General features: G+C 37.4%; 3 protein-coding genes and 5 long non-coding RNA genes across 15 annotated transcripts; 3 read left to right on the top strand and 5 right to left on the bottom strand.

The window, feature by feature from the left end:
* The first annotated feature begins 8,451 nt into the window (after window positions 1-8,451).
* On the top strand, window positions 8,452-10,149 carry LOC138311309 (uncharacterized). Its single transcript, XR_011206561.1, has 3 exons — window positions 8,452-8,665; window positions 9,003-9,068; window positions 10,117-10,149. It is a non-coding gene; the product is annotated as an uncharacterized lncRNA (long non-coding RNA).
* Window positions 10,150-15,202: 5,053 nt separating this feature from the next.
* LOC138311326 (uncharacterized) lies at window positions 15,203-17,227 on the top strand. Its single transcript, XR_011206585.1, has 3 exons — window positions 15,203-15,246; window positions 15,458-15,529; window positions 16,394-17,227. It is a non-coding gene; the product is annotated as an uncharacterized lncRNA (long non-coding RNA).
* Window positions 17,228-47,890: 30,663 nt separating this feature from the next.
* LOC138311313 (uncharacterized) lies at window positions 47,891-243,039 on the bottom strand. Its single transcript, XM_069252742.1, has 14 exons — window positions 242,942-243,039; window positions 231,260-231,412; window positions 226,903-227,593; window positions 226,379-226,488; window positions 219,427-220,205; window positions 218,489-218,518; window positions 61,680-61,739; window positions 61,143-61,208; window positions 60,543-60,587; window positions 59,652-59,882; window positions 58,575-58,652; window positions 49,714-49,962; window positions 48,850-49,034; window positions 47,891-48,133 (listed from the first exon to the last, which is right to left on the bottom strand). Exons 5-14 carry the CDS (start codon window positions 220,181-220,183, stop codon window positions 47,891-47,893), a joined length of 1,944 nt encoding a protein of 647 aa, XP_069108843.1. The 5' UTR covers window positions 220,184-220,205; window positions 226,379-226,488; window positions 226,903-227,593; window positions 231,260-231,412; window positions 242,942-243,039.
* LOC138311323 (uncharacterized) lies at window positions 53,362-56,424 on the bottom strand. Its single transcript, XR_011206582.1, has 4 exons — window positions 56,327-56,424; window positions 55,958-56,103; window positions 55,581-55,705; window positions 53,362-54,182 (listed from the first exon to the last, which is right to left on the bottom strand). It is a non-coding gene; the product is annotated as an uncharacterized lncRNA (long non-coding RNA).
* Window positions 149,440-168,695, top strand: LOC138311299 (uncharacterized). Of its 3 annotated transcripts, none has more exons than XM_069252730.1 (9): window positions 149,440-149,820; window positions 150,613-150,765; window positions 152,248-152,938; window positions 153,353-153,462; window positions 155,369-155,503; window positions 162,715-162,890; window positions 163,114-163,137; window positions 163,947-167,445; window positions 168,052-168,695. In XM_069252730.1, the coding sequence occupies exons 3-6, from the start codon at window positions 152,617-152,619 to the stop codon at window positions 162,784-162,786; spliced, it is 639 nt and encodes a 212-aa protein (XP_069108831.1). In that variant the 5' UTR covers window positions 149,440-149,820; window positions 150,613-150,765; window positions 152,248-152,616; the 3' UTR covers window positions 162,787-162,890; window positions 163,114-163,137; window positions 163,947-167,445; window positions 168,052-168,695. The 3 variants fall into 3 exon arrangements, with proteins under 3 accessions (XP_069108831.1, XP_069108832.1, XP_069108833.1); XM_069252731.1 differs by having other exon boundaries at window positions 163,114-163,141; XM_069252732.1 differs by lacking the exon at window positions 163,114-163,137.
* On the bottom strand, window positions 202,235-215,825 carry LOC138311324 (uncharacterized). The gene is made up of 3 exons (XR_011206583.1): window positions 214,827-215,825; window positions 203,508-203,738; window positions 202,235-202,508 (listed from the first exon to the last, which is right to left on the bottom strand). It is a non-coding gene; the product is annotated as an uncharacterized lncRNA (long non-coding RNA).
* Window positions 243,040-254,060: 11,021 nt separating the features above from the next.
* Window positions 254,061-261,353, bottom strand: LOC138311319 (uncharacterized). Of its 5 annotated transcripts, XR_011206573.1 has the most exons (8): window positions 260,862-261,353; window positions 260,461-260,547; window positions 259,559-260,062; window positions 259,039-259,116; window positions 258,605-258,676; window positions 258,132-258,172; window positions 257,511-257,636; window positions 254,061-254,479 (listed from the first exon to the last, which is right to left on the bottom strand). It is a non-coding gene; the product is annotated as an uncharacterized lncRNA (long non-coding RNA). The 5 variants fall into 5 exon arrangements; XR_011206571.1 differs by lacking the exon at window positions 259,039-259,116 and having other exon boundaries at window positions 254,061-254,532; XR_011206570.1 differs by lacking the exon at window positions 259,039-259,116.
* Window positions 261,354-261,771: 418 nt separating this feature from the next.
* LOC138311318 (uncharacterized) lies at window positions 261,772-274,546 on the bottom strand. 2 transcript variants are annotated; one of them, XR_011206569.1, is made up of 3 exons: window positions 274,388-274,546; window positions 264,760-264,852; window positions 261,772-263,897 (listed from the first exon to the last, which is right to left on the bottom strand). XR_011206569.1 is itself a non-coding variant. In XM_069252748.1 (3 exons), exons 1-3 carry the CDS (start codon window positions 271,535-271,537, stop codon window positions 263,739-263,741), a joined length of 330 nt encoding a protein of 109 aa, XP_069108849.1. In that variant the 5' UTR covers window positions 271,538-271,600; the 3' UTR covers window positions 261,772-263,738. The 2 variants fall into 2 exon arrangements, 1 of the variants encoding a protein (XP_069108849.1); XM_069252748.1 differs by lacking the exon at window positions 274,388-274,546 and adding an exon at window positions 271,460-271,600.
* Between the last annotated feature and the right edge of the window lie 7,910 nt (window positions 274,547-282,456).

Genomic DNA, 282,456 nt, shown 5'->3' with positions numbered 1-282,456 from the left:
CAATAAATGAGATAAGGAAAATTCAAATGAAAAAAGTAAAAATACATATTGCGAAAAAACAAAACTGACGAATACTTACGTCCCACGATTGAAGGTTTATTGTTTTTATTTTTTTTTGGTACTATTTTTCTATTTTTTTTTATGTCATCTGCCATTAAGAGTGGATATAATATATATTATAAAGCAAATATTCAGGTAGCTCAAGGAAGAGCATGTTTTTGAAACAAGATCTAGGTTCAAGTCCTAGCCTGAATATCTTAACCAATATCACAAAGTTTTTTATATGTACCACAGGTTCTTGTGGACATGAATATGTTTATAATATTATTTTTAAAGAAAATGCTAACAAAGATAATTACAACATATGCTTCATATATAAAGACACATGTATCTCGGCCTTATAAATACTAATTCCAACACATGTAAATTACATAACAAATTTTCTTTAAAAATAATAATATAGACATATTCATGTCCACAAGTACCTGTGGTGATGACCTGCAGTTATCTCAATTTGACATATTGTATCGAGATTTACATGTTAGCTCGAGATACTCTTGCCCTGATGACTGACACCAGACTAAGACATTATGACAGATGATGACCTGCAGCTGGCCCGATACCAAACGATGTTGGCCATGGCTTATTCCACGTTTTGATATAGCAGTGCACTCTGGCCCTAAACCAGACATCTACATGTATCTGTCATAATGTCTATAAGTCTGGTGTCAGGGCCAGAGTATATCGGGCTAGATTTATATATACGTATGTGTAAATATTGTGAACAACGTGTGTAGGATAGTAAAAACTAGCTAATTCTTTACTTGAATTGTGTTAAACAAAAGTTTCATGACACAAATCAGAAGACTTAAATGCTTCTTCAAAATTTGAATTGATACAGGTGTACCAGGTAATTGGTGGTTGGTTTTTTTTGTGTTACTATTTTTCAAAAAAAAAATTCATGTCATCTGCGATTAAGCGTGGATATAACAGATATTGTATGTTGGACCTTTTTATCTTGGCAAGCCAACTGTAGATATGAAGCAAAAATTCAGGTAGCTCAAAGAAGAGCATGTTTTTGAAACAAGATCTAGGTTCAAGTCCTAGCCTGAATGTCTTAACCAATATCACAAAGTTCCAACATGTGTTAAAAAAATTACTACAATATCTTGCAAGATCTAAGGTGCAGTATACAAAAAGAATGTTTATACATACATGTAAGTTAAGTACATAAATTAAAAAAGTCATCTTCTGTTGCATGCATTCATGCATAAATAATATCCCAAAGTATTTTTTTTATATAAACTCATTTATGACAATGTCTCTTAATACTTTGGACCATATCGTGTTACCACGTGCACACTGTGTTGTTTATAGCGGTTTTTGATTGTTTTGAGAAACATAGAAAAGATTATTTCAACTTTTAATAAATAAACTGTTTTATAATCAGCACATTTGGTCATTTTTAGCTCACCTGGCCCGAAGGGCCGGTGAGCTTATGTCATGGCGCGGCATCCGTCGTCTGCTCTAGATCTGGCCCCTCGGGGGCTGGAGTGGTGGGGCCCAATAGGAGAAATAGAGGTAAATCCTTTAAATCGCTACTAGTCATAGAGTTCTGCATGGAATGTAACCAAATTTGGCCAGAAATATCCTTGGGAGAATAAGAACTAAGTTTGTATAAATTTTGGCTCTGGTCCCGGGGGGCAGGAGGGGCAGGGCCCAATAGGGGAATTATAGGTAAATCCTATAAATCGGTACTTGTCCTAGAGTTCTGCATGGATTGTAACCAAATTTGGCCATAAACATTCTTGGGGATAGGAGAACAGAACTTGTATAAATTTTGGCTCTGACCCTCTGAGGGCAGGACGGGGGGGGGGGGGGGGGGGGGAATAGAGGTAAATTCTATAAATCACTTCTTGTCCTAGAATTCTGCATGGATTGTAACCAAATTTGGCCACAAACATCCTTGGGGGAAGGGGAACAGAACTTGTAGAAATTTTGGCTCTGGCCCCCCGGGGGCAGGACGGGTCGGGCCCAATAGGGGAAATAGAGGTAAATCCTATAAATCGCTACTTGTCCTAGAGTTTTGCTTGGGTTGTGACCAAATTTGGCCATAGACATCCTTGGGGGAAGGGGAACAGAACTGACCCCCTGGGGGCAGGAGGGATGGGGCCCAATAAGGGATTTAGAGGTTAATATTAAAATTCCTTCAGAAAAGAAACAATGAATCTGTATTCAGAACATTACTTGGCATTACAAACCAGGTGAGCGATACAGGCCCTCTGGGCCTCTTGTTATTTTATGCAGAGAAAATATTAACAGCGGTATGCTTTTACTGTATTTTATGCACTATATAGACAGTTAATTTCATTGTTCCCAATATTGTAACCAAATGCACTCAACTTCTATAACACAGAACGTGTGCAGCATTTTTAATGCAAAATAGCCTTTGTGTTTATACTGCCAGGCCTGACCATACTAATTTAAATCAGATCTAAAAGAAGTACATGTATACAATTGCATTCAACAAAATAATTGATTATGCCAGGTTTGCCTTTGGAAAACGGTTTGTAATTATCTAGTTGAGCTCTTTATAGGGCTCAGTTGTATAAATTGCTGGCTGGTAACAGTTAATGGGTGAATTACCAATGGAAAGAAAAGTATATGACTTTTGTAAGTTTTCTTCTCAAACTATATAAGGACCTATCGGATTGTAAATATAGTATCTGTTGTGATGATATTTATGGAGTATTTTCAACAGGATTGTCCCTGGATGGAAAGAGGGTGCGATTTGAAGATGAAGGTCATCCATCTCCTGTAATAAATATTCCGTATGAGGGCACACCATTCATCATTCTGAACAATGAGGTGTATGAGTGTCAACACGGCCCCCAACGTATTAAAGGAGTAAGAAGCTAATAAATCTATATAGTAATATATAATATATATATGTTGATGGAACTGTAGTCAAGCAGATGATACCATTGCAGTATATTTTAAAGTTGATGAAGTTTATGGTATCATCATGATCATATGGTAGGCTATTCAAATTGCCTTTCGTCCATGGTCCGTGGGTGTTTGTCCATCGTCCATTGTCCAACCGTACACAATGCTTGTTACTGCTTTTTCTTAGAAAGTACTGAAGGGATCTGTCTAAAAAATTCATATGTAGCTTCCCCTAGGGCACACATAGTGTCATGCAGATTTTCAGACTGATCAGAAAAACAATATGGCTGCCAGGCACCCATCATGGATTTTGGAAGTTGATATTTGTTCCGCTATTACTCAGAAAGTAGTAAATGGATCTGTCTCAAATTTGATATGTAGGTTCCACTAGGGCCCTAGTAGTGTCATGCTGATTTTCACACTGATCAGAAAACCAATATGGCCGTCAGGCAGCCATCTTGGTTTTTGGAAGTTGATGTTTGTTACCACTATTTCTCAGAAAGTGCTGAATGGATCTGTCTCAAATTTCATATGTAGGTTTCCCTAGGGCCAAAGGAATGTCTTGCTGGTTTTCAGACAGATTGGTAAACAATATGGCCGCCAGACAGCCATCTTTGATTTTGAAAGTTGAGGTATGTCACTGCTATTTCTCAGAAAGTACTGAAGAGATCATTGCAAATTTCCCATGTATGTTCCCTTAAGGCCCTAGTTGCACATATTGCATTTTGGGACCAATCAGGTAACAAGATATAGCCACCAGGCAACCATTTTGATTTTGAAATTTGAAGTTTGTTACCGCTTTTTCTCAGAAAGTACTGAATGGATCGTTCTCAAATTTTCATTTAGGCTCATCTAGGGCCCTAGTTCTGCCTATTGCATTTTGGAACCGATCGGTAAACAAGATGGCTGCCAGGCAACCATCTTGGATTTTGTTAGTTAAAGTTTGTGACCGCTATTTCTCTGAAAGTACTGAAGGGATTGTTCTGAAATTTTCATATAGGTTGTTATAGGGCCCTAGTTCCGCCTATTGCATTTTGGGACCGATCAGTCAACAAGATGGCCGACCACCATCTTGAATTTTCAGAGTTTAAAGTTTGAAAAGCAGAGAAAATAAGTTTTAAGTTTGAAAAGGTGAAAAAAGAAGTTTAAGTTTGAAAAGCAGAAAAAAGAAAAGTTTGTAAAGCAGTGAAAAGATCCCTCTTTCATTTGTCAGACATAGATCAATCTTTGGTGGGCGCCAAGATCTCTCTGGGATCTCTTGTTAGTCTTGATTTTAAAATGTAGATTTGAAATTGTCTTTTATATGTTTAGTTGCAAATATTACGGAACTGTGTTCTATTAGAGGAAGAGTTACATAAGAGCTGTGAGATGTTGATGAAAGGCTATCATGATGTATTTTGTTTTAATAGCAAAAGAAGGATGTACTGACCAGCAAGACAACCAAAAATTGTAGTGTCCTGCAATGATCAGGATAAGGAGAATCATGAGATTCCCGGAATACAAGGTATTATGATAATGAATGTTCATAAAGGCCTATGAACGATTAGCAACATGTTAGGGTAATTGAAAATTTAATGAGTGTAGGGGATATTATAAATCACTGACAAAATATTCTATAACAATTAAATGATACATACATCAATATATATTTTACACAAAATGGATTGTTTGTTTTTTCATCTTTGATACCTATCACTGTCGTTTTATCCACCTCCGGACTACTTGTATGTCGCAGTGAATCAGAAGACATTTCAGGAGGAAAAACTGACCAATCACAACCTTACAAAGACTTTATGTGAGGATTGTAAAGAGAATAACGCTCAACTTTAAAGTCATACACTGCACCATTATTTGATTCTGTGGATGGACATCAAGGATCAAATATACCTGCACATATGCTGTCACACACAGAACCTCCAATTTAGCTATGATTTTCCAGGAGATCATATTACGACAGTGATAGTAACACCTTGTAACATGTAGAATTAGTTATTTGTTACTCTGTCGATTGTCAAATTTTTGTGTGATATTAAAAGAAATCAGTAGATGCAAACAATCTATGCATATATCATTATAACACGCCTACAGGGTTAGGTACACAGTACTGTCAACAAATAACTACGCTGTTATGTTTACTAGTGTATGTAGCAGGTACAAATAGCATTTGTATAACTGGATTCAAGTTTAGAAAAGCATAAACCTCAAGTCCTTTTTTTAACTCACCTGGCCCGAAGGGGCCGATGAGCTATTGCCATGACGCGGCGACCGTCGTCCGTCCGTCCGTCCGTCAACATTTCCTTTAAATCGCTACTTGTCATAAAGTACTGCATGGATTTTAACAAAATTTGGTCAGAAACTTCCTTAGGGGAAGGGGATCAGATTTTGCATAAATGGTGATCCTGACCCCCCTGGGGCAGGAGGAGCGGGGCCCAATAGGGGTAATAGAGGTAAATCCTATAAATCGCTACTTGTCCTAGAGTTCTGCATGGATTGCAACCAAATTTGGCCAGAAACTTCCTTAGGGGAAGGGGATCAGATTTTGCATAAATGGTGACCCTGACCCCCCTGGGGCAGGAGGGGCGGGGCGTAATAGGGGAAATAAAGGTAAATCCTATAAATCGCTACTTGTCCTAGAGTTCTGGATGGATTGTAACCAAATTTGGCCAGAAACATCCTTGGGGGAAGGGGAACAGAACTTGTATAAATTTTGGCTCTGACCCCCCGGGGGCAGGAGGGGCGAGGCCCAATAGGGGAAATAGAAGTAAATCCTATAAATCGCTACTTGTCCTAGAGTTCTGGATGGATTGTAACCAAATTTGGCCAGAAACATCCTTGGGGATAAACACCGGCATGCCAGACCCAAATATTCTTTTGACATGTCTTTCTCTGCACAAGCTATGATAAGTTTAAGATTGCGTTATAGGTAACAACATAGTTGTTAATAATGCGATATCATTCAACAGTCAAAACTCTTTCCCAGAGATGTTGGGACCATTTTACCTATAAAGTGTTTCCCTCGGTCTCTGGCCTCGGGAAACAGTTTATGAGGTTGATCCCAACACCTCTGAGAAAGAGTTTTGACTGTTGACTGATAAGGCTTGAACCAACTGTATAATGTTTAATTGACCTATTGTCTATAACTAAGAGCACTATAGATCTGATATTGGGCATGTAACATGCTGGGATGAATCGCTACCAAGTATATGACCGTTAAGGCCCAATGGGCCTTTTGTGAAGAGTTATGCCCCGTTGTTACAAAATAATAAAAGTGCTATTCCACCTACGGTAAATTAATGAAGAGCTATCAATAGTACTTTGTCTCAATGATACTTATACAGTATAGATGTGCCTACTCTACATCTGAACAAGATACCTGCACCTGCTTTAAAGGGATGTCCCATTATTACAATATTGGTTATGGACCATAAAGTTGCATTGGATGCCATAAAATTTTTCATAGAAATTTTAACATGATAAGATATTATGCATTATTAATATTTTTGTTGAAATAAATTAATGGCATCTTTGACCGTGTATACTGAAGGCTCTTTTTATATACCAAGTGGTATATTTAGGAAAAGTATGAAGTTGTTTTCACTAAAAAAATAACATGGAAAGTTAAAACTGGTAGTTGATTGATACTTTGTAATTAATGATTACCATAATAATCACATGAAATGCTGTCCATGACATCAACAAATTATGATAGATTCACAATGAGATTTAATGAATTTGATGATAATTAAGACTGCTTTGCCTCTTCAGCAACTTCATAGACGATATTCATCCATTATATATATTTAAGGATTAACCTCTTACTTTGTTTAGTTTATGAGATGATAAACCCAATGGAGCACGAGGTAAATTGCGTAAACTAAACAAAATAAGAGGTTAATATTTATATTTACAATATTTTCATTTAACCATTGAGAACACCAGATTGGAGAACACCAGATTCCATTATTTACCGTGTGCTATTCGCCGTCAAAATCATACTGCCGTCATGTTTCACATTGCACAACGGCCATTCAAAAAAGCATGCCGTTGACTGACAGCTTCATCCGCCCTTTCCAATGCAAATTACCCTACCTTCATTTAAGGTCTTACAGATAAAATTGGATATAAGTCTTTGAAGACTAATGCATACTTCATTGCTACTATTTGTTGTATATATATAATAGTTCTTATATTTCAGTTATTTTATTCATGTCAAATAGCAATAACAGATTGAAAAAATTGTTGAATTGTATGCCTCCGTTTGCCTAGTGCATGTGTTATTTGTTAACATTGACACGTGATTTTGTGGAATGTCAAAGAAAGTCCGCCAAATGTTTCAGGTATTCATTCGCACCGAATTGGGTGCACTCAAGTTATTGGGAAATAAACATATTTGCTCCAACTTAGTTTATCAATACAGAAACAATGGCAATTGTAAATATAAAAGAATATTCATAATTATTATTTCATTTCATCTTTTTCAAAAGTAATCAACTAATAAGATCGAGAAAACATGTTATCAATAGATATGTATCATTCATATTGTCAACAGTTTAGACTCTATTTCCTCTCATATACCCCTATATTTTCAAACTGGGAAATTATATCTCCGTAACTGCGCACAGGCGATGAGCCAAAATTTTGCTCCATAACAACGACATCGATGCTATCAAAAATCACATGTACATTAATTATTTGCAAGAAAATTAAAGCATGTAACAACAAGGAAATTAACATTATTTATTTGGGAATGAAACAATGTTGTAAATATTGTTAACAAATATGCAGTTGCATATATTTCATATCCCTAATGTTTCAGTGGTTTCATAGCCGGACAAGGTGTTGGCAGGTCAGATGTTTGGGATGTTCAAATTGTACCCCATTCAAAACAGTTTGACAGTGTATCCTGTGGCGTTTACGTTTTGAAGGTAAAGTTAAATATTATCAAAACTTTTCCTACATGCATAGAAATAACAACGAGCAAACACTGATACTGAAAATAACATTTAATTTATTCGTGTACTTATTTCGGGGGTTTCTGCATAATCCTTTTTTAAGTTATAAAAGGAAACCCGTTTATCGTTGACAGTATATTTTTAACAGTCATATTGATGGCAATATTATTTGACGTTACCATGTCAACATCAGTAACATCATAATTTTTATGTTTTTATGGCAAGGTGTTTGTATTTTATACCTTTTGAAATATAGATATCTGTATTTAATTAAAGATATCTCTATTTAGGTTTCATTTCCGTGTTAAAAATAATATCTTTATTTTGAAAAAAGATGTCTGTATATAATAGGTAGAAACCAAAACGGCTTGCCATATGTTTTAGGTGTCTTCCATATGATTTGGTTTGTTAACATAATAAAAGTGACAAGGGAATGTAGTTATGTGATTATGTTGCTTTCATTTAATTTCGGCAAATTCATCCACTTGCGAACAATTTGTCATCGAAAGCCAATGGTCATTAATGTCTTAATACATTATTTATATGGTTATATCACATTATCTATTTAAAACATGCACTCTACCAAGCAGCATGGAGTTTGACATCAGACTTATATCATATCTTGACAGTAAACCATAAATTATGCATATACATTCAGTTTGCTGAAAACTTCCTTAAAAAGGAGAGTTTGGAACTATCATGGACCAAAAATGACATCCAGCAAGAAAGGAAAAGGATAGCCATGCGAATCATGACATGTGGTTATGGTGAGTAATGCGGTCACACACGGACACATTCCTGTCAAGATTTGTGTGTTAGAAATTGATGTTGTCATGTAGATTTATTAATCTTCGTTTATCATCGATAACCAGATAGCTTAAACAATATAGCTTACAGATCATGGACTCACGGCCACGCAATCGCAATGGGTATGAAACCTAATATTTAGTGTATTGTTCATTTCCATGCGATTTAAAAAAAATTGGGAAAGCGTCAACAATAATGCGATTTGTGTAGTTATTGGGAACAGCATGTCAGAATATATTGCTTGCAAATTTAATGACTTAATCGTGGTGCAATTCAATGATGTTGACTTTTTTTCAGAGAAACAGCAGGAAACTCCATACAATGCAACGGTCAATGACAAATCGCCAGCCGTTAAAGAAACAGGTGCGTAGGATGAAAGTATTTCTAATCGATGAAGAATGTTTTGAAATATATATTGAAACATCGAATTTAAACCAGTGCGTAGGAAGAATGTTTGCCTGACTGACAAAGCTTTTCTGTGCTTAATTTATCTCCTTTACTGAAATCTAAAGAAGTTCATATATAATGATGCTATTATACAAATATTTCATGGCCTACTGTGCTCTAGTTCATAATATTTAACCCGAGGTGGTGGTAATCAACAAATGTTATATTGCACGAGGCCGAAGGCCGAGTGCAATATAATATTTGTTGATTACCATTACCGAGGGGTAAATATTATGAACTAGAGCACAGTAACCCATGAAATATTTGTTTTATTACATAATCACCAGTTTTTCAGTTGAATATTATTATAAAATGAATACGACAATCACTTAACAAAATCATCAGCACCGTACCGTACGGAAAAGCTTCAAATCCTATTGAAGATTGACGTATAAAGCACGTACGTCACGTTGTAACTCCGGTTTGGATGTCTTATTGTCTTCTTTAACGATATTAGACCTGGATGCAGCGTTTTGATCTAATACATCCGCCGTGTCCGTCCTCTATTCGATAAACGTCTACATGACGTGCTTGTTTCGAGATCTATAAAGCTAGCGCGAAATTGAACGTGAACCTTTGTGACGTCATAATAACGTAACTCACTGTTACGCGCGATTCCTCGGAGGTTTTCTACAAAACTAGACAACAACAGCGAGGTGTTCCTAAAGCCGTGCAATATAACATCTCGAACCGTGCAATATAACGTTTCCATTGGAGTGTGCAATATAACTTCGAACCGTGCAATATAACAAGGTTTTATTGAACGGTCGGTGTAATAGTTGAAAATATCATATTACGTCATATATAGATTGGTGTAAACAAAGTATGTAATAAAAACTTATATTCATTTCATGGAAACAAGAAATAAGACGTATTATTTAACACCTACAATTTAAAACAAATAAAGTTTTGATTTACACCACTGTAACACTATAATTCCATATGAAAGTTTCTTTTGTTACAGTGTCGCATGAGACCAGGAAAAACCAAGACAGAGGTATGTGTCTTCACATGCGTGTTGTACTTACAGTTAGGATTTACCTGGCCTTAATGTTATTTACTTACCTTTCCTTTCATTGATACTTTAATTTCGTTTACAATTCTTAACATAAATATCTCTATAGTAAACTGGATATTTAACTCACCAAATGTTCAAATACTTACGTAACAGCATTATGAAAAAATTCAAAATTGTAGTGTTAAAATTCTTTCCATGTTCAAATGACCAATGTACATATGATATTACAATAGTTCTCTAGAAATATTGCTTCACCACATTATTTATATATGTTCATGTCAATTACTTCTATCATTACGAAAGACAATATGTCTTATATTTGACAGAGGAAACGTATCTCATATGTTTACCCAAAGGTAAAGAAGAATGCTTACACATTTTGTGTCTGCAAAAGAAAAAATGATGGCAGGTAAATATACCACAAGTAACAAAGTGTGGGATGGGGAAAGATTTTCCTCCCGTTATCCTGGTGACGATATGAACATGCATGAGGCAGTATATAATGGCACCTATACGACTTTCTAATTCAGCAATTAATGTAATAGTGAAGTATATAGATGTCTCAATTTCATCACGTCACGTGATGAAATATCAATTACAATAAATAAACCGGAAATATGTTTTGGATTTCCAATCATATACAATTTCCATGCAATTAATGATATATATATTTTATCCAATAACGGTATCATTATTATGTGGATTGAATACCATGATACCGGGTAGTCGAATAAGTCAAACATATTATGTTAGAAACTGTTTGCTGACAATATTTCTCAAAATATCTAAATTTAACTTTCAGAACATACTGGCAGTGTGAATGCTGCGAAGACTGGTATCATCCATGTTGTCTTGGTTTTGATGAAAAGCAGGAACCGCCACATTTCATTTGTAGAGAGTGTCAGGTACTACATTTTACTACTTATCTCAAATATAAGCTATTTATTTCAACCTGAAACTTCGCAATTTGAAGGCTTTTCATTAAGAATGTGTTTAAAAGTATTTTCCAATTTTGAATTAGGGGCTTTTCATAAAAGCATCAACAATCATTTAATCTGTAACTATTGTGATGCTGTTTACTGAGTGTGATAATGCATATGGTAATCAAATATAATTTGCTACTTTGGGATATGGTGATTAATGAATGATGTTGTATATTGAGTGAATATATGTACTATGATGATGATGATGATGATGAATGAGTGTGAATGAAGACTATGAATAATTTATGTGCTGATATCTAATGTAACTTTTACATTTTGAAAACTTATGAAAAATAAAAAAAATAAATCATTTAATCATACGTGATTTGGCTCAAACTTTTAAATGTGAACACAGCCTGGCAACATAACTTCATCTTTGATGTTTTTTGGCTTCGTTGCCTGTCATTGAGATATCATTGTAGACTAAAATCAATACGTTTCCGTTAATACTTCAATGATTTCTCTCTAGGTTGGAACAAAGAAAAGGAAACAATTTCAAGGTAAAAAGACACTGTCACACCAAAAATCATATTTTCATATATCCTTTGACTACTTATATTATAAAAAGATAGTGATAATAATTCAAATAAAGTATTAATATTCCTGTGTCACAATGCTCAAAATAATGCTTAGTTGACAAAAGTATTTTTTACATATCATAATATTCCTTCATATATGATATAATACCGTTTCCCCTTACAATAATCATTATAAACATTTTACATCTTTTACAACAGGCAATGATGCTTTCAAAGACAGACAGTCATGTCAGGTAAAAACAGCTGCATTAACATTTATAATCTTTACATGTGTTGCATGTGTGCAATACAAATAATATAGCTTGTCAGTAGCTATTAATTGCAAAGTGATGGTACATTTTGTAGGCAAAATCTCAAACCAACACCAGTGGAGTAAAGCGTATCATGTATTTGAGGACCATGTGGTAGATAGGCCTTTGGCTTAACATGTAAATCCATCCTGAGGACCTCAATAAATAAAGTTTATTATTATTTCAATTATTACAGTAATCACTGTCTGTCTGTAAGCTTAATTCCTTAATGGTGATTATTTCTAACCACAGCATCATAGCAGAGAATATGAAGGGAAACATTGTTTTTTAATTTGCTTTTTAAGAAATGTATATCAGGTAATTCTATAAATAAAAAGTCAATACTCATTAACTGTTGCAAAGGTTACAACTATGAATTATGCCAGATTTATTATAACATTGCATAATATATATCTAAAATGCATTTCATTGATCTTCAAAGACTGATACAGATGAATGGCACATGAAGATGGCAGTCCCTGTTCTACCATTGGAATCAACTCCTCCATTTACATTACTCGAGGTAAAAATAATCTTTTTATTCATTTTCTTAAGTTTAACATACATATTTCCATATATGTAGTTTGAATATTATCATTTATTGAAATATTTGTAAGACAGAAATAGAGAAACATAACAAAACATCTTTCCATATGAAGATAATAACACTCTTTCATATGATGATTTCAATGAAAGGGATACTCTAACAACGGTAACAAAATAATTTACAACCCAGGGCTTACTGAAATTACGAGTAAAACAACTTCTCTATTAACAGGATGATGATGATAACGAAGATCTAGAGCTGCGCATGTCTGGCACTTTCTCGAATGAAGAGGTTGAAAACGGTGTAAGTAACAATTACACTTTTGTATGATTTCATCAAAACTGTAAAAAGTAAGCATGTCACTATCCTTTATTAAATCGTTTACTACAGTCATGTTTTTCCCTGAATCAAGCCTTATAAAAACAGTATTGTCACCAATATTCAAAGTAAATTGACATGTCAAATGGAAATTGCTGTGTGAATTAGACCGGAATTGCGGTCAGATTCTTGCTGCAAATTTAATTCATCAGATTAATACAGATTTTTTAGAGTATCATGGTTTAATACCTGCTATCAGAAAATACTTGAATGAAAAATGTATGAATATGTCAAATTGAATATCCTTCTACTCCTACTAACATTAAATAATTCATATAAATTGTACAATATAATGGGATAACAAATTAACATTACTCTTACCGGTCGAAAGAGATGGGAAGACTTTGTTCAGCTGAATTATTTGAAATGGGTTGATATTTAAAAAATACACCTATACAGTAACAAAAAAATCTATCTTATCAAAAGCTATCTAAATTATATCTTGACCACAAATTGATATACATGGATGCATAATATTTTGGAAAAGACTTAGTTAGGTTATCAACTTTGTGCATGCTACATATACGATAAAATGTCTTTTTGTTCTCTTTTGCAAAATGTCATTTCAATTACTTAATTTGTATGGCAGCCAATCATGAAGTTATACTTGAATACTTATATATTTGAAAGTTTGGACTTCAAGGAGTAAACAAAGCCAATTTGTCGCCAATGTAAACTATTGAATTTACATTCATGCAATTTTAATCATGGCAATTATCTGTATGCTATCAACTTTATTACAGATTCTTTCTATATACAACTCATTATCTGGCATACCGTCAGGATCGGAGGAGAGGTAATTATTACTATTTCATGGCACACTTTTACCATTGCAACGCCAAAATTAAATGTTTTTCATTATAGTTACTTCTGGTGGTGAATTGATAGTATAACTCCCGTTTATTTCAAGCAAAGGCTACTCAACTCCATTTTTCAATATATTTAGTATGTCATATGCAATTTGGAATCGCACAAATGAATACATGATTGTTCGCATCTGACACTTTAATTGTTTTAGTACAGATCGAGGAACATGTAATAAAAGTGTTTGAACACTTATGCATGCACATGTGATAACCGTTACATCTCTTTGGGCAATGCTCCATGCGTATGATGAATATACAATGTTCTACAATGCCATGTTTACAGTACAGTAGGTCTACCTGTGTTTGTACAAGCATATTTCTTGACCGACGTCAGACTTGTTTGAAAACTTCAGGACATATAACATTCGTGTTTTGAAGTGATTTCAAACGTAAACTTATCAAAATAGTATTCAGGTTATCGCAAAGTTTAAGACACTCTCACCTATCTTACTTAACTTTATCCTTCTGTACAATATACTTTAATCCTTAAATGTATATGTGTATCTTTCCTTCACGACCTTCATACCTGATGTTTATTATCCCCTGCCCAACAAAGTTGGCGGGGGATATACAAATGTGTTCCGTCCGTCCGTCCGTCCATCTGTCCGTCCGTACGAATGGTTTCCGGAGCATAACTCTAAAACCAGTAGAGATATTTCTACGAAACTTCATACACACATTGGTCTTATGGTCTAGTAGTGTCTTTTGCTATTTTAAGGTTTTCATTTTTTGTATTTTTTCCGTAACCATGGAAACATTGCTGAAAATATCATGGTAAATGGTAAATGTTACTTTGCAAAACTCCACCCATCTTTGTGTATATAGTCTAATATAAATGTCAAGGCTGTATACCTGATTCAACAATTGCAGCCCCGCTCTACTTGAATTATGCTCCATCTTTCTTTAGTTCAACTTCCTTTTTCCTGTTTTTTTTTCATACACATAAGTCTCCACAATCACACTTACTTCAGCTTTGATATCTCCATTGGCGGGGGATCTGAATGACTATGTCCTTGTATTAACAATTTTGTTTCATGTCAATTATATTATTTCACAGTGTTTTTCACGATAAGTTTATGAGAGGACCATGTAGACAGGCAAGAGGATATAGCATCCAGAAATTTAAACCTGAGGTATAAGCATTCATTCATTTGCCTAATACAATCACAGTACTTATTTCATATCATTTATAATATATGACTTAACACTTTTTCCAGCCACTTTTAAATATATTTAGCATTTGGTACAGTTGTATTATCTAACATTGTAACCATTTCATAATCAATGATCATATTGTTATCACATGTAATATTTATAATATGCATCTGGATATTTTTCCGACTTCCATATAGAAATTAAAATAGCTTATAGTTTGGATAATTATTTACAAATATTATATATATGATGTTACAGTTGTACCTGGCTCTGTGAGATGTGGTTGAGGAACACATTTTTAAAACAAATAGAGAAGGAGTAAGTATTCTTTAAGTATAATTATATAGCCACAATAACTTAAAGTTTTGTTATGTTTGTTCAAGTTTATCATGTCATAATTCTACACTCTCTAGTACATTTAGACATTTTACATCATTCCAAAGCATCTTAATCAATCTGGTGAAATAATTCATTAAATTCATAATGAGTAGAAATATAAAACAGTTCTCTAACCTTTTCCACATTGCAGCTACTTCACAATGTGGGGAACTATACGCGGCGCAGGAGACAGTCTGCTACATCTTTTAAAGGATTCACCAGGGTTTGTGTTTATACTTACACTTATTCCAATATGTGTTTGTGTACATTGTGTATGTCTTATTCCATGTACATTTGCATTACAAACCTCTTGCTGTGGTTAAATCTTACACATAAAACTATGGAATACCTACAATGTATATCAGTAGATTTTATCACTTTCATTTACAAAATATTTATTTTGACATAATTAAAAACAAATACTGGTGGTATTGCTATTCAGTTCTCTATTAGCAATGAACATGTGTATCACAAGTACTGATATGTATAATAATTTGATATGAATTTTCTAAAAAATTTCATCAATTTGACAACAAATTGTAATAACTGTGTTATGATAATTAATGTGAAAACTGTACATTGGACGTTTGTTGTGTTAATAATTTAACAAAAATAACATACAAACAACTGTAAACCGATGTTAGTTAATTGACATGGTTACAATAAAATTCAGTGACATAGCCCCACAATGTTTCTACAAAATTCAATTGAAATTATTACCATAGCAACCCAACTCAACAAAGAAAACAAACCTAATAACCAAAAGTGCACAAACATTACTAGATAATTTCATTGAAATTTATTCAGTAGTTTAGGCAAATTTATCTGGACCAACTATTTCCATGGACACACGGACAGACATACAGACAAGCTGATTCCATTTTTGAATACCCTATCTCTAATCGGTCCTGGTTGGTGGGATAAATATTTTAATCGACAAGGTTTCATAGCTGATATTCCAAATTCCCAAGTTGTGAATTGTATAGCTACTAAAACTTATATCATAGGAGCTCATAATCAATTAATTTGACGACTTATTCAATCGGTGTCTCTATGCAAGCTACAGGCTTACTTTCGTTTCTTACAGAAATGCTGACTTATACACATATACATATCACAAGTAATGTTCAGAGACGCCATTTCAAGGATCGTCATGGAAATTTCTTCAATCTTGTGGAAGACGGCGCATTCCATCTGCAAAGCGACTGAATCAGAGTCTTGGCGAAAATCTTTGAAGTTGTGTAACAAAAACCTTAAATCGTAATCTTCAAGTATATATATATCTATTCGTTGTATTAAACATTAGATAATGAGCCATAACGGGCCATAAATTTGGACATGCAATTTCATCCTAAGTAATCTATTCTAAAGCATAAGCTGTGAAACTCTTTCAAATGGACAGACAGTTGAATTACATCTTATCAAATCAACCTTAATTGCAATACAGATTTGATGTTCTGTAAAATTCTGGGTTTTTTTAATACTTTTTCCATATTTACATGGATAGTTGAAATTACTAACAACACTGTAAAATTGTGATACAAAATTGTAGAGATGACTTGGCTACACAGTCTGCAATATGTACTCCTTTCAATGTTCCAACCTTTGGTGATGAATAACATGTTAAAAGATCGGTGTTATTGATTTCTATATTTGCAAATAACTTAATAAATTACATTCAACTTAAAATGTCTGTGCATGACATTTTCAGATATATCAAGTTCATTTCTGCTGTAAGTCTTAAAGATTACATTTTATGAAATTATAGTGTATTACAGTGTGTCACTAACACCGGTTGGCTATTTCATTCCTGTATTAATTTTATTGCTGTTACACTAGTTATATTTTAAAGCAACAAATGATGACCAATAACTAATTCTGTAATAGCTGGGCCAAAAAATCAAGCATGCTGAACCCCATTTTGTCAACAGTTTTTAAAATATTTTAACGCTTTCTTTTCAAAAGCAACAACTTACAGAAATTTACTCATGTCAACTGTCTTTATGAAGTAATGAAACTTACAAAAAATGTACATTGTATAGTCATCTTCTAAGATTTATAAGTATAGTAACTATCATATAATGCTATTATGAGCAACAATAATGGGTTGCCTTTGTGATGTCACAATTTTCTTAATTGTGTATTTTTTAGACATTTTTTTTGTCTATCATGCAACTATGCACTGTAAAATATTGCTATTCATTTTGTGATATGTATATGGTCACAACAATTACATTATGGTTAAATACCAAACTTTTTTTTATGAACAGCTATTTCAAGCAATATTGAAGAAGGAATTACTATAATTTTTAATTTTCAACAGAGAGGATATTTAAAAAGATTTAATCACAAAACACTTACAATGTAGAACAATTATTGCTTTAGGACCATATACATTGTACATTTTGTAAGGAATAATTCCTTTCAGAGACAACTCATTGAGGCTAATTCTGTTACAAAGCCACAAAGCAAAATATGACATAAATGTATTGTTCTATATTTCTTATGAAACTTGTAACAAGAAATATTGACAAATTCCACGACATTGTTAAGTATTTTTGATTGATTACTGTTATAATTCCACGACATTGTTAAGTATTTTGATTGATACTGTTATAATTCCACGACATTGTTAAGTATGGATTGATACTGTTATAATTCCACGACATTGTTAAGTATTTTGATTGATTACTGTTATAATTCCACGACATTGTTAAGTATTTTGATTGATACTGTTATAATTCCACGACATTGTTAAGTATTGTGATTGATACTGTTATAATTCCACGACATTGTTAAGTATTGTGATTGATACTGTTATAATTCCACGACATTGTTAAGTATTTGATTGATACTGTTATAATTCCACGACATTGTTAAGTATTGTGATTGATACTGTTATAATTCCACGACATTGTTAAGTATTGTGATTGATACTGTTATAATTCCACGACATTGTTAAGTATTTTGATTGATACTGTTATAATTCCACGACATTGTTAAGTATTGTGATTGATACTGTTATAATTCCACGACATTGTTAAGTATTGTGATTGATACTGTTATAATTCCACGACATTGTTAAGTATTTTGATTGATACTGTTATAATTCCACGACATTGTTAAGTATTGTGATTGATACTGTTATAATTCCACGACATTGTTAAGTATTGTGATTGATACTGTTATAATTCCACGACATTGTTAAGTATTGTGATTGATACTGTTATAATTCCACGACACATTGTTAAGTATTGTGATTGATACTGTTATAATTCCACGACATTGTTAAGTATTGTGATTGATACTGTTATAATTCCACGACATTGTTAAGTATTGTGATTGATACTGTTATAATTCCACGACATTGTTAAGTATTGTGATTGATACTGTTATAATTCCACGACATTGTTAAGTATTGTGATTGATACTGTTATAATTCCACGACATTGTTAAGTATTGTGATTGATACTGTTATAATTCCACGACATTGTTAAGTATTTGTGATTGATACTGTTATAATTCCACGACATTGTTAAGTATTGTGATTGATACTGTTATAATTCCACGACATTGTTAAGTATTGTGATTGATACTGTTATAATTCCACGTGTTAAGTATGTGATACTGTTATAATTCCACGACATTGTTAAGTATTGTGATTGATACTGTTATAATTCCACGACATTGTTAAGTTATTGTGATTGATACTGTTATAATTCCACGACATTGTTAAGTATTGTTGATTGATACTGTTATAATTCCACGACATTGTTAAGTATTGTGATTGATACTGTTATAATTCCACGACATTGTTAAGTATTGTGATTGATACTGTTATAATTCCACGACATTGTTAAGTATTGTGATTGATACTGTTATAATTCCACGACATTGTTAAGTATTGTGATTGATACTGTTATAATTCCACGACATTGTTAAGTATTGTGATTGATACTGTTATAATTCCACGACATTGTTAAGTATTGTGATTGATACTGTTATAATTCCACGACATTGTTAAGTATTGTGATTGATACTGTTATAATTCCACGACATTGTTAAGTATTGTGATTGATACTGTTATAATTCCACGACATTGTTAAGTATTGTCTGATTGATACTGTTATAATTCCACGACATTGTTAAGTATTGTGATTGATACTGTTATAATTCCACGACATTGTTAAGTATTGTGATTGATACTGTTATAATTCCACGACATTGTTAAGTATTTTGATTGATACTGTTATAATTCCACGACATTGTTAAGTATTGTGATTGATACTGTTATAATTCCACGACATTGTTAAGTATTTTGATTGATACTGTTATAATTCCACGACATTGTTAAGTATTGTGATTGATACTGTTATAATTCACGACATTGTTAAGTATTGTGATTGATACTGTTATAATTCCACGACATTGTTAAGTATTGTGATGATACGATTGATACTGTTATAATTCCACGACATTGTTAAGTATTGTGATTGATACTGTTATAATTCCACGACATTGTTAAGTATTGTGATTGATACTGTTATAATTCCACGACATTGTTAAGTATTGTGATTGATACTGTTATAATTCCACGACACATTGTTAAGTATTGTGATTGATACTGTTATAATTCCACGACATTGTTAAGTATTTTGATTGATACTGTTATAATTCCACGACTTTGTTAAGTATTGTGATTGATACTGTTATAATTCCACGACATTGTTAAGTATTGTGATTGATACTGTTAATAATTCCACGACATTGTTAAGTATTGTGATTGATACTGTTATAATTCCACGACATTGTTAAGTATTTGATTGATACTGTTATAATTCCACGACATTGTTAAGTATTGTGATTGATACTGTTATAATTCCACGACATTGTTAAGTATTGTGATTGATACTGTTATAATTCCACGACATTGTTATAGTATTGTGATTGTTAAGATACTGTTATAATTCCACGACATTGTTAAGTATTGTGATTGATACTGTTATAATTCCACGACATTGTTAAGTATTGTGATTGATACTGTTATAATTCCACGGACATTGTTAAGTATTGTGATGATACTGTTATAATTCCACGACATTGTTAAGTATTGTGATTGATACTGTTATAATTCCACGACATTGTTAAGTATTGTGGATTGATACTGTTATAATTCCACGACATTGTTAAGTATTGTGATTGATACTGTTATAATTCCACGACATTGTTAAGTATTTGTGATTGATACTGTTATAATTCCACGACATTGTTAAGTATTGTGATTGATTACTGTTATAATTCCACGACATTTGTTAAGTATTGTGATTGATACAGTGTTATAATTCCACACAATTGTTAAGTTTGTGATTGATACTGTTATATTTCCAATCGTTGACCCCCGCATGAGGTGAACTGTGCCTCAGTGCTTGGGATTTGAAAAACATAAGTTTTTCTTGCAAAATTCAGACTTTTCTTGGTTAAATTGAAAACTGATTTACTCTGCCGGATATCTCTGACAATAACAACGTGATATGTGGTGCCTGTGGTGCCCCATCATTGGTATATAAGACGTCATTAAGGGTAACCCCCGCCTGAGGTGAACTTAGTGCCTCAGTGCTTGGGATTTGAAAAACATAAGTTTTTCTTGCAAAATTCAGACTTTTCTTGGTTAAATTGAAGACTGATTTACTCTGCCGGATATCTCTGACAAGAACAACGTAATATGTGGTGCCTGTGGTGCCCCATCATTGTCATATGTGACGTAATTAGGGGTACCCCCCGCATGAGGTGAACTGTGCCTCAGTGCTTGGGATTTGAAAAACATAAGTTTTTCTTGCAAAATTTAGACTTTTCTTGGTTAAATTGAAGACTGATTTACTCTGCCGGATATCTCTGACAATAACAACGTGATATGTGGTGCCTGTGGTGCCCCATCATTGTCATATGTGACGTAATTAGGGGTACCCCCTCCGCATGAGGTGAACTGTGCCTCAGTGCTTGGGATATGAAAAACATAAGTTTTCTTGCAAAATTCAGACTTTTCTTGGTTAAATTGAAAACTGATTTACTCTGCCGGATATCTCTGACAATAACAACGTGATATGTGGTGCCTGTGGTGCCCCATCATTGGTACATAAGACGTCATTTAGGGTACCCCCCGCCTGTGGTGAACTGTGCCTCAGTGCTTGGGATTTGAAAAACATAAGTTTTTTCTTGCAAAATTCAGACTTTTCTTGGTTAAATTGAAGACTGATTTACTCTGCCGGATATCTCTGACAATAACAACGTGATATGTGGTGCCTGTGGTGCCCCATCATTGGTCATATGTGACGTCATTAGGGTACCCCCCGCATGAGGTGAACTGTGCCTCAGTGCTTGGGATTTGAAAAACATAAGTTTTTCTTGCAAAATTCAGACTTTTCTTGGTTAAATTGAAGACTGATTTACTCTGCCGGATATCTCTGACAATAACAACGTGATATGTGGTGCCTGTGGTGCCCCATCATTGGTCATATATGACGTCATTAAGGGTACCCCCCGCATGAGGTGAACTGTGCCTCAGTGCTTGGGATTTGAAAAACAATAAGTTTTTCTTGCAAAATTCAGACTTTTCTTGGTTAAATTGAAGACTGATTTACTCTGCCGGATATCTCTGACAATAACAACGTGATATGTGGTGCCTGTGGTGCCCCCATCATTGTCATATGTGACGTCATTAAGGGTACCCCCCCGCATGAGGTGAACTGTGCCTCAGTGCTTGGGATTTGAAAAACATAAGTTTTTCTTGCAAAATTCAGACTTTTCTTGGTTAAATTGAAGACTGATTTACTCTGCTGCCGGATATCTCTGACAATAACAACGTGATATGTGGTGCCTGTGGTGCCCCATCATTGGTCATATGTGACGTCATCATTAAGGGTACCCCCCGCATGAGGTGAACTGTGCCTCAGTGCTTGGGATTTGAAAAACATAAGTTTTTCTTGCAAAATTCAGACTTTTCTTGGTTAAATTGAAAACTGATTTACTCTGCCGGATATCTCTGACAATAACAACGTGATATGTGGTGCCTGTGGTGCCCCATCATTGTCATATGTGACGTAATTAAGGGTACCCCCCGCATGAGGTGAACTGTGCCTCAGTGCTTGGGATTTGAAAAACATAAGTTTTTCTTGCAAAATTCAGACTTTTCTTGGTTAAATTGAAGACTGATTTACTCTGCCGGATATCTCTGACAATAACAACGGGATATGTGGTGCCTGTGGTGCCCCATCATTGGCATATATGACTTCATTAAGGGTAACCCCCGCATGAGGTGAACTGTGCCTCAGTGCTTGGGATTTGAAAAACATAAGTTTTTCTTGCAAAATTCAGACTTTTCTTGGTTAAATTGAAAACTGATTTACTCTGCCGGATATCTCTGACAATAACAACGTGATATGTGGTGCCTGTGGTGCCCCATCATTGGCATATATGACGTCATTAAGGGTACCCCCCCGCATGAGGTGAACTGTGCCTCAGTGCTTGGGATTTGAAAAACATAAGTTTTTCTTGCAAAATTCAGACTTTTCTTGGTTAAATTGAAGACTGATTTACTCTGCCGGATATCTCTGACAATAACAACGTGATATGTGGTGCCTGTGGTGCCCCATCATTGGCATATGTGACGTCATTAAGGGTACCCCCCGCATGAGGTGAACTGTGCCTCAGTGCTTGGGATTTGAAAAACATAAGTTTTTCTTGCAAAATTCAGACTTTTCTTGGTTAAATTGAAAACTGATTTACTCTGCCGGATATCTCTGACAATAACAACGTGATATGTGGTGCCTGTGGTGCCCCATCATTGGTCATATATGACTTCATTAAGGGTACCCCCCGCCTGAGGTGAACTGTGTCTCAGTGCTTGTGATTTGAAAAACATAAGTTTTCTTGCAAACTTCAGACTTTTCTTGGTTTAATTGAAGACTGATTTACTCTGCCGGATATCTCTGACAATAACAACGTGATATTTGGTGCCTGTGGTGCCCCATCATTGGTATATATGACGTCATTAAGGGTACCCCCCCCGCATGAGGTGAACTGTGCCTCAGTGCTTGGGATTTGAAAAACATAAGTTTTTTTGGCAAAATTCAGACTTTTCTTGGTTAAATTGAAAACTGATTTACTCTGCCGGATATCTCTGACAATAACAACGTGATATGTGGTGCCTGTGGTGCCCCATCATTGTCATATGTGACGTCATTAAGGGTACCCCCCCGCATGAGGTGAACTGTGCCTCAGTGCTTGGGATTTGAAAAACATAAGTTTTTCTTGCAAAATTCAGACTTTTCTTGGTTAAATTGAAGACTGATTTACTCTGCCGGATATCTCTGACAATAACAACGTAATATGTGGTGCCTGTGGTGCCCCATCATTGTCATATGTGACGTCATTAGGGGTACCCCCCCGCATGAGGTGAACTGTGCCTCAGTGCTTGGGATTTGAAAAACATAAGTTTTTCTTGCAAAATTCAGACTTTTCTTGGTTAAATTGAAGACTGATTTACTCTGCCGGATATCTCTGACAATAACAACGTGATATGTGGTGCCTGTGGTGCCCCATCATTGGTATATAAGACGTCATTAAGGGTACCCCCCGCCTGAGGTGAACTGTGCCTCAGTGCTTGGGATTTGAAAAACATAAGTTTTCTTGCAAAATTCAGACTTTTCTTGGTTAAATTGAAGACTGATTTACTCTGCCGGATATCTCTGACAATAACAACGTGATATGTGGTGCCTGTGGTGCCCCATCATTGGCATATATGACTTCATTAAGGGTACCCCCCGCATGAGGTGAACTGTGCCTCAGTGCTTGGGATTTGAAAAACATAAGTTTTTCTTGCAAAATTCAGACTTTTCTTGGTTAAATTGAAGACTGATTTACTCTGCCGGATATCTCTGACAATAACAACGTGATATGTGGTGCCTGTGGTGCCCCATCATTGTCATATATGACGTCATTAAGGGTACCCCCCCGCATGAGGTGAACTGTGCCTCAGTGCTTGGGATTTGAAAAACATAAGTTTTTCTTGCAAAATTCAGACTTTTCTTGGTTAAATTGAAAACTGATTTACTCTGCCGGATATCTCTGACAATAACAACGTAATATGTGGTGCCTGTGGTGCCCCATCATTGGTATATGTGACGTCATTAAGGGTACCCCCCTGCATGAGGTGAACTGTGCCTCAGTGCTTGGGATTTGAAAAAACATAAGTTTTCTTGCAAAATTCAGACTTTTCTTGGTTAAATTGAAGACTGATTTACTCTGCCGGATATCTCTGACAATAACAACGTGATATATGTGGTGCCTGTGGTGCCCCATCATTGGCATATGTGACGTCATTAAGGGTACCCCCCCGCATGAGGTGAACTGTGCCTCAGTGCTTGGGATTTGAAAAACATAAGTTTTCTTGCAAAATTCAGACTTTTCTTGGTTAAATTGAAGACTGATTTACTCTGCCGGATATCTCTGACAATAACAACGTGATATGTGGTGCCTGTGGTGCCCCATCATTGTCATATGTGACGTCATTAAGGGTACCCCCCGCATGAGGTGAACTGTGCCTCAGTGCTTGGGATTTGAAAAACATAAGTTTTTCTTGCAAAATTCAGACTTTTCTTGGTTAAATTGAAAACTGATTTACTCTGCCGGATATCTCTGACAATAACAACGTGATATGTGGTGCCTGTGGTGCCCCATCATTGGTATATAAGACGTCATTAAGGGTACCCCCCGCATGAGGTGAACTGTGCCTCAGTGCTTGGGATTTGAAAAACATAAGTTTTTCTTGCAAAATTCAGACTTTTCTTGGTTAAATTGAAAACTGATTTACTCTGCCGGATATCTCTGACAATAACAACGTGATATGTGGTGCCTGTGGTGCCCCATCATTGGTATATATGACGTCATTAAGGGTACCCCCCGCATGAGGTGAACTGTGCCTCAGTGCTTGGGATTTGAAAAACATAAGTTTTTCTTGCAAAATTCAGACTTTTCTTGGTTAAATTGAAAACTGATTTACTCTGCCGGATATCTCTGACAATAACAACGTGATATGTGGTGCCTGTGGTGCCCCATCATTGGTATATAAGACGTCATTAAGGGTACCCCCCGCCTGAGGTGAACTGTGCCTCAGTGCTTGGGATTTGAAAAACATAAGTTTTTCTTGCAAAATTCAGACTTTTCTTGGTTAAATTGAAGACTGATTTACTCTGCCGGATATCTCTGACAATAACAACGTGATATGTGGTGCCTGTGGTGCCCCATCATTGGCATATGTGACGTCATTAAGGGTACCCCCCGCCATGAGGTGAACTGTGCCTCAGTGCTTGGGATTTGAAAAAACATAAGTTTTTTCTTGCAAAATTCAGACTTTTCTTGGTTAAATTGAAGACTGATTTACTCTGCCGGATATCTCTGACAATAACAACGTGATATGTGGTGCCTGTGGTGCCCCATCATTGTCATATGTGACGTAATTAGGGGTACCCCCCGCATGAGGTGAACTGTGCCTCAGTGCTTGGGATATGAAAAACATAAGTTTTCTTGCAAAATTCAGACTTTTCTTGGTTAAATTGAAAACTGATTTACTCTGCCGGATATCTCTGACAATAACAACGTGATATGTGGTGCCTGTGGTGCCCCATCATTGGTATATAAGACGTCATTAAGGGTACCCCCCGCATGAGGTGAACTGTGCCTCAGTGCTTGGGATTTGAAAAACATAAGTTTTTCTTGCAAAATTCAGACTTTTCTTGGTTAAATTGAAGACTGATTTACTCTGCCGGATATCTCTGACAATAACAACGTGATATGTGGTGCCTGTGGTGCCCCATCATTGGTATATGACGTCATTAAGGGTACCCCCCGCCTGAGGTGAACTGTGCCTCAGTGCTTGGGATTTGAAAAACATAAGTTTTTCTTGCAAAATTCAGACTTTTCTTGGTTAAATTGAAGACTGATTTACTCTGCCGGATATCTCTGACAATAACAACGTGATATGTGGTGCCTGTGGTGCCCCATCATTGGCATATGTGACGTAATTAAGGGTACCCCCCCCATGAGGTGAACTGTGCCTCAGTGCTTGGGATTTGAAAAACATAAGTTTTTCTTGCAAAATTCAGACTTTTCTTGGTTAAATTGAAGACTGATTTACTCTGCCGGATATCTCTGACAATAACAACGTAATATGTGGTGCCTGTGGTGCCCCATCATTGTCATATGTGACGTAACTAGGGGTACCCCCCCCCCGCATGAGGTGAACTGTGCCTCAGTGCTTGGGATTTGAAAAACATAAGTTTTTCTTGCAAAATTCAGACTTTTCTTGGTTAAATTGAAGACTGATTTACTCTGCCGGATATCTCTGACAATAACAACGTAATATGTGGTGCCTGTGGTGCCCCATCATTGGTATATGTGACGTCATTAAGGGTACCCCCCTGCATGAGGTGAACTGTGCCTCAGTGCTTGGGATTTGAAAAACATAAGTTTTTCTTGCAAAATTCAGACTTTTCTTGGTTAAATTGAAAACTGATTTACTCTGCCGGATATCTCTGACAATAACAACGTGATATGTGGTGCCTGTGGTGCCCCCATCATTGGTATATAAACGACGTCATTAAGGGTACCCCCCGCCTGAGGTGAACTGTGCCTCAGTGCTTGGGATTTGAAAAACATAAGTTTTTCTTGCAAAATTCAGACTTTTCTTGGTTAAATTGAAGACTGATTTACTCTGCCGGATATCTCTGACAATAACAACGTGATATGTGGTGCCTGTGGTGCCCCATCATTGGTATATGTGACGTCATTAAGGGTACCCCCGCATGAGGTGAACTGTGCCTCAGTGCTTGGGATTTGAAAAACATAAGTTTTTCTTGCAAAATTCAGACTTTTCTTGTTTAAATTGAAGACTGATTTACTCTGCCGGATATCTCTGACAATAACAACGTGATATGTGGTGCCTGTGGTGCCCCATCATTGGTATATAAGACGTCATTAAGGGTACCCCCCGCCTGAGGTGAACTGTGCCTCAGTGCTTGGATTTGAAAAACATAAGTTTTTCTTGCAAAATTCAGACTTTTCTTGGTTAAATTGAAGACTGATTTACTCTGCCGGATATCTCTGACAATAACAACGTGATATGTGGTGCCTGTGGTGCCCCATCATTGGCATATGTGACGTCATTAAGGGTACCCCCCGCATGAGTGAACTGTGCCTCAGTGCTTGGGATTTGAAAAAAACATAAGTTTTTCTTGCAAAATTCAGACTTTTCTTGGTTAAATTGAAGACTGATTTACTCTGCCGGATATCTCTGACAATAACAACGTGATATGTGGTGCCTGTGGTGCCCCATCATTGGCATATATGTGACGTCATCGAGGGTACCCCCCCCCCCGCATGAGGTGAACTGTGCCTCAGTGCTTGGGATTTGAAAAACATAAGTTTTTCTTGCAAAATTCAGACTTTTCTTGGTTAAATTGAAAACTGATTTACTCTGCCGGATATCTCTGACAAGAACAACGTAATATGTGGTGCCTGTGGTGCCCCATCATTGGTATATGTGACGTCATTAAGGGTACCCCCCTGCATGAGGTGAACTGTGCCTCAGTGCTTGGGATTTGAAAAACATAAGTTTTCTTGCAAAATTCAGACTTTTCTTGGTTAAATTGAAGACTGATTTACTCTGCCGGATATCTCTGACAATAACAACGTGATATGTGGTGCCTGTGGTGCCCCATCATTGTCATATGTGACGTAACTAGGGGTACCCCCCCCCCCCCCCCCCCCCCCCCCCCCCCCCCCCCCGCATGAGGTGAACTGTGCCTCAGTGCTTGGGATTTGAAAAACATAAGTTTTCTTGCAAAATTCAGACTTTTCTTGGTTAAATTGAAGACTGATTTACTCTGCCGGATATCTCTGACAATAACAACGTGATATGTGGTGCCTGTGGTGCCCCATCATTGGTATATAAGACGTCATTAAGGGTACCCCCCGCCTGAGGTGAACTGTGCCTCAGTGCTTGGGATTTGAAAAACATAAGTTTTTCTTGCAAAATTCAGACTTTTCTTGGTTAATTTGAAAAACTGATTTTACTCCTGCCCGGATATCATGCTGGACAATACAAACGTATGTGGGTGCCTGTGGTGCCCCATCATTGGGTTTTTAAGAAGTCATTAAGGAGACCCCCCGCATGAGGTGAACTGTGCCTCAGTGCTTGGATTTGAAAAGCATAAGTTTTTCTTGCTCAAATATTCAGACTTTTCTTGGTTTTGACTGATTTACTCTGCCGGATATCTCTGACAATAACAACGTGATATGTGGTGCCTGTGGTGCCCCATCATTGTCATATGTGACGTCATTAAGGGTACCCCCCGCATGAGGTGAACTGTGCCTCAGTGCTTGGGATTTGAAAAACATAAGTTTTTCTTGCAAAATTCAGACTTTTCTTGGTTAAATTGAAGACTGATTTACTCTGCCGGATATCTCTGACAATAACAACGTGATATGTGGTGCCTGTGGTGCCCCATCATTGTCATATGTGACGTCATTAAGGGTACCCCCCGCCTGAGGTGAACTGTGCCTCAGTGCTTGGGATTTGAAAAAACATAAGTTTTTTCTTGCAAAATTCAGACTTTTCTTGGTTAAATTGAAGACTGATTTACTCTGCCGGATATCTCTGACAATAACAACGTGATATGTGGTGCCTGTGGTGCCCCATCATTGTCATATGTGACGTAACTAGGGGTACCCCCCCCGCATGAGGTGAACTGTGCCTCAGTGCTTGGGATATGAAAAACATAAGTTTTCTTGCAAAATTCAGACTTTTCTTGTTAAATTGAAAACTGATTTACTCTGCCGGATATCTCTGACAATAACAACGTAATATGTGGTGCCTGTGGTGCCCCATCATTGTCATATGTGACGTAACTAGGGGTACCCCCCCCCCTCGCATGAGGTGAACTGTGCCTCAGTGCTTGGGATTTGAAAAAACATAAGTTTTCTTGCAAAATTCAGACTTTTCTTGGTTAAATTGAAGACTGATTTACTCTGCCGGATATCTCTGACAATAACAACGTGATATGTGGTGCCTGTGGTGCCCCATCATTGTCATATGTGACGTCATTAGGGGTACCCCCCGCATGAGGTGAACTGTGCCTCAGTGCTTGGGATATGGAAAAACATAAGTTTTTCTTGCAAAATTCAGACTTTTCTTGGTTAAATTGAAAACTGATTTACTCTGCCGGATATCTCTGACAATAACAACGTGATATGTGGTGCCTGTGGTGCCCCATCATTGGTATATAAGACGTCATTAAGGGTACCCCCCGCATGAGGTGAACTGTGCCTCAGTGCTTGGGATTTGAAAAACATAAGTTTTTCTTGCAAAATTCAGACTTTTCTTGGTTAAATTGAAGACTGATTTACTCTGCCGGATATCTCTGACAATAACAACGTGATATGTGGTGCCTGTGGTGCCCCATCATTGTCATATATGTGACGTCATTAAGGGTACCCCCCGCCTGAGGTGAACTGTGCCTCAGTGCTTGGGATTTGAAAAACATAAGTTTTTCTTGCAAAATTCAGACTTTTCTTGGTTAAATTGAAGACTGATTTACTCTGCCGGATATCTCTGACAATAACAACGTGATATGTGGTGCCTGTGGTGCCCCATCATTGGCATATGTGACGTCATTAAGGGTACCCCCCTGCATGAGGTGAACTGTGCCTCAGTGCTTGGGATTTGAAAAACATAAGTTTTCTTGCAAAATTCAGACTTTTCTTGGTTTAATTGAAGACTGATTTACTCTGCCGGATATCTCTGACAATAACAACGTGATATGTGGTGCCTGTGGTGCCCCATCATTGACATATGTGACGTAACAAGGGGTACCCCCCCCCCCCCCCCCCGCATGAGGTGAACTGTGCCTCAGTGCTTGGGATATGAAAAACATAAGTTTTCTTGCAAAATTCAGACTTTTCTTGGTTAAATTGAAAACTGATTTACTCTGCCGGATATCTCTGACAATAACAACGTGATATGTGGTGCCTGTGGTGCCCCATCATTGGTATATAAGACGTCATTAAGGGTACCCCCCGCCTGAGGTGAACTGTGCCTCAGTGCTTGGGATTTGAAAAACATAAGTTTTTCTTGCAAAATTCAGACTTTTCTTGGTTAAATTGAAGACTGATTTACTCTGCCGGATATCTCTGACAATAACAACGTGATATGTGGTGCCTGTGGTGCCCCATCATTGGCATATATGACGTCATTAAGGGTACCCCCCGCATGAGGTGAACTGTGCCTCAGTGCTTGGGATTTGAAAAACATAAGTTTTTCTTGCAAAATTCAGACTTTTCTTGGTTAAATTGAAGACTGATTTACTCTGCCGGATATCTCTGACAAGAACAACGTGATATGTGGTGCCTGTGGTGCCCCATCATTGGTATATAAGACGTCATTAAGGGTACCCCCCGCCTGAGGTGAACTGTGCCTCAGTGCTTGGGATTTGAAAAACATAAGTTTTTCTTGCAAAATTCAGACTTTTCTTGGTTAAATTGAAGACTGATTTACTCTGCCGGATATCTCTGACAATAACAACGTGATATGTGGTGCCTGTGGTGCCCCATCATTGGTATATATGACGTCATTAAGGGTACCCCCCCCCCCCCCCCCGCATGAGGTGAACTGTGCCTCAGTGCTTGGGATTTGAAAAACATAAGTTTTTCTTGCAAAATTCAGACTTTTCTTGGTTAAATTGAAGACTGATTTACTCTGCCGGATATCTCTGACAATAACAACGTGATATGTGGTGCCTGTGGTGCCACATCATTGGCATATGTGACGTCATCGAGGGTACCCCCCGCATGAGGTGAACTGTGCCTCAGTGCTTGGGATTTGAAAAACATAAGTTTTTCTTGCAAAATTCAGACTTTTCTTGGTTAAATTGAAAACTGATTTACTCTGCCGGATATCTCTGACAAGAACAACGTGATATGTGGTGCCTGTGGTGCCCCATCATTGGTATATAAGACGTCATTAAGGGTACCCCCCCGCCTGAGGTGAACTGTGCCTCAGTGCTTGGGATTTGAAAAACATAAGTTTTTCTTGCAAAATTCAGACTTTTCTTGGTTAAATTGAAGACTGATTTACTCTGCCGGATATCTCTGACAATAACAACGTGATATGTGGTGCCTGTGGTGCCCCATCATTGTCATATGTGACGTCATTAGGGGTACCCCCCCCGCATGAGGTGAACTGTGCCTCAGTGCTTGGGATTTGAAAAACATAAGTTTTTCTTGCAAAATTCAGACTTTTCTTGGTTAAATTGAAGACTGATTTACTCTGCCGGATATCTCTGACAATAACAACGTGATATGTGGTGCCTGTGGTGCCCCATCATTGTATATATGACGTCATTAAGGGTACCCCCCCCGCATGAGGTGAACTGTGCCTCAGTGCTTGGGATTTGAAAAACATAAGTTTTTCTTGCAAAATTCAGACTTTTCTTGGTTAAATTGAAGACTGATTTACTCTGCCGGATATCTCTGACAATAACAACGTGATATGTGGTGCCTGTGGTGCCCCATCATTGGCATATATGACTTCATTAAGGGTACCCCCCCGCATGAGGTGAACTGTGCCTCAGTGCTTGGGATTTGGAAAACATAAGTTTTTCTTGCAAAATTCAGACTTTTCTTGGTTAAATTGAAGACTGATTTACTCTGCCGGATATCTCTGACAATAACAACGTGATATGTGGTGCCTGTGGTGCCCCATCATTGGCATATATGACTTCATTAAGGGTACCCCCCCCATGAGGTGAACTGTGCCTCAGTGCTTGGGATTTGAAAAACATAAGTTTTTCTTGCAAAATTCAGACTTTTCTTGGTTAAATTGAAGACTGATTTACTCTGCCGGATATCTCTGACAATAACAACGTGATATGTGGTGCCTGTGGTGCCCCATCATTGTCATATGTGACGTCATTAAGGGTACCCCCCGCATGAGGTGAACTGTGCCTCAGTGCTTGGGATTTGAAAAACATAAGTTTTTCTTGCAAAATTCAGACTTTTCTTGGTTAAATTGAAGACTGATTTACTCTGCCGGATATCTCTGACAATAACAACGTGATATGTGGTGCCTGTGGTGCCCCATCATTGGTCATATAGTGACGTCATTAAGGGTACCCCCCCGCATGAGGTGAACTGTGCCTCAGTGCTTGGGATTTGAAAAACATAAGTTTTTCTTGCAAAATTCAGACTTTTCTTGGTTAAATTGAAGACTGATTTACTCTGCCGGATATCTCTGACAATAACAACGTGATATGTGGTGCCTGTGGTGCCCCATCATTGGTATATGTGACGTCATTAAGGGTACCCCCCGCATGAGGTGAACTGTGCCTCAGTGCTTGGGATTTGAAAAACATAAGTTTTTTCTTGCAAAATTCAGACTTTTCTTGGTTAAAATTGAAGACTGATTTACTCTGCCGGATATCTCTGACAATAACAACGTGATATGTGGTGCCTGTGGTGCCCCATCATTGTATATAAGTGACGTCATTAAGGGTACCCCCCCCCGAGGTGAACTGTGCCTCAGTGCTTGGGATTTGAAAAACATAAGTTTTTCTTGCAAAATTCAGACTTTTCTTGGTTAAATTGAAGACTGATTTACTCTGCCGGATATCTCTGACAATAACAACGTGATATATGGTGCCTGTGGTGCCCCATAATTGTCATATATGTGACGTCATTAAGGGTACCCCCCTGCATGAGGTGAACTGTGCCTCAGTGCTTGGGATTTGAAAAAACATAAGTTTTCTTGCAAAATTCAGACTTTTCTTGGTTAAATTGAAGACTGATTTACTCTGCCGGATATCTCTGACAATAACAACGTAATATGTGGTGCCTGTGGTGCCCCATCATTGGTATATGTGACGTCATTAAGGGTACCCCCCTGTATGAGGTGAACTGTGCCTCAGTGCTTGTGATTTGAAAAACATAAGTTTTTCTTGCAAAATTCAGACTTTTCTTGGTTAAATTGAAAACTGATTTACTCTGCCGGATATCTCTGACAATAACAACGTGATATGTGGTGCCTGTGGTGCCCCATCATTGTCATATGTGACGTCATTAAGGGTAACCCCCGCATGAGGTGAACTGTGCCTCAGTGCTTGGGATTTGAAAAACATAAGTTTTTTCTTGCAAAATTCAGACTTTTCTTGGTTAAATTGAAGACTGATTTACTCTGCCGGATATCTCTGACAATAACAACGTGATATGTGGTGCCTGTGGTGCCCCATCATTGGTATATAAGACGTCATTAAGGGTACCCCCCGCCTGAGGTGAACTGTGCCTCAGTGCTTGGGATTTGAAAAACATAAGTTTTTCTTGCAAAATTCAGACTTTTCTTGGTTAAATTGAAAACTGATTTACTCTGCCGGATATCTCTGACAATAACAACGTGATATGTGGTGCCTGTGGTGCCCCATCATTGGTATATAAGACGTCATTAAGGGTACCCCCCGCATGAGGTGAACTGTGCCTCAGTGCTTGGGATTTGAAAAAACATAAGTTTTCTTGCAAAATTCAGACTTTTCTTGGTTTAATTGAAAACTGATTTACTCTGCCGGATATCTCTGACAATAACAACGTGATATGTGGTGCCTGTGGTGCCCCATCATTGGTATAGTGACGTCATTAAGGGTACCCCCCGCATGAGGTGAACTGTGCCTCAGTGCTTGGGATTTGAAAAACATAAGTTTTTCTTGCAAAATTCAGACTTTTCTTGGTTAAATTGAAGACTGATTTACTCTGCCGGATATCTCTGACAATAACAACGTGATATGTGGTGCCTGTGGTGCCCCCATCATTGTCATATATGACGTCATTAAGGGTACCCCCCGCATGAGAGTGAACTGTGCCTCAGTGCTTGGGATTTGAAAAACATAAGTTTTTTCTTGCAAAATTCAGACTTTTCTTGGTTAAATTGAAGACTGATTTACTCTGCCGGATATCTCTGACAATAACAACGTGATATGTGGTGCCTGTGGTGCCCCATCATTGGTATATATGACGTCATTAAGGGTACCCCCCGCCTGAGGTGAACTGTGCCTCAGTGCTTGGGATTTGAAAAACATAAGTTTTTCTTGCAAAATTCAGACTTTTCTTGGTTAAATTGAAGACTGATTTACTCTGCCGGATATCTCTGACAATAACAACGTGATATGTGGTGCCTGTGGTGCCCCATCATTGTCATATGTGACGTCATTAAGGGTACCCCCGCATGAGGTGAACTGTGCCTCAGTGCTTGGGATTTGAAAAACATAAGTTTTTCTTGCAAAATTCAGACTTTTCTTGGTTAAATTGAAAACTGATTTACTCTGCCGGATATCTCTGACAATAACAACGTGATATGTGGTGCCTGTGGTGCCCCATCATTGGTATATAAGACGTCATTAAGGGTACCCCCCGCATGAGGTGAACTGTGCCTCAGTGCTTGGGATTTGAAAAACATAAGTTTTTCTTGCAAAATTCAGACTTTTCTTGGTTAAATTGAAGACTGATTTACTCTGCCGGATATCTCTGACAATAACAACGTGATATGTGGTGCCTGTGGTGCCCCATCATTGGTATATAAGACGTCATTAAGGGTACCCCCCGCCTGAGGTGAACTGTGCCTCAGTGCTTGGGATTTGAAAAACATAAGTTTTTCTTGCAAAATTCAGACTTTTCTTGGTTAAATTGAAGACTGATTTACTCTGCCGGATATCTCTGACAATAACAACGTGATATGTGGTGCCTGTGGTGCCCCATCATTGGCATATATGACGTCATTAAGGGTACCCCCCGCATGAGGTGAACTGTGCCTCAGTGCTTGGGATTTGAAAAACATAAGTTTTTCTTGCAAAATTCAGACTTTTCTTGGTTAAATTGAAGACTGATTTACTCTGCCGGATATCTCTGACAATAACAACGTGATATGTGGTGCCTGTGGTGCCCCATCATTGGTATATATGACGTCATTAAGGGTACCCCCCCCGGCATGAGGTGAACTGTGCCTCAGTGCTTGGGATTTGAAAAACATAAGTTTTTCTTGCAAAATTCAGACTTTTCTTGGTTAAATTGAAGACTGATTTACTCTGCCGGATATCTCTGACAATAACAACGTGATATGTGGTGCCTGTGGTGCCCCATCATTGGTCATATATGACGTCATTAAGGGGTAACCCCCCGCATGAGGTGAACTGTGCCTCAGTGCTTGGGATTTGAAAAACATAAGTTTTTTCTTGCAAAATTCAGACTTTTCTTGGTTAAATTGAAAACTGATTTACTCTGCCGGATATCTCTGACAATAACAACGTGATATGTGGTGCCTGTGGTGCCCCATCATTGGCATATATATGACGTCATTTAGGGTACCCCCCGCATGAGGTGAACTGTGCCTCAGTGCTTGGATTTGAAAAACATAAATTTTTCTTGCAAAATTCAGACTTTTCTTGGTTAAATTGAAAACTGATTTACTCTGCCGGATATCTCTGACAATAACAACGTGATATGTGGTGCCTGTGGTGCCCCATCATTGGTATATAATGAGACGTCATTAAGGGTAACCCCCCCCCGCATGAGGTGAACTGTGCCTCAGTGCTTGGGATTTGAAAAACATAAGTTTTTCTTGCAAAATTCAGACTTTTCTTGGTTTAATTGAAGACTGATTTACTCTGCCGGATATCTCTGACAATAACAAAGTGATATGTGGTGCCTGTGGTGCCCCATCATTGGCATATATGACGTCATTAAGGGTAACCCCCGCATGAGGTGAAACTGTGCCTCAGTGCTTGGGATTTGAAAAACATAAGTTTTCTTGCAAAATTCAGACTTTTCTTGGTTTAATTGAAGACTGATTTACTCTGCCGGATATCTCTGACAATAACAACGTGATATGTGGTGCCTGTGGTGCCCCATCATTGGTATATAAGACGTCATTAAGGGTACCCCCCTGCATGAGGTGAACTGTGCCTCAGTGCTTGGGATTTGAAAAAACACATAAGTTTTCTTGCAAAATTCAGACTTTTCTTGGTTAAATTGAAGACTGATTTACTCTGCCGGATATCTCTGACAATAACAACGTGATATGTGGTGCCTGTGGTGCCCCATCATTGTCATATGTGACGTCATTAAGGGTACCCCCCCCTGCATGAGGTGAACTGTGCCTCAGTGCTTGGGATTTGAAAAAAACATAAGTTTTTTCTTGCAAAATTCAGACTTTTCTTGGTTAAATTGAAGACTGATTTACTCTGCCGGATATCTCTGACAATAACAACGTGATATGTGGTGCCTGTGGTGCCCCATCATTGTCATATGTGACGGTAATTAGGGGTACCCCGCAAGAGGTGAACTGTGCCTCAGTGCTTGGGATTTGAAAAACATAAGTTTTTCTTGCAAAATTCAGACTTTTCTTGGTTAAATTGAAGACTGATTTTACTCTGCCGGATATCTCTGACAATAACAACGTGATATGTGGTGCCTGTGGTGCCCCATCATTGTGTATATATGACGTCAATTAAGGGTACCCCCCCAGCCTGAGGTGAAAGCTGTGCCTCAGTGCTTGGGATATTGAAAAACATAAGTTTTTCTTGCAAAATTCAGACTTTTCTTGGTTAAATTGAAGACTGAATTTACTCTGCCGGATATCTCTGACAATAACATACGTGATATGTGGTGCCTGAGGTGCCCCATCATTGGTATATGTGACGTCATTACCCCACCAGGGTACCCCCCTGCATAGAGGTGAACTGTGCCTCAGTGCTTGGAATTTGAAAAACATAAGTTTTTCCTTGTGCAAAATTCAGACTTTTCTTGTTAAATTGAAGACTGATTTACTCTGCCGAGGATATCTCTGACAATAATCAACGTGATAATTGGTGGTGCCTGTGGTGCCCGCAATCATTGTCATATGTGACGTCGATTAAGGGTACCCCCCGCCCCGCATGTGAGGTGAACTGTGCCTCAGTGCTTGGGATTATGAAAACATAAGTTTTTCTTGCAAAATTCAGACTTTTCTTGGTTAAATTGAAGACTGATTTACTCTGCCCTGGATATCTCTGACAATAACAACGTGATATGTGGTGCCTGTGGTGCCCCATCATTGACATATGTGACGTTAAACAAGGGTCATCCCCGCCAGCAGGTACTCCCCCGCATGAGGTGAACTGTGCCTCAGTGCTTTGGATTTAGAAAAACATAAGTTTTTCTTGCAAAATTCAGACTTTTCTTGGTTAAATTGAAACTGATTTACTCTGTCCGCGGATATCTCTGACAATAACAACGTGAATATGTGGTGTGCCTGTGGTGCCCCATCATTGTAATATTAAGACGTTCATTAAGGGTACCCCCCCCGCTCATGAGGTGAACTGTGCCTCAGTGCTTGGATTTGAAAAAACATAAGTTTTTTCTTGCAAAATTCAGACTTTTTCTTGGTTAAAATTGAGACTGATTTACTCTGCCGATATCTCTGACCATAACAACGTGTTATGTGGTATGCCCTGGGTGGTGCCCCATCATGTAGTCATATGTGGACGTAATATAGGGGTACCCCTCTAATCCCCCCACGCATGAGGTTAACTGTGTCCTCAGTGCTTGCGGAAATGAAAAAACATAAGTTTTTCTTGCATAAAATTCAGACTTTTCTTGGTGTTATGATTGAAGACTGATTTACTCTGCCGGGATATCTCTGACCAATAACAAACGGGATTTTGGTGACCATTGGTGGCCCTAATCGATTGACATATATAACTTCATTTAAGGGTAAACCCCCGCATGGAGGTGAAACAGTGCCTCAGTTGCTGCGGGATTTGAAAAAAAACATAAGTTTTTCTTAGCAAATATCAGACTTTTTCTTGGTTTAAATTGAAGACTGAGTTACTCTGCCCATGCCGGATATCTCTGACAATAACAACGTGATATGTGGTTGCCTGTTGGAGTGCCCCAGTCATTGGTCATATGTTGACGTCATTAAGGGTACCCCCCGGTCTGAGGAGAACTGATTCCTACCAGTGCTTGAGATTTGAAAAACATTAAGTTATACCTTGGCAAAATTCAGTGACGTTTTCATTGGTTTAAAAAATTGGAATACGGCTTGACTCTGACCGTGATATCCTCTGAAAATAAACATCTTGAGTATCTTGGGTGCCTGTGGTGGCCCCATCATAGTCATATATATGACTTCATCAGAGAGGTACCCCCCGCAAGAGTGTGAACTTTGCCTCAGTGCTCGGGATTTGAAAAACTTAAGTTTTTCATTGCCAAATTCAGAACATTTCCTGTGGTTTAAATTGGATACTTGATTTTACTCTGCCGGATATTTCATCTACAAAAACCAACGTGATTTAATGTATGGTGCCTGTGGTGCCTCAAACAATGTCATAAATGAACTTCCATATTAGAGGTATCCCCCCCCCCCCCCCCCCGCATGACGTGAGACTTGAGTTCCTCAGTGCTTGGGATATGAAAAGACATAAGTTATTGCTTGCTAAAATTCAGACTATTTTCATGATTAAGATTTGGAAAACAGATTTTACTCTGTCCGATATCACAGACAAGAAACAACGTAAATATGGTCGTGCCTGGTGTTGCCCCCCTCATTGGCATATATGGACTTCATTTAAGGGTACCCCCCCCTGCATGAGGTTAACTTGTAAACTCAGTGATGCGATGTGAGTTGAAAAACAAAAGTTTTTTCTTGCATAAATTCAAGTCTTTTCTTCAGTTAATATTGAAGACCTGATTTACTCAGTCCTGATATTCTATGACAAGAACAAACGTAATATCTGGTGCCTGTGTTGCCTCCACGCATTATCCATAAGTGACGTCCATTAGGGGTAACCAGCGCCGCCCCTTGATGTGTGTAACTGTGCCACGAGTGCTTGGGATTTAGAAAGAACATAAAGTTTTATCTTGGCAAAATTCAGACTTTTCTTGGATTAATTGAAGACTGATTTACACTGCCAGATCTCTCTGACCAAATTCACAAGTGAATAAGTGTGCGCTTCTGGTGCCCCATCATTGTCATATCTATTGACTTCATTTAGGGTACCCCCAGGCATGAGGTGAACTGTGCCTGCAGTGCTGTGTATTTGAAAAACATAAGTTTCTTAGCAAAATTTCAGACTTTTCTTGTGTTAAATTGAAGACAGATTTACTCTGCCGGATAACTCTGACAATAACAACGTGATATGTGGTGCCGTGTGGTAGCCCCATCAATGTCATATGTGACGTCATTATAGGTACCCCCCTGCTATGAGGTGTGTAACTGTGCCACAGTGCTTGGGATTTCGAAAAACGATAAGTTTTTCTTGCAAAATTCAGACCTTTTCTTGATTTAAATTGAATACAGATTTACTCTGCCAGGACATCTCTGACATTAACAACGTGACTATGTGGTTCTGTGTGGTGCCCTCACCAATGTCATATGTGACGTCCATCGGACTGGTACCCAACGTTCAATCGATGAGGGTTTAACTGTGGCCGTCAGTTGCTTGGGATTTGAAAAACAATAGTTTTTTCTTGCAAATATTCAGACTTTGGTCTTGGTTAAATTTGAGACTGATTTAACTCTGCCGTATATCTCTGACAATAGCGCAACCGTGAATATGTGGTGCCTTGGGTTGCCCGCATCATTGTCATTATGATGACGTCATGCGAGGGTAGCCCCCCGCATGAAGGTAAACAGTGCCTCAGTGCTTTGAAATGAAAAAAACATAAGTTTTCTTTGCAAAATTCAGACTTTCCTTGGTTACAATTGGAGACTGATTTACTCATGCCCGGAATATCTCTGACAATAATACAACGTGATAAGTGGTGCCATGTTGTGCCCCATCATTGACATATATGACGTTAACAAGGGTACCCCCCCCCCCCACCCCCACCCCCAGCAAAAGGTGAATCTGTTGTCCTCAGTGCTTGGAATATGGAAAACAATAAGTTTTTCTTGCAAAATTTCAGACTTTTCTTGTTATAAATTGAAAACTGAATTACTCCTGCCGGATGATCTCTGACAATTAACAACGTGATAAGAGTGTGACCTGTGGATGCCCCATCATTGTCAATATAAAGACGTCCAGTTAAGGTAAACCACCCCTTCTGCGTAGCACCTGATGCCACAGTTGCATGGTATAAGATAACACCAACGTTATTTCTATCAAAATATCCGACTTATATCCTTGTGTTAAAATTGGAGACTGAATTTACTACATGCCGGATCACTCTGACTAATGAACCACGTTGAAATGAGGTGCCGGTTGAGTGCCCAAGTCCTTGTCATAAGATGCCGTCACTAGTGGTACGCCCCCCGCATACGGTAGAACATATGGCCACAGTGCTTGTGTTTAAAGAAAAAGACATAAGTTTATTCTTTGCACAAAACAAACTTTTCTTTGTTAAATTGCAAACAGAATTACATCTGGCAGGATATCTACGGACAATACCAACGGGATAATTGGTGCACTGTGGTTGCCAATCGATTGACATATATCACTTCATTAATGGTACCTCCCCGCATGAGTGTGAACTGTGGCTCTCAGTGCTGTGGGATTTTGAAAAACATTAAGTTTTTCCAATTGCAAAATTCAGACTATACTATGGTTGAATATAAGACTGATATACTCTTGCCTGGATATCACTGACAATAACAACGAGGATATGTGGTTCCTGAGGTGCCCCATCAATGGTCATAAATAAGACGTTCATTAAGGGTAACCCCCCCCCGACAGAGTATAACAGTTCCTCAGTGCTTGGTATTTGAACAACATAAAGTATTTTTCTTGCAAAATTTCATCTTTTCTTGGTTAAATAGAAAAGCAGAATACTCTGCCGGAAATCTCTGACCATGTGACCTACCTGTCCTAGGGTACGCCCCAGACCCCATAGAGAAGGGGTCACTGGTCCACTGGGATCTCACCATTACCTCCCGTGACCTACCTGTCCTAGGGTACGCCCCAGACCCCATAGAGAAGGGGTCACTGGTCCACTGGGATCTCACCATGTGACCTGTCCTAGGGTACGCCCCAGACATGTGACCTACCTGTCCTAGGGTACGCCCCAGACCCCATAGAGAAGGGGTCACTGGTCCACTGGGATCTCACCATGTGACCTGTCCTAGGGTACGCCCCAGACCCCATAGAGAAGGGGTCACTGGTCCACTGGGATCTCACCATGTGACCTACCTGTCCTAGGGTACGCCCCAGACCCCATAGAGAAGGGGTCACTGGTCACTGGGATCTCACCATGTGACCTACCTGTCCTAGGGTACGCCCCAGACCCCATAGAGAAGGGGTCACTGGTCCACTGGGATCTCACCATGTGACCTACCTGTCCTAGGGTACGCCCCAGACCCCATAGAGAAGGGGTCACTGGTCCACTGGGATCTCACCATGTGACCTACCTGTCCTAGGGTACGCCCCAGACCCCATAGAGAAGGGGTCACTGGTCCACTGGGATCTCACCATGTGACCTACCTGTCCTAGGGTACGCCCCAGACCCCATAGAGAAGGGGTCACTGGTCCACTGGGATCTCACCATGTGACCTACCTGTCCTAGGGTACGCCCCAGACCCCATAGAGAAGGGGTCACTGGTCCACTGGGATCTCACCATGTGACCTACCTGTCCTAGGGTACGCCCCAGACCCCATAGAGAAGGGGTCACTGGTCCACTGGGATCTCACCATGTGACCTACCTGTCCTAGGGTACGCCCCAGACCACATAGAGAAGGGTCACTGGTCCACTGGGATCTCACCATGTGACCTACCTGTCCTAGGGTACGCCCCAGACCCCATAGAGAAGGGGTCACCGGTCCACTGGGATCTCACCATGTGACTTACCTGACCTAGGTTACGCCCCAGACCCCATAGAGAAGGGGTCACTGGTCCACTGGGATCTCACCATGTGACCTACCTGTCCTAGGGTACGCCCCAGACCCCATAGAGAAGGGGTCACTGGTCCACTGGGATCTCACCATGTGACCTACCTGTCCTAGGGTACGCCCCAGACCCCATAGAGAAGGGGTCACTGGTCCACTGGGATCTCACCATGTGACCTACCTGTCCTAGGGTACGCCCCAGACCCCATAGAGAAGGGGTCACTGGTCCACTGGGATCTCACCATGTGACCTACCTGTCCTAGGGTACGCCCCAGACCCCATAGAGAAGGGGTCACTGGTCCACTGGGATCTCACCATGTGACCTACCTGACCTAGGGTATGCCCCAGACCCCATAGAGAAGGGGTCACTGGTCCACTGGGATCTCACCATGTGACCTACCTGTCCTAGGGTACGCCCCAGACCCCATAGAGAAGGGGTCACTGGTCCACTGGGATCTCACCATGTGACCTACCTGTCCTAGGGTACGCCCCAGACCCCATAGAGAAGGGGTCACTGGTCCACTGGGATCTCACCATGTGACCTACCTGTCCTAGGGTACGCCCCAGACCCCATAGAGAAGGGGTCACTGGTCCACTGGGATCTCACCATGTGACCTACCTGTCCTAGGGTACGCCCCAGACCCCATAGAGAAGGGGTCACTGGTCCACTGGGATCTCACCATGTGACCTACCTGTCCTAGGGTACGCCCCAGACCCCATAGAGAAGGGGTCACTGGTCCACTGGGATCTCACCATGTGACCTACCTGTCCTAGGGTACGCCCCAGACCCCATAGAGAAGGGGTCACTGGTCCACTGGGATCTCACCATGTGACCTACCTGTCCTAGGGTACGCCCCAGACCCCATAGAGAAGGGGTCACTGGTCCACTGGGATCTCACCATGTGACCTACCTGTCCTAGGGTACGCCCCAGACCCCCATAGAGAAGGGGTCACTGGTCCACTGGGATCTCACCATGTGACCTACCTGTCCTAGGGTACGCCCAGACCCCATAGAGAAGGGGTCACTGGTCCACTGGGATCTCACCATGTGACCTACCTGTCCTAGGGTACGCCCCAGACCCCATAGAGAAGGGGTCACTGGTCCACTGGGATCTCACCATGTGACCTACCTGTCCTAGGGTACGCCCCAGACCCCATAGAGAAGGGGTCACTGGTCCACTGGGATCTCACCATGTGACCTACCTGTCCTAGGGTACGCCCCAGACCCCATAGAGAAGGGGTCACTGGTCCACTGGGATCTCACCATGTGACCTACCTGTCCTAGGGTACGCCCCAGACCCCATAGAGAAGGGGTCACTGGTCCACTGGGATCTCACCATGTGACCTACCTGTCCTAGGGTACGCCCCAGACCCCATAGAGAAGGGGTCACTGGTCCACTGGGATCTCACCATGTGACCTACCTGTCCTAGGGTACGCCCCAGACCCCATAGAGAAGGGGTCACTGGTCCACTGGGATCTCACCATGTGACCTACCTGTCCTAGGGTACGCCCCAGACCCCATAGAGAAGGGGTCACTGGTCCACTGGGATCTCACCATGTGACCTATCCTATACTGGGATCACACCATGCCCCAGACCCCATAGAGAAGGGGTCACTGGTCCACTGGGATCTCACCATGTGACCTACCTGTCCTAGGGTACGCCCCAGACCCCATAGAGAAGGGGTCACTGGTCCACTGGGATCTCACCATGTGACCTACCTGTCCTAGGGTACGCCCCAGACCCCATAGAGAAGGGGTCACTGGTCCACTGGGATCTCACCATGTGACCTACCTGTCCTAGGGTACGCCCCAGACCCCATAGAGAAGGGGTCACTGGTCCACTGGGATCTCTCACATGTGACCTGTCCTAGGGTACGCCCCAGACCCCATAGAGAAGGGGTCACTGGTCCACTGGGATCTCACCATGTGACCTACCTGTCCTAGGGTACGCCCCAGACCCCATAGAGAAGGGGTCACTGGTCCACTGGGATCTCACCATGTGACCTACCTGTCCTAGGGTACGCCCCAGACCCCATAGAGAAGGGGTCACTGGTCCACTGGGATCTCACCATGTGACCTACCTGTCCTAGGGTACGCCCCAGACCCCATAGAGAAGGGGTCACTGGTCCACTGGGATCTCACCATGTGACCTACCTGTCCTAGGGTACGCCCCAGACCCCATAGAGAAGGGGTCACTGGTCCACTGGGATCTCACCATGTGACCTACCTGTCCTAGGGTACGCCCCAGACCCCATAGAGAAGGGGTCACTGGTCCACTGGGATCTCACCATGTGACCTACCTGTCCTAGGGTACGCCCCAGACCCCATAGAGAAGGGGTCACCAGTCCACTGGGATCTCACCATGTGACCTACCTGTCCTAGGGTACGCCCCAGACCCCATAGAGAAGGGGTCACTGGTCCACTGGGATCTCACCATGTGACCTACCTGTCCTAGGGTGCGTCCCAGACCCCATAGAGAAGGGGTCACCAGTCCACTGGGATCTCACCATGTGACCTACCTGTCCTAGGGTACGCCCCAGACCCCATAGAGAAGGGGTCACTGGTCCACTGGGATCTCACCATGTGACCTACCTGTCCTAGGGTACGCCCCAGACCCCATAGAGAAGGGGTCACTGATCCACTGGGATCTCACCATGTGACCTGTCCTAGGGTACGCCCCAGACCCCATAGAGAAGGGGTCACTGGTCCACTGGGATCTCACCATGTGACCTACCTGTCCTAGGGTACGCCCCAGACCCCATAGAGAAGGGGTCACTGGTCCACTGGGATCTCACCATGTGACCTACCTGTCCTAGGGTACGCCCCCAGACCCCATAGAGAAGGGGTCACTGGTCCACTGGGATCTCACCATGTGACCTACCTGTCCTAGGGTACGACCCCAGACCCCATAGAGAAGGGGTCACTGGTCCACTGGGATCTCACCATGTGACCTACCTGCCCTAGGGTACGCCCCAGACCCCATAGAGAAGGGGTCACTGGTCCACTGGGATCTCACCATGTGACCTACCTGTCCTAGGGTACGCCCCAGACCCCATAGAGAAGGGGTCACTGGTCCACTGGGATCTCACCATGTGACCTACCTGTCCTAGGGTACACCCCAGACCCCACAGAGAAGGGGTCACTGGTCCACTGGGATCTCACCATGTGACCTACCTGTCCTAGGGTACGCCCCAGACCCCATAGAGAAGGGGTCACTGGTCCACTGGGATCTCACCATGTGACTTACCTGTCCTAGGGTACGCCCCAGACCCCATAGAGAAGGGGTCACTGGTCCACTGGGATCTCACCATGTGACCTACCTGTCCTAGGGTACGCCCCAGACCCCATAGAGAAGGGGTCACTGGTCCACTGGGATCTCACCATGTGACCTACCTGTCCTAGGGTACGCCCCAGACCCCATAGAGAAGGGGTCACTGGTCCACTGGGATCTCACCATGTGACCTACCTGCCCTAGGGTACGCCCCAGACCCCATAGAGAAGGGGTCACTGGTCCACTGGGATCTCACCATGTGACCTACCTGTCCTAGGGTACGCCCCAGACCCCATAGAGAAGGGGTCACCGGTCCACTGGGATCTCACCATGTGACCTACCTGCCCTAGGGTACGCCCCAGATCCCATAGAGAAGGGGTCACCAGTCCATTGCGATCTGACTATAGTTGTCAGATTATACTGTCTCACCAAATCTTCTCCACCAAACAACTTCCCCAAAGTTTTTATCACTGAAAATAATAGTAAGTAGAGTTTAAAAATGTAAGAAAGAAGACAATAACTAATTATGTCCCATGGACATAAAATTATAAAGGGCAACAACTCTGTCAACAACATTTTTAAATTTAATTGTTTAAAGACTTAATTTTAAATGTCCTGTATGTCTGATACAAAATATCAAACCATTTGAGTTTCTTTCTCTACTGTCCTCGTCATGTTCACAATATTCAAATCAATCTCAATTTAGAACTGATCTCATGAGCATTTTTATACATATATATGTTTTGTTAAGTTATGAATCATGTTAGTACTAGAAGAATACCGTTGAATCATTAGATCTGAATTTGAAGGGTTTTTTTGGTCCCAATAAAACCTCTTTGCATATTACAGATTTATCTACCCTTGCTGTTAGGTATATTGATTGCGAATTCATTATTTCATAAGGAAAACTTGTGCCATTTGCTCTGAAAGTGAAATATGACATGTTCATAAACACATTGTATCACAATCAAAAATTACTTGCAAGGGAAGATAACTCGGTAATATGCAAATACCGAATACAGTAATCTTTACGGCCTACCTAGTTATTTGAGTTCCTCTATCGGAGTCTGTTCCAGATTGATAGCTGCTCCATCGTATAACGAACCAACCAGAAATGGCCGATCAACCAGATTCTGCATATTGAACCACGTCTGGATGAATGGCTCCTCCCCCTCTGGTGTTGTCATGGTAAACACGCCAACGTCACTAGGCCAGAACGCCTCAGAAAACCCGACGATTACTTTCTGTGAATCGTAGACACCTGTGTTGTACGATACATTTGATCACATTATTGGTCAGTTAAGTAATGTCATAAATATTATTTTAAAAGACACTTTTATTTTGAGTCATAATATTCAGAAAAGTTAAATACTATGTAACCCAATTGTCTTCATAATGATGAAAACGCAATTAAGAAACCACATTTTGCCTGCCTCATAATGAAACAAATTCGACAGTATTTGTTTGTCAACAATCTCATGAATACTTCAGCACACAGAAATGTTTGATAAACTAAGTAGATGTATGCCATTTGTTGTTTAGATCCGCCCAGAAAATCCAGCAGAGGCAGCCATTTTGTTTCAAATCCTGACAACACGTCATAGTGACATCATGGTTTATATAATGCTGTAAAAATTTATTTGTTGTTTAGATCCGCCCATAAAAATCGCTTACATACAATGAATGCAGTCACTAGATATCAGAAGAATTACGTGATAAAATCTATATAGTAGATGGTTACCTAGCTCCTTCACGGCCTTGTACCACTCCTTAGGAAGTACAGGTTCAAACAGTACAGCCTCACTCCTCAGTACTCCTACGGGGACGGCCACGATAACTAGGTCAGCACTGACCTGATTTAGGTCCTTCGTACGTACAATCACTTTCTTCTTTTTCGAGTCGATTTTGATCTGTCTGACAATTTGATTCAGACTGATAGACAGAGGTCGCTCACTCCCTAGTCCAGATACAATACTGGAAATAAAACAATCAACAATTTCAGGAATTTGAGTTAACTGAATAGTTTTCTGAAGTCTTCTGAATAATGTGATGCATAGTACTAGTATTAGTTTACATACCTAATTCCAGCTGACTCTGTCTCCCCCCCCCCCCCCTCTCTTCCTCCCTAGTACATGTATCTAATAGAACATGATATTGTAATACGTGTTATTGTTAGCAAATAACTGAAAATTGATACTGCAAATTAACACAAATGCATGTTTGCACACAATAATTTATGTCTTACAACAAAGTATGTGGTTGTATGAAACAAAGACTCCACAAACATAAGAAAGAAAATCTCCTTTAACGAGTGAAAATCATCAAGATAGAAAGTATTAGAGGAGAAGATCTTAATGAAGATCTTACGCGTCTAGAACTTGGTCATATCCATCCACCACGATTGTATTCCAGCCGAACTGTTTTACTGGATCAAAGTGCACAGTGGAGTAGTCCGGCTTGGAGACAGCGTTATGGTTACGTAGAATACTGGTAATGATGGCGCGGTCACCCTGGAATGTGTGACCTGAGATCTCGTCCTCGACGGCTTTCTGTAGTGGAATGTCGACACCAGTGGCCTTTACCTTGTCTACTGCTGACTGCATTATCTGGGCAATAAAGAAAAGAAAGTAAGTCAGACATATCAAAACTCTAAGGTCATTGTAATATACAACAGAGTAAATGTTACATCACCATAGAAACAGGGGTTAAATGTGAGAAATGTTCATATTGCAACTCGTGCTGGGATCAAACCCCGGCCGCAGGTGAAAGGCGAGCGGCTTAACACTACACCACCCGATCATTGTAATAAAAGGGAGAGTAAAAGTCATCACCATAGAAACAGGGGTTAAAATGTGAGAAATGTTCATATTGCAACTCGATCGTTAACAATTAATTTTGGTAATCTCTATTGAAACAGAGAGGTGTTAGATGATATGCTTTTCAGACCAAAACTCTGGGGGTCCGGTCATCACTATAGAAAACGGATTATAAGCAAAGACAATTCTGATCAAATACTCTGTGGTCGATCAATCTATGTCATCACTATGGAAACACATGGGCTATAGGTGAGAACACCTGATCAGGTCACTTTTCCTAATCTCCATAGAAACAGAGGTGTTAGATGATGCTTTCCAGATCAAAACTCTGAAGGTCATGACGCTTTCCAGATCAAACTCTGGGGGTCATTCTAGGTCACCATGGAAACAGAGGATGCAGACAAGACATTCCAGACTTTCCCCGAAGGAAACTGTGGTGAAATGTCCATCAACAGTATATGAATGACTTTAGTTGGTTGAAATCAATCATAAAAACCAAATCTTACCGAGAAAACTTCAGTGAATATTTTGTTAGCCTCATCTCCCTTGAAGATCTTGTCAGCCTCAGGAACATGGAGGTGTATAGGTCCGGACACTTTGGTTTCTAACTCGCCTTTCCTGGTAATGGCCAGGACCGGATTGTCCTTCACCTTGGAGTTAATCCAGACAGCCCCCAGATCTGTCTCTGCACCTGGAATAAAAGCAACACTGAACAACTTTACAATACCTTACCAGTATTTCTGTACATGACCATGTGTGTGTGTGTGTGGTCTCTAAGGCAACCTTTTTTCCTTTTCATTTTTGAGGCCCCCATTCATGTTAAATCAAGTAAAATTTCATTTCCTAATATCACATCAGCATTTCTTGCTTGAGTGTCTACACTTTACCTGGTAATAATATGTGATCTATTTCCTTCAATGTTTTATTAATTAATAATATGGGACAAAGAAGTAATTCCAACCGTGTGGACAAAAAAAATGTCAAATTTTCGAGGCGATCTGCCCCTTTATCAAGACACACAAAACGAACACGATTACACAATATTACATTAGATAATATATATATATATAATATTTTCATTCTTGTTATATAGCCTAAATCTCTGAATGCTGCGTACATATTCTGGATCATGAGATAAGAAGTTCCTGTGTTAATCAAACAATGTGATAATTTTCATTTGAGTTGAAACAAAAGTAACAAATACGTTTTGCCCTTAAAATTTTTTGCTTTCAAGCTAAAAACGATTAGCGATATACCAATTTCTTCAAAGTTAAATCTCCAAATTGTTCTTGACCCCATGGTAATTAATGAGTCCTCCACAAATGCTTGAAAATATCATCCCCACAAAAAAATGATCTGCCAATATTTACCGAGAGGTTTCTTGAAAAGTTTCCTGTTTGTCCAGACGCGTCCCCCATATCTTTCTTTTCTAGCCTCCAGCACGGTAACATCAAACATCTGTGAGGGATGGTTGACCAGTTTCCTGGCAGCAGCTAAACCAGAGATCCCTCCACCTATCACAAGTACTTCCTTTGGTTTGTGTGCTGTGTCTGCTTTACACACATCAGTTCTATACACAAGTAGCAGCAGGCACGTCCAAAACAGTATGTTCTCCATTTCTGAAAGTTAAAAAATATATATAATGATTAAAATGGTTCATAAATCTACATGAAGAACTTTGTATGCACTGAATGTGTGTGAGAAATCCATCCTTGATATTCCAGAGGTTACTTTAATCACTGTCGTCATTGCACTCAGTTTGACTATGTTACATTGTACAGGGGTGGATAATATGACAGTGATAGTAACCCCTGGAATACAAACAAGAGGCCCAGAGGGCCTGTATCGCTCACCTGGTTTGTAATGCCAAGTTATGTTTTGAATACAGGTTCATTGTTTCTTTTCTAAAGGAATTTAAATATTTACCTCTATTTCCGCTATCAGTCCCCCGCCCCTCCTGCCCTCGGGAGATCAGAGTCAAAACCACAACAGATACAACCAGATATACACTCTACACCTTGTATTCTGGTCCTATCTGTTGTCATTTACTAAACCACAACAGATACAACCAGATATACACTCTACACCTTGTATTCTGGTCTTATCTGTTGTCATTTACTAAACCACAACAGATACAACCAGATATACTCTCTACACCTTGTATTCTGGTCTTATCTGTTGTCATTTACTAAACCACAACAGATACAACCAGATATACACCCAACACCTTGTATTCTGGTCCTATCTGTTGTCATTTACTAAACCACAACAGATAAAACCAGATATACACTCTACACCTTGTATTCTGGTCCTATCTGTTGTCATTTACTAAACTACAACAGATACAACCAGATATACACTCAACACCTTGTATTCTGGTCCTATCTGTTGTCATTTACTAAACCACAACAGATACAACCAGATATACACCCAACACCTTGTATTCTGGTCCTATCTGTTGTCATTTACTAAACCACAACAGATACAACCAGATATACACTCTACACCTTGTATTCTGGTCCTATCTGTTGTCATTTACTAAACCAAAACAGATACAACCAGATATACACTCTACACCTTGTATTCTGGTCCTATCTGTTGTCATTTACTAAACCACAACAGATACAACCAGATATACACCCAACACCTTGTATTCTGGTCCTATCTGTTGTCATTTACTAAACCACAACAGATACAACCAGATATACACTCTACACCTTGTATTCTGGTCCTATCTGTTGTCATTTACTAAACCACAACAGATACAACCAGATATACACCCAACACCTTGTATTCTGGTCCTATCTGTTGTCATTTACTAAACCACAACAGATACAACCAGATATACACTCTACACCTTGTATTCTGGTCCTATCTGTTGTCATTTACTAAACCACAACAGATACAACCAGATATACACTCTACACCTTGTATTCTGGTCCTATCTGTTGTCATTTACTAAACCACAACAGATACAACCAGATATACACCCAACACCTTGTTATTCTGGTCCTATCTGTTGTCATTTACTAAACCACAACAGATACAATCGGATATACACTCTACACCTTGTATTCTGGTCCTATCTGTTGTCATTTACTAAACCACAACAGATACAACCAGATATACACTCTACACCTTGTATTCTGGTCCTATCGTTGTCATTTACTAAACCACAAACAATACAACCAGATATACACTCTACACCTTGTATTCTGGTCCTATCTGTTGTCATTTACTAAACCACAACAGATACAACCAGATATACACTCTACACCTTGTATTCTGGTCCTCTCTGTTGTCAATCACTAAACCACTCTAGCTTTTTGGACATTGATAATTTTAGTTTCTTTGATTCCCTATCTGTATTTCAGCTGTCAGAACTAAAGCTTGTTATTGAAGGATATAAAAATAAAACAAAACATTTTTTTTTTCATTCTTGAAAGTTTATAAATATCAATCAAAGTCATTAAAACACTGAAACAGCATCGGGATCTTTTAAACATTTAGAAACGATGAAATACAATGATATATACATGATGAGACTACTTTATATTTACAAAAAGCATTATACACTCATAATTTACAAAAAAGATGCCAGTACTTTTAATTGATCAAAATTCCTAAATACAATAATGAACGATGACAGAGTCTGATGTACAACAGGCCAAGTTTACGAACATTTTCAGCCGCGCCAGTGACTTACAAACTTACAACTTTTCACGGTGTGCCAGAGGTTCGCATCCTGTTCTGTAAATCACGTTATGTCATCTACCCCTACCCCTCTTTCTCTTTATAATCCCGTCCCTGGTGTCATTCTGTACAAAATCAAAATACACATATGTACAATCAACACTAATTTAAAAGTAATTTTCATTTTTATGGAAATATCATTACTATTGATAAACAACTGATCTAACAATTATATTTAAATATGAATTTATTGGACTTAAAAAAAAAACCCTTTCAGATAGTATGGCTGCATTTGCATCATTTCAGTATTTACACCAGGCAATTTGCTAATCTTATGACATTCAATTACTCACACGAAATATGAAATTCATAGTGATACAACGTGGTGGCCAATACGAAATAGACCATTTTGTGTGTCCACATAGTGGAATTTTGCGAGTTTCTGAAAAATGTCTTGCATTTCTGGGCCAATGAAACACTTGACTATTTTTGGTTGTAAATTAATATTTTGTAATCCAGTTACAAAATGATAAAAAAAAAAATAATTCAGTTTTATTTTCACATGCTTTGGATGCCATATACCCCACTTACTGTACCTATAGTAAAGATACCTTCGGTAGGTATATATTTGCTTAAAGATGCTCCACCGCCGACAGAGCATAAATGATATTCACCATTCGTACAATAATTGGTGTTTAATCGTGTATATATATGTCTAATTAACACAAACAATAATATAGAATAATTTATTTCGCCTTTGGTGCATGCGCAATCAGTACTTCATTCCATAGAGGATATAGTAACACAGATTTTTTTCGGGATGCAATTAATTATATTTCATGTTTTTAACTTGAAATAAAATTAGAAGCTCACAAACTGTTCAATGGTGGTAATGGTGTAAAGTAAGTAACTTTTGTAACTGAAGAAAAATACTAAATCGTCTGCTCCTGTTTTTGATAGTTAAAATTTACCATTTGTCAGCGGTGGAGCATCTTTAAATGATATTGTACTCCAAAATCACCGACAAAATATCTATAAAGATCACATATAGATGAGTTTGAAAGGCTTTGCCTTGCATGGTCAAAAATTTGTGCCTTTATCATACATTTGTATACTGTTTTTCATCAGGTTTATCCAGAGAAAACCTATACCAAGACTAAAAGGTTTCTATTTCAGAAAGGCATCCCAATTAGATGGGCTAGTTGCCTTCCTCAATCATTTGGCACAACATTTCATAAGCAGTTTGTATAATACAATTATTAGATTTTTATATTGTGAACCAATATAATATTGAATTAAAAGAAAAAATCTTAATAATAGGACTACCAAGTTCATTATAGTAAATACGCATTGCAAGTTGAGCCTTTTACTTCATCAATATCCTACAAAAGTCGAGAAGGGGTTTTCCTATATTGTTACAGTTCTTTATAACCTATATTTTTCTGAGGCATATCAAAGGATTACTACTGATACTCATATAAGTATTAAAATACATTTTGAATTTAAAGGAAATAAGGCTTTTCTATCTTGATGACATAAATGCTTTAGAGCAAAGGTCAAATTAACATTTCTAGAATAGAGTTCATCTACTACTTCACTTGGGACGAGGTCGATGATTCAATGCATAAATTTATTTCTACCATCTTCTTTCCACTTGTGATGATTTATTGGAGTCATAAGTGTCAAAGAGCTGTTTCCTCATTCCACAATTTGTCACTGATCATTTAGATAATATGCCTGGGTTTACAATCTTTTTATTGTGACAATCTATTGAAGTATGTCATCACGTGAGAGGACCGTGTATTTAAGGTTGTTTATGCCACTTGACGAACAGGTGTTGTGTAACCTCTATATCTGCAGTTAGTATTCATTGGTACTGAGCAACACAGATTGTGCATATGTAATCATTCTTTGGCGCCTTAACTAGTCCAACACATTGCAAATGTGACCATCTACCACAAACATTGCACATGACCCAGGTTGCCCGTTTTGGTGATGTGCACCCAACCATGTCATATCTTGTCCGTTGAGAAGGCGGTTCCATTGATGATGCTAACAGCTTGAATCGGACAAATTCTCTCATTTCCAGGGCGTGAGCATGATTGACCTCTTCAAGCTGCAAGTTCTTAGTCAGAACAAAAGCATTCTGTTAAATAAAGAGAATGTTACATGAATTTCAGATATTACATTAGTGAAAAAGGCTCATGTAAAAAAACAACTACAGTAAAACCCCTATTACTCGAGCAGGTGGGACCAGGTCAATAGTTCGAGGAATACGGGGTATTCGACTCATCCGAGGTTGGTCATGATCAACAGTCAAAATGTCCGGTCTCAAACTATGACAAACAATGCACGGCAATGACATTTTGATTACCCTATCTTTCAACATTCTTTGCATATATCGTTTGATATCGTTTACATCTTTCGATAAATAACATTGTGTTAGCCTGTCGAATGAAACCAACAAAGAAATTAAAAAAAAAAAAAATTATAATTAGGCGGACGTCAGCAATATCTTCCGCCTCTTTTGTCATTTCACAATGCATACTTTCTATTAACACGGATCAACAACTTCCGTATTTTCGTATTTACAGCGAAGATTATTACGAGAGAAACATCAATAACTTAATGCCTTTTCTGAAATATTCAAATAAAGTTAACATCAAACAACTACTTGCAATCGTGTAGGTAGGTACTAATGACACCGTTAATCCCTTAATTACCTAAAGGCTCGACACGCAAACTTTATAAACACAAGATCGTGAGCAATTATCCATGTCGGTCGGTGCAGTCAGGTGTGACACAGGTAAAAAAAAATCTCAAGGGCTGAACACCTGTTCGACGAATACATGGGTAAATACTATGTATTTGATGAAACAGGGACATAATTCTGTTCGGGGAATAAGGGGTATTTGACGAATAGCTGTTCGAGCTATACAGGGTTTTGTTACATAGATTATATAGGGAGACGGTCGGGACCATACAACCAGTTTGACGAATAGGGGTATTCGAGGAATCCGGGTTCGAGTTAGAGGGGTTTTACTGTAATTTATTGTAATATATACGCAAGTCATGTTTGACTTTCTCCATGTGTGTAATATACCAAGTAATATTGAAGAATTACAGAAAACTTGTATTAAAAGTACTAGCTGACAGCTTAAAATTACATTAATTTGTCACAGTCCAGGGGTTCTGATCACTTATGATCTCTACACCCCTGAACTATCTCATAGTAAAATTTCAGCTCTCATCAGAAAACATCTCCACCAATCACAGGCCTGAAATGTTTTCCTTTGAAGACTACAGAGAGAGCACGCCCAACATCAAAGCCACACAGTCAACCACAGAGTACTGTTTATATGGCTCTTTTGATGTACATCAAACAACTAAATTACCTGTTCTGTTGCCTCCAATTTTACTACGAGATAGTCCAGGAGTGTAGAGATCGTAAGTGCATTCTAGACATGGAGTAACAGGACTATATTCCTTTTTTAAATCTTGCATTGATGTAAAATATAACAATTTCTTTAATATTTATTCTTACCAACAACACAAATGCACCACAAGCATTTCCATCTCTCTAGATAGATGAAACCAATTGGCCTGAAATCCATATTGCATTTGCCAACTCGTCTGTTTTCTGTGACCTGATGGCCATAATATTATTTCCTGTGTTAATTTAAAAACGAGAAACTGTACCCCTAAAAGATATCAAATGTCTGCGAAATAACTGTAAAATTGTTTTTTTATTCTTTTACCTTTCTGTAACATTGCTAATTACTTTCTAGAGAAAAAGAGTACAGTCATACATGTTGTTGATGGTAAATATAAAATGATGTTATTTTCTATTTTCTTGATAGATGTACAATGACGTTTTTTTTTCAATCATTAAAAGCTAGTGGTATTACATATGACACTTACTTCCAGTTGTTTATAAGTGTCTGATTAGTTCCACCCATGGAGTCAAGGACAGATACAGTTTTGGTGGTCATATTGGCTGCAAGGAGTACCCAATGATTTCCAACATTTGCAGGCAAAAACACCCATTTGTACATTGCAAATTTAACCTGAAAAAAAACCCTCATTCATCAGTAGTTTTTCATGCCTCTTGGTTTTGGATTTTATTATAATGATCATCTCATTATTATTTTGTATAGAGTATGTTATTGAAATACTTTTTAAGATTTTAATTTCATGTTTAAAACACTTCAAAAGTTAAAGACATATAAATATTCTTAAAATTCATCTCATATTTGCTTTCCTAATTGTCCACATATTGATTTATCTTACATCTGAATAAAGCCAGTGGTCAAATTTGCCTTTACTCCATAGCACTGCTGTATAGGATGGCATCACAAAGATATGGTCAGTGTCCCCCACATTTTGTTTCCCTCTGGAGCAAGGAGAGAATATGCATTGATGACCTGAAAACACGTCTATTACTTTGATTAAATGTTGTTTGGGACAAGTGTAGTTGAATTGACTTTCCATATATGGCAATGACCACAAAATGAATTTTATCTTGCAACTGCCGCACATACTGACGGATAACAACTGCTGGATAAATTTGTGCTTTATCCGTCAATACAAAATGCTTTATCCGTCAATACAATCACACGACGTTGCTCCATATCTGACGGAACTTTTTCTAACTTGACACAGAACTTGAAACTTCCTGTGAATGAAACGTCATTCAGTCCTGTTAAACAGTGACGTCACATTCAACGGAATGACATCATTTTTACGATATAGAAAATTTTGTATGGCAGTGTCATTTTTTTTGACTCATGGAAAAGGTATGCATTGTCAAGTAATTCTTTAATGGGTATTTATTGGATTTTGAGTATTTTCATTTTGTTTCAGTGATATATCACACCGAATAGAATTACAGATACTGTTTGTGAATGCTCTTATTTATTTCCAACGACAGTAAAAGTAGTACACTCTCGTTCGGTTTAGTGAATTAATCTATACCTCCGCATCAAAGAATGGTTGCAGGATAAACAGAATACACGATTAGTATCTTGCAATACAAGTTTTATTTTGGTGCTCGATATAGAAAGCCAAGATGACTTAGCAAAGCCTGGTCATCTCAGCTTTCCTACTTAAGTCTTGCACCAAAATAAACCTTGTATTGTAAGATACTAATCGTGTATTCTCTATATCAATAAAGTCAGGATAATGAAAGACTTGAAAGTTTATTCATTTGCATTTGATTATTAATATTTCTTTCAATATGAAAAAAGAGATGAAATTGAAAGTCATTCTGAAATCAAGTAGGCAATAGCTTTATTAGCTGTGTATCATCATTACCTTATCATTTAACCACTTTGGATTTTTCAGCGTACTAAAGTCTTTTGTGTCCAGTACCTCGCCACATACATAGTAACGACAGTTTTTCTTGAGGGTCACAGATGGTGTCTGGGAGTGTCTCACACTAATCAGGTTCTTCAAATGGTCATGTTGGTGATCTTGATCTAAATTCAAAACGCTTTTATTCATCTTCAATATATCTTTTGGAATTTATATGTAACTACAATGTAGCTATTGTAAATAAATGAGAGATTGAACAGTGCTGTAAAGGTATGAACGCAATAGGATACAGATATTTTCAATAGAGCACTGTTGAATCTATATGTATAATGGTCTACTTTTGCATGTTTGACGTCAAATTAAAAACGGTGTTGGTTGCTAAGTTGGGTAACTACAATAGTTAGAAGATATGGCTCTGGTTATTGAATGTTTGATTAAAAATATAACTATGTCAAGGTACTCTATAACCATGGGAGTTTTTCTTCAAGTTTTCCAACTTTTTTGCCAACTTCAAACCTGGCATGACCTTTCATGACCATGGTTGTTAATAGGATGCAATCAAAATCAAATAAACATCTTCACTGTCAATAATCAATGTTATTAACCTGGTGGCATTAAAACTTTCATACAAAAGTATCTCACCTTTCTTATCCCCATCACTTGGTAGATTGAACCTGATCCTTTTTTCCTTCTTCAATTTCAGTTCTTCATGACATGACATGTAAAAGAGAAATTGTCATGCTAAACTCCCAGATATGAGAAAAACACATTCTAATCGTTCAAACAAATACACATAAATTTTAACCTTTAATTTGTAATATAGCAGTAATTAGAGAATTCTCTCTATCTTCTAAAAATATCATTATGATTACCTCAGCAATAATTACTATATTCACCATAACATCATACCGCTTCTTGTAATCCTATATAAGTATATAAGTATATCTCAAGTCCTCCACCTGTGGGTCATGTTTTCAACACCCATGTGGGGCAGTTGCCAGGAGGTTGGAGGATTTTCTTTGAGACTTAGGCTTCCCTCCATAGCAACCTTCCAAAATCTTAAATGACTGTGAAATGGATGCTCAAAAAACCAAACTTAATCATAACATTCTGATCTATTTTACATCATTTTTTTCACAGACAAATAGAATTTTAATATTTGAGCTCTCCTACCAGCCAAATACTATCTTACAATGAATTCTTCCAATAATTTATAGATACCCACTTGATGTACTCTTAAGGCTTGGAGAAACTGACAGCAATGGCTCTGGTAATGTGACATCTGATGGACTTTGCTCAGGGTCTGGAAAACGTAAATTGATTAATGATTAATTGACTAATTAATTATAATGTGCTAAGGCATGTTATTCAATTTGTCTGCAATCCAGGGAGAATTATAGGACCATAAATCCTCCAAGAAGGTAATTTAATGCTTAAATAAATCATGTGAAGGATTTAGTTTTATCAAAACAAACAAGGTATTCATAGAATCAGACTTTAAAGGGACAATTCAATCTAAGAGAACATTAAAATTTGTACATATATTGGGAAAAACCAGTTCTAATTGAAATTAGATCAGTCGGTTTTACTGTGATATGCTAGAAAAGTCCATGGTGGTGAAATGCGTGTGAAACTTTCAAACTCGCTTGCTGTCCTCCATTATACATTGTGGTCGAACATCTTGTATGCCGAACCCTGTCCCTTGCTCGTAGAGTAATGCAACTTTTGTCTAGAACTGCTCAAATCGCTCTGACAGTAGTGGTTTACCTTATTAGGTGAATTGTCTTGCCTAAAAAATCATTTTATTACCTCCTCAGTGGTTATGTAGTTCATTTGTTTAACGTGCGTGACTTTGGCTCGGGTATGGGTACAGAGTACATACTGTACCTGCTTAATCGTATTGATCAACGATTTGTAATTACAACGGTATCAATTAAAATACTTAACAATGACGTGGAATTTGTCAATATATTGTGTTAAATGTTTCATAAGAAATGTAGCACAATACATTTATGCCATATTTTGCTTCTTGGTTATGTAAAAGAATTAGCCTGAGTGAATTGTCCCTTTAAGAGAATTAGATTTTTGTGGAATATTAATTAAAAAAGAATTTGAAATACCAGAGTGTAATCTCCTCATATCTCTCAAAGACTACATGTTAGATCATTAATTGCTAAATTTGTGAAATGATGGTCAAGACTATTGGGCCACTTGTCTTAAATTTCCAAATTTTATATCAGATCTTAACTGAATAACTGTTTAGTTGAATGATGCTAAGATATTGATTATTGATAACACTTACCAAGTAGACAGAGGAGTAGAAAGGAGAGTCTCAACCTTTCATGAATGTTGAAGGTTTCTGGAGCCAGCTCCGAAATTTCCTTGATGAAGTCATGGTGATCATCTTCATCACAACACTCATCCAAGACAGCTTGAGCTTTTCTAGTTTCAATATCGTAAGAATAACTGGCAGTCCTTCTGGCTGTCTGGAGCAATGCCATCCAGGTTTCCTCCAACATTTCCCTGATCATGTCTGTTGACAGTCAAATAAGATTTTCCATATCCATGATACCAATAAATATGTGCTTGGGTTGGGGTGATAGATTGTGAAAAAACAGGAGTGCCCGGAAAAAAACCGCATAATCGGGCAAATAAACGCCTGTCTGTCTGCCCATGACCGGCAACTTTACAGTAGGGTAGACATTTTTTGCCATGCAACTGGTCCTTTTAACGGTAACGTTTTTGGTCCAGTTCTGATAGACTACTAAAGATATACAAAACAAAAATAGCAGTAGCATTGTAGAAAGGTTATTGAGCAAAACAGATTTTCGTAATATTCTGGTTTTCAGTCAACTTTGTTGAGAGCGAATGAATTCTAAAACGGATATGTGAATATTTTTTGTAAGTACAACTATGACTTTGCTAGTAAATAAACTACAAGGATGAATTGTAACTTTGTTAAAGGACCAGTAACTTTTAGGGTCAGTCGGTCCTTAGGACTAGCCGGAAAATATCCTGAAAGGAGAACACTGGTGCCAGGGATTGAATCCTGGCCGTCTAGGTTAAGGCAAGTAGCATAATCACTAAACCACATTAGCTATAATAAAATGGAAGCTATAAATGCATAGTATTACAGTAAGATAAAAACACAACCAAAGGAAATATTAGAAATAAAACATTCATTTCTCTTTACCTTTTATTCTTTTCAGAACTTCACTCCTGGAGGATTTAGGCGATTCTATAAAAGATAAGAGTAACTTTATCATAAATACATTCATATTAAAATGATAGATAATGTCAGTTTCTGAGTGTGTATGGATTCAGTTCATATACTGTATTAAAGAAAAACATAGAAGTGTCCTTACTTCTAAGTATAACTGAAACAAGCTTATTCGACAAATTAAATCACCCACCAGTGTCTCATAAAGCTTCTTTAATAAGAGGCCTGGTCTTGGACTTTAACAGTCACCTCAGATCAGGGCATATTATACATTTTGTACTGTTTCATTAACTTTTCATAATTTACCAAGAAACAGTTTCCATTTCCAAAATATTCTAAGATCTTTAAGATTTTAAGGAAGCATTCAAATTATGATAAGTACACATTTATCTGGGTACTCAGTTCAATTATCATTATAAAGGGTATTAACTTTGTATGTTACACTGTCAGGAAATTTCCATGTTGAAAATTTTTCAAGATGTAACAGCTTATTAACTTTCTTTAAGATCACTGAATAAGTATCATGGGAACTATATAATAATTGATGTGATAACAATTCATGTATATACATACCAGAATTATTACTCTTGTCATTGTTCTTTTCCATCTCCTGTCTGACTTCTATGACAGTCATCTTTTCTAAAAATTGAAAAAAAAAGAATCTGAATGACCATTAATGAACTTTTTGCTGCATTTTTAAATGTTAACTGTTTTTCCTGAAATTGAAGGTTTTTTTCCTCTCAACATCATATGGAATAAAAAGTTATTAAATATATTTTGAGAATTCTTGCTGGTTAGATACTATCATACAGTATATAGATAATTGATGTGATAACAATTCATGTATACATACCAGAATTATTACTCTTGTCCTTCTTCTTTTCCAACTCCTGTCTGACTTCTATGACAGTCATCTTTATCTAAAAGTTGAAAAAAAAAGAATCTGAATGACCATTAATGAACTTTTTGCTGCATTTTTAAATGTTAATTGTTTTTCCTGAAATTAAAAGTTTTTTTCTCTCAACATTATATGGAGTAAAAAGTTATTAAATATTTTGAGAATTCTTGCTGGTTAGATAATATCATACAGTGTATAGATAATATGTGTACCTGACAGTATATTGGTCCTTTTCCTCTTGTTGCTTTTCTTACACGATGGCCTAGTTGCTTCTGTAATACAACAAGAGATCCCAGAGGGATCTTGGCGCCCACCTAAGAACGATCTTTGTCTGACAAAGGAAAGAGGGATCTGTAACGACTTGTTTCGCTACGACCGTAGTCATTAGCGTAGAGTAAGAATGATACAATTAATTTGTTTTGCCCTGGGTTCGACTGCCGCGTTAGCTTTGCAGATTCCTATGTCTCGCTACAATATTCAATGGTACCAGTGAGTATGGACAATGGACGACATCAAATTCATTTAACAGTTTATTAATATTTAACATGTGTAAAGGCGACAACAAGAAAATACCCGCGTGGCTCAGTGGTAAGTAGTGTGTAATGGACAGTTTTTGTTGCTAATATTTTCACGTTTTCGCTATCAGAATTAACTCCTACCCATCAATGAAAGACCGAGCACGTGGCGCTACACACCGGGCCGATTATCGATAGTTTAACCTCCAATTTCACAAACACCGTTCTCCAGCGAAGATTCTCAAAATATCTCCTTAACGGTTAACCCCGAAACTCGACACAGGAGGCTCCCACTCTTTTCCAGCCTACCAACGGCTCTCAACTCAAGAGTGAAGACTTTTAAATACTATCGAAACCCTTCTAAAAGCGAGACATACCAAGTCCAACATTGCACAATTTCACAAGTATTTCAAACTCAAAAATATAGCAAAAATATCAACTGACAGCGAAAAATACACACACAGTAATGTTAATGCATTTCCATACTATACGATAACAGCAAATTAGGGAAAGGATGGGCGACAAATATATAAAAATTACATGGGATTCAAAAACACAACCCTCACCTCTCAAGGCCCGGTAGAAAAAACTGAAAGTCTCGGCGCAGTCCCGAGATCTCGAACACAGCAAAATCCCGTCAAAGTCTCGGTTAATATAATTTCCGGAAAATATAGCAACGAAGCGCACCGCAGCTTCGTTACATACCCCCCAACCACCTAGACAGGCTGCGACCCGTAGCCGTAAAACTGATCCAAGGGAGATAATTTGGAGAGAAAAAAAAAGAAAGAAATAAACCAAAAACATCCTAACAAAAGTTGAAACATTTAAAACCAAAAGTAAGATGCACAAATTTCGAATTTGGAAGTATCCAGTTCACGAACTCGAACTAGAATAAAAACAGAATGAGAAAACCAAACTAAATTTTAAACAACCAATCAAGGGGAGGTAATTTAGGGAAAGAAAAACCTTAAGTTCACAAAGTCGAACATCTCTTAATAAAGGGAGGTAATCCGAGGAAAAAAAAAACCCAAAATTTTGCACAAAGACAAACATGCCTTAATAAGGAAAGGGTCAGCTAAGGAAAAAAAAAGTACAAAAAATCAACACCCTGAGAGGAAATCAGCCGAACAAAGTTAACCTAATGGTTGACGCGACTTACAACAACCCATTATATTCAGGTGGAGGAAAGACACCATTTCAGCCAGCAACTCAAGTAATGTTCAGCAGCATAGAACACAATAACCAAGGGAACAGTATGTGTTAGACATTGTCACCAAAAACAAACTGTGCAATAAGTGGCCACCCTGTAGTAGTGAACATACCACAGACTGTAAAGGAAACTTACCTGTAGCCTCATCGATTGGTAATGAGCAAGCATACTGTTTTGAAAGTCTGCAGAAGCTCAGAGAAGATGGTCTGGAGGTAGACAAGCTTGTCACGGACTCGGACACTGGTGCATTCAAGGCAGCTGAAAAGATTTATAAACTCGGTGAATCAAGTACAAAGCCAACACACAATCTGGACCCTATTCATATAACAAGAAATCTTAGAAAAAAAAACATCTCTAAGTGTGTTAAACTTGAAGAAATAATGCCAGGATCAACAAGGAAAGAGAGACAAACCATCAAGAGAAAATTCAGCTGTGATCTAGCTGCTCGATGCCAGGCAGAGTTATCTCACCTTTACGACAGACACTGTGGTAGTCTAGTTCCATTACAACGTGCGGCTCGCGGTGTAAGGGAGGCAATTGTGAAGTGCTATCAAGGTAAACATTCTGTGTGTAAAACCAAATCTCTAGTGTGTATTGGGACTAAAAACAAAGAACTGGCTTACAAACAGCACATACTTACCAAGTGATTTTAAGATCTGTGGCGGAGAAGATTTACTTATGGAAAAGGTGAACAGTCGTCTTGGCGATTCTGTGTTGGAAATGACTCTTTGGAATCTGTCGACCCAAAAGGTGGAATCTGTGAACAGGCGGCTGAAGAGGTCACTCCCCCCTAGTGTGAACTTTTCTCGAAACTTTTCTGGGAGAGCTCATAGGGCTGTGTATACCGTGAACCATGGACCCGGCAAAGCTGTTAGAGAACTGTGTAGTGCTATTGGATCACCTATTGCTGCGGGGAGCTCTGTGACGAAACATCTGGAAAAAGAACAAAATAGACATTTATTTGAGAAATCGCGAAGTAATTCAATACAACGTAAAGTTCAGAAGAGAACTAAAAGAGACAAAATGTTCAAATTACATGAATGTAAAATTGATGAAGAAATTTATGTGAAAGACAGAGTTATGATTGAAAAAAAGAAAATGAAATATTAAACTATTGAAACTTAAACATAATCTTAGTTGTTTTTTTTTCATGTAAATATTAGAAGAAAAAAGAGAAAATGTATATAACAGAAAGAAAAAAAACCCATTTAAGATGGTTTAAATAGATGACAGATATTATACAGAAATATAGAGAGAAAGACATACAGACAGCTAGACAGATTTGATTGATGAGGCTATAGAGGCCGTGGTCATTTAATCAGTAATTTTCAGTTTTTGTGTAAAGCCTGAGGCTCCGGAGGAAAACCACCAACCTACGTTAAAGTGCCTAACAGAGCCCAGAGTAAACGTTTGAACTCAAAAATGGCAATTGGTATAATTTCGGGTCGCCTTAATACTCGCGGTCAATATGAATACCTATATAAATTGTATGTAAGTGTCACTTGACCTTGATATTAGGCGACCTTGACATCAAAATACAATATTTGTCACACTTACCTGCTGATCACAGTAGACATGAGGGACGATGACCACCCGAACACTGGCTCTGAAGCTTACAATGATTCCTGGACTGGTTTGCCTCGTGCGTCTCAATAACTAAATGTTCAGTATTAAAACATTAGCTTGTTTTGACAGAGGTGACTGACCTCTAGAGTCTTGCCGTCAATGTCCTTTCGTGGGAAATCAGTCTTTAACCACCCTGTACTTACCATCAGAGCCACCCGATGTACTCGCTCGGTCGTTACTATGTCCATTTGGCCATTTGACCACTATGCGCCCATAACCACGTTGGTCTACAGCCCCTCTCCACACCATACACGGGCTTCTGTTTCCGTTTTAAACTGGCCTCTTGAATACTAGTTTCTGCTGTAAATTCTGCCAAAACACCTCCATGATAATTTCTCTTGTAGTTAAGTTATATACGGGTCCAATGTATTGGTGTCTAGGGACGCTGACTGATGAAAACGTCATATCCGGTTGTCATCCTATAGCATTTTACATAATTTTCATATTTACCATTTTTGGAAAGCTACATGCCCATAAGGTCTGATTCCAAAGTGGGAGTTGGCTCGCTGCATGCGTTGGTCTGCTACTGCAAGTTATCTACCCGTGTCGGAGATGGAGATTCCTGCAAGAAAATTTATGAGAATTGAATGTATTTTGAAATGTAAAATTTAATATCTCAATAAATTCTTAACCTAGACTTTTGGGTGTTAGTTATATCTATAGTAGTGTTAGTTTACTACAGAAAAATATGAACAACTGAAATAAAGTTGAAGATCAGGGGGAGATAACTCACCCATAACTCCTATACCCCCTATTTTTTGGACTTTGTGCAAAAAAAAAAATCAGAATAAAGTGTAAAAATTGAGAGAGAAAAAGTCAAGAAAAAAAACAGACAGTACAATAAAGAATCACCTCTTTCCAAACAGTATGACACCAAATGATAGGATTACAGAATGTTTACATTAGAGCAGCAGAGAGATGAAAGACAGATAGTTGAGATTGTAGCTGATTGGGTGCTTAAACCATAGGGGGTAGGTGTCTGCCTGTCAAGTGTCCAGCCCGACTCTAATGAATAGGATTACTGATACAAGCCTCCTGATTGGATATTGCTGTGTATATAAAGAGCAAAGATCAGCCTCTGAAACATTCAACAGACCCATACACTCAAAGGAAAAGATTATTTTTGGAACCAAGATAATGGTAAATTCGAAGGAAAAACGCTGGCTGGACGGTTTAACAAGAAAGGAAGACAACCATACATCAAAAAAGGGGGAGACAACTGAGCGTTGGACTAATTCTGACTCTAACCAAGTCCCAACAGTGCGCGATTACCAAAGGATTTACACGACCAGGTTATGGATGCCCCAATTTCCTCACCTGTTAATCTCACCGATTCTCACAGAATGCTTCGTCCTTTACCGGTCGCCAAACATGCATCCTCGAGGTAAGTCATAAGCTACATGAAACATAAGAAAAACATAAGATTTACATAAAATTGAGACTTATTAGACATTCATGTAATATTATGTTCAATGTTTACTATTCTATTAATTGCCTCTCTATTTCTCTTTTACAGTGAGAGTGAGGAACTGGAGACCAATAGAATTGTAAAACATTGGGAAAATGAGAGATATGTGGAATGATGCCGTACACCAACATTACAGTCACAAGCCTTCATGCAAGGGAAATTTAGATTTTAACTTTACAACAGAGGAGTGTCGGGGCTTGGGATGGAGAATAGGACTAAGATGTACTAAGTGCACCTATGTGTCAGGTGTGTATTCTCTATATGAAGGCATGAAGGAACCAGGGAAGAAAGGGCGAGACACCGTGAAAATGAACTCTGCAGTACAAGTCGGACTTACACAGAGTAGAATTGGTAACGCTGCAATGAGACTTACCCTGATGAGTGCCAATATCCCTCCCCCCTCAGAGAGAGGAATGCAGAAAAGTGCTAACAAAGTGTGTGACAAAATTGAGGAAATTAACAAGACTGACATGAGTGAACTACGGAAGCGTGTACAAAAAATCAACACCCTGAGAGGAAATCAGCCGAACAAAGTTAACCTAATGGTTGACGCGACTTACAACAACCCATTATATTCAGGTGGAGGAAAGACTCCATTTCAGCCAGCAACTCAAGTAATGTTCAGCAGCATAGAACACAATACCAAGGAACAGTATGTGTTAGACATTGTCACCAAAAACAAACTGTGCAATAAGTGGCCACCCTGTAGTAGTGAACATACCAGAGACTGTAAAGGAAACTTACCTGTAGCCTCATCGATTGGTAATGAGCAAGCATACTGTTTTGAAAGTCTGCAGAAGCTCAGAGAAGATGGTCTGGAGGTAGACAAGCTTGTCACGGACTCGGACACTGGTGCATTCAAGGCAGCTGAAAAGATTTATAAACTCGGTGAATCAAGTACAAAGCCAACACACAATCTGGACCCTATTCATATAACAAGAAATCTTAGAAAAAAACATCTCTAAGTGTGTTAAACTTGAAGAAATAATGCCAGGATCAACAAGGAAAGAGAGACAAACCATCAAGAGAAAATTCAGCTGTGATCTAGCTGCTCGATGCCAGGCAGAGTTATCTCACCTTTACGACAGACACTGTGGTAGTCTAGTTCCATTACAACGTGCGGCTCGCGGTGTAAGGGAGGCAATCGTGAAGTGCTATCAAGGTAAACATTCTGTGTGTAAAACCAAATCTCTAGTGTGTATTGGGACTAAAACAAAGAACTGGCTTACAAACAGCACATACTTACCAAGTGATTTTAAGATCTGTGGCGGAGAAGATTTACTTATGGAAAAGGTGAACAGTCGTCTTGGCGATTCTGTGTTGGAAATGACTCTTTGGAATCTGTCGACCCAAAAGGTGGAATCTGTGAACAGGCGGCTGAAGAGGTCACTCCCCCCTAGTGTGAACTTTACTCGAAACTTTTCTGGGAGAGCTCATAGGGCTGTGTATACCGTGAACCATGGACCCGGCAAAGCTGTTAGAGAACTGTGTGTAGTGCTATTGGATCACCTATTGCTGCGGGGAGCTCTGTGACGAAACATCTGGAAAAAGAACAAAATAGACATTTATTTGAGAAATCGCGAAGTAATTCAATACAACGTAAAGTTCAGAAAAGAACTAAAAGAGACAAAATGTTCAAATTACATGAATGTAAAATTGATGAAGAAATTTATGTGAAAGACAGAGTTATGATTGAAAAAAAGAAAATGAAATATTAAAGTATTGAAACTTAAACATAATCTTAGTTGTTTTTTCATGTAAATATTAGAAGAAAAAAGAGAAAATGTATATAACAGAAGAAAAAAAAACCATTAAGATGGTTTAAATAGATGACAGAATTATACAGAAATATAGAGAGAAAGACATACAGACAGCTAGACAGATTGATTGATGAGGCTATAGAGGCCGTGGTCATTTAAGAAATTTCAGTTTTTGTGTAAAGCCTGAGGCTCCGGAGGAAAACCACCAACCTACGTAAAGTGCCTAACAGAGCCCCAGAGTAAGTTTGAACTCAAAATGGCAATTGGTATAATTTCGGGTCGCCTTAATACTCGGTCAATATGAATACCTATATAAATGTATGTAAGTGTCACTTGACCTTGATATTAGGCGACCTTGACATCAAAATACAATATTTGTCACACTTACCTGCTGATCACAGTAGACATGAGGGACGATGACCACCCGAACACTGGCTCTGAAGCTTACAATGATTCCTGGACTGGTTTGCCTCGTGCGTCTCAATAACTAAATGTTCAGTATTAAAACATAGCTTGTTATGACAGAGGTGACTGACCTCTAGAGTCTTGCCGTCAATGTCCTTTCGTGGGAAATCAGTCTTTAACCACCTGTACTTTACCATCAGAGCCACCCGATGTACTCGCTCGGTCGTACTATGTCCATTTGGCCATTTGACCACTATGCGCCCATAACCACGTTTGGTCTACAGCCCCTCTCCACACCCTACACGGGCTTCTGTTTCCGTTAAACTGGCCTCTTGAATCTAGTTTCTGCTGTAAATTCTGCCAAAACACCTCCATGATAATTTCTCTTGTAGTTAAGTTATATAACGGGTCCAATGTATTGGTGTCTAGGGACGCTGACTGATGAAAACGTCATATCCGGTTGTCATCCTATAGCATTTTACATAATTTTCATATTTACCATTTTTGGAAAGCTACATGCCCATAAGGTCTGATTCCAAAGTGGGAGTTGGCTCGCTGCATGCGTTGGTCTGCTACTGCAAGTTATCTACCCGTGTCGGAGATGGAGATTCCTGCAAGAAAATTTATGAGAATTGAATGTATTTTGAAATGTAAAATTTAATATCTCAATAAATTCTTAACCTAGACTTTTGGGTGTTAGTTATATCTATAGTAGTGTTAGTTTACTACAGAAAAATATGAACAACTGAAATAAAGTTGAAGATCAGGGGGAGATAACTCACCCATAACTCCTATACCCCCTATTTTTTGGACTTTGTGCAAAAAAATCAGAATAAAGTGTAAAAATTGAGAGAGAAAAGTCAAGAAACAGACAGTACAATAAAGAATCACCTCTTTCCAAACAGTATGACACCAAATGATAGGATTACAGAATGTTTACATTAGAGCAGCAGAGATGAAAGACAGATAGTTGAGATTGTAGCTGATTGGGTGCTTAAACCATAGGGGGTAGGTGTCTGCCTGTCAAGTGTCCAGCCCGACTCTAATGAATAGGATTACTGATACAAGCCTCCTGATTGGATATTGCTGTGTATATAAAGAGCAAAGATCAGCCTCTGAAACATTCAACAGACCCATACACTCAAAGGAAAAGATTATTTTGGAACCAAGATAATGGTAAATTCGAAGAAAAAACGCTGGACGGTTTAAGAAAGGAAGACAACCATACATCAAAAAGGGGGAGACAACTGAGCGTTGGACTAATTCTGACTCTAACCAAGTCCCAACAGTGCGATTACCAAAGGATTTACACGACCAGGTTATGGATGCCCCAATTTCCTCACCTGTTAATCTCACCGATTCTCACAGAATGCTTCGTCCTTTACCGGTCGCCAAACATGCATCCTCGAAATAAGTCATAAGCTACATGAAACATAAGAAAAACATAAGATTTACATAAAATTGAGACTTATTAGACATTCATGTAATATTATGTTCAATGTTTACTATTCTATTAATTGCCTCTCTATTTCTCTTTTACAGTGAGAGTGAGGAACTGGAGACCAATAGAATTGTAAACATTGGGAAAATGAGAGATATGTGGAATGATGCCGTACACCAACATTACAGTCACAAGCCTTCATGCAAGGGAAATTTAGATTTTAACTTTACAACAGAGGAGTGTCGGGGCTTGGGATGGAGAATAGGACTAAGATGTACTAAGTGCACCTATGTGTCAGGTGTGTATTCTCTATATGAAGGCATGAAGGAACCAGGGAAGAAAGGGCGAGACACCGTGAAAATGAACTCTGCAGTACAAGTCGGACTTACACAGAGTAGAATTGGTAACGCTGCAATGAGACTTACCCTGATGAGTGCCAATATCCCTCCCCCCTCAGAGAGAGGAATGCAGAAAAGTGCTAACAAAAGTGTGTGACAAAATTGAGGAAATTAACAAGACTGACATGAGTGAACTACGGAAGCGTGTACAAAAAATCAACACCCTGAGAGGAAATCAGCCGAACAAAGTTAACCTAATGGTTGACGCGACTTACAACAACCCATTATATTCAGGTGGAGGAAAGACTCCATTTCAGCCAGCAACTCAAGTAATGTTCAGCAGCATAGAACACAATACCAAGGAACAGTATGTGTTAGACATTGTCACCAAAAACAAACTGTGCAATAAGTGGCCACCCTGTAGTAGTGAACATACCAGAGACTGTAAAGGAAACTTACCTGTAGCCTCATCGATTGGTAATGAGCAAGCATACTGTTTTGAAAGTCTGCAGAAGCTCAGAGAAGATGGTCTGGAGGTAGACAAGCTTGTCACGGACTCGGACACTGGTGCATTCAAGGCAGCTGAAAAGATTTATAAACTCGGTGAATCAAGTACAAAGCCAACACACAATCTGGACCCTATTCATATAACAAGAAATCTTAGAAAAAAACATCTCTAAGTGTGTTAAACTTGAAGAAATAATGCCAGGATCAACAAGGAAAGAGAGACAAACCATCAAGAGAAAATTCAGCTGTGATCTAGCTGCTCGATGCCAGGCAGAGTTATCTCACCTTTACGACAGACACTGTGGTAGTCTAGTTCCATTACAACGTGCGGCTCGCGGTGTAAGGGAGGCAATCGTGAAGTGCTATCAAGGTAAACATTCTGTGTGTAAAACCAAATCTCTAGTGTGTATTGGGACTAAAACAAAGAACTGGCTTACAAACAGCACATACTTACCAAGTGATTTTAAGATCTGTGGCGGAGAAGATTTACTTATGGAAAAGGTGAACAGTCGTCTTGGCGATTCTGTGTTGGAAATGACTCTTTGGAATCTGTCGACCCAAAAGGTGGAATCTGTGAACAGGCGGCTGAAGAGGTCACTCCCCCCTAGTGTGAACTTTACTCGAAACTTTTCTGGGAGAGCTCATAGGGCTGTGTATACCGTGAACCATGGACCCGGCAAAGCTGTTAGAGAACTGTGTAGTGCTATTGGATCACCTATTGCTGCGGGGAGCTCTGTGACGAAACATCTGGAAAAAGAACAAAATAGACATTTATTTGAGAAATCGCGAAGTAATTCAATACAACGTAAAGTTCAGAAAAGAACTAAAAGAGACAAAATGTTCAAATTACATGAATGTAAAATTGATGAAGAAATTTATGTGAAAGACAGAGTTATGATTGAAAAAAAGAAAATGAAATATTAAAGTATTGAAACTTAAACATAATCTTAGTTGTTTTTTCATGTAAATATTAGAAGAAAAAAGAGAAAATGTATATAACAGAAGAAAAAAAACCATTAAGATGGTTTAAATAGATGACAGAATTATACAGAAATATAGAGAGAAAGACATACAGACAGCTAGACAGATTGATTGATGAGGCTATAGAGGCCGTGGTCATTTAAGGAATTTCAGTTTTTGTGTAAAGCCTGAGGCTCCGGAGGAAAACCACCAACCTACGTAAAGTGCCTAACAGAGCCCCAGAGTAAGTTTGAACTCAAAATGGCAATTGGTATAATTTCGGGTCGCCTTAATACTCGGTCAATATGAATACCTATATAAATGTATGTAAGTGTCACTTGACCTTGATATTAGGCGACCTTGACATCAAAATACAATATTTGTCACACTTACCTGCTGATCACAGTAGACATGAGGGACGATGACCACCCGAACACTGGCTCTGAAGCTTACAATGATTCCTGGACTGGTTTGCCTCGTGCGTCTCAATAACTAAATGTTCAGTATTAAAACATAGCTTGTTATGACAGAGGTGACTGACCTCTAGAGTCTTGCCGTGAATGTCCTTTCGTGGGAAATCAGTCTTAAACCACCTGTACTTTACCATCAGAGCCACCCGATGTACTCGCTCGGTCGTACTATGTCCATTTGGCCATTTGACCACTATGCGCCCATAACCACGTTGGTCTACAGCCCCTATCCACACTCTACACGGGCTTCTGTTTCCGTTAAACTGGCCTCTTGAATCTAGTTTCTGCTGTAAATTCTGCCAAAACACCTCCATGATAATTTCTCTTGTAGTTAAGTTATATAAGGGTCCAATGTATTGGTGTCTAGGGACGCTGACTGATGAAAACGTCATATCCGGTTGTCATCCTATAGCATTTTACATAATTTTCATATTTACCATTTTTGGAAAGCTACATGCCCATAAGGTCTGATTCCAAAGTGGGAGTTGGCTCGCTGCATGCGTTGGTCTGCTACTGCAAGTTATCTACCCGTGTCGGAGATGGAGATTCCTGCAAGAAAATTTATGAGAATTGAATGTATTTTGAAATGTAAAATTTAATATCTCAATAAATTCTTAACCTAGACTTTTGGGTGTTAGTTATATCTATAGTAGTGTTAGTTTACTACAGAAAAATATGAACAACTGAAATAAAGTTGAAGATCAGGGGGAGATAACTCACCCATAACTCCTATACCCCCTATTTTTTGGACTTTGTGCAAAAAAATCAGAATAAAGTGTAAAAATTGAGAGAAAAAGTCAAGAAACAGACAGTACAATAAAGAATCATCTCTTTCCAAACAGTAAAACACCAAATGATAGGATTACAGAATGTTTACATTAGAGCAGCAGAGATGAAAGACAGATAGTTGAGATTGTAGCTGATTGGGTGCTTAAACCATAGGGGGTAGGTGTCTGCCTGTCAAGTGTCCAGCCCGACTCTAATGAATAGGATTACTGATACAAGCCTCCTGATTGGATATTGCTGTGTATATAAAGAGCAAAGATCAGCCTCTGAAACATTCAACAGACCCATACACTCAAAGGAAAAGATTATTTTGGAACCAAGATAATGGTAAATTCGAAGAAAAACGCTGGACGGTTTAAGAAAGGAAGACAACCATACATCAAAAAGGGGGAGACAACTGAGCGTTGGACTAATTCTGACTCTAACCAAGTCCCAACAGTGCGATTACCAAAGGATTTACACGACCAGGTTATGGATGCCCCAATTTCCTCACCTGTTAATCTCACCGATTCTCACAGAATGCTTCGTCCTTTACCGGTCGCCAAACATGCATCCTCGAGGTAAGTCATAAGTTACATGAAACATAAGAAAAACATAAGATTTACATAAAATTGAGACTTATTAGACATTCATGTAATATTATGTTCAATGTTTACTATTCTATTAATTGCCTCTCTATTTCTCTTTTACAGTGAGAGTGAGGAACTGGAGACCAATAGAATTGTAAACATTGGGAAAATGAGAGATATGTGGAATGATGCCGTACACCAACATTACAGTCACAAGCCTTCATGCAAGGGAAATTTAGATTTTAACTTTACAACAGAGGAGTGTCGGGGCTTGGGATGGAGAATAGGACTAAGATGTACTAAGTGCACCTATGTGTCAGGTGTGTATTCTCTATATGAAGGCATGAAGGAACCAGGGAAGAAAGGGCGAGACACCGTGAAAATGAACTCTGCAGTACAAGTCGGACTTACACAGAGTAGAATTGGTAACGCTGCAATGAGACTTACCCTGATGAGTGCCAATATCCCTCCCCCCTCAGAGAGAGGAATGCAGAAAAGTGCTAACAAAGTGTGTGACAAAATTGAGGAAATTAACAAGACTGACATGAGTGAACTACGGAAGCGTGTACAAAAAATCAACACCCTGAGAGGAAATCAGCCGAACAAAGTTAACCTAATGGTTGACGCGACTTACAACAACCCATTATATTCAGGTGGAGGAAAGACTCCATTTCAGCCAGCAACTCAAGTAATGTTCAGCAGCATAGAACACAATACCAAGGAACAGTATGTGTTAGACATTGTCACCAAAAACAAAACTGTGCAATAAGTGGCCACCCTGTAGTAGTGAACATACCAGAGACTGTAAAGGAAACTTACCTGTAGCCTCATCGATTGGTAATGAGCAAGCATACTGTTTTGAAAGTCTGCAGAAGCTCAGAGAAGATGGTCTGGAGGTAGACAAGCTTGTCACGGACTTGGACACTGGTGCATTCAAGGCAGCTGAAAAGATTTATAAACTCGGTGAATCAAGTACAAAGCCAACACACAATCTGGACCCTATTCATATAACAAGAAATCTTAGAAAAAAACATCTCTAAGTGTGTTAAACTTGAAGAAATAATGCCAGGATCAACAAGGAAAGAGAGACAAACCATCAAGAGAAAATTCAGCTGTGATCTAGCTGCTCGATGCCAGGCAGAGTTATCTCACCTTTACGACAGACACTGTGGTAGTCTAGTTCCATTACAACGTGCGGCTCGCGGTGTAAGGGAGGCAATCGTGAAGTGCTATCAAGGTAAACATTCTGTGTGTAAAACCAGAAATCTCTAGTGTGTATTGGGACTAAAACAAAGAACTGGCTTACAAACAGCACATACTTACCAAGTGATTTTAAGATCTGTGGCGGAGAAGATTTACTTATGGAAAAGGTGAACAGTCGTCTTGGCGATTCTGTGTTGGAAATGACTCTTTGGAATCTGTCGACCCAAAAGGTGGAATCTGTGAACAGGCGGCTGAAGAGGTCACTCCCCCCTAGTGTGAACTTTACTCGAAACTTTTCTGGGAGAGCTCATAGGGCTGTGTATACCGTGAACCATGGACCCGGCAAAGCTGTTAGAGAACTGTGTAGTGCTATTGGATCACCTATTGCTGCGGGGAGCTCTGTGACGAAACATCTGGAAAAAGAACAAAATAGACATTTATTTGAGAAATCGCGAAGTAATTCAATACAACGTAAAGTTCAGAAGAGAACTAAAAGAGACAAAATGTTCAAATTACATGAATGTAAAATTGATGAAGAAATTTATGTGAAAGACAGAGTTATGATTGAAAAAAAGAAAATGAAATATTAAAGTATTGAAACTTAAACATAATCTTAGTTGTTTTTTCATGTAAATATTAGAAGAAAAAAAGAGAAAATGTATATAACAGAAGAAAAAAAACCCATTAAGATGGTTTAAATAGATGACAGAATTATACAGAAATATAGAGAGAAAGACATACAGACAGCTAGACAGATTGATTGATGAGGCTATAGAGGCCGTGGTCATTTAAGAAATTTCAGTTTTTGTGTAAAGCCTGAGGCTCCGGAGGAAAACTACCAACCTACGTAAAGTGCCTAACAGAGCCCCAGAGTAAGTTTGAACTCAAAATGGCAATTGGTATAATTTCGGGTCGCCTTAATACTCGGTCAATATGAATACCTATATAAATGTATGTAAGTGTCACTTGACCTTGATATTAGGCGACCTTGACATCAAAAATACAATATTTGTCACACTTACCTGCTGATCACAGTAGACATGAGGGACGATGACCACCCGAACACTGGCTCTGAAGCTTACAATGATTCCTGGACTGGTTTGCCTCGTGCGTCTCAATAACTAAATGTTCAGTATTAAAACATAGCTTGTTATGACAGAGGTGACTGACCTCTAGAGTCTTGCCGTCAATGTCCTTTCGTGGGAAATCAGTCTTTAACCACCTGTACTTTACCATCAGAGCCACCCGATGTACTCGCTCGGTCGTACTATGTCCATTTGGCCATTTGACCACTATGCGCCCATAACCACGTTGGTCTACAGCCCCTATCCACACTCTACACGGGCTTCTGTTTCCGTTAAACTGGCCTCTTGAATCTAGTTTCTGCTGTAAATTCTGCCAAAACACCTCCATGATAATTTCTCTTGTAGTTAAGTTATATAAGGGTCCAATGTATTGGTGTCTAGGGACGCTGACTGATGAAAACGTCATATCCGGTTGTCATCCTATAGCATTTTACATAATTTTCATATTTACCATTTTTGGAAAGCTACATGCCCATAAGGTCTGATTCCAAAGTGGGAGTTGGCTCGCTGCATGCGTTGGTCTGCTACTGCAAGTTATCTACCCGTGTCGGAGATGGAGATTCCTGCAAGAAAATTTATGAGAATTGAATGTATTTTGAAATGTAAAATTTAATATCTCAATAAATTCTTAACCTAGACTTTTGGGTGTTAGTTATATCTATAGTAGTGTTAGTTTACTACAGAAAAATATGAACAACTGAAATAAAGTTGAAGATCAGGGGGAGATAACTCACCCATAACTCCTATACCCCCTATTTTTTGGACTTTGTGCAAAAAAATCAGAATAAAGTGTAAAAATTGAGAGAGAAAAGTCAAGAAACAGACAGTACAATAAAGAATCACCTCTTTCCAAACAGTATGACACCAAATGATAGGATTACAGAATGTTTACATTAGAGCAGCAGAGATGAAAGACAGATAGTTGAGATTGTAGCTGATTGGGTGCTTAAACCATAGGGGGTAGGTGTCTGCCTGTCAAGTGTCCAGCCCGACTCTAATGAATAGGATTACTGATACAAGCCTCCTGATTGGATATTGCTGTGTATATAAAGAGCAAAGATCAGCCTCTGAAACATTCAACAGACCCATACACTCAAAGGAAAAGATTATTTTGGAACCCAAGATAATGGTAAAATTCGAAGAAAAACGCTGGACGGTTTAAGAAAGGAAGACAACCATACATCAAAAAGGGGGAGACAACTGAGCGTTGGACTAATTCTGACTCTAACCAAGTCCCAACAGTGCGATTACCAAAGGATTTACACGACCAGGTTATGGATGCCCCAATTTCCTCACCTGTTAATCTCACCGATTCTCACAGAATGCTTCGTCCTTTACCGGTCGCCAAACATGCATCCTCGAAATAAGTCATAAGCTACATGAAACATAAGAAAAACATAAGATTTACATAAAATTGAGACTTATTAGACATTCATGTAATATTATGTTCAATGTTTACTATTCTATTAATTGCCTCTCTATTTCTCTTTTACAGTGAGAGTGAGGAACTGGAGACCAATAGAATTGTAAACATTGGGAAAATGAGAGATATGTGGAATGATGCCGTACACCAACATTACAGTCACAAGCCTTCATGCAAGGGAAATTTAGATTTTAACTTTACAACAGAGGAGTGTCGGGGCTTGGGATGGAGAATAGGACTAAGATGTACTAAGTGCACCTATGTGTCAGGTGTGTATTCTCTATATGAAGGCATGAAGGAACCAGGGAAGAAAGGGCGAGACACCGTGAAAATGAACTCTGCAGTACAAGTCGGACTTACACAGAGTAGAATTGGTAACGCTGCAATGAGACTTACCCTGATGAGTGCCAATATCCCTCCCCCCTCAGAGAGAGGAATGCAGAAAAGTGCTAACAAAGTGTGTGACAAAATTGAGGAAATTAACAAGACTGACATGAGTGAACTACGGAAGCGTGTACAAAAAATCAACACCCTGAGAGGAAATCAGCCGAACAAAGTTAACCTAATGGTTGACGCGACTTACAACAACCCATTATATTCAGGTGGAGGAAAGACTCCATTTCAGCCAGCAACTCAAGTAATGTTCAGCAGCATAGAACACAATACCAAGGAACAGTATGTGTTAGACATTGTCACCAAAAACAAACTGTGCAATAAGTGGCCACCCTGTAGTAGTGAACATACCAGAGACTGTAAAGGAAACTTACCTGTAGCCTCATCGATTGGTAATGAGCAAGCATACTGTTTTGAAAGTCTGCAGAAGCTCAGAGAAGATGGTCTGGAGGTAGACAAGCTTGTCACGGACTCGGACACTGGTGCATTCAAGGCAGCTGAAAAGATTTATAAACTCGGTGAATCAAGTACAAAGCCAACACACAATCTGGACCCTATTCATATAACAAGAAATCTTAGAAAAAAACATCTCTAAGTGTGTTAAAACTTGAAGAAATAATGCCAGGATCAACAAGGAAAGAGAGACAAACCATCAAGAGAAAATTCAGCTGTGATCTAGCTGCTCGATGCCAGGCAGAGTTATCTCACCTTTACGACAGACACTGTGGTAGTCTAGTTCCATTACAACGTGCGGCTCGCGGTGTAAGGGAGGCAATCGTGAAGTGCTATCAAGGTAAACATTCTGTGTGTAAAACCAAATCTCTAGTGTGTATTGGGACTAAAACAAAGAACTGGCTTACAAACAGCACATACTTACCAAGTGATTTTAAGATCTGTGGCGGAGAAAAGATTTACTTATGGAAAAGGTGAACAGTCGTCTTGGCGATTCTGTGTTGGAAATGACTCTTTGGAATCTGTCGACCCAAAAGGTGGAATCTGTGAACAGGCGGGCTGAAGAGGTCACTCCCCCCTAGTGTGAACTTTACTCGAAACTTTTCTGGGAGAGCTCATAGGGCTGTGTACTACCGTTGAACCATGGACCCGGCAAAGCTGTTAGAGAACTGTGTAGTGCTATTGGTCATCACCTTTTGCTGCTGGTGGGCGGGGAGCTCTGTGACGAAACATCTGGAAAAAGAACAAAAATTTTATTTGAGAAATCGCGAAGTAATTCAATACAACGTAAAAGTTCAGAAAAGAACTAAAAGAGACAAAATGTTCAAATTACATGAAATGTAAAATTGATGAAGAAATTTATGTGAAAGACAGAGTTATGATTGAAAAAAAAGAAAATGAAATATTAAAGTATGAAACTTAAACATAATCTTAGTTGTTTTTTCATGTAAATATTAGAAGAAAAAAAAGAGAAAATGTATATAACAGAAGAAAAAAAAACCATTAAGATGGTTTAAATAGATGACAGAATTATACAGAAATATAGAGAGAAAGACATACAGACAGCTAGACAGATTTGATTGATGAGGCCATAGAGGCCCGTTGGTCATTTAAGGAAATTTCAGTTTTTGTGTAAAAGCCTGAGGCTCCGGAGGAAAACCACCAAACCTACTAAAGTGCCTAACAGGAGCCCCAGAGTAAGTTTGAACTCAAAATGGCAAATGGGGTAGTAATTTTGGTATAATTTCGGGTCGCCTTAATACTCGGCTCAATATGAATACCTATAGAAATGTATGTAAGTGTCACTTGACCTTGATATTAGGCGACCTTGACATCAAAACACAATATTTGTCAAACTTACCTGCTGATCACAAGTAGACATGAGGGACGATGACCACCCGTCCGAACACTGGTTCTGAAGCTTACAATGATTCCTGGACTGGTTTGCCTCGTGCGTCTCAATAACTATCATGTTCAGTATTAAAACATAGCTTGTTATGACAGAGGTGACTGACCTTCTAGAGTCTTGCCAGTGAATGTCCTTCGTGGGAAATCAGTCTTTAAACCACCTTGTACTTTACTATCAGAGCCACCCGATGTACTCGCTCGGTCGTACTATGTCCATTTATGGCCATTTGACCACTATGCGCCCCATAACCACGTTGGTCTACAAGCCCATCTACACACCTACACGGGCTTCTGTTTCCGTTTTTAACTGGCCTCTTGAATCTAGTTTCTGCTGTAAATTCTGCCAAAACACCTCCATGATAATTTCTCTTGTAGTAGTTACTCAGTTATATACTACGGGTCCAATGTATTCGTAGGTATCCGTCTAGGGACGCTGACTGATTTTGTCAGCATAATAGACGAGATATGTTAACGTTTGCCAATGTCCTTAGGTTCAATGAAGTTTTCGCTGGTCTATCTCACTCTAATTTCTGAAGAAGATCATGCATACACCTGTGATTATATTTTTTTTCAATTCTTACCATCTTGCCGTAGAAACTTTTAAGTGGGGGGGGGAAGGATGCCGATACTTATGTTGAATTCCGCACCAAAAAAGTGACCAATATTTTTCATAAGATCTCGCAATTCTTATTAACTCCACAGAATCGAGACTTATGAGAATTTTAAAATTATCTTCGTACCATATTTAACAATCTATGCATTGTATGTGCCCAAACAACAATGTTAATACATATTGATGTAACTTATGTCCCAAAACTGTGTAAACCCTAATTCAGAGTCACTGCGCGAAAACGATTCACAACCCTACTATGAAAATACTTTCGGGCCCAAATGGTGGGATTGCCCAGAGATTCTATTTTTGGTGTTTGATTCTGCTGGTCCCTGTACGAGGCGTCATTTCAATCATTAATTGTTTCACAAATTTACCATTTTTGGAAAGCTACATGCCCATAAGGTCTGATTGAATCAAAGTGGGAGTGCTGGCCTCTGGCTGCATGCGTTGGCGTCTGCTACTGCAAGTTATATACCCGTGTGGAGATGGAGATTCCTGCAAGAAAATTTATGATAGATTGAATGTATTTTGAAATGTAAAATTAAAATATCTCAATAAATTCTTAACCTAGACTTTTGAGGCTGTTAGTTATATCTATAGTAGTGTTAGTTTACTCTACAGAAAAATATGAACAACTGAAATAAATGTTGAAGATCAGGGGGGAGATAAACTCACCCATTAACTCCTATACCCCTGTATTTTTTGGACTTTGTGCCAAAAAAATCAGAATAAAAGTGTTTAAAAATTGAGAGAGAAAAGTCAAGAAACAGAACAGTACAGTAAAGAATCACACTCTTTCCAAAACTCAGGTATGACACCAAAATGATAGGATTACAGAATGTTTACATTAGAGCAGACCTAGAGATGAAAGACAGATAGTTTAGATTGTAGCTGATTGGGTGCTTTAAACCATAGGGGGTAGGTGTCTGCCTGTCAAGTGTCCAGCCCGACTCTAATGAATTGGGATTACTGATACAAGCCTCCTGATGGGATATTGCTGTGTATATAAAGGGAGCATTGATCTGCCTCTGAAACACATTCAACAGACCATACACTCAAAGGAAAAGATTATTTTGGAACCAAGATAATGTTTCGGAGTTCGAAGTGAATAAAAACGCTGGACGTTTTAAGAAAGGAAGACAACCATACATCAAAAAGGGGGAGGAAGACAACTGACCGTTGGCGCGCACTAATTACATGACTCTAACCAAGTCCCAACAGTGCGGATTATACCAAAGGATTTACACGGGACCAGGTTATGGATGCCCCCAATTTTCCTCACCATGTTAAATCTCACGGATTCTCACAGAATGCTTCGTCCTTTACCGGTCGCGGAAACATGCATCCTCGAGGTAAGTCATAAGCTACATGAAACATAAGAAAAAACATAAGATTTACATAAAATTGACTTTGACTTATTAGACATTTGCATAGTAATATTATGTTCATGTTTACTATTCTATATTAATTGCCTCTCTTTTTCTCTTTTTACAGTGAGTAGGCTCCGAGGAATACTGGAGACCATGATGAGGCTCTAGAAGTGGCTGTGTAAACATTTTGGGAGAAATGAGAGATATGTGAATTGATGCCGTACACCAACATTACAGTCACAAAGCCTTCATGCGAAGGAATATTAGATTTTAACTTTACAACAGAGGGAGTGTCGGGGCTTGGGATGGTAGAATTAGAACTAAAGATGTACTATGTGTGCCCCCCAATGCACCTTAGAGTGTCTTGGTTATGGTGTGTGTTTTGAGTTCTCTATGTATAGAAGACTATGAAGGAACACAGGAGCAATAGGAAAGGAGCTGACCGCAAGCATCCGTGTGAAATTGAACTCTGACCATTACAAGTCGGACTTACACATGAGTAGAATTGGTAACGCTGCAATGAGGACTTAGACCCTTGATGAGTGCCAAAGATCCCTCCCCCGCCTCAGAGAGAGGGAATGCAGAAATGTGCTAACAAAGTGTGTGACAAAATTGAGGAAATTAACAAAGACTGACTATGAGTGAACTACGGAAGGATGCGTGTACACAAAAGTCAACACAACCTGAGACGAATCAGCACGTACAAAGTATAAACCTAATGGTTGATGCGACTTACAACAACCCATTAATATTCAGGTGAGGTAAAAGACACCATTTCAGCCAGCAACGCAAGTAATGGTTACAGCAGCCATAGAAAAGACACAATACCAAGGAGAGACAGTATGTGTTAGACCTTGTCACCAAAAACAAACTGTGCAATAAGTGGCCACCCGTGTAGTAGTGAACATACCTCAGGACTGTTAAAGGAAAAACTTACCTGTAGCCCTCATCGATTAGTATTGAGCAAGCATAATGGTTTTGAAAATCTGCAGAAGCTCAGAGAAAGAATGGCTCTTGGAGGTAGACAAGGCCTGTCACGGGACTCGCCAGACACTGGTGCATTCATGGCAGATGAAAATGATTTATAAACTCGGTGCATCAAGTACATAAAAGCCAACGACACAATATTGGGACCCTATTCATATAACAAGAAATCTTGAGAGAAAATAACATGCTCTATGATGTGTTAAAATTGAAATAAGATTAATGGATCAGGAGCAACTAGGATAGCAGGCAGGAAAAACCATCTAGGAATAAATGCTGCGCTGTGATCTAGTCGTGCTTGGATGCCATAGCAGTGTTATCTGCGGCCTTATATTACAGTGACGACTGTGGTAGTATCTGGAGGTCCTCCTTACAAAGTGACGGCTCTGCGTTGTAGAGGGACGACGCGCAATCGGTTAGAAAAGTGCAGTATGACACTGTAATGACGTTTCTGTGCGGTAAGAATCCACGAATGATATATATGTAGGTAGTCGTATTGTGATCAGTCTGAAAGACTGAAAAGAAGCTGGTCCTGTACAAAAACAGACAGACTAGTTACCAAAGTGATGATGTGTATATGATCATCTAGAATGTGGCGGAGAAGATTCGTACTGTTATGGAAAAAGATGTGAAACAGTGCGATCTTGGCCGATTCACTTGTGTTGGAAAATGACTCATTCTGGAATCTGTCGACCCAAAAGGTGGAATCTGTGAACAGGCGGCTGAAGAGGTCACTCCCCCCTAGTGTGAAACTTTACTCGAAACTTTTCTGGGAGAGCTCATAGGGCTGTGTATACCGTGAACCATGGACCCGGCAAAGCTGTTAGAGAACGGTGTAGTGCTATTGGATCACCTATTGCTGCAGGGAGCTCTGTGACGAAACATCTGGAAAAAGAACAAAATAGACATTTATTGAGAAATCGCGAAGTAATTCAATACAACGTAAAGTTCAGAAAAGAACTAATAGAGACAAAATGTTCAAATTAACATAGAATGTAAAATTGATGAAGAAATTTATGTGAAAGACAGAGTTATGATTGAAAAAAAATAAAATGAAACATTAAAGTATTGAAACTTAAACATAATCTTAGTTGTTTTTTCATGTAAAATATTAGAATAAAAAAAAGAGAAAATGTATTTAACAGAAGAAAAAAAAACCATCAAGATGGTTTAAATAGATATGACAGAATTATACAGAGAAATATAGAGAGAAAGACAGAAATATAGAAAGAAAGAACATACAGACGGCTAGACAGATTGATTGATGAGGCCATAGAGGCCGTGGTCATTTAAGGAATTTCAGTTTTTGTGTAAAGCCTGAGGCTCCGGAGGAAAACCACAACCTACGTAAAGTGCCTAACAGAGCCCAGAGTAAGTTTGAACTCAAAATGGCAATGGGTATTTTTGAAATTTTGGTATATAATTTCAGGTCGCCTTAATACTCGTGTCAATGTGAATACCTATAGAAAAGCTAATAAAATGTATGTAAGTGTCACTTGACCTTGATATTAGGCGACCTTGACATCAAAAACACAATATTTGTCACACTTACCTGCTGATCACAGTAGACAATGAGGGACGATGACCACCCGAACACTGGTTCTGAAGCTTACAATGATTCCTGGACTGGTTTGCCTCGTGCGTCTCAATAACTACATGTTCAGTATTAAAACATAGCTTGTTATGGACAGAGGTTGTTATGACAGAGGTGGACTGACCTCTTAGTCTTTGCAGTCTTGCCGTGACCTTAAAAACTAACTGTCCTTTTACGATGGCACACGAAATCAGCTCTAACGGTCCGTAACCTCATGGGACTGTTGGCCATTTACCATCTGCGCCATACCCGATTGGTTACATGCCCCTCCACACTCTCGTTTCGTTAATATATACTGAGCCTCGTACTAGTTTCTGCTGTATATTCTGCCATCCTCCATTGTTACTCTTGTAGATAAGTTATTATACGGGTCCAATGTTTCGGTGTCTGATGGACGCTGACTGACTGTCAAAACGTCATATCGGTTGTCATCTATAGAGACCGCCAAATGATTTGCCATAGACGATAATTGTGAACGTCTTGACCAATTGTCCAGGTTTAATGAATGTTTTGGTCAACCATCACTAATTTTGAAGTAGATCTGGCACATTACTGTGAAATTTTTTTTCTAGTTTCTGCTAAACTTTTAAGAGGGGCAGGGGTGGCCATTCTTATGTTGAATTCACGCACCAAAGAAAATGACCTAAATTTTCATCTGAAATTTCCAATCATTTATTAAACTCACCCTGTCAGAAGAACAGGACTTGTTAGAATTTTAAACATTTCTTTACTCTATATTTTTCATCTTCACATGTTTTGGCCCAAACAACAAATTAAAAAAAACATTGAAACTTATCCCACCATGATTACCAAATCATGCAGCCTCCGAAATCAATGTCAACCCCTATATGAAATCTTGTGACCAAAAGGGGATTTCCAGGATTATATTTTGGGTTCTGATTATGCACGGTCCCTATAGCATTTCACATAATTTTCCCATCAATTTACCATTTTTGGAAAGTACAATGCCCATAAGGTTCCCTGGATTCCAAAGTGGGAGTTGGCTCTCTGCTGCGTTGGTCTGCTACTGCAAGTTATCTACCCGTGTCGGAGATGGAGATTCCTGCAAGAAAATTTATGAAGAAATTTGAATCTATTTTGAAATGTATAATTAAATATCTCAAAATAAATTAATTAACCTAGACTCTTTGGGTGTTAGTTTATTTCTACTAGTAATTTGTTAGTTTACTACAGATAAATTATACGATCAACTGATAATAAAGTTGATGATCAGGGGGAGAGATAATCCTCCAACCATAACTACTTTATACACCTTAATTTAATTTTTTTGGATCTTTGTGCAAAAAAAAATCTAGAATTAAAGGTGTAAAAATAGAGAGAGAAAAAGTCAAGAAAACAGACAGTAACAATAAAGCTTCACTAAAATTATGACATTGTGAGCAGCGATAATATTATCAATAAAGTGTTGTTGTAACAATTTTTGTTTGTTATTTCTTAAAAATATCGGATAAATATTACCCTTGCAATAATGCAATTCTCTCTAAATACATACGGTTGTACACGTAATTTGTAAACGTACACATGTACGTGTAAAGTGGTAACTTCATATCGAGTTCAGTCGTTTTTTACTTCATTGTGTTATTATCAGTAAAGAGATGTTGTAATAATTTGTTATTCTTAAAATATCGGGTGAATGAGACACTTTAGAATAATACCATTCTTTCTTAATACATACAGTTGCACATGTAATTCATTTTGTAAACGTACATTTTGTACCTGTAAAGTGGAAACTTCGTATTGAGTGCTGTCGTCTTTGACCTCATCGTGTCCATATAGTTTTCATAGGCAAATGTTTATATGGTATATACAGAAAATTTCTAATCCTAAACATACTCCAGTTTTTTTATACTTTCGTTTGTATTTCAGAAACGTCAAGATCCGTAATTTATTTACCGTCAAGCCATTTCCCGTGATTATAACAATGGTATTTCCGGTCTATGCTTGCCGATCGTTTAGCGTTTTGCGTAAATCGTTATTGGGTTAATCATTGATCGTTAATCGTTAGCAATCGTTAGCGTTAGCTAACGGACGGATTTTTTGAGTTACGTTTGCGTTAGGCTGGGAACGTTAAACGGTTCAGGTACTGTAACTATCTATGCAGAAATGTCAGCAAAACTTGGAAGACAGCATTGGAAAGGGAATAATCCAATCTCCATTTTGGTGTATGACATTTAGTATCGGTCAGTAAATAAAGAAGAAATCGTGAATTAAAAACTTTTTACTTTACGATTGCGCTTCTCAATTTTATAAGTTATTATTTTAAAATGAATCTTTCCGTCCTTTTGTATGGGTGCTGCTTAAGCATTCTCGTGTAAAATGGAATATTTCATACTATTGATTTTGATTGATTACATAACTCTATTTACCATATACGTATCCAAGGACGTATATGAGAAGGATAAGTCACACTGAGTTTTGGGCAAGACAGCTCGCAGGCGCTTTTGTGTTTGTGCTGCACTGACCGTGACGTTGAGCGACGACTGATTTCCTTTGATATCCGCCGCCGCAGCCTTTGATGTAGCATGGGGGTGCGAGGTTTACCGTCTTACTTTCTGAAGCGTGCTGCCATTTCATGAGCGGTCGTATTTTTTTAACGATAGTTTAAGACATTTTCTTCTAATAACTTCCGTCTTTAATAAGTTAGTTATAAACGTTGTGAAATTTTAATTTACTTTACATTGGTGTTTCGTTTGACTCGATAAGACAAGTATTTGTTGAGAACAAACGGTTTTTATTCCCGGTTCATAAGCGTCCCGCGTGGTGTTTAGTTAGTGTAAAGAGACAGACACGAATCCTTTCTCACTTATAAATCCCTTGACGTATCGTATAGATTATAGATACCATATATCACACATGGGTTGTGATTAATTACACGTGTGTCCTAAACACCCCTTCCTCCTTCCGCGGTGAGTTTTGTACCTGTATACTTCACAGCTGGTTGCATGTGTGGGAGAGTAGAGCCATATAGTGAGTAAAAATACAGGTAAGTTGATAACTTTCGATACAGAAATGTCAGCAAAAAATGGAAGACAGCATTGGAAGGGAATAATCCAATCTCAATTTTGGTGTAATGATATTTAGGAAAGATCGGGAAATAAAGATAAGAAATCGTGAATTAAAAACTTTTTACTTTTTCGAATGCGCTTCTCAATTTTATAAGTTATTATTTTAGATGATGAATCTTTCCGTCCTTTTGTATGGGTGCTGCTTAAGCATTCCGTATAAAATGGAATATTTTCATAGTATTGATTTTGATTGATACATAACGATATTTACCATATACGTATCGTATAGATACCATATATGTCCCTCTTCAAATTACGCAGTGTTTGTGTGAGCATATACACTTAAAACAACAATACAAAGTACTATTTTTTTTTCTTCGATTTGGTCTTATATTTATGGAAAATTGATCTAATAATTTCTGAACAAAATTGTCTAGAAATACTTGCCATAGTTCGTGTACTAATTCCCAAACCCCCTATTTTTTGATGACATCAGTCTATATAGAGACCGTCTTATTTAAGACTTCGTGTCTAATTTGGTGACCGAGTCGAATATTGCAGCGGTGATTTAATTTTCAAACGTGTCTAATTTGGTGACACGAGTCGAATATTGCAGCGGTGATCTAATTTTCAGTGGCGGGTCTAATTTTGATGACCCAAGCCTAATTTTATAGTGGTGGTCTAAGTTTCAGTGACGAGTCTAATTTTTAGCGACTGGGTCAAATTGTGATGGCTCAGTCTAATATTACAGCAATTATCTAATTTTAACGTCCGGGTCGAATTTTGATGACCTCAGTCTAATTTTATAGTGGTTGCCAAATTTTCAGCGACCGGGTACTAATGTTGGTGACATCAGTCAAATATCATAGAGACGGCCTTGGGTCAAATATTGAAGGTTCAAAGGAGTTCACTGACATGTCTTTATTTTGTGTTTTTAAAGTTTCTCTACTAGTTTGAATTTTGACACCATTTTCTAAAAAAAATATCACTTATTATCTATGTCTTAAATTTATTCGACGGCCGAATTACGACGACCTTATCTAAACTTGCCATCACTAGCTAGTATAGTCTATTTCATCGTGCACCTCTCTTAAAATTATAGCCAGGTCTAAAGAAAATAGTTTGAGGTCGATAACTAATAGAACGGTTTCTTGTGTATGTATAGTGTATCGTCTCTTAATGTAGCTTACGACCGCTTTATAGCTATACCAATATACTTCCAAGAATTCATGTTTACAAGGATTGATGTTTACAATAAGAACTTAAAATAAAATCGGTTTCTAAATATAAGTTTCATACATAAGTTTTCATGACTTTTATTTTAAGATAAATGTGTGCAACCCTCATCCGCAGACTACACTCTTCAGCCTCCCGCTGTGATAGACAGATTTACCTGTGTCCGACCTGTGTGAACTGGTCATCGGAAGCAAGGACGAATAAATCCATGTCGGAAGATTATCCAGAAGCCGTCAGTATCATCTGTCTCTGGCGTTAAGTTATACGTAATGTTGTTCATTAATAAAATTCTTGCAATATTCCGGACGAATTTTACGTAGGTATGTCGTCACGTACCGAAAAATGTCCAAATATATACCCACTTCAGATTGACACGTGTGTGTTGTCATAGCGACGGCTGCCCCAGATCATAGCCACGGGCGTTTACCTGTAGACTTTTTTTCAAAATGTAGGGTGTGCAGTCAGTTATGGTTTTTGATTATCGATAGACATCATGTCTGTGAACATTTAGCAGCACCATTGAAATTTCGATGATGAGTTTTATTTATATATTCGTCCTTGATATATTATTATATATCGTGAAGTATTATTTCGTATTATTTACAATAATAAAATTAACCAACCTTGTATACAGGAGGAGGAAACTTTCAAGCTGTGACAATGATTTTATTTTCATACATGTAAACATACCGTTGTGTAAATATTACGAACTAATAATTTTCTGCTACCGATCTTGGTAATTAAGGGAAAAGTCAATTGTTTTCTGTAATCAAAAGTGATTATTATTTCTTTGGTAAAATTCCAATATTCCCAGTGACTACACATACACGTGAATACATGTATCATATCAAGGACTGATACGTCCTTCATTATGTTATCCAAGACCCGACCCGGGTAAGCTGATGTCTCCTAGTTCTTTCATGATATATGGCATGATTCTAAACCGAACGTTTTGTATATAAGTAATTATGTCTAACAATATATCTTGAGAGCAGATTTATTTCATTTTCGTGAATTGACGGCTTTAATTATACATATAAAGTTTTGAGAACCGCCATAACACAAATACATATATGTATCATTTAGTGGAGTGATATATATCGATCCATTTTTTCTGACAACAAAAAAACCATTCAGCTTTCATACTGTACATGACTTGTTCATATTCTACTGAAATTCATTCATTAATTAGTGTCTTTATTTGTAAAACAGATCATGCACGGACGTGAAGAAAAAAACTGAGACTAGAGACTTCTTAGCTGATGTCACGCTGTGTTGTAATCTCTAACTGTATACTTCGATGGTCAACATCGTCTCAATACGGTCGCATGAGGGGGGCCAGATTACGTAAGAAAGTGAAACTATCCACGGGAGTGAGCAAATTGACCATCATGTAATTTCAATTCACACTGTACACAGGTCTTGGCCCAATTTGTACATTACATATAGCAAGTGTATCATGTGTATGTATTTTTCAATCAGATTGATGTATTTATACTAGGAACAGTAATATTATTTACAATGGCATATCGAAAAAAGAACTATTCAAAAGCAAGGATTTATAAGTGAAAACTAATAATTCCTTATCAAAAGTAATGCATAATGTCAGAAATGATATTTCTGATAATTGCTAGATTTCGGATATTCAATTCTTTGGTCAATATCGATCATTATTTGATATACATATGATAATAATGATAATTCATATGACCAATAAACGTACTGCATCACTCTGTAGGTGATTGCTTAAAACAGATATTTAGAATATTTTGATATACTATCCAAATCTTTGCTTTAAAGAAAGAAAAATCACGTATATTGAACAGAACATATTCAAATGAATATCAGGATTACGAGCCGCACACATCTAATACGTATACAAGGTGATCCCTTTAGACTATTATTTTAGCATTAGTTCAAATGCAATACTTCGTAATATATTTCATATAATCATATCATCATCCTAATTGGTCAAGAAGCTTATAGCTTAGTCATACCGAGGATCAGGTATAATTGTGTGTGTGTATATATATAGTTGTAAATTATCATAGCCCCATATCAGACATACATTATTTGTACTTTACACTACAAAACAGCCCACTGCCGGTAATGACGTCACAAGTTCGGTTATTCCCCCAAATCAGCAGTCGCATGAGTCGTTATACAGGTACAAAATGAGCAATTTTGAGGGAGGTATCTCGGTATAGCGGCCGATTTTTATGCGGTTTTGATATCATTGTCAGGAAATTTAACAGAATAAAATATCAAAATATAATTTTCCTTTCCGTGTACAACATAAGCGAGTCAACATGAGCCATATGAGCGAGGTACTTCGACAGCGGTATCGTTGCCAAGACCAAGGACGTATATGAGACTTATAAATCCTTGCCCAGACGACTTTTCCTGAGATGTGCATAAGGCCATGCGATTTTTATGGGTTTTTTCTTAATTAATTTAAACGGCGCTTTAATTTCAGCTAAATTTAAGTGTCCGAATGAGAACCAGAGAGACAGCGATTGGCGATATATGACTGTTAATTAACTAAATCTGCCGATATATTTGAAATCTTCTGATCCATAGTACGTGTTTAGTGAATAAAAGGATAACATTAATTTATTAATTTTTTAATTCATATATATCTAGAGATTCTGCACTATATGTGCACTACCTGTGATGTCAAATACCAGTACATGGTTTCGCTGGTAGATCGTCGTGTGACCAAGACAAGGGTCATACCTCTTAGCACAGGGAAATACCTACACCGTGATCCAAGATGTCAAGAGTTTTTACACTTGGATACAATTGTAAGTGTAACAAGAAGTGAAATTATTGAACCTGGAATATTAAGCATGACATGATGGATGATTAAAAATACCTTTACCATACATATTGTTGTTGAACACCAAAATGTGCTATTCTAACAATTTAAACTAGATCATTTAAATAAGTAGAGATAATCACTCACCGTAGTCCACACCAGAATTACAAATCGAAACAAAATTTTTACAAAATTGCATCAGCAAATCAAAGTGTGAATTTTTTTTCTATACAGAGACATCATCTTGTAAATCCTTGAGACATAAATAATTTAATTACTATTTAATGTATATTTTTTATAATATGATCATGTCCTAGCTATTATGTACGGTGTATTACTACTTACCAGAATACATCGTCTAACCGATATAAAATTATTTCAAGGATGTATATACATAGAACTCATCATCACAATCTTTAATTGTGAACGAAAAGTTGTATCTAAATTGAAATCATAAATGTTTATCTGTACATTCGTACATCTGAGTTTAATGTAGCAGTGGAGCTCCGATAATCTGGATAATACCACATGTACAATAACCGTACTAAAGTTTGATCTTCTATCGAAAACCAATGTACCATAACTGACTGCACACGCTACATTTTGAAAAAAAGTCTACAGGTAAACGCCTGTGGCTATGATCTGGGGCAGCCGTCGCTATGACAACACATACGTGTCAAGCTGCAGTGGTTATATTTGGACATTTTTCGGCACGTGGCGACATACGTCCTTGCTTCCGATGACCAGTTAGCCGGCCGGACACAGGTAAATCTGTCTATCACAGCGGGAGGCTGAAGAGTGCAGTCTGCGGATGAGGGTTGCACACATTTATCTTAAAATAAAGGTCATCTTCATTACACAATGAGTATTGAGAAACCGATTAAGTTCTTGTTGTTCACATATAGCACCATAATTAGAGTATTCAGCGAAAGGAGTTACCTAAATTACTAAAACAACATGTCCCAACCTCTGACACTGGCACGTCATTAACGCACCGATTACATAAAAGGAATTTGTGGTAATTGAAACTTATTAATGGCCAGTGTCAAGCTATCTTTTTTATCGCTATTATGAATAAACACTTAGATGTCAATTGATTTCGTGAGAATTTAGGAGGGTAATTATTGGTCACAAATCTAAATGATAATTTATTTTATTTCGTAATTTACAAAATTAATCTAAAAGGTTTTCAATAGTTACATAGAATTGTAAAGCATTCTACCCTTAGATTATGTACACTAGTACAAATACATGTACTTTTAACTTAGTAGATACTGTGTTTCAATCGAGTTTGTAATAGCCAAAGAATATCTTCTCACTGGCGAATGTGGGTGTGAAATCATCTCTTTTGTAATATAAAGTATATTTGAAATGTTGTAATTTGCACTTATGGACCGTAAGGTCCACGGAATAAATTGAATTAAATAGGAGAATTGAAAAGGGTGAATTTAGTGCTTATTAGTGGTCGTTGGGACGATGTTCGATATTTTCGGTAACATTACGCCAATATAAAATAAGATACAATGCAAAATATTTTCAGATTTTCTTTTACTCCGAGACATTACGATAGCAATATTTAGTGCACTCAATCCAGTGACAAAGCGGGGAAACCCATATCGATCGTAAACAATCGTTAAGCAAGATGAATAACTTATAATCTTTTGAAATTCTCTGTAATGTGCACAACTTTTATGACATACATGTTAATACAGAAACAAGACCCGAGTGTGCTTGTATTACAATGGAACACATTTTGTCAACATCGCTTATAAATGTACAGTTAATATTTGAAATTAAGAAATACAATTCACTTATAGTTATAATAATATGCATATTCAGTACATGTATTTAGAACCATGCATACCGGTAAATATTTTGTTCAATCTACTATACATTTTGTGGATTTAACTCGGTATATTCATTTGTTCACAGCACGTTTCTATGTCATCATCTGTAAATATTTTACGATGATTGGATAAGACGTCATAAGTTGTAATATCTTGTGCCTAATCCCTTTGTATTTATCAAGGTAATACAAAATATGTAATTCCTCTGTACACCAGAGCGAAATTCACAAATAATTACAAATGTATTCATCTTTCAGTTTCTTATAATTAAAGTATCATTTTGTTGGCTGCTACTGTATAGGATGCCGAATTTACGGCAGTGTCTAACTGAAAATCGAAAATCAAATAATAGATTTAAAAACAATATACCGTATTTCTGTATTATCTGTTACCTAGTAAATGGACAAAAACGAACGATCAGTAAGAAAATGTCAGTACAGATTCAGCTCAGGGAGGTTGACACGTGCAGTAAAAACTTATTTCTGCCATTATAACACACATACACACACACACATATATATATACATTAATAATTTATTTAGGTCAGTCAACAAACATTTTTGACAGAAATTATAACAAACAGTATCTCAAATGAATCAATACCTTGCCAAAACAAAAACAAAAAACAGTTACAAATCAGCGAACATACGACCGCTGCCGACAACCAACTTTACAGGTAAATTTTAGCCATTCGCCATGATCCCTGCTGACACTCGGTGACCGATCGTGCTACGATCGCGGGGGATCGCGGAGGTCATCGCAACACGCGATGGTCACGAGGATACTCGGTGACGGAACCTCGGTGATACATCGGCCCATCGCGGGGGATCATCGCAACCCTTTGATGGTGACGACGCGTCGCGCCAGATCACCGTGATGGGAGGATAATCAATGATTTTAATGGACCGATCTGTATTTCATTCAATACTAGGCAACCATGAAGATTGTCTCAAAGCTCTGGCTCTATATAGACCCAGAGTCGTCATCCAGGGAACACATTGAATAGCAGGGCGCTTTGAGGAGTCATCATATGGAAGATTTACGAAAAGTCCTCCTCTCGAGTCATGGTCAGGAAAAAACAATGGCAAAGCATGGTTCTTCTTGCCAGACATGTATTCTTCTCTGCCATTTAGGCCCAGGAGTCCCTCCTGGTCTATCAGGGCGCTGTGTAGTGTTTTACGAAAAGTCTACGAGTCATCAGGGTGGTCCTTGCTGTATTTTCTCGGTAGTCATGTATCTTCCTCACGGTATCCTCCCCTGCTTGGATAAAACCTTCGGTTGATGGCTCTGGGCATCTCCCGCTCCCTGAACAGATCTTTGATGAATATCTTCAGGTGTCGGTGCATTTCTTTTGGGCTATAAACACCATCATTGACAAGCGTCCAGATTTTCCTGAGAACTTGTTCATCAATAGGAGACTTCAGATCAGCGGCCTGCAATACAGTGTATATCAGAGATAAAAGAAGCAATATGATGGGACAGATAAATATATTTGGTGATTTTACATTTACTGTACTATAGCATTTAGAGTAGTTTTTTAAATGACAGAACCAGAATACATGTACATAAGACATAGAGTGTATATCTGGTTGTATCTGTTGTGGTTTAGTAAATGACAACAGATAGGACCAGAATACAAGGTGTAGAGTGTATATCTGGTTGTATCTGTTGTGGTTTAGTAAAGGACAACAGATAGGACCAGAATACAAGGTGTAGAGTGTATATCTGGTTGTATCTGTTGTGGTTTAGTAAATGACAACAGATAGGACCAGAATACAAGGTGTAGAGTGTATATCTGGTTGTATCTGTTGTGGTTTAGTAAATGACAACAGATAGGACCAGAATACAAGGTGTAGAGTGTATATCTGGTTGTATCTGTTGTGGTTTAGTAAATGACAACAGATAGGACCAGAAAACAAGGTGTTGGGTGTATATCTGGTTGTATCTGTTGTGGTTTAGTAAATGACAACAGATAGGACGACCAGAATACAAGGTGTAGAGAGTATATCTGGTTGTATCTGTTGTGGTAGTAAATGACAACAGATAGGACCAGAATACAAGGTGTTGGGTGTATATCTGGTTGTATCTGTTGTGGTAGTAAATGACAACAGATAGGACCAGAATACAAGGTGTAGAGAGTATATCTGGTTGTATCTGTTGTGGTTTAGTAAATGACAACAGATAGGACCAGAATACAAGGTGTAGAGAGTATATCTGGTTGTATCTGTTGTGGTTTAGTAAATGACAACAGATAGGACCAGAATACAAGGTGTAGAGTGTATATCTGGTTGTATCTGTTGTGGTTAAGTAAACGACAACAGATAGGACCAGAATACAAGGTGTTGGGTGTATATCTGGTTGTATCTGTTGTGGTTTAGTAAATGACAACAGATAGGACCAGAATACAAGGTGTAGAGTGTATATCTGGTTGTATCTGTTGTGGTTAAGTAAATGACAACAGATAGGACCAGAATACAAGGTGTTGGGTGTATATCTGGTTGTATCTGTTGTGGTTTAGTAAACGACAACAGATAGGACCAGAATACAAGGTGTAGAGTGTATATCTGGTTGTATCTGTTGTGGTTTAGTAAACGACAACAGATAGGACCAGAATACAAGGTGTTGGGTGTATATCTGGTTGTATCTGTTGTGGTTTAGTAAATGACAACAGATAAGACCAGAATACAAGGTGTAGAGTGTATATCTGGTTGTATCTGTTGTGGTTTAGTAAATGACAACAGATAGGACCAGAATACAAGGTGTAGAGTGTATATCTGGTTGTATCTGTTGTGGTTTAGTAAATGACAACAGATAAGACCAAAATACAAGGTGTAGAGTGTATATCTGGTTGTATCTGTTGTTGTTTAGTAAATGACAACAGATAGGACCAGAATACAAGGTGTAGAGAGTATATCTGGTTGTATCTGTTGTGGTTTAGTAAATGACAACAGATAGGACCAGAATACAAGGTGCAGAGTGTATATCTGGTTGTATCTGTTGTGGTTTAGTAAATGACAACAGATAAGACCAGAATACAAGGTGTAGAGTGTATATCTGGTTGTATCTGTTGTGGTTTAGTAAATGACAACAGATAGGACCAGAATACAAGGTGTAGAGTGTATATCTGGTTGTATCTGTTGTGGTTTAGTAAATGAAAACTGATAAGACCAGAATACAAGGTGTTGGGTGTATATCTGGTTGTATCTGTTGTGGTTTAGTAAATGACAACAGATAGGACCAGAATACAAGGTGTAGAGTGTATATCTGGTTGTATCTGTTGTGGTTTAGTAAATGACAACAGATAGGACCAGAATACAAGGTGTTGGGTGTATATCTGGTTGTATCTGTTGTGGTTTAGTAAATGACAACAGATAAGACCAGAATACAAGGTGTAGAGTGTATATCTGGTTGTATCTGTTGTGGTTTAGTAAATGACAACAGATAGGACCAGAATACAAGGTATTGGGTGTATATCTGGTTGTATCTGTTGTGGTTTAGTAAATGACAACAGATAGGACCAGAATACAAGGTGTTGGGTGTATATCTGGTTGTATCTGTTGTGGTTTAGTAAATGACAACAAATAGGACCAGAATACAAGGTGTTGGGTGTATATCTGGTTGTATCTGTTGTGGTTTAGTAAACGACAACATGCAGATAGGACCAGAATACAAGGTGTAGAGTGTATATCTGGTTGTATCTGCTGTGGTTTAGTAAACGACAACAGATAGGACCAGAATACAAGGTGTAGAGAGTATATCTGGTTGTATCTGTTGTGGTTTAGTAAATGACAACAGATAGGACCAGAATACAAGGTGTTGGGTGTATATCTGGTTGTATCTGTTGTGGTTTAGTAAATGACAACAGATAGGACCTGAATACAAGGTGTAGAGTGTATATCTGGTTGTATTTATTGTGGTTTAGTATACGACAACATGCCGATAGGACCAGAATACAAGACATAGATCAGTGTATATCTGGTTGTATCTGTTGTGGTTTAGTAAATGACAACAGATAGGACCAGAATACAAGGTGTTGGGTGTATATCTGGTTGTATCTGTTGTGGTTTAGTAAATGACAACAGATAGGACCAGAATACAAGGTGTAGAGAGTATATCTGGTTGTATCTGTTGTGGTTTAGTAAACGACAACAGATAGGACCAGAATACAAGGTGTAGAGTGTATATCTGGTTGTATCTGTTGTGGTTTAGTAAATGACAACAGATAGGACCAGAATACAAGGTGTGTAGAGTGTATATCTGGTTGTATCTGTTGTGGTTTAGTAAACGACAACAGATAGGACCAGAATACAAGGTGTAGAGTGTATATCTGGTTGTATCTGTTGTGGTTTAGTAAATGACAACAGATAGGACCAGAATACAAGGTGTAGAGTGTATATCTGGTTGTATTTGTTGTGGTTTAGTAAATGACAACAGATAGGACCAGAATACAAGGTGTAGAGTGTATATCTGGTTGTATCTGTTGTGGTTTAGTATACGACAACATGCAGATAGGACCAGAATACAAGACATAGATCAGTGTATATCTGGTTGTATCTGTTGTGGTTTAGTAAATGACAACAGATAGGACCAGAATACAAGGTGTTGGGTGTATATCTGGTTGTATCTATTGTGGTTTAGTAAATGACAACAGATAGGACCAGAATACAAGGTGTAGAGAGTATATCTGGTTGTATCTGTTGTGGTTTAGTAAATGACAACAGATAGGACCAGAATACAAGGTGTTGGGTGTATATCTGGTTGTATCTGTTGTGGTTTAGTAAACGACAACAGATAGGACCAGAATACAAGGTGTTGGGTGTATAGTGTATATCTGGTTGTACAATGTATCTGTTGTGGTTTAGTATGTGATACTTACTATTCCCAATATATGGTTCTGGTGATCCGTTTCTTGAAGCAGATCAATGTAAATGATCTTTCTCTTCTGAATTTCCTCATAGCAGGGAGAAAAAAAGTCGTTCCTCAGCTCTGCCGATTTCACTTCCCTCCAGTATTGTGTGTCACAAGGAATCTACCAATAGAAATACCAAATACTAAACTCATGAAACTACATGAAAAATCTGCAGAGATTGAAATGCAAATATAAATGAGTTTTGAATTACCTGTTGCAATAATAGGGATAGGTATTCTTTCAAGATATTTACACAAAATAAAATGTGTTTCAGGGATCAATCTAGCTCTGATTTATTACCGTTTATTGGTAAATTTCCCCTCAATGAATGAATTCCCCTCTGGTCTAAAATTCCCCTGAAGATTTCAAAATTTCCCATTTAAAGCAAAAAAATGACCGTTTCTGTAACACAATTTCCCCTGTGACTTATTTTTCATTAATTTTTTAAGACTTTTGTTTGCAAATTTTCTTCATATTTATCATACAGCTACTGCATATTTAATGATAAGCTCAAATTTTACATTATTGAGCTTAAAATCTTGCTTTACTAAATCTAAAAATAAAATCAGTTGTTTTACAATTCTTTTTTACGTCAAAATGAATATAATTTTGAACCAAACTAAGAAGATTGACAAATTCCCCTATATTTCGCCAAACTTTTCCCCTATTTTGAACAAATAAACAAGAGGCCCAGAGGGCCTGTATCGCTCACCTGGGTTTTTTTTTAGTAATTATCACAAGACTCTGACAATTAGAAAAATAAGCAAAATTGACTCCCAAAGTTTAATTTTGAATCACAACCATACAATGATGCTATTGATACCATACAAATATGCTATCCAATACATTGGTTCAGAGACAAAGTAATTTATATGAAAATATTAGCCTAATTGACCTTTTTGACCCCGCATCTATTGCCGTCTAAGGCCCGGGGGGGTCAGCCCTATCATTTGTACAATTTCAAATCCCAAACCTATAAGGATGCTACCATTGCATTATGAGTGCTCTTCCATGCTTAGTTGCAGAGAAGAAGTCGTTTATATAGAAATAGCTAAATTGACCCCTTTTGACCCCACCCTTCAGGCCCCCGGGGAGGTCAGCCTCATCATTTGCAAACTTTTGAATCCAAACCCTATAAGGATGTAACCATTGCATTATGAGTAATCCCATGTTAAGTTGCAGAGAAAAAGTCATTTATATGGAAATTGACCATTTTTGACCCCGCCCCTCAGGCCCCAGGGGGTCAGCCCTATCATTAGCACAATTTGGAATCCCCACCATATAAGGATGCTACCATTGCATTATGGGTGCTATACCATGCTTAGTTGCAGAGAGTGTCATTTATATGGAAATAGCCAAATTGACCCCTTTTGACCCCTCCCCTCAGGCCCCCGGGGGGTCAGCCCTATCATTTGCACAATTTTGAATCCCCACCCTATAAGGATGCTACCATTGCATTATGGGTGCTATCCCATGCTTGGTTTCAGAGAAAAAGTCGTTTATATGGAAATAGCCAAATTATCCCGTTTTCACCCCGCCCCTCAGGCCCCCGGGGGATCAGCCCCATCATTTGTACAATTTTGAATCCCCACTCTATAAGGATGCTACCATTGCATTATGGGTGCTATCCCATGCTTGGTTTCAGAGAAGAAGTCGTTTATATGGAAATAGCCAAATTGACCCCTTTTGACCCCGCCCCTCAGGCCCCCCGGGGGTCAGCCCCATCATTTGTACAATTTTGAATCCCCACCCTATAATGATACTACCATTGCATTCTGAGTGCTATCTCATGCATAGTTTCAGAGAAGAAGTCGTTTATATGGAAATAGCCAAATTGACCCCTTTTGACCCCGCCCCTCAGGCCCCCGGGGGGTCAGCCCCATCATTTGTACAATTTTGAATCCCCACCCTATAAGGATGCTACCATAGCATTATGGGTGCTATCCCATGCTTGGTTTCAGAGAAGAAGTCGTTTATATGGAAATAGCCAAATTGACCCCTTTTGGCCCCGCCCCTCAGGCCCCTGGGGGGGTCAGCCCCATCATTTGTACAATTTTCAGTTAGTAGCCCATAAGGATGCTACCAGTCAAATTTTGTTGAAATCCGACCAGCGGTTATGGAGAAGAAGTCGATTGTTGACGGACGGACGGGACGGACGACGGACGGACGGACGGACGGACGAGAACGGACGAAGGACGACAGACGACGGACGCCACGGTATGGCATAAGCTCACCTTGGTCCTTCGGACCAGGTGAGCTAAAAAGGGTAGTTTCCCCAAAAACCTAGATTGATCCCTGTGTTTATTAGATATGTACCATGAACCAACAATTAGAAAATTGGGAATGGTTGCTTATATGGTAACAAGTATCTCCTAGGTTCTAGATATCTTGTATTTTATGCATCAATGGTAAACCACTATTAAATTGGAAGCTTATCAATAATTACCAATATCATTTTTGATATCTACAATACAATTATTCTCTAAGTTTCTGAATTAAAGTTATTCAATAATCTGCATTTAAGTGTGAGATATAAGGATATAAGATCCCACACATCACGCCACCCTTATTTCTTACTACAGGACCATATCTCTTCACAGATTAATCAATCATTCATTCATCATTGGTATTCTTGTAAACATGTTGGAATGAGCACAATATTATTTCAGCAAAGATGACTGATAAGTGTTAAAATTAAAAGGTAAAAAAATAACATAATTTATCACACTTTTGTCTTTGATAATGAACGTTTTGCCCATGCGATACTAGTGCTGTCCGTGCCGTCATATCAGCGCCCGGGCTGATATCACATTATGACGTCATAATTTGATATCAGCCTGGGCTGATATCAGTTATCAGCCAGGGCTGATATCAGTTATCGGCCCGGGCTGATATCACGTCATCCGGGGTTTTCACTCCGGATTTTAGAGTTGCCGCCTCCTCGATTCAGTTTCCTACAGGCGATAAGTTGAATAACGGATACAATTTTCAATTTCAAAATAGTTCTCGGATAAACGTATTGAGAAAGATATCAGAAATCAGAATAGTCTGTTTCATGATGATTTTACTGGAGATAAAGGTCTTAACTTAGATCAGGTTGAAATGAGTTTTGTCCACAGTGCCGAAAACAAAGCATCGCAATTCACATAATTATAACACAAAAAGAATGTATTCGGTATAAATAAAATCAACGACATAAATCAACGACATGCGTTTGTCAACAAGAAGAGACACAGGAATAAATTAGACAGTTTAATACGAGTAGTTTAATTTTCCCGTCGAATTCATAATTCCTGTCCGTTGTAAAACTGATCATTCTGAAATGAACCCGCTTTGCCGGAATTTGTTGAAAACATTATCATTTTTAAGTGATAGTTAACATTCACTAGGATCTTGTTAATTGTGCTTAAAAATTTATGTTTCAACTCGTTCATTGAACCGGGGACTATGTATTTGTAAAAAAACCTATACATGTACAGTGTACATGTAATGAAGTTTTTCCACTGTTTCAACATTAAATTGGCCTACAATATGACCAGTGGAATATCGGTCATTGATCAATACCTTTTAATACATGTTTTTAAATTGTTCAAATTTCTTTCTCCTTTTTTTCAAAATGTGTGATAAAAAGGTTATGATATGTCAATTTTGATATCGCAGAGAGCGATTTCACTAGCTCAGGAAATAATATCCCACATTTTAAAGCCATTTTACGATTTAAGTCTATTTGACCCTTGTGACTGTGACCTTGAATGGAAGTCAAGGTCATTCATTTGATCAAACTTGGTAGTCGTCATCTCGAACTACAAACGTAATACCATGCCTACAGATCTAGACCTGTCAGATATTGATAGAGGTGTCATTTAAAGATTTTAGCCCATTTGACACTGACCTTAAATGAAGGTAATTAGGGCATTTATTTAAACAAATTTGGTAGCCTTCCATTTCAGCATGTTGCACGCCCAACATCAGTTCTGTTGACAATAACTCATTGCAGTTAGAATAAAACTTCAAAACTAGTAGTAATTCTTTTACGACTTAGCCTAATCTTCGGAATTAGTCCGTTTCTTTTACGACTGTCACCTGATCATGATATTTCATAAAAATTAGTCATTTAATAGCCAACTGATGTCTAGATGAAATAGGAAAATAGATCCAATAGGTCTACATACAAAGTTTCATTAAGATTGGTGCATATTAACTCACGTTATTGTGTTCACAAAGTTCAATAATTATTATCGCAAAGGGCAATAACTCCGTAATTAAGTTAGAGTCGAATCAAGCGGATTTTCAAACTCGTCCGAGATCATTCCAATGTTAGTCTACATACAAAGTTTCATAAAGCTCGGTTTATATTTACTCATGTTATCGCGTTCACAAGGTCCAATTACAATTATTAGTGCAAAGGGCAATAACTCCGTAAATAACAAGTGAATCACGCTGACTTTCGAAATCGTTCGAGATCTTTCCAATGCTAGTCTACATACAAAGTTTCATTAAGATCGGTTAATATTTACTTAAGTTATCGCGTTCACAAGGTCCAATAATAATTACTAGTGTAAAGGGCGATAACTCCGTAAATTACAGTCAAATCGCGCTGATTTTCGAACTCGTCTGAGATCTTTCCAATGTTAGTCTACATACAAAGTTTCATTAAGCTCCATTCATATTTACTCAAGTTACCGCGTTCACAATGTCCAATAATAATTATTATAGAACAAAGGGTAATAACTCCGTAAATTACAATCGAATCACGCTGCTGTTGAACTTGTCCGAGATCTTTCCAATGTTAGACTACATACAATGTTTCATTAAGATCAGTTTATATTTACTCAAGTTATCGCGTTCACAAGGTCCAATAATAATTATTAGTGCAAAGGGCAATTACTCCGTAAATTACAGTCGCACGACGGACGACGCACGACGACAGACAAAAGACTATCACAATAGGTCACCATAACCTACAGGTGACCTAATAAAAATGTATAGTAATTAAGCTTCTCCATTGAAATAAAGCAAAAAAACAATGATTACATAGTATTTAACCATGACATATGACTTTATTTCATAATCACTTAAAAGTGACCATTCTGAATATGCATTAAATGTTAATTTATTTTGGAATAAACCAGTTCTTCTGAAAGGTGAAGTTGTAATTGGTATCACTGTGATCTGCCTACAGGCATATAGGATGCTTTATTTCCCTCGAGGGAAACACAATGTCTTATTTCTCAGCCATGTGATATATTTCAACTAATCACACACTGTTATATATTTAGCATTATACTTGGAGACACTCTATAGCTCAAAAATGACTAAAATAGAAAATTACCTCCCTTTATTCAGTCCCGCTGTGGTTTCTGTAATAATAAATATGGAAGTCAGCTTACCAGGTAATACTTCAATTATAAATAATAATTAAAGGTACAATTCAGCCTAAGAGTACATTAAAATTTGCACATATACCAGAAACAAACCAGTTCTAATATAAAGATATTACCTGGGTAGATTAGTTGGTTTTACTGTGATATGCCAGAAAAGCCCACTGTAGTGAAATGTATGTGAAATGTTCAAACTCGCTTACTGTCCGCCATTACACATATAGTGGTCGGATGTCTTGTATGCAGAACACTGGCCCTTGCCAGTGCAGTAAAGAATTTTTTGTCCAGAACTACCCAAATTGCTTGATTTTCAGTAGTGTATTTACTTTATTAGATGCATGTTCTTGTCTAAAAATAATTTCATCAACTACACGGTGGTTATGTATTGCATTTGTTTAACGTGCGTGACTTTGGCTCGGGTATGGGTACAGTGTACATGTTGTACCTGCATGCTTAACAATGTCGTGGAATTTGTCGATATTTCTTGTTATATGTTTAATAAGGAATGTAGAACAACACATTTATGTCATAGTGGTTATGTAGTAGAATTAGCCTCACTGAATTGTCCATTTCAGAATTTGGTAATTGAAAGCACACCCTTTCAGTTTTCAGTAGTAATGTAGAAATTCATTGTTTTTAATTTCATAATTGAATCAATCTACTTATACCATCTTTTCCTATTACGGCCAACTTTAGATTGCTTTTACAGTACTGATCCATGAAGAATGTTTGTTTTCGCAGTGTTACAGCACTGTAAGTATAGGGCCAAAGTGGCCGACATATTACCACAAGCCCTCCACCTCTGGGATGCGAGTTCAAATCCCATGTGGGGCAGTTGCAAGGTACTGACCACTGGTTGGTGGCTTTTCTCAGAGTACTCCGGCTTTCCTCCACCAACAAACCTGGCATGTCCTTACATGACCCTGGCTGTTAATATGACGTTAAACTAATAAAACCAAAACCATAAATACATGTACTCAATGACATCACCAATATCAGCACAAATCCTACTGACACTGTTGTTCTGCAGTAGATAAAATGATTCTCAATCTAATAATAATCACATGATATGAAAAATTTGGAAATGTCATGTATATAACATCACAAATTTTAGAATTAATGGAATTAAACAAATTACTGGAAACATGTATTTTTATGAATAATCATGTAAAAGTTTCCGCTAACCCCATTTTATCAAATTGAGACTGTTTTTCCTCAAAAAAAAATAAAAAATAAATTGGTTACAGTCGACAATATCATCCTGGCCGAACACTCGATCTCTTACAAATACATACATTTTAGGAAACAAGAAAATTTAAATAGTGTTTTTACAAGAATATCAAAATAACTCTATAGTTTCCATGGATATGAACTGTATGACACTCAATAAGTTATTATATATTGAGTTAGTTTTTCAAACAAAAACAATAATTTTAGCTGAATCATTTAACATTAACCTTGATTAAATACCATGAAAATGTGAAAATAAGCCAATTACCTCCCCATACCCATCCCTGGTTAAAATCTTGGTTTGGACCAACCTGAACAACATCGGGCATTACACATACAACCTGAACGACATCGGGCATTACACATAATACATGTGATTTATCTCCCATCAGTTGCTCCGGTTGGGTTCGGACAAGATTTGGTCAATTTATAGAATATCAAAGCACATGTCAGACTTAAAAATCTAAATATATTCATTCAACTGTTAAACATACCTGTACAAAAGTATATATAATTTATCTGCACAACATATGCAATTGCATTATGATATTCAGATAGTATTTCTCTCCATTTCCTGTGCTAATTCATGCAAATTAATACATGTATCATTAAAATCTGCCAAAATTATCATGACTTTTGACCTAAAATTGCAGAAAATTGTACACAATACATTTCAAAGAATCCTTCAAAAATATTCAGTCTGTGAAGGAATATGTATCTGTTTGTATTTTCTATGGATTTAATCAGCATGGGGAGATAACTCCATATTGCAGGAAATTTTGAGCAACAGCCATCCCATAAACTTACAAACCTGGTACGTGTTATGTGTTTTGTTATATATAAGTAAAGTTGTTATGCATTAAATACATACTGTTTCCTTAAATTAGATCAAAAAACACAATGAACAGAAAAAGATGGATGTAGTGAGCATCGGGTAATGGGTATGTCCAGACTATTGGTCTTTAATGAAGCAACCCGGCCCCCCTCCACCACCACCACCCTCGGATAAAAAATATGAATGCGGTTTTATTATAATTTAAAAGTCATACATCTAAGATTAGTATTACATGAATATTATCATACCATTTAGTGAGGCGCTATAAACATGGTATAACAAAATGCAAGAGAAGAGACATGTTGATTTCAATTCTGAAAAATACAGCCCCCCCCCCCCCACCTAACACACACTATACACATGATAGGGTGAACATTTATGTATATTGTATGTACATATACATGTGTGCCATTATACATATGTACATGATGCATGTGTACACATGGACTTGCTCATTCCCTAATCCCATTTTATAAACAAGAGGCCCATGGGCCTTAACGGTCATCTGACTCATGGTACAAAACAACAAAGTCACAGTATAAAGTATTGGTTAACGATTAATATAAACAATACAAGGAACTCCCTAGTTGAATATGTAAGTTTCTGAAATAGGTAAATGTCATTTGTTGAACAAACTTGGTAGCCCTTCATCCATTTATAGTTGTAACCCATTCAAGGATTAATATAAGGAGGAGTCAGATTTTAAAGCCAAATTTCAGCAAAGCTCCCATTTTGAACCTCCGCCGTACTATCCCAATGGGTCTTAGCTCGGTTCTTTATAAAATATGATTGTCCTCACCTAAAGTTCCCCCTTCTGAATCAATTAGAACCCCTATAGATCAATTTTCATTGAGATCGGAGACTGAAACCTGAAAACAGGAAGTGGGCCAGCAGCCATTTTGGAATACCAAAATCTTTACGAAAATGTCTGCATGTTGTTCAGCATCAATTAAAACCCCTATATACCAATTTTCATTGAGATCGGAGACTGAAACCTAAAAACAGGAAGTGGGTCAGCAACCATCTTGGAATACCAAAATCTTTACGAAAATGTTTGCATGTTGTTCGGCATCAATTAAAACCCCTATAGACCAATTTTGATTGAGATCGGAGACCAAAACCTGAAAACAGGAAGTGGGCCAGCTAAAATTAAGAAAATTTGCCCTTTTGGGACCCCACCCCTCAGCCCCTAGGGGTCGGACAAGACTCATTTATATAAAATATTATTGTCCTTCCCCAATGATGTTTTACACCAAATATAGATGAAATCCATCCAAGGATGAAGGAGGAGTAGGATTTTAAAGCTAATATTAAGAAAATTTGTCCTTTTGGGACCCCATCCCTCAACCCCAAGAGGTCAGACCAGGCTCATTTATATAAATTATGATTGTCCGTCCCCAATGATGTTTCACACCAAATATGCAAAGGATGAAGGAGGAGTATGTTTTTAAAATGACTAAAAATAAAATAAATTGGATATTTGGGGAATCCCTGCACCTAGGGTCGGAAACCAACCATTTATATAAACAAATTTTTTCCCCCACCCCATTTAATGAATGAACACCAAATAAAAATTATCTGGGAATGAATTTTTGAGATGAAGGAGGAGTAAATTTTAAATGAAAAAATTCCAAATTAATTTGCCCTTTGTTGGGGCCCACCCCTCATATTAGGGGTCGGACCATCATTTATATGATGAAATGTCCGTCCCCAATGATTTCATACCAAATATGGAAGAAATACATCTAAGGATGAATCAAATAATTAGGGAAAATTTTAAATTTCATAATTTGAATGAATTGAAAATTTTACCTTACAAGTTGCCCCCTTTTGGGGCTCAAATGTAATAACCCCTAAAAAATTTACCAGATCATTATTATATGACAAAATAAAAAATTTTAAAAAAATATGATTCATAAAATTATTTAGGAAGAAACCAAAACTAATTTTGGAATAGATGAGTATTTAGTAATAATGACAGTAATTAATAATGGTATTAAAATTTTGACCCATTTCAAAATCCATCCCTCTGTTGGGTTTAGTTTCACGGACAGGCCTCGGACCATAAAAATTGATGTTATCGGTTTCCCAAATGTTGTAATGCACAACCAATGATTCATTAGATAGAAGATTATTCAAAATTATTGAAATGGTAGTTTATTTATTATGAAAATTAAAAACCAGTTACCCTTTTTGAATTAAATTCTTTTATTGTACAGTTTTGTTTAAAAACATTTAAAATTGGACCAAATAACCAAGTGTTTTGATTTCATGATTGTTTACATGTTCATTTATGGATGTAATTCACTCAAGGGTTTAGGAGGAGTAGGCTTTTGTATAAATAGTTTTACGCACGACGCACGGCGGACAGTGGACGGCGGCGGACGGCGGACGGCGGACGGCGCACGACGACGGACAAAACACGATGACAAAGGTCATCCTGACCTTCGGTCAGATGACCTAAAAATAAACTGTTTCCTTAGATAATATCTCTTAATTATTTAGCATTATGCTGCTAAGTAATTTTGAAAATTTACAAAACAGCAAATTACCTCCCTTTACCAAATCCTGCAAGTGAAAACTTTTCAATGACATGTAGTTCAATAATTAATAATATGAAGCTATAGTACAGCTAAATGAAGAATAACTAAGCAGTGAATTTGTGCATGCCCTTTCAAAGCCAGTTTTCAACATTTTAAATGGCAAATCATGATCAATTTTTGAAAATAAGGTTTTGACTTATATTTGAACAATGCAGTGTCATTTAGGGATGTGTCAGACATAATAATGGAGAAAGCCTAAATGAAAAAGGTGTAAAAAAACATATCTATGTAATAAACACTCTCAAAGAAAACAAAATTTCCTTTGGTAGATAATTGTGTTTATTGATCATAAATAAATTAACTGTGTTTAGTGTTGGTTTTTTTTCATGTGTTTGAGGGGGGAGGGGGGGGGTCTTTGTCTGTATACATCACTTTTAGCTCGAAAACTTAGTAACTGTTTGCCATGTATTAAAAATTCAAACATATAATATAGATATCGTTTCCAGTTATTAATTAGGTACAGTTTGAAGTTTGTATCCCACATTTCTTCAGCTTTTTTGTAAAGGCCTTTTTACAATGCTCCTCAGTCCAAACGCCAACCCAAAAATCTGAAGAAAGTACTATGTAAATCTAACTTCCAAACTGAAGAAAATGTCACCGTAAGAAAATGTAAGGGACCCACGATGTGGAACCCCGCGACTACATTACAGAAGGTCAATCTTTCAAATTCCACTCCAGAACATTCGTAGTGAATGCAAATATGTGTTGTGATTCGAAAGACCTTATTTATGTAATAACATGCCCCGGATGTAAGGAATTTTACATTGGAGAGACCAGTAATACACTGAGGGCCCGTGTCCGTGTACACAAACAACATATTAATTAATGTACCGGAGTACAGGAAAATAAATTTAAGTGAACATTTGGACATTTGCGGAAAGAAAAGGTTTACTATATTTCCGTTCTATAAAATGTTAAATAATAATGCCATCCAAAGAAAAGAACAAGAAAAGCAATTTATTAGAACTCTGAAACCGAAACTGAATCGTTTGTTGTAATTGTATAAATCAATTGTTATATGTATAATTACCTCCCTTAATATGACGTCACAATACACAATGACTATACTGTCATGACGTCATCTTATGTTGTTAAGCATCTGAAGAACATGATGAAAGCGCTAATGCTAAACTAACAACGTGTTTCTTTCTTTTTATTTCTATATATATATATATATGTAGATGTAAATGTAGATCTACAATAATATCTTAATCTTTGTTGAGGTTTTATTCAAAGTTTACAAAATGTCATTATTTATTGTACTCCCCAGTACTGTACATGTATGTTTTCCATTTTAAAAATTACGATGCATACCGGTACATTTTGTATGTGCCAGGTTTAGATTGCGGAGAAAAGCAGGAGTACCAGGGGAAAAACCACCAAAAAAAAGTTAGTACACACTTATAGACAGTAAATTATTAATACTTTAGATTAATGAGTAAAATGTAAGTATCTCACTCAGAATATTTTGTAAGGTTAACATGGGGTTCAATGTTGGAACCTGAAAAATAAACAAAGAAAACATGTATACAAGATGTTTTTATGTTTTTCAATCTTTTGTCAAATTCCACTCAGATGGCAAATAGTGAATTTTATTAAGGGGTTCACAAATATTTTAGGTTGACAAAAATTTTTTAAAAAATTTGCAAATGAATGGCTGTAAAGTGTATTTATTGTAAATTTTGGATGATTTATATATTTAAAATAAACAAATTCTCCTGAATGTATGGAATATCTTTTTCTTTTGGAAAAAACCAATTTATGAATGTTTAACAAATTAGTTCGATTTAAGGTTTTCAAAAGTTAAATACTTAATACAAGAATGTTTTTCTGGTAATACAAATGATGTTTTAATTTAAAAATGGAAATTTGTAATTTAAAAAAATAAATTTTTATATGAATATAAATTTAATGGGTATAAAAAATAATACCGGGCAAAAGATTAAAACAAGAAAAAAGCAATGATAAAAACTACTCAACTCCGAAAAAATTTTTCGTTGATTATTAGTATCATTGCAATTATTGGAAAAATAGTACTTCCCTTAATATGAAGTTTCATATAAAAAACAATTACGAACTGGGAGCATGTCATGATAGGACTTTTTCATGTTGTTTTAAGCATCTGTGAAGAAATTGATGAAAGCGCTAATGTTTGCCAACTAAAACGTGTTTTTAATTTTTTTTTTATTATCTATAAAATATATATATATATAGTGTTTTAAATTCATGTAAATGTAGATCTACAATAATAGAGAAAACAACAGTAGTTAAGAACGTTACAGTACCTAGTAACTGCCCCCACATGGGATTCAAACTCACTATCCGACCCAGAGATATATACTTTTTTCACACATTTACTTTTTTTAATACATCATTACATATAATCCTTGTACACATCTGTATAGACAGTGGCGTCGCAAACAGGAAATTAATGAGTATGCGCCGAAGGCGAGTATTTCTGAATATTTTGAAGGTTCGGGGGTTCCCCCCGGGAAAAATATATATATAGAATGGCCGAGATGAGTTTTACAATGTATTTTAATGATTTTGTGAGCGCTGATGGCACAATATTTTGGTGTTTGGGGGTCTCCCTGGAAAAAAATATTACGATTTAGAATGGCTGAGATGAGTTTTATGATATATTTTGATGATTTTAAAGCGTTCTAACATGGAAATTTTTCTATTTAAAGTTACCTGCATCTAGAAATGATAATTGTGAATGTCGTCATATCATTATGCAACCCTGCTCGATCTGAACATACTGGCTTCACACCATCGGTTCATTGTTGTGTAACTCAAAATAATAATGAATTAATTGTCTTGTCTTACATAGATAATTTATCTCTGCTAAGACGTATAAACAAATTAATCTTTTAAAAGACATTTTTTTTAAATAGTAGAATTTCTTGATGGACATTTTGAGTTTAGTTCATGTGTATTGAATTTTTATCATTAAAGGTTTGAAGATTACATGCTTGAACATTTTAGGCCTAAGCCCTGGGTAAAAATTTGGATTACTCTCAATTTTGTTTATATGTAAGAATGGCGAAATCAGGCATGGATTCAACGTGTCAATCGAGATAATCATAAAACCTCACACAGACGTCATTAATATCTGCGACTTACAAAACATATAACATGGCTGAACAGGTCGACGATCAGTGTGATATTTACATGAATGCAAATTTACATAACGCTGGTCAAGCTGATCATGATGATTCCTGCCGGCATCCTAATTACTGCGCAGTAGTTGACTATACACAACACAGCAAAATTGTGAAATTAATCTTCATTATTCACATTATTGACCCCCCTCCCCCCACCAGTCTGTACAATAACTTTAGCAATTATTATGTGTCATGTAAAACTGCAGTGCATACAAATGCTTCTGATAATGTTGATCATATCCATTGTCAAACTAACTGATACATTTTTTCCAGATTTGTTTGGCTTGTTTTCTTTAGTTGTAAAATATTCAGTTTACTGTTTAGTGCTATCCCTTGCCACTGTCACATTTTGTCACTTTTCCTTCTGATCTAATCATGGTTTTAGGCCTAAACACCAATTATTAACCTCATGCTTGGTGCTATTTTCAGACAGCAGATCAGACGTAAATTGCTAAAGACCAAACAGGTGTCATCGTATCATGATAGCATCCATGTGCACAGGTTTCGGCACGAAGTAGTTTTGGTACTTCAAAAATAAAGTCGGTACCTTTCTGAAAGTCGTTTCGGCATTTGCACTTTAGGTACCGAAACAACTTCAGCAAGTACCGAAACGACATGTAAGGTTACATTGTACACAGTGCTGCAACGACCTGCATTAAGGTTCATGTAATGGCTTTAACCAGTGATATTTTGCAAGCCTAAAACGCATTAACTGTGCTGCAATTGAACAGAACTAATTTCATTAATTGTTGGTATATACCCTGGCTAACTGTCAGTCTTACTGTTGATAAGTAATTTGTGAAACTGCTTGTAAATTTCAGTAAAATAAGAGAAAAAATGTATATTTCTGGAGAAGACATAGAACTCGTGTGAATTGCATGGATGGCACCAAAATAAACATGCTATCGTGTTCAGTAGTGACTATGCCAGGTACTCCAACAGTTTGTTTGGCAAAATCGGACCAGCGAATAGCGCAGGAGCCTATTGTTGTAAATGCAAATGGCTGCTTTAAATGGCGGATCACAAATATAGCATATAAAAAGACATTTTAATTGATACAAGTGCTCTTATATACACTATAAGGTACTCTGAACATGACAAGAAGAATATTTACGAAAAAAATAGTTAAAATGTGGACTTTGAGGCTCTTTCCGGAAATTTGCATTTTTCGCCCCAAACAGATTGTTTGAACTATTTTTTTCGTGAAGAGTCTTCTTGTTATGTTCAGAGTACCTTTTGGTTGTCTATAAAAACATTTGTATCAATTGAGATGGCTTCTTATATGCGATATTTTCGATCCGCCATTTATAGCAGCCATTTGCATTTACTACACTAGGCTCCTGCGCTATTGCTGGTCCGATTTTGCCAAACAAACTGTTGGAGTACCTGGCATATTCACAACTGAACACGATGGCATGATTATTTGGTTCCATCAATGCAATTCACACGAGTTCTATGTCTTCTCCAGAACTATACATTTTTCTCATATTTTTACTGTATTTTACACGCAGCTCCACAAATTACATATCAAACAGTAAGACTGACAGTTAGCCAGGGTATATACCAACAATTAATGAAATTAGTTCTGTTCAATTGCAGCACAGTAATGCGTTTTAGGCTTGCAAAATATCACTGTTTAAAGCCATTACATGAACCACTAGCAATTTAATCATAATTATCAAACAATACAGATATATTACGAGATACATATATTCAAACGGCATCTGACTCAAAGGCAGCATAATTGTCAGTTTATGTGCTGTTAAGTCATGATTTAGAACGGCATGCATGGTTCTGTTGTGCAAGGCAACTCGCGATGATGATAAATGAAAAAGCCAGACTAGATTTTAAGTATGTTTTTTTAGGCCTACACTTACACAAACACAATAAAAACAAATAACGGATTAATGATGGAATATCCATCGATAATGATATTTGGTGTCTATAACAACGTAATACGCATCTACTTACATCCTGATAATGCGGTTATAACTTGAACACCAAGGGCGGGCTTCAACGTTTTTTACAACTCAATACACATATTACCTCATATATAGAGGGCGCACTAGCTAGTAGCGGTATGATTTTGTGTGATCGAGGACACTGCAACCGGTCAATTTTCACTGTTTGCACATTTTTTACAGCATTTTGTAACAAAAAATTGAGTAACCATAGCATAATTAATTTACTGTAATTTAGATTATTTTAGATAAAAGTTCTACTGAAAAATCCTTAAAGATCACTCCATTTGTTAAATGGTACATGTTGCCGGTCCAATCGTTCAGAATAGCTCCTGAAGGAAGGCTCCTTGGGATCTCCTGCAATCTCACGATCTGTTGTGGACATTTACCTAGAACCGTGCGAAACTACCAACCATTATTTCAAGGAAACTGTATTGTGGCAGTTGTATGAAAGCATATCCAAAAATCAGAAAATAAACTCGTTTTTGATTCAATAATTACAAGCACTGTTTATATGTAAGAGTCTCAGATATGTTAAGTTATCAAATAATTTCACTATGACGAAGTTAAACAGAAACCAGTGGTCAAAAATGGCCGAATTTTGCCAGTTTTACATAAAAAAATAGTCACCTTTAATGAATTTTCGTAGAGAAAAAATACAGTTTGTCAGCGGTGGAGCATCTTTAAATATTCATGAAAAATTAATGCAAAGGCTAATTTATTGACATCTATTATATATTATATAACTCTCAGAGGAAGATAACAAATTAATGAAAACAAAATGAAAAATATAATGCTATTTTAATTTTGGCTAAACTCTCACTTTTTATTGACGAGAGAAACTGAAAAGAGACTGAATCACCAACAAGAGCTATGTACTGTTCAAATAATCATCTTTTTGACAACCTAGATTTTTGACAAAAAGAAAAAGAAAAGAAAAAGCCTCAAATGCATTTTTATTGCAGCAATAGCTCTGAAGTCTATTGCCAAATTTAACTGACATCTAAAATTTGAGCCTTATTGGAATCCTTACAGGGGCGTAGCTAGAGTCTTTTACATGTGCAAGCCCAGGCGAGGGGTCTGGGGGCCTAGGCGTCCAGGGCAGCGCCCTGGTTAGGGGGTTCAGGGGGGCGAAGCCCCCCGACGGAAAATGGTTTTAAGGAATTGTTTATAGCTCCGAAAATGATATTTGATAATGCTTGGTATTGCTAAACTATATTTATTAAAATCAAATGTATAGGACTGTTTTCTACTACCTGTACCTGATAATTATGCGTTAATGTTTAGTATTTAAAAAGTGTATGAAAATCTCATGATAAGTCCTGCATGTATCTTGAGTGACTCTAATGGGATTTGAGGATAGATTGACGAAACTTTCTTACGTTATCGATTTTTTTTATATGTGTAAAAATCGAATTATACCGTGATATATGTGAAAAAATGAATGAATATAAAAACAGCGCCTCATATTGTAAGGCATAAAAGCCGCACTGATAGAAAAAAAATAGTATTTTGTCTTTTTAAAGTCTATCTTGACGGGAAGTTTTATTTCTCTATATCGCTCCAACAAGAGTATGTGTCAGTAGATTGTGCATTTACTCTGGGTTGGAATTTTGGAACAATAATCCCATAATATCTAGATAAGGTGGCCTTGACAAAATAGAATCTAGTCCGCTAAGCCTGCCTATATTATAAGTTGTTGTTGTTTTTTGCCTAATATATAGACTTTATATTTGGCAAAAAATAAATAAAAAGCCTAATAATATTAGCAGGTTTTAGCGGAGTATCTAAGTAGAATCTACTCTGTGTCACTATAATTTGCGAGGTGTCACTTTCGATATTTCATCTGTCGTCCTTTGACTTTGCGTGTCTTTCCGTTTTAAAGCTTGAGAAAGCCACCGTTAGTGTCTTAGAAGTTCATATTAGAACGCATCAACGAATAATTTCAGTATTATCAATATTAGATAAACTCAACTACGTTTTAGGTTATTTGAACATTGATTTTAATTTACATTCAATACTTTTGACGGGATAGACATATATGTTTTTAAACTTTACAAGAACAAAATGAATAACTGTATACTAGGATTTTTTAGTGTGCACAGCCCGGGCTATTTTTTTTTATAGAAGCAAGCTACGGGCCCACTGCCCTTAGATTAATTGATACGGATAAAGGCATAAATAAACAATGAAGACACAAAAAATTGTCCCTATATGTCCAATAATGTATCAAATAACCCATTTTTTTAAGAAAACTATTGCTAATCAGCAGGTTACCACTTCTCCTACCTTGCAAAATTACCAATATCCTTTCAAAATGCCTGACATTAATTTGGAGATTAAAATACCCCTACATTAAATTGTTATGAAAAAATAGGATAATATAAGAATTCCAACAATCAAAAGCAACTATTACAACCAAAAATTTTAAAACACATGCATAGCTTGGAGAAATAAAATGACGCACATACAAATATTCGGCAAAACTGGACACTATCTGAACTTCTAGCAATCACAGATAGCAACATGTGTAGACAAAAGCTGACCCCATAATTATTTAATAGGGGCAATTAAATTATTTAAGAATGAGTATGCAGTATTATTTACTTGATATAGTTGTCTGCCTTAAATCAAATCAGTAGAACTAATTTCATGTGTATGACTGAAAGGGAATATTAGCAGGCTCTCCTACTTCAAATTAGAATCAACTAGGAACCCCTTCATTCTCAAAATATTTTTAAAAAGAGGCCCAGGGGCCTTAACGGTCACCTGTGTTCGGTTACAGAATATAAGAAATGTAACACTATATTGGCCCCTTGCATCCACCCGGCTCTTGAAGTTGTTTAGGACTTTTGTGAGCATTTTTTTTCACATCTATGAAATAATGCAAAAGAAGATTTTCAAAATTTCAGTCATTTTAACCCCGTCTGGCCCCATGGGCTCAGCCAGGACCAATTCGGGCATTACCGTTATAATAAAAAAAATCTCAGTATATAGTTTCCAAACAAGTTTGAATCATTTTCTATGGAAATTGAGCAAGTTATGCTAAAAAAAATATGACCTACTCCCCAGAGGAAAATCTGAGACTGCAGAGCTAAGAAATTCACAATTTGTTAAAGGGCCTAATGACCCTCTATCTATAAAGCGTATTTGACTCACAGGAGCCCGGGGAAAATTGTACGATTTAGAATGCCAGAGATGAGTTTTACGATGAATTTTGATGATGTTGAGAGCGCCCAAGGCGCGAGATTTTGGTGTTTGGTGGGTTCTGGGTTCTCCATCGGGAAAAAATCTACAATTTAGAATGGCTGAGATGAGTTTTACGATGTATTTTGCTGAATTTGCGAGCGCCGAAGGTTGCGAGATTTTTGTTGTTTGGGGGGTCCGGGGGTCTCCCCCCCCCCCCCCCCGAGAAAAAATATTAACGTTTTGGAATGACTGAGATGAGTTTTACAGTGTATTTTGTTCATTTTAAAGGCGTTCTTAACACGGTAATTTTTTTTTCGATTTAAAGTTATCTGCATTTAGAAATGATAATTGTGAGTGTCGTCATACCATTATGCAACCCAGCTCGAATCTGAACATACCGGATTCCCACCATCGGCACATTGTTGTGTAACTCAAAATAATATAAATATTGACTTTTCATTAATAAAGGTTTGAACATTACGTGCTTGAACGTTTTAGGAAACCCGCCGCGCAGTGGAAAATTTTCTAAAATGAAGAGTACAAAAATGGCAGGAGGAACCTTTTTTCTCTCTCAAATGTGCATTTTTAGAAACATTTCACTCGGCGAAAAGGTGTGTGTGTGTGTGTGTGTGTGGTGTGTGTGTGTGTGTGTGTGTGTGGCTTAATGTTCTAAGCCTAGTGGTACAGCTGCTGTAGATTCAAAGATTTGTTTTAATATGTATGAAAACGAAAATAAAATGAATCGCTTCTAGTTTTTGCCTTTTCATAGATGCATTATAATGTTAGACAGAAACTTTTAAAACCATTGTTTTTCCCCTTTTTACCATTAATATCACGGGCATATAACATATATGTTGAGAATATTATGGTATCGTGTCCATACTATTGCATTAAAGGCGTTCAACCTTCTTGAAACATTTAAATATTCATGAGATTTTTTAAATAGTCTTCAATACATTAACTCCCGCTTCTACTTTCGATGTAACAAGCCCCTGTGGTCTCGGTCATGTACTATATAGCTATGCACAGACTCGCGCACGCGCTCCAAACAGGTTAGTAACGCGTGCTCGTCGTGCGTTGTAATGTGTAATTTCTTCAGTAAAAATTCCAATCAAACAAAAGGAGCTACGCTGTATACATACGATAATAGATTGTTACATGTAGCTTCATTTGGTAAAAAAAGTGGTGACTGGGATCAGATGTTCATGCACACAGGTATGTGGTTTTGGAGATATTATTCTTTACATATTTATGTACATTTAATTTGTTGGTAGAGTCAAACCGTTAGGCATATTGGTCACTGGTTCGATATCCATAAATGGTACAATGTTACACATACTTCATTCTGGTTTATATGGATATATATACAAATATGCTGTATGACTAGGAGTTACGATAATGGTGGCTACATAATCAGTATTAATTCTCAAATGAGCATGAAAATGATGTGGATACACGGGAGTACCAGAGTCTATGGTGGCTACATATATGGATGGACGGGAGTACCAGAGTCTTTGGTGGCTACATATGTGGATGGACGGGAGTACCAGAGTCTATGGTGGCTACAAATGTGGATGGACGGGAGTAACCAGAGTCTATGGTGGCTACATATGTGGATGGACGGGAGTACCAGAGTCTATGGTGGCTACATATGTGGATACAACGGGAGTACCAGAGTCTATGGTGGCTTCATATGTGGATGGACGGGAGTACCAGAGTCTATGGTGGCTACATATGTGGATGGACGGGAGTACCAGAAGTCTATGGTGGCTACAGATGTGGATGGACGGGTAGTACCAGAGTCTATGGTGGCTACATATGTAGATGGACGGGAGTACCAGAGTCTATGGTGTGCTACATATGTGGATGGACGGGGAGTACCAGAGTCGTCTATGGTGGCTACATATGTAGATGGACGGGACTTCCCAGAGTCTATGGTGGCTACATATGTAGATGGACGGGAGGACCAGAGAGTCTTTGGTGGCTACATATGTGGATGGACGGGAGTACCAGAGAGTCTATGTGGCTACATATGGGGATGGACGGGAGTACCAGAGAGTCTTTGGTGGCTACATATGTGGATGGACGGGAGTACCAGAGAGTCTTTGGTGACTACATATGTGGATACACGGGAGTACCAGAGTCTATCGTGTCTACATATGTGGGATACACGGGAGGACCAGAGAGACTATAACTGGTGGCTACATATGTAGATGGACGGGAGGAACCAGAGAGTCTTTGGTGGCTACATATGTGGATGGACGGGAGTACCAGAGAGTCTTTGGTGGCTACATATGTGGATGGACGGGAGGAACCAGAGAGTCTTTGGTGGCTACATTTGTGGATGGACGGGGTAGTACCAGAGTCTATGGTGGCTACATATGTGGATGGACGGGAGTACCAGAGTCTATGGTGGCTACATATGTGGATGGACGGGAGTACCAGAGTCTAGTGGTGGCTACATATGTGGATGGACGGGAGTACCAGAGTCTTTGGTGGCTACATATGTGGATGGACGGGAGTACCAGAGTCTATGGTGGCTACATATGTGGATGGACGGGAGTACCAGAGTCCTATGGTGGCTACATTATGTGGATGGACGGGAGTACCAGAGGTCTTTGGTGGCTACATTTTGTGGATGGACGGGAGTACCAGAGTCTTTGGTGGCTACATATGTGGATGGACGGGAGTACCAGAGTCTTTGGTGGCTACATATGTGGATGGACGTGAGTTACTAGGGGTGGTAATATGTGGTGCAGAGTCCTTTGGTGGCTACATTTGTGGATAGACGGGAGTACCAGAGTCTTTGGTGGCTACATATGTGGATGGACGGGAGTACTAGAGTCTTTGGTGGCTACATATGTGGATGGACGGGAGTACCAGAGTCTATGGTGGCTACATATTTGGATGGACGGGAGTACCAGAGTCTTTGGTGGCTACATTTGTGGATGGACGGGAGTACCAGAGTCCTATGGTGGCTACATATGTGGATGGACGGGAGTACCAGAGTCTTTGGTGGCTACATTTGTGGATGGACGGGAGTACTAGAGTCTTTGGTGGCTACATATGGTGGGATGGACGGGAGTACCAGAGTCTTTGGTGGCTACATATGTGGATGGACGGGAGTACCAGAGTCTATGGTGGCTACATAATGTTGTATGGATTAAATTGCTCCTTACACATTAAACCTTAACTAGACCACCAACGACGTATCTCACTTATAAATCCTTGGTAGACACAAATGTTTATTTTAGTTTTTTTTTTTTTTTTTGTGTTGCTGAATTTTTTAACTTAAAATATTTAACTAAAGCCGTCCTCGGTGTTTATATCTTGAAAAATGTTGACCAACCGTTTGCTGTCAGTTAGCGGCATGGTAAACTTCATTATCTATTATGGCCTGGTTGAGATGGGCACTATTGCCTCATAGTATTGTTGAGGGAGTGGAAATAGTGCCCGAGCCGAAGGCGAGGGGGGGCACTATCCCCCATCACGAGACAATACTATGAGGCAATAGTGCCCCTCTCAAACAGGTCATAATGGGTTTAGTACATCACCCTCCAACATGCGACCCGTTTTCATGTCATCGCAACAGAATCACGTCAAGCCAGTCATGAAGCGACGCCTTGCAACGCTATCTTCATTTCCACACCACGTTGTTACATTAAAAGTGCAAGATATGAATTGTCGTAGAAATCTGTATTTCTTTAAAACGGGATTAAGCTTCATGAAGATTAAAAGTAAATCAGTAAAACATGAGTGCTCTGTAGAAATTAAAGCAACATTTGCTTCCATCCTCGCACACAACAGCCCTGTCCGCCATCTTGACGTCTTGGTCGAAGCGCAACGTTTATAATGACGTCACAATACATTCACGTTCAATATCGCGCCACTTCAATAGTGCCCGCCTGCCCGGGCACTATTGCAAATAGTACCCATGTGTGTAACCAATCAGAATCCTGTATTCTGTCACGTGATGTACTAATATTGCAAGATCGATCAGAATTATATAAATCTTCCTATTGGATCAAGTGGAACTTTTCGTTGCAATCAAGTAATCGATCATTTCTTTCAAAGAATTCCTCAAAGATGATTTTTACTCAACAAAATTGATCGAAGTTCTGTTTAAAAGGTTGTACAATTCGTCTTCCTTAGATATATGTCTATATACAAATACAATTATTTAAAACGACTTTATCCATTTTCATTTCACAAGAATCATGCATTTTTGTAACAAAGTTATCCTCAAATACAGGACTATCCCGCATATACGGGAGTGTCCCCAACCCTGTCTAATACTCTGTGTTTCTCTATACCATGTACATTATAAAGAGATAGAATTAACTTTAATGTTTGGAGGCACGCGTACATTATAAAGAGGTAGAATTAACTTTGATGTTTGGAGGCACGCGTACATTATAAAGAGATAGAATTAACTTTGATGTTTGAAGGCGCGCGTAAGAGAAAAATAAATTGAATTGAATCAAATCACTATAAATTACAAGATTCATGAAACTTTATTTAGTGTCGCATACACATGTACAGGGGCGTAGGAAGCGGGGGGGCAGGGGGGGCAACTGCCCGCCCCCCCGTTTCCCCAGGACGGGGGGGCAAAACATGTCTTTTTGCCCCCCCCCCCCCCCCCCCATTTTCGCCGACTGAAATGTTCTAAAAAATGCATATTTGAAAGAAAAAAGAGTCCTCCTGCACAATTTTCGTACTTCATTCTAAAAAAATTTCCGCTGCGCGGCGCATTTCCTAAAACGTTCAAGCACATAATGTTTACAACAGCACCTTAATAGTAGTAATTCAATACACATGAACTACACTAAAAAATGTCCATTAAGGGATTCTACGTACTGCATTTGTATTTCAAAAATGTCTCTTAAAAGATTACTTTGTTTATATGTCTTTAGCAAGACAATTAATTCAGTATTATTTTGAGTTACAAAACAATGTTGCCGATGGTGTGACGCGGTATGTTCAGATCGAGCAGGGCTGCACAATGATATGACGACACAATTATCACAATTATCATTTTTAAATGCAGGTTACTTTAAATCGAAAAAACACCATGGTAAGAACGCTTTTAATATCATTAAAATACATCGTTAAAACATTCTAAAATCGTAATTTTTTTCCCGGGGGAGACCCCCGGACCCCCCAAACTCCAAAATCTCGCGCCTTCGGACGCTCGCAAATTCATCAAAATGCATTGTAAAACTCTTCTTAGCCATTCTAAATCGTAATATTTTTTTTCCCGGGAAAGACCCCCCCGAACCCCCATAACACCAAAATCTCGCGCTTTCGGGCGCTCGCAAAATCATCAAAATACACTGTAAAATTCATCTCACCATTCTAAATCGTAATATTTTTCCCGGGTCGACCCCCAGACCCCAAAATCTCGCGCCTTCGGCGCTCACACGCTAATTTGGGCCAGTTTTTCGTTAATTTCCCTTTAGCGACCCCACTGTCTATAATAAATATGTACAAGGATTATATTTAATGAATATATGAAAAAAGTATATAAAGTATATATATGGTTGTGTTGTTGAATTAATCTCCTCCTGTTGGTGCGGAGGGGGGGGGGGGGGGGCGGGGGTTTACAAAATATTGAGGACCTTTGCCCCCCCCATTACGTTTCATCTTCCTACCCGCCACTGATGTATGTACAATCACAGGAGTTTGGCTCTATAGACATTTAACACCTGTGGTTACAATTGTACAATGCTAACTTTACCGCTGTATAGCACTATTTCTTGAATTCTGAATTACTTGTACATTTTTATTTTATCAATGGCCTGTATTTTTTTACGTATGCGTGACACTAAAATAAAATATTGATTGATTTGACTATTTCCATGGCATACAGTTGTATGCATAATTTATTGAGTAAACCTAGCCCAAGTCAATATTAATTAAAACACAAGCAAAAGCATAATAAAATCAGAAAGTAAACTTATGTGGACTCCACGAGCCCCATGTTTAATGATAATCTAAATAATCGTTTGTTTGAGTGATCGTTATCGACCGTTTTAAATATATTTAGATATAGCCTAGTGCCCTCCATCCTCGATACTTCAGAGGTTACTAGCTTTTATTTTCGCGAATACATATTAAAATGACTGTGATTGTAACCCATGGAATACCGAGGATGTGTGTCCTTAAACAATTTAATTAGTTAGATTTGGATGCGTCCTACACGTAATATAAATCACAGGAATCTGAGAATTAGTTACAGATTATATAATCATGGACCCACCAGAGTGCCCTAAGACCATTTTTAGACGTTTTAGAGGTCTAGATCAAAAAACGATGAAAATTATACTCTACATGGTACTACCTCTAAAACGTCTAAAATGGTCTTAGGGCACTCTGGTGGGTCCATGATTATAAGATCTGTAACTAATTCTCAGATCCCTGTGATATAAATGTAAGTAGACTCATACGAGCGTAAAGTGGTGGGGTGATCACTGTTCAGTAGCCGATATGTGCCCCTTACACTATTATGCTGGTCACGTGACAGAAAGGAATATCATTGATTTCAATTCAAATCTCTGCCCATTTCTCAGAGATACTCTTGACCATACGCAACGCATTTTTGCATCGATCCGAGATATGGAGTCTTTCACCGCCCTTTTTCATCGCCATGGAATTGATTTTCCAGTGCCATAAGCAAGGCTTTTGTTCGCGGAAAGGTATGTAGCCTAAGTTTTTATTGTCTGAACAAGAAAATCATGGGATTAGCCACAAGTTCTTACAACTGATAAAGTTTCCTCCAATAAACATGACAAAGTTATATTTTATTAGTAAAGACGAGAGTCCTGAAACTATATTAAGACGTTCATTAGGGATACGGGGGCTATTGTAGGGGTCTAAATCTAGATCCATTCTAAGTTCAAAGTTGTCTTGTTGCTCTCTGATATTTAGTTTGCACTGACATGGACTCGATAACCATGCTTACTAGTATTATCATTATCAGCGCATTAATGATAGAACAACACGTGCGGCGATTCTATCGTTACGGGAATAGTCGCTGGCGTAGCAACGGGTCATTGATCATGACCCCACTTTTGGCGGGAAGATATGAATGACTCGATTCCAATCATTTGTTCAATCGAATTCGTTTACGATGACGAGTAGAGATTTAGATACATATGGGTATTTTTTTTAAGTTAGATGGCAACCCCGGCGAAGCCGGGTTACGCAAAATTTACACGGGTTCCATTATCATTATACCCTCATAATTACAGTTTTTCACGCAAATAAATATTATTTATTCTCGCGACAGTTGCATATATCTTAATAAAATACCCATATTTCTTCTCTCTCGTCATCGTAAACGAATTCGATTGAACAAATGATTGGAATCGAGTCATTCATATCTTCCCGCCAAAAGTGGGGTCATGATCATGACCCGTTGCTACGCCAGCGACTATTCCCGTAACGATAGAATCGCCGCACGTGTTGTTCTATCATTATGCGCTGATAATGATAATACTAGTAAGCATGGTTATCGAGTCCATGTCAGTGCAAACTAAATATCAGAGAGCAACAAGACAACTTTGAACTTAGAATGGATCTAGATTTAGACCCCTACAATAGCCCCGTATCCCTAATGAACGTCTTAATATAGTTTCAGGACTCTCGTCTTTACTATAAAATATAACTTTGTCATGTTTATTGGAGGAAACTTTATCAGTTGTAAGAACTTGTGGCTAATCCCATGATTTTCTTGTTCAGACAATAAAAACTTAGGCTACATACCTTTCCGCGAACAAAAGCCTTGCTTATGCACTGGAAAAATCAATTCCATGGCGATGAAAAGGGCGGTGAAAGACTCCATATCTCGGATCGATGCAAAATGCGTGCGTATGGTCAAGAGTATCTCTGAGAAATGGGCAGAGATTTGAATTGAAATCAATGATATTCCTTTCTGTCACGTGACCAGCATAATAGTGTAAGGGCACATATCGGCTACTGAACAGTGATCACCCCACCACTTTACGCTCGTATGAGTCTACTTACATTTATATCACAGGAATCTGATAATTAGTTACAGATCTTATAATCATGGACCCACCAGAATGCCCTAAGACCATTTTAGACGTTTTAGAGGTAGTACCATGTAGAGTATAATTTTCATCGTTTTTTTATCTAGACCTCTAAAACGTCTAAAAATGGTCTTAGGGCACTCTGGTGGGTCCATGATTATATAATCTGTAACTAATTCTCAGATTCCTGTGATTTATATTACGTGTAGGACGCATCCAAATCTAACTAATTAAATTGTTTAAGGACACACATCCTCGATATTCCATGGGTTACAATCACAGTCATTTTAATATGTATTCGCGAAAATAAAAGCTAGTAACCTCTGAAGTATCGAGGATGGAGGGCACTAGGCTATATCTAAATATATTTAAACGGTCGATAACGATCACTCAAACAAACGATTATTTAGATTATCATTAAACATGGGGCTCGTGGAGTCCACATAAGTTACTTTCTGATTTATATGCTTTTGCTTGTGTTTTAATTAATATGACTTGGGCTAGGTTTACTCAATAAATTATGCATACAACTGTATGCCATGGAAATAGTCAAATCAATCAATATTTTATTTTAGTGTCACGCATCGTAAAAAATATACAGCCATTGATAAAATAAATGTACAAGTAATTCAGAATTCAAGAAATAGTGCTATACAGCGGTAAAGTTAGCATTGTACAATTGTACCACAGGCGTTAAATGTCTATAGAGCCAAACGCCTGTGATTGTACATACATCAGTGGCGTAGGAAGATGAAACGTAATGGGGGGGCAAAGGGCAAAGGTCCTCAATATTTTGTAACCCCCGCCCCCCCCCCTCCGCACCAACAGGAGGAGATTAATTCAACACACAACCATATATACTTTATATACTTTTTCATATATCATTAAATATAATCCTTGTACATATATTTATAGACAGTGGGGTCGCTAAAAGGAAATTAACGAAAACTGGCCAAATTAGCGTGTGAGCGCCGAAGGCGCGAGATTTTGGGGTCTGGGGGTCGACCCCGGGAAAAATATTACGATTTAGAATGGCTGAGATGAATTTTACAGTGTATTTTGATGATTTTGCGAGCGCCCGAAAGCGCGAGATTTTGGTGTTATGGGGGTTCGGGGGTCTTTCCCGGGAAAAAAAATATTACGATTTAGAATGGCTAAGATGAGTTTTACAATGCATTTTGATGAATTTGCGAGCGTCCGAAGGCGCGAGATTTTGGAGTTTGGGGGGTCCGGGGGTCTCCCCCGGGAAAAAAATTACGATTTTAGAATGTTTAACGATGTATTTTAATGATATTAAAGCGTTCTTACCATGGTGTTTTTTTCGATTTAAAGTAACCTGCATTAAAAATGATAATTGTGATAATTGTGTCGTCATATCATTGTGCAGCCCTGCTCGATCTGAACATACCGGCGTCACACCATCGGCACATTGTTTTGTAACTCAAAATAATACTGAATTAATTGTCTTGCTAAGACATATAAACAAAGTAATCTTTTAAGAGACATTTTTGAAATACAAATGCAGTACGTAGAATCCCTTAATGGACATTTTTAGTGTAGTTTCATGTGTATTGAATTACTACTATTAAAGGTTTGAACATTATGTTGCTTGAACGTTTTAGGAAATGCGCCACGCAGCGGAAATTTTTTTAGAATGAAGTACGAAAATTGTGCAGGAGGACTCTTTTTTCTTTCAAATATGCATTTTTAGAACATTTCAGTCGGCGAAAATGGGGGGGGGGGGGGCAAAAAGACATGTTTGCCCCCCCGTCCTGGGGAACGGGGGGCAGTTGCCCCCCTGCCCCCCGCTTCCTACGCCCCTGTACATGTGTATGCGACACTAAATAAAGTTTCATGAATCTTGTAATTTATAGTGATTTGATTCAATTCAATTTATTTTTCTCTTACGCGTGCCTTCAAACATCAAAGTTAATTCTATCTCTTTATAATGTACGCGTGCCTCCAAACATCAAAGTTAATTCTACCTCTTTATAATGTACGCGTGCCTCCAAACATTAAAGTTAATTCTAATCTCTTTATAATGTACATGGTATAGAGAAACACAGAGTATTAGACAGGTTGGGGACACTCCCGTATATGCGCGGGATAGTCCTGTATTTGAGGGATAACTTTGTTACAAAAATGCATGATTCTGTGAAATGAAAATGGATTAAGTCGTTTAAATAATTGTATTTGTATATAGACATATACGTATCTAAGGAAGACGAATTGTACAACCTTTTAAATAGAACTTCGATCAATTTTGTTGTGTAAATATCATCTTTCAGGAATTCTTTGAAAGAAATGATCGGTTACTGGATTGCAACGGAAAGTTCCACTTGATCCAATAGGAAGATTTATATAATTTCTGATCGAATCTTGCAATATTAGTACATCACGTGACAGAATACAGGTAACTCCCGTCCATCCACATATGTAGCCACCATTCAACTCTGTACTTGACATATCCACATGTGTAGCCACCATTATAGACTCTGTACTCCCGTCCATCCACATATGTAGCCACCATAGACTCTGGTACTCCCGTCCTTCCATCCACATATGTAGCCACCATAGACTCTGGTACTCCCTGTCCATCCACATATGTAGCCACCATAGACTCTGGTACTCCGGTCCATCCACATATGTAGCCACCATAGACTCTGGTACTCCCGTCCATCCATCATTGTAGCCACCATATAGACTCTGGTTACTAAATATTTTAAGTTAACAAATGTATTCACCATAGACTCTGGTAAAAATCCACATATGTAGCCACCAAGACTCTTTTATCCTATGAGATCACGTCGTCCATGTACAGTAGCCACCATAGACTTAATGGTACTCTTACGCAGCCGTAATCCATCCACATATGTAGCCACCATAGACTCTGGTACTCCCGTCCATCCACATATGTAGCCACCAAAGACTCTGGTACTCCCGTCCATCCACATATGTAGCCACCATAGACTCTGGTACTCCCGTCCATCCACATATGTAGCCACCATAGACTCTGGTACTCCCGTCCATCCACATATGTAGCCACCATAGACTCTGGTACTCCCGTCCATCCACATATGTAGCCACCATAGACTCTGGTACTCCCGTCCATCCACATATGTAGCCACCATAGACTCTGGTACTCCCGTCCATCCACATATGTAGCCACCATAGACTCTAGTACTCTGGTACTCCCGTCCATCCACATATGTAGCCACCACCAAAGACTCTGGTACTCCCGTCCATCCACATATGTAGCCACCATAGACTCTGGTACTCCCGTCCATCCACATATGTAGCCACCATAGACTCTGGTACTCCCGTCCATCCACATATGTAGCCACCATAGACTCTTGGGTACTTCCCACCACAATTACTCCTCTGGTACATCCATCCATCCACATATGTAGCCACCATAGACTCTGGTACTCCCGTCCATCCACAAATGTAGCCACCATAGACTCTGGGTACTCCCGTCCATCCACATATGTAGCCACCATAGACTCTGGTACTCCCGTCCATCCACATATGTAGCCACCATAGACTCTGGTACTCCCGTCCATCCACATATGTATAATGCCAGCCACCATAGACTCTGGTACTCCCGTCCATCCACATATGTAGCCACCATAGACTCTGGTACTACCCGTCCATCCACATATGTAGCCACCATAGACTCTGGTACTCCCGTCCATCCACATATGTAGCCACCATAGACTCTGGTACTCCAACGTCCATCCATCCACATATGTAGCCACCATAGACTCTGGTACTCCCGTCCAGTATACCACATTATGTAGCCACCATAGACTCTGGTACTCCCGTCCATCCACATATGTAGCCACCATAAGACTCTCTGGTCCTCCCGTCCATCCACATATGTACCACCATAGACTCTGGTACTCCCGTATCCATCCACATATGTATCCACCATAGACTCTGGTACTATGTGTCCATCCACATATGTAGCCACGTCCACCATATTTCTCTGGTACTCCCCGTCCACAACATATGTAGCCACCATAGACTCTGGTACTCCCGTCCATGCACACATTAGCCACCATGACCACACTCTGGTACTCCCGTCATTTACAAAAATCTGGTTTAATGATCCCACCATTTGTTGTAATCTCATGGGTATAGCCACATTAAAGTCCAATCACATATGTAGCCACCATATACTCTGGTACTCCCGTCCAATCCACATATGTAGCCACCATAGACTCTGGTACTTGATAACCATCCACATATGTAGCCACCATAGAGAACTGTCTATGTACTCCCTCCAATCCACATATGTAGCCAATAGGTACTCCCGTGTTAGACTCTTGACACCATGTTTTACCCCGTCCATCCACATATGTAGCCACCATAAACTCTGGTACTCCCGTCCATTACACATATGTAGCCACCATAGACTCTGGTACTCCCGTCCATCCACATATGTAGCCACATATGGTACACCATATAGGCAGGGGTGGTACTCCCGTCCATCCACATATGTAGCCACCATAGACTCTGGTATACTCCCGTCCATCCATACATTGTAGAATGTAACCATAGACTTATGGTAAACTCCCGTCATCCACATATGTAGCCACAAAGACTCTGGTAAAAATATACTCCCCCGTCCATTTTATATGTTAGCCACCATATGACTCTGGTATTAATCCCGTGTATCCACATCATTTTTTCATGCTCATTTGAGAATTAATACTGATTATGATAGCTGTTATTATCGTAACTATATACAGCGTAGCTCCCTCAGAATTTTGTTTGATTTATGATTTTTTTACTGAAGAAATTACACATTACAACGCACGACAAGCACGAAGTTACGTTACAAATTACTGTTTGGAGCGCGTGCGCGACGAGTCCGTGCGTAGTATATCTATATAGATATAGTACATGACCGAGTGACCACAGGGGCTTGTTACATCGAAAGTAGAAGCGGGAGTTAATGTATTGAAGACTATTTAAAAATCTCATGAATATTTAAATGTTTCAAGAAGGTTGACGCCTTAATGCAATAGTATGGACACGATACCATAATATTCTCAACATATATGTTATATGCCCGTGATATTAATGGTAAAAAGGGGAGGAAGGAAACAACCAAATGTTTTAAAAAAGTTTCTCGTCTAACATTATATGGATGCATCTATATGAAAAGGCAAAAACTAGAAGCGATTCATTATTTTCGTTTTCATCTATATTAAAACAAATCTTTGAATCTACAGCAGCTTACCACTAACCATTAGAACATTAAGACTATACTACACATACAGGCCAACATCGTTTTTGAACAACACATCACAACACACAACACAGCAAAATACACAACATTAAACAAACACACACCGTATTATAAATTCATGAAAAATTTACATTTGCAATTTTCACTAAAACACAGGGTACCTTTTGTAAAACCATTTTGTTTACTCTTCATGCTTTAGGAGTCCCACATGTTATCCACTTAACACGGACACATTTATTTTTTAACACGTATATCACAAATCAAACGAAATGTTGTATTGATGAAACCTTGAATTCCGGTAATGAAAACTGTAATATAATTAAATGTCATTTCGAATTTTCTGAAAGGTAAAAATTACTTTGATTGAACCAACACATTTTGGAATCCGGTTTTCAATCGACCGATGGGTTGCAAAATGATCCTGTAACATAACAATTGACAACCCAATATATAGATATTAATCCAATGTATGTAAAAACATTCTAAATTGAAATAAAACAATCGAAAAAATTTACAAATTATAATTTTATTTAGATAACAAAATTTAAATTTCTGAACATTGAAATCAGGAAAAAAACAATTTAAAACAGAAACTATCATATTATATCACAAAACGTTATAAATTTGAAATAATAATACAGTAAAAAAATACCATACCGAACACCAATAATGGCCATTGCCCCCCCAAACCAATAAAAAATCTTCGCAAAAGTTTCCAATTAGTCCGAATTTCATGATACCGTTGTCAAAAAAAATTTAATCACACGGTTATTCTAATGTTTTTAAAATTTGCAAGTGTTCCCGATATAGTTTGTTATAATTAACGTATTTTATGAAACAGAAAACAAATATTTCGCACTGCTGATCTGACAATTCTATGTAGAATCATATCTAATGGCATTCCCATAAGTTGTCATTTCAAAGATTCATGGAGCAAAATTGCAAGGTCAAAATTACATCAAAATTTAAATTGAAAAAATTAAAATCTCAAAAAAAAAAATGATAGCTGTGGGGAGATGTTCCACCGCTACAAAACTTGTCACAATTTACTATCAAACAAAGGAAAAGACGATTTTTTATATTATATCATTTTTTTCAGTTACAGTAACAAAAGGTACTTGACTTTTTACACTTTACCACTGAATCACATTAAAGCTTCTAATTTTTACGTCAAGATTAAAAATATGAAAAAAAATTTAATTATTTAAGATGTCCCGACTTTAAACAACTTCAAAATTCCCAATGGCACTATATCCTATATGGAAAATTCAAGTAAAGACTGATGACTGCGCATGCACCAAAGGCAATTTTTTTTTAAATATTTTTTTTTGTGTTATTTAGAAATATAATATTATATACTACACGACTAGCATAACACCCAAATATTGTTACAAAAATGATGAATATCATTTATGCTCTGTCGGCGGTGGAGCATCTTTATTTATATTAATATGTTACATTTAGATATCTCACGAGTATATCATTATTACATGAATTATCTTACAAACATACAAACTTTAAGATGTCCGATTGTATCCTTATGTACAAATGTATTGCATTAGGATTAAACATTGCTCCATGAACAAATGATGTATATATAATCGAATCTTTCAGAAAAAATTACCTTTCTACTAATCCCCCATTGAATATCGCGTTTGTAGGGGTTATTGTTTTTTGGGCTTTCCGTCCGTCCGTCCCGTCCGAGCTAATAACTCAAAAAAGCCGCTAATTACAATCGCAGCAGCTCCTTGAGACTCTCTGGTTTACATCAGACAAGTGCCGTAGATGTGCCTTTTAGCCTAATACGGACTTTCCATTTTGGTCATTTTTTTCGTTACACCATGGAAACTTAGTCAAAAATACCATACCCACATATAACTGTTTCCTTTTGTTTCCGGACTATTAAACTCCAAAAAAACCGGTTAACACAACCTCCATGACACTTTCTGAATATAACATGTATCAAGACAAATGTTCCTACTTTAGTCATTTCGGACCTTCCGTTTTGAGGATTTTTTCCGTTATTACCATTGGAACATCTTTGTCAAATCAAATAGAAAAAAAAAACTGTTTTCCTTTTGTTTCCGGACTATAATTCCAAAACCATGCATAGCAGCTCCGATGAAACTTTTGAATATATCAGAAAACCCATGCCCTTGTTATGCCTTTTGCTATTCCATGTTACGATTTTTTTTACTTACCATACTGGTAAATTAGTCAAAATATCAAAGTAATGTTTCTTTTTTTTATTTTTCCGTTTTGAGCATTACTAAATTACACAACATTACAAAAAGTCCTAAAATTGGTGAACTAAACAACTTTATGGTGGATGCAAGGGATTTCATTTAAATATAGTGTTACAACTTTCTTATATTCTGTAACCGAAACACAGGTTTTACCGTAAAGTCCCATGGGACCTCTTTTAAAAAATATTTTGAGAATGACAATTTTGATTTATTGCAACAACTATATCAAAAATCATACTCCAAAACTCATTTTGAATTGATTTCAATTGCCCCAATTCACAACGTCCATCTTTTTTTATATTATTTTTTATACTAATTATGGGTGTCACTTTTTTCTACACATGTTGCTTATACAATGAAAATGCTAGAAGTTCATTCGTCAAGTATCATAGTGTCCAGTTTTGCCGAATATTTGTATGTGCGTCGTTTTTTTTCTACAAGTTATGCATGTGTTTTAAAAACATTTTTTGGTTATAATAGTTGCTTTTGATTGTTGGAAATTCTTTGATATTATCCTATTTTTCAAAACCAATTAAATTAAGGGGTATTTGAATTTCAGGCATTTTGAAAGGTATATTGGTACCCCCCCCTTATTGGCAAGGTAGGAGCGAGTGGTAACCTCTGATTAGCAAAGTCTTAAAAAATGGTGTGTGATACATATTGACATATAGGACATTTTTGGGTCTTATTGTTATTATGCCTTTATCTGTATCAATTAATCTAAGGATTCCAATAAGGTTCAAATTTAAAATTTATCTCAGTTAAATTTGGCAATAGACTTCAGAGCTATTGCTGCAATAATAAAAAATGCATTCGAGGTTTTTATTTTCTTTTTCTTTTTGTCAAAATCTAGGTTGTCAAAGTCCAAATAAGATCGATTGTTCATTGAACACAGTAAATAGCTCTTGTTGGTGATTCAGTCTCTTTTCAGTTTCTCTCGTCAATAAAAAAGTGAGAGTTTAGCACAAAATAAAATAGCATTATATTTTTCATTTTTTTTTGTTATCTTCCTCTGAGAGTTATATAATAGATGTCAATAAGTTAGCCTTTTAATTGCATTACTAATTTTTCATGAATATTTAAGAGTATTTTTCTCAGAATTTGACAGAATCATGAAAATATATCACCAGGTACATATATTGAAATTTCATAATGGACTTGTGAACATGCACAAAAAATATTTTTTTTTTTGCAGCTGCATTCTGTAACATGTTTATTTTTAACATCAAAATGTCGAGTTTGTAAATTTTTAATGGTAAACGGCCTGAACTGCTTTACAACAACTCACCTTTATCAGGCATTATTTTGTACAGGCAATAGTGCTAATTGCTTCAAAAGATCCTGACATGGGCGCATATATTGTATAATTGATCACGATACATTTGGATGATTTTTTTTTTGATTGTTTCAAGTTGACTCTACAGTTCAGTAACAATTACACAATATGTAGGGCAGTTTTTCACATGTTTTTGAACAAGCTAGTTTTTCATGCCAATATTAAATCCACTCTGTAAAATGCTACCCCAGCTGAGTTGACTAATCACATTGTTGGTTGTTGTTTGTTAAAATTGTCGAACCCCAAAAAAATTCATACATTAACACAAATGTAAATGATTATTTATTCATCATTGATTTCAATTTTTTATACAAAACCTCATAAAAAGCGTTTTCAACGCTTTGGACAAAAAGAATTGTTTTTGATGCGATTGGCTTTTTATTGCGGAGTCAAGAATAGATAATAGTATCCGTTATTATGGGTAAACCAATTCTATATTTTGTATTTTAGTGTTTTACGAGATTAACCTATTATGTACATTTCACCAGGTAAAGGGCAAAAGATTTGACCTTAACATTTCACCTAAAGGTCCTTAAAAAAAACTTTTTTGCCCTCTAAGGTCAACTGCTTTTTGCCTCTTTAAGGTTAAATGTAAACATAATGGCATATAATTAATTTTTCTGTAGAAGTCACTATGCTATTCATACCCTAATCCACATATAATAGGACTTGTCCACCATACTGAACAACATGAAACACATAGGGAAATGAAATTTTAAGTCCTTTAAAAGTTGAAGAGAAAATACAATGAAAACACCAAAACAACTGATTGAAAATTTAAAAATCCCATAAAATAATATTTAACACAATTTGTTTTCATAATTGTTCATTTATTGACACTAGAAGTCTATCTACTTATAATTCATTTGATATTGCTACAATTATAATAAACAAGTTGTAACTTTACATGTAGTATTTAAGAAATCTTTAGCCCTTGCTTAAGGTCAAATAACCTTAAGTTAATAGATCCTTTGCCTCTTAAGGTAAATAAATCATTTTGCCCTTAAGGTAAATAAATCATTTGCCCTTAAGGTAAATAAATCATTTGCCCTTAAGGTCAATGAATCTTTTGCCCCTAAGGTAAATAAATCATTTGCCCTTAAGGTAAATAAATCATTTGCCCTTAAGGTAAATAAATCATTTGCCCTTAAGGTAAATAAATCATTTGCCCTTAAGGTCAATGAATCTTTTGCCCCTAAGGTAAATAAATCATTTGCCCTTAAGGTAAATAAATCATTTGCCCTTAAGGTAAATAAATCATTTGCCCTTAAGGTAAATAAATCATTTGCCCTTAAGGTAAATAAATCATTTGCCCTTAAGGTAAATAAATCATTTGCCCTTAAGGTCAATGAATCTTTTGCCCTTAAGGTCAAAAACGTTTTTAACCTTAAGGTAAATAAATCTTTTGCCCTTAAGGTCAAAAAACTTTTTTAACCTTAAGGTAAATAAATCTTTTGCCCTTAAGGTAAATAAATCTTTTGCTCTTAAGGTAAATAAATCTTTTGCCCTTAAGGTCAAAAACCTTTTTTGCCCTTAAGGTAAATAAATCTTTTGCCCTTAAGGTAAATAAATCTTTTGCCTGCCCTTAAGGTAAATAAATCTTTTGCCCTTAAGGTCAAAAAACCTTTTTTGCCCTTAAGGTAAATAAATCTTTTGCCCTTAAGGTCAAAAAACTTTTTTAACCTTAAGGTAAATAAATCTTTTGCCCTTAAGGTCAATAAATCTTTTGCCCTTAAGGTCAAAAACATTTTTTGCCCTTAAGGTAAATAAATCTTTTGCCCTTAAGGTAAATAAATCTTTTGCCCTTAAGGTCAATAAATCTTTTGCCCTTAAGGTCAAAAACATTTTTTTGCCCTTAAGGTAAATAAATCTTTTGCCCTTAAGGTCAAAAAACTGTTTGGACTATTTTATACTTAGACGATAATAAAAAATTTTACCATTCCCCTTCAAAAAATGAAAAATACTACAAGATTCTTGAATTATTGAAACATTGAAACCTCATTGTCCATCGCTGATACTGTTTATTGAAGAAACACCTGATCTCAAAATGACTCCCTTGCCCTTAATGACATGAATACTAATTCTGAACAACAAACAATTGGATGATTTCCATTCCTAGTAAGTGGTATATCAACATTAAGGACATCACACATAATGACAAAAAATATTTTTGCCCTTAAGGTCAAAAGATTTGCCATTATGTAAAGATTTGTTTACAACAACTTAAGGTTAAAAAATATGGACATAATGTCAAATAAACGCTTTTGCCATTATGTTACCTATCCGATTTTTTAACCTTAAGGGCAAAAGTTTTGACCTTAAGGGCAAAAGTTTTTGCCATTATGTACAGTTTCAACGTTTTAGCCCTTAAGGTCAAAAGATTTAACCTTAAGGTAAAAAGATTTGACCTTAACGGCAAATCTTTTTACCTTAAGGGCAAAAGATTTGACCTTAAGTATTATATGTATTTTATGACAAAACGGCGTGCCATATTCTTGTGCAATTTCTCAGTTAAAATCTAGGTGCAAGTTTCTTCAGTTGTGTACTGTTCAGATCATGTTATCATCCTTATAAGACACTTTAAATACCAAACAAACAAAGAATCATTGGATATGGTCAGAGAGGCGTATTATGCGTCTGTTTACAGTGCTCTTGTTTACTTTTGCTGTCCCAACTCCAAAATATTGTCTTTCAGGTAGTTCTACCCAATGAAGACAATGGAGGCAAATAATACTGTTTCTTGTAGTGTTTTATCCAAAGAAGTGATTGTATTTTAAGAAACTCAAGTCAGTTAAATCAAGAGTTATTCACATGTTTTAAAACAGTGCCTGATCGTTGAAACCTTCAATAAAAAATAAGTAAAAATCCAGTGTGTTTATGTTTGTATTATTTTCTCTAACTGTCCTGATGAAAGGAAATATTTTTGGTGTCCCTTGGTATTTCTTTCTCTCTGTCCTTACCCTCAGCACTAAAACATGTGTGCAATAAAATCTGTATAAAGATTCTTGTGAGGATAACGCACAAGGTTTTCAGAATGTGAATTTGTATGGACACAGTTGGTAACTTGTAGAGCAAAACCAGGTGTTCCAGAAGAGTAAGTGTCTTCTGTTTTGTTGGTGACACCTGCCATGTAAATCTAGGTCAAATCCGGAAAATGCCAAAATATTTCAACAGAACATAAGCTGACTGCATATTAACGAGCATAAAAACAGACATAATAATACCTCGTGGGAATGCGGACATACACGATAGTCTCTCTAAAATAAAACAATTTTGTGGGGACATAGAAAATCTCATGTTAGTGGGGACATACAAAATATCAAATACACTACAATTCTGTGGGTATGAAATGAAGAGATAGACAGACAACTCTGTTATAACACAGAGTTTTTGTTCTAGAACGAAATGTTAACACGGCTAAATAAACCTATCAACCCGCTTATTTTCGCGATTTGGGTAATAAGGAAACTAACCGATATATTTTGCTGAAATTATGAACGTAAGTTAATCTCAGCGTGATCTATCGACTGAATTAATCGTGTCAGCTACGAAAATTCATTAAAGGTGATATTTTTTAGGTCAAACAGGCAAATATCGGCATTTTGACCACTGGTTTCTGTTTAATTCGTCCTAGTGAATTGATAAACTTAACAATCTAAGACTCTACATATAAACAGTACTTGTAATTATGAACAAAACGGTATTTCTGATTTTTGGAAATGTTACATACAACGACCACAATACAGCCTTGAATAATGGTGGTGTTTCGCAGGTTCTCGTTAAATTTCCACAACAGACGAGATATTTCGGGGTCCCAGACGCCTTCCTTCGGAGCTAACGTTACATGTATTCTGAACGATTGGACCGGCAAATGTACCATTTAAAAATGAGTGATATTTATGAAATTTTCTGTAGAACTTACTAAAAATCATAAAATGCGTAAATAATTTATGCACTGATCATCACATATTTGTTACAAAATGCGTCCAAAATGTGCAACAGTGAAATTGATCTGTCTGCAGTGTCTCGATCACACAAAATCATACCGCTCACTAGTGCGCCCCCTATGAGGAATGTGTATTGTTTGTATCCGGTTGAGTAAAAACGTTGAAGCCGCCTTGGTGTTCAAGTTAAAACCGGCATTATCAGGTAAGTAGATGCGTATTACTTGTTATAGACACCAATATCGATCATTATCGATGGATATTCATATTATCCGTTATTTGTTTTATTGTTTGTGTAGGCCTAAAAAACATACTTAAAATCTAGTCTGGCTTTTCATTATCATCATCGCGAGTGCCTGCACATCAGAACCATGCATGCGTTCTAAATCATGGCTTAACAGCACATAAACTGACAATTATGCTGCCTTTGAGTCAGATGCCGTTTGAATATATGTATCTCGTAATATATCTGTATTGTTTGATAATTATGATTAAATTGCTAGTAGTTAAACCATAAATTAATGCAGGTCGTTGCAGCACTGTGTACAATGTAACCTTACATGTCGTTTCGGTACTTGCTGAAGTCGTTTCGGTACCCTAAAGTGCAAATGCCGAAACGACTTTCAGAAGGTACCGACTTTATTTTGAAGTACCGAAACTACTTGGTGCCGAAACCTGTGCACATGGATGCTATCATGATACGATGACACCTGTTTGGTCTTTAGCAGTTTACGTCTGATCTGCTGTCTGAAAATAGCACCAAGCATGAGGTTAATAATTGGTGTTTAGGCCTAAACCATGATTAGATCAGAAGGAAAGTGACAAAATGTGACAGTGGCAAGGGATAGCACTAAACAGTAAACTGAATATTTTACAACTAAAGAAAACAAGCCAGACAAATCTGGAAAAAATGTACCAGTTAGTTTGACAATGGATATGATCAACATTATCAGAAGCATTTGTATGCACTGCAGTTTTACATGACACATAATAATTGCTAAAGTTATTGTACAGACTGGTGGGGGGAGGGGGGTCAATAATGTGAATAATGAAGATTAATTTCACAATTTTGCTGTGTTGTGTATAGTCAACTACTGCGCAGTAATTAGGATGCCGGCAGGAATCATCATGATCAGCTTGACCAGCGTTATGTAAATTTGCATTCATGTAAATATCACACTGATCGTCGACCTGTTCAGCCATGTTATATGTTTTGTAAGTCGCAGATATTAATGACGGCAGGAATCATCAGCTTGACCAGCGATGTGTGAGGTTTTATGATTATCTCGATTGACACGTTGAATCCATGCCTGATTTCGCCATTCTTACATATAAACAAAATTGAGAGTAATCCAAATTTTTACCCAGGGCTTAGGCCTAAAATGTTCAAGCATGTAATCTTCAAACCTTTAATGATAAAAATTCAATACACATGAACTAAACTCAAAATGTCCATCAAGAAATTCTACTATTTAAAAAAAATGTCTTTTAAAAGATTAATTTGTTTATACATCTTAGCAGAGATAAATTATCTATGTAAGACAAGACAATTAATTCATTATTATTTTGAGTTACACAACAATGAACCGATGGTGTGAAGCCAGTATGTTCAGATCGAGCAGGGTTGCATAATGATATGACGACATTCACAATTATCATTTCTAGATGCAGGTAACTTTAAATAGAAAAATTTCCATGTTAGAACGCTTTAAAATCATCAAAATATATCATAAAACTCATCTCAGCCATTCTAAATCGTAATATTTTTTTCCAGGGAGACCCCCAAACACCAAAATATTGTGCCATCAGCGCTCACAAAATCATTAAAATACATTGTAAAACTCATCTCGGCCATTCTATATATATTTTTCCTGGGGGGAACCCCCGAACCTTCAAAATATTCAGAAATACTCGCCTTCGGCGCATACTCATTAATTTCCTGTTTGCGACGCCACTGTCTATACAGATGTGTACAAGGATTATATGTAATGATGTATTAAAAAAAGTAAATGTGAAAAAAGTATATATCTCTGAGTCGGATAGTGAGTTTGAATCCCATGTGGGGGCAGTTACTAGGTACTAACTTTTTTTTGGTGGTTTTTCTCCTGGTACTCCTGCTTTTCTCCGCAATCTAAACCTGGCACATACAAAATGTACCGGTATGCATCGTAATTTTTAAAATGGAAAACATACATGTACAGTACTGGGGAGTACAATAAATAATGACATTTTGTAAACTTTGAATAAAACCTCAACAAAGATTAAGATATTATTGTAGATCTACATTTACATCTACATATATATATATATATAGAAATAAAAAAAAAAGAAACACGTTGTTAGTTTAGCATTAGCGCTTTCATCATGTTCTTCAGATGCTTAACAACATAAGATGACGTCATGACAGTATAGTCATTGTGTATTGTGACGTCATATTAAGGGAGGTAATTATACATATAACAATTGATTTATACAATTACAACAAACGATTCAGTTTCGGTTTCAGAGTTTTAATAAATTGCTTTTCTTGTTCTTTTCTTTGGATGGTATTATTATTTAACATTTTATAGAATGGAAATATAGTAAACCTTTTCTTTCCGCAAATGTCCAAATGTTCACTTAAATTTATTTTCCTGTACTCCGACACGGGCCCTCAGTGTATTACTGGTCTCTCCAATGTAAAATTCCTTACATCCGGGGCATGTTATTACATAAATAAGGTCTTTCGAATCACAACACATATATTTGCATTCACTACGAATGTTCTGGAGTGGAATTTGAAAGATTGACCTTCTGTAATGTAGTCGCAGGTTCCACATCGTGGGTCCATACATTTTCTTACGGTGAAATTTTCTTCAGTTTGGAAGTTAGATTTACATAGTACTCTCTTCAGATTTTTGGGTTGGCGTTTACTATTGATGAAGGTTGTGTTTTTCAGCACTCTCTGCATATGTACATCTGCTTGGAGTACATTGTTTAGTTGGCGTACTGTTCCGGTTATGTTTTTATTCCGTGGATTATGTGTGGTTACTAATGGTAATATTAAAGATTCTGTTCCTTGATTCTCTTTTGGACTGAGGAGCATTGTAAAAGGCCTTTACAAAAAAGCTGAAGAAATGTGGGATACAAACTTCAAACTGTACCTAATTAATAACTGGAAACGATATCTATATTATATGTTTGAATTTTAATACATGGCAAACAGTTACTAAGTTTTCGAGCTAAAAGTGATGTATACAGACACAGACCCCCCCCCTCCCCCCTCAAACACATGAAAAAAAACCAACACTAAACACAGTCAATTTATTTATGATCAATAAACACAATTATCTACCGAAGGAAATTTTATTTTCTTTGAGAGTGTTTATTACATAGATATGTTTTTTTACACCTTTTTCATTTAGGCTTTCTCCATTATTATGTCTGACACATCCCTAAATGACACTGCATTGTTCAAATATAAGTCAAAACCTTATTTTCAAAAATTGATCATGATTTGCCATTTAAAATGTTGAAAACTGGCTTTGAAAGGGCATGCACAAATTCACTGCTTAGTTATTCTTTATTTAGCTGTACTATAGCTTCATACCATTAATTATTGAACTACATGTCATTGAAAAGTTTTCACTTGCAGGATTTGGTAAAGGGAGGTAATTTGCTGTTTTGTAAATTTTCAAAATTACTTAGCAGCATAATGCTAAATAATTAAGAGATATTATCTAAGGAAACAGTTTTATTTTTTATAAAATGGGATTAGGGAATGAGCAAGTCCATGTGTACACATGCATCATGTACATATGTATACTGGCACACATGTATATGTACATACAATATACATAAATGTTTACCCTATCATGAATAGTGTGTGTTAGGTGGGGGGGGGGGGGCTGTATTTTTCAGAATTGAAATCAACATGTCTCTTCTCTTGCATTTTGTTATACCATGTTTATAGCACCTCACTAAATGGTATGATAACATAATAATATTCATGTAATACTAATCTTAGATGTATGACTTTTAAATTATAATAAAACCGCATTCATATTTTTTATCGGAGGGTGGTGGTGGTGGAGGGGGGCCGGGTTGCTTCATTAAAAGACCAATGGTCTGGACATACCCATTACCCGATGCTCACTACATCCATCTTTTTCTGTTCATTGTGTTTTTTGATCTAATTTAAGGAAACAGTATGTATGTAATGCATAACAACTTTACTTATATAACAAAACACATAACACCAGGTTTGTAAGTTTATGGGATGGCTGGTGCTCAAAATTTCCTGCAATATGGAGTTATCTCCCCATGCTGACAAAATCCATAGAAAATACAAACAGATACATATTCCTTCACAGACTGAATATTTTTGAAGGATTCTTTGAAATGTATTGTGTACAATTTTCTGCAATTTTAGGTCAAAAGTCATGATAATTTTGGCAGATTTTAATGATACATGTATTAATTTGCATGAATAAGCACAGGAAATGGAGAAATACTATCTGAATATCATAATGCAATTGCATATGTTGTGCAGATAAATTATATATACTTTTGTACAGGTATGTTTAACAGTTGAATGAATATATTTAGATTTCTAAGTCTGACATGTGCCTTTGATATTCTATAAATTAACCAAATCTTGTCCGAACCCAACCGGAGCAACCGATGGGAGATAAATCACATGTATTATGTGTAATGCCCGATGTCGTTCAGGTTGTATGTGTAATGCCCGATGTTGTTCAGGTTGGTCCAAACCAAGATTTTAACCAGGGATGGGTATGGGGAGGTAATTGGCTTATTTTCACATTTTCATGGTATTTAATCAAGGTTAATGTTAAATGATTCAGCTAAAATTATTGTTTTTGTTTGAAAAACTAACTCAATATATAATAACTTATTGAGTGTCATACAGTTCATATCCATGGAAACTATAGAGTTATTTTGATATTCTTGTAAAAACACTACCGGTATTTAAATTTTCTTGTTTCCTAAAATGTATGTATTTGTAAGAGATCGAGTGTTCGGCCAGGATGATATTGTCGACTGAAACCAATTTATTTTTTTTTTTTTTTTTGGAAAAAACAGTCTCGATTTGATAAAATGGGGTTAGCGGAAACTTTTACATAATTATTCATAAAAATACATGTTTCCAGTAATTTGTTTAATTCCATTAATTCCAAAATTTGTGATGTTATATACATGACATTTCCAAATTTTTCATATCATGTGATTATTATTAGATTGAGAATCATTTTATCTACTGCAGAACAACAGTGTCAGTAGGATTTGTGCTGATATTGGTGATGTCATTGAGTACATGTATTTATGGTTTTGGTTTTATTAGTTCAACGTCATATTAACAGCCAGGGTCATGTAAGGACATGCCAGGTTTGTTGGTGGAGGAAAGCTGGAGTACTCTGAGGAAAGCCACCAACCAGTGGTCAGTACCTTGCAACTGCCCCACATGGGATTTGAACTCGCATCCCAGAGGTGGAGGGCTTGTGGTAATATGTCGGCCACTTTGGCCCTATACTTACAGTGCTGTAACACTGCGAAAATAAACATTCTTCATGGATCAGTACTGTAAAAGCAATCTAAAGTTGGCCGTAATAGGAAAAGATGGTATAAGTAGATTGATTCAATTATGAAATTAAAAACAATGAATTTCTCCATTACTACTGAAAACTGAAAGGGTGTGCTTTCAATTACCAAATTCTGAAATGGACAATTCAGTGAGGCTAATTCTGTTACATAACCACTATGACATAAATGTGTTGTTCTACATTCCTTATTAAACATATAACAAGAAATATCGACAAATTCCACGACATTGTTAAGCATGCAGGTACAACATGTACACTGTACCCATACCCGAGCCAAAGTCACGCACTTTAAACAAATGCAATACATAACCACCGTGTAGTTGATGAAATTATTTTTAGACAAGAACATGCATCTAATAAAGTAAATACACTACTGAAAATCGAGCAATTTGGGTAGTTCTGGACAAAAAATTCTTTACTGCACTGGCAAGGGCCAGTGTTCGGCATACAAGACATCCGACCACTATATGTGTAATGGCGGACAGTAAGCGAGTTTGAACATTTCACATACATTTCACTACAGTGGGCTTTTCTGGCATATCACAGTAAAACCAACTAATCTACCCAGGTAATATCTTTATATTAGAACTGGTTTGTTTCTGGTATATGTGCAAATTTTAATGTACTCTTAGGCTGAATTGTACCTTTAATTATTATTTATAATTGAAGTATTACCTGGTAAGCTGACTTCCATATTTATTATTACAGAAACCACAGCGGGACTGAATAAAGGGAGGTAATTTTCTATTTTAGTCATTTTTGAGCTATAGAGTGTCTCCAAGTATAATGCTAAATATATAACAGTGTGTGATTAGTTGAAATATATCACATGGCTGAGAAATAAGACATTGTGTTTCCCTCGAGGGAAATAAAGCATCATACATGCCTGTAGGCAGATCACAGTGATACCAATTACAACTTCACCTTTCAGAAGAACTGGTTTATTCCAATATAAATTAACATTTAATGCATATTCAGAATTGTCACTTTTAAGTGATTATGAATTAAAGTCATATGTCATGGTTAAATACTATGTAATCATTGTTTTTAGCTCACCTGGTCCGAAGGACCAAGGTGAGCTTAAGCCATACCGTAGCGTCCGTCGTCCGTCGTCTGTCGTCCGTCGTCCGTCGTCCGTCCGTCCGTCAACAATCGACTTCTTCTCCATAACCGCTGGTCGGATTTCAACAAAATTTAACTGGGAGCATCCTTATGGGCTACTAACTGAAAATTGTACAAATGATAGGGCTGACCCCCCAGGGGCCTAAGGGGCGGGGCCAAAAGGGGTCAATTTGGCTATTTCCATTTAAACGACTTCTTCTCTGAAACGAAGCATGGGATAGCACCCAAAATGCAATGGTAGCATCCTTATAGGGTGGGGATTCAAAATTGTACAGATGATGGGGCTGACCCCCTGGGGGCCTGAGTGGCGGGGTCAAAAGGGGTCAATTTGGCTATTTCCATATAAACGACTTCTTCTCTGAAACTAAGCATGGAATAGCATCCATAATGCAATGGTAGCATCTTTATAGGGTGGGGATTCAAAATTGTACAGATGATGGGGCTGACCCCCTGGGGGCCTGAGGGGCGAGTCAAAAGGGGTCAATTTGGCTATTTCCATATAAACGACTTCTTCTCTGAAACTAAGCATGGAATAGCATCCATAATGCAATGGTAGCATCTTTATAGGGTGGGGATTCAAAATTGTACAGATGATGGGGCTGACCCCCTGGGGGCCTGAGGGGCGAGTCAAAAGGGGTCAATTTGGCTATTTCCATATAAACGACTTCTTCTCTGAAACTAAGCATGGAATAGCATCCATAATGCAATGGTAGCATCTTTATAGGGTGGGGATTCAAAATTGTACAAATGATGGGGCTGACCCCCCGGGGGCCTGAGGGGCGGGGTCAAAAGGGGTCCATTTGGCTATTTCCATATAAACGACTTCTTCTCTGAAACTAAGCATGGAATAGCATCCATAATGCAATGGTAGCATCTTTATAGGGTGGGGATTCAAAATTGTACAAATGATGGGGCTGACCCCCTAGGGGCCTGAGGGGCGAGGTCAAAAGGGGTCAATTTGGCTATTTCCATATAAATGACTTCTTCTTTGCAACTAAGCATGGGATATATAAATATAGCACCCATAATGCAATAGTAGCATCCTTATAGGGTGAGGATTCAAAATTGTGCAAATGATAGGGCTGACCCCCCGGGGGCCTGAGGGGTGGGGTCAAAAGTGGTCAATATGACTATTTCCGTATGAACGACTTCTTCTCTGCAACTAAACATGGGATTACGCTCATAATGTAATGGTAGCATCCTTATAAGGTGGGGATTCAAAATTGTGCAAATGATGGGGCTGATCCCCCGGGGGCCTGAGGGGTGGGGTCAAAAGGGGTCAATTTGGCTATTTCCATATAAACAACTTTTTCTCTGCAACTAAACATGGCATTACGCTCATAATGCAATGGTAACATCCTTATAGGGTGAGGATTCAAAATTGTGCAAATGATAGGACTTACCCCCCTCGGGGGCTGAGGGGCAGGGTCGAAAGGGAGCAATTTTTGCTGTTATCATATAAACGACTTCTTCTCTGCAACTCAGCATGGAAGAGCACTCATAATGCAATAGTAGCATCCTTATAGGATGGGGATTTAAAATTGTACAAAGTATAGGGCTGACTCCCTAGGGCCAAAAAGGTCAATTAGGCTACTATTTTCATATAAATTACTTCCTCTCTGAACCTTTGTATTGGATAGCATATTTGTATGGAATCTATAGCATCATTATTTGGTTGTGTTTCAAAATTAAACAAATTTTGGAGTCAATTTTACTAATTTTTCTAATTGTAAGAGTCTTTGTGATAATTACAAAAAACAAAAACAAAACCAGGTGAGCGATACAGGCCCTCTGGGCCTCTTGTTTTGCTTTATTTCAATGGAGAAGCTTAATTACTATACATTTTTATTAGGTCACCTGTAGGTTATGGTGACCTATTGTGATAGTCTTTTGTCTGTCGTCGTGCGTCGTCCGTCGTGCGACTGTAATTTACGGAGTAATTGCCCTTTGCACTAATAATTATTATTGGACCTTGTGAACGCGATAACTTGAGTAAATATAAACTGATCTTAATGAAACATTGTATGTAGTCTAACATTGGAAAGATCTCGAACGAGTTCGAAAGTCAGCGTGATTCACTTGTTATTTACGGAGTTATTGCCCTTTGCACTAATAATAGTCTAACATTGGAAAGATCTCGGACAAGTTCAACAGCAGCGTGATTCGATTGTAATTTACGGAGTTATTACCCTTTGTTCTAATAATTATTATTGGACATTGTTAACGCGGTAACTTGAGTAAATATGAATGGAGCTTAATGAAACTTTGTATGTAGACTAACATTGGAAAGATCTGAGAAGAGTTCGAAAATCAGCGTGATTTGACTGTAATTTACGGAGTTATCGCCCTTTACACTAGTAATTATTATTGGACCTTGTGAACGCGATAACTTGAGTAAATATTAACCGATCTTAATGAAACTTTGTATGTAGACTAGCATTGGAAAGATCTCGAACGAGTTTGAAAGTCAGCGTGATTCACTTGTTATTTACGGAGTTATTGCCCTTTGCACTAATAATTGTAATTGGACCTTGTGAACGCGATAACATGAGTAAATATAAACCGAGCTTAATGAAACTTTGTATGTAGACTAACATTGGAATGATCTCGGACGAGTTTGAAAATCCGCTTGATTCGACTCTAACTTAATTACGGAGTTATTGCCCTTTGCGATAATAATTATTGAACTTTGTGAACACGATAACGTGAGTTAATATGCACCAATCTTAATGAAACTTTGTATGTAGACCTATTGGATCTATTTTCCTATTTCATCTAGACATCAGTTGGCTATTAAATGACTAATTTTTATGAAATATCATGATCAGATGACTAATTTTTATGAAATATCATGATCAGGTGACAGTCGTAAAAGAAACGGACTAATTCCGAAGATTAGGCTAAGTCGTAAAAGAATTACTACTAGTTTTGAAGTTTTATTCTAACTGCAATGAGTTATTGTCAACAGAACTGATGTTGGGCGTGCAACATGCTGAAATGGAAGGCTACCAAATTTGTTTAAATAAATGCCCTAATTACCTTCATTAAAGGTCAGTGTCAAATGGGCTAAAATCTTTAAATGACACCTCTATCAATATCTGACAGGTCTAGATCTGTAGGCATGGTATTACGCTTGTAGTTTGAGATGACGAATACCAAGTTTGATCAAATGAATGACCTTGACTTCCATTCAAGGTCACAGTCACAAGGGTCAAATAGACTTAAATCGTAAAATGGCTTTAAAATGTGGGATATTATTTTCTGAGCTAGTGAAATCGCTCTCTAAGCTAGAGTTAAATCCCGTTCGCAATTCTCTTCATTTCATCTGCGACATTCCTTCAGGTGTCGCCCACTAGTACTTTAAATATCTCATCTTTGGGGGCATATATTATTTCTCATGCATCATAATTTTGTGGGGACATTGAATATCTCCTGTTAGTGGGGACATACATTATATCATGCATCATAATTTTGTGGGGACATTGCATATCTCCTGTTAGTGGGGACATACATTATATCATGCACCATAATTTTGTGGGGACATTGCATATCTCCTGTTAGTGGGGACATACATTATATCATGCACCATAATTTTGTGGGGACATTGCATATCTCCTGTTAGTGGGGACATACATTATATCATGCATCATAATTTTGTGGGGACATTGCATATCTCCTGTTAGTGGGGACATACATTATATCATGCATCATAATTTTGTGGGGACATTGCATATCTCCTGTTAGTGGGGACATACATTATATCATGCATCATAATTTTGTGGGGACATTGCATATCTCCTGTTAGTGGGGACATACATTATATCATGCACCATAATTTTGTGGGGACATTGCATATCTCCTGTTAGTGGGGACATACATTATATCATGCATCATAATTTTGTGGGGATATTGCATTTCTCCCATACTTCACAGGGATATCCCGTGGTTGCTAGGGAAAAGATATCTCTATCTTACACAGGGGGGTGTACAGAGGGACGATGGTCCCAAACCACGGATGACCATATTTGTAAAAGTATTTAAATGAGTATTTGAGAGACTGTATATCATTGGTGGGCCAATCAAAAAACTACAGTACCCGCTTCCGGTTGTGAATAACATCGATCACCGCCATGGAGAAAATGACAACAGATAGCACCAGAAACCGGAAGCCGAGATAATAAGCATGCGCAATGTGAATCCGAGTTCCCGCTATTTTTTTAACTTTCACTTTCGGCTACGGAGATGTCGTAATGGCTGACGACCATCCTTGGTTGTCATATTTTGACGATGTTGACGAGACCAACCCCTACAGAGGCTTCGTTTCCGACATTGAGGATATTAATGATGTTGTGAGGGAATTCTCTTATCATACCTCAACAACGTACACCGTTACAAGGTGTACCAAGAATTTTGGACACTTTAGTCTTGGTGAGTAAAGAGTAATGCGATAAATATCAACAATTATGTTTGGAATACATGTGATATATACTATAGTTTTACTATTAATCGATATATATTCGGTACAATTTGAGAGCTTATTGGTCAAACTCCATTCTTACACATATTCCTTATCTTTGTGATATAGGACCTTATATAGGACTAGTGTTGTTTTGTTTATGTCACATGTGGAAAAGCTGTGCTTCATGAGATGTTAACATTTTTTTCCAAAATTACGAATAGCTGTTCCTTCACGACAAAAGGTCAGCATCTCTACTAGTACTACAAACCAGAATGCAGATGCCTGAAGTTAGGTGTGTTAATGCTAGCCTATTTACCATTTCTACGTTTCACGGATCATATATATTCTTCAGAATCAGACAAACAATAAATACTAGATATACTTCCCACTTAGTATCCACGATTGCAGAAAATTATGATCATCGGTACATAACTATCAACAAAATTACTTAAAAGTTTTATCAATTGTTGAAATGATGCGCCATAGGCCTATACACAAATTCATGTACCTGTCGTGCAGTACACATAGTAAAGTAGTTGTAATTTGCGAGTGCTCATGATCATGATCACTGTGGCCTATAAGTTCTTATTAAGAATTATTTAAATTTAAAGGGACTAACCACGAAAGTAGAATGTGCCATAAATGTGTTGTTCTACATTCCTTATGTAGCACATAACAAATTATTTTGAAAAATTCAATGACAAATTGAAACTGGAAATCCATATCAATACAATTTAAAGCAGGTACATTATCAATGTATGTACTTAAGCATTGAAAGTATTCAGTTGACATTCATAGCCAATATGAATGCAAACTGGACAGAAGCAAATTCCATGAAATGATTTTATGAATTGTCCTTTTAAGAAAAAAATATTGAAAGGATTTTTTAACTTACAGAACAAAGTTCTGCTGGAGAACACTCTGTCCGCTTTAAGGATGAAGGGAAGGTTGGGCATAGGTGCACCATTCCCTCAAATGGTGCACCGTTCATGATTGTTGGGCTGAAGCTCATGGAGTGTCACCAAGGACCCCAGCATAGGACCAAAGTATTAAGCCCGCTCCAAGACACTATTTATTCTGCAACTGCCATAAATTGCCTCACCATCTTGACTTTTTTTGTCTTGCACCAAAATAATCTTGTATTGTAAGATACTAACCATGTATTTTCTATATATCATAATCAACTATAAAATGTATTATCTATATAATATTTAATTTTAATATAATTTACAAGTCAGTTCATAACTTAATATATTGCGTGAATACATATATTGCAAAAAAATTCACACACAAAAAAAAAAATTGTAAAATGAATAATGTGAGTAGATTAATTTTAGTTATTTTGGATGTACATTTATTTGAAATTAAATTTTTGATAATTTATTATTGAAATACACATATATGCATTGTGTTATGTATATATATAGGATACCAGTCAATCTACAGAACACGGATATAGTCTGATGTCCAGTAGAAAGAGACTGACTGGTACGAAGAAAAAAGGTTGTCCCGCCGCAATTGTAATGAGGGAAGTCATACACTTTGATGAATACATGGTAAGGAAAAGGACATTTATGGAAATACTGTCACAATCAATTACAAGCAATTATTCTATCTCTTTAAAATTAATACCTATGAATTTTAAATATTGTAACACTCATAAAAGTAAACACTATAAAAATGCAACTATTTACCTTGTGAGTTCCACATGGATGAAGAGCACTGTGCAGGGACTTAATAATTATAGCAATACATTATTTATGTACAATTGTATATATATTATGTTATTTTTTTACCTTTTAATTTTAACACTTATCAGTCATCTTTGCTGAAATAATATTGTGCTCATTCCAACATGTTTACAAGAATACCAATGATGAATGAATGATTGATTAATCTGTGAAGAGATATGGTCCTGTAGTAAGAAATAAGGGTGGCGTGATGTGTGGGATCTTATATCCTTATATCTCACACTTAAATGCAGATTATTGAATAACTTTAATTCAGAAACTTAGAGAATAATTGTATTGTAGATATCAAAAATGATATTGGTAATTATTGATAAGCTTCCAATTTAATAGTGGTGGACCATTGATGCATAAAATACAAGATATCTAGAACCTAGGAGATACTTGTTACCATATAAGCAACCATTCCCAATTTTCAAATTGTTGGTTCATGGTACATATCTAATAAACTACACATTTTATTTTGTGTAAATATCTTGAAAGAATACCTATCCCTATTATTTCAACAGGTGATTCAAAACTCATTTATATTTGCATTTCAATCTCTGCAGATTTTTCATGTAGTTTCATGAGTTTAGTATTTGGTATTTCTATTGGTAGATTCCTTGTGACACACAATACTGGAGGGAAGTGAAATCGGCAGAGCTGAGGAACGACTTTTTTTCTCCCTGCTATGAGGAAATTCAGAAGAGAAAGATCATTTACATTGATCTGCCTCAAGAAACGGATCACCAGAACCATATATTGGGAATAGTAAGTATCACATACTAAACCACAACAGATACATTGTACAACCAGATATACACTCTACACCTCGTATTCTGGTCCTATCTGTTGTCATTTACTAAACCACAACAGATACAACCAGATATACACTCTACACCTTGTATTCTGGTCCTATCTGTTGTCATTTACTAAACCACAACAGATACAACCAGATATACACTCTACACCTTGTATTCTGGTCCTATCTGTTGTCATTTACTAAACCACAACAGATACAACCAGATATACACCCAACACCTTGTATTCTGGTCCTATCTGTTGTCATTTACTAAACCACAACAGATACAACCAGATATACACTCTACACCTTGTATTCTGGTCTTATCTGTTGTCATTTACTAAACCACAACAGATACAACTAGATATACACCCAACACCTTGTATTCTGGTCCTATCTGTTGTCATTTACTAAACCACAACAGATACAACCAGATATACACCCAACACCTTGTATTCTGGTCCTATCTGTTGTCATTTACTAAACCACAACAGATACAACCAGATATACACTCTACACCTTGTATTCTGGTCCTATCTAGATCTGTTGTCATTTACTAAACCACAACAGATACAACCAGATATACACTCTACACCTTGTATTCTGGTCCTATCTGTTGTCATTTACTAAACCACAACAGATACAACCAGATATACACTCTACACCTTGTATTCTGGTCCTATCTGTTGTCATTTACTAAACCACAACAGATACAACCAGATATACACTCTACACCTTGTATTCTGGTCCTATCTCCAGATATACACTCTACACCTGTTGTCATTTACTAAACCACAACAGATACAACCAGATATACACCCAACACCTTGTATTCTGGTCCTATCTGTTGTCATTTACTAAACCACAACAGATACAACCAGATATACACTCTACACCTTGTATTCTGGTCCTATCTGTTGTCATTTACTAAACCACAACAGATACAACCAGATATACACCCAACACCTTGTATTCTGGTCCTATCTGTTGTCATTTACTTAACCACAACAGATACAACCAGATATACACTCTACACCTTGTATTCTGGTCTTATCTGTTGTCATTTACTTAACCACAACAGATACAACCAGATATACTCTCCACACCTTGTATTCTGGTCTTATCTGTTGTCATTTACTAAACCACAACAGATACAACCAGATATACTCTCTACACCTTGTATTCTGGTCTTATCTGTTGTCATTTACTTAACCACAACAGATACAACCAGATATACTCTCTACACCTTGTATTCTGGTCTTATCTGTTGTCAATCACTAAACCACAACATATAAAACCAGATAGACACTCTACATTATGTACATGTATTCTGGTTCTGTCATTTAAAAAACTACTCTAAATGCTATAGTACAGTAAATGTAAAATCACCAAATATATTTATCTGTCCCATCATATTGCTTTTTTTATCTCTGATATACACTGTATTGCAGGCTGCCGATCTGAAGTCTCCTATTGATGAACGAGTTCTCAGGAAAATCCGGACGCTTGTCAATGAGGGTGTTTATAGCCCAAAAGAAATGCACCGACACCTGAAGATATTCGTCAAAGATCTGTTCAGGGAGCGGGAGATGCCCAGAGCCATCAACCGAAGGTTTTATCCAAGCAGGGAGGATCTGAGGAAGATAATGTACCGTCAGAGGCGTAAAACACTACACAGTCTGATAGACCAGGAGGACTTGGCCGAGAAAATACATGTCTGGCAAGAAGACCACCCTGATGACTCGTAGACTTTTCGTAAATCCTCCATTGTAAAGCGCCCTGTCATAGATGACGACTCTGAAGACGATGATGGTTGCCTTATGGTCAATGAGGAAGAGTCTCTCCTGGTTATTTACCAGTCTAAATGGCAGAGAAATTTACTTGCTAGATATGGAAATGAGCTGGTGTATCTGGATGCCACATACAGAACAACTAAGTATGCTTTGCCATTGTTTTTCCTTTGTGTGCAGACCAATGGTGGGTTTTGTGTTGTGGGAGCTTTTATCACCGAGAGGGAGGACTCCAGCTCTGTTGCTGAAGCTTTGCAAGTCATCAAAGATAACAACTCAGCATGGACCTGTAAAGGATTTATGATAGACTCCTCAGAGGTAGAAGCCAATGCTATTCACAGTGTGTTCCCTGGTAAGTGATATCTTATTTAAGCATTAAACTATCTTCCTATGGCATCTAGGGTCTATAGAGATGCCAGAGCTTTGCAGACAATCTTCATAATGCGCTAGTATTGAATTGAAATATAGGAATTGAATCTTGCTTTGGTCCATTTCATGGGGTGATGAATTGAGTTGCTCTTGAAACAAATTGAATTATCTGCAAAGCAGTTGATGTTGAATTTGTTTTTATTCCAAATGTGTGTTTTAATAAAGGCTATGTACATTGACCATACAAATATATATATACTTGCTATATCCCTCACACCCATTCTTTAACTGTACAATATAGCTGAATTAGTGAATTGCTGAAATCATACATGTACCTGATACGTGTACACCTGAAATGTATCTGATATTTCCCATTCATTGTACTATAAATTTGCAGAGTCAAAAATCTACATATGTGACTTCCATCGGAAACAAGCTTGGCACAGGTGGTTGATTGCATCAAAGCATGGTGTTACTAGCCAGGAGCAGACATCCAATCTTCTAAACGTAAGTTTTTAGGTCATCAGGCTCCAAGATCATGAAACAATCTTAAGCACAGGGACCTGGCACGAAAATTTTTAACCAAGAGTATACATATATATATTATAGTATCAAGGGTATGAACTCGGCGGTCGAGAAAAACAGACCTATTTTTTTAAAACCGTGATTATTTTAATAAATGGGTTCTATACAACATTGACGGATATCTTACCTTAAAGGGAAATAATTTATCTTTCCATTGAGTGCTTGATGAACAAAATTGGCCAAGTATTGACGAAGTTATGGCTTGATGAATTGGGAAATTTACGAAAAATATGCTAGGTAGACAATTCCCTGTCCGGTCGAAATGTCGTCTCGGCTCTAATGGATATACCTCAAAAACCAAGCCAAAATCACAAAATCTACGCCTGTGGTGGTAAACAGTACCCATAACTGTGTTCATCCACAATCTCCTTTGGAGGTGGCATGACCCGTACTTTGTAGAAACTGCATTTAAACATCGTGTAGCTCACTTACTTTAACCGTCACCGCCATGTTCATTTTTCTCTCGGAACGTTTCTCGACTTTACATATCGTGACTACATTATGCAAATTATGTAATGTTGTGCTTGTGGGTAAACTCGAGAAGTGTTCCGAAGAACAGTTACCAAATGGTAGTATATAGTCAATATGAATACAATTTGGGTGACAGATAAATTGAATGTCGCCCGTTAGCAACTGTTTATTGCTTATATTTACATTCAACTATTTTTTGAAGAAACGTCGCTAATAATGCGTTTAAATTTGCCACTAGTCACATCGCTGACGTCAGCAGGTACAATTACCGGAACAGCAGATATTTTCCAAATGTAATATAGTTCCTCATGTTATCATAAATAAAATAATCAAAAGTACATTTTATACCACATCAAACTTTATTTTAGCAATGATACGTAAAAATATATGAAAGGTTACATCATTCTTGATTGGCTAAGCAAAATCTTAAGTCTAAGACTGTTTCATGATCCTGGGGCCTGGTCATGATGATATTTCCCCCTCATTGTACTCATACTATAATTTTGCAGAGACAAAAATCTACATATGTGACTTCAGAATGACCTATCTTCATCATACATCGTCAGTCGTCATGCACCGTACACCTTGCATAAGAGACTTCTTCAACAGAAAGGTCTAGGGTACTGATATTTGACCTGTAGCATGCTGGGATGAAGGGCTACCAAAATTGTTGAACGGAATGACCTTGACCCCCATTCAAGTTCACATGGTTTAATATAGAACGAATATACGTACCCGGCCTACTATACCTTTCGGCCGGGTACGAATTGGTCCCTATGTGTCGTAGTGGAGCACTGCCTTCGAAAATCACTCAGGCACAATTTTCTATACTTTTTTGTAGGTTTCCAATTATTTTAAGCGTATACATGCATTTACATATTATTTTTGTCTAAAACAAACATAACTACCATTCTTAATATATACAGTACCGCTCGCAAGACATAAAATTGACAGCTTGTGGACTTGCCGTATAAATTCCCTTCAGAAAGACCTTCACATGTATTATATAAAAAAAAATAATGATCGATGAGAATTTGATATTTATATAGTTCAGTTTTATTCCCTAGTAGGTAAGCGATATCCAAAAAAGTATGATAAAATGAAAGTTTTATAATGGTTTGTATAATCATTACTTTGCTCCATTAGCAGTAATAGGCACCAATTGTAGCTCTAAAGACGACACCATTTTCTGTCTAAAAGTCTTTTGAGCTACAATATTGCAGCTATGTTTAATATGGCTAAAATCTTTTGAGCTTGTGAATAACTACGAGGTTCAGAGTCCTGATATTGGGCCAGTCATGTGTCGGCATGAAGGACTACAAAGTTTGTTTAAACGAATGACCTTGCTATTTTGCAGGCTGTTGCAGAGTCTTTCACTGAAGATGAATTTCAACAAAATTTGACACGTCTTCATGAAAGCCAGGTTTGGAAAACCCAACCAAAGCTACAAAATTACATCAATGGACAGTGGCTTGCAAATGACAAACACAAGGTAAAGTAAAAATCTACAAATCATATTACATTTAATTTGCTATTTATCGTATAACTGGCCCTTCTATAGCCATGTTATACGACCATGTCATAAGTATCGAGGTAGGTGATGTCACTGCGTGCATGAACACGCGCTCATTAGCGGTCATGTAAAGTAGTGATTTGTGACAGTCATACGGATCATGTGACCACAAAATTTGCATCTGTAACTGATAACATCCCAGTCATCGTCTACACGAAGCAGTAAGTGCCAACTTCAGATGAAATTGATGTATATTCGAAAATATTTATAATCAATGTACTGTTCACTCGTGTGTCTATAAATAGAATCTCCATTGACAAGCTCGGCTACCTGTCCTTTGTCCACATACACTGCGCGTGTGTAACACCTGTATTCGCGTGCCTAGTCGCGCGATCGGTAACTGTGTTTACGTGTCACACTGCTCGACTTTGTTTACCCTCGTACCTCTTACCGGTGTGCACATCTTTTTAAACAGCTTATATACCTTGCTGTCTAAGATGATGGATGAGTCGAATGTAACATCTCCAAGTAAAGAACAATTTACATCCACCCCGTTAGGTACAGGTGGTATAAAACCAGCCATTTGTGATCTTAGTGGATCGTTTACATTGGAAGGCCCTGAAGGTAAAAAATCAAAGATATTGTCTACGGATCTCAAAGTCATCATTGAGAAAGCTGTATCTGTGGCAGTAGAGACTGCAATGGATGGTATTAAGACAGCATTACTTGAATCTTTTCATTCAAAGTTTGACAATCTTGAGGCCCGGATGGTTATCCTTGAAAATGAAAACAGAGATAAAACGAAACGGTTGAGCAGTTTGGAACTTGAAAACAAAGAAAAAGAAACCCTGATCGCCGAGCTGCAAAATCATATTCATTCCTCCAGCAATGTCAACTCTAACTTTATACACGAGGAATTTGAAAACATTTACCATTACGCACATCTTTTGGAGTCTGAAATAAACGACGTCGCGCAATACACCAGGAAAAACAATGTTAAAATTTTTGGCATTCCTGAAAAGGAAGGTGAAAACTGTGTATCCGAAGTATCCAAAATCCTCGAAACCTCTCTGGATCTACGCGGTATCGATATCGAGGTTGCTCACAGACTTGGAAAGAAGCGTACTATGGCACAGGCTGTAAAATCCCCTAATCCACGACCAATGATAGTGAGACTCTTGAAAAGAAATGACAAAATGGCTATTATGAAAGCCAGGTCAAAACTAAAGTCGACCCGAATCTCGATTCAAGAAGACCTCACCATCAGGAATCAAGATCTCTTGCGCTAAGCCCAATCTCATGAGGACTTATCTGACGCCTGGGCATGGAACGCTAAAGTTTTCGCGCGCGATATTCGTGGCAACATTCATGTCATTCGCCTTGATACCGACATTGATACCCTCCTATAGGGTAGATAATCATCACGATGACTTTATTTATAATGGTTTACTGACATCAAATTAAAAACTGTAGTTCATCTTATTTTTAGACTATCAACAACATGTTTATACTTATATGGCAATCTGATTGGTAATTAAACTCACACAATGAGCACCCCAGCTATGAATCACTCAAGATTTTATCCCTTTATTCATAAGTTTACAAGCTCTTGAAAAAAGGCATTATTATTAGTTGTCAAATGATTATATAAGCTATTAATACCTTTGTTCCTGGATTAGTGTATAAAAGTAATTATCGAAACTTAGTTTTATGTATTCTTGAATTATGTATGAGATGTACAGTGCACATGCACATTCAAACCTATGGTACAGATCCTAGTCATTATTGTTATCTTATTCTCACTATACCACGGTATCTACTATTATGAAATGGTAATGTTCACAGAAAAGTATGGCACATTACCTATTGTTTCATATGCCGCATATAACTTATGGAGAAAAAATATAAATATACATTCGAAGGAAACTTATTATACTTGTTTGTAAATACTGTTATTTGTATCATAAATAGTTAACTACTATCAATGTACTACATATGTTTGCCAACATTTATACTAATGCTTGTTTGAAATTATAAACAACAATGTAAATATATTAATGCACTATTGTTCATGTGCCGTGTATGGATACAAGTGTTTTTATCGTCAGTGGCAAAGCTAAATGTCAATTTTAAAGTAATTCATTTTGGGGATTTAAACAATTCCCAATCTCTGTATCGCCTAAATCTATATTTTAGATTTATTGTGGTATCAAATTGTATCTCATGCTGCTTTGTTATTGGTAAGCATGTAAGCATGAATTATGTATGAAGGCGTAACTTCGCTGCCTCATTATTTTTATATTTCACAAAATAATAGAATATTTTTGACATTTTAATCGTCAATACACCACGGTGTCTACTATCTTAAACGCGTAGTGGTAAATTCAGTTTTGTATGATACCTTACATTTTTGCTTCATATCGTGCATGTATTCAAAATATCTGACCCAATATCATGTCGGATAATCTAAATCCCATCGCGCTAGCATCTTTTTGATAAATGTGAAGGTTCACTGTCTGTTAGTCTGATTTGCAAAGGTACAAGTACTAAGCAGTAACGGTAAGGTCCAGTAATGTATATTCGAAGGAAACTTAATATGCCTGTTTGTATATACTGTTATTTGTATCATAAATAGCTTACTACTATCAATGTACTGCAAATGTTTGGCAACACTTATACTAAGTCCTGTTGAAATTATTAATAGCCATGTAAATATATTGATGCACTAGTGTCCATGTACTGTACATATGGATACAAGTGTCTTATTTTGTCGTCAGTGTCATAGCTAAATGTTAATTGTAAAGTAATTTTGGGGATGTAAACAATTCCCAATCTCTGTATCTAAATCTACATTTTCCACTGTTTATTGCGGTATCAAATTATATTTCAAACTGCATTGTTAGTGGTAAGCATGTTCCTTATGTACTGTCCTACTTCATATACGCCTCCTTATCTTTTCCCTATTTCTTCCGATCTATCACTCGATCTCGAACTTTTCCCCTACTTCCTTTTTGTCCTTACTCTTTTACTCTCCTCTTTGTAATGATCTGTCTCGAGCAATACAGGTACACGATTGGCATTTGGAGCTGTTATTCTTTTATAACAAGCGCTAATGTACGGTGCAAACCATTTTTTAAATCCTCACATAGCTGTATTCACCCTGCTTCTGTTAGTGTTTTACTCTGCATATGCTACCTATTGTTTCTTCTTCTCCTCACTTGTGGGGACGTCCAGCCTAACCCCGGTCCTAATAAACTTGACTATCTATCTATCTGTCACATAAATGCACGGAGTATTTTGGCCACCACAGATGAAAGTAAGAGTCGCTTTTATAAGTTAGATGAAATTGAGAGCGTATTCTGCAATCACTTTATTTATGACATTATAGCTATATCTGAGACATGGTTATGTCCAGAAATTGAAGATTCTATTCTTCAATTAGAAAATTTTAACCTTTACAGAAACGACAGAAATAGACATGGTGGAGGTGTAGCTATATATACCCGTAATACTATTAAATGCAAACGTCGGCTAGACTTAGAATCCCCAAATATTGAAAGTCTTGTACTAGAAATAACTCATCAGGCAGGAAATATCTTATTTAGTACAATCTATCGTCCTCCTAACCAGGATGCCCGCACTAAAACCGACTTCTTATCTTATTTCTCAGACACTGTCCAAATCATGCAGTCCGAAAACCCGTTAAATATCATAGTTACTGGTGATTTTAATGATAGATGTATTTCCTGGGATGACCAGCACGTGACTAGTGAACTAGGACGTTGTCTTTTTGATATTGCGATCCAAAATAACTTGTCACAATTAATTGATAAAGCTACCCATTTTACCGCAAATTCATCACATATACTTGACCTCATTTTTGTTGATAAAGTCCACATGGTGGCAAACGTTGATATAAAATCACCACTTTGTAATCTTGATCATAGTTCTATTTCCTGTAAACTGAAATATTATGTTCCAAAGCCTCAGTCATATCAGAGAACCATATGGGACTACAAAACTGCTGATATCGATGGTTTGAACAATGCATTTAACACCGCTCATGTCGATATATTCTTTGGTGTTTTTGATCTTTTAGATGATATAATTGAAAATGTAAACAAGTTTATCTTAGATACGTGCAAAACATTTATAATAAATAAAGTAGTCAATATTCGTCCTCGCGACAAACCGTGGTTAACAAACGAAGTACGTCGAGCCTTTAGGAATAGAGATAGATTTTTCAAATTATTTCAAAAAACAAGTAAAGACTTCGACAAGTTCAGGTTCCAGGTAGCACGTAGGGAAGCAAATCGGGTAAAACGCGATGCACTTAAACGTTGGCAAGAAACCACCATTACTAAACTATCTAACAGAAATACCAATCCTAAACTTTTCTGGTCAATTACTAAATCTCTTCTAGGCAAAAATGGAGACCATACTATTCCTCCTTTAATGGAAAACAATCATTATATACACGATGATACTGAAAAGGCAGATCTTTTTAACACATACTTCTCTGATCAATGTACTATCCCGGATAATATTGAGAAACCAGTACTACCCCAAACTAATGTAAATAATAACTTACCTGTAAATTAGTACCGTACAAACCACTCCAGAAGAGGTATAATATACTTAAGTCGCTTAACCCCAAAAAGGCAACAGGGCCAGATGGCATAGGAAATTTCATTCTTAAAAATTGCTGTCAATCTTTAAGTCATATTTGGGCACATATCTTTAATATTTCTCTCAGATCAGGCATTTTTCCCACTTTGTGGAAAACAGCTCAAGTTTGTCCTATTCATAAAAAAGATAGCAAAAATAATGTTATAATGTAAATATATCTAAATGTCTTGAAAAAATAGTCTACAAACGTATTTATGAATTCTTTGTGGCAAACAACATTCTTATCAAAGAAAATTCTGGATTTAAAAGAAATGCATGATTCCACCATTAATCAATTGTTAAAAATAATCCACAACATTTACAAAAGTATTGATAATGGCGATGATGTTTGCACAGTATTTTTAGATGTCTCAAAAGCTTTTGATAAAGTTTGGCACGTTTTACAATTAACTTAGGTTTAATTCACAAATTAGAAAACATAGGTATTAGAGGAAGTTTGCTTTATTGGCTTAAAAGTTATCTTTGTAATAGAAAACAGTATGTAGTTTTAAATGGTCAATCTTCTGGTCATAAATATATTAACTCTGGTGTCCCCCAGGGCTCGATCCTTGGACCGCTTTTATTCTTAGTTTATGTAAATGATATCAATGTAGACATTTCATCTGACATTAACTTATTCGCTGACGACACATCTCTCTCATAAATAGGAACGATTCAGTAGATACACTTAACGACGATTTAACTTCTCTGTCCCAGTGGGCAAAACGATGGCTTGTCACATTCAACGCACAAAAAACTGAATTTGTTATTTTCTCTAAAAAAAGATTTGTTAATAAACCGAACCTTCTACTTAATAACATTCCGATTAAACATGTTATTAACCATAAACATCTGGGCATATTTCTTTCTGGTAATCTTAGCTGGCATTCTCACATCTCAGAAATTGTAGCCAAAGCCAACAGAATATTAAACATCTTACAAGCATTAGCTTATATTATCCCGCGTTCATGCCTAGAAACACTATATAAAACTATGGTAAGATCGGTTATGGAATATGGCAATATTTTATTTGATAATTGTAGTCAGCAAGAGTCTGACCTTATTGAAAGTGTTCAGCGTAGGGCGGCATTAATATGCACAGGTGGTTATAAGGTAACCAAATATACTAAACTGTTGGTTGAATTGGGATGGGAAAAACTAAGTGATAGACGAAAAAATTGCAGACTAAAAATGTTATTTAAAATTAAGCATGATCTGTGTCCACCATATTTGAAAACTATCTGTCCAATTCAGACTCATAGAACACAAAACTACAACTTTAGAAATTCAAATACTATTCTCCCTATCCTGTCAAGAAAATCTTTCTATCATCAATCCTTCTTTCCAAAATCAATACGTGACTGGAACAATCTACCTGACACATTAAGAAATAGCTCTTCACTAAAGTCCTTCTCTCTTGCACTGTCAAATCTATCCACTCCACAAAAAATCTATTTATATACATATGGACACGGGAAAGGCAAAATCAATCACACTAGAATAAGAATGGGTTTAAGTGCTTTAAACAAACATAGACATTCTTACAACTTAACCAATAACAAATTTTGTGACCTTTGCGTGAACTCCCCCGAAGATGAAATTCATTTCTTTTTACATTGTCCAAAATATAACAGAATCCGTTCCAATATGCTCCGCACTGTTTGTCATATATTCGCTCCAAATGTCAATTCCAACCTCATTGTAGAGCTCATGCCAAATGTTCTTGTCAAAATAATTTTATGTGGCTTAGAAACTCTAAACGAAATTGAGAACAAAGCATTATTTGACCATGTATTTGAATATATAGTAAATTCAAACAGATTTTGAACCCCCCCCCCCCCACCTTCCTCTCTCTCTCTGTCTCAGTCCCCCCCCCCCTCTCTATCTCTCTCTCTTTCTCTATCTTTCTCTCTCTCTCTCTCTCTCTAAAGTATGTATGTGTGAGTGTTAGCGTGTGCGACATTTGTATGTCTTTTGTGTAATTGTACATATTGTTTGTTTGATATATGTTGAGGAGAGCATCTAGTAGCCTTCGGGCTGTTTGTAATCCTCGTAAAATAAATAAAGAATTAAATTAAATAAGTATCGTAAGACACATCTGTAATGACACTATTATGACATCATAGGAAGTTTTAACCTTCATAATCTTTATATGACTTTGCATGATTGTCTGACAGCAAATGGAAAAGTCACATCAGATTTCTACTGTCTTTTTTAAATATAGACAAAATTTAGAAAATTCAGTTATCATTTCTATTAATAACCACTCATGTAATATCCTCTATTTGTAACACTAGACAATGACATGCAATGCCATTCCATTCTGCAAGACATTACATTAAGGAATGCAGTTGTTTGATCTATGACCAGGTTATATAAAGGCAATAGTATTCAATATAAATGAAATGAAACATATGAAATGATGTCCTGTTGCGTCTTGTAGAATTCTACTTGCATTTCATATGATGGTTTTACAAACATTTCTTGTTTAACAATTTATTCCGGTTGATATCAATTTGAAGATGTGGGTCTGGGCCTACCGAGGGGATGAACTTACTCTGGTTGTCAATAGCAACAATGGTGTGGAGGCATAGAACAAGGTTTTTAAATATGAATACCTGTCATCTCTCCCTATGAAGACTGTATCAAGCCTCATGACTCTGCTCGTGGAGGACTTCTTTGTGGATTCCTATCGCAAGTATGTTATGATATGAGTATAAAATTTCACACATTTGATTCATTAAGTAAACATAACTGAAATATGGTTTAATATTTTCCAAGATGACATGTGTAAATCAACTTTAAAACATTGCATATATTTCTAAAAAAAAATTTAATTATTTTGTTATTGATTGGTAAAATGATTTTCATCATTTTATAAGAATATGAAATAATTTCAAAACTGCTTTCTTCACATTCAGGCTCAAAAATTATTGATTTTATTGGTATGTAAGTATAAGTATTTTGTGTGGCTTGGTGTTGGTGTCAGCTTTGCTTTGATGTCTGGTACAATATTACACTAATATCCATTGCATGATTGTAAATATCATTTCTCCTCTGCATATCCCAATTCCATTATGTCAGCATAATGCATGGTAATTGACATATTGTGTATGACCTATAAAATCCAACTAATGATTTCTAATATGTTCTTCTCCAACTTGCAGCACTCTAGATCTATCCTCTGCACTGTCATAGAAACTCACTAACTATTTAGATTAGATCTATGTATTTTTCTCTAACAGGGCTGGGTTGATTTTTAGCAATTTCGTATCCTGTGTACGTAGGCATGATTGTGACAATGTCATTCGACAAGAATTGGTTAAATTTACCATAATTTTGGTAATATTTTCAGTACATTTTTCTATCATACATATAGATAAATACATACAATAATTGGCTGTTTCATCAAATTATATTTTTCACTAAACAAACGTATAACTTTTATTTTCACAATTTATTTTTCACCCTTTTTTATAGTGGGAATGAGTATTTAAATGTAAATATAAGCATTGGTTGTCATACTTTTGACATGCATTGGTGTGTAACATACCAATGTTACTAGCATTGGCTATGCTAGAACACCCAATGCATGTCGAAATATGACAACCAATACTTAAATGATTTATATATCATACTTGATGTTTACATTCTATTGTATATAAGGGAGATATTTTGATTCAATCAGTGATGCAATCCACTTTATTTTCAAATTTAACAAATTTTTACTGGTAAATAATTACATTTTCCCCAGGTACCTGGAGAGCAATGTCACAATGTCAGCTGGTTGGAGGGAACCATCGGGCTCTGTTCCAAAAGAGCTTCATAACCGGCCCAAATACCTTGTATCAACTTTTTAGAACTTAGCAATCTTATCAATAACCCTAGGGAGGGGAGGTTTACTCGGGATCTGGGATTGACGGGGGTGGGTGTTCGTCTGTATGGTAAGTCTGGGGGGAAAATTTGGGATATTGTGGACTTGGTGGATCGGATGAAGAGGGAGGGGTTTAGTCCGGGGTTAGTAATCTTGCAGGTGGGGGGGAACGACTTAGATAGCAGGGGGGATAGGTTGCAACATTTTATGGGGGTCTTGCGTATGATACTAGATACATTAGATAGCTGGGGGGTAGAGCGGGTGGCCCTCATGGCGGTGTTTCCGCGGACCCGGCATCGTGCGGTGACCGGGGCGGAGTATCCGGCTCGTCGGGCACACATGTCTCTGGCCCTCTCCCTCGAGATGAGGGACCGGGGTCAGAGCTATGTGGCTCGGCGACGCCTCATGTCCCCCCGGCTGCTGAACGATGGGGTTCATTTGAACCCCACGGGAATGCGGCAATATTTTCATGAGTTGCGCCACCTCTCTATCCGGGAATTAAAGAAAATTTAAGGGGAGGGGGAAGTTGATTCATGGTAGGTATATAGCAGGGGTTGGGGGGGGACACATATGTACAATAGGGGAGGGGAGGGGGAGGTTGTTATGTAGGTGAACTGGTGGTATGTAATGTTAAGTGTAATTGGTGGGGGCGACCAGGGGCATGTAGATAGGACTGTAGGTATAATTGTAGTTAGTTAGGGAGAGGATCCAGGTGGTTGGGGGTGTCTCTGGTGGTAAGAGTTGATATGACCAACACCTCGAGATAACCCTAACAAGGACTTCTCCTATTCAAAATTGTTGGGGTGGGTATTTTTGGCTGTTAGGTATTCTGGCCACTGTGGGGACTATGGTTCTGGTGGTTAGAGTTGATACGACCAACACTGGGGTTTTGTACTCACGTGGTCAGACTTAATTAGTTTGGGGGGTATATAAGTAACGGGGAAAGTCTCTGGTCAACCCCAAATTTTCATTCGAGCTGGGTTAAGTAAAATCATAAGAGTGGCTTCCCCAGTCTTGTAGGATCGTTTAGGGCCCGGTGGAAAACTTTGTTTTGTTAATTGTATGTTTTTGTATTTGTGAACTTTTTTTTTCCCCATAATGTCATATTTTTTCCTTTAGTTCTAAAGTCGTGTAAAAAGGAGGTGGTGTCCAAGGCAGAAAGAAAAATTATCTATGAGTACTCTTCTGATTTTGGAATTGTCTAAAAGTATAAAGGAAATTTAACTTGGTTAAAAGACTCTTGGGACATTGTTCTGGTTTTTTTCTTTATAAATGCTGGAATCTTGGGATTATTACGTTTATCTATAATCTTAAAGTTTTCGTGTACGGAGTTCCGAGACATGGAGCTTAAACTTTTTCTGCCTTGGAAAATTATTCAACTCTCTAAGTTATGTTTGGTGGTGTCTAACTTTGCACAGTGGAAAGTGTAACACGTGCAAATATATATGTTAGGGGTAAAATAAATTGCTGATTGATGTCCATTTCATAATAACAATTATTATGGTCTCACCATTGTAATACTCGACAACATCTTCTAATATACATTTATTGCAAAAGTAAGCAAGGGGGCCTGTTACAATTCTTTTAGCACCCATTTCTGCGCTGAAATTCTCCAGTCTGCTCCGAGGTCACTTGGCATTGTACATACGTCAGGTGGTAGTACAATATATATATATACGAGGCATCTGCAGTTGATTGCTAGGGCTGTAAAACAATTATACAAAGAGAAAGAGATACAAAAGAAAAGGAATGAAAAACAACCATGCCCTAAGTTATATATATATAATCACTACTAAACAGATGTGATTGATGTACTCGTAGAGAAAATAAGTGATATTACAGGTGAGCTGAGTATTGAATTTTGCTAGCCACCAGCTACTACCTATACCAAGGGCACGTAACTCATGTGACTCTCTGAGCTGTCTGGGGGTTTCATAGCTTGTCTCTGACAAAACTACATTTAATACAACCGGTTTGCTTATAGTGGATGTTTTCGGGTACATACCAGTGGTGTTACAGAATAAAGATGTTGTAATAATTAAATAAACAAAAGATCAGGAAATATTACTTGTGTAATTGGTTGCAAATGGAAATTTGTAGATTTGCACAGGATTCCTTGATGAAATATAATGCTTTCGTTGTTTTAACCTTTGATGCACTAGCATTGTGGTTATTTAGCAAGAATATTAATATTGAACGTCGTAGGGATAATTAATCGGTGATACTTGTACATGTTCTATACTTGTGATGTGATATAATTGTGTACTGGCATTGGGATGATTGTTATTTTTTTAATCCCAATTCCACTTCAGGATAATTGTTATATATATAGAGAGTCCACCTCCTTTGTTTTTGGTACCTTGTTGTACAATTGTTTTTTGTATGTTTTTTTGTTGTTATGATTGTGATTTTGGCCAGTGAGGGATTATTTAAAGGGACCGCAGAATCAAACCAGAAATAGAATCCTGGAAATCCCCTTTTGGGCACAAGATTTCATAGAGGGGTGAATGTTTCGGAGGCTGCTGATTGGGTATTCAGGGTGGATCAGTTTCAAATGTTTAATTTGTTGTTTGGGCAATACATGTAGATGTAAAATATGTAAAGAAATTTTAAAATTCTATCAAGTCTGTTTCTGACAGGGTGAGTTAATAAAGATTGGAATTTTATGAAAATTTTGGTCATTTTTTGGTGCGGAATTCAACATAAGATGGCACCCCCCACTTAAAAGTTTAGCAAGATGGTAGATTTGAAAAAAATTTTATTCACAGGTATGTGAGATGATCTTCTTCAAAATTAGTGATGGTTGACCAGACTTGAAAACTTCATTTAACCTGGACATTGGCAAACGTTAACATTATCGTCTATGGGAAATCATTTGGTTCTGCGGTCTCTATAGGATGACAACCGGATATGACGTTTTCATCAGTCAGCGTCCCTAGACACCAATACATTGGACCCTTATATAACTTAACTACAAGAGAAATTATCATGGAGGTGTTTTGGCAGAATTTACAGCAGAAACTAGATTCAAGAGGCCAGTTTAACGGAAACAGAAGCCCGTGTAGGGTGTGGAGAGGGGCTGTAGACCAACGTGGTTATGGGCGCATAGTGGTCAAATGGCCAAATGGACATAGTACGACCGAGCGAGTACATCGGGTGGCTCTGATGGTAAAGTACAGGTGGTTAAAGACTGATTTCCCACGAAAGGACATTGACGGCAAGACTCTAGAGGTCAGTCACCTCTGTCATAACAAGCTATGTTTTAATACTGAACATTTAGTTATTGAGACGCACGAGGCAAACCAGTCCAGGAATCATTGTAAGCTTCAGAGCCAGTGTTCGGGTGGTCATCGTCCCTCATGTCTACTGTGATCAGCAGGTAAGTGTGACAAATATTGTATTTTGATGTCAAGGTCGCCTAATATCAAGGTCAAGTGACACTTACATACATTTATATAGGTATTCATATTGACCGAGTATTAAGGCGACCCGAAATTATACCAATTGCCATTTTGAGTTCAAACTTACTCTGGGGCTCTGTTAGGCACTTTACGTAGGTTGGTAGTTTTCCTCCGGAGCCTCAGGCTTTACACAAAAACTGAAATTTCTTAAATGACCACGGCCTCTATAGCCTCATCAATCAATCTGTCTAGCTGTCTGTATGTCTTTCTCTCTATATTTCTGTATAATTCTGTCATCTATTTAAACCATCTTAATGGGTTTTTTTCTTCTGTTATATACATTTTCTCTTTTTTCTTCTAATATTTACATGAAAAAACAACTAAGATTATGTTTAAGTTTCAATACTTTAATATTTCATTTTCTTTTTTTCAATCATAACTCTGTCTTTCACATAAATTTCTTCATCAATTTTACATTCATGTAATTTGAACATTTTGTCTCTTTTAGTTCTCTTCTGAACTTTACGTTGTATTGAATTACTTCGCGATTTCTCAAATAAATGTCTATTTTGTTCTTTTTCCAGATGTTTCGTCACAGAGCTCCCCGCAGCAATAGGTGATCCAATAGCACTACACAGTTCTCTAACAGCTTTGCCGGGTCCATGGTTCACGGTATACACAGCCCTATGAGCTCTCCCAGAAAAGTTTCGAGTAAAGTTCACACTAGGGGGGAGTGACCTCTTCAGCCGCCTGTTCACAGATTCCACCTTTTGGGTCGACAGATTCCAAAGAGTCATTTCCAACACAGAATCGCCAAGACGACTGTTCACCTTTTCCATAAGTAAATCTTCTCCGCCACAGATCTTAAAATCACTTGGTAAGTATGTGCTGTTTGTAAGCCAGTTCTTTGTTTTAGTCCCAATACACACTAGAGATTTGGTTTTACACACAGAATGTTTACCTTGATAGCACTTCACGATTGCCTCCCTTACACCGCGAGCCGCACGTTGTAATGGAACTAGACTACCACAGTGTCTGTCGTAAAGGTGAGATAACTCTGCCTGGCATCGAGCAGCTAGATCACAGCTGAATTTTCTCTTGATGGTTTGTCTCTCTTTCCTTGTTGATCCTGGCATTATTTCTTCAAGTTTAACACACTTAGAGATGTTTTTTTCTAAGATTTCTTGTTATATGAATAGGGTCCAGATTGTGTGTTGGCTTTGTACTTGATTCACCGAGTTTATAAATCTTTTCAGCTGCCTTGAATGCACCAGTGTCCAAGTCCGTGACAAGCTTGTCTACCTCCAGACCATCTTCTCTGAGCTTCTGCAGACTTTCAAAACAGTATGCTTGCTCATTACCAATCGATGAGGCTACAGGTAAGTTTCCTTTACAGTCTCTGGTATGTTCACTACTACAGGGTGGCCACTTATTGCACAGTTTGTTTTTGGTGACAATGTCTAACACATACTGTTCCTTGGTATTGTGTTCTATGCTGCTGAACATTACTTGAGTTGCTGGCTGAAATGGAGTCTTTCCTCCACCTGAATATAATGGGTTGTTGTAAGTCGCGTCAACCATTAGGTTAACTTTGTTCGGCTGATTTCCTCTCAGGGTGTTGATTTTTTGTACACGCTTCCGTAGTTCACTCATGTCAGTCTTGTTAATTTCCTCAATTTTGTCACACACTTTGTTAGCACTTTTCTGCATTCCTCTCTCTGAGGGGGGAGGGATATTGGCACTCATCAGGGTAAGTCTCATTGCAGCGTTACCAATTCTACTCTGTGTAAGTCCGACTTGTACTGCAGAGTTCATTTTCACGGTGTCTCGCCCTTTCTTCCCTGGTTCCTTCATGCCTTCATATAGAGAATACACACCTGACACATATGTACACTTAGTACATCTTAGTCCTATTCTCCATCCCAAGCCCCGACACTCCTCTGTTGTATAGTTAAAATCTAAATTTCCCTTGGAAGGCTTGTGACTGTAATGTTGGTGTACGGCATCATTCCACATATCTCTCATTTTCCCAATGTTTACAATTCTATTGGTCTCCAGTTCCTCACTCTCACTGTAAAAGAGAAATAGAGAGGCAATTAATAGAATAGTAAACATTGAACATAATATTACATGAATGTCTAATAAGTCTCAATTTTATGTAAATCTTATGTTTTTCTTATGTTTCATGTAACTTATGACTTACCTCGAGGATGCATGTTTGGCGACCGGTAAAGGACGAAGCATTCTGTGAGAATCGGTGAGATTAACAGGTGAGGAAATTGGGGCATCCATAACCTGGTCGTGTAAATCCTTTGGTAATCGCACTGTTGGGACTTGGTTAGAGTCAGAATTAGTCCAACGCTCAGTTGTCTCCCCCTTTTTGATGTATGGTTGTCTTCCTTTCTTAAACCGTCCAGCGTTTTTCTTCGAATTTACCATTATCTTGGTTCCAAAATAATCTTTTCCTTTGAGTGTATGGGTCTGTTGAATGTTTCAGAGGCTGATCTTTGCTCTTTATATACACAGCAATATCCAATCAGGAGGCTTGTATCAGTAATCCTATTCATTAGAGTCGGGCTGGACACTTGACAGGCAGACACCTACCCCCTATGGTTTAAGCACCCAATCAGCTACAATCTCAACTATCTGTCTTTCATCTCTGCTGCTCTAATGTAAACATTCTGTAATCCTATCATTTGGTGTCATACTGTTTGGAAAGAGGTGATTCTTTATTGTACTGTCTGTTTCTTGACTTTTCTCTCTCAATTTTTACACTTTATTCTGATTTTTTTGCACAAAGTCCAAAAAATAGGGGGTATAGGAGTTATGGGTGAGTTATCTCCCCCTGATCTTCAACTTTATTTCAGTTGTTCATATTTTTCTGTAGTAAACTAACACTACTATAGATATAACTAACACCCAAAAGTCTAGGTTAAGAATTTATTGAGATATTAAATTTTACATTTCAAAATACATTCAATTCTCATAAATTTTCTTGCAGGAATCTCCATCTCCGACACGGGTAGATAACTTGCAGTAGCAGACCAACGCATGCAGCGAGCCAACTCCCACTTTGGAATCAGACCTTATGGGCATGTAGCTTTCCAAAAATGGTAAATTTGAAAATTATGTGAAATGCTATAGGATGACAACCGGATATGACGTTTTCATCAGTCAGCGTCCCTAGACACCAATACATTGGACCCTTATATAACTTAACTACAAGAGAAATTATCATGGAGGTGTTTTGGCAGAATTTACAGCAGAAACTAGATTCAAGAGGCCAGTTTAACGGAAACAGAAGCCCGTGTAGGGTGTGGAGAGGGGCTGTAGACCAACGTGGTTATGGGCGCATAGTGGTCAAATGGCCAAATGGACATAGTACGACCGAGCGAGTACATCGGGTGGCTCTGATGGTAAAGTACAGGTGGTTAAAGACTGATTTCCCACGAAAGGACATTGACGGCAAGACTCTAGAGGTCAGTCACCTCTGTCATAACAAGCTATGTTTTAATACTGAACATTTAGTTATTGAGACGCACGAGGCAAACCAGTCCAGGAATCATTGTAAGCTTCAGAGCCAGTGTTCGGGTGGTCATCGTCCCTCATGTCTACTGTGATCAGCAGGTAAGTGTGACAAATATTGTATTTTGATGTCAAGGTCGCCTAATATCAAGGTCAAGTGACACTTACATACATTTATATAGGTATTCATATTGACCGAGTATTAAGGCGACCCGAAATTATACCAATTGCCATTTTGAGTTCAAACTTACTCTGGGGCTCTGTTAGGCACTTTACGTAGGTTGGTGGTTTTCCTCCGGAGCCTCAGGCTTTACACAAAAACTGAAATTTCTTAAATGACCACGGCCTCTATAGCCTCATCAATCAATCTGTCTAGCTGTCTGTATGTCTTTCTCTCTATATTTCTGTATAATTCTGTCATCTATTTAAACCATCTTAATGGGTTTTTTTTTCTTCTGTTATATACATTTTCTCTTTTTTCTTCTAATATTTACATGAAAAAACAACTAAGATTATGTTTAAGTTTCAATACTTTAATATTTCATTTTCTTTTTTTCAATCATAACTCTGTCTTTCACATAAATTTCTTCATCAATTTTACATTCATGTAATTTGAACATTTTGTCTCTTTTAGTTCTCTTCTGAACTTTACGTTGTATTGAATTACTTCGCGATTTCTCAAATAAATGTCTATTTTGTTCTTTTTCCAGATGTTTCGTCACAGAGCTCCCCGCAGCAATAGGTGATCCAATAGCACTACACAGTTCTCTAACAGCTTTGCCGGGTCCATGGTTCACGGTATACACAGCCCTATGAGCTCTCCCAGAAAAGTTTCGAGTAAAGTTCACACTAGGGGGGAGTGACCTCTTCAGCCGCCTGTTCACAGATTCCACCTTTTGGGTCGACAGATTCCAAAGAGTCATTTCCAACACAGAATCGCCAAGACGACTGTTCACCTTTTCCATAAGTAAATCTTCTCCGCCACAGATCTTAAAATCACTTGGTAAGTATGTGCTGTTTGTAAGCCAGTTCTTTGTTTTAGTCCCAATACACACTAGAGATTTCTGGTTTTACACACAGAATGTTTACCTTGATAGCACTTCACGATTGCCTCCCTTACACCGCGAGCCGCACGTTGTAATGGAACTAGACTACCACAGTGTCTGTCGTAAAGGTGAGATAACTCTGCCTGGCATCGAGCAGCTAGATCACAGCTGAATTTTCTCTTGATGGTTTGTCTCTCTTTCCTTGTTGATCCTGGCATTATTTCTTCAAGTTTAACACACTTAGAGATGTTTTTTTCTAAGATTTCTTGTTATATGAATAGGGTCCAGATTGTGTGTTGGCTTTGTACTTGATTCACCGAGTTTATAAATCTTTTCAGCTGCCTTGAATGCACCAGTGTCCAAGTCCGTGACAAGCTTGTCTACCTCCAGACCATCTTCTCTGAGCTTCTGCAGACTTTCAAAACAGTATGCTTGCTCATTACCAATCGATGAGGCTACAGGTAAGTTTCCTTTACAGTCTCTGGTATGTTCACTACTACAGGGTGGCCACTTATTGCACAGTTTGTTTTTGGTGACAATGTCTAACACATACTGTTCCTTGGTATTGTGTTCTATGCTGCTGAACATTACTTGAGTTGCTGGCTGAAATGGAGTCTTTCCTCCACCTGAATATAATGGGTTGTTGTAAGTCGCGTCAACCATTAGGTTAACTTTGTTCGGCTGATTTCCTCTCAGGGTGTTGATTTTTTGTACACGCTTCCGTAGTTCACTCATGTCAGTCTTGTTAATTTCCTCAATTTTGTCACACACTTTGTTAGCACTTTTCTGCATTCCTCTCTCTGAGGGGGGAGGGATATTGGCACTCATCAGGGTAAGTCTCATTGCAGCGTTACCAATTCTACTCTGTGTAAGTCCGACTTGTACTGCAGAGTTCATTTTCACGGTGTCTCGCCCTTTCTTCCCTGGTTCCTTCATGCCTTCATATAGAGAATACACACCTGACACATAGGTGCACTTAGTACATCTTAGTCCTATTCTCCATCCCAAGCCCCGACACTCCTCTGTTGTAAAGTTAAAATCTAAATTTCCCTTGCATGAAGGCTTGTGACTGTAATGTTGGTGTACGGCATCATTCCACATATCTCTCATTTTCCCAATGTTTACAATTCTATTGGTCTCCAGTTCCTCACTCTCACTGTAAAAGAGAAATAGAGAGGCAATTAATAGAATAGTAAACATTGAACATAATATTACATGAATGTCTAATAAGTCTCAATTTTATGTAAATCTTATGTTTTTCTTATGTTTCATGTAACTTATGACTTACCTCGAGGATGCATGTTTGGCGACCGGTAAAGGACGAAGCATTCTGTGAGAATCGGTGAGATTAACAGGTGAGGAAATTGGGGCATCCATAACCTGGTCCTTTGGTAATCGCACTGTTGGGACTTGGTTAGAGTCAGAATTAGTCCAACGCTCAGTTGTCTCCCCCTTTTTGATGTATGGTTGTCTTCCTTTCTTAAACCGTCCAGCGTTTTTCTTCGAATTTACCATTATCTTGGTTCCAAAATAATCTTTTCCTTTGAGTGTATGGGTCTGTTGAATGTTTCAGAGGCTGATCATTACTCTTTAGATACACAGCAATATCCAATCAGGAGGCTTGTATCAGTAATCCTATTCATTAGAGTCGGGCTGGACACTTGACAGGCAGACACCTACCCCCTATGGTTTAAGCACCCAATCAGCTACAATCTCAACTATCTGTCTTTCATCTCTGCTGCTCTAATGTAAACATTCTGTAATCCTATCATTTGGTGTCATACTGTTTGGAAAGAGGTGATTCTTTATTGTACTGTCTGTTTCTTGACTTTTCTCTCTCTATTTTTACACTTTATTCTGATTTTTTTTGCACAAAGTCCAAAAAATAGGGGGTATAGGAGTTATGGGTGAGTTATCTCCCCCTGATCTTCAACTTTATTTCAGTTGTTCATATTTTTCTGTAGTAAACTAACACTACTATAGATATAACTAACACCCAAAAGTCTAGGTTAAGAATTTATTGAGATATTAAATTTTACATTTCAAAATACATTCAATTCTCATAAATTTTCTTGCAGGAATCTCCATCTCCGACACGGGTAGATAACTTGCAGTAGCAGACCAACGCATGCAGCGAGCCAACTCCCACTTTGGAATCAGACCTTATGGGCATGTAGCTTTCCAAAAATGGTAAATATGAAAATTATGAAAATGCTATAGGATGACAACCGGATATGACGTTTTCATCAGTCAGCGTCCCTAGACACCAATACATTGGACCCGTATATAACTTAACTACAAGAGAAATTATCATGGAGGTGTTTTGGCAGAATTTACAGCAGAAACTAGATTCAAGAGGCCAGTTTAACGGAAACAGAAGCCCGTGTAGGGTGTGGAGAGGGGCTGTAGACCAACGTGGTTATGGGCGCATAGTGGTCAAATGGCCAAATGGACATAGTACGACCGAGCGAGTACATCGGGTGGCTCTGATGGTAAAGTACAGGTGGTTAAAGACTGATTTCCCACGAAAGGACATTGACGGCAAGACTCTAGAGGTCAGTCACCTCTGTCATAACAAGCTATGTTTTAATACTGAACATTTAGTTATTGAGACGCACGAGGCAAACCAGTCCAGGAATCATTGTAAGCTTCAGAACCAGTGTTCGGGTGGTCATCGTCCCTCATGTCTACTGTGATCAGCAGGTAAGTGTGACAAATATTGTATTTTGATGTCAAGGTCGCCTAATATCAAGGTCAAGTGACACTTACATACATTTATATAGGTATTCATATTGACCGAGTATTAAGGCGACCCGAAATTATACCAATTGCCATTTTGAGTTCAAACTTACTCTGGGGCTCTGTTAGGCACTTTACGTAGGTTGGTGGTTTTCCTCCGGAGCCTCAGGCTTTACACAAAAACTGAAATTTCTTAAATGACCACGGCCTCTATAGCCTCATCAATCAATCTGTCTAGCTGTCTGTATGTCTTTCTCTCTATATTTCTGTATAATTCTGTCATCTATTTAAACCATCTTAATGGGTTTTTTTCTTCTGTTATATACATTTTCTCTTTTTTCTTCTAATATTTACATGAAAAAACAACTAAGATTATGTTTAAGTTTCAATACTTTAATATTTCATTTTCTTTTTTTCAATCATAACTCTGTCTTTCACATAAATTTCTTCATCAATTTTACATTCATGTAATTTGAACATTTTGTCTCTTTTAGTTCTCTTCTGAACTTTACGTTGTATTGAATTACTTCGCGATTTCTCAAATAAATGTCTATTTTGTTCTTTTTCCAGATGTTTCGTCACAGAGCTCCCTGCAGCAATAGGTGATCCAATAGCACTACACAGTTCTCTAACAGCTTTGCCGGGTCCATGGTTCACGGTATACACAGCCCTATGAGCTCTCCCAGAAAAGTTTCGAGTAAAGTTCACACTAGGGGGGAGTGACCTCTTCAGCCGCCTGTTCACAGATTCCACCTTTTGGGTCGACAGATTCCAAAGAGTCATTTCCAACACAGAATCGCCAAGACGACTGTTCACCTTTTCCATAAGTAAATCTTCTCCGCCACAGATCTTAAAATCATTGGTAAGTATGTGCTGTTTGTAAGCCAGTTCTTTGTTTTAGTCCCAATACACACTAGAGATTTGGTTTTACACACAGAATGTTTACCTTGATAGCACTTCACGATTGCCTCCCTTACACCGCGAGCCGCACGTTGTAATGGAACTAGACTACCACAGTGTCTGTCGTAAAGGTGAGATAACTCTGCCTGGCATCGAGCAGCTAGATCACAGCTGAATTTTCTCTTGATGGTTTGTCTCTCTTTCCTTGTTGATCCTGGCATTATTTCTTCAAGTTTAACACACTTAGAGATGTTTTTTTCTAAGATTTCTTGTTATATGAATAGGGTCCAGATTGTGTGTTGGCTTTGTACTTGATTCACCGAGTTTATAAATCTTTTCAGCTGCCTTGAATGCACCAGTGTCCGAGTCCGTGACAAGCTTGTCTACCTCCAGACCATCTTCTCTGAGCTTCTGCAGACTTTCAAAACAGTATGCTTGCTCATTACCAATCGATGAGGCTACAGGTAAGTTTCCTTTACAGTCTCTGGTATGTTCACTACTACAGGGTGGCCACTTATTGCACAGTTTGTTTTTGGTGACAATGTCTAACACATACTGTTCCTTGGTATTGTGTTCTATGCTGCTGAACATTACTTGAGTTGCTGGCTGAAATGGAGTCTTTCCTCCACCTGAATATAATGGGTTGTTGTAAGTCGCGTCAACCATTAGGTTAACTTTGTTCGGCTGATTTCCTCTCAGGGTGTGTTGATTTTTTGTACACGCTTCCGTAGTTCACTCATGTCAGTCTTGTTAATTTCCTCAATTTTGTCACACACTTTGTTAGCACTTTTCTGCATTCCTCTCTCTGACGGGGGAGGGATATTGGCACTCATCAGGGTAAGTCTCATTGCAGCGTTACCAATTCTACTCTGTGTAAGTCCGACTTGTACTGCAGAGTTCATTTTCACGGTGTCTCGCCCTTTCTTCCCTGGTTCCTTCATGCCTTCATATAGAGAATACACACCTGACACATATGTACACTTAGTACATCTTAGTCCTATTCTCCATCCCAAGCCCCGACACTCCTCTGTTGTATAGTTAAAATCTAAATTTCCCTTGCATGAAGGCTTGTGACTGTAATGTTGGTGTACGGCATCATTCCACATATCTCTCATTTTCCCAATGTTTCCAATTATATTGGTCTCCAGTTCCTCACTCTCACTGTAAAAGAGAAACAGAGAGGCAGTTAATAGAATAGTAAACATTAAACATAATATTACATGAATGTCTAATAAGTCTCAATTTTATGTAAATCTTATGTTTTTCTTATGTTTCATGTAACTTATGACTTACCTCGAGGATGCATGTTTGGCGACCGGTAAAGGACGAAGCATTCTGTGAGAATCGGTGAGATTAACAGGTGAGGAAATTGGGGCATCCATAACCTGGTCTAAATCTTTGGTAATCGCACTGTTGGGACTTGGTTAGAGTCAGAATTAGTCCAACACTCCGTTGTTTCCCCCTTTTTGATGTGTGGTTGTCTTCCTTTCTTAAACCGTCCAGCGTTTTTCTTCAAATTTACCATTATCTTTGTTCTAAAATAATCTTTTCCTAGAGTGTATGGGTCTGTTGAATGTTTCAGAGGCTGATCTTTGCTCTTTATATACACAGCAATATCCAATCAGGAGGCTTGTATCAGTAATCCTATTCATTAGAGTCGGGCTGGACACTTGACAGGCAGACACCTACCCCCTATGGTTTAAGCACCCAATCAGCTACAATCTCAACTATCTGTCTTTCATCTCTGCTGCTCTAATGTAAACATTCTGTAATCCTATCATTTGGTGTCATACTGTTTGGAAAGAGGTGATTCTTTATTGTACTGTCTGTTTCTTGACTTTTCTCTCTCAATTTTTACACTTTATTCTGATTTTTTTGCACAAAGTCCAAAAAATAGGGGGTATAGGAGTTATGGGTGAGTTATCTCCCCCTGATCTTCAACTTTATTTCAGTTGTTCATATTTTTCTGTAGTAAACTAACACTACTATAGATATAACTAACACCCAAAAGTCTAGGTTAAGAATTTATTGAGATATTAAATTTTACATTTCAAAATACATTCAATTCTCATAAATTTTCTTGCAGGAATCTCCATCTCCGACACGGGTAGATAACTTGCAGTAGCAGACCAACGCATGCAGCGAGCCAACTCCCACTTTGGAATCAGACCTTATGGGCATGTAGCTTTCCAAAAATGGTAAATATGAAAATTATGTAAAATGCTATAGGATGACAACCGGATATGACGTTTTCATCAGTCAGCGTCCCTAGACACCAATACATTGGACCCGTATATAACTTAACTACAAGAGAAATTATCATGGAGGTGTTTTGGCAGAATTTACAGCAGAAACTAGATTCAAGAGGCCAGTTTAACGGAAACAGAAGCCCGTGTAGGTGTGGAGAGGGGCTGTAGACCAACGTGGTTATGGGCGCATAGTGGTCAAATGGCCAAATGGACATAGTACGACCGAGCGAGTACATCGGGTGGCTCTGATGGTAAAGTACAGGTGGTTAAAGACTGATTTCCCACGAAAGGACATTGACGGCAAGACTCTAGAGGTCAGTCACCTCTGTCATAACAAGCTATGTTTTAATACTGAACATTTAGTTATTGAGACGCACGAGGCAAACCAGTCCAGGAATCATTGTAAGCTTCAGAGCCAGTGTTCGGGTGGTCATCGTCCCTCATGTCTACTGTGATCAGCAGGTAAGTGTGACAAATATTGTATTTTGATGTCAAGGTCGCCTAATATCAAGGTCAAGTGACACTTACATACATTTATATAGGTATTCATATTGACCGAGTATTAAGGCGACCCGAAATTATATACAATTGCCATTTTGAGTTCAAACTTACTCTGGGGCTCTGTTAGGCACTTTACGTAGGTTGGTGGTTTTCCTCCGGAGCCTCAGGCTTTACACAAAAACTGAAATTTCTTAAATGACCACGGCCTCTATAGCCTCATCAATCAATCTGTCTAGCTGTCTGTATGTCTTTCTCTCTATATTTCTGTATAATTCTGTCATCTATTTAAACCATCTTGATGGGTTTTTTTTTCTTCTGTTAAATACATTTTCTCTTTTTTTATTCTAATATTTACATGAAAAAACAACTAAGATTATGTTTAAGTTTCAATACTTTAATGTTTCATTTTCTTTTTTTTCAATCATAACTCTGTCTTTCACATAAATTTCTTCATCAATTTTACATTCATGTAATTTGAACATTTTGTCTCTTTTAGTTCTCTTCTGAACTTTACGTTGTATTGAATTACTTCGCGATTTCTCAAATAAATGTCTATTTTGTTCTTTTTCCAGATGTTTCGTCACAGAGCTCCCTGCAGCAATAGGTGATCCAATAGCACTACACAGTTCTCTAACAGCTTTGCCGGGTCCATGGTTCACGGTATACACAGCCCTATGAGCTCTCCCAGAAAAGTTTCGAGTAAAGTTCACACTAGGGGGGAGTGACCTCTTCAGCCGCCTGTTCACAGATTCCACCTTTTGGGTCGACAGATTCCAAAGAGTCATTTCCAACACAGAATCGCCAAGACGACTGTTCACCTTTTCCATAAGTAAATCTTCTCCGCCACAGATCTTAAAATCACTTGGTAAGTATGTGCTGTTTGTAAGCCAGTTCTTTGTTTTTGTCCCAATACACACTAGAGATTTGGTTTTACACACAGAATGTTTACCTTGATAGCACTTCACGATTGCCTCCCTTACACCGCGAGCCGCACGTTGTAAGGGAACTAGACTACCACAGTGTCTGTCATAAAGGTGAGATAACTCTGCCTGGCATCGAGCAGCTAGATCACAGCTGAATTTTCTCTTGATGGTTTGTCTCTCTTTCCTTGTTGATCCTGGCATTATTTCTTCAAGTTTAACACACTTAGAGATGTTTTTTTCTAAGATTTCTTGTTATATGAATAGGGTCCAGATTGTGTGTTGGCTTTGTACTTGAATCACCGAGTTTATAAATCTTTTCAGCTGCCTTGAATGCACCAGTGTCCGAGTCCGTGACAAGCTTGTCTACCTCCAGACCATCTTCTCTGAGCTTCTGCAGACTTTCAAAACAGTATGCTTGCTCATTACCAATCGATGAGGCTACAGGTAAGTTTCCTTTACAGTCTGTGGTATGTTCACTACTACAGGGTGGCCACTTATTGCACAGTTTGTTTTTGGTGACAATGTCTAACACATACTGTTCCTTGGTATTGTGTTCTATGCTGCTGAACATTACTTGAGTTGCTGGCTGAAATGGTGTCTTTCCTCCACCTGAATATAATGGGTTGTTGTAAGTCGCGTCAACCATTAGGTTAACTTTGTTCGGCTGATTTCCTCTCAGGGTGTTGATTTTTTGTACACGCTTCCGTAGTTCACTCATGTCAGTCTTGTTAATTTCCTCAATTTTGTCACACACTTTGTTAGCACTTTTCTGCATTCCTCTCTCTGAGGGGGGGAGGGATATTGGCACTCATCAGGGTAAGTCTCATTGCAGCGTTACCAATTCTACTCTGTGTAAGTCCGACTTGTACTGCAGAGTTCATTTTCACGGTGTCTCGCCCTTTCTTCCCTGGTTCCTTCATGCCTTCATATAGAGAATACACACCTGACACATAGGTGCACTTAGTACATCTTAGTCCTATTCTCCATCCCAAGCCCCGACACTCCTCTGTTGTAAAGTTAAAATCTAAATTTCCCTTGCATGAAGGCTTGTGACTGTAATGTTGGTGTACGGCATCATTCCACATATCTCTCATTTTCCCAATGTTTACAATTCTATTGGTCTCCAGTTCCTCACTCTCACTGTAAAGAGAAAATAGAGAGGCAATTAATAGAATAGTAAACATTGAACATAATATTATATGAATGTCTAATAAGTCTCAATTTTATGTAAATCTTATGTTTTTCTTATGTTTCATGTCGCTTATGACTTACCTCGAGGATGCATGTTTGGCGACCGGTAAAGGACGAAGCATTCTGTGAGAATCGGTGAGATTAACAGGTGAGGAAATTGGGGCATCCATAACCTGGTCATGTAAATCCTTTGGTAATCGCACTGTTGGGACTTGGTTAGAGTCAGAATTAGTCCAACGCTCAGTTGTCTCCCCCTTTTTGATGTATGGTTGTCTTCCTTTCTTAAACCGTCCAGCGTTTTTCTTTGAATTTACCATTATCTTGGTTCCAAAATAATCTTTTCCTTTGAGTGTATGGGTCTGTTGAATGTTTCAGGGGCTGATCATTGCTCTTTATATACACAGCAATATCCAATCAGGAGGCTTGTATCAGTAATCCTATTCATTAGAGTCGGGCTGGACACTTGACAGGCAGACACCTACCCCCTATGGTTTAAGCACCCAATCAGTTACAATCTCAAACTATCTGTCTTTCATCTCTGCTGCTCTAATGTAAACATTCTGTAATCCTATCATTTGGTGTCATACTGTTTGGAAAGAGGTGATTCTTTATTGTACTGTCTGTTTCTTGACTTTTCTCTCTCTATTTTTACACTTTATTCTGATTTTTTTGCACAAAGTCCAAAAAATAGGGGGTATAGGAGTTATGGGTGAGTTATCTCCCCCTGATCTTCAACTTTATTTCAGTTGTTCATATTTTTCTGTAGTAAACTAACACTACTATAGATATAACAACACCCCAAAGTCTAGGTTAAGAATTTATTGAGATATTTAAATTTTACATTTCAAAATACATTCAATTCTCATAAATTTTCTTGCAGGAATCTCCATCTCCGACACGGGTAGATAACTTGCAGTAGCAGACCAACGCATGCAGTGAGCCAACTCCCACTTTGGAATCAGACCTTATGGGCATGTAGCTTTCCAAAAATGGTAAATTTGAAAATTATGTGAAATGCTATAGGGACCGCAGAATCAAACCAAAAATAGAATCCTGGAAATCCCCTTTTGGGCACAAGATTTCATAGAGGGGTGAATGTTTCGGAGGCTGCTGATTGGGTATTCAGGGTGGATAAGTTTCAAATGTTTAATTTGTTGTTTGGGCAATACATGTAGATGTAAAATATGTAAAGAAATTTTAAAATTCTATCAAGTCTGTTTCTGACAGGGTGAGTTAATAAAGATTGGTCTCTATAGGATGACAACCGGATATGACGTTTTCATCAGTCAGCGTCCCTAGACACCGATACATTGGACCCGTATATAACTTAACTACAAGAGAAATTATCATGGAGGTGTTTTGGCAGAATTTACAGCAGAAACTAGATTCAAGAGGCCAGTTTAACGGAAACAGAAGCCCGTGTAGAGTGTGGATAGGGGCTGTAGACCAACGTGGTTATGGGCGCATAGTGGTCAAATGGCCAAATGGACATAGTACGACCGAGCGAGTACATCGGGTGGCTCTGATGGTAAAGTACAGGTGGTTTAGACTGATTTCCCACGAAAGGACATTCACGGCAAGACTCTAGAGGTCAGTCACCTCTGTCATAACAAGCTATGTTTTAATACTGAACATTTAGTTATTGAGACGCACGAGGCAAACCAGTCCAGGAATCATTGTAAGCTTCAGAACCAGTGTTCGGGTGGTCATCGTCCCTCATGTCTACTGTGATCAGCAGGTAAGTGTGACAAATATTGTGTTTTGATGTCAAGGTCGCCTAATATCAAGGTCAAGTGACACTTACATACATTTCTATAGGTATTCACATTGACCGAGTATTAAGGCGACCCGAAATTATACCAAAATTATACCCATTGCCATTTTGAGTTCAAACTTACTCTGGGGCTCTGTTAGGCACTTTACGTAGGTTGGTGGTTTTCCTCCGGAGCCTCAGGCTTTACACAAAAACTGAAATTCCTTAAATGACCACGGCCTCTATGCCTCATCAATCAATCTGTCTAGCCGTCTGTATGTCTTTCTTTCTATATTTCTGTATAATTCTGTCATCTATTTAAACCATCTTGATGGGTTTTTTTTCTTCTGTTAAATACATTTTCTCTTTTTTTATTCTAATATTTACATGAAAAAACAACTAAGATTATGTTTAAGTTTCAATACTTTAATGTTTCATTTTATTTTTTTCAATCATAACTCTGTCTTTCACATAAATTTCTTCATCAATTTTACATTCATGTAATTTGAACATTTTGTCTCTTTTAGTTCTCTTCTGAACTTTACGTTGTATTGAATTACTTCGCGATTTCTCAAATAAATGTCTATTTTGTTCTTTTTCCAGATGTTTCGTCACAGAGCTCCCTGCAGCAATAGGTGATCCAATAGCACTACACAGTTCTCTAACAGCTTTGCCGGGTCCATGGTTCACGGTATACACAGCCCTATGAGCTCTCCCAGAAAAGTTTCGAGTAAAGTTCACACTAGGGGGGAGTGACCTCTTCAGCCGCCTGTTCACAGATTCCACCTTTTGGGTCGACAGATTCCAAAGAGTCATTTCCAACACAGAATCGCCAAGACGACTGTTCACCTTTTCCATAAGTAAATTTTCTCCGCCACAGATCTTAAAATCACTTGGTAAGTATGTGCTGTTTGTAAGCCAGTTCTTTGTTTTAGTCCCAATCACTACTTTAGATTTGGTTTTACACACAGAATGTTTACCTTGATAGCACTTCACGATTGCCTCCCTTACACCACGAGCCGCACGTTGTAAGGGAACTAGACTACCACAGTGTCTGTCATAAAGGTGAGATAACTCTGCCTGGCATCGAGCAGCTAGATCACAGCTGAATTTTCTCTTGATGGTTTGTCTCTCTTTCCTTGTTGATCCTGGCATTATTTCTTCAAGTTTAACACACTTAGAGATGTTTTTTCTAAGATTTCTTGTTATATGAATAGGGTCCAGATTGTGTGTTGGCTTTGTACTTGAATCACCGAGTTTATAAATCTTTTCAGCTGCCTTGAATGCACCAGTGTCCGAGTCCGTGACAAGCTTGTCTACCTCCAGACCATCTTCTCTGAGCTTCTGCAGACTTTCAAAACAGTATGCTTGCTCATTACCAATCGATGAGGCTACAGGTAAGTTTCCTTTACAGTCTGTGGTATGTTCACTACTACAGGGTGGCCACTTATTGCACAGTTTGTTTTTGGTGACAAGGTCTAACACATACTGTTCCTTGGTATTGAGTTCTATGCTGCTGAACATTACTTGAGTTGCTGGCTGAAATGGTGTCTTTCCTCCACCTGAATATAATGGGTTGTTGTAAGTCGCATCAACCATTAGGTTAACTTTGTTCGGCTGATTTCGTCTCAGGGTGTTGATTTTTTGTACACGCTTCCGTAGTTCACTCATGTCAGTCTTGTTAATTTCCTCAATTTTGTCACACACTTTGTTAGCACTTTTCTGCATTCCTCTCTCTGAGGGGGGAGGGATATTGGCACTCATCAGGGTAAGTCTCATTGCAGCGTTACCAATTCTACTCTGTGTAAGTCCGACTTGTACTGCAGAGTTCATTTTCACGGTGTCTCGCCCTTTCTTCCCTGGTTCCTTCATGCCTTCATATAGAGAATACACACCTGACACATAGGTGCACTTAGTACATCTTAGTCCTATTCTCCATCCCAAGCCCCGACACTCCTCTGTTGTAAAGTTAAAATCTAAATTTCCCTTGCATGAAGGCTTGTGACTGTAATGTTGGTGTACGGCATCATTCCACATATCTCTCATTTTCCCAATGTTTACAATTCTATTGGTCTCCAGTTCCTCACTCTCACTGTCAAAGAGAAATAGAGAGGCAATTAATAGAATAGTAAACATTGAACATGATATTATATGAATGTCTAATAAGTCTCAATTTTATGTAAATCTTATGTTTTTCTTATGTTTCATGTAGCTTATGACTTACCTCGAGGATGCATGTTTGGCGACCGGTAAAGGACGAAGCATTCTGTGAGAATCGGTGAGATTAACAGGTGAGGAAATTGGGGCATCCATAACCTGGTCATGTAAATCCTTTGGTAATCGCACTGTTGGGACTTGGTTAGAGTCAGAATTAGTCCAACGGTCAGTTGTCTCCCCCTTTTTGATGTATGGTTGTCTTCCTTTCTTAAACCGTCCAGCGTTTTTCTTTGAATTTACCATTATCTTGGTTCCAAAATAATCTTTTCCTTTGAGTGTATGGGTCTGTTGAATGTTTCAGAGGCTGATCATTGCTCTTTATATACACAGCAATATCCAATCAGGAGGCTTGTATCAGTAATCCTATTCATTAGAGTCGGGCTGGACACTTGACAGGCAGACACCTACCCCCTATGGTTTAAGCACCCAATCAGTTACAATCTAAACTATCTGTCTTTCATCTCTGCTGCTCTAATGTAAACATTCTGTAATCCTATCATTTGGTGTCATACTGTTTGGAAAGAGGTGATTCTTTATTGTACTGTCTGTTTCTTGACTTTTCTCTCTCTATTTTTACACTTTATTCTGATTTTTTTGCACAAAGTCCAAAAAATAGGGGGTATAGGAGTTATGGGTGAGTTATCTCCCCCTGATCTTCAACTTTATTTCAGTTGTTCATATTTTTCTGTAGTAAACTAACACTACTATAGATATAACCAACACCCAAAAGTCTAGGTTAAGAATTTATTGAGATATTTAATTTTACATTTCAAAATAGATTCAATTCTCATAAATTTTCTTGCAGGAATCTCCATCTCCGACACGGGTAGATAACTTGCAGTAGCAGACCAACGCATGCAGTGAGCCAACTCCCACTTTGGAATCAGACCTTATGGGCATGTAGCTTTCCAAAAATGGTAAATTTGAAAATTATGTGAAATGCTATAGGGACCGCAGAATCAAACCAAAAATAGAATCGAAATCCCTTTGGCAATCAAGAGGGGAATCGAGCGGATGTAGGGTATCAGTATTTGTTTGGCCAGTATTAAAAAAAATTTAATCATCAGTCGTTTAGGGTATATGTTGTTTGTCTTTGGCGATATAAGATGCACCCTAAGTCTATTAAAAAATTTCAGTTGGATACATCAACTACTCATGCAAACATTGGTCGTCTAGAGAAATTTCGTCCCCTAGACACCGATACATTGGACCCGTATATAACTTAACTACAAGAGAAATTATCATGGAGGTGTTTTGGCAGAATTTACAGCAGAAACTAGATTCAAGAGGCCAGTTTAACGGAAACAGAAGCCCGTGTAGAGTGTGGATAGGGGCTGTAGACCAACGTGGTTATGGGCGCATAGTGGTCAAATGGCCAAATGGACATAGTACAACCGAGCGAGTACATCGGGTGGCTCTGATGGTAAAGTACAGGTGGTTTAAGACTGATTTCCCACGAAAGGACATTCACGGCAAGACTCTAGAGGTCAGTCACCTCTGTCATAACAAGCTATGTTTTAATACTGAATATTGTAGTTATTGAGACGCACGAGGCAAACCAGTCCAGGAATCATTGTAAGCTTCAGAACCAGTGTTCGGGTGGTCATCGTCCCTCATGTCTACTGTGATCAGCAGGTAAGTGTGACAAATATTGTGTTTTGATGTCAAGGTCGCCTAATATCAAGGTCAAGTGACACTTACATACATTTCTATAGGTATTCACATTGACCGAGTATTAAGGCGACCTGAAATTATACCAAAATTATACCCATTGCCATTTTGAGTTCAAACTTACTCTGGGGCTCTGTTAGGCACTTTACGTAGGTTGGTGGTTTTCCTCCGGAGCCTCAGGCTTTACACAAAAACTGAAATTCCTTAAATGACCACGGCCTCTATGGCCTCACCAATCAATCTGTCTAGCTGTCTGTATGTCTTTCTTTCTATATTTCTGTATAATTCTGTCATCTATTTAAACCATCTTGATGGGTTTTTTTTTCTTCTGTTAAATACATTTTCTCTTTTTTTATTCTAATATTTACATGAAAAAACAACTAAGATTATGTTTAAGTTTCAATACTTTAATGTTTCATTTTATTTTTTTCAATCATAACTCTGTCTTTCACATAAATTTCTTCATCAATTTTACATTCATGTAATTTGAACATTTTGTCTCTTTTAGTTCTCTTCTGAACTTTACGTTGTATTGAATTACTTCGCGATTTCTCAAATAAATGTCTATTTTGTTCTTTTTCCAGATGTTTCGTCACAGAGCTCCCTGCAGCAATAGGTGATCCAATAGCACTACACAGTTCTCTAACAGCTTTGCCGGGTCCATGGTTCACGGTATACACAGCCCTATGAGCTCTCCCAGAAAAGTTTCGAGTAAAGTTCACACTAGGGGGGAGTGACCTCTTCAGCCGCCCGTTCACAGATTCCACCTTTTGGGTCGACAGATTCCAAAGAGTCATTTCCAACACAGAATCGCCAAGACGACTGTTCACCTTTTCCATAAGTAAATTTTCTCCGCCACAGATCTTAAAATCACTTGGTAAGTATGTGCTGTTTGTAAGCCAGTTCTTTGGTTTTTGTCCCAATACACACTAGAGATTTGGTTTTACACACAGAATGTTTACCTTGATAGCACTTCACGATTGCCTCCCTTACACCGCGAGCCGCACGTTGTAAGGGAACTAGACTACCACAGTGTCTGTCATAAAGGTGAGATAACTCTGCCTGGCATCGAGCAGCTAGATCACAGCTGAATTTTCTCTTGATGGTTTGTCTCTCTTTCCTTGTTGATCCTGGCATTATTTCTTCAAGTTTAACACACTTAGAGATGTTTTTTTCTAAGATTTCTTGTTATATGAATAGGGTCCAGATTGTGTGTTGGCTTTGTACTTGAATCACCGAGTTTATAAATCTTTTCAGCTGCCTTGAATGCACCAGTGTCCGAGTCCGTGACAAGCTTGTCTACCTCCAGACCATCTTCTCTGAGCTTCTGCAGACTTTCAAAACAGTATGCTTGCTCATTACCAATCGATGAGGCTACAGGTAAGTTTCCTTTACAGTCTGTGGTATGTTCACTACTACAGGGTGGCCACTTATTGCACAGTTTGTTTTTGGTGACAAGGTCTAACACATACTGTTCCTTGGTATTGTGTTCTATGCTGCTGAACATTACTTGAGTTGCTGGCTGAAATGGTGTCTTTCCTCCACCTGAATATAATGGGTTGTTGTAAGTCGCATCAACCATTAGGTTAACTTTGTTCGGCTGATTTCGTCTCAGGGTGTTGATTTTTTGTACACGCTTCCGTAGTTCACTCATGTCAGTCTTGTTAATTTCCTCAATTTTGTCACACACTTTGTTAGCACTTTTCTGCATTCCTCTCTCTGAGGGGGGAGGGATATTGGCACTCATCAGGGTAAGTCTCATTGCAGCGTTACCAATTCTACTCTGTGTAAGTCCGACTTGTACTGCAGAGTTCATTTTCACGGTGTCTCGCCCTTTCTTCCCTGGTTCCTTCATGCCTTCATATAGAGAATACACACCTGACACATAGGTGCACTTAGTACATCTTAGTCCTATTCTCCATCCCAAGCCCCGACACTCCTCTGTTGTAAAGTTAAAATCTAAATTTCCCTTGCATGAAGGCTTGTGACTGTAATGTTGGTGTACGGCATCATTCCACATATCTCTCATTTTCCCAATGTTTACAATTCTATTGGTCTCCAGTTCCTCACTCTCACTGTCAAAGAGAAATAGAGAGGCAATTAATAGAATAGTAAACATTGAACATGATATTATATGAATGTCTAATAAGTCTCAATTTTATGTAAATCTTATGTTTTTCTTATGTTTCATGTAGCTTATGACTTACCTCGAGGATGCATGTTTGGCGACCGGTAAAGGACGAAGCATTCTGTGAGAATCGGTGAGATTAACAGGTGAGGAAATTGGGGCATCCATAACCTGGTCATGTAAATCCTTTGGTAATCGCACTGTTGGGACTTGGTTAGAGTCAGAATTAGTCCAACGGTCAGTTGTCTCCCCCTTTTTGATGTATGGTTGTCTTCCTTTCTTAAACCGTCCAGCGTTTTTTCTTTGAATTTACCATTATCTTGGTTCCAAAATAATCTTTTCCTTTGAGTGTATGGGTCTGTTGAATGTTTCAGAGGCTGATCATTGCTCTTTATATACACAGCAATATCCAATCAGGAGGCTTGTATCAGTAATCCTATTCATTAGAGTCGGGCTGGACACTTGACAGGCAGACACCTACCCCCTATGGTTTAAGCACCCAATCAGTTACAATCTAAACTATCTGTCTTTCATCTCTGCTGCTGTAATGTAAACATTCTGTAATCCTATCATTTGGTGTCATACTGTTTGGAAAGAGGTGATTCTTTATTGTACTGTCTGTTTCTTGACTTTTCTCTCTCTATTTTTACACTTTATTCTGATTTTTTTGCACAAAGTCCAAAAAATAGGGGGTATAGGAGTTATGGGTGAGTTATCTCCCCCTGATCTTCAACTTTATTTCAGTTGTTCATATTTTTCTGTAGTAAACTAACACTACTATAGATATAACCAACACCCAAAAGTCTAGGTTAAGAATTTATTGAGATATTTAATTTTACATTTCAAAATAGATTCAATTCTCATAAATTTTCTTGCAGGAATCTCCATCTCCGACACGGGTAGATAACTTGCAGTAGCAGACCAACGCATGCAGTGAGCCAACTCCCACTTTGGAATCAGACCTTATGGGCATGTAGCTTTCCAAAAATGGTAAATTTGAAAATTTTCAATGTAAAACCAATTTTCATGCTATAGGGACCGCAGAATCAAACCAAAAATAGAATCCTGGAAATCCCCTTTTGGGCACAAGATTTCATAGAGGGGTGAATGTTTCGGAGGCTGCTGATTGGGTATTCAGGGTGGATAAGTTTCAAATGTTTAATTTGTTGTTTGGGCAATACATGTAGATGTAAAATATGTAAAGAAATTTTAAAATTCTATCAAGTCTGTTTCTGACAGGGTGAGTTAATAAAGATTGGAATTTTATGAAAATTTTGGTCATTTTTTGGTGCGGAATTCAACATAAGATGGCACCCCCCACTTAAAAGTTTAGCAAGATGGTAGATTTGAAAAAAAATTTATTCACAGGTATGTGAGATGATCTTCTTCAAAATTAGTGATGGTTGACCAGACTTGAAAACTTCATTTAACCTGGACATTGGCAAACGTTAACATTATCGTCTATGGCAAATCATTTGGTTCTGCGGTCTCTATAGGATGACAACCGGATATGACGTTTTCATCAGTCAGCGTCCCTAGACACCGATACATTGGACCCGTATATAACTTAACTACAAGAGAAATTATCATGGAGGTGTTTTGGCAGAATTTACAGCAGAAACTAGATTCAAGAGGCCAGTTTAACGGAAACAGAAGCCCGTGTAGAGTGTGGATAGGGGCTGTAGACCAACGTGGTTATGGGCGCATAGTGGTCAAATGGCCAAATGGACATAGTACGACCGAGAGCGAGTACATCGGGTGGCTCTGATGGTAAAGTACAGGTGGTTTAAGACTGATTTCCCACGAAAGGACATTCACGGCAAGACTCTAGAGGTCAGTCACCTCTGTCATAACAAGCTATGTTTTAATACTGAACATTGTAGTTATTGAGACGCACGAGGCAAACCAGTCCAGGAATCATTGTAAGCTTCAGAACCAGTGTTCGGGTGGTCATCGTCCCTCATGTCTACTGTGATCAGCAGGTAAGTGTGACAAATATTGTGTTTTGATGTCAAGGTCGCCTAATATCAAGGTCAAGTGACACTTACATACATTTCTATAGGTATTCACATTGACCGAGTATTAAGGCGACCTGAAATTATACCAAAATTATCCCATTGCCATTTTGAGTTCAAACTTACTCTGGGGCTCTGTTAGGCACTTTACGTAGGTTGGTGGTTTTCCTCCGGAGCCTCAGGCTTTACACAAAAACTGAAATTCCTTAAATGACCACGGCCTCTATGGCCTCATCAATCAATCTGTCTAGCCGTCTGTATGTCTTTCTTTCTATATTTCTGTATAATTCTGTCATCTATTTAAACCATCTTGATGGGTTTTTTTTTCTTCTGTTAAATACATTTTCTCTTTTTTTATTCTAATATTTACATGAAAAAACAACTAAGATTATGTTTAAGTTTCAATACTTTAATGTTTCATTTTATTTTTTTCAATCATAACTCTGTCTTTCACATAAATTTCTTCATCAATTTTACATTCATGTAATTTGAACATTTTGTCTCTTTTAGTTCTCTCTCTGAACTTTACGTTGCATTGAATTACATCGCGATTTCTCAAATAAATGTCTATTTTGTTCTTTTTCCAGATGTTTCGTCACAGAGCTCCCCGCAGCGATAGGTGATCCAATAGCACTGCAATCCAATAGCACTGCACAGTTCTCTAACAGCTTTGCCGGGTCCATGGTTCACGGTATACACAGCCCTATGAGCTCTCCCAGAAAAGTTTCGAGTAAAGTTCACACTAGGGGGGAGTGACCTCTTCAGCCGCCTGTTCACAGATTCCACCTTTTGGGTCGACAGATTCCAAAGAGTCATTTCCAACACAGAATCGCCAAGACGACTGTTCACCTTTTCCATAAGTAAATTTTCTCCGCCACAGATCTTAAAATCACTTGGTAAGTATGTGCTGTTTGTAAGCCAGTTCTTTGTTTTTGTCCCAATACACACTAGAGATTTGGTTTTACACACAGAATGTTTACCTTGATAGCACTTCACGATTGCCTCCCTTACACCGCGAGCCGCACGTTGTAAGGGAACTAGACTACCACAGTGTCTGTCATAAAGGTGAGATAACTCTGCCTGGCATCGAGCAGCTAGATCACAGCTGAATTTTCTCTTGATGGTTTGTCTCTCTTTCCTTGTTGATCCTGGCATTATTTCTTCAAGTTTAACACACTTAGAGATGTTTTTTTTCTAAGATTTCTTGTTATATGAATAGGGTCCAGATTGTGTGTTGGCTTTGTACTTGAATCACCGAGTTTATAAATCTTTTCAGCTGCCTTGAATGCACCAGTGTCCGAGTCCGTGACAAGCTTGTCTACCTCCAGACCATCTTCTCTGAGCTTCTGCAGACTTTCAAAACAGTATGCTTGCTCATTACCAATCGATGAGGCTACAGGTAAGTTTCCTTTACAGTCTGTGGTATGTTCACTACTACAGGGTGGCCACTTATTGCACAGTTTGTTTTTGGTGACAAGGTCTAACACATACTGTTCCTTGGTATTGTGTTCTATGCTGCTGAACATTACTTGAGTTGCTGGCTGAAATGGTGTCTTTCCTCCACCTGAATATAATGGGTTGTTGTAAGTCGCATAACCATTAGGTTAACTTTGTTCGGCTGATTTCGTCTCAGGGTGTTGATTTTTTGTACACGCTTCCGTAGTTCACTCATGTCAGTCTTGTTAATTTCCTCAATTTTGTCACACACTTTGTTAGCACTTTTCTGCATTCCTCTCTCTGAGGGGGGAGGGATATTGGCACTCATCAGGGTAAGTCTCATTGCAGCGTTACCAATTCTACTCTGTGTAAGTCCGACTTGTACTGCAGAGTTCATTTTCACGGTGTCTCGCCCTTTCTTCCCTGGTTCCTTCATGCCTTCATATAGAGAATACACACCTGACACATAGGTGCACTTAGTACATCTTAGTCCTATTCTCCATCCCAAGCCCCGACACTCCTCTGTTGTAAAGTTAAAATCTAAATTTCCCTTGCATGAAGGCTTGTGACTGTAATGTTGGTGTACGGCATATTCCACATATCTCTCATTTTCCCAATGTTTACAATTCTATTGGTCTCCAGTTCCTCACTCTCACTGTCAAAGAGAAATAGAGAGGGCAATTAATAGAATAGTAAACATTGAACATGATATTATATGAATGTCTAATAAGTCTCAATTTTATGTAAATCTTATGTTTTTCTTATGTTTCATGTAGCTTATGACTTACCTCGAGGATGCATGTTTGGCGACCGGTAAAGGACGAAGCATTCTGTGAGAATCGGTGAGATTAACAGGTGAGGAAATTGGGGCATCCATAACCTGGTCATGTAAATCCTTTGGTAATCGCACTGTTGGGGACTTGGTTAGAGTCAGAATTAGTCCAACGGTCAGTTGTCTCCCCCTTTTTGATGTATGGTTGTCTTCCTTTCTTAAACCGTCCAGCGTTTTTCTTTGAATTTACCATTATCTTGGTTCCAAAATAATCTTTTCCTTTGAGTGTATGGGTCTGTTGAATGTTTCAGAGGCTGATCATTGCTCTTTATATACACAGCAATATCCAATCAGGAGGCTTGTATCAGTAATCCTATTCATTAGAGTCGGGCTGGACACTTGACAGGCAGACACCTACCCCCTATGGTTTAAGCACCCAATCAGTTACAATCTAAACTATCTGTCTTTCATCTCTGCTGCTCTAATGTAAACATTCTGTAATCCTATCATTTGGTGTCATACTGTTTGGAAAGAGGTGATTCTTTATTGTACTGTCTGTTTCTTGACTTTTCTCTCTCTATTTTTACACTTTATTCTGATTTTTTTTGCACAAAGTCCAAAAAATAGGGGGTATAGGAGTTATGGGTGAGTTATCTCCCCCTGATCTTCAACTTTATTTCAGTTGTTCATATTTTTTTCTGTAGTAAACTAACACTACTATAGATATAACCAACACCCAAAAGTCTAGGTTAAGAATTTATTGAGATATTTAATTTTACATTTCAAAATAGATTCAATTCTCATAAATTTTCTTGCAGGAATCTCCATCTCCGACACGGGTAGATAACTTGCAGTAGCAGACCAACGCATGCAGTGAGCCAACTCCCACTTTGGAATCAGACCTTATGGGCATGTAGCTTTCCAAAAATGGTAAATTTGAAAATTATGTGAAATGCTATAGGGACCGCAGAATCAAACCAAAAATAGAATCCTGGAAATCCCCTTTTGGGCACAAGATTTCATAGAGGGGTGAATGTTTCGGAGGCTGCTGATTGGGTATTCAGGGTGGATAAGTTTCAAATGTTTAATTTGTTGTTTGGGCAATACATGTAGATGTAAAATATGTAAAGAAATTTTAAAATTCTATCAAGTCTGTTTCTGACAGGGTGAGTTAATAAAGATTGGAATTTTATGAAAATTTTGGTCATTTTTTGGTGCGGAATTCAACATAAGATGGCACCCCCCACTTAAAAGTTTAGCAAGATGGTAGATTTGAAAAAAAATTTATTCACAGGTATGTGAGATGATCTTCTTCAAAATTAGTGATGGTTGACCAGACTTGAAAACTTCATTTAACCTGGACATTGGCAAACGTTAACATTATCGTCTATGGCAAATCATTTGGTTCTGCGGTCTCTATAGGATGACAACCGGATATGACGTTTTCATCAGTCAGCGTCCCTAGACACCGATACATTGGACCCGTATATAACTTAACTACAAGAGAAATTATCATGGAGGTGTTTTGGCAGAATTTACAGCAGAAACTAGATTCAAGAGGCCAGTTTAACGGAAACAGAAGCCCGTGTGTGTGTGGATAGGGGCTGTAGACCAACGTGGTTATGGGCGCATAGTGGTCAAATGGCCAAATGGACATAGTACGACCGAGCGAGTACATCGGGTGGCTCTGATGGTAAAGTACAGGTGGTTTAAGACTGATTTCCCACGAAAGGACATTCACGGCAAGACTCTAGAGGTCAGTCACCTCTGTCATAACAAGCTATGTTTTAATACTGAATATTGTAGTTATTGAGACGCACGAGGCAAACCAGTCCAGGAATCATTGTAAGCTTCAGAACCAGTGTTCGGGTGGTCATCGTCCCTCATGTCTACTGTGATCAGCAGGTAAGTGTGACAAATATTGTGTTTTGATGTCAAGGTCGCCTAATATCAAGGTCAAGTGACACTTACATACATTTCTATAGGTATTCACATTGACCGAGTATTAAGGCGACCTGAAATTATACCAAAATTATACCCATTGCCATTTTGAGTTCAAACTTACTCTGGGGCTCTGTTAGGCACTTTACGTAGGTTGGTGGTTTTCCTCCGGAGCCTCAGGCTTTACACAAAAAACTGAAATTCCTTAAATGACCACGGCCTCTATGGCCTCATCAATCAATCTGTCTAGCCGTCTGTATGTCTTTCTTTCTATATTTCTGTATAATTCTGTCATCTATTTAAACCATCTTGATGGGTTTTTTTTCTTCTGTTTAATACATTTTCTCTTTTTTTATTCTAATATTTACATGAAAAAACAACTAAGATTATGTTTAAGTTTCAATACTTTAATGTTTCATTTTATTTTTTTCAATCATAACTCTGTCTTTCACATAAATTTCTTCATCAATTTTACATTCATGTAATTTGAACATTTTGTCTCTTTTAGTTCTCTTCTGAACTTTACGTTGTATTGAATTACTTCGCGATTTCTCAAATAAATGTCTATTTTGTTCTTTTTCCAGATGTTTCGTCACAGAGCTCCCTGCAGCAATAGGTGATCCAATAGCACTACACAGTTCTCTAACAGCTTTGCCGGGTCCATGGTTCACGGTATACACAGCCCTATGAGCTCTCCCAGAAAAGTTTCGAGTAAAGTTCACACTAGGGGGGAGTGCATGACCTCTTCAGCCGCCTGTTCACAGATTCCACCTTTTGGGTCGACAGATTCCAAAGAGTCATTTCCAACACAGAATCGCCAAGACGACTGTTCACCTTTTCCATAAGTAAATTTTCTCCGCCACAGATCTTAAAATCACTTGGTAAGTATGTGCTGTTTGTAAGCCAGTTCTTTGTTTTAGTCCCAATACACACTAGAGATTTGGTTTTACACACAGAATGTTTACCTTGATAGCACTTCACGATTGCCTCCCTTACACCGCGAGCCGCACGTTGTAAGGGAACTAGACTACCACAGTGTCTGTCATAAAGGCGAGATAACTCTGCCTGGCATCGAGCAGCTAGATCACAGCTGAATTTTCTCTTGATGGTTTGTCTCTCTTTCCTTGTTGATCCTGGCATTATTTCTTCAAGTTTAACACACTTAGAGATGTTTTTTCTAAGATTTCTTGTTATATGAATAGGGTCCAGATTGTGTGTTGGCTTTGTACTTGAATCACCGAGTTTATAAATCTTTTCAGCTGCCTTGAATGCACCAGTGTCCGAGTCCGTGACAAGCTTGTCTACCTCCAGACCATCTTCTCTGAGCTTCTGCAGACTTTCAAAACAGTATGCTTGCTCATTACCAATCGATGAGGCTACAGGTAAGTTTCCTTTACAGTCTGTGGTATGTTCACTACTACAGGGTGGCCACTTATTGCACAGTTTGTTTTTGGTGACAAGGTCTAACACATACTGTTCCTTGGTATTGTGTTCTATGCTGCTGAACATTACTTGAGTTGCTGGCTGAAATGGTGTCTTTCCTCCACCTGAATATAATGGGTTGTTGTAAGTCGCATCAACCATTAGGTTAACTTTGTTCGGCTGATTTCGTCTCAGGGTGTTGATTTTTTGTACACGCTTCCGTAGTTCACTCATGTCAGTCTTGTTAATTTCCTCAATTTTGTCACACACTTTGTTAGCACTTTTCTGCATTCCTCTCTCTGAGGGGGGAGGGATATTGGCACTCATCAGGGTAAGTCTCATTGCAGCGTTACCAATTCTACTCTGTGTAAGTCCGACTTGTACTGCAGAGTTCATTTTCACGGTGTCTCGCCCTTTCTTCCCTGGTTCCTTCATGCCTTCATATAGAGAATACACACCTGACACATAGGTGCACTTAGTACATCTTAGTCCTATTCTCCATCCCAAGCCCCGACACTCCTCTGTTGTAAAGTTAAAATCTAAATTTCCCTTGCATGAAGGCTTGTGACTGTAATGTTGGTGTACGGCATCATTCCACATATCTCTCATTTTCCCAATGTTTACAATTCTATTGGTCTCCAGTTCCTCACTCTCACTGTCAAAGAGAAATAGAGAGGCAATTAATAGAATAGTAAACATTGAACATGATATTATATGAATGTCTAATAAGTCTCAATTTTATGTAAATCTTATGTTTTTCTTATGTTTCATGTAGCTTATGACTTACCTCGAGGATGCATGTTTGGCGACCGGTAAAGGACGAAGCATTCTGTGAGAATCGGTGAGATTAACAGGTGAGGAAATTGGGGCATCCATAACCTGGTCATGTAAATCCTTTGGTAATCGCACTGTTGGGACTTGGTTAGAGTCAGAATTAGTCCAACGGTCAGTTGTCTCCCCCTTTTTGATGTATGGTTGTCTTCCTTTCTTAAACCGTCCAGCGTTTTTCTTTGAATTTACCATTATCTTGGTTCCAAAATAATCTTTTCCTTTGAGTGTATGGGTCTGTTGAATGTTTCAGAGGCTGATCATTGCTCTTTATATACACAGCAATATCCAATCAGGAGGCTTGTATCAGTAATCCTATTCATTAGAGTCGGGCTGGACACTTGACAGGCAGACACCTACCCCCTATGGTTTAAGCACCCAATCAGTTACAATCTAAACTATCTGTCTTTCATCTCTGCTGCTCTAATGTAAACATTCTGTAATCCTATCATTTGGTGTCATACTGTTTGGAAAGAGGTGATTCTTTATTGTACTGTCTGTTTCTTGACTTTTCTCTCTCTATTTTTACACTTTATTCTGATTTTTTTTTGCACAAAGTCCAAAAAATAGGGGGTATAGGAGTTATGGGTGAGTTATCTCCCCCTGATCTTCAACTTTATTTCAGTTGTTCATATTTTTCTGTAGTAAACTAACACTACTATAGATATAACCAACACCCAAAAGTCTAGGTTAAGAATTTATTGAGATATTTAATTTTACATTTCAAAATAGATTCAATTCTCATAAATTTTCTTGCAGGAATCTCCATCTCCGACACGGGTAGATAACTTGCAGTAGCAGACCAACGCATGCAGTGAGCCAACTCCCACTTTGGAATCAGACCTTATGGGCATGTAGCTTTCCAAAAATGGTAAATTTGAAAATTATGTGAAATGCTATAGGGACCGCAGAATCAAACCAAAAATAGAATCCTGGAAATCCCCTTTTGGGCACAAGATTTCATAGAGGGGTGAATGTTTCGGAGGCTGCTGATTGGGTATTCAGGGTGGATAAGTTTCAAATGTTTAATTTGTTGTTTGGGCAATACATGTAGATGTAAAATATGTAAAGAAATTTTAAAATTCTATCAAGTCTGTTTCTGACAGGGTGAGTTAATAAAGATTGGAATTTTATGAAAATTTTGGTCATTTTTTGGTGCGGAATTCAACATAAGATGGCACCCCCCACTTAAAAGTTTAGCAAGATGGTAGATTTGAAAAAAAATTTATTCACAGGTATGTGAGATGATCTTCTTCAAAATTAGTGATGGTTGACCAGACTTGAAAACTTCATTTAACCTGGACATTGGCAAACGTTAACATTATCGTCTATGGCAAATCATTTGGTTCTGCGGTCTCTATAGGATGACAACCGGATATGACGTTTTCATCAGTCAGCGTCCCTAGACACCGATACATTGGACCCGTATATAACTTAACTACAAGAGAAATTATCATGGAGGTGTTTTGGCAGAATTTACAGCAGAAACTAGATTCAAGAGGCCAGTTTAACGGAAACAGAAGCCCGTGTAGAGTGTGGATAGGGGCTGTAGACCAACGTGGTTATGGGCGCATAGTGGTCAAATGGCCAAATGGACATAGTACGACCGAGCGAGTACATCGGGTGGCTCTGATGGTAAAGTACAGGTGGTTTAAGACTGATTTCCCACGAAAGGACATTCACGGCAAGACTCTAGAGGTCAGTCACCTCTGTCATAACAAGCTATGTTTTAATACTGAACATGTAGTTATTGAGACGCACGAGGCAAACCAGTCCAGGAATCATTGTAAGCTTCAGAACCAGTTGTTCGGGTGGTCATCGTCCCTCATGTCTACTGTGATCAGCAGGTAAGTGTGACAAATATTGTGTTTTGATGTCAAGGTCGCCTAATATCAAGGTCAAGTGACACTTACATACATTTCTATAGGTATTCACATTGACCGAGTATTAAGGCGACCTGAAATTATACCAAAATTATACCCATTGCCATTTTGAGTTCAAACTTACTCTGGGGCTCTGTTAGGCACTTTACGTAGGTTGGTGGTTTTCCTCCGGAGCCTCAGGCTTTACACAAAAACTGAAATTCCTTAAATGACCACGGCCTCTATGGCCTCATCAATCAATCTGTCTAGCCGTCTGTATGTCTTTCTTTCTATATTTCTGTATAATTCTGTCATCTATTTAAACCATCTTGATTGGCCTTAGCACATTATAATTAATTAGTCAATTAATCATTAATCAATTTACATTTTCCAGACCCTGAGCAAAGTCCATCAGATGTCACATTACCAGAGCCATTGCTGTCAGTTTCTCCAAGCCTTAAGAGTACATCAAGTGGGTATCTATAAATTAATATTTACATTTTCACTTCGCTCCGCCTCAATGAAACTAGTAAACTCCGATCACTTCATTTCCCAATGAAGATGCTTGGTCACGCGCTGACCTCTGACCGGCGTGAGAATACATTTTGACATTGTTTACATTTTAACCTAGTTTTACGCCGCTTCAGTTTTGAATGAACTTTCTGAGATGTGGCCTATCGCTGTACATTTAGAAACACAGACAGAAATGTTTGATAAAGTGATATTAAAAATTGTTAGTAATATGATATTACAGATATTTTACACGTATTTTGAAGAAACGATGACTTAGGCTCAAGCCCCGGAAAATGCTGAACATAGGCTAGGCCTACTGAGCGCAGCGATGTTCATCACTCATCGAAGTAGGCATAATCGAACGCAAATAGTTAGGATAATGTGTACAATATATAGATCTATATGTGAAACGGTGACATACATGTATAGCTTAAAGATGCTCCACCGCCGACAGAGCATAAATGATATTAATCATTTGAACAATAATTGGTGTTTAATCGTGTACAAATATGCCTAATTAACACAAAAAATAATATAAAATAATTTATTTCGCCTTTAGTGCATGCGCAATCAGTACTTAATTCCATATAGGATATAGTGTCACGGAATTTTTTCGGGATGCAATTAATTATTTTTCATATTTTTAACTTGAAGTAAAATTAGAAGCTCAAACTTTTCAATGGTGGTAATGGTGTAAAGTAAGTAACTTTTGTAACAGAAGAAAAATACTAAATCGTCTGCTCCTGTTTTTTAGAGTGAAAAAATACCATTTGTCAGCGGTGGAGCATCTTTAAAAACGATAGATTCCATAAAAATACGCTCAAATACCAAACAGGCTGATTTCAGTGACATAGGCCTAACAAAACGATTCTGCGAGTGTCTAAACCCACGGCATTCGAGGGTCGTTGGAAACCACCAACATTTCAAATCAATGTTTCTCTACTTACTTTATACAGAATTTTAATCCTAAAACTCCAGTTGACAGAGAAGTTATCACATTTCAAGAATAACACACAAGTCTTCCAGTGATCTGCGACTAAATCCCACATTTTAACACGTTTTATTGAGCCCCTGAAGCATGGTTCTTGGACTGCATCGCATACCATAGACACAGGGGTTGGATTTCACAACAGGTTTAGGCCTAGTTAATAAACATTTAACTGCCAGCTACAAACAATTACCAGACGGAAATACAACATTCAGGTACATTCCACAACAATCGCAATTGATTTTTAAAAGATTTGATTATGTTTAGATACCAACTATTCAGCATTTTCACCACAATCGTCATTTTCTTCAAAACCGGACCCCTGCTAAATCGAGCAACCGGATTACACGTTGACTGCACTGCTAGTACTGCGCAGTATTTTTTTATTTGAAGCTACATGATCATGTTTTTATGATAAAATTTAAGCCATTAATTCTTGTACATAAAAACAATATTTCAAAATCGCCGTTTTTAATTGTAACAACGCGCAAAGAATGAAGTTATTTTCGGAACTACATTTTATGTTGCCTTGGTGACGAAAAGAACTGACTGGCGGCTGTTCCGTAGCTGTACATACATGTACGATAACTGGTACAATGTTGCAAATTGTATAATAATCTTATACCGAATACATATAATTTGACTATTTAAATATCCCGCTTTTGAAAAAAGTCAAATTATATGTATTCGGTATAAGATTATTATACAATTTGCAACATTGTACCAGTTATCGTACATGTATGTACAGCTACGGAACAGCCGCCAGTCAGTTCTTTTCGTCACCAAGGCAACATAAAATGTAGTTCCGAAAATAACTTCATTCTTTGCGCGTTGTTACAATTAAAAACGGCGATTTTGAAATATTGTTTTATGTACAAGAATTAATGGCTTAAATTTTATCATAAAAACATGATCATGTAGCTTCAAATAAAAAAATACTGCGCAGTACTAGCTGTGCAGTCAACGTGTAATCCGGTTTCTCGATTTAGCAGGGGTCCGGTTTTGAAGAAAATGACGATTGTGGTGAAAATGCTGAATAGTTGGTATCTAAACATAATCAAATCTTTTAAAAATCAATTGCGATTGTTGTGGAATGTACCTGAATGTTGTATTTCCGTCTGGTAATTGTTTGTAGCTGGCAGTTAAATGTTTATTAACTAGGCCTAAACCTGTTGTGAAATCCAACCCCTGTGTCTATGGTATGCGATGCAGTCCAAGAACCATGCTTCAGGGGCTCAATAAAACGTGTTAAAATGTGGGATTTAGTCGCAGATCACTGGAAGACTTGTGTGTTATTCTTGAAATGTGATAACTTCTCTGTCAACTGGAGTTTTAGGATTAAAATTCTGTATAAAGTAAGTAGAGAAACATTGATTTGAAATGTTGGTGGTTTCCAACGACCCTCGAATGCCGTGGGTTTAGACACTCGCAGAATCGTTTTGTTAGGCCTATGTCACTGAAATCAGCCTGTTTGGTATTTGAGCGTATTTTTATGGAATCTATCGTTTTTAAAGATGCTCCACCGCTGACAAATGGTATTTTTTCACTCTAAAAAACAGGAGCAGACGATTTAGTATTTTTCTTCTGTTACAAAAGTTACTTACTTTACACCATTACCACCATTGAAAAGTTTGAGCTTCTAATTTTACTTCAAGTTAAAAATATGAAAAATAATTAATTGCATCCCGAAAAAATTCCGTGACACTATATCCTATATGGAATTAAGTACTGATTGCGCATGCACTAAAGGCGAAATAAATTATTTTATATTATTTTTTGTGTTAATTAGGCATATTTGTACACGATTAAACACCAATTATTGTTCAAATGATTAATATCATTTATGCTCTGTCGGCGGTGGAGCATCTTTAAGCTTACATGTATGTCACCGTTTCACATATAGATCTATATATTGTACACATTATCCTAACTATTTGCGTTCGATTATGCCTACTTCGATGAGTGATGAACATCGCTGCGCTCAGTAGGCCTAGCCTATGTTCAGCATTTTCCGGGGCTTGAGCCTAAGTCATCGTTTCTTCAAAATACGTGTAAAATATCTGTAATATCATATTACTAACAATTTTTAATATCACTTTATCAAACATTTCTGTCTGTGTTTCTAAATGTACAGTGATAGGCCACATCTCAGAAAGTTCATTCAAAACTGAAGCGGCGTAAAACTAGGTTAAAATGTAAACAATGTCAAAATGTATTCTCACGCCGGTCAGAGGTCAGCGCGTGACCAAGCATCTTCATTGGGAAATGAAGTGATCGGAGTTTACTAGTTTCATTGAGGCGGAGCGAAGTGAAAATGTAAATATTAATTTATAGATACCCACTTGATGTACTCTTAAGGCTTGGAGAAACTGACAGCAATGGCTCTGGTAATGTGACATCTGATGGACTTTGCTCAGGGTCTGGAAAATGTAAATTGATTAATGATTAATTGACTAATTAATTATAATGTGCTAAGGCATGTTATTCAATTTGTCTGCAATCCAGGGAGAATTATAGGACCATAAATCCCCCAAGAAGGTAATTTAATGCTTAAATAAATCATGTGAAGGATTTAGTTTTATCAAAACAAACAAGGTATTCATAGAATCAGACTTTAAAGGGACAATTCAATCTAAGAGAACATTAAAATTTGTACATATATTGGGAAAAACCAGTTCCAATTGAAATTAGATCAGTCGGTTTTACTGTGATATGCTAGAAAAGTCCATGGTGGTGAAATGCGTGTGAAACTTTCAAACTCGCTTGCTGTCCTCCATTATACATTGTGGTCGAACATCTTGTATGCCGAACCCTGTCCCTTGCTCGTAGAGTAATGCAACTTTTGTCTAGAACTGCTCAAATCGCTCTGACGGTAGTGGTTTACCTTATTAGGTGAATTGTCTTGTCTAAAAATCATTTTATTACCTCCTCAGTGGTTATGTAGTTCATTTGTTTAACATGCGTGACTTTGGCTCGGGTATGGGTACAGAGTACATATTGTACCTGCTTAATCGTATTGATCAACGATTTGTAATTACAACGGTATCAAATTAAAATACTTAACAATGACGTGGAATTTGTCAATATATTGTGTTAAATGTTTCATAAGAAATGTAGAACAATACATTTATGACATATTTTGCTTCTTGGTTATGTAAAAGAATTAGCCTGAGTGAATTGTCCCTTTAAGAGAATTAGATTTTTGTAGAATATTAATTAAAAAAGAATTTGAAATACCAGAGTGTAATCTCCTCATATCTCTCAAAGACTACATGTTAGATCATTAATTGCTAAATTTGTGAAATGATGGTCAAGACTATTGGGCCACTTGTCTTAAATTTCCAAATTTTATATCAGATCTTAACTGAATAACTGTTTAGTTGAATGATGCTAAGATATTGATTATTGATAACACTTACCAAGTAGACAGAGGTGTAGAAAGGAGAGTCTCAACCTTTCATGAATGTTGAAGGTTTCTGGAGCCAGCTCCGAAATTTACTTGATGAAGTCATGGTGATCATCTTCATCACAACACTCATCCAAGACAGCTTGAGCTTTTCTAGTTTCAATATCGTAAGAATAACTGGCAGTCCTTCTGGCTGTCTGGAGCAATGCCATCCAGGTTTCCTCCCACATTTCCCTGATCATGTCTGTTGACAGTCAAATAAGATTTTCCATATCCATGATACCAATAAATAAATATGTGCTTGGGTTGGGGTTATAGAGTGTGAAAAAACAGGAGTGCCCGGAAAAAAACCACATAATCGGGCAAATAAACGCCTGTCTGTCTGCCCATGACCGGCAACTTTACAGTAGGGTAGACATTTTTTGCCATGCAACTGGTCCTTTTAACGGTAACGCTTTTGGTCCAGTTCTGATAGACTACTAAAGATATACAAAACAAAAATAGCAGTAGCATTGTAGAAAGGTTAAAGATCAAATTGAGCAAAACAGATTTTCATAATATTCTGGTTTTCAGTCAACTTTGTTGAGAGCGAATGATTCTAAAACAGATATGTGGATATTTTTTGTAAGTACAACTATGACTTTGCTAGTAAATAAACTACAAGGATGAATTGTAACTTTGTTAAAGGACCAGTAACTTTTAGGGTCAGTCGGTCCTTAGGACTAGCCGGAAAATATCCTGAAGGGAGAACACTGGTGCCAGGGATTGAATCCTGGCCGTCTAGGTTAAGGCAAGTAGCATAATCACTAAACCACATTAGCTATAATAAAATGGAAGCTATAAATGCATAGTATTACAGTAAGCTAAAAACACAATCAAAGGAAATATTAACAAGAGGCCCAGAGGGCCTGTATCGCTCACCTGATTTGTAATGCCAAATAATTTTCTGAATACAGGTTCATTGTTTCTTTTCTGAAGGAATTTTAATATTAACCTCTAAATCCCCTATTGGGCCCCACCCCTCCTGCCCCCTAGGGGTCAGAGCCAAAATTTATACAAGTTCTGTTCCCCTTCCACAAAGGATGTTTCTGGCCAAATTTGGTTACATTCCATGCAGAACTCTATGAGAAGTAGCGATTTAAAGAATTTACCTCTATTTCCCCTATTGGGCCCCACCTCTCCTACCCCCGGGGGATCAGAGCCAAAATTTATACAAGTTCTGTTCCCCTTCCCCCAAGGATGTTTGTGGCCAAATTTGGTTACAATCCATGCAGAACTCTATGAGAAGTAGCGATTTAAAGGATTTACCTCTATTTCCCCTATTGGGCCCCGCCCCTCCTACCCCCAAGGGATCAGAGCCAAAATTTATACAAGTTCTGTTCCTCTTCCCCCAAGGATGTTTGTGGCCAAATTTGGTTACAATCCATGCAGAACTCTAGGACAAGTAGCGATTGATTGAATTTACCTCTATTTCCCTATTGGGCCCCGCCCCTCCTGCCCCCTGAGGGTCAGAGCCAAAATTTATACAAGTTCTGTTCCCCTTCCCCCAAGGATGTTTGTGGCCAAATTTGGTTACAATCCATGTAGAACTCTATGACAAGTAGCGATTTAAAGGATTTACCTCTATTTCCCCTATTGGGCCCCGCCCCTCCTGCCCCCGGTGGGTCAGAGCCAAAATTTATACAAGTTCTGTTCTCCTACCCCCAAGGATGTTTGTGGCCAAATTTAGTTACAATCCATACAAAACTCTAGGACAATTAAGTAGCAATTTATAGAATTTACCTATAATTACCCTATTGGGCTCCGCCCCTCCTGCCCCGGGGACCAGAGCCAAAATTTATACAAACTCAGTTCTTATTCCCCCAAGGATGTTTGTGGCCAAATTTGGTTACAATCCATGCAGAACTCTACGACTAGTAGCGAATTAAAGGATTTACCTCTATTTCCCCTATTGGGCCCCGCCCCTCCTGCCCCCGGGGGGGTCAGAGCCAAAATTTATACAAACTCAGTTCTTATTCCCCCAAGGACGTTTGTGGCAAAATTTAGTTACAATCCATGTAGAACTCTATGACTATAGTAGCGATTTAAAGGATAACCTCTATTTCCCCTATTGGGCCCCGCCCCTCCTGCCCCCGGGGGGTCAGAGCCAAAATTTATACAAGTTCTGTTCCCCTTCCCCCAAGGATGTTTGTGGCCAAATTTTGTGACATTCCATTCAGAACTCTATGACAAGTAGCGATTTAAAGGATTTACCTATATTTCCCCTATAGGGCCCCTATAATAAAATGGTTTTTGAATCTTGTTTTGTAAAGTTGTATTATTTAGCTGTTATAAAGGTGGCCATCAGGTATATGTAGTCTTCGTTTGTTGGGTCCGTACAACGTTGAGAATTGTCGTTGAAATGATGATTGACTCTGATGTTTTTTGTCGACAATTTATTCTTTAGTACTTCATACGTTACATAGAGTCATTGTTGATATATGTGGCCCAAAATGGGACCACACACAAGGTGTGTGCTCCACACACAAGGTGTGTGCTCCTCTATGTTTCTCCTTCTCTCTTCTACAATAAGTGGTCAGCTCTATTTATACATAACAACGAGAGCATGGGGATCAGTATTTGGCCATGATATCTAACACCTGAAACATCTGATGCATGGATAGCTACTGCATAACATAAGTAACACGCTGAACCAATTAATACTGACCAGTTTCACAATTAGCATTACATATAAGATGTTCAGGCACCACATACCATTACACAACAACGAGAAACTTATACCTATAACCCAGACTATTATGTACAGACCTGGCCAGCTATCGCATGGCACTGATAACTGATAATATATATACGTTTAGACCTGGGACACACACGAATAGCTGTAAGTCTATATCAGTATCTTATGAAATAAAACTTATTATATTATATTACGTCCCCTTGTTAATAATTATTTAAATTCCGGTACACGTGACTTAGGTAAACAATAACAATTCACGGAGGTCCAGTAAAGTGAAAATACCGCGGTTATCCGAAGAGACCAAAGTTACCCAAAGACGGACAGTCTATTTAAGACTTCCTGAGGGTAGTCATTACAAAAAACATCAATCAGTGGGTAGAGAGGCGATGTAATCAACTGAAATACGAACCATGTCAACACAGTCTTCAAAGAACAATGGCGGCGTCCTTAGCAACGCACAGAAAAAATCCCGTGGAAGGCCTCCCGGCTCCAAAAATGTGTTGAAAACATCCCAAAGAGAGATGTCAACTGGCTCAAACTTCATAACAAACTATGATTTACTGAATAACAGTGATGAAGAGGATTTGGGATGGAAATGCATTGATTGCGATAATGTATTTTCCGATCCAGAGGACAAAATGTTAGAATGTGAACGCTGTACATCGCGTCATTGTATACGATGTCTAGGGAAATCGGAAGATGAATATAGAATCCTCCAAGATTCTGATTACATGTGGTTCTGCATGTCTTGCAGAGAGAATGTACAGAAAAACATAGCAACAGATCTGAAGATCGAGGAACGTTGCCAGGCTATTATGGAAAAATATGAGAAAAGAATAACAGCTATGGAGGATCTGATCAAAACCAAATGTTCGCAGTCCGAGGTGCGAAAGATCGTCAAAGAAATGAGAGCGTCAGAGCAGGAAAACAATATTGAATGGCCTAAAATTACTGACATCCCTCAATCCCGATCACCACCACAGGATATCAAGAATGTTTTCTCTGAGATAAACGAAAGAAAAGCTAGAGAGAGCAATATAGTGGTATACGGTGTTCCAGAAACTGAATCTACGGACAGTAAAGTAAGGAAGGAACACGACACAGGTATTGTCTATAAAATCCTCAATAAGTGTGAAGTACATGATCTTGAAGGAAAGGTTACCAGATGTTCCAGAATTGGACAATATCATCAGAATAACAAGGAAACAAATAGGAAAAATAGACCTATGCTTGTGTCGTTGAACAATCCTGAAACAAAAAAGAGTATTTTCAGGAACATCAAAAACTTAGGCCACGACCAGGAACTAAAAGATATAAGAATAAGCAACGATCTCACTAGGGCAGAAAGGGAACAAGAAAAACAGTTATGGGAACTGGCTAAGGAAAAAAGACAACAAAATTCCTCGGGGGAATATACCTTCAAAGTCCGAGGACCTCCCTGGGCCAGATCAGTGAAAAAAGTGAGGAAAGCAGGTTTTTAAATGGAAACTTCAACCATGAAGATAAAGACAGAAAGCAGAGGCTTGTCGAACACCTAAATTGTATGTATACTAATGCGGATCAACTAAAAAACAAAATGACAGAATTAAACATAAGAGTGAGTAACTACAAACCAGATGTAATCGGAATTACTGAAGTGAAAGCAAAAACTAGATTACAAAGTTACAAGGAATCAGAATACAGCCTAGATGGAAATGAAAATTATTCACTGTTCAGCAAGAACATTGAAACCCCTTCAGGTAGGGGGTTACTGATGTTAATAAATTCCAAGTTCATAGCAAAAGAAGTAATAATGGAAACACAGTTTCGTGAAAATCTGTTTGTAGAAATTAAAACTGGGAAAACTACAAAACTGCTAATAGGATTGATATACAGATCGGAATCGGGAACCATGGACAACAACAAAAAATTACAAGATTTGATTGAAGAAGCCGCTCAGAAAAAACACAACAAACTTTTGATAATGGGAGACTTTAATTATCCAAATATAAACTGGGAAACATGGAATACAAAGAGCGAGAATACAGATTCTCTCATATCAGTCCGTGTTTGATAGAGTTTGCCCATGTAAGATAGCTATGTAAGATAAATCTATCTTACATAGGATTTCACGCGCGCGGAGTAATTTGTGGTACAAGGGAGACAACCCCTACAGAATCGTCTGCTCCTGTCAATCTGTCATCATGTCAACAAATAACAATCAGAAGACGAGATTTATGAAAATGGATGTGAGCTCGTTCATAGAAGAACAGGAAAACGAAAACACTGCTAGGAAAACGGCATCACATCTGAAACTTTTTAAGGAATTTCTCGGTGAAAGGTATCCCGATGAAAATCGTACAATTAACTGTATTGTCCCGTCAGAACTTGATATGTATCTGTCTGAGTTTATAGTCTGTGTTCGCAAACCTGACGGTGAGGAGTACGAACCATCGTCAATACGGGGGATGATTTCAAGCTTTGATAGACATTTACGGAAAAGAAATTACGGAACAAGCATAATTGGGGGTCCCGAATTTAGTAAAACTAAGGATGCGCTTAAAGCCAAACAACGCGACTTAAAATCGCAGGGAAACGGGTCTAAGCCTACAGGGCTTCGCCAATATCAGATGAAAATGTTGAAACGCTATATGCAATGAATTTGCTTGGGAAAAACAGTCCCAACTCCGTGCTAAATACCCTATGGTTTCAAAATACATTGCATTTTGGTATGAGGGGTGGATCAACAGAGCATCGCGCAATGTGTTGGGGAGATATCGAATTGAAACACGACTCCGAAGTTGACCTAGACTATTTAGAATATCACGAGAGAACGACAAAAACAAGAACCGGTGACGATATCCGGAACATTAGGCCCTGCCCCAAAGGATGTATGCCACTCCTCAGACCCCCGAGAGATGTCCCGTGGCATTGTACTGTTTTTATGAAGCAAAACGTCCAAGTGACTTTTGTAACACTAACGATCCGTTTTATTTAGCAGCAGTTACCAATACCAAAACGCCTGATGTAAAAGAAAGGTGGTTTTTACGTGCCCCTGTGGGCAAATGTAAACTAGACAACATGATGAGAACCATGGCTAAACAAGCAAACCTACCTGGATGTGAACGCCTTACTAATACCAGCGTCCGGAAATCACTGGTCCAAAAGCTGACAGACAACCACGTTCCCGATAGTCTCCAAGTCTACGTCACAGGTCATAAAAACACTCAATCGCTCAACAACTACAGAACTCTAAATGACAGGCACAAATTGGTGATTTCGAACATGTTATCCAACACAAAAAGCACAGATTTGGTCCCATTCTCTGTTTCAAGATCAGTACCACTCCCCCATGGCCAGGCCCCCGAAACCATTCCTTCATCTCACTCTCAGCAAGAAAACACAGTTAATACTGTATCACAGAAAAGATCTGACACCCGTATAGAATCCTTATTCGCGGGATCACACATGAATAACTGCCAAATCACTGTGAACATTACAACACATGCTCCTCAACAAAAACGTCGTCGTATTATGGTGATCGACAGCGATTCTGAATAGCCTTGACCGAGATTCGTGAATGGGATTCTGATGACACCCGTGACGTCACGTAATGACGCAGTGTTTTGTGTGTAGTGACTGGTAGATAAGCGACATTCACTTCGTTTTCTTCAAAATGTCACAAATATCAAATTTTAAATTGAAATGCGTGTAGCATAATAAATATCAACCATTCATTTGTTAAAGGAATATGATTTTGTTTATTTTCTATCTTCTCCAGTGGTACTTTATATTGCGGATTCACGCATATCTCTCGCTGTGCGATCAGGTCTACGTCAAAAGTCGGTCATGCCATAGATTTTTTTTATTTAGATTTATGTATTCGCCAAGCAAAAAGCATACCCTATGTTTTATTTTTACCGCAAACTTCGTTTGCCAAAAACGGGTATGCTCTTTCCGAATATCTAATTATTAAAGTAAAAAAACTTGAAATAAAAAATCTAAATTTATAAGAAAATGGAGGTCCTCGGGGGCATTTTTGATATAAATTTGTTAATTATATGAGAGAAAAAGACTCTTTCATTATGTATGCATGTAGGATAGGGGTATTCCACCCTCGGGGTCAGAAAATGTGGTAAAACCCTCGGCAAGCCTCGGGTTTTACACATTTTCTGACCCCTCGGGTGGAATACCCCTATCCTACATGCATACATATGAAAGAGTCTTATATTCTCAAGAATACAAGTTCATTCAAAAACTCCAAGACAACTTTCTTTTCCAACATGTCCAAGAACCAACAAGATGGCGAGGTCAAGACAATCCGAATGTCCTAGATCTTATCATAAGCAAAGACGAGCATTCACTATCAGATATTGAATATCAAAGCGCTTTAGGTAAAAGTGATCACTGTGTACTACTGTTTAAGGTCATTTGTAAAGTAAAGATAGCTCTACAAAGCAAGAAGAAAAAGAGTTATAAAAATGCCAATTATGAAAGGATAAACGAGGAGATAAGTGATACCAACTGGGACGAAATAATTATGAACTCTAACAACATCAACGAGAATTGGAACACTTTCAAAAAGGTGGTCAAAGAAATAGAAGAAAGCCATGTCCCTACAAAAAATCATTAAAATAGGTCGGAACAACAAGCATAGTTTCCCAGCAGATACAATAACACTTGAAGCCATAAAAAAGAAGCATTCGTTATCAAGGAAGGCTGCAACTACAAAGGATATGAACGTGAGAAAGGAATACAATAGGGTCAGAAATAAAGTAAGGAAATTAACACGCAGATTGAGGAAAGAATATGAGCACAATATAGCGATAAAGGCAAAGTCGGATCCAAAAGCAATTTGGAATTATATAAAATCTAAATCTACGTCGAAATCAGAGATTGGAGAACTATATGCAAAACCAGCGGACAAAACTTCAACTAAAGTTACATCAAATAAGGGAAAAGCTGAAGTGTTATGTCGGTTTTTTTAGCAGTGTATTCATACAGGAATCGGACACGACCCCTCATCTGTACATAAGAGAAGTCGCCGAAGAGATGTCACAAATGAATATAGAACAAGAAGCTGTATCAAAGATCCTAAAAAATCTCAAACCGGATAAATCCCCCGGACTAGACGAACTCCACCCGATGTTCCTGAAAAACACCTCTGGTACAATATCATATCCAATAACGAAGTTATTCAACCAATCAATTTCAACAGGAACTCTCCCGGATGATTGGAAAAGGGCTCGAGTGTGTGCCATTTTCAAAAAAGGAGATAAGTGTGAACCGGGAAACTATAGGCCTGTAAGTCTCACGTCAGTTGTTTGTAAAACACTAGAAACTCTAATAAGGGATCATATAGTAACATTTATGAGGAAAAACAAGTACTTCTCCAACAAACAATACGGTTTCTTATCAGGTAGATCAACAACATTACAACTTTTAGAAGTTTTGGATAAATGGACAACTGCTTTAGATAAAGGTGACGTAGTCGATTGTATATACATGGATTATCAGAAAGCTTTTGATACAGTTCCGCACAACCGTTTACTGAATAAATTAAACTCATATAATTTCAACCAGCAGATGAAAACTTGGATTTCATCTTTTTTGAAAGGAAGACATCAAATGGTAACAGTGAATGGCAAAAATTCCGAATGGTCAAGTGTAACATCAGGAATTCCACAAGGATCGGTTCTTGGACCCTTATTATTTGTGATATTTGTTAATGATCTTCCAGATATAGTGCAGTCAGACGTATACTTATTTGCGGATGATACTAAAATATTCAAGGCTATCCGTGGCAAAGATGATGCTTTAGATCTGCAAAGTGATTTAGATACAATGTCGAAATGGAGTGAAACGTGGCTTCTAAAAATGCACCCAGATAAATGCAAACACATGAGGATACACAAACAGAGAACAAGAAACCAACGTGAGGAAATTATACAATACCAGCTCAATGGAAAAACACTGCAACATATAGACCAAGAAAAAGATATAGGAGTAGTTGTAGATTCCACGTTAAGCTTCGACACCCATATATCAGAGAAAGTAAAAAAAGCCAATTCCATGTTTGGACTTTTGAGAAGAACTTTTCAGTTTTTAGACATCAAATCATTTATTCCGCTATATAAATGCTTAGTTCGGTCTCATTTGGACTATGCTTGCCCCGTATGGGCGCCTTACCTACAGAAGCATATAGAAATGATAGAAAGTGTCCAAAGAAGAGCGACAAAATGTCTACCAGGAATGTCACATCTAGCATACAGTCAAAGGCTGGAGAAACTGAAATTACCAACATTGGCATATAGAAGAATACGAGGAGACATGATAGAACTCTTCAAAATTTTAGATGGAATATATGACTCCGAATGTTGTAACATTTTATCTTTATGGAAAGATGCAACGGACCGCGAGAGCAGCAGGGGGCATAGGAGGAAGCTATTCCATACAAGATCAAACTATGAGATTAGGAGAAACTTTTTTTCACTAAGAGCTACTAAGATATGGAACGATCTACCAGAGAATGTAGTGATGGCGCCAAATATAAACTCCTTCAAAAATGCGTTAGACAAACATTGGAAAGAACAAGAACTCTTATACAACTACAAAGCCTTTATACATCATTAATTTATTATTATTACCGGATAAAAATGCATTAACTGTAAACTCTATATTTTGTCTGAGTCTGGTATAGAGGACTTTACATATAAGTCCTGAACCAGAAATAAACTTATCTTATCTTATCTTATCTTATAATAATAATAAATTTAAAATAAAACTTATTATATTCCGCTAGGTAGTAGCTGGTGGCTAGCAAAATTCAATACTCAGCTCACCTGTAATATCACTTATTTTCTCTACGAGTACATCAATCACAACTGTTTAGTAGTGATTATATATATATAGCTTAGGGCATGGTTGTTTTTCATTCCTTTTCTTTTGTATTTCTTTCTCTTTGTATACTTGTTTTACAGCCCTAGCAATCAACTACAGATGCCTCGTATATATATATTGTACTACCACCGGACGTATGTACAATGCCAAGTGACCTCGGAGCAGACTGGAGAATTTCAGCGCAGAAATGGGTGCTTAAAGAATTGTAACAGGCCCCCTTGCTTACTTTTGCAATGAATGTATATTAGAAGATGTTGTCGAGTATTACAATGGTGAGACCATAATAATTGTTATTGTGAAATGGACATCAATCAGCAATTGATTTTACCCCTAACATATATATTTGCACGCGTTACACTTTCCACTGTGCAAAGTTAGACACCACCAAACATAACATAGAGAGTTGAATAATTTTCCAAGGCAGAAAAAGTTTAAGCTCCATGTCTCGGAACTCCGTACACGAAAACTTTAAGATTATAGATAAACGTAATAATCCCAAGATTCCAGCATTTATAAAGAAAAAAACCAGAACAATGTCCCAAGAGTCTTTTAACCAAGTTAAATTTCCTTTATACTTTTAGACAATTCCAAAATCAGAAGAGTACTCATAGATAATTTTTCTTTCTGCCTTGGACACCACCTCCTTTTTACACGACTTTAGAACTAAAGGAAAAAAATATGACATTATGGGGAAAAAAAAAGTTCACAAATACAAAAACATACAATTAACAAAACAAAGTTTTCCACCGGGCCCTAAACGATCCTACAAGACTGGGGAAGCCACTCTTATGATTTTACTTAACCCAGCTCGAGTGAAAATTTGGGGTTGACCAGAGACTTTCCCCGTTACTTATATACCCCCCAAACTAATTAAGTCTGACCACGTGAGTACAAGACCCCAGTGTTGGTCGTATCAACTCTAACCACCAGAACCACAGTCCCCACAGTGGCCAGAATACCTAACAGCCAAAAATACCCACCCCAACAATTTTGAATAGGAGAAGTCCTTGTTAGGGTTATCTCGAGGTGTTGGTCATATCAACTCTTACCACCAGAGACACCCCCAACCACCTGGATCCTCTCCCTAACTAACTACAATTATACCTACAGTCCTATCTACATGCCCCTGGTCGCCCCCACCAATTACACTTAACATTACATACCACCAGTTCACCTACATAACAACCTCCCCCCTCCCCTCCCTATTGTACATATGTGTCCCCCCCCAACCCCTGCTATATACCTACCATGAATCAACTTCCCCCTCCCCTTAAATTTTCTTTAATTCCCGGATAGAGAGGTGGCGCAACTCATGAAAATATCGCCGCATTCCCGTGGGGTTCAAATGAACCCCATCGTTCAGCAGCCGGGGGACATGAGGCGTCGCCGAGCCACATAGCTCTGACCCCGGTCCCTCATCTCGAGGGAGAGGGCCAGAGACATGCGTGCCCGACGAGCCGCATATACTCCGCCCCGGTCACCGCAGGATGCCGGGTCCGCGGAAACACCGCCATGAGGGCCACCCGCTCTACCCCCCAGCTATCTAATGTATCTAGTATCATACGCAAGACCCCCATAAAATGTTGCAACCTATCCCCCCTGCTATCTAAGTCGTTCCCCCCCCCACCTGCAAGATTACTAACCCCGGACTAAACCCCTCCCTCTTCATCCGATCCACCAAGTCCACAATATCCCAAATTTTCCCCCCAGACTTACCATACAGACGAACACCCACTCCCGTCAATCCCAGATCCCGAGTAAACCTCCCCTCCCTAGGGTTATTGATAAGATTGTAAGTCTTGTTATATAGCTATGGCCAATAATGGCCACTTGGCCTGACACTAGTCGTTTCATATTTGCTTGTATATATACCTACAACATACAAAAGGAAAAGAATATATATATAACAAGAGGCCCAAAGGGCCTTAACGGTCATCTGACTACCTTGACAATAGTAAAATTAATTATATATGGTGTCACTTTGTCAGGATCATGTCAGGATCATTTTCAATTTCTTTCAACAAATTTTATTTCAAACAAGAGGCCCAAGGGCCTTTAAATATAGGAACTTAATTATACATAGTGTCATGGTTGTCATCTTCGATTTGGGATCAACCAGAGATGTAACAATACTTTGTCTGGACCATGTCAGGATCATTTCATGCAAGTTTCAGCCAAATCCCTTCGGTAGAACTTGAGAATAAGTTCAAAATGTGTTTTCAAGATGGCGGCTGTGACGGCCATCTTGGATTTCGGATTGACCCGAAAAATAACAACACTTTGTCTGGACCATGTCAGGATCATTTCATGCAAGTTTCAGCGAAATTGCACCGGTAGAACTTGAGAAGAAGTTCAAAATGTGTTTTCAAGATGGAGACTGTGGCGGCCATCTTGGATTTCAGATCGACCCGAAAAATAACAACACTTTGTCGGGACCATGTCAGGATCATTTCATGCAAGTTTCAGCCAAATCGCACTGGTAGAACTTGAGAAGAAGTTCAAAATGTGTTTTCAAGATGGCGGCTGTGGCGGCCATCTTGGATTTCGGATCGACCCGAAAAATAACAAGACTTTGTCGGGACCATGTCAGGATCATTTCATGCAAGTTTCAGCGAAATCGCACTGGTAGAACTTGAGAAAGTTCAAAATGTGTTTTCAAGATGGCGCCTGTGGCGGCCATCTTGGATTTCGGATCGACCTGAATAATAACAACACTTTGTCGGGACCATGTCAGGATCATTTCATGCAAGTTTCAGCCAAATCGCACCGGTAGAACTTGAGAAGAAGTTTAAAATGTGTTTTCAAGATGGCGGCTGTGGCGGCCATCTTGGATTTCGGATCGACCCGAAAAATAACAACACTTTGTCGGGACCATGTCAGGATCATTTCATGCAAGTTTCAGCCAAATCGCACCGGTAGAACTTGAGAAGAAGTTCAAAATGTGTTTTCAAGATGGCGCCTGTGGCGGCCATCTTGGATTTCGGATCGACCCGAAAAATAACAACACTTTGTCGGGACCATGTCAGGATCATTTCATGCAAGTTTCAGCCAAATCGCACCGGTAGAACTTGAGAAGAAGTTTAAAATGTGTTTTCAAGATGGCGGCTGTGGCGGCCATCTTGGATTTCGGATCGACCCGAAAAATAACAACACTTTGTCGGGACCATGTCAGGATCATTTCATGCAAGTTTCAGCCAAATCGCACCGGTAGAACTTGAGAAGAAGTTCAAAATGTGTTTTCAAGATGGCGCCTGTGGCGGCCATCTTGGATTTCGGATCGACCCGAAAAATAACAACACTTTGTCGGGACCATGTCAGGATCATTTCATGCAAGTTTCAGCCAAATCGCACCGGTAGAACTTGAGAAGAAGTTTAAAATGTGTTTTCAAGATGGCGGCTGTGGCGGCCATCTTGGATTTCGGATCGACCCGAAAAATAACAACACTTTGTCGGGACCATCTCAGGATCATTTCAGGTAAGTTTCAGCTTCAATCCCACTGGTCAAACTTGAGAAGAAGTTCAAAATGTGAAAAGTTAACGCACGGCGGACGGCGCACGGCGCACGGCGCACGGCGGACGGCGCACGGCGCACGGCGGACGGCGCACGACGACGGACGAAACATGATGACTATAGGTCATCCTGACCCTTCGGGTCAGATGACCTAAAAACACGTCATAAATACATCCGCAGATTAGACATGAACATACTGAAACTACTCATCAATACTAGGTCTGAATAAATTGAATGCTCCTCACTATGCGTATTATTCCTTAAAGTTCTGATGCCCCCTGGGGGGAAGGGATATTCAGGGGTCGACACGGTGTCCTCCAGACCCCTGTGCTGCGCGGTTCGGGTTTATTACCCTGCCCGATCGGGCCCAAACTATAAATGTTCTCCTTGTGTAACACTGAAATTCCCTGGAATCATGTACAGGGTTTTTTTTGTTACCATGGCCAAAGACCACACCCCAATGTCCCGATACTTATCACATCAAAGTTCCTCCGGGCACTTTATATCACACTTTCCGGAATAACAATAAGGACGTCTGGGTCCAGGCAGGGCCGTACGCATTTCCCCAAACCGCTTTGACGTTGTGGCACCAGCAATGACACAGGGGCCTGGGTCCTCTTCCTTAGTTCCTCCCCCCAGGTCAGGGGCACCAGTACACAGCAAACATGAAAAACAAGTTGAACAACAAATGTTAGTCCTATCAAATTGTAATATCAATACTATTAAATTACAACAACCCCTCAAATATCCAAATTACAAGTTTGTATTTTCAGTACTGGCCTATCAGTTTCGGAATTTAACTCACTCTAACCCAATATCAGTTACTACAATAAATCCTACTTAGTCCCCTTTACCTATGAGCGGCCTCCCCAGTAATACTGTCGCCCATCCTTCCCCCGTACCCTGTTACACGACACCTCCCATGAGCATTCGCAATGAAAGTTTTTTTACCCAGGATTGTAAAGCCTATATTTCATTTCCCAAATCCGCATTGTCCACATTCTCACCAGTACTAATGTGAAACGCCTACACAAGTTTCGTTAATCAAGCTAACAAGACTAGGTCCAAAATATTAAAGAGAAACACAGTGCAAGCTATAAATAGCTCACACCTGAGAAATTATACACACAAGCGTACCCACTCAACCGAAACGTAAACAGTACACCTGTATAAATTCCACAACCACAGGGATTCGTCACACCGCGTAGTAAATAAACGAGTAAGTCAACGATCAGAAATTCAATTAATTAGTTAATTAGGGTCCCCCCGGAGGTTCCAAATTGTAACGACTTGTTTCGCTACGACCGTAGTCATTAGCGTAGAGTAAGAATGATACAATTAATTTGTTTTGCCCTGGGTTCGACTGCCGCGTTAGCTTGCAGATTCCTATGTCTCGCTGCAATATTCAAAGGTACCAGTGAGTATGGACAATGGACGACATCAAATTCATTTAACAGTTTATTAATATTTAACATGTGTAAAGGTGACAACAAGAAAATACCCGCGTGGCTCAGTGGGAAGTACCGTGAAATGGACAGTTTTGCTGCTAATATTTTCACGTTTTCGCTATCAGAATTAACTCCTACCCATCAATGAAAGACCGAGCACGTGGCGCTACACACCGGGCCGATATCTGTTGATGGTGGGCTAAAAATGCAGTCAAAATCAATTATCATGGCCGAATAATGTGCATGACAACTGTTTAACACTAAAGATATATATTTAAGTACAAGGTCAAAGTGTGTCACAAAAACAAACCAATATATTTTACAGTATTGAATGCTTCATATGCAGATAACATTTTGTTTACTTGAGCCTATGTCACAGTATTGAAAGCAGTTTCCAAAATGTAATGTTAAATACTCACCGTCATTTACAGAAATTCTCTGGAATTGGTCTGAAAATAGATTAATTCCCATTCATTAATTAACAAATTGCAACAAGAGATCCCAGAGGGATCTTGGCGCCCACCAAAGAATGATCTTTGTCTGACGATGGAAAGAGGGATCTTTTCCCTGCTTTTCAAACTTTTTCAAACACACTATATATAAAATTTGAGACAGATCGCTATAGTACTTTCTAAGAAATAGCGATAACAAACTTAAAGTATCAAAATCCAAGATGGCCGCCTGTCGGCCATCTTGTTAACCGATCGGTCCCAAAATGCAACATGCACAACTAGGGTCCTAGGGGAACCTGTATATGAAATTTGCGAAAGATACCTCCTGCACTTTTTGAGAAATAGCGGTAACAAACTTTAACTATCAAAATCCAAGATGGCCGTCTGTCGGCCATCTTGTTGACCGATTGGTCCCAAAATGCAATATGCACAACTAGGACCCTAGGGAAACCTATATATGAAATTTGAGAAAGATCCCTTATGCACTTTTTGAGAAATAGCGGTAACAAACTTTAAGTATCAAAATCCAAGATGGCCGCCTGTCGGCCATCTTGTTTGAAACCATCCCTTCAAAATCCAATAGTACTTTCTGAGAAAATAGCGGTAACAAGAATTGTTAACGGACGGACGGACGGACGGACGGAAGGACGGACGGACGACGGACCACGGACGAAAGGCGATTTTAATAGCCCACCATCTGATGATGGTGGGCTAATAAAACTGGTACTGTTTGCAAATGCGCCAATATATTTCCCACGTTAGTAGACTGGAGTATATATTCTCGTTAATGGTTGGATTTTTACCAGATCCTAATCCTACTGTTAATGGCTGGCATTTTTATGTTATACAAAACATATCATATATGTGTATGTTGTCTTGAAAATATACTTTTAATGACTCCTTACGTTTGATTGTACGTTTCCTCTTGGCTCTTGTTGGCAGTTTCTTAAGAAGAGGTTCAGTGGACAATTTTCGTTTTTTGGATGGTCTCTTTGGAGGAATATTCACCAACAGCAATGAACCATTGGCAGGGCAACCATCTCGGAGTTGCTCTGATGCAGAGGACAGATGTTTTCTTGCCTCTTCCATAGCCTGAACGGAATCAGCAATGTACGTGAGATTGTATAAATCTTTCAAGATTTCCCTGACCTTCCTGGCAGAGTCAGAAAGAGAAGGACCTTGCGGCTGCTGTGGCTCTGTGATGGTGTTATCTAGGTCTTTACAAGGTGCACATGCTGTTGTAGAATGCTCCACTTCTTGTATGTTAAAAAGTTGATCTTTCGGCAGCTTGACACAATCCTCATCAATGATAAAATGAGGATTGTTCATGTAGAAGTTTGGCAAAGAGTTCCATGTGATGTTATTGATGTGGCATATCAAAGCACAGAAATGCTTACAGGGGAAATGTGTTTTCTTGAATGCCCTACAGTCACAAGATGGCATGGTGTGACTGGATTCATCACCTAGGTTAATACGATAGAAGTGAGACTGGCGGTTAGATGACTGCACTAGAAACTCTTTCTCAGTTACCATTGTGACCATGTCTGAAGTGATGTCCGAACATCTAACCGTTGCTTCACGAATATGTTGTACAAGGTATTTGGGCCGGTTATGAAGCTCTTTTGGAACAGAGCCTGATGGTTCCCTCCAACCAGCTGACATTGTGACATTGCTCTCCAGGTACCTGGGGAAAATGTAATTATTTACCAGTAAAAATTTGTTAAATTTGAAAATAAAGTGGATTGCATCACTGATTGAATCGAAATATCTCCCTTATATACAATAGAATGTAAACATCAAGAATGATATATAAATCATTTAAGTATTGGTTGTCATATTTCGACACGCATTGGGTGTTCTAGCATAGCCAATGCTAGTAACATTGGTATGTTACACACCAATGCATGTCAAATGTATGACAACCAATGCTTATATTTACATTTAAATACACTCATTCCCACTATAACAAGAGATCCCAGAGGGATCTTGGCGCCCACCAAAGAATGATCTATATCTGACAAAGGAAAGATGGATCTTTTCTCTACTTTTTAAACTTTTTCAAACATACTACATATAAAATTTGAGACAGATCGCTTCAGTACCTTTTGAGAAATAGCGGTAACAAACTTCAACTATCAAAATCCAAGATGACTCCTTGGCGGCCATCTTGTTGATCAATCAGTCCCAAATCACAATATGCACAACTAGGGCCCTAGGGGAACCTACATGTGAAATTTGATAAAGATCCATTCAATACTTTCTGAGAAATAGCCATAACAAACTTTGAATATCAAAATCCAAGATGGCTGCCTGGCAGCAATCTTGTTGACCGATCGGTCCCAAATCACAATATGCACAACTAGGGCCCTAGGGGAACCTACATATGAATTTTGAGACAGATCCCTTCAGTACTTTCTGAGAAATAGCAATAACAAACTTTGAATAACAAAATCCAAGATGGCTGTCTGGCGGCCATCTTGTTGACCGATCGGTCCCAAAATGCAATATGCACAACAAGGTCCCTAGGGAAACCTACATATGAAATTTGAGACAGATCCCTTCAGTACTATCTGAGAAAAAGCGATAACAAACTTTAACTATCAAAATCCAAGATGGCGGCCTGGCGGCCATCTTGTTCACCGATTGGTCCAAAAATGCAATATGCACAACTAGGGCCCTAGGGGAACCTACATATTAAATTTGAGAAAGATCCCTTCAGCACTTTTTGAGAATTAGAGGTTATTATATAACAATTTTGATATCGCACCATTTAACAGCCCGAGACCGCCATATCAGCCCAAGGGCCGCAGGCCCGATGGCTGATATCAGGTCAAGGGCTGATAAAGGGTGCGATATCAAAATTGACATATCATAACCTTTTTATCACACATTTTGGGAAAAAAAAGAAAGAAATTTTAACAATTTAAATACACGTATTAAAATGTATTGATCAATGACCCAGGGGCGTAGGAAGCGGGGGGACAGGGGGGGCAACTGCCCCCCCCCCCCCCCAGGACGGGGGGGCAAACATGTCTTTTTGCCCCCCATTTTCGCCGACTGAAATTTTCTAAAAATGCTTATTTGAAAGAAAAAAGGGTCCTCCTGCACATTTTTCGTACTTCATTCAAGAAAATTTTCCACTGTGCGGCGCATTTCCTAAAACGTTCAAGCACATAATGTCAAACCTTAAATAGTAAAAATTCAATACACACGAACTAGACTAAAAGGGATTATATGTACTATTTAAAAAAATGTCCCTTAAAAGATCAATTTGTTTATATGTCGAGACAATTAATTCATTTTTTTATGTTACACAACAATGTGCCGATGGTGTGAAGCCGGTATATTCAGATCAAGTAGGGTTGCATAATGTTATGGCGACAATTATCATTTCTAAATGCAGGTAGCTTTAAATTGAAAAATTACCATGTTAAGAACGCTTTATAATAATTACAAGAGATCCCAGAGGGATCTTGGCGCCCACCAATGAATGATCTATGTCTGACAATGGAAAGAGGGATCTTTTCCCTGCTTTTCAAACTTTTTCAAACACGACTACACATAAAATTTGAGACAGATCGCTGCAGCACTTTCTAAGAAATAGTGGCAACAAACTTCAACAATGAAATCCAAGATGGCGGCCGTGTAGCCATCTTGTTGACCTATCAGTTACAAAATGCAATATGCACAACTAAGGCCCTAAGGGAACCTACATATAAAATTTGAGAGACATCCTTTCAGTACTTTTTTTAAAAATAGCAATAACAAACTTTAACTATCAAAATCCAAGATGGCTGCCAGACGGCCATCTTGTTGACCGATCGGTCCCAAAACGCAATATGCATATCTAGGGCCCTAGGGGAACCTATGTATGGAATTTGCTTTAATTCCCTTCAATACTTTCTGAGAAATAGCGGTAACAAACTTCCACTACCAAAATTCAAGATGGCCGTCTGTCTTGTTGACAATTCAGTATCAAAACACAATATGCACAACTAGGTCCCTAGGGGAACCTACATATGAAATTTGAGAAAGATCCCTTTTGTACTTTCTCAGAAATTGTGGTAACAAACTTTAACTATCAAAATCCAAGATGGTCGCCTGGCAGCCATCTTGTTGACCGATCGGTCCCAAAATGCAATATGCACAACTAGGGCCCTAGGGGAACCTACATATGAAATTTGAGAAAGATCCCTTCAGTACTTTCTGAGAAATAGCGGTAACAAACTTTAATTATCAAAATCCAAGATGGCCGCGTGTCCGCCATCTTGTTGACCGATCGGTCCCAAAATGCAATATGCACAACTAGGGTCCTAGGGGAACCTACATATGAAATTTGAGAAAGATCCCTTCAGTACTTTCTGAGAAATAGCGGTAACAAACTTTAACTATCAAAATCCAAGATGGCCGCCTGTCGGCCATCTTGTTAACCGATCGGTCCCAAATTGCAATATGCACAACTAGGGTCCTAGGGGAACCTACATATGAAATTTGAGAAAGATCCCTTCAGTACTTTCTGAGAAATAGCGGTAACAAACTTTAACTATCAAAATCCAAGATGGTCGCCTGGCAGCCATCTTGTTGACCGATCGGTCCCAAAATGCAATATGCACAACTAGGGCCCTAGGGGAACCTACATATGAAATTTGAGAAAGATCCCTTCAGTACTTTCTGAGAAATAGCGGTAACAAACTTTAATTATCAAAATCCAAGATGGCCGCGTGTCCGCCATCTTGTTGACCGATCGGTCCCAAAATGCAATATGCACAACTAGGGTCCTAGGGGAACCTGCATATGAAATTTGAGAAAGATCCCTTTAGTACTTTCTGAGAAATAGCGGTAACAAACTTTAACTATCAAAATCCAAGATGGCCGCCTGTCGGCCATCTTGTTGACCGATCGGTCCCAAAATGCAATATGCACAACTAGGGCCATAGGGGAACCTACATATGAAATTTGAAAAAGATCCCTTTAGTACTTTCTGAGAAATAGCGGTAACAAACTTTAACTATCAAAATCCAAGATGGCCGCCTGTCGGCCATGACGGACGGACGGACGGAAGGACGGACGGACGGAAGGACGGACGGACGACGGACCACGGACGAAAGGCGATTTGAATAGCCCACCATCTGATGATGGTGGGCTAAAAATACCTCGTAAAACTCATCTCAGCCATTCTAAATCGTAATTTTTTTTGCCGGGGGAGACCCACCCCCGGACCCCCCTAACACCAAATTCCCGCGCCTTTGAGCGCTCGTAAATTCATCAAAATGCATCGTAAAACTTATCTAAGCCATTCTAAATCTAAAACCCCCCAAACATCAAAATCTCACGCTTTCGGGCGCTTGCAAATTCATCAAAACTCATTTAAGCTATTCTAAATCGTAATATTTTCCCGGGGAAGGCCCCGGACCCCACAAACACCAAAATCTCACGCTTTCGGGCACTCGTAAAATCATCAAAATACATTGTAAAACTCATCTCAGCCATTTTAAATTTCAATATTTTTTCCCGGGGGTCACCCTCAGACCCCTAAAACACCAAAATCTCGCGCCTTCGACGCTCACACGCCAATTTAGCCAATTTACATATTCGTTAATTTCCTTTTAGTGACCCCACTGCTTATAAACGTGTACAAGGATTAAATTTAATGAGATATGAAAAATGTACATAAAGCATATATGGTTGGGAGTTGAATGAATCTCCTCCTCCTAAATTTTGTCTATATTTAAAAAAGACAGTAGAAATCTGATGTGACTTTTCCATTTGCTGTCAGACAATCATGCAAAGTCATATAAAGATTATGACGTTAAAACTTCCTATGATGTCATAATAGTGTCATTACAGATGTGTCTTACGATACTTATGACATGGTCGTATAACATGGCTATAGAAGGGCCATGCAGTTATACGATAAATAGCAAATTAAATGTAAGACTCTGCAACAGCCTGCAAAATAGCAAGGTCATTCGTTTAAACAAACTTTGTAGTCCTTCATGCCGACACATGACTGGCCCAATATCAGGACTCTGAATCCCGTAGTTATTCACAAGCTCAAAAGATTTTAGCCATATTAAACATAGCTGCAATATTGTAGCTCAAAAGGCTTTTAGACAGAAAATGGTGTCGTCTTTAGAGCTACAATTGGTGCCTATTACTGCTAATGGAGCAAAGTAATGATTATACAAACCATTATAAAACTTGCATTTTATCATACTTTTTTGATATCGCTTACCTACTAGGGAATAAAACTGAACTATATAAAATATCAAATTCTCATCGATCATTATTTTTTTTATATAATACATGTGAAGGTCTTTCTGAAGGGAATTTATACGGCAAGTCCACAAGCTGTCAATTTTATGTCTTGTGAGCGGTACTGTATATATTAAGAATGGTAGTTATGTTTGTTTTAGACAAAAATAATATGTAAATGCATGTATACGCTTAAAATAATTGGAAACTTACAAAAAAGTATAGAAAATTGTGCCCGAGTGATTTTCGAAGGCAGTGCTCCACTACGACACATAGGGACCAATTCGTACCCGGCCGAAAGGTATAGTAGGCCGGGTACGTATATTCGTTCTATATTAAACCATGTGGACTTGAATGGGGGTCAAGGTCATTCCGTTCAACAATTTTGGTAGCCCTTCATCCCAGCATGCTACAGGTCAAATATCAGTACCCTAGACCTTTCTGTTATTGAGAAGAAGTCTCTTATGCAAGGTGTACGGTGCATGACGACTGACGATGTATGAAGAAGGTAGGTCATTCTGAAGTCACATATGTAGATTTTTGTCTCTGCAAAATTATAGTATGAGTACAATGAGGGGGAAATATCATCATGACCAGGCCCCAGGATCATGAAACAGTCTTAGACTTAAGATTTTGCTTAGCCAATCAAGAATGATGTAACCTTTCATATATTTTTACGTATCATTGCTAAAATAAAGTTTGATGTGGTATAAAATGTACTTTTGATTATTTTATTTATGATAACATGAGGAACTATATTACATTTGGAAAATATTTGCTGTTCCGGTAATTGTACCTGCTGACGTCAGCGATGTGACTAGTGGCAAATTTAAACGCATTAATAGCGACGTTTCTTCAAAAAATAGTTGAATGTAAATATAAGCAATAAACAGTTGCTAACGGGCGACATTCAATTTATCTGTCACCCAAAGTGTATTCATATTGACTATATACTACCATTTGGTAACTGTTCTTCGGAACACTTCTCGAGTTTACCCACAAGCACAACATTACATAATTTGCATAATGTAGTCACGATATGTAAAGTCGAGAAGCGTTCCGAGAGAAAAATGAACATGGCGGTGACGGTTAAAGTAAGTGAGCTACACGATGTTTAAATGGAGTTTCTACAAAGTACGGGTCATGCCATCTCCAAAGGAGATTGTGGATGAACACAGTTATGGGTACTGTTTACCACCACAAGCGTAGATTTTGTGATTTTGGCTTGGTTTTTGAGGTGCCCAATAGAGCCGAGACAACATTTCGACCGGACAGGGAATTGTCTACCTAGCATATTTTTCGTAAATTTCCCAATTCATCAAGCCATAACTTCGTCAATACTTGGCCAATTTTGTTCATCAAGCACTCAATGGAAAGATAAATTATTTCCCTTTAAGGTAAGATATCCGTCAATGTTGTATAGAACCCATTTGTTAACATAATCACAGTTTTAAAAAAATAGGTCTGTTTTTCTCGACCGCCGAGTTCATACTCTTGATACTATAATATATATATGTATACTCTTGGTTAAAAATTTTCGTGCCAGGTCCCTGTGCTTAAGATTGTTTCATGATCTTGGAGCCTGATGACCTAAAAACTTACGTTTAGAAGATTGGACGTCTGCTCCTGGCTAGTAACACCATGCTTTGATGCAATCAACCACCTGTGCCAAGCTTGTTTCCGATGGAAGTCACATATGTAGATTTTCGACTCTGCAAATTTATAGTACAATGAATGGGAAATATCAGATACATTTCAAGTTTACACGTATCAGGTACATGTATGATTTCAGCAATTCACTAATTCAGCTATATTGTACAGTTAAAGAATGGGTGTGAGGGATATAGCAAGTATATATATATTTGTATGGTCAATGTACATAGCCTTTATTAAAACACACATTTGGAATAAAAACAAATTCAACATCAACTGCTTTGCAGATAATTCAATTTGTTTCAAGAGCAACTCAATTCATCACCCCATGAAATCGACCAAAGCAAGATTCAATTCCTATATTTCAATTCAATACTAGCGCATTATGAAGATTGTCTGCAAAGCTCTGGCATCTATATAGACCCTAGATGCCATAGGAAGATAGTTTAATGCTTAAATAAGATATCACTTACCAGGGAACACACTGTGAATAGCATTGGCTTCTACCTCTGAGGAGTCTATCATAAATCCTTTACAGGTCCATGCTGAGTTGTTATCTTTGATGACTTGCAAAGCTTCAGCAACAGAGCTGGAGTCCTCCCTCTCGGTGATAAAAGCTCCCACAACACAAAACCCACCATTGGTCTGCACACAAAGGAAAAACAATGGCAAAGCATACTTAGTTGTTCTGTATGTGGCATCCAGATACACCAGCTCGTTTCCATATCTAGCAAGTAAATTTCTCTGCCATTTAGACTGGTATATAACCAGGAGAGACTCTTCCTCATTGACCATAAGGCAACCATCATCCTCTTCAGAGTCGTCATCTATGACAGGGCGCTTTACAATGGAAGATTTACGAAAAGTCTACGAGTCATCAGGGTGGTCTTCTTGCCAGACATGTATTTTCTCGGCCAAGTCCTCCTGGTCTATCAGACTGTGTAGTGTTTTACGCCTCTGACGGTACATTATCTTCCTCAGATCCTCCCTGCTTGGATAAAACCTTCGGTTGATGGCTCTGGGCATCTCCCGCTCCCTGAACAGATCTTTGACGAATATCTTCAGGTGTCGGTGCATTTCTTTTGGGCTATAAACACCCTCATTGACAAGCGTCCGGATTTTCCTGAGAACTCGTTCATCAATAGGAGACTTCAGATCAGCGGCCTGCAATACAGTGTATATCAGAGATAAAAGAAGCAATATGATGGGACAGATAAATATATTTGGTGATTTTACATTTACTGTACTATAGCATTTAGAGTAGTTTTTTAAATGACAGAACCAGAATACATGTACATAACGTAGAGTGTCTATCTGGTTGTATCTGTTGTGGTTTAGTAAATGACAACAGATAGGACCAGAATACAAGGTGTAGAGTGTATATCTGGTTGTATCTGTTGTGGTTTAGTAAATGACAACAGATAGGACCAGAATACAAGGTGTAGAGTGTATATCTGGTTGTATCTGTTACGGTTTAGTAAATGACAACAGATAGGACCAGAATACAAGGTGTAGAGAGTATATCTGGTTGTATCTGTTGTGGTTTAGTAAATGACAACAGATAAGACCAGAATACAAGGTGTAGAGTGTATATCTGGTTGTATCTGTTGTGGTTTAGTAAATGACAACAGATAGGACCAGAATACAAGGTGTAGAGTGTATATCTGGTTGTATCTGTTGTGGTTTAGTAAATGACAACAGATAGGACCAGAATACAAGGTGTAGAGTGTATATCTGGTTGTATCTGTTGTGGTTTAGTAAATGACAACAGATAGGACCAGAATACAAGGTGTAGAGTGTATATCTGGTTGTATCTGTTGTGGTTTAGTAAATGACAACAGATAGGACCAGAATACAAGGTGTAGAGTGTATATCTGGTTGTATCTGTTGTGGTTTAGTAAATGACAACAGATAGGACCAGAATACAAGGTGTAGAGTGTATATCTGGTTGTATCTGTTGTGGTTTAGTAAATGACAACAGATAGGACCAGAATACAAGGTGTTGGGTGTATATCTGGTTGTATCTGTTGTGGTTTAGTAAATGACAACAGATAGGACCAGAATACAAGGTGTAGAGTGTATATCTGGTTGTATCTGTTGTGGTTTAGTAAATGACAACAGATAGGACCAGAATACAAGGTGTAGAGAGTATATCTGGTTGTATCTGTTGTGGTTTAGTAAATGACAACAGATAGGACCAGAATACAAGGTGTAGAGTGTATATCTGGTTGTATCTGTTGTGGTTTAGTAAACGACAACAGATAGGACCAGAATACAAGGTGTAGAGTGTATATCTGGTTGTATCTGTTGTGGTTTAGTAAACGACAACAGATAGGACCAGAATACAAGGTGTAGAGAGTATATCTGGTTGTATCTGTTGTGGTTTAGTAAACGACAACAGATAGGACCAGAATACAAGGTGTTGGGTGTATATCTGGTTGTATCTGTTGTGGTTTAGTAAATGACAACAGATAGGACCAGAATACAAGGTGTAGAGTGTATATCTGGTTGTATGTATATCTGGTTGTATCTGTTGTGGTTTAGTAAATGACAACAGATAGGACCAGAATACAAGGTGTTGGGTGTATATCTGGTTGTATCTGTTGTGGTTTAGTAAATGACAACAGATAGGACCAGAATACAAGGTGTAGAGTGTATATCTGGTTGTATCTGTTGTGGTTTAGTAAATGACAACAGATAGGACCAGAATACAAGGTGTAGAGTGTATATATCTAGTTGTATCTGTTGTGGTTTAGTAAATGACAACAGATAGGACCAGAATACAAGGTGTAGAGTGTATATCTGGTTGTATCTGTTGTGGTTTAGTAAATGACAACAGATAGGACCAGACTACAAGGTGTGGAGAGTGTATATCTGGTTGTATCTGTTGTGGTTTAGTAAATGACAACAGATAGGACCAGAATACAAGGTGTAGAGTGTATATCTGGTTGTATCTGTTGTGGTTTAGTAAATGACAACAGATAGGACCAGAATACAAGGTGTAGAGTGTATATCTGGTTGTATCTGTTGTGGTTTAGTAAATGACAACAGATAGGACCAGAATACAAGGTGTAGAGTGTATATCTGGTTGTATCTGTTGTGGTTTAGTAAATGACAACAGATAGGACCAGAATACAAGGTGTAGAGTGTATATCTGGTTGTATCTGTTGTGGTTTAGTAAATGACAACAGATAGGACCAGAATACAAGGTGTTGAGTGTATATCTGGTTGTATCTGTTGTGGTTTAGTAAAGACAACAGATAGGACCAGAATACAAGGTGTAGAGTGTATATCTGGTTGTATCTGTTGTGGTTTAGTAAACGACAACAGCATAGGACCAGAATACAAGGTGTAGAGTGTATATCTGGTTGTATCTGTTGTGGTTTAGTAAATGACAACAGATAGGACCAGAATACAAGGTGTAGAGTGTATATCTGGTTGTATCTGTTGTGGTTTAGTAAATGACAACAAATAGGACCAGAATACAAGGTGTTGGGTGTATATCTGGTTGTATCTGTTGTGGTTTAGTAAATGACAACAGATAGGACCAGAATACAAGGTGTAGAGTGTATATCTGGTTGTATCTGTTGTGGTTTAGTAAACGACAACAGATAGGACCAGAATACAAGGTGTAGTAGAGTGTATATCTGGTTGTATCTGTTGTGGTTTAGTAAATGACAACAGATAGGACCAGAATACAAGGTGTTGGGTGTATATCTGGTTGTATCTGTTGTGGTTTAGTAAATGACAACAGATAGGACCAGAATACAAGGTGTAGAGTGTATATCTGGTTGTATCTGTTGTGGTTTAGTAAACGACAACATGCCGATAGGACCAGAATACAAGACATAGATCAGTGTATATCTGGTTGTATCTGTTGTGGTTTAGTAAATGACAACAGATAGGACCAGAATACAAGGTGTTGGGTGTATATCTGGTTGTATCTGTTGTGGTTTAGTAAATGACAACAGATAGGACCAGAATACAAGGTGTTGGGTGTATATCTGGTTGTATCTGTTGTGGTTTAGTAAACGACAACATGCAGATAGGACCAGAATACAAGGTGTAGAGTGTATATCTGGTTGTATCTGCTGTGGTTTAGTAAATGACAACAGATAGGACCAGAATACAAGGTGTAGAGTGTATATCTGGTTGTATCTGTTGTGGTTTAGTAAACGACAACAGATAGGACCAGAATACAAGGTGTAGAGTGTATATCTGGTTGTATCTGTTGTGGTTTAGTAAATGACAACAGATAGGACCAGAATATAAGACATAGAGTGTATATCTGGTTGTATCTGTTGTGGTTTAGTAAATGACAACAGATAGGACCAGAATACAAGGTGTAGGGTGTATATCTGGTTGTATCTGTTGTGGTTTAGTAAATGACAACAGATAGGACCAGAATACAAGGTGTAGAGTGTATATCTGGTTGTATCTGTTGTGGTTTAGTATACGACAACATGCAGATAGGACCAGAATACAAGACATAGATCAGTGTATATCTGGTTGAATCTGTTGTGGTTTAGTAAATGACAACAGATAGGACCAAAATACAAGGTGTGGAGAGTATATCTGGTTGTATCTATTGTGGTTTAGTAAATGACAACAGATAGGACCAGAATACAAGGTGTAGAGAGTATATCTGGTTGTATCTGTTGTGGTTTAGTAAACGACAACAGATAGGACCAGAATACAAGGTGTTGGGTGTATATCTGGTTGTATCTGTTGTGGTTTAGTAAACGACAACAGATAGGACCAGAATACAAGGTGTTGGGTGTATATCTGGTTGTACAATGTATCTGTTGTGGTTTAGTATGTGATACTTACTATTCCCAATATATGGTTCTGGTGATCCGTTTCTTGAAGCAGATCAATGTAAATGATCTTTCTCTTCTGAATTTCCTCATAGCAGGGAGAAAAAAAGTCGTTCCTCAGCTCTGCCGATTTCACTTCCCTCCAGTATTGTGTGTCACAAGGAATCTACCAATAGAAATACCAAATACTAAACTCATGAAACTACATGAAAAATCTGCAGAGATTGAACTGCAAATATAAATGAGTTTTGAATTACCTGTTGCAATAATAGGGATAGGTATTCTTTCAAGATATTTACACAAAATAAAATGTGTTTCAGGGATCAATCTAGCTCTGATTTATTACCGTTTATTGGTAAATTTCCCCTCAATGAATGAATTCCCCTCTGGTCTAAAATTCCCCTGAAGATTTCAAAATTTCCCATTTAAAGCAAAAAAATGACCGTTTCTGTAACACAATTTCCCCTGTGACTTATTTTTCATTAATTTTTTAAGACTTTTGTTTGCAAATTTTCTTCATATTTATCATACAGCTACTGCATATTTAATGATAAGCTCAAATTTTACATTATTGAGCTTAAAATCTTGCTTTACTAAATCTAAAAATAAAATCAGTTGTTTTACAATTCTTTTTTACGTCAAAATGAATATAATTTTGAACCAAACTAAGAAGATTGACAAATTCCCCTATATTTCGCCAAACTTTTCCCCTATTTTGAACAAGAGGCCCAGAGGGCCTGTATCGCTCACCTGGTTTTTTTTTTAGTAATTATCACAAGACTCTGACAATTAGAAAAATAAGCAAAATTGACTCCCAAAGTTTAATTTTGAATCACAACCATACAATGATGCTATTGATACCATACAAATATGCTATCCAATACATTGGTTCAGAGACAAAGTAATTTATATGAAAATATTAGCCTAATTGACCTTTTTGACCCCGCATCTATTGCCGTCTAAGGCCCGGGGGGTCAGCCCTATCATTTGTACAATTTCAAATCCCAAACCTATAAGGATGCTACCATTGCATTATGAGTGCTCTTCCATGCTTAGTTGCAGAGAAGAAGTCGTTTATATAGAAATAGCTAAATTGACCCCTTTTGACCCCACCCTTCAGGCCCCCGGGGGGGTCAGCCTCATCATTTGCAAACTTTTGAATCCAAACCCTATAAGGATGTAACCATTGCATTATGAGTAATCCCATGTTAAGTTGCAGAGAAAAAGTCATTTATATGGAAATTGACCATTTTTGACCCCGCCCCTCAGGCCCCCGGGGGTCAGCCCTATCATTAGCACAATTTGGAATCCCCACCATATAAGGATGCTACCATTGCATTATGGGTGCTATACCATGCTTAGTTGCAGAGAGTGTCATTTATATGGAAATAGCCAAATTGACCCCTTTTGACCCCTCCCCTCAGGCCCCCGGGGGGTCAGCCCTATCATTTGCACAATTTTGAATCCCCACCCTATAAGGATGCTACCATTGCATTATGGGTGCTATCCCATGCTTGGTTTCAGAGAAAAAGTCGTTTATATGGAAATAGCCAAATTATCCCGTTTTCACCCCGCCCCTCAGGCCCCCGGGGGATCAGCCCCATCATTTGTACAATTTTGAATCCCCACTCTATAAGGATGCTACCATTGCATTATGGGTGCTATCCCATGCTTGGTTTCAGAGAAGAAGTCGTTTATATGGAAATAGCCAAATTGACCCCTTTTGACCCTGCCCCTCAGGCCCCCCGGGGGTCAGCCCCATCATTTGTACAATTTTGAATCCCCACCCTATAATGATACTACCATTGCATTCTGAGTGCTATCTCATGCATAGTTTCAGAGAAGAAGTCGTTTATATGGAAATAGCCAAATTGACCCCTTTTGACCCCGCCCCTCAGGCCCCCGGGGGGTCAGCTCCATCATTTGTACAATTTTGAATCCCCACCCTATAAGGATGCTACCATAGCATTATGGGTGCTATCCCATGCTTGGTTTCAGAGAAGAAGTCGTTTATATGGAAATAGCCAAATTGACCCCTTTTGGCCCCGCCCCTCAGGCCCCTGGGGGGTCAGCTCCATCATTTGTACAATTTTCAGTTAGTAGCCCATAAGGATGCTACCAGTCAAATTTTGTTGAAATCCGACCAGCGGTTATGGAGAAGAAGTCAATTGTTGACGGACGGACGGACGGACGGACGGACGGATGACGGACGAAGGACGACAGACGACGGACGCCACGGTATGGCATAAGCTCACCTTGGTCCTTCGGACCAGGTGAGCTAAAAAGGGTAGTTTCCCCAAAAACCTAGATTGATCCCTGTGTTTATTAGATATGTACCATGAACCAACAATTAGAAAATTGGGAATGGTTGCTTATATGGTAACAAGTATCTCCTAGGTTCTAGATATCTTGTATTTTATGCATCAATGGTCCACCACTATTAAATTGGAAGCTTATCAATAATTACCAATATCATTTTTGATATCTACAATACAATTATTCTCTAAGTTTCTGAATTAAAGTTATTCAATAATCTGCATTTAAGTGTGAGATATAAGGATATAAGATCCCACACATCACGCCACCCTTATTTCTTACTACAGGACCATATCTCTTCACAGATTAATCAATCATTCATTCATCATTGGTATTCTTGTAAACATGTTGGAATGAGCACAATATTATTTCAGCAAAGATGACTGATAAGTGTTAAAATTAAAAGGTAAAAAAATAACATAATTTATCACACTTTTGTCTTTGATAATGAACGTTTTGCCCATGCGATACTAGTGCTGTCCGTGCCGTCATATCAGCGCCCGGGCTGATATCACATTATGACGTCATAATTTGATATCAGCCTGGGCTGATATCAGTTATCAGCCAGGGCTGATATCAGTTATCGGCCCGGGCTGATATCACGTCATCCGGGGTTTTCACTCCGGATTTTAGAGTTGCCGCCTCGATTCAGTTTCCTACAGGCGATAAGTTGAATAACGGATACAATTTTCAATTTCAAAATAGTTCTCGGATAAACGTATTGAGAAAGATATCAGAAATCAGAATAGTCTGTTTCATGATGATTTTACTGGAGATAAAGGTCTTAACTTAGATCAGGTTGAAATGAGTTTTGTCCACAGTGCCGAAAACAAAGCATCGCAATTCACATAATTATAACACAAAAAGAATGTATTCGGTATAAATAAAATCAACGACATAAATCAACGACATGCGTTTGTCAACAAGAAGAGACACAGGAATAAATTAGACAGTTTAATACGAGTAGTTTAATTTTCCCGTCGAATTCATAATTCCTGTCCGTTGTAAAACTGATCATTCTGAAATGAACCCGCTTTGCCGGAATTTGTTGAAAACATTATCATTTTTAAGTGATAGTTAACATTCACTAGGATCTTGTTAATTGTGCTTAAAATTTATGTTTCAACTCGTTCATTGAACCGGGGACTATGTATTTGTAAAAAAACCTATACATGTACAGTGTACATGTAATGAAGTTTTTCCACTGTTTCAACATTAAATTGGCCTACAATATGACCAGTGGAATATCGGTCATTGATCAATACCTTTTAATACATGTTTTTAAATTGTTCAAATTTCTTTCTCCTTTTTTTCAAAATGTGTGATAAAAAGGTTATGATATGTCAATTTTGATATCGCAGAGAGCGATTTCACTAGCTCAGGAAATAATATCCCACATTTTAAAGCCATTTTACGATTTAAGTCTATTTGACCCTTGTGACTGTGACCTTGAATGGAAGTCAAGGTCATTCATTTGATCAAACTTGGTAGTCGTCATCTCGAACTACAAACGTAATACCATGCCTACAGATCTAGACCTGTCAGATATTGATAGAGGTGTCATTTAAAGATTTTAGCCCATTTGACACTGACCTTAAATGAAGGTAATTAGGGCATTTATTTAAACAAATTTGGTAGCCTTCCATTTCAGCATGTTGCACGCCCAACATCAGTTCTGTTGACAATAACTCATTGCAGTTAGAATAAAACTTCAAAACTAGTAGTAATTCTTTTACGACTTAGCCTAATCTTCGGAATTAGTCCGTTTCTTTTACGACTGTCACCTGATCATGATATTTCATAAAAATTAGTCATTTAATAGCCAACTGATGTCTAGATGAAATAGGAAAATAGATCCAATAGGTCTACATACAAAGTTTCATTAAGATTGGTGCATATTAACTCACGTTATTGTGTTCACAAAGTTCAATAATTATTATCGCAAAGGGCAATAACTCCGTAATTAAGTTAGAGTCGAATCAAGCGGATTTTCAAACTCGTCCGAGATCATTCCAATGTTAGTCTACATACAAAGTTTCATAAAGCTCGGTTTATATTTACTCATGTTATCGCGTTCACAAGGTCCAATTACAATTATTAGTGCAAAGGGCAATAACTCCGTAAATAACAAGTGAATCACGCTGACTTTCGAAATCGTTCGAGATCTTTCCAATGCTAGTCTACATACAAAGTTTCATTAAGATCGGTTAATATTTACTTAAGTTATCGCGTTCACAAGGTCCAATAATAATTACTAGTGTAAAGGGCGATAACTCCGTAAATTACAGTCAAATCGCGCTGATTTTCGAACTCGTCTGAGATCTTTCCAATGTTAGTCTACATACAAAGTTTCATTAAGCTCCATTCATATTTACTCAAGTTACCGCGTTCACAATGTCCAATAATAATTATTAGAACAAAGGGTAATAACTCCGTAAATTACAATCGAATCACGCTGCTGTTGAACTTGTCCGAGATCTTTCCAATGTTAGACTACATACAATGTTTCATTAAGATCAGTTTATATTTACTCAAGTTATCGCGTTCACAAGGTCCAATAATAATTATTAGTGCAAAGGGCAATTACTCCGTAAATTACAGTCGCACGACGGACGACGCACGACGACAGACAAAAGACTATCACAATAGGTCACCATAACCTACAGGTGACCTAATAAAAATGTATAGTAATTAAGCTTCTCCATTGAAATAAAGCAAAAAAACAATGATTACATAGTATTATTACCTGACATATAGACTTTATTTCATATATCACTTAAAAGTGACCATTCTGAATATGCATGCATAAAAATGTTAATTTATTTTGGAATAAACCAGTTCTTCTGAAAGGTGAAGTTGTAATTGGTATCACTGTGATCTGCCTACAGGCATATAGGATGCTTTATTTCCCTCGAGGGAAACACAATGTCTTATTTCTCAGCCATGTGATATATTTCAACTAATCACACACTGTTATATATTTAGCATTATACTTGGAGACACTCTATAGCTCAAAAATGACTAAAATAGAAAATTACCTCCCTTTATTCAGTCCCGCTGTGGTTTCTGTAATAATAAATATGGAAGTCAGCTTACCAGGTAATACTTCAATTATAAATAATAATTAAAGGTACAATTCAGCCTAAGAGTACATTAAAATTTGCACATATACCAGAAACAAACCAGTTCTAATATAAAGATATTACCTGGGTAGATTAGTTGGTTTTACTGTGATATGCCAGAAAAGCCCACTGTAGTGAAATGTATGTGAAATGTTCAAACTCGCTTACTGTCCGCCATTACACATATAGTGGTCGGATGTCTTGTATGCAGAACACTGGCCCTTGCCAGTGCAGTAAAGAATTTTTTGTCCAGAACTACCCAAATTGCTTGATTTTCAGTAGTGTATTTACTTTATTAGATGCATGTTCTTGTCTAAAAATAATTTCATCAACTACACGGTGGTTATGTATTGCATTTGTTTAACGTGCGTGACTTTGGCTCGGGTATGGGTACAGTGTACATGTTGTACCTGCATGCTTAACAATGTCGTGGAATTTGTCGATATTTCTTGTTATATGTTTAATAAGGAATGTAGAACAACACATTTATGTCATAGTGGTTATGTAGTAGAATTAGCCTCACTGAATTGTCCATTTCAGAATTTGGTAATTGAAAGCACACCCTTTCAGTTTTCAGTAGTAATGTAGAAATTCATTGTTTTTAATTTCATAATTGAATCAATCTACTTATACCATCTTTTCCTATTACGGCCAACTTTAGATTGCTTTTACAGTACTGATCCATGAAGAATGTTTGTTTTCGCAGTGTTACAGCACTGTAAGTATAGGGCCAAAGTGGCCGACATATTACCACAAGCCCTCCACCTCTGGGATGCGAGTTCAAATCCCATGTGGGGCAGTTGCAAGGTACTGACCACTGGTTGTTGGCTTTTCTCAGAGTACTCCGGCTTTCCTCCACCAACAAACCTGGCATGTCCTTACATGACCCTGGCTGTTAATATGACGTTAAACTAATAAAACCAAAACCATAAATACATGTACTCAATGACATCACCAATATCAGCACAAATCCTACTGACACTGTTGTTCTGCAGTAGATAAAATGATTCTCAATCTAATAATAATCACATGATATGAAAAATTTGGAAATGTCATGTATATAACATCACAAATTTTGGAATTAATGGAATTAAACAAATTACTGGAAACATGTATTTTTATGAATAATCATGTAAAAGTTTCCGCTAACCCCATTTTATCAAATTGAGACTGTTTTTCCTCAAAAAAAAATAAAAATAAATTGGTTACAGTCGACAATATCATCCTGGCCGAACACTCGATCTCTTACAAATACATACATTTTAGGAAACAAGAAAATTTAAATAGTGTTTTTACAAGAATATCAAAATAACTCTATAGTTTCCATGGATATGAACTGTATGACACTCAATAAGTTATTATATATTGAGTTAGTTTTTCAAACAAAAACAATAATTTTAGCTGAATCATTTAACATTAACCTTGATTAAATACCATGAAAATGTGAAAATAAGCCAATTACCTCCCCATACCCATCCCTGGTTAAAATCTTGGTTTGGACCAACCTGAACAACATCGGGCATTACACATACAACCTGAACGACATCGGGCATTACACATAATACATGTGATTTATCTCCCATCAGTTGCTCCGGTTGGGTTCGGACAAGATTTGGTCAATTTATAGAATATCAAAGGCACATGTCAGACTTAGAAATCTAAATATATTCATTCAACTGTTAAACATACCTGTACAAAAGTATATATAATTTATCTGCACAACATATGCAATTGCATTATGATATTCAGATAGTATTTCTCCATTTCCTGTGCTAATTCATGCAAATTAATACATGTATCATTAAAATCTGCCAAAATTATCATGACTTTTGACCTAAAATTGCAGAAAATTGTACACAATACATTTCAAAGAATCCTTCAAAAATATTCAGTCTGTGAAGGAATATGTATCTGTTTGTATTTTCTATGGATTTAATCAGCATGGGGAGATAACTCCATATTGCAGGAAATTTTGAGCAACAGCCATCCCATAAACTTACAAACCTGGTACGTGTTATGTGTTTTGTTATATAAGTAAAGTTGTTATGCATTAAATACATACTGTTTCCTTAAATTAGATCAAAAAACACAATGAACAGAAAAAGATGGATGTAGTGAGCATCGGGTAATGGGTATGTCCAGACTATTGGTCTTTAATGAAGCAACCCGGCCCCCCTCCACCACCACCACCCTCGGATAAAAAATATGAATGCGGTTTTATTATAATTTAAAAGTCATACATCTAAGATTAGTATTACATGAATATTATCATACCATTTAGTGAGGCGCTATAAACATGGTATAACAAAATGCAAGAGAAGAGACATGTTGATTTCAATTCTGAAAAATACAGCCCCCCCCCCCCCCCCACCTAACACACACTATACACATGATAGGGTGAACATTTATGTATATTGTATGTACATATACATGTGTGCCATTATACATATGTACATGATGCATGTGTACACATGGACTTGCTCATTCCCTAATCCCATTTTATAAAAAATAAACTGTTTCCTTAGATAATATCTCTTAATTATTTAGCATTATGCTGCTAAGTAATTTTGAAAATTTACAAAACAGCAAATTACCTCCCTTTACCAAATCCTGCAAGTGAAAACTTTTCAATGACATGTACGTAGTTCAATAATTAATAATATGAAGCTATAGTACAGCTAAATGAAGAATAACTAAGCAGTGAATTTGTGCATGCCCTTTCAAAGCCAGTTTTCAACATTTTAAATGGCAAATCATGATCAATTTTTGAAAATAAGGTTTTGACTTATATTTGAACAATGCAGTGTCATTTAGGGATGTGTCAGACATAATAATGGAGAAAGCCTAAATGAAAAAGGTGTAAAAAAAACATATCTATGTAATAAACACTCTCAAAGAAAATAAAATTTCCTTCGGTAGATAATTGTGTTTATTGATCATAAATAAATTGACTGTGTTTAGTGTTGGTTTTTTTTTCATGTGTTTGAGGGGGGAGGGGGGGGGGGGGTCAGTGTCTGTATACATCACTTTTAGCTCGAAAACTTAGTAACTGTTTGCCATGTATTAAAATTCAAACATATAACATGTGTATACATTGTACATGTACCGAAATACATGTATATATATATATATATATATATATATGTAGATGTAAATGTAGATCTACAATAATATCTTAATCTTTGTTGAGGTTTTATTCAAAGTTTACAAAATGTCATTATTTATTGTACTGATCCCCAGTACTGTACATGTATGTTTTCCATTTTAAAAATTACGATGCATACCGGTACATTTTGTATGTGCCAGGTTTAGATCGCGGAGAAAAGCAGGAGTACCAGGAGAAAAAAAAAAGTTAGTACCTAGTAACTGCCCCCACATGGGATTCAAACTCACTATCCGACCCAGAGATATATACTTTTTTCACATTTACTTTTTTTAATACATCATTACATATAATCCTTGTACACATCTGTAGACAGTGGCGTCGCAAACAGGAAATTAATGAGTACATGTATGCGCCGAAGGCGAGTATTTCTGAATATTTTGAAGGTTCGGGGGTTCCCCCCCCCCCCCCCCCCCCCCCCCCCCCCCCCCCCCCCCCGAGAAAAATATATATAGAATGGCCGAGATGAGTTTTACAATGTATTTTAATGATTTTGTGAGCGCTGATGGCACAATATTTTGGTGTTTTGGGGTCTCCCTGGAAAAAAATATTACGATTTAGAATGGCTGAGATGAGTTTTATGATAAATTTTGATGATTTTAAAGCGTTCTAACATGGAAATTTTTCTATTTAAAGTTACCTGCATCTAGAAATGATAATTGTGAATGTCGTCATATCATTATGCAACCCTGCTCGATCTGAACATACTGGCTTCACACCATCGGTTCATTGTTGTGTAACTCAAAATAATAATGAATTAATTGTCTTGTCTTACATAGATAATTTATCTCTGCTAAGACGTATAAACAAATTAATCTTTTAAAAGACATTTTTTTTAAATAGTAGAATTTCTTGATGGACATTTTGAGTTTAGTTCATGTGTATTGAATTTTTATCATTGAAGGTTTGAAGATTACATGCTTGAACATAATTTAAGGCCTAAGCCCTGGGTAAAAATTTGAATTACTCTCAATTTTGTTTATATGTAAGAATGGCGAAATCAGGCATGGATTCAACGTGTCAATCGAGATAATCATAAAACCTCACACAGACGTCATTAATATCTGCGACTTACAAAACATATAACATGGCTGAACAGGTCGACGATCAGTGTGATATTTACATGAATGCAAATTTACATAACGCTGGTCAAGCTGATGATTCCTGCCAGCATCCTAATTACTGCGCAGTAGTTGACTATACACAACACAGCAAAATAGTGAAATTAATCTTCATTATTCACATTATTGACCCCCTCCCCCCACCAGTCTGTACAATAACTTTAGCAATTATTATGTGTCATGTAAAACTGCAGTGCATACAAATGCTTCTGATAATGTTGATCATATCCATTGTCAAACTAACTGATACATTTTTTCCAGATTTGTTTGGCTTGTTTTCTTTAGTTGTAAAATATTCAGTTTACTGTTTAGTGCTATCCCTTGCCACTGTCACATTTTGTCACTTTTCCTTCTGATCTAATCATTGTTTAGGCCTAAACACCAATTATTAACCTCATATGCTTGGTGCTATTTTCAGACAGCAGATCAGACGTAAACTGCTAAAGACCAAACAGGTGTCATCGTATCATGATAGCATCCATGTGCACAGGTTTCGGCACGAAGTAGTTTTGGTACTTCAAAATAAAGTCGGTACCTTCTGAAAGTCGTTTCGGCATTTGCACTTTAGGGTACCGAAACAACTTCAGCAAGTACCGAAACGACATGTAAGATTACATTGTACACAGTGCTGCAACGACCTGCATTAATTTATGGTTTAACTACTAGCAATTTAATCATAATTATCAAACAATACAGATATATTACGAGATACATATATTCAAACGGCATCTGACTCAAAGGCAGCATAATTGTCAGTTTATGTGCTGTTAAGCCATGATTTAGAACGCATGCATGGTTCTGTTGTGCAGGCACTCGCGATGATGATAATGAAAAGCCAGACTAGATTTTAAGTACAGTAAAACCCCGTTATATCGCCACCTTCTGTTTTCATAGATTTTGGCGATATATCGAGTTTGGCGGTATATCGGATTTGTCGTTGAAATCTTAATTCCTCCGGTGCCGTACTGAAACTGAACGGCCACTTCGTACTATTATGTACTGCAATACAAATAGTCCCAAAATCAAAGTAAATTTCGATAGTAGTCTTTCAATAATTATGTCTGTTTTTTGTGTGTAAAATACGAAAACCGAACTCGTTTGTGTTACCAAGTATCGTGCCGTAATTGCCTGCTAGCTGGGATTTTCTCGGTTACATGATATATTTATCCCGGGAAATCCCGCCCGGAAACAAAGAATAGAAGTTCTGAACAAGCGCAGTGCGGTCGTGACCTCACTTCCGCGCACATGTCTGCAAATATCAAAACAGGTACTCCGGTAATAAACGGCACTTTGACGACGATTGATATGATCTTACTAGTAAACGGCGGATTCTTCTGCACGTACGTTATATTTATACAATGTATCGCTCTTGAAATTGCTAGTTGCATTTTATGGTCCAATACAAATGAACAGCGATAACGAGAAACAGACTTGTTGGTTCCTTTTTGTCAATAAACAACTAACGTTAATATTACGTAAAACACATGAACAGAAGTGAGTTTTATTCACCACAACTTGCGACACCTATCTGTAAAACAATAACAAAGGTGTACCCATAATGTTAATTGATTTCACTGTGTACACACGGTCGTACACGTGGCCATAGTGTGTGTAGCTGATTACCTGTCAGTCGGCAGTTAAGCACCTTACGAAAACATGTGTCCCTATCAACAGAATTTGGCGATATTAACGAGGTCATTATAGTGTTATTTTAATCATTTGTTCCGTAAATGTGATGGCGGATGGCGGTAGGCGGGTTTGGCGATATAACAGGTGTATTTGTATGGAGGGAAATCCGTTCTGAAAAAATTCATGGCGATAAGCGAGTTTGGCGGTAAAACGGGTGGCAATATAACGGGGTTTTACTGTATGTTTTTTAGGCCTACACAAACAATAAAACAAATAACGGATAATATGAATATCCATCGATAATGATATTTGGTGTCTATAACAAGTAATACGCATCTACTTACCTGATAATGCCGGTTATAACTTGAACACCAAGGCGGCTTCAACGTTTTTACTCAACCGGATACAAACAATACACATTCCTCATATATAGAGGGCGCACTAGCTAGTGAGCGGTATGATTTTGTGTGATCGAGACACTGCAGACAGGTCAATTTCACTGTTGCACATTTTGGACGCATTTTGTAACAAAAATGTGATGATCAGTGCATAAATTATTTACGCATTTTATGATTTTTAGTAAGTTCTACAGAAAATTCCATAAATATCACTCATTTTTAAATGGTACATTTGCCGGTCCAATCGTTCAGAATAGCTCCGAAGGAAGGCGCCTGGGATCCCGAAATATCTCGTCTGTTGTGGAAATTTACCGAGAACCTGCGAAATACCACCATTATTCAAGACTGTATTGTGGCCGTTGTATGTAACATTTCCAAAAATCAGAAATACCGTTTTGTTCATAATTACAAGGACTGTTTATATGTAGAGTCTCAGATTGTTAAGTTTATCAATTATTTCACTAGGACAAATTAAACAGAAACCAGTGGTCAAAATGCCGATTTTTGCCTGTTTGACCTAAAAAAATATCACCTTTAATGAATTTTCGTAGAGAAAAAATACAGTTTGTCAGCGGTGGAGCATCTTTAAATATTCATGAAAAATTAATGCAAAGGCTAATTTATTGACATCTATTATATAACTCTCAGAGGAAGATAACAAATTAATGAAAACAAAATGAAAAATATAATGCTATTTAATTTTGGCTAAACTCTCACTTTTTATTGACGAGAGAAACTGAAAAGAGACTGAATCACCAACAAGAGCTATGTACTGTTCAAATAATCATCTTTTTGACAACCTAGATTTTGACAAAAAGAAAAAGAAAAGAAAAAGCCTCAAATGCATTTTTATTGCAGCAATAGCTCTGAAGTCTATTGCCAAATTTAACTGACATCTAAATTTGAGCCTTATTGGAATCCTTAGATTAATTGATACGGATAAAGGCATAATAACAATAAAACACAAAAATGTCCTATATGTCAATATGTATCAAACCATTTTTTAAGACTTTGCTAATCAGAGGTTACCACTCTCCTACCTTGCAAATTACCAATATCCTTTCAAAATGCCTGACATTAATTTGGAGATTAAAATACCCCTACATTAAATTGTTATGAAAAATAGGATAATATAAGAATTCCAACAATCAAAAGCAACTATTACAACCAAAAATTTTAAAACACATGCATAGCTTGGAGAAATAAAATGACGCACATACAAATATTCGGCAAAACTGGACACTATCTGAACTTCTAGTAATCACAGATAGCAACATGTGTAGACAAAAGCTGACCCCATAATTATTTAATAGGGGCAATTAATTATTTAAGAATGAGTATGGAGTATTATTTACTTGATATAGTTGTCTGCCTTAAATCAAATCAGTAGAACTAATTTCATGTGTATGACTGAAAGGGAATATTAGCAGGCTCTCCTACTTCAAATTAGAATCAACTAGGAACCCCTTCATTCTCAAAATATTTTTAAAAAGAGGCCCAGGGGCCTTAACGGTCACCTGTGTTCGGTTACAGAATAAGAAATGTAACACTATCTTGGCCCCTTGCATCCATCCGGCTCTTGAAGTTGTTTAGGACTTTTGTGAGCATTTTTTTTCACATCTATGAAATAATGCAAAAGAAGATTTTCAAAATTTCAGTCATTTTAACCCCGTCTGGCCCCATGGGCTCAGCCAGGACCAATTCGGGCATTACCGTTATAATAAAAAAAATCTCAGTATATAGTTTCCAAACAAGTTTGAATCATTTTCTATGGAAATTGAGCAAGTTATGCTAAAAAAAATATGACCTACTCCCCAGAGGAAAATCTGAGACTGCAGAGCTAAGAAATTCACAATTTGTTAAAGGGCCTAATGACCCTCTATCTATAAAGCGTATTTGACTCACAGGAGCCCGGGGAAAATTGTACGATTTAGAATGCCAGAGATGAGATTTACGATGAATTTTGATGATGTTGAGAACGCCCAAGGCGCGAGATTTTGGTGTTTGGTGGGTTCTGGGTTCTCCCTCGGGAAAAAATCTACAATTTAGAATGGCTGAGATGAGTTTTACGATGTATTTTGCTGAATTTGCGAGCGCCGAAGGTGCGAGATTTTGTTGTTTGGGGGGTCCGGGGGTCCGGGGGTGGGGGGGGGGGATTTTGTTTATTTTAAAGCGTTCTTAACACGGTAATTTTTCGATTTAAAGTTATCTGCATTTAGAAATGATAATTGTGAGTGTCGTCATACCATTATGCAACCCAGCTCGATCTGAACATACCGGATTCCCACCATCGGCACATTGTTGTGTAACTCAAAATAATATAAATATTGACTTTTCATTAATAAAGGTTTGAACATTACGTGCTTGAACGTTTTAGGAAACCCGCCGCGCAGTGGAAAATTTTCTAAAATGAAGAGTACAAAAATGGCAGGAGGAACCTTTTTTTCTCTCAAATGTGCATTTTTAGAAACATTTCACTCGGCGAAAAGGTGTGTGTGTGTGTGTGTGTGTGTGTGTGTGTGTGTGTGTGTGTGTGTGTGTGTGTGTGTGTGTGTGTGTGTGTGTGTGTGTGTGTGTGTGTGTGTGTGTGTGTGTGTGTGTGTGTGTGTGTGTGTGTGTGTGTGTGTGTGTGTGTGTGTGTGTGTGTGTGGTGTGTGTGTGTGTGTGTGTGTGTGTGTGTGTGTGTGTGTGTGTGTGTGTGTGTGTGTGTGTGTGTGTGTGTGTGTGTGTGTGTGTGTGTGTGTGTGTGTGTGTGTGTGTGTGTGTGTGTGTGTGTGTGTGTGTGGCTTAATGTTCTAAGCCTAGTGGTACAGCTGCTGTAGATTCAAAGATTTGTTTTAATATGGATGAAAACGAAAATAATGAATCGCTTCTAGTTTTTGCCTTTTCATAGATGCATTATAATGTTAGACAGAAACTTTTTAAAACCATTGTTTTTCCCCTTTTTACCATTAATATCACGGGCATATAACATATATGTTGAGAATATTATGGTATCGTGTCCATACTATTGCATTAAGGCGTCAACCTTCTTGAAACATTTAAATATTCATGAGATTTTTAAATAGTCTTCAATACATTAACTCCCGCTTCTACTTTCGATGTAACAAGCCCCTGTTACAGTACTGATCCATGAAGAATGTTTGTTTTCGCAGTGTTACAGCACTGTAAGTATAGGGTCAAAGTGGCCGACATATTACCACAAGCCCTCCACCTCTGGGATGCGAGTTCAAATCCCATGTGGGGCAGTTGCAAGGTACTGACCACTGGTTGTTGGCTTTTCTCAGAGTACTCCGGCTTTCCTCCACCAACAAACCTGGCATGTCCTTACATGACCCTGGCTGTTAATATGACGTTAAACTAATAAAACCAAAACCATAAATACATGTACTCAATGACATCACCAATATCAGCACAAATCCTACTGACACTGTTGTTCTGCAGTAGATAAAATGATTCTCAATCTAATAATAATCACATGATATGAAAAATTTGGAAATGTCATGTATATAACATCACAAATTTTGGAATTAATGGAATTAAACAAATTACTGGAAACATGTATTTTTATGAATAATCATGTAAAAGTTTCCGCTAACCCCATTTTATCAAATTGAGACTGTTTTTCCTCAAAAAAAAAAAAAAAAAAAAATTGGTTACAGTCGACAATATCATCCTGGCCGAACACTCGATCTCTTACAAATACATACATTTTAGGAAACAAGAAAATTTAAATAGTGTTTTTTACAAGAATATCAAAATAACTCTATAGTTTCCATGGATATGAACTGTATGACACTCAATAAGTTATTATATATTGAGTTAGTTTTTCAAACAAAAACAATAATTTTAGCTGAATCATTTAACATTAACCTTGATTAAATACCATGAAAATGTGAAAATAAGCCAATTACCTCCCCATACCCATCCCTGGTTAAAATCTTGGTTTGGACCAACCTGAACAACATCGGGCATTACACATACAACCTGAACGACATCGGGCATTACACATAATACATGTGATTTATCTCCCATCAGTTGCTCCGGTTGGGTTCAGACAAGATTTGGTCAATTTATAGAATATCAAAGGCACATGTCAGACTTAGAAATCTAAATATATTCATTCAACTGTTAAACATACCTGTACAAAAGTATATATAATTTTATCTGCACAACATATGCAATTGCATTATGATATTCAGATAGTATTTCTCCATTTCCTGTGCTAATTCATGCAAATTAATACATGTATCATTAAAATCTGCCAAAATTATCATGACTTTTGACCTAAAATTGCAGAAAATTGTACACAATACATTTCAAAGAATCCTTCAAAAATATTCAGTCTGTGAAGGAATATGTATCTGTTTGTATTTTCTATGGATTTAATCAGCATGGGGAGATAACTCCATATTGCAGGAAATTTTGAGCAACAGCCATCCCATAAACTTACAAACCTGGTACGTGTTATGTGTTTTGTTATATAAGTAAAGTTGTTATGCATTAAATACATACTGTTTCCTTAAATTAGATCAAAAAACACAATGAACAGAAAAAGATGGATGTAGTGAGCATCGGGTAATGGGTATGTCCAGACTATTGGTCTTTAATGAAGCAACCCGGCCCCCCTCCACCCACCACCACCCTCGGATAAAAAATATGAATGCGGTTTTATTATAATTTAAAAGTCATACATCTAAGATTAGTATTACATGAATATTATCATACCATTTAGTGAGGCGCTATAAACATGGTATAACAAAATGCAAGAGAAGAGACATGTTGATTTCAATTCTGAAAAATACAGCCCCCCCCCCCCCCCACCTAACACACACTATACACATGATAGGGTGAACATTTATGTATATTGTATGTACATATACATGTGTGCCATTATACATATGTACATGATGCAAGTGTACACATGGACTTGCTCATTCCCTAATCCCATTTTATAAAAAATAAACTGTTTCCTTAGATAATATCTCTTAATTATTTAGCATTATGCTGCTAAGTAATTTTGAAAATTTACAAAACAGCAAATTACCTCCCTTTACCAAATCCTGCAAGTGAAAACTTTTCAATGACATGTACGTAGTTCAATAATTAATAATATGAAGCTATAGTACAGCTAAATGAAGAATAACTAAGCAGTGAATTTGTGCATGCCCTTTCAAAGCCAGTTTTCAACATTTTAAATGGCAAATCATGATCAATTTTTGAAAATAAGGTTTTGACTTATATTTGAACAATGCAGTGTCATTTAGGGATGTGTCAGACATAATAATGGAGAAAGCCTAAATGAAAAAGGTGTAAAAAAACATATCTATGTAATAAACACTCTCAAAGAAAACAAAATTTCCTTTGGTAGATAATTGTGTTTATTGATCATAAATAAATTAACTGTGTTTAGTGTTGGTTTTTTTTCATGTGTTTGAGGGGGGAGGGGGGGGGGTCTTTGTCTGTATACATCACTTTTAGCTCGAAAACTTAGTAACTGTTTGCCATGTATTAAAATTCAAACATATAATATAGATATCGTTTCCAGTTATTAATTAGGTACAGTTTGAAGTTTGTATCTCACATTTCTTCAGCTTTTTTGTAAAGGCCTTTTACAATGCTCCTCAGTCCAAACGCCAACCCAAAAATCTGAAGAGAGTACTATGTAAATCTAACTTCCAAACTGAAGAAAATGTCACCGTAAGAAAATGTATGGACCCACGATGTGGAACCCGCGACTACATTACAGAAGGTCAATCTTTCAAATTCCACTCCAGAACATTCGTAGTGAATGCAAATATGTGTTGTGATTCGAAAGACCTTATTTATGTAATAACATGCCCCGGATGTAAGGAATTTTACATTGGAGAGACCAGTAATACACTGAGGGCCCGTGTCCGTGTACACAAACAACATATTAATGTACCGGAGTACAGGAAAATAAATTTAAGTGAACATTTGGACATTTGCGGAAAGAAAAGGTTTACTATATTTCCGTTCTATAAAATGTTAAATAATAATGCCATCCAAAGAAAAGAACAAGAAAAGCAATTTATTAGAACTCTGAAACCGAAACTGAATCGTTTGTTGTAATTGTATAAATCAATTGTTATATGTATAATTACCTCCCTTAATATGACGTCACAATACACAATGACTATACTGTCATGACGTCATCTTATGTTGTTAAGCATCTGAAGAACATGATGAAAGCGCTAATGCTAAACTAACAACGTGTTTCTTTTTTTTTTATTTCTATATATATATATATATGTAGATGTAAATGTAGATCTACAATAATATCTTAATCTTTGTTGAGGTTTTATTCAAAGTTTACAAAATGTCATTATTTATTGTACTCCCCAGTACTGTACATGTATGTTTTCCATTTTAAAAATTACGATGCATACCGGTACATTTTGTATGTGCCAGGTTTAGATTGCGGAGAAAAAGCAGGAGTACCAGGGGAAAAAACCACCAAAAAAAAGTTAGTACCTAGTAACTGCCCCCACATGGGATTCAAACTCACTATCCGACCCAGAGATATATACTTTTTTCACATTTACTTTTTTTAATACATCATTACATATAATCCTTGTACACATCTGTAGACAGTGGCGTCGCAAACAGGAAATTAATGAGTACATGTATGCGCCGAAGGCGAGTATTTCTGAATATTTTGAAGGTTCGGGGGTTCCCCCCCCCCCCCGGAAAAATATATATAGAATGGCCGAGATGAGTTTTACAATGTATTTTAATGATTTTGTGAGCGCTGATGGCACAATATTTTGGTGTTTTGGGGTCTCCCTGGAAAAAAATATTACGATTTAGAATGGCTGAGATGAGTTTTATGATATATTTTGATGATTTTAAAGCGTTCTAACATGGAAATTTTTCTATTTAAAGTTACCTGCATCTAGAAATGATAATTGTGAATGTCGTCATATCATTATGCAACCCTGCTCGATCTGAACATACTGGCTTCACACCATCGGTTCATTGTTGTGTAACTCAAAATAATAATGAATTAATTGTCTTGTCTTACATAGATAATTTATCTCTGCTAAGACGTATAAACAAATTAATCTTTTAAAAGACATTTTTTTTAAATAGTAGAATTTCTTGATGGACATTTTGAGTTTAGTTCATGTGTATTGAATTTTTATCATTAAAGGTTTGAAGATTACATGCTTGAACATAATTTAAGGCCTAAGCCCTGGGTAAAAATTTGAATTACTCTCAATTTTGTTTATATGTAAGAATGGCGAAATCAGGCATGGATTCAACGTGTCAATCGAGATAATCATAAAACCTCACACAGACGTCATTAATATCTGCGACTTACAAAACATATAACATGGCTGAACAGGTCGACGATCAGTGTGATATTTACATGAATGCAAATTTACATAACGCTGGTCAAGCTGATCATGATGATTCCTGCCAGCATCCTAATTACTGCGCAGTAGTTGACTATACACAACACAGCAAAATTGTGAAATTAATCTTCATTATTCACATTATTGACCCCCCCTCCCCCCACCAGTCTGTACAATAACTTTAGCAATTATTATGTGTCATGTAAAACTGCAGTGCATACAAATGCTTCTGATAATGTTGATCATATCCATTGTCAAACTAACTGATACATTTTTTCCAGATTTGTTTGGCTTGTTTTCTTTAGTTGTAAAATATTCAGTTTACTGTTTAGTGCTATCCCTTGCCACTGTCACATTTTGTCACTTTTCCTTCTGATCTAATCATTGTTTAGGCCTAAACACCAATTATTAACCTCATATGCTTGGTGCTATTTTCAGACAGCAGATCAGACGTAAACTGCTAAAGACCAAACAGGTGTCATCGTATCATGATAGCATCCATGTGCACAGGTTTCGGCACGAAGTAGTTTTGGTACTTCAAAATAAAGTCGGTACCTTCTGAAAGTCGTTTCGGCATTTGCACTTTAGGGTACCGAAACAACTTCAGCAAGTACCGAAACGACATGTAAGGTTACATTGTACACAGTGCTGCAACGACCTGCATTAATTTATGGTTTAACTACTAGCAATTTAATCATAATTATCAAACAATACAGATATATTACGAGATACATATATATTCAAACGGCATCTGACTCAAAGGCAGCATAATTGTCAGTTTATGTGCTGTTAAGCATGATTTAGAACGCATGCATGGTTCTGTTGTGCAGGCACTCGCGATGATGATAATGAAAAGCCATACTAGATTTTAAGTATGTTTTTTAGGCCTACACAAACAATAAAACAAATAACGGATAATATGAATATCCATCGATAATGATATTTGGTGTCTATAACAAGTAATACGCATCTACTTACCTGATAATGCCGGTTATAACTTGAACACCAAGGCGGCTTCAACGTTTTTACTCAATACACGTTACTCATATACATTCCTATAGGGGCGCACTAGCTAGTGAGCGGTATGATTTTGTGTGATCGAGACACTGCAGACAGGTCAATTTCACTGTTGCACATTTTGGACGCATTTTGTAACAAAAATGTGATGATCAGTGCATAAATTATTTACGCATTTTATGATTTTTAGTAAGTTCTACAGAAAATTTCATAAATATCACTCATTTTTAAATGGTACATTTGCCGGTCCAATCGTTCAGAATAGCTCCGAAGGAAGGCGCCTGGGATCCCCGAAATATCTCGTCTGTTGTGGAAATTTACCGAGAACCTGCGAAATACCACCATTATTCAAGGCTGTATTGTGGTCGTTGTATGTAACATTTCCAAAAATCAGAAATACCGTTTTGTTCATAATTACAAGGACTGTTTATATGTAGAGTCTCAGATTGTTAAGTTTATCAATTATTTCACTAGGACGAATTAAACAGAAACCAGTGGTCAAAATGCCGATTTTTGCCTGTTTGACCTAAAAAATATCACCTTTAATGAATTTTCGTAGAGAAAAAATACAGTTTGTCAGCGGTGGAGCATCTTTAAATATTCATGAAAAATTAATGCAAAGGCTAATTTATTGACATCTATTATATAACTCTCAGAGGAAGATAACAAATTAATGAAAACAAAATGAAAAATATAATGCTATTTAATTTTGGCTAAACTCTCACTTTTTATTGACGAGAGAAAACTGAAAAGAGACTGAATCACCAACAAGAGCTATGTACTGTTCAAATAATCATCTTTTTGACAACCTAGATTTTGACAAAAAGAAAAAGAAAAGAAAAAGCCTCAAATGCATTTTTATTGCAGCAATAGCTCTGAAGTCTATTGCCAAATTTAACTGACATCTAAATTTGAGCCTTATTGGAATCCTTACAGGGGCGTAGCTAGAGTCTTTTACATGTGCAAGCCCAGGCGAGGGGTCTGGGGGCCGCCTAGGCCCCCAGCGGGTCCAGGGCAGCGCCCTGGTTAGGGGGTTCAGGGGGGCGAAGCCCCCCGACCGGAAAATGGTTTTAAGGAATTGTTTAGCTCCGAAAATGATATTTGATAATGCTTGGTATTGCTAAACTATATTTATTAAAATCAAATGTATAGGACTGTTCTCTACCTGTACCTGATAATTATGCGTTAATGTTTAGTATTTAAAAAGTGTATGAAAATCTCATGATAAGTCCTGCATGTATCTTGAGTGACTCTAATGGGATTTGAGGATAGATTGACGAAACTTTCTTACGTTATCGATTTTTTTTATATGTGTAAAAATCGAATTATACCGTGATATATGTGAAAAAATGAATGAATATAAAAACAGCGCCTCATATTGTAAGGCATAAAAGCCGCACTGATAGAAAAAAAATAGTATTTTGTCTTTTTAAAGTCTCATTTTAAAGTCGTCCTTTCTTCCTTCTTAAAAAAGGTGAAATAGATAAAAATTGCACATCAAGGAGAAATATACCTTAAGTGAATAGTCGGGCAAAGAAAACCAGTGTAAATGCACTCATTGGCCTTCCAAAAGTCCTTATATAGTATATCAAAATAACAGTAAATATCTGTTAACAAAAATAAATTCTGTTGACTCTTTAAAGCGAGGCTGCGTGGAATGTCGACACAGACATAGGACGTTTTAGGATTCCTATAATGAAAATTAATTTCTTCGTGTGCAGATCAATTTTGATGGAAATTTTATTTTTCTATTTCTTAAGAAATTTTACTGGATATATTAGCACTAATATTACAGACTTTAGTTTTCCTTTGCCAGACTATTTACTTTATAATTGATGCGGCAAATTTTGTTTCGAAGTTGAAATAAATGTTGATTTTCATAACGCGGGTCGTCTTATGCTTCCCGCCACCGTCCTAATTAGCGCGCGAGTTTACTCTCACTGCATCAGATAGTACAACAGAGAGACATGGATTACACAGGACATTCGTTTATAAAGATCTAGATTACACTGGATACTTATAAACAAATGTCTTAAGATTCAAATTAAGTTTGGCCAAAGAAGTTACTCCGACAGTGTAGACTATAAGACTCTTTCATATGTAGATATGAAGGATAGGGATATTCTACCCGAGGGTCACAAAATGTACTAAAACTCGAGGCTTGCCGAGGGTTTTGCAACATTTTGTGATCCCGAGGGTAGAATATTCCTATCCTTCATATCCCCTTATGAAAGAGTATTTTTCTTTCATACCTCGACGTTTTATTGCAATTTTACAACTATGATATCCCGCCATTTTGAAATAAATTCGAAGAAATCCACGACTGAAAGTCAGTTTTCCATACATGAAAAATTATATGATATTTTCAACAAAAGTCCGTTGTTTGCATCTTTTATAGTAAAACCAGTCAAGTTTGTGAAAAAAAAAAATGTTAAAATTTTACCCAGGAAATAGAAATTTTGTTGTCGCCATGACATCACGAGGCTTTATTGCATGGGTAGCCATGCAATACAGCCTTAGGCGACATGAGTGTATTGTCCTAGACCAGCCAGTATTACACCCCTAGGTATGAAAGAAAAGATATGTATGTTCTGCTTCGTACCTTATCCGAATATAAATTATGTCATTTCTAAAACAACTGTAATTGAAATTAGAACACAAGACTGACATTCTTTTGAACGCTGTATTAGGCTGCTGGATTGGTATTATTGGACGAGTATAATGTACACATCTGAGTCCCAAGTCTTTTTATGAAACCAAGCGAGCCACCCAACCTGAAAAATCCTGCAGTGCAGGTTAGCAGGAGGTGCACCAGCACTCAATGCTTAAGATTTCAAATGCTGGATTTAAGAAGGCCGCGAAAACAAAAATATGACCAAATAAGATAGTCCTTATATTTAACATGACCGAATAAGATAGTTTTTATTAAATGTTAACGAATAAGACAGTCTTAATTAAACAGTCTTAAAACGAATAAACATCCAGTGGACATCTAAGAAACATCTGTAGACACTGTATAAACACTGTAACCTCCAAAATAGGACATCTCCGTAAAGTTAGGTCCAATGTATGCTGGTCCTCTAGGATCCTACACCAAGTTTAGAACATTGCAACTTATTTACACAGAAATCATTCCAAATTCTACAACAGAGAAAACATCATTAGTTCCTGCACAAATATAGACAATGTATGCATGCTGTCTAATCATTTGATATTTAAATCTCTGATATTTGTCAATAAAATTGTTTGAAATTGAACTCAAACACTTGCAACTTAAAACAAACATTCTGATGATTAAATTATAATAACTGTATATATAGAACTAGATATCACACCATACATCTGGAATTTTATAGAAATCCAGAAATTTGCCATTTGTCCGAATGTCAATCAACAAGCCATATTTCTCACAGACTTCAGACCACTGTCATTCTAATCTTACCATGATCTGATAATTACGTACATTGTATTGAAATATTTTAAAGCTTTTAAGGATGCTCTGATGAATTTTTTTTTTTTTTTTTTTTAAGACTTTAACTGTTTTTCTAGTATAGATTTTTGGAAAAAGGAGTTCATATCAAAGTTGACAATGGAATAAAAAGAATATGATAGTCAGATAGTGTGCTTGGTTTTGAGCTTTTACATTGTATGAATCAGATACTTATTTGATGCGAATTGTGGCGGGGGTGGCATTATTTAAAGTTCATTCTATACTGAAATATTATTATGAAAGACTAAGCATGTTAAATTTTTGCAGAACTTATACAATCCGAAAACAGGAAAAGAATATAGAATTTGAACTTGTATATATATTGCTCCTATACCTGTTAAATTTTGAAGATGAAAATATTTTTTGTTTTTTGGGGTATTTTTTTTACAATTTTCACAGATTCAGCGCTTCACAGAAAAAAGTGCAGTTCAAAAGAAAACAAGTTGTTGTTTCTAAAACAATCATGAAAATAGAGGGTCAGTGTGCTTGATTTTTTATGACGATAAAAAAGTTGTTATTTTTTTCAGCTACTTTTGTTAAAAATTATAATTATTTTTAGCTTCATTAAAATGTTAAAATGAAAACCCGATAGTTTTGAAACAAAATAATAAGCTTTATAGATTGTGGGACAGTACTTCGACAAAATATTTTCTAATTTAGAACGTTTAGAATTTGTATAATAATATTGTGGAGACAGTGCCAATTGTACAAAATAGTTAAATTATCAAGAGACCCAGTGTATATGTACCACTGAAATTCCTATTTTAGATACTGATCTAGTACTGTATGGAACCTGCCTCAAAATGATCACTCATTGCACATTAAATTACCATGATACGGTCTCGCTCTAAAGAAAATTGAAAACAAATAAAGTTGATTCCTTAAGATGGCCGGTTCATGTCTTAACTTCATGATAAGGGAGACAACTTATGATAAGGGAGACAACTTATGGTTTGTTTTGTGTAGACGCTTGATTATTGACAGATGTATCAATGCAAGCTCTGCAAACTCTTGAACGACATACATTGTACATGTAATTATGCTGAACAGGGTGCATCTTTTGAAATTATTCATAAATTAAATGTACTTATTTCAAAATAACAGTTATAACCTCCATAATCTAAGTTTGTGATTTTTTGTTTATTGATTAAATGCTGTTATAAATTTAGGATTGAAAATATTGACATCTAGGTGATATTTAAAAGGAAGATAACTACTTAATTGAAAATCGTTATCAATGACATAATGTTATAACTCTTGCTACATCTTGGTCTTCTATTCAATGATTATTGTATTACCATGATTTTCCTGTTCTGGTCTACAAGACAGATGGTCATAATAGCTCAAACCAGTATTTGTAGAAGAATAAAATTTGAAATTAACACTTATTTCCAATCAAATATTTTCAATTTATTTTTTTGTTTTCAATTAACTTACTTTATTTCATTAAACTAACAAATTAATCACTTAACAATAATATTCACAATTTTGAAATTTATGTATATATTATTAACTATAGAATATAGGAAAGAAGTCCTTAGAAGTGAGAATGTGAATTAGTAGTTTTAATGATAGGGTCAGTTCGTACGCGCCTCCCATGTCGGTCCAGTCTAGTCGTTTGTGTCCTGTCAGTTGGGAGGTTTTTCGTCAATGTCTTGTAGAGTTAGTATAAGGATTAAAGAACTGTACTTTTCTATATTCTATAAAACAAAAATTTGGAAAACAAGTTACAGGTACTCAAAAAACAAGACATGATATCAGATAGTTTGTTTACTACAATGGCTATCTGCAGGAAATTTGGAAGATTATTCATTATAAGAATGATTTTCAAAAATATACTGGTTAATGCAAGAGCTAAAAATGATCATACTGGCTCTTATAGACTTAAACATCACATTAACAAACGTGTCTTTATTGTTATAATATAAAATTCTTCATTGTTTGGAAAATATTACTACATGTAATTGTATAATTGGAAAATAAAAGCAGAGAAAAGAATTTAGAATTTTATCTTCTGCAATATTAATATGATTATATTATAAAACTTAACATTATTTTTAAATTATGGACGTTTCTGTTTTGATGAAAAAGTAGGTTTTCTTCTTTTGAATGAATAAATGTGCTACAATGCTTCTTCCGAGTCTCCCTTGACACAAGCCCTTTTTTGACCCCTGGCCAAGACAACATAGTCTCTAAAGTGGTAAAGAGAGTGGGAGGACTGGTTTGACGTTGTCAGTATAATGTAAAAGGTTGGGTGTGCTTGTTTGGTATCTTTAGTGAGATGCTCCAGTGAGATAGCACTATAAAAAGTTACTAAATGGCACAACGCTTAACATACTGCAGCCTCCGAAAATTTGGTCTGTGTAATAAATATTTACAGCATGTTCTCTGTCTACAATAACTAATCTATTAAATTGTAATTGTATATTATTAACAAAGTTATTTATTCACCAATTACTTGAATATTCATTTGTCAATATCTCTATAATCTGACTAAATGTAACATAAAACAGATGTACTTACTACTACATGTTTAATAACAAAATTGTTTTGCAAAATGTTTTTCTCATAATTTTAATATAGCATATTATGCCTTTATTTACATACACATTATTATAATATAATTTACCTGAATGGAGCTCTGTTCATCACTAATGGCCACAATCAAGGAACGTCTGCCATCGGTTGTCACTATCCTGGTGGTTGTCACTAATTCCTGGTGGTTGTCTCAATCCTGCTGGTTCCCACTATCCTGCTTATTACGATGAAAAAAATATAGTATAATAAATAAAACAAATTAATTAAAAAATAAAATTATTTTAATCATTATCATAACAATATCATAAAAAAGCTCGCCTCTGGACGCTTGTTAATTTTAATTCAGGTTCCAGTTATACAATTACAATTCAAAATCATTGTGGATATTTTTCTTATAAAAAGACATTTTCCATTCTACAACATCTCTTCTGTCGTCCTGGATTTAGATGTCACTGGTTGGGATTGGGAATGGGGGTAGGGATGTTGGAAGGGCAAATGAAAAATATTTAAAATTATTTAACATGATACTTTATTTGGTCAGGATAACCTATATCGATCGTATTTTCCCAATAGAACTTTACAATTCATATACAACAAATGGTCCCTATCGAGGAATGATTGCCATCGGTTGTTGCTATCCTGATGATGTCACGGACTCATTATCCTGATGGTTGTCACTAATCTGATGGAGATATCCTTTTGAGATACTTACCATTTTGGATTGCCAGCAAAAGTCTCCAAACTATGCTGGAGCTGCCATTGGGGAGAAGTAGTGAAAACAATCAGTATGGTGGAAAACATATATGTTGATTTAAACCAGTGAATACATTGTTTATTGTTGAAGTTTCTATCAAAATTCATAGTTACTATTAAATTCCTTGTCTTCTTTTTGAGAAATAACATGAACAATAATTACAATTATTGTTAATGGACAAAAGGACGGACGAACCTGGACCACAGATAAATAGTATAAAGCTTGTAATTATAACAACATTCTACATAATAAGAAATAGAATCATCTTATAAATGACCACATTACAAGTGATGATTAGAAGCAAGGAGACTTACGAAAATATATAGAATTTACCAGAAAGGATGTGTTCACCTAATCTAACTGTAATTAGCAGAAAATGATAATTCAGTTTTTACCTCAGAAGTAAAGTACACTAATTAGATATATCCTACCTGTAATTATGATCTGTTTACCAAATTCTTTTGAACTCAAATATCAGCCTCAAACATCAAGCCGCGGACAAACTGAAGAAAAAAGATGAACAGTGAATTGACAATGAAATTGATTTTTAGCAATTATCATATATTAATTACTGAAATGGTATTGATCAGTTTTTGTTTTATATTTAGTATATATTTGGTAATCTCTCTGATTAGAAAGAAACAGAGGATATTGATATTAATCAAGGGGAGACAATCCCAGACAGAAACAGATTCAACCTTAATAAAAATATAGAAATATTTAGTGTTGCATGGAGGGAACCTCCACAGCCCTTTTGTTTACAAATAAACAAAGGTGTTTGCATCTCAAGAAAAACATAGATAAAGTCTAAGGAAAAGTGTATTATGTAACCGTCACATCACAACGCATTATTTGTCACACCTACCTGCTGATCTCAGTACATATATAGGACAATGACAACCTGAACACTGGTTTTGATTTTTAAGAAGGTCACCTCACATATCTGTGAATATATTTTTATTTTTGATTATTTCCCCATGTCAGAAACGAATTTTAACCAAAAACAGAGAATATTAATATCAATTAAGGGGGAGACAATCTAAGACAATTCAACATGAAACGTTAAGTACGCTCTTCATGGAACAACTCGTCTCTGTCCAGTCGGCATTCATATTGGCTTTGAATGCCAACTGAAACTTAAAGATCTTCAATTCTTAATTCAGATATTCATTATAATGATTCTAACAGCAATGACTTCTGTCACATTATTTTTAACTGAATAATGTATTTGATAATTGGACCACACCTTTGTGTCAAACATGTTCATTTTAACAAGTTTCATTTTCCCTCCATTTTCACCTGTGCTTTGTTCATTGACATTCCTTCGTTAATGTAATTTTCACATTTCCTAACACATTTCTCCTCATTAGCAAGATCTGACCTACCTCATTTTGGTAACAAAGGATTCTTGTTCGTTATTTTTCCTTCCTTCGAATTTTCCGCTTCATTTGGCACTGGAAGGCAACTTTCAAGTCTGGACTTGTGGATTTTGGTCACAGGTGCCCCAATGGTAATCCAGGCGGACTTTTTGTGATGACAGTTCCATTTTCTGATTGAAGGACAAAGGTTCTACAGCAATCGCACAGTCAATTCAATGCAGTTGTCCCCAACAGCACAGCACTACCCTTTAAAGTGTCTACGTTAACTATAAGTCGGAAAGGTTGCCGATAATTACGGGGACAAATTACCTATTTTCTGTCTTTCCGTCTAGAAAAGTAATCCCGCCCTATACCAGAACACTCTAGTATTGTACGTTTATCCTTTTGGAGCGAGCGCCGCTGTTAGAGACAAAAACGATGAAATTGATTACGATTGTCATAGAACCATTTTTCAATCAAATCCTGATGGTTGTCACTATCCTGATGGATCAAAAGGCCCAGATGCTGGATCTGTTATTTGGGTCAAAATAGTGATATCATTAGTATGGTTGTAAACATATGATTTAATAAATAAGACCAGTCAATGCATTGTTGTCTATTTTTATAGTTAATATTCTATTAAAAATGTGAAGTTTTTGTTTTATTTTTCTTCTTAAATACTTCATTTTAACCTATCTTTCCTTTTCCAAATGTTCTAGACCTAAATGCCAACTTAAATATTTGATGTATCTTGTAAAAGGAATTTGATTTTACCACTTCTCTTCCAACCATCATAGTGTGGAGTGGAATGGATTTGGTTGGGATTGAAGAGGGTAAGGGAGGGGGACAATTAGACACGGCAATATCACTGCAGTTTAGTTTCACAATTCAAATATAACTTTTCCTTTGAGTTTTAATAGTAAATTTACCTGAATGGAGCTCTGTTCGTCATTAATGGTCACTCTCAAGGAACGTCTGCCATCATTTGTCTCCTGGTCGTTGTCATAATCCTGGAGCTGCCATTGGGGAGAAATAGTGAAAACAATCAGTATGGTGGAAAACATATATGCTGATCTAAACCGGAGATTACATTGTTTATTGTAATAGTTCCTATCAAATTTGCAGTTACTATTAAATTCCTTGTCTTCTTTTTGAGATTAAGTAACATTAACAATAATTAATGGACAAAAGGACTGACAAACGCTTGACCACAGATGAAAAGCGAATATAACAGCGACTATCTGATGATAGTTTGCAAAACATGCACATTTGCAATAGAACTGAAATTAATTATACAATTTTGGTAATGATAGTTTTATAGGGAATATACCTTAATTAAGCTCTGCTAATTACTAATGGTCGCTATCATGGAACGTCGGCTATCGGGTGTCACTGTCACTTTCTTCATGGTATCGCTATCCTGAAAATATGAAAATATTTGAAACAATTATTACATGCTGATTTTTTTATTTACATTTTATTTACAAATTTTTTTTTATTTTTTTTTTTTTTTTTTTTTGGTTTTTTTTTAGTTTTTTTGGTTTTTTTTGTTTTTTTTTTTTGTTTTTTTTTTTTTTTTTTTTTTTTTTTTTTTTTTGTTTTTTTTTTGGTTTTTTTTTCTTTTTTTCATAAAATTTTTTAATACCCCAGAACATTTGAAGACTGCCAAGGTTGGGGCCTTGGGGTCAGCCTTTTTAAATATAAACAGATGTCCCCTCGCAGGGGGGCTTTCATTCATCACACATTGACATTATAGACTTCTCTCTTTCTGTCTTTCTTTCTCTTTCTTTCTTCTTTCTTTCTTCTTTCTTTCTTTTTCTTTTCTTTCTTCTTTCTTTCTTTTTCTTTCTTTCTTTCTTTTTCTTTCTTTCTATAAACAGATGTCCCCTCGCAGGGGGGCTTTCATTCATCACACATTGACATAAGAGACATTCTCTCTTTCTGTCTTTCTTTCTCTTTCTTCTTTCTTTCTTCTTTCTCTCTTTCTTACTACCTCTTTCTCTCTTTCTTTCTTTACTTCCTCTTTCTCTCTTTCTTTCTTTCTCTCTTTCTTGCTTTCTTTCTTTCTCTTTCTTTCTATAAACAGATGTCCCCTCACAGGGGGGCTTTCATTCAACACACACTGACATTAGAGACTTTCTTTCTTTCTTTCTTTCTTTCTTTCTTTCTTTCTTTCTTTCTTTCTTTCTCTTCTTTCTTTCCTCTCTCTCTTTCTCTCTTTCTTTCTTCCTCTTTCTATCTTTTCTTTCTTTCTTTCTTTCTTTCTTTCTTTCTGTTTTCTTTCTTGTTTCTTTCTTCTTTCTTTCTCTTTCTTTCTCTTTTTCTTTCTTTCTTTCTTTCTATCTTTCTTTCTATCTTTTCATTTTCTTTCTTGTTTCTTTCTTCTTTCTTTCACTTTCTCTCTTTCTTACTTTCTTTCTTTCTTTCATCATGTATTTAAATACATGCTGCACTTTTATACTTCCTTTCACTCCTTTTTTACATACAATTTAATTCTACAACTTCCGTCTCTTCCTGTCGTCCTGGATTTAGATGGCATGTGGTGGAATTGGGAGGCTGAGCGAGGCGGGGGCGGGACGGGTAATTATTTAAGGATATCACATTTCCTTAAATCGGGCGGAGCAGGGTGGGGCAGGGAATGCGGGGAATTATCTAAGGATATCACATTTCCTTAAATGGGGCGGGGCAGGGTGGGGCGGGGAATGCCGGTAATTATCTAAGGATATCAAATTTCCTTAAATGGGGCGGGGCAGGGTGGGGCGGGGAATGCGGGGAATTATCTAAGGATATCACATTTCCTTAAATGGGGCGGGGCGGTGGGGCGGGGAATGCCGGTAATTATCTAAGGATATCACATTTCCTTAAATGGGGCGGGGCAGGGTGGGGCGGGGAATGCCGGTAATTATCTAAGGATATCAAATTTCCTTAACTGGGGTGGGGCAGGGCGGGGCGGGGCGGATAATTATTTAAGGAAATCACATTTCCTTAAATGGGGCGGGTGGGGCGGGGCGGGGCGAGGCGGGGTGGGACAGATAATTATTTAAGGATATCACAATACCTTAAGTGGGGTGGGGAGGGGGCGGGGCGAGGCAGGGGGTTGGAAGGGCAAATGAAACATTCATTGTATTTTAAATGACCACCATTTTAGTAGCAAACTTTGAACTTCTTCTCAAGTTCTATCAATACAATTAAGCTAAAATATGTCTGAAATAATCCTGACATGGTCCCAACCAAGTGTACTTAAAAACACATTTTGAATTTCAAGGATGGGCGCAAAAGTCACCATTTTGAAAAACTTTTTATTTATATCTTTCCCATGTTACTGGTGCCGAGATTGGCCGATGACCATTAATTAGGTTCCATTCAATTTTGGGGTAGTTGCCAGGTTCTGACCTCTGGTCAGCGATTTCTTTCCACCTTTGACCCTGGCATGTACATAAATGACCCTGGCTGTTAATAAGACATAAAACTAATCGAATCAATTCTTTACACTGTTTTTGAACACGTCAACTGTGAGTGTACACAAAGTAGTTGTTAGAATGTTGAAGATAAATATGTGCTGTGTTTGTGCTAGGGCTAGGGCAGGGTAATGTGAGTATTGTTAGGGAGAGGGACAAAAAAAAAAAAAAACCTATTGACTACTTTCTGTACACTTCAGTTGAGTCAAAATTTTAGCATTGAACACAAGTTGTACTGGGAACCATTGCATACACAATGTATGTACCTTAAATAACACCACAGTTGTATTACTGCATGTGTTCATTGTCCCTCAAAACCTTAAGTACCAATTTTTTGTCTTTTTTTTTTCAGCAACGTACATGTATAAATTACAACCAATCAGAGGCCTCCGTATATCACATTGGCGGCCGATCTATCCGAAAATATGGTCATGCTGTTCGGCATCCCTTTAAAACCCATTTACCAATTTATACCAGAAAGTGGACCCTGGCAGCCATCTTGGAATTCCTATCTCATAAACCCTTTATGCACACTCCCACGAGTATGCATGTCAAGTTTCAAGTTTCTGGATAATCACTCCAAACCCTTACAGATAATGTTTACCTCAAACAACCTCATAGTTGTATCACTGCATGTGTCAAAGAGTGTACATTTTTGGGAGAAGGATTGGGGTTGGGACGATTATTGAGGGGTTACCACATCCTCAAGCAACATCAGTCCATGGACTTAACAAGGATATTACAGTACATCACATTACGTAATCCTTGTGCCAGGCTGGTGCCCTCCTCACACGGCCAGACCTACGGACGGACACAGGGGCTGGAGTGGGTGGTGTAGCTGGCTCATCGTCTGCAAGGCTAGGGCTATCCTCTCCTCTGCAGTCAAACGAAGCGGTGAAGTACACAACCTGCATTTCAGTAAACAAATAAAGGTGCATAATACACAATATTTGGTAGATATTCAAGTGAGAATCTGGCCTAAGCAATGATCAGATATGTTTATGTGCACATGGTTACTGATATCACTATTTGAATATGTAGACATGAAGGATAGGGAAGGCAAAACAAATTATTTTTATTTATTTGCATATCCCATTGTATAACAATACAGATATTTTGTGATCCCCAGTTTAGAATATCCCTATTCTTCATGTATCCCTACAGTACACTGTATATGAAAAGGTATCATTTCTATTGTACCTCGATTGGTGATATTTTTACAGTACATAAATATTATGACATTTTCTAAGAAAACCACGACTCAAAATAAATTCTCCAAACATGAAAATTTTGTTATGTTTTAAACATGAATCCAACTGATTGTCTACTTTACAATAATATCAGATTGGTGTCAAATAAATCTAATTAAAATACAGATCCTTATAATCACTCCGTTACATAGCAATAGAGAAAATTCACTTCCCAGATTCTGGAAGCAGCAATTTGACTGGACAATTTGAATGGTTACCAGAACGTGACCCCTAATGGGATGTTGTCAGATCCTTATCGAATGGAGTGATACATGTAATAAGGATATGTATTTTAATCGTATTGGTCTGAAATTGGAGTTCTAATTGCACAGAGAAAACTATATATGTTAATGTACGTATGTGTACCCAGCCTGACCACATGATACATGATGTATGCTTTAAGATGACACCATTATCTGTCTAGAAGTCTTACGAGCTAAAATATTACTGTTAACAGAGAACTTTTTTCACAGTAGAGAATATCGTATTCTACACTTAGCGTTAAAATGTAACATCTTACCACGGCCTCCGACAGAGACAGACGCTGGCTAACCGCAACAGCAAGCGACGTTGCTGCTCGGCTCACCAGGCTCAGGCCACGGAAGGACACAGCCTACAAGAACAAGAGCAACAGAAGTTCAGTAATCAAATAAACAACACACAATATTCTGCAATTATTTAAGTAAGAATCTGGTCGAACGAATTGATCAGGTATGTCATGTGGATAAGATTAATTGATATCAGTAAAATAAGACTAAGTGAATAGAGAAGTTGGGGATAATCTACCTTAGGGTCATATTTTAAATGTTTACATTAATTATCATGAATTATATTTTGTGATCCAGAGGGTAGAATATCACTATCATTCACATACTATACACAGTAGCTCGAAATACTCTGGCCCTGACACCAGACTTAGACATTATGACAGATAGATGTCTGGTTTAGGGCCAGAGCGCACTGCTATATCAAAACATGGAATAAGCCGACACTGTTTGGTATCGGGCCAGGTCATCTCCGATTCAGACTGACCACCGAGAAGCACCACTAACCTTAGTCTATTCAACAAATGAATAATTTATATCTACCTAAATATAGTAATCCGTCAAGATTAAAGGCGATTTGCATACTTTGAGAAAATGGCAACGAAAAATGGCGACGACAACAAGAAACTTGACTGTGTTGACACAAAAGAATGTGCATGTGTTATAAAATGGATGGCTATGAGTAGATAAATTATTCATTTCAAAGACCAAGGTAAGTGGCGACTCTTGGTGGTAATATTTTGTAAGCAGTCTGAATCGGAGATGACCTGGCCCGTTACCAAACAGTGTCATAAAGTCTAAGTCTGGTGTCAGGGCTAGAGTATCTCAGGCTAATACACAGATGAAAGAGTCATATAATTCTTCCTTTCCATATATGAAATGGTAGTTTTCTCTTATACCTGGATCAACAGTACAGACAGACACGACTTGTTATTTTCATTTTTCTCCAAGATAACCATGTGTGTGTATATATGGTATGTAATACGTATACATATGTATAAATAAATGACAAAACTATATACTTTAGAGAGCCAAACGCTTGTGGTCTGACATTTATGACCGCTAAAGATGATCAATATGGCACAATCTCTGGCGAAGTGATAAAAAAATGGTACACTTTCCGTCACATACAAAGCTGATTGATGACATAGACTGATACCCTTGTTATACGATTATATGCATCAATATTTAAATATCTCTATTTAATTAAGGAAATCTCTATTTAAATAAAGATATCCCTATTTTAAATAAAGGGTTATCTCTTTCAAATCCTTGTCCAATTGAAAATAGAATTTTAAATAAAAATCAAAATATAGATATCTTCAATTGAGTTAGAGAATATTTGAAATACAGGTATCTCAATTTGAATTTAAGACATCTGTATTTGAGTCATTCTCAGAAAAGTTCCAAATTGCTGTCTTCTCTATATATATTTGTCTTTTTAGAAATATTTTAATAGGAAAAGGTTTATGTATGAGGCTTAAAACTGACTTTACCAAGAAACTAACTGTTAATGCACTTTGTTTTGAAAATAACAATTATGTTGAAGTTTTTTTTTTAATTCAAAGTAGGTCAATCACAGGAAATGGGCTTGTCACCAGAGAAATTACCCAAATTCATACTTAAACCTGACATTGCAAGTTAAAAAGCATGCATTTGAAATTTAAGAAAAACAATGAATTCTTTTTTTTTTTCAAAAATTGCTTCTGAGACATTCCCCAGTTATGACAGTGTCGTATCCAAGGAAGTGGCAGCCATTTTTCTTTTTGCTCTGCTTAGATACCTTCACTGACCAACCCCCTATATAAAGCACGGAACTTGATACATGTGCGTCATTCCAAACAATTAGCTTGTCTCGGATACACATGCAATGATATGTTGTATTTAAAGGAACTACTAGTTAGTTCAAATTAAGATGTTACAGTTTATACTATGATGAAGAGTAGAAATGAAAATCTTTAAAAATTGAAGAAAACTTCTGTGGTGTTTATATTGTATACTGTCCCTGGTGTTACGTATACCAAATAGTGATAAAATAGTAACACCACTGACAAATTTTGGTAATACCACAGAAATAAAAGTCACACAAGAAGAAATTTAACACACATTTTCATTTAATTGTTATAATATTTGATGTATATATCTTCATAGATAAAATACATTTCAAAATAATGAATCACAAATACAATCGGCAACAGTACCACCATATTTAGTCTTGGTAACAGTATGGACAAACATAGTAACACCACAGACAAGGACAAAGAAATACTGATTTTTTTACTCCTTTTGTAACATTAGATATATTTCAAACTCTTTGAAATCATAGTCCATTTTTAATCTCTAATGAATGTCATTATGATAATCAAGATAATGCGAACCATTCAAAACTTTTTAATCGGTTAACACCATGGATAAATGTCTGTTGTGTTACCTTTCTCAGCGGTTTACAATCAATGTCCATAGTGTTACAAGGACAAAAATATTGCAAAATAATAAGTTCAAGATGATAACAAACACAAGAGGCCCAAGGGCCTTAACGGTCAATTGACTTCAAATTGGCAAAAGTCATGGTGCCATCTTCAATTTGGGATCAACCAGAGATGTAACAACACTTTGTCAAGATCATATCAGGATCAATTCAGGCAAGTTTCAGCCAAATTGCACTGGTTTAACTTGAAAAAGTTCAAAATCTGTTCTCAAGATGGCGGCTGTGGCTGTGCCAGCCATCTTGGGATTTGGATTGACCCGAAAAATAAGAACACTTGGTTGGGACTATGTCAGGATCACTTCATGCAAGTTTCAGCTAAATTGCACTGGTAGAACTTGAGAAGTTTTAAATGTGTTTTCAAGATGGTGACTGTGGTGGCCATCTTGGAATTTGTAAAAAAAAAAATTCAAATTATTGAAAGACCAAAATAAAATCTTTGTCTCAAAAGAATTATGTTTTAGAATCATTTTATATAATATAGGTACCTGTATGCTATAAAAGTACAAGTATGTTGACTGGTGAGATATATTTGTCAACTGATTACGGAGTATGCATATTAAAAGTAATATAATATATCATGAGCTATTATTTTGACTAATTAGTTTAAAATGAAATGAACAGATATTAATTACATTAATAGATTTTAAAACAGGATATTATGGTATTTAAGTATGGTAACACTATGGACATTTGACCTTGACATGTGATCTAAATACAATATATGTTTCTGTCATAATTGGGAGCTTATCAATAATTACCAATATTGTTTTTAATATCTATATCGTTGGAAAACAATATCATTTATATCAGAAAAAATACAACAAAAATAAAAGTGGACCTAAAATGGTTCCCAGCTGAACTCCAAGAACAAGGAAGTAATTTTTTTTTTTAATGATTATGGTATTTTTCACATTAAAAATTTAGAATCTGATTTAAACTACATATTGAAACCGATTCCAGGCAAATCGGACAAGTGGTTAAATATCTATAAGCAGTTCAAATCTGAACAATGAAAGGCTGTGGTGGCCATCTTGGATTCTGGTCAGAAAAAATGAAACCAGTCGACACATCTGCAGGTCACTAGAAATAACCTCGTAAGTGATCTGACATATAGTTTTCGAGAAAATGGTCGGACAAAGTCGCGACGAAAAAAGAAGAACCAGAAAAATAAGAAGAAGAATTTAAAAGAATAATAATAACAAGATCTAATTGTGACGGGTGCCGTCACATAAAGTTCACAAAAGGGAGAATCAAGGGAGTTTTTCCAATTTGATGTTTAAATACAGATATTTTTATTTCGTGTCAAATAGAATTATCTTGAATTCAAATAGAGATATCTGTATTTAAAATAAGAATATCTGTATTGCTACAAAAATTAGAGATATCTTTAATTGAAATTAGAGATCTGTTTTTTTTAATAAAAGATCTCTCTATTTTGTGTTTAATTAGACACATCATGATTTTTAAATAGAAATATCTCTAATTCAAAAACAAATTTATATCTCTTATTCAATTAAAGATATCTTTATTTAAATTAAAGATATCTCAAGTATCATTGATAGTACATAATGACAGAATAGCTGATAGTACGTAATGACAGTATTATAGGCAAAGGGAGATCACTCTCAAGTTGTTACTTAAGGTATTTATTACTTTCTGATAAACCAATGTGGCCTAGAAAGTATTTAATGATGTACATGTTGCACGTACCAAACATTTGCTAAATAAATGTATTAAAGCTAAATTAATGAAATAATACTGATAATAAAACTTTATCACAATATAAACAAAATGAAAAGTTTGAAAATGCGACTTAATTATTTATTTATTTATTTATTTAATTAATTAAATTTGTTTTCATTTTGATGATAATCAACAAAATGAAAAGTTTGAAAATATGACTTAATTATTCATTTATATATTTAATTAATTAAATTGGTTTTTGTTAACTTTCCCTAGATATAATTATTCATTTCACAGATAGAGTCTGCAGTATATGATAACAGTAGGTAGCTTCTTGGTAGAGGTAATTATCAACACACTCGCTGGTTTTGTCCTGAGCAATTAACCAAATACAATCTAGACTCTAGACTACATGTAACTACCAGAAACTCAAAGGTGAGAATCACAGGTAGCTGACCATTACCTGTATGTTTTGTGTGTTAATCACCTATCTAGGTTTAGTGCACTACTAGTTTATCTGTACTTTAAATGTTGTGTACTACTAGTGCACTAAGGGTAAAGGTTAGCTTACATTCATATACACTGTAGTTTATTGTCTTAAGATAAGTAAAAATGGATTAGGCACAAGTTATTTTAACTTATGAAGCCTTCTTCAATCAACATTAAATACAAGTGATGGCATACATGTATACACTGTAAGTACATTGTATAAGTTGAATTTAACATATTATTTACATAATTACAAGATATACAATTATTATGGTTAAACAATTCTACTGGGCTTTGTAAATGACTGCACAAATTCAAATAAATAACAATTTATTTCCAAAGTCAAGTTTTCATTTCCATAAAGTAACAAATATAATTTACTTCTATGTTTAGGTCATTAAACATTTGGACCATATCAGCATGGACAGTAGTATAATTCTGACATTCAAGAAAGAAATGGTTAGCTACAGCTGTGTTGCTACAATTAAAACACAAGTACAGTCTAGTGTCAAATTTACACTAAAGAGATATCGTTTAAAAGAAGAAAACGGTAGTGATTTAACATTATCATCTGAGTTGATTAAAGGTGGATTTTATTGTAGTAGAAGGTCGATAATTTTGGAATTGAAAAGTTGTCCTTATTTTTATAGTGAGGATTATCAGCTGGTCGACTGAATTACCATGTATGGAAGAGACAAAAATCCTGTGCGAGTTATCCCCCTTAATTGTAGTTAGATCTCAGAAAAGTGATTTTATGAATGGGATTCGTTTACTACCCATAGTAACGTGAAGTAATTTCAGGAGGAGCTCTTTAATGAAAACAGCTTGTAAATCTAAAGGAAATCAACCGTGTGTATTATTTTTACATAAAGGTACCGAAACGACTTTTCTATGTGTCCCGAAACGACCGTACAATGTATACGTACCGGAACGTGATCATGACCGAAATGACCTGATACCATTTTCACCGCACGTCGTTTTCGGGAAATGTGGCGTCTATAGAGATACTAGCCAACCAACAGTACTTATATTATGACAGGGAAATTACTTAAAGATGATTCGTCTGTTTTGACCTTCGATGAAGGTTAAGGTTAGTCCGCTAAACCTGCCTACAGTTATATTTATTAGGCCTTTTTTTTTTAAATTAGGCATTTTTTTAAAAGGCCTATAATGATATAGGCAGGTTTAGCGGACTAGGTATTTAAGGTCATCCATTTGATAACTTTATGTAACCCTTCATCCAAACATGCATGCTACCAATTTATCTGATTAGAGTAACCTGAAATTCTGGGATTTTGAACCCCAGAAAGATATTTTTATCAACTCCAATTTTTTTTTCAATCTTTGTCCGCGTGTTTATTTAAGGAACAGATTTTTATTTTGTTGATGTTATGAGGGTATAATGATAATGGAGCACGTGTAAATTATGTAACCCCGGCGAAGCCGGGTTACGCAAAATTTACACGGGTTCCATTATCATTATACCCTCATAATTACAGTTTTTCACGCAAATAAATATTATTTATTCTCGCGACAGTTGCATATATCTTAATAAAATACCCATATTTCTTCTCTCTCGTCATCGTCAACGAATTCGATTGAACAAATGATTGGAATCGAGTCATTCATATGTTCCCGCCAAAAGTGGGGTCATGATCATGACCCGACGTTGCTACGCCAGCGACTATTCCCGTAACGATAGAATCGCCGCACGTGTTGTTCTATCATTATGCGCTGATAATGATAATACTAGTAAGCATGGTTATCGAGTCCATGTCAGTGCAAACTAAATATCAGAGAGCAACAAGACAACTTTGAACTTAGAATGGATCTAGATTTAGACCCCTACAATGGCCCCGTATCCCTAATGAACGTCTTAATATAGTTTCAGGACTCTCGTCTTTACTATAAAATATAACTATGTCATGTTATTGGAGGAAACTTTATCAGTTGTAAGAACTTGTGGCTAATCCCATGATTTTCTTGTTCAGACAATAAAAACTTAGGCTACATACCTTTCCGCGAACAAAAGCCTTGCTTATGCAATGGAAAATCAATTCCATGGCGATGAAAAGAGCGGTGAAAGACTCCATATCTCGGATCGATGCAAAATGCGTGCGTATGGTCAAGAGTATCTCTGAGAAATGGGCAGAGATTTGAATTGAAATCAATGATATTCCTTTCTGTCACGTGACCAGCATAATAGTGTAAGGGGCACATATCGGCTACTGAACAGTGATCACCCCACCACTTTACGCTCGTATGAGTCTACTTACATTTATATCACAGGGATCTGAGAATTAGTTACAGATCTTATAATCATGGACCCACCAGAATGCCCTAAGACCATTTTAGACGTTTTAGAGGTAGTACCATGTAGAGTATAATTTTCATCGTTTTTTTATCTAGACCTCTAAAACGTCTAAAAATGGTCTTAGGGCACTCTGGTGGGTCCATGATTATATAATCTGTAACTAATTCTCAGATTCCTGTGATTTATATTACGTGTAGGACGTCCAAATCTAACTAATCAAATTGTTTAAGGACACACATCCTCGATATTCCATGGGTTACAATCACAGTCATTTTAATATGTATTCGCGAAAATAAAAGCTAGTAACCCCTGAAGTATCGAGGATGGAGGGCACTAGGCTATATCTAAATATATTTAAACGGTCGATAACGATCACTCAAACAAACGATTATTTAGATTATCATTAAACATGGGGCTCGTGGAGTCCACATAAGTTACTTTCTGATTTCTATGCTTTTGCTTGTGTTTTAATTAATATGACTTGGGCTAGGTTTACTCAATGAATGATGCATACAACTGTATGCCATGGAAATAGTCAAATCAATCAATATTTTATTTTAGTGTCACGCATCGTAAAAATATACAGCCATTGATAAAATAAATGTACAAGTAATTTAGAATTCAAGAAATAGTGCTATACAGCGGTAAAGTTAGCATTGTACAATTGTACCACAGGCGTTAAATGTCTATAGAGCCAAACGCCTGTGATTGTACATACATGTGTATGCGACACTAAATAAAGTTTCATGAATCTTGTAATTTATAGTGATTTGATTCAATTCAATTTATTTTTCTCTTACGCGTGCCTTCAAACATCAAAGTTAATTCTATCTCTTTATAATGTACGCGTGCCTCCAAACATCAAAGTTAATTCTATCTCTTTATAATGTACATGGTATAGAGAAACATAGAGTATTAGACAGGTTGGGGACACTCCCGTATATGCGGGATAGTCCTGTATTTGAGGGATAACTTTGTTACAAAAATGCATGATTCTGTGAAATGAAAATGGATAAAGTCGTTTAAATAATTGTATTTGTATATAGACATATATCTAAGGAAGACGAATTGTACAACCTTTTAAACAGAACTACGTGTCTACGTAAGAAGTAATGTGTAAGGAGTTCACTTGATTTATAATCCATACAACATTATATGAGTTCCAGCCGCTATGACGCAAGTTCAACTTCAGATATAAACACGGCTTAGTAATATTAGTTAAAAATTCAGCAAACACAAAAAAACATTGTGTCTACCAAGGATTATAAGTGACATAGTACTCTGTGTAGCTTTCCATCCATATTAGCCACCAAGACACTCCCGTATCCACATATGTAGCCACCATAGACTCTGGTACTCCCGTCCATCCACATATGTAGCCACCATAGACTCTGGTACTCCCGTCCATCCACATATGTAGCCACCATAGACTCTGGTACTCCCGTCCATCCACATATGTAGCCACCATAGACTCTGGTACTCCCGTCCATCCACATATGTAGCCACCATAGACTCTGGTACTCCCGTCCATCCACATATGTAGCCACCATAGACTCTGGTACTCCCGTCCATCCACATATGTAGCCACCATAGACTCTGGTACTCCCGTCCATCCACATATATGTAGCCACCATAGACTCTGGTACTCCCGTCCATCCACATATGTAGCCACCATAGACTCTGGTACTCCCGTCCATCCACATATGTAGCCACCATAGACTCTGGTACTCCCGTCCATCCACATATGTAGCCACCATAGACTCTGGTACTCCCGTCCATCCACATATGTAGCCACCATAGACTCTGGTACTCCCGTCCATCCACATATGTAGCCACCATAGACTCTGGTACTCCCGTCCATCCACATATGTAGCCACCATAGACTCTGGTACTCCCGTCCATCCACATATGTAGCCACCATAGACTCTGGTACTCCCGTCATCCACATATTATAGCCACCATAGACTCTGGTACTCCCGTCCATCCACATATGTAGCCACCATAGACTCTGGTACTCCCGTCCATCCACATATGTAGCCACCATAGACTCTGGTACTCCCGTCCATCCACATATGTAGCCACCATAGACTCTGGTACTCCCGTCCATCCACAAATGTAGCCACCAAAGACTCTGGTACTCCCGTCCATCCACATATGTAGCCACCATAGACTCTGGTACTCCCGTCCATCCACATATGTAGCCACCATAGACTCTGGTACTCCCGTCCATCCACATATGTAGCCACCATAGACTCTGGTACTCCCGTCCATCCACATATGTAGCCACCATAGACTCTGGTACTCCCGTCCATCCACATATGTAGCCACCATAGACTCTGGTACTCCCGTCCATCCACATATGTAGCCACCATAGACTCTGGTACTCCCGTGTATCCACATCATTTTCATGCTCATTTTAGAATTAATACTGATTATGTAGCCACCATGATCGTAACTCCGTGTCATACAGCATATTTGTATATATATCCATATAACCCAGAATGAAGTATGTGTAACATTGTACATTTATGGATATCAAACGAGTGATCAATATGCCTAACGGTTTGACTCTACCAACAAATTAAATGTACATAAATATGTAAAGAATAATATCTCCAAAACCACATACCTGTGTGCATAAACATCTGATCCCAGCCACCACTTTTTTTACCAAATGAAGCTACATGTAACAATCTATTATCGTATGTATACAGCGTAGCTCCTTTTGTTTGATTGGAATTTTTACTGAAGAAATTACACATTACAACGCACGACGAGCACGCGTTACTAAACTGTTTGGAGCGCGTGCGCGAGTCCGTGCATATAGCTATATGATATAGTACATGACCGAGACCACAGGGGCTTGTTACATCGAAAGTAGAAGCGGGAGTTAATGTATTGAAGACTATTTAAAAATCTCATGAATATTTAAATGTTTCAAGAAAATTGACGCCTTTATGCAATAGTATGGACACGATACCATAATATTCTCAACATATATGTTATATGCCCGTGATATTAATGGTAAAAAGGGGGGAAAACAATGGTTTTAAAAAGTTTCTGTCTAACATTATAATGCATCTATGAAAAGGCAAAAACTAGAAGCGATTCATTATTTTCGTTTTCATCCATATTAAAACAAATCTTTGAATCTACAGCAGCTGTACCACTAGGCTTAGAACATTAAGCCACACACACACACACACACACACACACACACACACACACACACACACCACCCACACACACACACACACACACACACACACACACACACACCACACACACACACACACACACACACACACACACACACACACACACACACACACACACACACACACACACACACACACACACACACACACACACACACACACACACCTTTTCGCCGAGTGAAATGTTTCTAAAAATGCACATTTGAGAGAAAAAAAGGTTCCTCCTGCCATTTTTGTACTCTTCATTTTAGAAAATTTTCCACTGCGCGGCGGGTTTCCTAAAACGTTCAAGCACGTATATGTGTTCAAACCTTTATTAATGAAAAGTCAATATTTATATTATTTTGAGTTACACAACAATGTGCCGATGGTGGGAATCCGGTATGTTCAGATCGAGCTGGGTTGCATAATGGTATGACGACACTCACAATTATCATTTCTAAATGCAGGTAACTTTAAATCGAAAAATTACCGTGTTAAGAACGCTTTAAAATAAACAAAATACACTGTAAAACTCATCTCAGTCATTCCAAAACGTTACATTTTTTCTCGGGGGGGGGGGGGGGGGGGACCCCCGGACCCCCCAAACAACAAAATCTCGCACCTTCGGCGCTCGCAAATTCACCAAAATACATCGTAAAACTCATCTCAGCCATTCTAAATTGTAGATTTTTTTCCCGAGGGAGAACCCAGAACCCACAAAACACCAAAATCTCGCGCCTTGGGCGCTCTCAACATCATCAAAATTCATCGTAAAACTCATCTCTGGCATTCTAAATCGTACAATTTTCCCCGGGCTCCTGTGAGTCAAATACGCTTTATAGATAGAGGGTCATTAGGCCCTTTAACAAATTGTGAATTTCCTAGCTCTGCAGTCTCAGATTTTCCTCTGGGGAGTAGGTCATATTTTTTTTAGCATAACTTGCTCAATTTCCATAGAAAATGATTCAAACTTGTTTGGAAACTATATACTGAGATTTTTTTTTATTATAACGGTAATGCCCGAATTGGTCCTGGCTGAGCCCATGGGGCCAGACGGGGTTAAAATGACTGAAATTTTGAAAACCTTCTTTTGCATTATTTCATAGATGTGAAAAAAATGCTCACAAAAGTCCTAAACAACTTCAAGAGCCGGATGGATGCAAGGGGCCAATATAGTGTTACACTTTCTTATATTCTGTAACCGAACACAGGTGACCGTTAAGGCCCCTGGGACTCTTTTTAAAAATATTTTGAGAATGACAGGGTTCCTAGTTGATTCTATTTTGAAGTAGGAGGGCCTGCTAATGTTCCCTTTCCAGTCATAAACATGAAATTAGATCTACTGATTTGATGTAAGGCAAACAACTATATCAACTAAATAATACTCCATACTCATTCTTGAATGATTAATTGCCCCTATTCACAACGTCCATCCCGTATTAACTAATTATGGGGTCAGCTTTTGTCTACACATGTTGCTATCTGCAATTGCTAGAAGTTCAGATAGTGTCCAGTTTTGCCGAATATTTGTATGTGCGTCATTTTATTTCTCCAAGTTATGCATGTGTTTTAAAAATTTTGGTTGTAATAGTTGCTTTTGATTGTTGGAGTTCTAAAATTATCCTATTTTTGATAACAATTTAATGTAGGGGTATTTGAATATCCAAATTAATATCATGCATTTTGAAAGGATATCGGTAATTGGCAAGGTAGAAGAGTGCTAACCTCTGATTAGCAAAGTCTTAAAAAATGGTTTGATACATATTGACATATAGGACATTTTTGGGTCTTATTGTTATTATGCCTTTATCTGTATCAATTAATCTAAGGATTCCAATAAGGTTCAAATTTAGATATCAGTTAAATTTGGCAATAGACTTCAGAGCTTTTGCTGCAATAAAAATGCATTTGAGGTTTTTTTTCGTTTTCTTTTTGTCAAAATCTAGGTTGTCAAAAAGATGATTGTTTGAACAGTACATAGCTCTTGTTGGTGATTCAGTCTCTTTTCAGTTTCTCTCTCAATAAAAAGTGAGAGTTTAGCCAAAATTAAATAGCATTATATTTTTCATTTTGTTTTCATTAATTTGTTATCTTCCTCTGAGAGTTATATAATAGATGTCAATAAGTTAGCCTTTGCAATAATTTTTCATGAATATTTAAAGGTATTTGTCTCAGAATTTGACAGAATCTTGACAATATATCCCAGGTACATATATTGGAGCTTAATAATGGACTCGTGAAAGGCACAAAATTTTTTTTTTTTTTGGCAGCATTCTGTAACATGTTTAGAGAAAACATCAAAATGTCGAGTTTGTAGTCATGTTACTGGTAAAGGGCCTGAACTGCTTTACAACAACTCACCTTTATCAGGCATTATTTACAGGCAAAGTGCTTCAAGAGTCCTGACATGGGCGCAGTATTGTATAATTGATCAAGATACATTTTATGATTGTGTTCAAGTTGACTCTACAGTAATATACAATTGTATGTGGTAGGACAGTTTTTCACAAGTTGGGAACAAGCTAGCTTCTGATGCCAAATGGTAGCTCCATCTGTATGCTACCCCAGTGAGTTGAGATAATTTGGTTGGGTGTTGATTCTGTCGAACCCCCACAAACAATCATACATAAACATTTGTAAATCAATTATTCACCGTTATATTTTATACAGAACCTTATTTTTCAAATTGCGTTTTACCGCATTGGACCATTGGTCCAGTTAAAGTTCAGAGCATATCACGTGTTGATGTCCTTATTTCTTGGAATGGATTTTCATTTGGGGTCTAAGAAAGACAATATGTATTTTATTTGGGTAAACAATTCTTATTCTTGTACATATTGGTCGTGTTTGAGATTAACTTTTCTTGTGCAATTTCTAGGTCTAGGTGCAAGTTTCTTCAGTGGTGTACTGTTCAGATCATGTTATTGTCCTTATAAGGCACTTTAAATACCAAACAAACAAAGAATCATTGGATATGGTCAGAGAGGCGTATAATGAGTCTGTTTACAGTGCTCTTGTTTGCTTTTGCTGTCCCAACTCCAAAATATTGTCTTTCAGGTAGTTCTACCCAATGAAGACAATGGAGGAAAATAATACTGTTTCTTGTAGCCTTTTATCCAAAGAGGTGATTGTAATTTAAGAAACTCAAGTCAGTGAAATTAAGAGTTATTCACATGTTTTCAACCCCCAAAAATATTTTATATACAAAATATTTGTTTTCAGTCTTTTTTGAAAAACATTAAATCATATTTAAGAACAAATCTTTAAATACATGTATAGTATATTCAAATATCAAAATATTTGCAGTACAGAACATTATTTATAAATGTATTTTATTTTAAATGAATTAACGTAAATATTTTGTTATAAAAATCAAATTTTAATTGTAACTCTCAGTTAAAATGTAGGACTTACATATTTTAATATACTTTTTAAATATCTAATATAAAGTTAATTCAGAACATTTTTAAAAGTTCAAACAAACAGTAATACATTTGATATTAATAACATGTTTTAGCATTATCAAATATCATTTTCTAGAAAAAAAAAGTTATATAAAACATTTGCCGGGGGGCTGGGTGAACCCCCTAACCAGGAGCATAAAAATGTTTCTGGACTTTTATTGGCCCCCAGACCCCTCGCCTGGGCTTTCAGTTAAATGTTTCAGGTGTTTTAAAACTAATATTAAAAATATAATTTCAAATCCAATTTAGACTTCAGAGCTATTGCTGCAATAAAAAATGCATTTGAGGCTTTTTCTTTTCTTTTTCTTTTTGTCAAAATCTAGGTTGTCAAAAAGATGATTATTTGAACAGTACATAGCTCTTGTTGGTGATTCAGTCTCTTTTCAGTTTCTCTCGTCAATAAAAAGTGAGAGTTTAGCCAAAATTAAATAGCATTATATTTTTCATTTTGTTTTCATTAATTTGTTATCTTCCTCTGAGAGTTATATAATAAGATGTCAATAAATTAGCCTTTGCATTAATTTTTCATGAATATTTAAAGATGCTCCACCGCTGACAAACTGTATTTTTTCTCTACGAAAAATTCATTAAAGGTGATATTTTTTAGGTCAAACAGGCAAAAATCGGCATTTTGACCACTGGTTTCTGTTTAATTCGTCCTAGTGAAATAATTGATAAACTTAACAATCTGAGACTCTACATATAAACAGTCCTTGTAATTATGAACAAAACGGTATTTCTGATTTTTGGAAATGTTACATACAACGGCCACAATACAGTCTTGAATAATGGTGGTATTTCGCAGGTTCTCGGTAAATTTCCACAACAGACGAGATATTTCGGGATCCCAGGCGCCTTCCTTCGGAGCTATTCTGAACGATTGGACCGGCAAATGTACCATTTAAAAATGAGTGATATTTATGGGAATTTTCTGTAGAACTTACTAAAAATCATAAAATGCGTAAATAATTTATGCACTGATCATCACATTTTTGTTACAAATGCGTCCAAAATGTGCAACAGTGAAATTGACCTGTCTGCAGTGTCTCGAACACAAAATCATACCGCTCACTAGCTAGTGCGCCCCCTATATATGAGGAATGTGTATTGAGTAAAAACGTTGAAGCCGCCTTGGTGTTCATGGCATGTAGATGCTTTGTTATAGACAAAATCATTATCGATGGCTTTTCATTATCATCATCGCGAGTGCCTGCACAACAGAACCATGCATGCGTTCTAAATCATGGCTTAACAGCACATAAACTGACGATTATGCTGCCTTTGAGTCAGATGCCGTTTGAATATATGTATCTCGTAATATATCTGTATTGTTTGATAATTATGATTAAATTGCTAGTAGTTAAACCATAAATTAATGCAGGTCGTTGCAGCACTGTGTACAATGTAACCTTACATGTCGTTTCGGTACTTGCTGAAGTTGTTTCGGTACCCTAAAGTGCAAATGCCGAAACGACTTTCAGAAGGTACCGACTTTATTTTGAAGTACCAAAACTACTTCGTGCCGAAACCTGTGCACATGGATGCTATCATGATACGATGACACCTGTTTGGTCTTTAGCAGTTTACGTCTGATCTGCTGTCTGAAAATAGCACCAAGCATGAGGTTAATAATTGGTGTTTAGGCCTAAACAATGATTAGATCAGAAGGAAAAGTGACAAAATGTGACAGTGGCAAGGGATAGCACTAAACAGTAAACTGAATATTTTACAACTAAAGAAAACAAGCCAAACAAATCTGGAAAAAAATGTACCAGTTAGTTTGACAATGGATATGATCAACATTATCAGAAGCATTTGTATGCACTGCAGTTTTACATGACACATAATAATTGCTAAAGTTATTGTACAGACTGGTGGGGGGAGGGGGTCAATAATGTGAATAATGAAGATTAATTTCACAATTTTGCTGTGTTGTGTATAGTCAACTACTGCGCAGTAATTAGGATGCCGGCAGGAATCATCATGATCAGCTTGATATTTACATTAATGTAAATTTGCATTCATGTAAATATCACACTGATCGTCGACCTGTTCAGCCATGTTATATGTTTTGTAAGTCGCAGATATTAATGACGTCTGTGTGAGGTTTTATGATTATCTCGATTGACACGTTGAATCCATGCCTGATTTCGCCATTCTTACATATAAACAAAATTGAGAGTAATCCAAATTTTTACCCAGGGCTTAGGCCTAAAATGTTCAAGCATGTAATCTTCAAACCTTTAATGATAAAAATTCAATACACATGAACTAAACTCAAAATGTCCATCAAGAAATTCTACTATTTAAAAAAAATGTCTTTTAAAAGATTAATTTGTTTATACGTCTTAGCAGAGATAAATTATCTATGTAAGACAAGACAATTAATTCATTATTATTTTGAGTTACACAACAATGAACCGATGGTGTGAAGCCAGTATGTTCAGATCGAGCAGGGTTGCATAATGATATGACGACATTCACAATTATCATTTCTAGATGCAGGTAACTTTAAATAGAAAAATTTCCATGTTAGAACGCTTTAAAATCATCAAAATATATCATAAAACTCATCTCAGCCATTCTAAATCGTAATATTTTTTTCCAGGGAGACCCCCAAACACCAAAATATTGTGCCATCAGCGCTCACAAAATCATTAAAATACATTGTAAAACTCATCTCGGCCATTCTATATATATTTTTCCCGGGGGGAACCCCCGAACCTTCAAAATATTCAGAAATACTCGCCTTCGGCGCATACTCATTAATTTCCTGTTTGCGACGCCACTGTCTATACAGATGTGTACAAGGATTATATGTAATGATGTATTAAAAAAAGTAAATGTGAAAAAAGTATATATCTCTGGGTCGGATAGTGAGTTTGAATCCCATGTGGGGGCAGTTACTAGGTACTAACTTTTTTTTGGTGGTTTTTCCCCTGGTACTCCTGCTTTTCTCCGCAATCTAAACCTGGCACATACAAAATGTACCGGTATGCATCGTAATTTTTAAAATGGAAAACATACATGTACAGTACTGGGGAGTACAATAAATAATGACATTTTGTAAACTTTGAATAAAACCTCAACAAAGATTAAGATATTATTGTAGATCTACATTTACATCTACATATATATATATATATAGAAATAAAAAAAAAAGAAACACGTTGTTAGTTTAGCATTAGCGCTTTCATCATGTTCTTCAGATGCTTAACAACATAAGATGACGTCATGACAGTATAGTCATTGTGTATTGTGACGTCATATTAAGGGAGGTAATTATACATATAACAATTGATTTATACAATTACAACAAACGATTCAGTTTCGGTTTCAGAGTTCTAATAAATTGCTTTTCTTGTTCTTTTCTTTGGATGGCATTATTATTTAACATTTTATAGAACGGAAATATAGTAAACCTTTTCTTTCCGCAAATGTCCAAATGTTCACTTAAATTTATTTTCCTGTACTCCGGTACATTAATATGTTGTTTGTGTACACGGACACGGGCCCTCAGTGTATTACTGGTCTCTCCAATGTAAAATTCCTTACATCCGGGGCATGTTATTACATAAATAAGGTCTTTCGAATCACAACACATATTTGCATTCACTACGAATGTTCTGGAGTGGAATTTGAAAGATTGACCTTCTGTAATGTAGTCGCGGGTTCCACATCGTGGGTCCATACATTTTCTTACGGTGACATTTTCTTCAGTTTGGAAGTTAGATTTACATAGTACTCTCTTCAGATTTTTGGGTTGGCGTTTGGACTGAGGAGCATTGTAAAAGGCCTTTACAAAAAAGCTGAAGAAATGTGGGATACAAACTTCAAACTGTACCTAATTAATAACTGGAAACGATATCTATATTATATGTTTGAATTTTAATACATGGCAAACAGTTACTAAGTTTTCGAGCTAAAAGTGATGTATACAGACAAAGACCCCCCCCCCCTCCCCCCTCAAACACATGAAAAAAAACCAACACTAAACACAGTTAATTTATTTATGATCAATAAACACAATTATC

Source organism: Argopecten irradians, unplaced genomic scaffold (genome assembly GCF_041381155.1).
Source record: "Argopecten irradians isolate NY unplaced genomic scaffold, Ai_NY scaffold_0017, whole genome shotgun sequence".
In the NCBI taxonomy this organism is placed as follows: domain Eukaryota; kingdom Metazoa; phylum Mollusca; class Bivalvia; order Pectinida; family Pectinidae; genus Argopecten; species Argopecten irradians.
The sequence above is the reverse complement of the archived record's forward strand: the minus strand, read 5'-3'. Positions and strand labels throughout refer to the sequence as shown.

Bases quoted from the DNA above. Each gene is read 5' to 3' on its own strand.
- LOC138311299 (XM_069252732.1), top strand. From the start codon at position 152,617: ATGGTCAATGAGGAAGAGTCTCTCCTGGTTATTTACCAGTCTAAATGG. The intron at 152,939-153,352 runs GTAAGTGATATC...ATAAATTTGCAG, and splicing joins TATTCACAGTGTGTTCCCTG to AGTCAAAAATCTACATATGT. The intron at 155,504-162,714 runs GTAAAGTAAAAA...ATCAATTTGAAG, and splicing joins TTGCAAATGACAAACACAAG to ATGTGGGTCTGGGCCTACCG.
- LOC138311313 (XM_069252742.1), bottom strand. From the start codon at position 220,183: ATGTCAGCTGGTTGGAGGGAACCATCAGGCTCTGTTCCAAAAGAGCTT. The intron at 60,588-61,142 runs GTATGTATATAC...TATCTTTTATAG, and splicing joins TGACAAGAGTAATAATTCTG to AATCGCCTAAATCCTCCAGG. The intron at 58,653-59,651 runs GTAAGTGTTATC...TACGTTTTCCAG, and splicing joins TCTACTCCTCTGTCTACTTG to ACCCTGAGCAAAGTCCATCA.
- LOC138311318 (XM_069252748.1), bottom strand. From the start codon at position 271,537: ATGGAGTCTTTCACCGCTCTTTTCATCGCCATGGAATTGATTTTCCAT. The intron at 264,853-271,459 runs GTATGTAGCCTA...TTGTTCTTGTAG, and splicing joins AGGCTTTTGTTCGCGGAAAG to GCTGTGTCCTTCCGTGGCCT. The intron at 263,898-264,759 runs GTAAGATGTTAC...ACTGAAATGCAG, and splicing joins TGTCTCTGTCGGAGGCCGTG to GTTGTGTACTTCACCGCTTC.